The sequence below is a fragment of the Grampus griseus genome, assembly GCF_964374135.1.
Source record: "Grampus griseus genome assembly, chromosome: 20".
NCBI classification, from domain to species: domain Eukaryota; kingdom Metazoa; phylum Chordata; class Mammalia; order Artiodactyla; family Delphinidae; genus Grampus; species Grampus griseus.
The window spans coordinates 12,277,240-12,508,187 of NC_139014.1; the positions used below are offsets into that span (position 1 = coordinate 12,277,240).

General features: G+C 53.2%; 9 protein-coding genes and 1 long non-coding RNA gene across 21 annotated transcripts; 6 read left to right on the plus strand and 4 right to left on the minus strand.

Annotated features, from left to right (window-relative positions):
• Window positions 1–6,433: 6,433 nt before the first annotated feature.
• On the plus strand, window positions 6,434–17,536 carry SLC16A3 (solute carrier family 16 member 3). 5 transcript variants are annotated; one of them, XM_082678120.1, is made up of 6 exons: window positions 6,460–6,490; window positions 13,106–13,240; window positions 14,423–14,670; window positions 15,140–15,283; window positions 15,581–16,345; window positions 17,275–17,536. In XM_082678120.1, exons 3-6 carry the CDS (start codon window positions 14,448–14,450, stop codon window positions 17,526–17,528), a joined length of 1,386 nt encoding a protein of 461 aa, XP_082534246.1. In that variant the 5' UTR covers window positions 6,460–6,490; window positions 13,106–13,240; window positions 14,423–14,447; the 3' UTR covers window positions 17,529–17,536. The 5 variants fall into 5 exon arrangements, with proteins under 5 accessions (XP_082534245.1, XP_082534246.1, XP_082534243.1 ...); XM_082678119.1 differs by lacking the exon at window positions 13,106–13,240 and having other exon boundaries at window positions 6,434–6,490; XM_082678117.1 differs by lacking the exons at window positions 6,460–6,490; window positions 13,106–13,240 and adding an exon at window positions 14,097–14,154.
• A 35-nt stretch (window positions 17,537–17,571) lies between these two features.
• On the minus strand, window positions 17,572–56,172 carry CSNK1D (casein kinase 1 delta). 4 transcript variants are annotated; one of them, XM_082678125.1, is made up of 10 exons: window positions 55,790–56,172; window positions 49,456–49,566; window positions 32,466–32,614; window positions 31,985–32,213; window positions 31,492–31,662; window positions 30,868–31,016; window positions 28,708–28,879; window positions 27,982–28,121; window positions 18,698–18,851; window positions 17,572–17,717 (listed from the first exon to the last, which is right to left on the minus strand). In XM_082678125.1, the coding sequence occupies exons 1-9, from the start codon at window positions 55,863–55,865 to the stop codon at window positions 18,762–18,764; spliced, it is 1,287 nt and encodes a 428-aa protein (XP_082534251.1). In that variant the 5' UTR covers window positions 55,866–56,172; the 3' UTR covers window positions 17,572–17,717; window positions 18,698–18,761. The 4 variants fall into 4 exon arrangements, with proteins under 4 accessions (XP_082534251.1, XP_082534254.1, XP_082534253.1 ...); XM_082678128.1 differs by lacking the exon at window positions 55,790–56,172 and adding an exon at window positions 50,345–50,447; XM_082678127.1 differs by lacking the exons at window positions 17,572–17,717; window positions 18,698–18,851 and adding exons at window positions 21,632–23,758; window positions 24,893–24,957.
• Window positions 56,173–92,600: 36,428 nt separating this feature from the next.
• On the minus strand, window positions 92,601–95,513 carry CD7 (CD7 molecule; the record flags this gene model as incomplete). Its single annotated transcript, XM_082678793.1, has 4 exons — window positions 92,601–92,702; window positions 93,502–93,641; window positions 93,886–94,200; window positions 95,444–95,513. 4 exons carry the CDS (start codon window positions 95,511–95,513, stop codon window positions 92,601–92,603), a joined length of 627 nt encoding a protein of 208 aa, XP_082534919.1.
• A 26,290-nt stretch (window positions 95,514–121,803) lies between these two features.
• Window positions 121,804–122,863, plus strand: TEX19 (testis expressed 19; the record flags this gene model as incomplete). The annotated part of the gene is given in 2 exon segments (XM_082678132.1): window positions 121,804–122,334; window positions 122,336–122,863. Coding segments are annotated over 2 exon segments (1,059 nt in total).
• A 6,366-nt stretch (window positions 122,864–129,229) lies between these two features.
• UTS2R (urotensin 2 receptor) lies at window positions 129,230–130,372 on the plus strand (the record flags this gene model as incomplete). Its single annotated transcript, XM_082678157.1, has 1 exon — window positions 129,230–130,372. The coding sequence occupies exon 1, from the start codon at window positions 129,278–129,280 to the stop codon at window positions 130,370–130,372; it is 1,095 nt and encodes a 364-aa protein (XP_082534283.1). The 5' UTR covers window positions 129,230–129,277.
• A 10,264-nt stretch (window positions 130,373–140,636) lies between these two features.
• OGFOD3 (2-oxoglutarate and iron dependent oxygenase domain containing 3) lies at window positions 140,637–159,710 on the minus strand. Of its 2 annotated transcripts, XM_082678141.1 has the most exons (9): window positions 159,549–159,710; window positions 157,421–157,638; window positions 154,561–154,636; window positions 153,389–153,431; window positions 151,173–151,237; window positions 150,561–150,617; window positions 149,469–149,622; window positions 146,055–146,178; window positions 140,637–142,655 (listed from the first exon to the last, which is right to left on the minus strand). In XM_082678141.1, the coding sequence occupies exons 1-9, from the start codon at window positions 159,620–159,622 to the stop codon at window positions 142,519–142,521; spliced, it is 948 nt and encodes a 315-aa protein (XP_082534267.1). In that variant the 5' UTR covers window positions 159,623–159,710; the 3' UTR covers window positions 140,637–142,518. The 2 variants fall into 2 exon arrangements, with proteins under 2 accessions (XP_082534267.1, XP_082534266.1); XM_082678140.1 differs by lacking the exon at window positions 140,637–142,655 and having other exon boundaries at window positions 145,754–146,178.
• A 16-nt stretch (window positions 159,711–159,726) lies between these two features.
• HEXD (hexosaminidase D) lies at window positions 159,727–177,498 on the plus strand. Of its 4 annotated transcripts, XR_014298268.1 has the most exons (15): window positions 159,727–160,285; window positions 160,585–160,634; window positions 162,410–162,550; window positions 165,315–165,424; window positions 167,129–167,216; window positions 171,674–171,838; window positions 172,969–173,152; window positions 173,991–174,062; window positions 174,193–174,388; window positions 175,145–175,227; window positions 176,165–176,243; window positions 176,319–176,420; window positions 176,604–176,693; window positions 177,069–177,212; window positions 177,304–177,439. XR_014298268.1 is itself a non-coding variant. In XM_082678105.1 (14 exons), the coding sequence occupies exons 2-14, from the start codon at window positions 160,620–160,622 to the stop codon at window positions 177,136–177,138; spliced, it is 1,395 nt and encodes a 464-aa protein (XP_082534231.1). In that variant the 5' UTR covers window positions 159,727–160,285; window positions 160,585–160,619; the 3' UTR covers window positions 177,139–177,428. The 4 variants fall into 4 exon arrangements, 3 of the variants coding, with proteins under 3 accessions (XP_082534231.1, XP_082534230.1, XP_082534232.1); XM_082678105.1 differs by having other exon boundaries at window positions 177,069–177,428; XM_082678104.1 differs by lacking the exon at window positions 177,069–177,212 and having other exon boundaries at window positions 159,729–160,285; window positions 177,304–177,498.
• A 1,585-nt stretch (window positions 177,499–179,083) lies between these two features.
• CYBC1 (cytochrome b-245 chaperone 1) lies at window positions 179,084–183,855 on the minus strand. Its single transcript, XM_082678156.1, has 7 exons — window positions 183,769–183,855; window positions 182,608–182,735; window positions 181,731–181,772; window positions 181,056–181,129; window positions 180,383–180,479; window positions 179,625–179,769; window positions 179,084–179,222 (listed from the first exon to the last, which is right to left on the minus strand). Exons 2-7 carry the CDS (start codon window positions 182,690–182,692, stop codon window positions 179,102–179,104), a joined length of 564 nt encoding a protein of 187 aa, XP_082534282.1. The 5' UTR covers window positions 182,693–182,735; window positions 183,769–183,855; the 3' UTR covers window positions 179,084–179,101.
• Window positions 183,856–183,900: 45 nt separating this feature from the next.
• LOC309837576 lies at window positions 183,901–186,029 on the plus strand. The gene is made up of 3 exons (XR_014298272.1): window positions 183,901–183,954; window positions 184,654–185,196; window positions 185,737–186,029. It is a non-coding gene; the product is annotated as an uncharacterized lncRNA (long non-coding RNA).
• A 2,276-nt stretch (window positions 186,030–188,305) lies between these two features.
• NARF (nuclear prelamin A recognition factor) lies at window positions 188,306–209,185 on the plus strand. The gene is made up of 11 exons (XM_082678122.1): window positions 188,306–188,437; window positions 189,375–189,459; window positions 192,446–192,585; window positions 195,071–195,203; window positions 198,200–198,334; window positions 202,207–202,325; window positions 202,915–203,044; window positions 204,063–204,126; window positions 205,037–205,174; window positions 205,455–205,612; window positions 207,529–209,185. The coding sequence occupies exons 1-11, from the start codon at window positions 188,411–188,413 to the stop codon at window positions 207,768–207,770; spliced, it is 1,371 nt and encodes a 456-aa protein (XP_082534248.1). The 5' UTR covers window positions 188,306–188,410; the 3' UTR covers window positions 207,771–209,185.
• The last annotated feature ends 21,763 nt before the right edge of the window (window positions 209,186–230,948 follow it).

A 230,948-nucleotide genomic window follows, 5' to 3' on the forward strand; every position in this document is an offset into this window, starting at 1 on the left:
TTCTAGAAAAGTGTAAAGGAGAAATTGAATGTAACCTTACCTGATCCCGCTTGGGGCGTGTACCTCTCCCGCGGCATGTGTGTGTTTCTAAGAGCAAACACGTGACCTACTTTGATTTGACTTTGCACACTGCTTTCCACCTCAGAGTCTGTCGGAAACCTTACCTGCAGTCATCGCCTTCAGAAACATGACTGGCTAGGTAAAACGAGGATGACTGCAGCGTCCTTCATCCTTCAGGCTGTTCTCAGTGGCCGAGGGTAGGAGAACCGTCACATCTGAACCCCCAGGGCCCAGGAGAAGAGGTGAAGGGGCAGACTAGTAGCTGCGTCCTGTACCCCAACATCAGGGCTGAGCAGCTGGAGGGGTGCGTGGCGGGGTGGGGGCAGTCCGCATAGCCCTCAGGTCCAAATATCGAGTCCACTCACCCCGCTGAGACCTACCTGGAAAGGGCCCTGCCTGGAGACTTCTGGGCTAGGGGTGGGGAGGGAGGAGTAGCAGCCCCCTCCCCAGGGGATCAGTGGTCGAAGCCCTGACAGCAATTCTGGTCTGGCTCGACACTTGTCCCCCACCCTTTCCTTCCAGGGTCAAGGGTTGGTGTCCTCTGGGGCCTCTAAATTCTTTAATCTTCCTTCAAAAAGTGGAGCCCAATTCCCCACCTTTTGAGTGTGGGCCGGACAGAGTGACTTTAACAGTGGAAGCTGCAGGAGGGATGATGCTGGATTTCCAGGACTGGGTCCGCAAAGCCCCCTGGCTGTCTTGGACCACTCACTCAGGGGAGGCCAGCTGCCATGGTGTAAGACACTCCGCAGCCCTCCCAAGAGGCCTATCTGCAGAGGACCTGAGATCCCCTGCCAACAGCCACATCCTGGAAGCGGGTCCTCCTGAAACCTTGACCACCCAGCCCAGGTGCCCCCAGATTCCTGACCCGGAGACACAGGGCGAGTAATAAATGCTTACTCTTTTAAGTGGCTAAGTTTGGGGGGTGATTTCTTGTGTAGCAATAGAGAACGAATACCTCTCTCGCCTATGAGGGGTGAGAGGGGGCCCCAACACCAGGCACCTTGTCTTCTCCTGGTGGGGCCTCCCCTGGAGCCGAGGCTCCACATCTATAGATGTGGGCAGGGGGAGGCAGGACATTTGGACACCAGTGTTTTGACAGGATCCTGCAGAAGGGATGTCATGGCTAAGTACCGGGCACTTTCAGATAGCCCAGGCCTGCCTCCACCTGCCCGGGATCCTCCCGCACTCACCTGGCCCCTGAGCTCTGGCCCCCAGTCTCACCTGGGGAGGAGCCACGATCCAGGTAACAAAGCCACAGCACAGGCTCACTGGCCTCCCCAGGGAAGAGGGCATAGCACGTGCAAAGGCACAGAGGCCTGGAGGAGAGCTGGCGGGAGTCCCAGGAGCCTCTCAGCCTGGTGGGGTCGGGGTGGGCGCTGCTCCGCTGCACCCCCAGTCTCCACAGCCGTGTCATCCACACCTGGCCAGGCCAGTGGCCTCCTGCCCACTCCCCATGCCCTGCCTCTGCCTGTGCACTCCCACATCTAAGCTCAGGTCTGCACTTGAGTCCTGCCTCCTCCAGGCCAGGCCCATTTCATCTATGGGTGGGGGAGAGGAGAGCTCCCGAGGGCGTCACAGGGTGCCAGAGGGTGTGGCAGCAGCCTCAGGACAGAGGCTACCTGTCCTCAGAGCCTGTGGCCCTAAGAAGTTCCCCCTTTCGCCCCTTGCAGGTGCCCCACCCTCGATGCCCTCACTGGCCGTCCAAGCAGAGCTCAGTTGAGGACGGGGGTGGGTGTGAGGGGTGCAGGGTGCTGGGTGACTTTGGGAAGGTGGAGGGCGATGCCGAGCTGGGGCAGGCCTCAATCTGAAGCCCGGTGGACGGATGTTGGCGTGGGCGGGGCAGGGGGGCTTGTCCACATGGGAGCGCCCCCCCCCGACCAGTCTGGCTGGACGATGGGGCAGGAGCGACACCCCTAACAGGTGAGCTGGGTGAGCTTTCAAACCCTCCCAAGAGTGGTCAGGAGGGCTTCACTGCCACTTCACAGATACGACACTGAGGCCAGAGTGCGTCAGGGTTGACCTGGGCTGCCGGCACGACTTCCTCTCTGCTGGGCCCCTTCACCCCACCTCGACAAGAGTCTTGGGCACGCCTGCCCAGCAGCCCCACTGACCTTGGGTGCTGAATGTTTCGGCATCAGCACCGACCCTGTCTCAGTCCTGTCTCTTAGTGGCATGGGTGAGGTCACTGCGGCCACTGAGGAGAGGGGCCATTGGCCCAAGTCTGCTGCCCCCACCTGGACCCAGCCTCCCATGCTGGGTTGCTCTTCCTCACCTCCCAGGTGAGACCCTCCCTTCAGGACTGCTGCAGGGTCAGGAGGAGTGGGCAGCTGGGGCGGCCCCCCCTTGTGACTGACCTTGGCCCAAGGGGCAGCAGCCAGCCGGGTTCCGCCGGAGAAAGCCAACGGCTATCAGAGGGATCACCCACCAGGGCCCAAGCCAGAGCCCACCCACTCCCAATCCCAGCCACACCTCAAACGCCTGCCACAGACACCCCAATAAACGCACAGAACCCCACCCGGAACTCCCACCCCCCACAGACACCCCCAAGCCCCACCCATACCCTCACCCCCGTGCCCAACACCAGCCTTGGGTGGGGAGGGCAGGTGAATTAGGCTGGGCTGGGCAGGGGTCTGGCCTCTGCCGCCTGTTTTTACCTCCGCCCACAGCCTGGGCCAGCCAAGTAGTCAATATGTTTATTTTTCAGGGCGCCTGAACTGACTTCGAGGAAAAGCCGAGGGGCAAGCAGGGAGGAAGGGGCGCGGCCTACCTTGGGGAGGGGCCTGCGTACCGCTGGCCTCAGTCTTCCGGAAAGGCGGCCTCTCCACCCTGAATCATGGGAGGTGTGGCCCAGCTGTGGTGTGAGTGAGGACCGGCTGCGACAGTCCTGCCTGCCTCCAGGTCCCTAAGGACGGTGGGGTCAGGAGCCGGACCCCAGGGCAGGGGGGCCCAGGCTCAGCCAGAATGTCCGTCCCATGACTCGGCTTTCTTCAACCGACCCAGCCTGTGCTGGCCCCGAACCCGTCCACGGGGTGCTGGCAGCCGATGCTTGGTGGCACAGGCAGTCCAGGGGCAGGATGAATGGCCCGGCTGGGGCCTGGAGCCCAGTGGGGGTGCCCAGGGCTCAAGGATGGGGCCTCTGCATGGCCCCATCAGACCCTGGAAGGTTCCCTGATGCCCGAGATCTGGCCCTGCATAGGAGCAGGAGGCCTGTCCCACCATCCTTCCCGGGGGGCTGCCCCTGAGACCCTCTGAAGTCTCTCCAGGTTTCCAAGATCATTTTCAGAGACAGTGGCACGGCGGAGCCTGGCTCCCATCCACCATCTGGGTGGAAAATGGAGATCAGACTCTGAGAGGGTGATGGGCCCAGTAGACATTCCTGCTCTGTATCCATCTTCTCTCCTTGGGAAGGGTGAGGCACAGTCCCCACCCAGGAGCTGCAGCAGCCGGGGAGAGGGTGCAGGCAGGCCTGGAGGCCCCTCAGAGCACGTTCTAGGTCCTGATGGGACCTGCAGCTGTGATTTGGAACAACTGGAAGAATGAGAATCCAGGAGATGGAGCAGGTGGGGGCACTGGCAGGGGCGTGGTGGACCGTGGGGAAGGGCAGGGCCAGAAGCAGGTTGGGTCATGAGGGAGAGCATCCCCCCCACCTCGCCAGGGGTGGCTGCACCTCCCCGGGTCACCCACCCCGTCCCTTTCAGAAAAGGGGAGCTTCAGTTGGGAGGCTAGCCCAGGGCCACTGTGGGGGACCAGCCATCGGAGTCAGACTTGGGGTGGGTGTCCCTGGCCTTCTCTGCCCCTCCCCTGCACCACAGAATTGCACCCACTCCTTCCCTGCTGTGCTCAGGGCTCCTGGCCCTGGAAAGTGGACTGAAGCACCCAGGGGGAGCTTGGGGTCTGGAAGGCCGAGGGTCTCAGGTTGTGGAGGTTCCTGGTCCTCCCCTGCAGGGCCCTGGTCCACGGGAGGCCCTGGGGGGAGGCTGCTCTGCCGTTCAGCTGACTGTCAGCAGGTGGTTTCCCACGCCGGGCCACACACAGAGGCCATCACTCTGCCACCCCACTTTGGTCTTCCTCCACTTCCCCAGTCAAAGCACACTCCCTGGAGCCCTGCTGGGGTGGGGGCGGGGCTGGCAAGCCGGTGCCTGATCAGCCTGCCCGCGGTGTCCCTGGGAGGGGGGAGCCCACATTTCAGCTCTGGGTGAGCAGCCAGGCTGGCCCTGGGGCCCACACCCATGGAAGACCATGCCTGAGGGGCCCTGGGTCTGGGGAACTGTCCTCTCCCTCCTCGGGGCTCCTGCAGGACCACAGTATCTCTGGATAAACACCCCCAGCCCTCCCAGATGGAGGCTTGGTGTCCCTTTCCTTCTTGGGGAGCAAGGGTGGAACCCAGGCACTCCCTCAGATCACTGGGTGGGGGCCCTCCCCGGTTGCAGAGCTCAGAGAAGACCCAGCGCTAGTCTGAGGGAGGCTGGGAGCAGGCCGGAAGACCCCAGCCACCCCACATCTGTCTCCCTTTTTGGGCGCTCTGAGGTCTTCCATTTGGGGGTGGGTGAGGGCAGGAGCGGGGTGGGGGCGGGCTCGAGGGCTGCACAGCTCCTACCTAACGGGAATCTTTGGTCCCTGGGGTGAGGGGCACTAGCTCCCAAGCCTCATGAAGATGGGTAGGGCATCCAGGTGGTGGCAGGAGGGGCCCACGCAGGGCAGGGTGTGAGTCTAAATGATCTGAGGCAGAGGAGGGAGGTGCCCCATCCCAGAGGTTGGAACTACGAGCACGGGTGAGGGATTCCCTTCTGCAGCTCTGCCCTGCACCCCCTCAGATGCCCTCCCATGCTGGTGTACCTCCCACCTCCAGCCGTGAGGAAGCCAGTGAGTGTTGTTGGTGCAGGCAGTTGGGGGTACCATCTGATACCCCGTGGGGACCCCCTTCCTTCCCAAGGGCCCCTATAGACACCCAGGGTCCAGGCCAACTCAGCAGGGCTTCACCTGGGAGGCCCAGGCCAAGTTGCTGCTGGAGGCTTGGGCTGTGCTTCCTGCTTTCTTGTGTGTGTATGCCTATGTGGCAACTTCTTTAGCATTTGGGGGTGAGGGTGGTCGGGTCCCGGGCCGGGGTGGCAGCTAGACCAGCTCAGCCTATATGAGTGCTAGGGCTCTTCTGACAGGGGGTGGGGGTGGGGCAGTCTCCCAGCATCTGAAAAAAAAAGCAGAAGGCCTCAGTGGACTTGGTGTCTCAGAAGGGGTGGTCGGATGGTGAACTCTGGGCCAGGAGGCCAACACCACCACCATTCTGCCCACTCCTCTGTACTGTGCCAAGGCGGGTGGGCCACCCCATAGGCCTCTGGAGGGGGGTAATCTTCCAGGGATGCTCACTCTGTCACCCTGTCCAGGATGAGCTGGAATCTTTGCCATAAATCCCAGAGACACCAATGCCTGGCCTCCTGTAGTCCCAGAAGACTCGGGTGTCATTTTGAAGTAGGTTCAATGGAAAGTGGTCCTGTGGCTCAGGGGCAGCCACCAAGTGGTGTCCTGGGCCCAGGCCACCAATGGCCACACTCCCTGGTGCCTCCTCAAACCTCAGTTCTTTCCATCTTGCAGATGAGAAAACCGGGGGTTTGAAGCTCCTTGCCCAGGATCAGCCAGGATCAACGCTCCCCTTAGATGAGTGTCCGCGGGGTGTGGGGATGTGGAGTATGCCTTGGGGCCCCTGCCATACCCCCAGCACAGCCAGTTCTGGGAGCGCGAGAGGAGTGGCAGCGCCTGTTATCTGGCTCAGCAGCGCACAAAGCCACAGGGGGAAACGGAAGTCAGAGAGGACGGAGGCCTTGCCCAAGATCACCCAGGCAGCGCGGGCTGGGGGTTGGGGGGCCGGGGCGGGTGTCGGCCCCGAGGTTTGGATGGGGGCGCAGATCCCAGGGGGCTTGGCCAGGGAGGCCTGCAAAACCCCAAAGCTGAGCCGAGAGGCGGGAACCCCACGGGGTCCGCGGGCACTTCGCGGCGTGGGGTGCGCCTGGATGCGCGCGCTCACCTGTCAGAGGGCGCGGCTCGGGGCGCGGGGGGCGACGGGGGTCACTGCGGGACCCAGTTGGGCTCCCATCAAGCCCAGGCAGAGGGAAGCGAGCGCGCACAGAGTGGGAGATGGAGGGGCGGGAGGGGGCTGCGCGCCCGGGCTCCCAGCCCAGCGCCAGGGGATGGCGAGGCTGGGGGGCCGGTCTGAGGGCGCGGGGGAGCGGGACTGGTCGGGCGAGAAGGCACAACCCGCGCCGGTGTCCGCGCCGTCGGGGAGCACTGGGGCGCCCCTCCCGCGGGGTCCATGCAGGGCGGCGCCAGGCGGCGGTGACGTACACTGGGGAAGTGCCGCGCGAGCGGCCTGAGTCGCCCCCGGCACCGCGCCCGGCAGCTAGGCGAGCAGAGACGCGCGGCGGCCGAGCGGCAGCAGGTAGGCACTGCCCGGGTGCTTCCGCGGCTCCGGGACTGGGACCCTCCGAGTCGCCCTGGCGCTGAGTCTGCACCCGGCGTGGGAGCGTCCTTGGGGTCCGCGCTTTTGCCTTTCGCCCTCCTGGTCCGGGGGCGCCCCGGGCACAAATGAGCCCCCCCCGGGCGGCCCCCATTGAGGGCCCCGGGGAGCCAGCCGCACCCCTCCGCGCCCTCGGACCCGAATCACGCGACCTCGACTTCCCCGACTCATCTGGGCGCCCCTCCGTCGGGCAACCCTCGGGCTGCAGCTCCGGTTCCGGTATAAATAGCTCGGTTCGCGGCGAGCGGCTGGGGCTCGCCGGCTATATTTGGTGGGGCTAACGCCCCCTTGCCGCGGCCCGTGCCCCCTTCCGGGGGGATTGGGGAGCACGTGCGCTCCAGGCCGGGGCGCCCGGGTGGTGGTGCGCCCGAGGGCCCGTCCTCTCTCTCACCTCCCTGTTCTTACCGCCGCCCTAAACACTCACCAACCCAAACCTGCCCTCAGGCAAAGGCTTCTGATCCAGTCCCTGGGCAGAGAGAACGGGGACCCCCCTCCAGGATCAGACTGGAGTCCCTGAGCTCGCCTCACCCCCCTCCCAGGCCCCTAGCCCTGGGAAAACCAGGTGGGGCCTCAGGGGCCTTGGTTTACTTACCTGAAAAGTGGGTTGACAACTTACCTACATGGATGCTGGCCCAGGCCCGTGGCTGGCAGGCCTGTGAGTGGAAGGGGAAGCAGTTGGGGTCATGGCCGCTGGGGTGGGGTGGGGTGGGGTGGGGTGCCTGGATTCTGGGTGAGGGACAAAGGGGCAGCCCAGGGCCCAGAGTGCTTCTCTGTCCCAGATGCACTAAGCTGCACACCCAGAGGTGCCTGGGCTGACAGGATCACTCTGTGTGATGACCATGGCCAGGCTGAATGGTCTGAGGGACAGGAGGTGGCAGCTGGACCAACGGCCTTCATGCAGCCGAGGTCAGAGGGGCTTGTCCAAAGCCAAGGGCATCGTGGGTGCTGTGTGGGTTAGTGGGTTCAGGGGTCCACTGCCTCATTCTGAAGGCCCAAAAGTCTTCAGGGGTCAGATGGACACTGGCAGGGACAGGGACAGATGCAGGAGTGTGTCCTGGAGGATGGACTGGGCCCTTTGGGCTCAGCTGTTAAGGAGTTGCTCCCACGGTGGGAGGTCTGCCCCCAAGGGGCTCTGAGGGCATGGGTGGTAGTGCCCAGACAGGTGTGGAGCCTTCCTGCCCAGCAGTCTGTAGTGTAGACAGTGCCTGGGGTGGACTTTGGGGGGCCTGATCCCAAGACAGGCTCTGTAACAACCCCATGTGACCTTGGGCAGGGCCTGATACCCAGGAGGCAACACAGCTCTCACCCACTCCAGCTGTACACCTCAGTTTGGAGGGCAGAAGGAGCGGGAGGTGTTCATGCTCCTCAGGACACTGGCCAGGGACAGTGTGTGGAGCGGGGTCTGTGGGGTCCCACGCACTGGCTGGTGGTGTCCGTATGACAAGGCTGACTTGCACCAGGGCGGTCCTCCCAGAGACCTGGCAGGTGTGGAGGGGGCCAGTTCAGCCCCCTCGAGGTGAGGAGCCCAGCAGAGCGACCCCAGGGCCCCGGGCTGGCCCTTCTGGGAGGTGACCAGTGGAGAAGACAGCCAGGCAGAGTGATCAGTCCATTGGAGACACCTCCGGATCAGGCAGGATCAGGCCTCGGGCGCACTGGGCCCCGACACAGGGGCGGGGCAGGAGCGGACAAGGCATGGGGCTCCTCATGGCTTCGCCTCGGCGGCGAGTGCAGACCTCCCGGCTTCAGTCTCCATCTGTGAAACGGGCTGTGCGGGGAAGTGGGTCCCGGAGACCCGGAGTTCTCAGTCAATGTTGCTAGCTCCAACTCGCGCCTACCTGGCCCAGCCCCAACGAGGGGACAGTGAAGCGCGCCCCGCTCTGTGGGAGCCGCGGGGTCCCCTTCGGCGCTCGGGGACGCCCAGTGTGGCTCCGGGGCTCGCTGACCCGGGCAGTCCCGCGCCTTGGCTGTGCGCTCTGGCCAATACGGTAGCGGGCGGGAGGGCGCCTACTCCAGGCAATACGGCGGCGGCTCCTCCCTTGGCGCGGTCACGTCCCCCACGTCCCGCGCGCGGCCATGCAGGGGGGCTGGGGCGGGGCCGTGCAGAGCATCCTCTCTCCCAACGCCCCCACCCCAGCCCCCCGCTGCCGGCGAGGTCGGCCTGACCCCCACCTGCCCAGCCAGAAGCTGGAACGGGAAGGAGCGTCCGTTGTCCGTCCTGCACCCTCGGGTCCGGTGGGGGTGGTGGTGGGTGGAGCTTAGGGTCCCTCCACATCCTCCTCCCCAGCCGTTCTCCCCTCCTCAGCCACCTCCCCTCTCCTACTTGTTCCAAAGGCCCTATGGTGGCCCTATGGTGGTGGGAGCTGGGAACCCAGTTTTGGTGGAAGGGGGCCCCTCTTGGCTGGTGGGGCTTGCCGACACAGAGACCACCTTCTGGGCCTTGGCCTTAGGTTACAGGCTTTCGGGTTGGGGGGCTGTAGGGAGTTGAGGAATGGGACAAGGTGGCCACGTGGATGGGCAGGCCAGGCACTCGCAGGCTGGGCAGGGTTGGGTCAAGGCCTGGAGGGGGGCAACTTGGGCCTGCTCAACTACCTCCTGGCCCCTCCTCATTGCCCACTGAGCTCTCTAGAGGAGGGGGCTCTAACAGGGTAAGCACAAAAACATCCCCAGGGCCACTCTCGAATGGCCTTCTCCTGTCATAACAGGGTGATGGTGGTGGAGCGGAGAATGCCTCAGAGCTAGGGGCTGGCCTGGGGCGCAGTGTCCAATCTGGTGAATGAGGCCACTGTTTCCACCCCACCGGCCCCTGCAAGAGGACGTGAGCCCACCTGAGAGTTTGCAGGGGCACTGGGCATGCGGTGGAGAGCTGTGTGGTCAGTGGAGGTGGGGTGGAGGGCCCAGGCCACCCACTGCCCGGCTCCCACCTCCCCAGAAAAAGCCCCAGTCACCTCCCTCCAGTCACAGCTCCTAACACAGGTGAGGGTAGGGCTGAGGTGGGCATCTGGGGTCCTTTCCCCCCTCTTGGGAGGGAGACAGGCACTTTGACCAGTGGTGGATGGGTGAGAGTGTCCTGGATCTTCTAGTTACCTGTTTGCACAACAGGGGCAGTGGGGGAAGGAAGAAGGGGAGGTCCTCCCTCCTCCTGAGGTGCAGCACCCTCTTGCCTGTCAGCTACCCCCATGGGCTTCAGGGGCCTTGGGGCTCGAGGAGCCAGGTGCTAGCCACCCTGGCCTGCTTCCCTGTTGCTCAGGCATGTCTCCCAAGCCTCCTGGTGCGGGGAAGAGTCAGGAAGAAACGTAATTGCCCCTTTCCTGCCCTGCCCACCTAGAGCTAGTCTCCAAGGACTAGAAATCCAGTTAGGTAACTGGCCAGCCTAGGAAGTGCACCGACTAAGCACCTGGGACAGGCCACAGGCTCTAGGGCTGGGGGCCCCCCCGCACTGAACCCCGCTCCCTGGGTTCATGGCCTGCCCTGGGGACTGATAGGCCACAGACCCAGGACCCAAGGTGGGTGAGGGGACTGCCCGTACAGAGGCCTAAGGAGCAGCGGCAAGCTGTGGCTGGATTGGGGTGGCAGAAGGGGTCTGGGAGGTGGTGAGGCCAACAGGATGTGAGTTCAGGGCTGGCTCTGAGGTAGGCGTGTGGGGTCGGGTTGGGAACACATTGGTATGAGGTTTGCACTAGCTCTCCGGGTGGATGTGTGGGGGTGGGGGTGAGGCTGGACACTGTCACCACCAAGATGGCATTCAAAGTGGGTGAGTGTAGGCAGAGAAGGCGGGCACTGGGGAGAGGGGTAATGCAGAAGCTGGAGCCTGACCCCAGCTGGGACCCTCACCCAGATAGCCAGTGGGCCCCTGAGGGAGCAGCTGGTGGGAGCCCTTGATTTGGGAGGGCACAATGGACGGGTCATTCTGAGGGACCTCTGTGTACATTCCTCTTTGGGCCGGGACCTGGGGGGCAGCCCCTGGAACCTCACCTGACCCAGAAACGGGCACATACACCCCACCTGGGAGATCAGCTTTCTGAAGCCCAGAGGGCGGGTTATTTCTGGGCTGCGTACGTGGTTTGCATGCTTCTCTGGGAGACTAAATGTCACTGCAAGGACAGCCAGCCGGCATGTGCTCACAGATGTGCTGGTGCCACCTCCCTCTGCGCTGCACTGAGGGTCTCTGACCGGCCCCCAAGGGGGCTGCTCCTCTCACCCTGGGTTTTCCTTGGAACACCAGCCAGCCTGTACCCAAGCCTGCCTCTTCAACATGACGGGCTGGGCTGATGAGGACATTTTGCTTTTGGAAATCCCAGCCCCTTCTCCACCCACCCCCTAAATACACAGAGCACTGCTGAGCGAAATCCCTTTGCCCCCAACCTAGAGCCCCCCAGTCCTCCATCATCTTCCCTGCTTGCTCACCACCACCTCCACCTCTGTTGGCAAACTGAAATTCACTAGAAACCTCAGTTTGAGGACCATCTGGTGTGGGGAACAGGGCGGGGGTCATTTCAGTGTGGCTGGCACCCTGGGCTGGGGGGTTAGCTGGGAGAAAGTAGTGTCTGAAGAGCTTCTGGGGCATTCAGGGGTTGGTGGGCGAGATGACCACACTGGGCCTTGGTCCAGGCACAAAAGGTGGCCCCCTCCCCACGTGAGCTTCACATGGCAGCCCCTTGGCCCACGTAGGTCCCAGAACACGCTGAACCCTCCTGCCTCTGGGCCTTGGCACCCCTCCCTCTGCCTCCTCACCCTCCCAGATGCTAGTTCTCCTGAGGATCCCGGGGGCCTCCAGGGAGGACCCAGCCCTGGCGGGCAGAGAATGGGGCCTCAAAGGTTGGGGTGCCCATGATCCCCATGGTGCACCAGGCATGGCTGATGGAACCACAGAAATCTCAGAGGGAGGCCCTCCTTTGTTCTATTTTGGAGCCTTGGGTTTATAAGAGTTGGGCTATTCCTAATTGCTCGGCCCAGACACACTCCCCTCCTTGGCCTCTACATGGCCCACTTGATTTACTTTAAAAAGCCCACAACCCCAAACATGCCAGGATTCTGAGGACAACCAGCCCCTCAGTGCTCCCATGACCATGACCACTGTCCTGAGTCCTGGGTCTGGGGTTCCTGTGCTTTCTGCCTTAAATAGTGTCACTGCATCAATAAGTATTGCTTAAGGTAAGTATATCTTAGGAATGTTCCCATTCCTAAGATATACTTATTAGTTTTTTGTTTTTTTTAATATCACTCAGATGCATGTACCTTTTAAACTTAACGCTATCAAGGGGAAGGGACAGCAGCTCGGTACCCCCACCCGGGAAGTTTGGCTGCGGATGACCTTTGTCCATTTGTCCCGTTCCAGGCTCAGGCACCCGGCTGTGTTGTCAAAGGCAGGGCTCTGGAGGAGAACCTAGGGGTGGGCCACACCGAAGCTGTGCTCAGACCGTCCCGTCCCAGGTTCTGTGTAGCCTCAGATGTGGAGGTGGCCACCCAGGGGGCTATGCCAGGTCACGGGTCTGTGCACACATTTGCAGGAGGATGGGGGGCTCCCTTGGCTGGGGTGCCCCCGTGCACCCTTCAGCTGTGTCCCCGGATGGCTGCGCAGCCCTTGGCCTCGGACGCACCCTTCATCCTGCTCCCTGAAGCCCAGGAGCCTTCCAAGCACCGGGCAAAGTGCTTGAAAGAGCACTGGGGTCTGAGTGCCGGGAGAGGTGAGGGCTTCTCCTAGGTTTCCCAAAAGTGGCGCCTGTGGCCCTGGCCCAGCTGAGAACCAGCAGAGTCTCTGAAGGTGGACCTCTGGCCCAGTCTGGGGTGGGGGGCAGGGCTGCTGTTCTGCTCTGGTGGGCTGTGTCTGCCTTGTCATCACCCTGACAGCCAGCTGGCTCCTGGAGGTCTGGTCATCAAAGGGTGGTGCCCACGGACAGCAGCTACTTCTTAGAATCACCTAGGATGCCCTTAAAAAACACCCCCCCCCAACACCCTTTGAATCAAAGCCCAGGACCTCCCTCCACTGCTGAATCAGAACCTTGGATACCCAACTGTCCACTGAATCAGAGACCACCCCTCGCACTGAGTCAGATCTCAGACGCCCCACCACCGCTATATCAGAGCCCAGATCCCCCCAGACTACTGAATCAGAGCCCCCAGAGGGCACAGCACCTGTGCTTGTGGTGCTGGGGGGCAGGCTGGAGGCGGGGGGGGGCGCGGTGGGGAGCAGGGAGTGTGTCTTATTTTCCACATTCCTTTCCCACCACACTGAAGCTGTGCTCAGACTGTCCGGGGATAGAAGCCCTTGTCCTCATTCCAGAGTCCGGTCCCAGGTTCTGTGTAGCCTCAGATGAAAGAGTGGCCACCCGGAGGGCTGTGCCAGGTCAAGAAGGATTCAAGGAAAAGGGGCAAGGGGTGGAGTCAGGACAGATTATGAAACCCAGGAAGGCGGGCTGATAGGAAGGGGGCTGTGGTGCTGCGTGTGCAGCTCATGCAGGAAGTGCTCGGGCATCGTGCAGGTGGAGTGTTTACACCACTAAGTCAGCAGATACTACACATCAGCGCTTCCCCCACCAGGGAGCTGGTTTATAGCTCACCGCTGGTGGGGAGACACGAGAGCTTCAGTGGGCAGCAAGCGGCTGGATCCAACACGCCCTCCCTTCCCCACGCCTGCAGCAAGGCCTACTCTGTCCTTGAAACAGCTTCTGTCAGGTGAGGTGGGGGCACTAGGCCACCAGGCTGATCTCTGGGATTAGGGGGTTTCTGGAGCAAGGATCAGGGAGGGGTAGGGGATGAAGACGGGAGGGGAGGGGAGGATCTCCAGGTGGAAATCTGCCTGCAGTGTTTCAAGTTACTGGGCCTCAAACGAGCTTAGTTCCTGGGGTTTAAAAGAGGAAAGTTGACCCTGAGCTTCTTCGGGTTTTGGGCCAGCAGTGGGTGCGGCCAGCTCCCTCCTTGGCAGCCTGGGGGCTAGAATGGTTTGCTCTGGTAGGCTGGATGGAAGCGTGTCCCTCCTGCCCTTCCCTCGCCAGAAGGGTTAAACTCCAGCAGCCGACACACCTTCCCTTCCACCTGGGCTGGCCCTGCTGCCCTCAGGCTCCCAAAAGAGCTGCTGCAGGTGGATGATAACGAGATGGGACAAGTGTGGGCCAGCACAGTGACCCCCGCCCTCCCTACCTGCTTTCCCCACCCCGCACCACAGCCTGTGTGAGCCTCTTCTTCAGACTCTCACTTCTTGTGCAGTGCGATCAGAGTGGAAAGGATCGGGGAGCCCTGTCGCCCTGGGGGTGGGAGAGCAAGGCTGGCCACACCTAGATTGAGGTCTCAAGGGACTGCAGCCTAGATCGGGCCCCAGGTCCTCACCAGGGCTGGCTTCACTGCCCGAGGTGCTGGCTGCTAAAACCACACTGCTTCCCAACACAGGGTCAGGCGGGAGGCCAGAGCATGGCTGACTTCCCCACTGGGGTCTGCCCTCCTCAGGCGGTAACTTGAGACATGGCTGAGCCCAAAAAAGCCACTGCCCTTTAAAGCCAGCTGTATGGGAGCAGGCCAGGCCTGAGCGGGGCAGGGAGGAGGAGCTGCAGCTGCTGGTCACCCCAGACCTTCCTGCCCTGCACCCAGCACAGGTGAGGGTCAGAGGCAGGGCTCTCAGGTAATCACCCCAGACCTTCCTGCCCTGCACCCAGCACAGGTGAGGGTCAGAGGCAGGGCTCTCAGGTAACATCGGGCACGTGGCCTGGCCCAGAGCTGAGCTCCTGCTGGGGGCTGAGGCCTGAAGGGAGGGGTGGCCGGCCTGGGTGCCAGCCCTCAGGTGTGTCTCTGTCCCCACACTGCAGGGCTGTAGCTGGGTGACTGCCTGACAACCGAGTCAGCCTGGCTTCCTCTCTTTCTCAGGGACGCGGAACCAGCCCTCCTGGCCATGGGAGGGGCAGTGGTCGAAGAGGGCCCGACGGGCGTCAAGGCCCCAGATGGGGGCTGGGGCTGGGCCATCCTTTGGGGCTGTTTTGTCATCACAGGCTTCTCCTACGCCTTCCCCAAGGCGGTCAGCGTCTTCTTCAAAGAGCTCATACGAGAGTTTGGGATAGGCTACAGTGACACAGCCTGGATCTCCTCCATCCTGTTGGCCATGCTGTACGGGACAGGTGAGGGGCTGTCATGCCAGGTGACTGCCTCTGGGAGTTCAGCAAGTTCAGTTCTGGACAAAAAGGCCTTGGGGTCAGGGGTTGGGTAGCGCGCCCAGCGTCTTCAGCCCCGGTCCCCAGGGGCACCTGGTGGGAAGCCCTCGAGGATGCCGTGGTCTCCAGAGTGCAGACGAGCACAGGCCAAGGCTGTCTGGGACCCTGTCCAAAGGGCTGTATCTGCACAGCTGTGCTGGATCCCGGAGCTGTTCTTGCTGCCTGCACAGACCAACCAGAAAAGACCCCTCTAACGGGGACCGTTCCTTGTGAGCCATGCTTTGCTTAAAAGATGGGCGAGCGTGACCTGCACGCTGGGCACCTGGTGCCCCTGTGCATCCTGAGCCAGGGGCAAGGAGGCATCAGGGAAGGGCAGGTCTCTCTGGGCATGGAGAGCCTCGGTCCGGCCCCTCAGCTGCTGTCCCCCATCCCCCAGGCCCGCTCTGCAGCGTGTGTGTGAATCGCTTTGGCTGCCGGCCCGTCATGTTCACAGGTGGCCTCTTGGCGTCCCTGGGCATGGTGTCTGCATCCTTCTGTGGAAGCATCATCCAGCTCTACTTCACCACTGGGGTCATTACCGGTGAGTGAGGCCCCGCCAGAAGTGGGGTGGCCGGGTGGCGATGGCTCACGTTGATGGAAGAGAAAGGACCTCCCAGGGGTGGGCAGCTGTGGGGTGTACCCACCCAGAGCCATCCCATCCCTCGTTCCCCGTCTGTCTCTCCCGGGCACGTGGGTTGGCAACAGGGGCTCTGAACACACGCCGAGTCTCCTCATGTCGACGCCTGTCAGACCCACACATAGAATCGTTCAGGCGGGAGCCCGTGCTGGGGAGAACTGGGGCTGGGCCACCTGCGCTCACCCACCCATTCCCCTCCAGGCTTGGGTTTGGCGCTCAACTTCCAGCCCTCACTCATCATGCTCAACCGCTACTTCAACAAGCGGCGCCCCATGGCCAACGGGTTGGCGGCAGCGGGCAGCCCGGTGTTCCTGTGCGCCCTGTCCCCACTGGGGCAGGTGCTGCAGGACCACTATGGCTGGCGGGGTGGCTTCCTCATCCTGGGTGGCCTGCTGCTCAACTGCTGCGTGTGTGCTGCACTCATGCGGCCCCTGGAGGCGCCCCGGCTGGGTTCAGGTTCAGGGCCTGGGCCCCAGCGGCCACGCCGGCGGCTCCTGGACCTGAGCGTCTTCAGGGACCGCGGCTTTGTCATCTATGCCCTGGCCGCCTCCATCATGGTGCTGGGGCTCTTCGTGCCGCCCGTGTTCGTGGTGAGCTACGCCAAGGACCTGGGTGTGCCCGACACCCAGGCAGCCTTCCTGCTCACCACCCTGGGCTTCATCGACATCTTCGCGAGGCCCACCGCCGGCTTCATCACAGGGCTCAAGGAGGTGCGGCCCTACTCTGTGTACCTCTTCAGCTTCGCCATGTTCTTCAACGGCCTCACCGACCTCACGGGGTCCACAGCCAGTGACTACGGCGGCCTGGTGGTCTTCTGCATCTTCTTCGGCATCTCCTACGGCATGGTGGGGGCCCTGCAGTTCGAGGTACTCATGGCCATTGTGGGCACCCAGAAGTTCTCCAGTGCCATTGGCCTCGTGCTGCTGCTGGAGGCCATAGCTGTGCTCATTGGGCCCCCGTCGGGAGGTGAGTGCTGGGGGCAGGGTGGGGAGCGAAGTTCCTCCACTCCCTGAGGCCTGGCCAGGCCTCCGGGCAGTTCCCACACCTGCTCTTCCTGGGGACGGTACTCACCATGGGGGGCTCTTAGCTGGAGGGACCCCCCTCCCCCACTGCTCCCAGCCTTGTCTAGCCAGGCCACCGTGTACCTCAGCACATGGCCAGCCGGTGTCAGGAGAGAACATGGCCTCTCACACACCCTGGGTCCCCCTCGGTTCACTGTGGGAGGAGGCCACGGGCTTGAGTCGTGGCCCAGGTGATGGCTCCAGGGTGGAGTGCTGGTCCTCCTTTCTGGCTGTCCCCACACGCCGGGGAGGCTCAGAGCTGAAGATCGGGCCGGCTTCTGTTACGTTGGGCTTTTGCTTTATTTTTTGATAACTGAGAAAATAATGGTGTGCGATTAAAATGGTGTGGACGGTGGGAGCAGTGTGGCCAAGTCCCCACCAAGCCTCTGCACCTGGGTTTGGGTCTCTCCAGCCAACCCTGTAGTCCCCCTACCTCCCACTTGGCCTTGGGCCTCTGGCTCTTCCTGCCTGGAGAGGTCTGGGGCGAGGGTGAGGAGGTGCCTGAATCGTCACTGTCTCGGGGTCCCAGGGTCCTTCTGGGGCCCAGGTGGTTCCTATGAGGGCTACCACAGTGACAGGCAGTGGGGCCAGATCCCTCCAGGTGCCTCCACCTGGCAGGGGATGAGGCCCCACCGGAGGCTCTGCTCCAAACCCTTGTCAAAGCCACTCTGCTTTAGCCTCTGAGTCTGTGCGGCCTGGGGGAAGGTGGTGGGGGTGAGGGGGTGAGGGTGGCCGGGGACAGGGGCCCTGGCCTGTCCCCGGCAGGGCACTGGTGACTGGGGGGATCCGGGGGAAGCTTCAGCCCTGGGCTGACCCTGTCCCCCTGCACTGCAGGCAAGCTCCTGGATGCGACGCATGTGTACCAGTATGTGTTTGTCCTGGCGGGGGCTGAGGTGCTGGCCTCCTCCCTCGTGCTGGTGCTGGGCAACTTCTTATGCATTGGGAAGAGGCCCGAGGCGGCCACGGAGGAGGAGCATCACAAGCCCCCCGAGGACGTGAAGGTGGACTCTCGGGAGGTGGAGCAATTCCTGAAGACAGAGCCTGAGAAGAACGGGGAGGTCGTTCACACCCCAGAAACGAGCGTCTGAGCTGGGGGAGGCCAGCAGGGGTGGCAGGGAACTGGACAGGAACCATCAATGCTCGTATTTATTTCACAAACAGGACTAGCTTGGGCGGGGCCGTTGGCTCCACGCCGGCCGCCCGGGCAGCGGATCATCGCCCGATCAGTGTTTTTCAGGGGAGGTGGCAGGGTGGAAACGTGTCATTCCAAGGTGGATCTGTGGTGAAGCCAAGCCGTGAGGTTATGAGCGGTCTGCACCAGGGACCCCACCTGCTGACCCCAGGGAGCCCGGTGCCCACCGCTGGGCTCAAGGACCCAGAGACCCACGCTTTGGAGACAACACGATTTTAATCAGGGGGCAGGGCCGGGGACAGCTGCGGAGTGGGCACTGCCACGACAGGCCTCCCTGCGTGCCCGTGAGCACCCCATCCTGCCTGGTCTCCCCATGCGCCCCAGCCCACCCCTCTTTGAGCGTCCAGTGGACAAAGGTCCCTCCTTCACCTCTGAAGGTTTGAGATAAACCTGCATGTGGGAGGCACCATCTCAGAAGGAATATCTTCCAGGAGCTGCAGGAGTTTTGCTCTACGTAGGGGCAGTATTCTAACTGTTCACCCCAAATCTCACTTTCTTAACAAATAGCCTGGTTATTTTTACAAAGTGGTTCTGGTCCTTGTCAGCCATGTCGGCCTTCTAAGCACTGCTGGTTCTGGACCCTGCCCTGATGGACCCCAAACGGCTCAGAGTGTTCACACAGCACCCTGGTGGCTGGCAGGGAAGGGGCCACGCTGCAGGGGTGTGTCCACTGAAGCTGAGATATACGTGTGGTTTCTGTTCACTGGTGTGTGTTTAAAGAAAATGATCTGCCTTTTTTTTTTTTTTTTTTTTTGCGGTACGCGGGCCTCTCACTGCCGCGGCCTTCCCCGTCGTGGAGCACAGGCTCCGGACGCGCAGGCTCAGCGGCCATGGCCCACGAGCCCAGCCGCTCTGCAGCATGTGGGATCCTCCCAGACCGGGGCACGAACCCGCGTCCCATGCCCCAGCAGGCGGACTCCCAACCACTGCGCCACCAGGGAAGCCCCTGCCTTTTGTTTATTCGCCCCTCAGTCACCGCATGTGGTCAGCACCCTGGGCTGGTATCTGCTCCCCATCCTCCTTGAACAGCCCCACTCAGCCTCACCCCGGGTACTTCACACCCACCTGCCCTTGTGGCCAGCGGCGGCCTGTGTGGCTGGGAGCCCGGTCAGAGGCCGCTGGGGCCGCCTCAGTAGGTGGTGCGTCGAGGGCGCTGGGGACGGCAGCAGGCACCCTGGCGGGCCGCGTGCAGCCGGAGAGATGCCACGTCCCTGCTTCTCTGCAACGAAAAGCAAGCGAGAGCTCACATCTTGGGTCTGCCCCAGAGATGTCGCCCCGAAGGGGCTGCTGTCTCCCTCCTCCATCTGTCCCTTGAGCTCTATGAGGGAGCCAGGCACCTGCCCACAGTCCCCTGCCCGGTCTGTCATCCTTTCTGTCCTTCCTTCCCCTCTGCCAGGGGCTTGGGCTGTGGGCAGTGCTAGCAGTCACAGGTGTCAAGTGGTAGCCCTGCATCCGCTGACCTCACCCCGTAATAAGGTGGGCCAGGCAGGGCCCCCAGGCCAGTCCCTGGGCAAAGCTGAGCCATAAGCGCCCCACTTGTTAGGTCTTAAAGGGCGAGAGCCCCACCTGTGGTCTCTGCAACCACCTACCTGAGCTGGAGGGAGGCAGGGAAAAGGATGCAAGTGGGCAGCCTGCTTGTGCCCTTCCCCCAGCCACCTCCCAGCCCTCATCACACCGCCCCCTTCTCTCCTGATATGAGCTTGGCCTGGCTGTCGCCAGTCATTCAGTTACCCTGGGTCTCCTGGAACCAGCTGTGGTGGTGACCAGGGCCTCAGTATCCCACGCTAGTACCCCCTCACTCTCACTCAAAGCTGCCTCATGCATCCCCCCTCCCTACTCGAGGACTGGCGACTCTCTACACGCATGCTCTGGGGACACTGTTCAGTGCTTCTGAGATGGTCAACGTGTGGGAGTTGCTCCGCTGGGGGTGGGACCCACAGCTGGTCTGGGGCTGGACCCATGCACCCCAGGGTGGACCTGAGGCCCCATGCCCACACAGCAGCGACACCAGCTGGTTAAAGCATCCAGGGGCTCTGCCAAGATTGGAGACTGATCCGCAGGGGCCCTGGGGGAGAAGGTGACCAGACCATCTTGACTGCCTAGTTTTCTGGTTCCAGACGTTTCCAACTGTGCCCAAGACACAGAGAAAAAAAACTTCCTGTCCTCAAAGTTGTGGCTGCCAAGAGTCCTAAGAGCAACTGACGACAGTTGTCATCAGTGCTCTGGCGTGGATGGGGCTGCCCCTAACCCTCTAGACGTCCCACTAAAGAAGACTCACACCCAGCATCCTGTGAAGACCCAGATGCCCGTGCTGAGCCCACTCTCATGGGCCCTTCAGCACCTCCTTGGAGGACACATACATAATCAGCCTAAATTGGGGGGTGGGGTACACGAGCCAGGCACCCTGGGCTGCTACCCCCACCCTGGCCAGACCTCGGGGCACCTGCCACCCTGTGCGGAGAACACCTTAGGACACGTGTGCAGGCCCCACGCTATGAGAGCCTGGCAGGAGGGCAGACCCCACCGTCAGTGGCTGCCTAAGGGTCCTGCCAATGGCAGTCTGGAAGGCAGCCACCTAGACCTGCAGGGCCCCCTCATGGTTCCCTAAAGGACACTCCCCTGTAACCCTAAACACCCTTACAGGTAATGACGCCAAGAGGTGTGCTGCTTCCAGAGCTCCCAGCAGATGGAGGCGGGGCGGGGGGCAGGGCAGGCAGCGGGAAGGGCAGGAGAGGTCCCCTCCCCCAACACAGGAGTTTCCAGGAGGGTCTTCAAGCACCACTCTCAGTGGTGATGGGGCCTGGGGGAGGGTGGGAGGTGGAGGCATGGGCCCGGAGCTTGCTCTCCTGAGCATGGAGCGTGCCACGCGCGTCAGGGGGTGAAGCTCTCTGTGTCAGGCAGACAGAGGTGGCAAGGGGGCTGGGGAGCAGGACAAGCAGGCTCTGAGCGAAAGATGACAGGGTCCCTGTCCTGCCTGTGGTCCACCTCCTGGCAGGAAAACAAGAGGTGGCTCATGGCTTGCCTCGTCACCATTTCAGCTGGGTCCAAATGTCAGCAGGCTGGGGTGGGGAACCCGCAAAGAAGAGCTCAGGCCCTTTTGGAACCTCAGGGACCACTGGCATAGCCATGGTGGCTTAGGAGGAGCAAAAGCAAGCTAGCAGCAGGTGGGAGATCCACCTGCCCCACCTGTTCCCCATGCATGTGGGTGGGGCCGCCAAGCTTTCCCTGCAACGCACGCAAGGCCAGCATGCTCAGCCCCAGGACAAGTGGGTGTGGACCAGGAAGTGGCTGATTACCACATATCCGTGGGAGCACATCTGTGGTCCCAGTTCAAGAGGGACGGACCTTCCCACTCTGCCAGCCCTGCAAGTCACCGTGGGCAGGAGAGCCTGCTGGGGACCATGCTTTCTCACTCAGCGCCATCTGGAGCTCCCAGGGGTAGGAACTTCTTAGGCTCCAACAACTCCAGAGGGAAGCGGAGGCCATGAGCCCAACAGATGGATGGATGATGTCCCCTTGCAGCCGCTGCCTTGATTAGAAAGGACAACACCCGGGGCATGGGGCATGCAAGGTGGTGTTCTCACTGGGATGGCGACTGCCAGGTCCAAGCCCCTGCGTCCCAGCAGGGGCCCACTAGCAGCCACTTCGAGCACCCACCACGGGCAGCAGGAACATGGCTACGTGTCAGCTACCGTGCTCTTCACTCCCCAGAAAACCCAAGGTGGGTGGAAGCACTTCTTTCCCATAAAGCTGGTTAAGGCAGGGGACTGGTATGTGCACATGGCCTGCACCGGCAACAACTCAGCCACATCCATGCCACGTCCCACAGGCTCATTCCACCTACTCCTGAGCAGCTTACAAAGTACACCAACAGGCTTCAAAAGGACAGACACGAATGCCCAGTCTCAGAAAATTAGTTTCAAATAGTTAATCTAAACAAATCAAAACTCAAACTGATGAAATAAAGACCACATGGCAGGGGCAGGGAATAAAGGTAGAAGTCGTCATGAATTTATTATTTACACGGTAGTTAAGGACACAAATACAGTGGTCATACAAAAGCGCAGTTCAGAGACTTGGCAACGGATACACAGGTTGATACAGACATTCCAACTATGTTTCCTGCAAGTCAGGATGGGGAGTTAAATAAGGGGGGAACACAACTGTCCACAACCACACTGCTGAGGACTGGGTCAGAGTCCACTTCTCAAATGCCATCTGGCAATTTCAGGTGGAAACCTGGATGCAGAATGTTGGGGCTGCGGCTGCTAACACCTTGCTGGGAAGGGGAAGCCCACCTCTGCAGAAGGCACTGGGCCACAATGAAAGCCCCCAACTCGCTCTGACCCACGCGAGCTCCCTCTGCACTCCCAGAAACACAGCCCGACCTGGCCAAGTGCCCACACCCCAAAACACTTACAGAGTAGCCAGCTCAGGAATCAGAAAGAAGTAAACAGCTGCGTTCTGTGCCATCAGCAGCAGTCAGGGCGTCCTAGGACCAGCATCCCCGTGCTGGGACTTTGGGGGCAGGAAGGGAAAACACAGACGTGGACACCTTTTAGGTGCTTATCTTCCTACGAGTGTCCCAGTTTCCAAACAGAACACACTGCAGGGGGATGATGCGAAGAAAGGTGAAAGTACCTATGAACATATATATTGCACCTCGTTTCCAGAGACGGGGGCTCCTGTCTACCGGCCACCACTACTACCTGCTGCCTCTGCTACTGCAAAGTGAGGGAGAGCGTCTCAGGAAACCACCTGGAGCTGGGCTGCCGCAGAAGGTCTTTCTGGGGAGATTCAGCCCTGCTCTGACTCTTGGCCTCTGTGGGGTCACTATGTCCCAGGGAAAGTCACAAAAGCGGGTGACCCTTCACCCTCCTGGACAATCAGGTCATCAGAGTCACCTGCTTCTTGGCACTTCAGAGTGGATTTCCTTGGGCTTGCTGGCCTTTCTGAGCAACGCTGGCACCCAGGGCAGATACCATGGCCCTTGGTTTTGAGCACATAGATATTAACACAGATTAAGGGCCAATCTGCACTGGTAATATTGACAGCCTACTTAGAAAATCTCCCAGATTCAAAAGCATTGAGGCAACCACCACCAAAATAATCACACACGACTCCACGGAGGGGCCCAAGTCTCTCAGTTTGAAATCCTCTCCCGAGGGATCAGCGACACGACGCGAAGCCACAGCTTCTGCAGTCTTCAGGCTCAGCTTCCTTCTCGCTGCGTCTGGGAAGGTCAGATCGGCGGGCTGCTCTGTGGGGAAGCACCCGCTGCGCCCATGCGTGTAGCCAGCACTTTCTAACTGCTCTGATGATTCAAGAATCCCAGCGGGTCTGCAGTGAGCAGGCATTTCAGTTTACGGTGGGGAAAGGAGCATGACAGCCAAAACCAGGTTAATGAGGTCACGAGACACACGGCACACACGGACACACACGTTACTTACACACGCGTATACACGTGATAGAATTTCTGATGAGAAAATCCCTTTTCCACAGTGACCACACAACAAACCACGAGACGCAGACCATGGAAACCCACGTGCTCTGCTCCCTGCCTCACTCCTTCTACACGAACTCCACATCAGTGCCTGCTTTAGAATTCTTTAAAGTCAGCATCTTCAAGACCGCAAAAACAGACATGAAAGAAACAATAAAGACAGATTTCTTCACACAGATTTAAGCCAATAATTTTTAGCAAAATGATACAAAACTGTCTTAACCAAGTAGAAGATCGGTAGTTACAGTAGACTCGGCAGGGACATGGGTGTGCCACCACAGAGGGGACTGAAAGGCTCTTGAATGGGAGTTTGATTCTCTCTGCAACCATCTCACTGCTTTAGTCCCAGCCCCGCTAGAACCAAGTTCATGGAGGCTCAGTGCAGCCCCTGGCGATGGCAGCGCTTGGAGTCTGTCCGGCTGGGTTTGTGTTTTGTTTCCCCCATGGGCGTCGCTGGGTGGGTGGCCTGGAGAGGTCCCGGTGTTAACATTTCGGTTCTAGACCGGGGGCGTGTCACTAGTAACAGAGTAGATCAGCCATGCATTGTCTGCCCTCAGCAAAAAGGAGAGTTCTCATCGGTGCACGACAGACTGCAGACCACTGGACGCCACCCGACCGGGAATCTGTCGGAGCCAAAGCACAGGAGAAGGTCAGCGTGAGGCCAGAGGAACGGAGCCGGTTGGCCTTGGGCAGAAAACACCAGTGACAGTGCCCTGGTGGGGAGGGGGCAAATGCCGCCTAGCCCCTCTGGACACGCGCACCCCCAGCTGCTCTGGAAGGTCCTTCGAGTCCGGGATACGTGCAGCAGAAAGAGTGACAGAAAGACGGGGAAGGAAGAGCCATGCAGGCAAGGAGGCTGTGGGGCCGCGAGCTCATGATCAGTCAGACCAGAGTCCAAGCGGGCAAGAGATGCTTGCTCCCAGCCCCCCTTCCTGGAAAGTAGCCTGGTGTTCCAAAAACAGGGACCAGGCCCCAAGCGGGCACTGGGACTCCACGTGGGGCAAGACGTGAAAAGCATTTCCCATCAAGATGTCCCCAAGAGTGCAGTCACGTTACAACTGCAGCTGGTCTCCCACCACAGCACCGAGTGGACAGAAGCTGCAAGCCCTCAGCCGGGAGGAGCCACAAGAGTTGCCACCAAGAGGGGAGCCTGGCTTGGATGCCCAGCCATGCACCAACGGCAGTGAGCGGGTGGCTGTGGCTGATGGGTGAATACAGACGAGAGCGTGGTGGACAAGATGCTAGGCAGAGACCAAGTTCAAAAAGAAAAACAAACGAGGAGGACAGAAATCAGTGCTAAAGGAAGAGAGATGACAAAGCCGGGACAGCAGGGACCATCAGGAGTGTCTCACGCAGCAAGAGTGCAAGAGCCCCTGCCAAGCGCGGCCCCCACAGCCAGCATGACACGACACACGTCCAGCGACCGACCTGGAACCACGCGGCCCCGAACCTTCTGAGGCCCCTGGGGCCACTGGAGCCGAGACTGGGCTCCTGCTCCCCACGCCGGCTCCCAACTGGAGACCACAGCAAAGGCCAAAGGCCAACAGACAGGATTCTGGGGTCACCCCAGACTGGACAGCCCACCACAGCTGCTCTAGAATCCACGTGAGGAGAGGACCTGGGCCAGGGGCCTTGCTCTACCTGGGGCACCTGGCATGCAAGCCCGACCCCCTGCGTGCTCCCTCAGGTCGGCGAGCGGGCGGCAGCTCCCACCCCGCCCGGCGCCTGCTGAGGAGCCCCGCCGTGAGCACACTCACCCAGTGCTGCCTTCCGACGGGGAGACGTGCAGCTACTTGCCGTGATGTTCGAAAGGAATGCTATTCTGAGGTGGGGGGAAAAGACAGCTGTTGGTAAGGGTTACGCTGGCCGGACCAGCACGTGAGGCCCTCCTGTTTCCGCAAGCACTGCCTCGCCTTGCCTCAACCAGGTCCATGACCACTGGCCAGGGCCGCTCGAGGGGACCCAGGGACACAGGAGCTCAGTCTCGCCTCTCGAGAGTGGCCCCTGGACATGCAGCCGCTGCTGCTCCTTGAGGACCGATCTGTCAATGGGGCCAACAAGGGAGACCCTTCCCAACTCTCACGTAGTAAGAAAACTGGATGCCCAGACGGCAGCCCCTCCATCAGCTCTCGGGACCAGCAGCTCCCCAAGGCCTGTGCTTGGCAGGTGGAGAGGACACCACCTCCCTGTGACTAAAGGACTGGACACATTTCCTCACTGACACAAGGAAGAGGACACGGTTGTGGACCTTACTTGGGGCGCAGGAATTAAAACGAGTAAGCCTGAAGGAAAAACTGGCACCACGGACCAGCATCACGTTCTACCAATAGCACTGGATGGAGGAGGCCCTCCTCACAAAGAGAAACATGACAAACAGGTTCACCCACCAGGAGCCCTTCAGTCTTCACATTATTCCAGCTGGAGAGGCCAGATTCGCAGGCCGGGGTCAGGGATGTGGGACTGTGGTCCCTGGAGAAGCACGTGGGGGCGAGGAGGAACGGCCAGGACAAGCAACACACATGTCACGCCCTCCCACCTCCAGCTGGACAGGGTCCGCAGGGCCCTCCCCCAAGCAGGCGGGCGGCTCTGGGCACTTCTGAGCTGAGGATGAGCTACTCCTTTGCACTCGGTGCATTGGCACAGGACGCAACCTCTCCTCTTCGAGCGGCAAAGAGGAAGTGGGTAGGAAGCAGCCCCCGCCGGGCCACAGGAAGGCCACTCTGTGCACACGTGGGTCTGTGCACACGTGGTGCCGCCCCCTGGACTGGTGTGTCACTGCCCCTACCTGCATCGTATCTTTGCGGGGGAGGGCGATGAATGGAGGCCACAGAGTTGTAAAAGCTGGAGCAACTCTGACCACGCCCTTGGTGGACAAGAGCCTTTCAGAGTCTCTTAGGAAGAGCGCCTGGAGGATGACCAGAAAAACCCAAAGGACCGAGCTGTCCCCAGGATGGAGGCCACCGGGGACACGCCCTCAGGGGCTTTGTCCTCAACATGAAGATCCTAAGGAAACCCCCAGGGTGACTAGAGTGCTTCTTTTGGGAGAGGATACCCCCAAATCGAATCTCTTCAGAGACTCCCCGCAGTGCTCAGGCCCACATGACACTTCTTCGTATGGAAAGCAGAGAGAGAACCAGAGAACAAAGACACGTGATTTTGAGGACAGACCCTGGAGCTGCGTGTGGTCAACGCTCATGGGTCGGTGGCCTGAGGGGTGGACACAAGCCGGAGAAGAGGCTAGACTAGGACCCATAACTACCCGGCACCCTCAGAACCCTCTACCTCTGCCGTTTCCCTCAACGATCCTCAGAGCAAAAGACATTTTCTTGTGTTAAAAAAAAAAAGTTAAGCCTGTCCCTTCCTTGGTCCTTGATGGCTGAGGTGTTCCAGGGCCCTCAGCCAGGCCCACTTGGCCAGGGGCAGCAAAACACCTCCCAGGACCTGCTCGCAGCTGCTGGCTCATGCGTTCCAGGGCTCATGGAAGAAACACGTTAAGCCCTTTCCGTGTCTTGTGGTCACAGAGGAGGGGTGTGGGGCCGGGAGCCCTAAGAGGCCCAATCTCATCACTCTGGCCAGACCCGCTGAGCCCCACAGTTCAAACGACCTGCGTCTTCAGCCTTTTTGAGAGAAAATTACCATATAAGAACCCATTTCTAGTAGAATTACTAGTAAATTAGAAGTGTTTGCTAAAAATACTATTTCACTTGATTAAAGAAAACTGGTCAGGAGCACTTCCTCTGCCTGGGCACACCTTGCTCCTCTGCCAGGAGACCAGCTGGACACCACAGGACCGAGGTTCTGGGCAATTCTCACAGACCCTGTGCCCTCCTGATCAACGTGCTCAATCCACCACATTCAGCAACAAGCTACACCTACTGCCCAGCAAGCACAGGGGGAGGGCAGGGCGCTAAATGTACACCTGAGGCATCGTGGTGAAGCAGACGGATGCTGCCCCAGTACCTGGCCAGGACCTGGGCTTCGGCCATTCCTGAACTCACCACCTGCCCACCCAGCAGACGCCACCGGGTAGTCCCGGCCCCCACAGGACCCCTGCCCACCCCCACTGCCCATGGGAGGAGACCCTGAAAGCTAGTTGAGGAAAAACGTCCGCAAGCAGGTAAAGAGCTGCTCTGCTGAGGGAGGCGCGTCAGTGAGACAGAAAAACAGCAAGGAAAGCCAGACGGGGAAGACGACGTGGGTGGAGGAGGCCCCGGGGCCAGGCCCTGCACCTCTGAGCACACTCGCCTTGCCAGAGAGAAGACAAACGTCAGAAGGGGCATCAGAAGACAGGAACGCACAGTACGTCGCCAAGTGCTGGGCATGACACTGCAGAGTGACCGCCGGCAATATGCCACGCCCCACCCCCCCCGGGTTCTCTGCTGGGGGAGCACCTGACCAACGAGAACAAGGACAGAGTCCCAAAGGCTGGAGGTGCCCACGACAAACGGCGTGAGCAGGCTGGCGTTTCCAGTCTACCCAGGGAAGACGGCCAAGCCTCCAAAGCTGGCTGGGGGCTGGGGGCCACACGGAGGGCAGCTGGAGAGAAAAGGTCCCGTGGCACATCCCAGCACAATTGCGGGGGGGGGGCTGGATGTAGAGCCCTTACCCCACAAAGCTTGTCACAGAGGCTCTCAACCAACGGGCCAAACTGCGAGGGGCACAACATTCCCCCAATGGTTAAAACACCCAAAAATGGGGAGAAAGGGAAGGCAGGAAAGAAGGAAAGCCTTCGAAACTATCATCCCACTCTGCCTGGAGCCCGTAAGACCAGACCAAACATGGAGAAGCCAGAGGCCTGCAGCGCCCAGCCTGGGTGAGATCAGGCGCCGGCCCGCGGGGCGCGTACCTGTGAGGTGGACATGCGGGAGGTATCTTGCCGGCCCGTGAGGTCGGACGAGGAGATGTTGACTGGGGCACCGCGGTGCAGCCGCATACTCACTTTCCGCTCTCTTTCCATGCCGGACACGGGCCTAGGAGAGGTGTTCGCTGGAGGAGAGGGAGACAGGGGCGAGTGTGAGGCCTCGGAATGCAGCCCCACGCTCCAGCACGGGGTCTCTCCTTGGGAACCACGTCTAACAAGGACCCTCGGCTGCCTCGGTGTCGGGCACAGGACAGGCTATTGTACCCTAAGACTAGGCCGGCACCACAGGCTCTGCTGATGCCCCGGGAGCGAAGCACCAGGTGTCCAGTGGGAGGGCAGCCGGGGCCTCTGCCTACAACGCTTGTCTCGACAGGCAAGGAAGAGGCTGGAGAGGTTTGTGGTGGAGGATGTCGTGCCATGAGAAGGACAAGAGGCAAAGCAACAGAGCTCACAGGGAACACAATCCTTCAAGAGGCCAACGTCTGGGAAACACATACCCGAAGGCACTGTCCCAGGGCGTTCCCTGGACTAACTTCGGAAATAAGAACTGGTCAGAGTAAGGATGCACATGTCTTCACCCATCAGGCACTCCTGCCTAGACCCCACGAGGTCACACACTGGAGTGTCCAGAGCAAGTGACACTCAAAACAGAACCCCCACTGCCTGCAGAGCAGGGGCCGGGGTGCAAGCTACAGCCCCGGGACCACTCACCAGTGTGTGAGGTAGGGGTGAGGGGGGTGGGAGGAGCCACCTCCTGTGTCCCCCTCAGCCGGCCCGAGGCCGTGGAAGGGAGGCCGCGTGTGGCTGGATTTCTGGAGTGTCTCAACCGCTCCTCTCGGTCCCGGCGTTCCCGCTCAGCATCGTCAGCCGCCCGGCTGGCTCCCTACAGAGGAAAGAGGGCGAGACCAGAACTGAACTGGGTTTGGTGAAAAACCACCTGAGGCACTTGGCTGCCACTCGAGAAAACACAGGGGCGTGTGGGACAGTCTGCCCGCAAAGCCGTCCACAGCCTCGCAGCAAGCCAGGCGCTCTTCCCTCTGGGTCCACGCATGGCCTGTCCCACAACCGTGGGAGAGCAGAACCAGGCTTCTCAGTCTCCTCTTCCCAGCACAGCAGAGGAAACCCCCACCCCATCGCCTCAGCACCCCCTCAGAACCCAGACACCAACGGCACCTCGCGGCCCTCTTCTCTGTGACCATTCACACGGGGATGGGAACCAGCCCAGGTCAGAGGTGGCCCAATGCGGCGACAGTTGGGGGAGTCTGCAAGGCAGGTGGGAGGGACAGCATTTGGTTGGCTGAGGGGTCCAACTGGAGCCCAGACGCCCGGGCCAGGCCCATGTCCTGTTGGTGCACTTGAAATAAGGAGGCCAGCAGCCAGGCTCATCCCGGGGGGCCATGTGGTGGGTACCGCCTAAGCTAAGCTAGTTACTCCCAGAACAAACAGCTAGTTACACTTTCAGTGAATATCACACCAGAAACACGGGGACATTTGATTTTAAGTGGTAACGCTAAGATACCTGCCCTAGTAGAGGTCACATCCTAATTACCAGCGCTGTAAGGCAAGAGTCTGAAAACTGCAGCCCACGGGCCAAATGCAGCCACACCTGATCCTGCAAATACGGTTTTCTTGGCACAGTCACACCCACTCACTGCCGCACTGCTTGGGCAGCTCTCCAGTTACAACACAGAGTTGAGTGGTCGCACCGCTGTGCTGACAGCAAAGTTAAAATTATTGACTGTCTGGTCCTTTACAGAAGAGATTTGCTGAGCCCCTCGGAGGGATGACAATGTTAGAACAAAGAACTTATTAAAGTGGCTCTGGCAGGAGGCCCACCCTGATGTCCAGACTCCAGTAACCTGCGGCACCACTCCCAAAGGCTGTCCTTCGAAGGCCATCCTAACAGAGGGGCCTGGCACCAGGATGGCATGGGCGAGGTCCAGGGCAGGCTGGCTCTGCGGGCTGGCCCCCGCTCTGGGAGGCTGCAGCCCCCCACCCCTACCTGGTCCCTGTGTGAACACCCCTGCACCTGTTAAGGTCATGGGACAAGGCTTCCTGTTTTGCACCCTCTGAAGAGGAGGCTCTGCTCCTCCATCAGATTTTGTCACCCTAGAAACCAGCCCATTTTTGTTTTAAGCTCATAGAACACATTTTTAATGAAAGAGAAAGTGGAAATCAAAAAAAAACTGGAATTCTGGCCGTAGTGTTGGAGATTAAACAAACTCACACAACAGATTCAGGGACAGGCGGCCTGTTTTAGAGAGGAAAACGAATTAAAGTTCAAGCCCCTCCACCCCCAGCCCCCGCAGTGTGCGTGCACACAACACAGGCTCACACTTAATGAACGAACTGGGTGACAAAGGAAATCAACTGTAAGTCTAGCTCATCACAAGGCCAAACGCAGACCTAACACACAGCGCCTCCCAGGCCACCCACCCCCTCGGAGGCCGGGCCTCGGCACAGCCTGGTAGGGGGAGGAGGAGGGAAGTCTTCACCCAACCCGGCGACAGCCACACCCCGTTGACAAGGAACTCACAAGCCAGAGCAGCCACAATGTCCTTAGGATGGATGATGATGATGATAAAATGACCTCAGCGTCCTAAGTAAGAACCTTGGTCTGGGCAGACCTGCACTGTGGACATACCTCAGGCCCAGGAACCTCACAGCCCCGTTGCAGCCTTGAGGTGCCTTCTTCACTTGCCAACAGGCATCTGGCTTCTCAGAACCCTGCGTGCTCCCCGTGTGGCAGCCATGCCTCCTGAAGCCCCACCCCGTGTAGCTCCCAGGAAGGGACGGCAGCAGCTAGTGGCCTTCTGCTGACCGGCATGCCCCTTCCACGCTGAGCAGTCAGTGAGCTGGGGGCGCACTTACGAATTTGAGCATGTTCCAGTCGAACACGTAGTCATAGGAGAAACCCTGGCGATGGAACAGGTTCCTGAAGAGCTGTCTCAGGTATGAGTAGTCAGGCTTATCGTCAAAACGCAAGGAACGGCAAAAATTCAGGTACGTGGCGAATTCAGCTGTAAAACACCATGAAACTCAGAGGTAACCGGCAGTACCCCTGACTGGGAGCCAGCATGGCGTCTGTCCACAAAACCCTTGACCACTCCCAGCCACCCAAACAGAGGGTGTGAAAGCTGGAACCTGAAACACCGAGCATGCTTTGAGGAAAGAGGCTGAGAAAACTGAGCACACAGAGCATAAAAGAGTTTCATCTGAGGCATTTATCACAGGGGCAGTCCCACAAAAACAAAAGGAAAACTCCCTGAGTTTTACGGCTCAGGAAGGTAGAGGAGTGCCAGGGACAGAAGGTTGAGGCCAGTTAAAGGGCAGGCCACCTGCTCACTCTTCACCTCCCCAACCATGCAGGACATCAGTGGGGCCTTAGCAGCCAGCCTCTGGGGGACTTCCCTGGTCCCTTTCCCAGAGCCTCACAGGCCCCCATCCTCCCACAGAAACACAGGGTTGGCTTGCTGTCCACCTGAGGACACTCACAAGGGTAGCCTTTACACAACACCTCAATGGGAGTGGACATCTTCTTCTCACTGATCCTCTCATACTTCTGCCTCTTGGTAGCAGCCTTCAGGCCCTGCCAGGGCAGCGAGCCCAGGTTGAAGTACATGAGCACGTAGCCCAGAGACTCCAGGTCGTCCCTTCGAGATTGTTCTGGGGAGAGAGGACAGTGGGTCAAAGCGGCAAACACCCCGCTTCCTGGGGATAAACTCAGAGCCACAGGGAAGGACACCTGGATTCCTTGTTTCAGCACAAGTGCCCCTGCTGTGCTGTTCAGAGACGCACCGCCACCTATCAGGAGGCCCCAACACGTGCCTGTCTCCCCACATCCCACAAGGTAAGGTCTCCAGGCCCGGACACCAGCCTCTGCTACAAAGGTTTGACGCCAGCCTCCACACCCAACATGCTAACCACCCTCAGGGCCCCCAGGACGCTGTAGGACAGCCGGGCCTGTGGCCGGGGCAGGAGGGCTCACCGATGCCGAGGTGAGTGTTGATGGAGGCATACCGCGCCGTCCCGGTGAGGTTCTTGTTCTCGCGGTAGGGGATGTGCTGGTGGGTGCGGGCGTCCCTGTACTTCTTGGCCAGCCCGAAGTCGATGATGTAGACCAGGTTGCCCTTCTTGCCTAGCCCCATGAGGAAGTTGTCCGGCTTCACGTCTCGGTGAATGAAGTTCTTCGAGTGAATGTACTCAATACGACTAATCTGCAGGTGGAGAAGCAAGGGTGAGAGGTTGAACCCCAGGCAGTAGCCTGGCGGAGGGAACCCGGGGAACTCAGGCCCACACGCAGATGCACGCTGCCCGCCAAGGGTCACTATCTTTCACAGTTAACGAGCTTCCATGTTCTCCCTGTGCACTAACAGCACAGCCCTGAAGGCCTCATCAGACTGATGAATCTAACCGAGCTTGTGCTGAGCACGCAGGCTGCCCTTCACTTGAGAAAAATGAAGTCTTACCATTTGGTCAGCAAGGAGCAGGACGGTTTTGAGACTGAACTTCCTAGAGCAAAAGTTGAAGAGGTCTTCCAGGCTGGGTCCTAACAGCTCCATCACCATGACGTTGTAGTCCCCCTCAGCCCCACACCACCGGATGGTGGGGATGCCCACTGCAAGAGAGCCCATGTCAGTCTGCCTCCCACGCACCTGCACTGAGGGCACCTGTGCCCACGACGCCAGCAGAGGACTGGGCAGGAGCAGTCAGAGGGTGGGAGGCCAACTTCACGGAAGGGGTGGGACAAGGGGCTCAGGAGGAGGAGCTGCGCTCCCTCCCATGCCCCCAGTCTTCCCGTAACTGACATCCTGCACCAGTGCGATGCTTAATTAGTGCTGATACACCGTCATTAACTAAGGTCCACACTATTCAGGTTTCCTCAGTTTTAACCTCATGCCTCCTGCTACTCCAGGACCTGTCTTGGACCCCACATGACATTTACTCACCACATCTCCTCTGGCTGCTCTTGGCCGGGATGGTCTCTCAGACTTCCCTGGTTTGAATGACCCCAATGGTTTGGAGGAGGGCTGGGCAGGGATGTGCAGACTGTCCCTCTGCTGGTTTGCCTGATTTTTTCTCGTTATTACTCTGGGCTTGGGGGAGGGAGACCACAGAGGGAAAGTGCCCTTCCCACCACATCCTGTCAGGGTCTGTGCTCTCAACACGACTCCTCACCGTGGCTGTGCCCTTAGTCACCTGGCTGAGGTGTGCCTGTCAGGTGTCTCTGCTGGGGAGTTCCTCTCTCTCCCCTTTCCATCCTGTTCTCTCTGCGGGGACGTCACCACGTGCAGCCCACACTTAAGGGGGGGTTTGGGCTCCCTCCCGGAGGGCACAGCCATTTATATATATGACTTGGAATGCTTCCACACAGATATGTCTCTTCTCCCCGTTTACTTATTCGGTATGTTTTCCTATCAGTACGGACCCATGAGTGTCTATTTTATACTCTGGTCTGTACTCCAACGCTATGTCACTCATTCTGTTGCTCCAAGCATCCCAGCCTTTGTTGCTCCTCCGTGGCTCCTGTGGCCCTTTAACACCCCATCACTGCAGGCTCTGTTTGTTTTGAGCACTGCCTTCCTTTCTGGCACTATAAGATCCTAAACAGGGCTTCCCTGGTGGCGCAGTGGTTGAGGGTCCGCCTGCCGATGCAGGGGACACGGGTTCGTGTCCCGGTCCGGGAGGATCCCGCATGCCGCGGAGCGGCTGGGCCCGTGAGCCATGGCCGCTGGGCCTGCGCGTCCGGAGCCTGTGCTCCGCAGTGGGAGAGGCCACAGCAGTGAGAGGCCCGCGTACCTCAAAAACAAACAAACAAACAAAAAAACCAAAAAAAAAAAAAAAAAAGGATCCTAAACAGTTTTAGTTTTGATATCAACGGGGCAAGTTTTCATTTTAAAATACATTTGCACATCACGTGAGAACAAATTTAACAAATCGATAGGTTATAAGGCATAATGTAACAAAAGCCTGTGGCCCACCACACAGACCAGGGACATTCCCAGTAATTGCATCTACTTTTACTCCCCTTTCCTCCCACACCTGCACCCCCCAGACAACAAATACACAGGACTGTACCCCTTCCTTGTTTTTAGTAAAGTGAGAGTGTGAGCTATGAAATACTCCACTTGGAGAGGACAGCACTTCATCTATTCTTCCCTCATCTGCACTGTTTAGGGTTGCTTTCCCCATTATAAACAGTGCTGCTAAATACATTCTTATGTATGTCCGCTGGTGAAAATTCTCACATGTGAAATTCTTGTTCTTAGCTAGTTTCTCCAGGTATAGACCTAGAAACACAGGGTACAAATTATCTGACTATACAAGATAATGTCAAACTGCTTTCCAAAATAAATAACCCACTTTACAACCCCACCACAAATGAATGAGTTCCCGCTGGATGCAAGGTCTCGTCAGAGCTCTTAATTTCTATCAGTCAAGTGGTAGATGTAAAATGGTGTCTCACTGAACTCTCAATTTGGATCTTTTTTCATTATTTATTGGCATTACATGTTTCCTCTTCTCTAAAATGTCTATGCATATCTTTGTCATTTTTTTTCTATCAGGGTGTTTTTTTCCTATTTATAGCAGTTCTTTTATAAATTCTGGCTATTAAACTATTATCTTTTTTATGTGAGGAAAATAACTTTTCTCAGTTAATGACATGTTTTTTATTTTCTTTTGGAGTCTTTTGATGAGAAGAGATACTAAATTTTAACAAACATGAATGTATCAATCTTTTCTTTTAAGAGTAATGTGTTTGGTATCTTACATAAGACACCCTTCCCAAACTCAGTCAGAAAGAGATGCTTATTATATTAAGAGTACTTCTACTTCCAGCCAAGATGGAGTAATGGGGACCCAATTTACCCTCACATCCACAATAACCAAGAAGAGAAAAGAGAACAAAGAACATACAGAAAGACATAGGTTTTCTAAGACGCTGAACATGAGGCAATGAATGACACTGACACCTGAGACACGATGAGCCCAGACTGCCCAAGTCCTGCCTGAGAGTGTGAGCAGAGAAGCAAAAACTGAGCAGATGAAAGTAGCATCGTCTCATAACTAAGCTGAGGAAGAATCTGAGGATCATTAAAATACCCAGCACACAAGAGGGTAATTCAGTGTCTGGCATCCAAAGATTACCAGATATGCCAGGAAGCAGAAAACGTGATCCACATTGAGATCAACAGAAACTGAGTTAGAATCACTAGAGAAGGGCAATAAAAGTTACTATAAACTATAACTGTATTCCATGTCAAAAGAAGTTAAACAAAGGCACAACATGACAGAGATATAAAAGACCCAAATCGGGCTTCCCTGGTGGCACAGTGGTTGAGAGTCCGCCTGACGATGCAGGGGACACAGGTTCGTGCCCCGGTCCAGGAGGATCCTACATGCCGCAGAGCGGCTGGGCCCGTGAGCCATGGCCGCTGAGCCTGCGCGTCTGGAGCCTGTGCTCCGCAACGGGAGAGGCCACAACAGTGAGAGGCCCGTGTACCGCAAAAAAAAAAAAAAAAGACCCAAATCTAGGGACTTCCCTGGCTGTCCAGTGGTTAACACTCCACGCTTCCAATGCAGGGGGTGTGGGTTTGATCCCTGGTTAGAGAACTAAAATTCCACATGCCGCGTGGTGCAGCCAAAAAAAAGAAAAGAAAAGACCCAAATTTAACTTTCAAAGATGAAAACTACAAAGTCTAAGAGGAAAACTACACTGGGTGTGTGATTAACAGCAGACCAGACACTGTAGGAGAAAAAACTCGTGAACTTGAAGGCACAGCAGTAGAAACTACTGGAAAAGCCAACACGAGCTTCAGAGCTGTGGGACAACATCAAGGTACCCGCCGTCTGTAACTGGAGGAGAGAGGGGAGGAGGGGGACAGAGGACACACTGAAAGAAAGAGCTGAGAAAAACGACCCACAGATTCAGAAAACTCAACAGGCCCCAAGCATAAGTACCATAAAGAGCACAACATTGACATAGCTGACAGTCAAATTGCTCACTAGTGATAATACGAACACCTTGAAAGCAGCCAGAGAAAAAAGACATGTTAGAGCACAGTGGAGGAACATCTTCCAAGTGCTGAGAAAAGAACTGGCAATCTGCCGAAAAACACCTCAGCAGAGACAAAATGAAGACATTTTCAGATACAAAAAGTGTGACGAATCAATCACCAGCACTGTGACATATGTAAAAGGATGTCCTTCAGGCAGGAGGCAAATGATGCCACATGGAAGTCTGGGCCTACAAAAAGGAATGAAGGGGCTTCCCTGGTGGCGCAGTGGTTAAGAGTCTGCCTGCCGATGCATGGGACACGGGTTCGTGCCCCGGTCCGGGAGGATCCCACATGCCACGGAGCGGCTGGGCCCGTGAGCCATGGCCGCTGAGCCTGCGCGTCCAGAGCCTGTGCTCCGCAACGGGGGAGGCCACAACAGTGAGAGGCCTGCGTACCGCAAAAAAAAAAAACAAACAAAAAAACCCAATAAGAAAAAGGAATGAAAAGCAATGAAAAGAACAACATAAGTACATAAAAAATTATTTAAATTTAAAAGATATGACTGCTTAAACAAAAATAACAACGCACTGCAATACTTACAACATGTAAATATAAACACATGACACCATCACGCAGGCAGGTGGGCAGGTGGAAGCCCACAAGGTCAGGTTCCTCTGCATCCTGCTAAAGAGATGACAGACCCTAACCCAACCACTAAAGTAACAACAGAGAGATAGTGACAGAATTCAACAAAGGAGATCATCACAAGAAAAATCATTAAGAAATGTAAAAAATACTTGATTAATCCAAAATAAGGTAAAAAAGGAGGGAAATGAAACAAAGACCAGATGAGACAAAAACTAACAGCAAACCCAATCCTGTCATTAATCACACTGAATGTAAACACCGCAGGTAAGGCACACTTTCTCAGATTAGACAGAAAAGAAAGGACCAGCTATACTGCCCTGCCCACACCAAACACCCTTCAGATACAACTAGGTCACAAGGAGGACAGTGTATCACACCAACATCAGATAAGAGAGCAGAAGGGCTATGTCAGCATCAGACACAGCAGAATGTGTAGAGGAGTACTTCCAGGGATATTACCAGTCATCTCACAGTGATAAAGGCACTGACTGATCAAGAAAACATTATTCTAAACATTCACACAGCTAACAAGAGAGCTTCAAAATACATGAGGCAATACTGCAAAGAGACAGAGACAAATCCACAATCTTACTAGAGACGTCAATCATCCCTCTCAGTAGATCACACTTTTTTTCTCAGGTACGCAAGGGGCATTTATCAAGACAAACCACATTCTTGACATAAAACAATAAAGCTAAAAAGGATTCAAGTTATACAATGTATGTTCTCAGAAGACAGTGGAATTCAATTAGAAATAAACAACAGCTCTCTGTAAAATCCCCAAATATCTGGAAGCTAAATAATACAGTTCAAAATAACCCATGGATCAAGGAAGAAATCAAAAGGGGAATCAGCATCTGAACTACATGAAAATGAAAACTTATCAGGATTTGAGATGCTGCTATGGTAGGGGGAAAATTTATAGCCGCGAAATGTCTATACTACAGAAAACAGATCAATGATCTCAGCTTCCACCTTAAGAAAATACTTAATTAAACCCTAAGCAAACAGAAGTGAAATAAAAGATCACAGCAGAAACTAATGAAACAGAAAACAGAGAAACAACAGAGAAAATGACAGAGACCAAAGCTGTTTCTCTGAGAAGATTGTTGATAAATCTCTAATCAGACTGATCAGGGAAAAAATAGAGAAGGCACAAATTACCAACATCAAGAATGAGAGGGAACTCCCTGGCGGTCCAGTGGTTAGGACTCTGAGCTTTCACTGCCGAGGGCCCAGGTTCGATCGCTGGTCAGGGGAACTAAGATCCCACAAGCCGCATGGCGCGGCCAGGGAAAAAAAAAAAAAAAGAATGAGAGGTAACATCACTGGATTCTACAAATATTAGAAGTCTAGTAGGGAAATGTTATAAACAGCTTTATGCCAATACATTCAATAACTTAGATAAAACAAACAAGTTATTTGAAAGACTCAAACCACCAAAGCCCTTGTATGCTGCTGGTGGGAACTAAGTACAAGCAGTCTGGCAGTTTCTTAAAGAGGAAAAACATTCGCTTACTTTTGGTTCAGCCATTCCACTCCAAGTCACTTACTCAGGAGAGAAAGAAATGAACGTCCATATGAATATCTACACAAAAGTTCATAGCAGCTTTGTGTGGAGTACCTGAAACCTGGAACCAACCCAAATGAACAGGTGCAGGGACAAAGAAACTACCCACACAAGGGAGTACTTCTCAGCAATAAAAAGGAGTAGCCATTGATACACACACAAAATCTCAGAAAAAGAACACACAGTACTACTCCCTGCACAGGAAACTTTGGGAAATGCAAACTAACCTATAGCGACAGAAGCAGATGACAGAGGGCGGGGGTAGAGGAACCACAAAAGGACCCAACAAACTTGAAGGGCGATGGATGTGTTCGCCGCCTTGATTATGGCAATGGTTTCATGAGAGGACACAGGCAAAACTTCTCAAATCACACACTCAAAACACATGCAGTTTGATTCACCTCAATAACGCTGATTTAAACAAATCAAAATGTTTTAGTCTTCCTCTTCACACTGAAGTCACCTGATCCACCTGAAAGTGGAGTTTGGGGTGAGGGGAGGCAGGACTCCCAGAGACCTCAGCACCGCGTGTTCACAAGGCCCCCCACACTGACCGTAACACCTCTTCCTCTGAAGTCAGAGTTCTGTGGCCACGAGGGTCTTTGTGTCCGGAGTGTGGGTGGCACAACACTGCAGGTGACCACACGTGACACTCCAAAGATGGACACAGTCCACACTCACATTTCCCCAACTGCATGTCCAGTAACGTCCTTCAGGCTAGTCCCCCTGCCCAGGGTACAATCTAGGACCATGCACCACCATGTTTAAGTCTAGAACAGTTTTTCAATCTTTCATCACAGAGACATATTTGAAGAGTTCAGGTCAATTTTGAACTGTCCTAAATTTGATTTGCCTGATTGCTGGTTCTGATCACCTGTCAGATGGAAATCTGCCAGATTTCTCCACCAAAAGGTACTTTTCTCTGTTATTGTAAGGTTTTTTTGGCCGCAATGCGGCAAACGTGGGATCTCAGTTCCCCAACCTGGGATTGAACCTGGGCCCTCAGCAGTGAAAGAGCAGTCCTAACAACTAGGCCGCCGGGGAATTCCCGTCTTTGTTATTAATAAGTAATCTGTGGATGAAGCTTTGAGGGTAGTGTCAATACTTAAGTTGTACGTTTGCATCCACCTTTGATTATCGTCTAAACCAATCAATAATAAGTGCCCACAAAGTGGTGACTTTCCATTTCTGATTGTTCCTTCTGCTTCTCTGTGAAGCTTAATGTGTGTGTGTGTGTGTCATCGTGGACTCAAGAATTCTCCTCCCCTCCTCCATGTGTTATGTAAATTTAAGGATTATTTGTTCTAGTTCTGTGAAAAATGTCATGGGTAATTTGATAGGGACCACATTCACTCTGTAGATTGCTTTGGGTAGTATGGCCATTTTAATGATATTCATTCTTCCAATCCAAGAGCATGGTATATCTTTCCATTTCTTTAAATCATCTTCAATTTCCTTTATCAACGTTTTACAGTTCTCAGCATATAAGTCTTTCACCTTCCTTGGTTACTTATAAAGTATAAGTATTTTATACTTTTTGATGTAATTTTAAAAGGGGTTGTCTTTTTACCTTCCCTTTCTGATATTTCATTGTTGGTGTAAAGAAATGCAACAGATTTCTGTATGCTACTCTTAGATCCTGCTACCCTTCTGAATTCGTTATCATTTCTAGCAGTCTTTGTGTGGAGTCCATATATAGAGTTTTTTATATATATACATATGTATGTATGTAGTATCATGTCATCTGCACATAATGACAATTTTACCTCTTCCCTATCAATCTGGATATCTTTTATTTCTTTTTCTTGTCCAACTACCGTGGCTAGGACTTCCAATACTATATTGAACAGAAATGGTGAGAGTTTCCTCCACGTGCTATAATCCGTTGTTCATTTTGAGGCTTCAACTGTCCCAAATTGGGGCAACAGATGCCACTTCAAGCTCTCTCCCGTGTCCTGTGGACTCATGCCCGTCAGTGTCCGAGCACTTCTTTCCTTTCAGCCACATGCTCCAGATTCGCCTTCCTTCTTCCTGCCTCGCCCTGGAATCTGGGCTCCTCTCGGTGGGGAGTGATACTAGAAGCCCAGCACCCAATTGGGTGCTGGGTCGTCACTAGCGCTTTCTGTGAGTGTGGCATTTGCACCTCAGTCAACCTGGCCCTTCGCTGCTCTGCGGATCCATCAGCCTGTCCCTGGGAGGAGAGCCCTGCTGGACTCTGACTGGAATCCCCTGAGCAGCTCTGGGAGACATCTTGCCGAGTCTTCCTCTCCATGAACAGAATATCTCCACTTGCTTGAATCCTCATCAGCGTTCTCCAATGAAGTTTAAAAATTTTCTGCATGCAGGTCACACCTGGCTTAGGATTTATTCCTCTATACTTACAGTACTTTAAGAATGAAACTTTGGCTTCTAGACTCCTCTGGGGCCAGCAGCCACCTGACCAGGGATCTGGGCTCCGCTACTGTGGGCTCTGTGTCCAAGAGCTGCTTGCAGGCAGCTGTTCCAAGGAGCCAGCAGAGCTGCTGTGCGGTACTGGCACCTCAAAGTGGGTCACCATGCACCTGGTTCAGCTTCCTATCCACGACCACTGGGGTCACACTTGGCCTACAAGTGGATGTCTTTGAGCCCCAGAGTCAGCTGCACACAGAGGGCTTCCAGAGCTTGAAGGAGGGAGACGCAGTGGAGTTGACCTTTCAGAAGTCCCCCAAGGGCCTGGAGTCTCTCCAGTTACCAGTCATGGTGGGTGTTCTGTGTGGGGAGTGAGAAGCACCAGAGGGCAGAATTGAGCCACAGTGGGTGGTGCTTTTCGCGATCACAAGATTTGAGGAACACAGTGGCAAAAGCAGGGAAAGGGTGGGTAGGGGCACTGCCACCCCTATCACGGCATCCACCCACTTCCCTCTTGGCAGGGGGAGGGGTGAGACAGAGGAACCCCAACCATGCTCCATGCAAGTGCTCGAGGGCATGGGGGAAATCCCTCCAGAACCTGCTTACTTATCGGTCTCCACCCCCAAATTTCCAGCTTTTGAAAGTGGCCAGGATAGGGAAGTGTTTTCCTTTTAAAGGCTATGTAATAATAACACTTCCTGTGTCAGAGTGAGAAGACTGAGCACAAGACCAAAGCACAAACCACTGCTCTCTGGGAGAGTCTCTCAGGGCTGAGGCAGGGCTTCCCCTCCTCCTGACCCACTCTTGGGACAGGACGCCAGGCTGAGAGCACAGGCAAAGGGGTGGCTGGCGACAGCTGCAGACCTGCTACCCAGCCCCCTCCCCCCTGCAGCCAGCACCACTTGTTTACTGCTCCTTGGGGTTCCATCCCCAAGGTGCAAGTGACCCATCTTCTGCATTTTAACTTTCTCCTTGATAGAAACGTTCTGTGTGTTTTAGTCTCAGGAAGTGCACTCTCAAGCCCTTGAGCAATCCTAGGCAGAAGGCAGTGGCTCCAGGACTGCACAGGAGTATCTTTTGATGTTCTGTTACCAAGGAGAACAATGTTTTGGAGGGCAGAGCCTACTGAACCACCTCACTTTTCCTGATCAGAGGTGGCTTGTGTGTGTGTCCTCTTGAACCCCTCCACCTTCAATGTTCCACAGGAGACAAGGTTTTAACTGCTGCCCCATGACTTGACCTCCTCCTACTGGAAGGCTGGAAATCAGCCTGAACAGGAAACATGCTGTGGACAGGTCAGGACAGGCAGACCCAGGTGCCGGGGCCAAGAGGAAGGCACGGCTGGGTGAGGGATTCCAGTGCCGGATCTCCAACCCCAGGCATAGACTTGCTTCATTTCCCTGATCCTTCATTAGGGTTCCTGTGTATCCATAAGAAAAGGGTTCAAAGGGTACCTCTGCACCCACCCCAAGCTGCCAGCTGGCCAGATGAAGCAAAGACCAAAATCCTTAAGCTTTAACAGGGGGTTTCTTGCCCCGGCTTCTCGAGACCACAGGCAAGGGCTTCTCTCTAGTGCCTGGTGCCAGCATCCTGCCCGCAGTAGCAACGGTCAGTGTTGCAGCAGCTGAAGGACAAAGGGCTCAGTTCACAGGATGGGACTCGTGTTGTTGGAATGGGGTGGACACACTAGAGCACACGGGTTGGGGGGACGTATGTCTGATGCCGGGTTCTGTCACCCCAGCTGCTGCCCTTCTAGTTACTGGAGGCTTCATAGGACTTCATGAGCCATTGATCTGAAAATGAACGCTAGGTAGCCTAGTTGGTGTAAATATAATGTGTTGGTCTTTTTCCATGTTCTTCTGGGGTTTCACTGTTTACAAACTTCCTACTGTATTCAAAGAACAGTCAGACAAAAGGTTGTGCACCAGGCAAAGGATCTGAAACATAAACTTGGGGAGGGCCCCACTCAAAATAGGGGTCCTGAGCCATCCTTTCTTTCGTGCCCCCTTCCCCCATTTCAGACCAAACCTTTTGTCCTAAAACTTGACTCCTACTCTACTCCCTCCTCCACCCCCAACCCCCCAGAAGCCCACACACCTGTACATTTAGTTTGTGTGGTGTCTCTACAACTCTTAAATGATTTGTGCAAAAGTGCTGAAGCAGGTAGAAACACTCCATCCCTTGTTCCCAACTCCAAGTCAAGACTGTTCCTTGACATGATTCACGACAAACACACTGCTGTAATTGGATGGATCAAACCTACTTTAATCTCAAATCCCAGGGTAGGGACTTCCCTCGTGGTCCAGTGGTTAAGAATCCGCACTTCCAATGCAGGGGACCCGGGCTCTATCCCTGGTTAGGGAACTAGATCCTGCATACCACAACTAAAAGATTCCACACGCCGCAACTAAAAGATCCCGCATGCGGCAATGAGGATCCCACGTGCCACAACTAAGACCCAGAGCAGCCGAATAAATAAATAAAGTAAGTATTAAAAAAAAATCTTTGGGTAAAGAAAAGCAAGGGGGCCCTTCTATGTAGAAAGTGAGGTTGGGAGAGCAAGCAGGGGAAGATGAATGTATCTCCGAAGTCACTCAGGAGCTTCTGTGCAAGCCCAAGAAATTTCTGTCAAAGTGGCCACATGATTGTTTAACAGGAAACAGAAATATAACTCCATGCTCACGGCTAGACACCAAAGCTTTGTTTGAAATGTTGAATTTACGAGGAAGGAGGAGTCTGTCCTCTCCTGTTCCCCTCCCCTTGCTCCTGAACTACAGGAGACTAAGCCCTGGGGCCTGGAGAACGAAGACTCAGTGGCTGACTCTGCCATGCCAGCACTTCCTTTCCCACTAGCCAAGTCCTGTCACACATGTTGGCCCTTTCCCTCCCTTTTCCCTGTCAAATGCAATGAATAAAGACTTACTCATACTGAGGGGAAAAAAGAATTACATTTCCTAACTGACCGTTATCGGTGTAATGAAAGGAACTGATTTTACCCTTTGATCTTAAGCTATCTGGCTCAATGCTCTAACTTGTCTTGTGGGTTTCCTATGTAGGAAGTTAAATCATGCACAAATAAGTTTTATTTCTTCCTTCTCCAACCTTTAAATTTTAAAATTCTTTAAAATTTCTCTCTTCTGTGCTAGCTGAGACACCCCATGACACACTGGAGAGAAATGGTAATGGCGAGGCTGAAGATGGTGTGGATCCAACAGGAGCTCCGAGGCTGTTCAGGCAGGAAGGTAAACATGCCATACCACCTGGGAACACATCCCTGTGGCCCGGGTGCCACCCCGCAGGCCGAGCACCTGCCTGCTTTACGGAATGCAATTCCACTAACAGGCTTTGCACCAGACGTGGTGAGGGAGTCACTGAGGCACCATCCTGAAGAGCAAAACACTAGAAGCCGGCCAGGGCTCCTCAACACAGGGAGGACTGTTTATGGAGACACAAGAGTCTATAAACAACAACGAAACCCATCAAACCACAACTGTGTCAAACATGGAAGAACCTCAGGAACACAGTGGATCAAAAAAGAAAGTCGTAAACACACACGGCAAGACTGTATTACTCATATTCAAAAGCGTATGAACTGGCACGACACGGGGCGTGGACTTGCCACTCGTCTGCTCTGATGGTCTGTTTCACTGGCAGCACCTTCCTTCTCACTGGCAACGCCAACACACCTCATCACCCTAAGACAAGACACAATAGAAGCAGGGTGTTCCTATTCTCAGTTCTCTGGCCAGAAGAGGAGGATGCTGTGTAGCCTGCTTCATCCTAAGCAGACTGTCTGTAAACTAAGTGCTGAGGCCCCAGGCAGAAATCAGCTCAAAAGCCATTCACAAGAACAATCCTGCCGCCTGTGCACAGACTGCTGCTCTGTAACCTCAGACATCTGATGCAGTGAGACCAGGAAGCTAAAAATGCACCTGTGCCGCCAGAGTACTGCTCCTGGGGCTGGGGAAGGACATGCGAGGCTGCAGGTCAGACACACAGCCACCAGAGTGCTGCCCTGTGCCCAGGCGACCAGTCATGCCAGGGACACCCAGCTGCCCCTGCCCACATGCCCTTAATATGGGAAATGGGTCACTTGGACTCTTATATGCAGCTCTGAACACTTGATACTTTTTCCCTCATCGAGTCCAAAGATACCAAAACATATGCTTGGGGGTGAAAAATGAGGGAGAGCGCTAGCTAAATGCTTTCCATTTGATTTGCGGGAAGTTTCAATATAAATATGGGGACTCAGTATTAACACAAATACAATTTTTCATGAAGTGTCTGGCAATTCAACCTTAAAACAATTGTAAATACAATGGCCAAATGTTTCTGGACAATGTCATTTTTTTTTTTTTTTTTTTGCGGTACACAGGCCTCTCACTGTTGTGGCCTCTCCCATCGCAGAGCGCAGGTCATGGGCCCAGCCGCTCCGTGGCATGTGGGATCTTCCCGGACCGGGGCACGAACCTGTGTCCCCTGCATCAGCAGGCAGACTCTCAACCACTGTGCTACCAGGGAAGCCCTGTCATTAGATTTTTAAAAACCAATTTCTTGCAGGATGACGAGGAATCAAAACTTTAAAAACAAACTAGGCAGGACTTCCCTGGTGGTCCAGTGGCTAAGATTCTGCGTTCCCAATGCAGGGGGCCCGGGTCTGATCCCTGGTCAGGGAACTAGATCCCACACACCACAACTAAAGACCTCACGCACCGAAACTAAAAGATCTCGCATACTGCAACAAAGATCCCACCTGCCGCAACTGAAACTCGGTGCAACCAAATAATAAATAAATATTAAAAAAATAAAAACAAACTAGGCAAGGGCATGCGGAGACAGGCTTTGGGCAGCTGCAGAGAGGGCGCCCTGGGGTGGGCACACAGGTGCCAAGGGCCGTCCTGCTCCCTCTTTCAAGAAGGTGGGAGTTCTGGGGGTTCACTTTAGTATTCTTGATAGCCACGGGCAACATATGTTCTTAAGTACCGTAAAACATTTCATAGCAAAAAGAGTGTGATTGTCTGAAATACACTGCGGGAACTGGACAGGCACATGAGATGAGAGAGAGTGAACTCAGGTGAAGCTGCCTGTTTCTACTCACTGGTGGCCCCACAGCCACACTGCTGGCGGCATCCACCCACCCTCAGCGCAGAACTCCTACCCTCACCCCTGGCCTGGATTCTGTGATACAAAGGGCCCACACTCCTGTCCCACACCTGCCATGAACCTTTACCAGAAGCAGCTGTGAACTAAACAAAGGTTCTCCACTTGGAGTTTCCCGAAGGAGGACATGGTCTAAAGATACTTTGTGGGGTTATTAGGATTGGGAAGCACAGCCTCAGCCTTAGCCTCTAGGTTCTGCCTGGCAGGCCACTCTGTTTTGATAAAAACTTGGTGTCCACCCATATCCTTCACTAACATAATTAACTTAAAATTATTTCTATTTCAGGTTTTTTACCTATTGCTCCAACTAGACCTGGGCACTTTCTTCTTCTTCTTTTTTTAAAGGTATTTTTAATTAATTAATTAATTTAATTAATTTATTTTTGGCTACGTTGGGTCTTTGTTGCTGTGCGCAGCCTTCTCATTGCGGTGGCTTCTCTTGTTGCAGAGCACAGGCTCTAGGCACCCGGGCTTCAGGAGCTGTGGCTCACGGGCTGTGGAGCGCAGGCTCAGTATTTGTGGTACACGGGCTTAGTTGCTCCGCGGCACGTGGGATCTTCCCAGACCAGGGCTCAAACCTGTGTCCCCTGCATTGGCAGGCAGATTCTTAAACACTGCTCCACCAGGGAAGCCCTGGGGCACGTTCTTGATCCCTGACCGCCATGGAGGGCCGCTGTGCAGGAGTGGCCTGGGACCTACAATGCTCAAGTTCAGATCTCTGTCCTTTAGACACAGCCTCAGTTTCCTCATTTGTTACACGAGGCTGATGATACCCACTGCACATGACTGTGTGGCGGAGAACGTGCCCGCATGTTTAAAAACGCTCTTAACAATACCTGACACTAGCGTGTGTTTTTGTTTTTATTCAGGTAAAATTGGTATATAACATATTAGTTTCAAGTGTACAACACAATTCAATCTTTGTATACACTAATAAAAGGTGATCACCACAATAAGTCTGGTTATCAAATGTCACCATACAACTGAACCCCTTCACCCATTTCATCCACCCTCAAAACATGTTTTTGTTTTTAATGCTAACCCCTCCCCTAGGGGACCTGAGTGACCCAGCACAGCAGCTGTCTCTAGCCAAGCACTGCAAGGCCACCATCATGAGGCAGCATCCCGGGCAACCCTGTACTACGAGTTAGAGAGGGCAAGGCAGGCCCTGGGCTTCGAGCTTTCTCCTACGATGCCGTCAATATCAACCACCTGCAACGAAGCACAGAACTTAACATAAAAAGAGCCACGATCAGAGATGCACCCACATGAGATGGATGTAGAAGGCTGGTCAACAGCAGAGCTGTGAGGTTTCTGGGCAGAGCCGAACTCTATCTCCTCTGCCATCCCAGCTTTATCTTGGCTAGGACGAACTCACAGAACAGTAGCAAGATGCTGCTCTCTGCTCTCCTGGACAGAATCTGTTTTCTAAAACAGAAATTTACACCCTGATAGTATTCACCAAGTGTGTATCTGAAACAGGAGTAAAACCTGACTTATGCGTGGGGAAGGGCCAGACAGGAGAAGAGCTATGTCTGGAATCCCAGTAGGTTTCCAGGATCCTAGAGAAGGGGCATGGGAAGACCAGGAGAGCAAGTGATCCTTTACGTCCTAAAGCAGGGGGTCAAAACAGGAAGCGACAGTGCACCCAGGGGCATCGAGCAGCGTCTGGAGACCTTTCTGATCACCTTAACTTGGGGGCGGGGGGCTACTGGCACCTAGGATGCTGCTCCCTGTCCTCCTGCAGAAGACAGCGTCCACAAAAAACAGCTATGCTCCTGAGGAGAGACCTTGTTCTAAACCAAATAAACTCCTTTCTGTTGAGTTTTTTTTTTTTTTTTGGCTGCGCCACAGGGCTTGCAGGATCTTAGTTCCCTGACCAGGGACTGAACCCATGCCCCTGGTAGTGAAAGCACAGAGTCCTAACCACTGGGCTGCCAGGGAATTCCCTCTGTTGAGTCTTTTTAAAAAATTATTCATTCGTTTATTTCTTTTTGGCTGCGTTGGGTCTTCGTTGCTGCGTGCAGGCTTTCTCTAGTTGCAGCGAGCAGGGGCTACTACTCTTCGTTGCAGTGCTCAGGCTTCTCGTTGCAGTGGCTTCTCTTGTTGCGGAGCACGGGCTCTAGGCACGTGGGCTTCAGTAGTTGTGGCACACGGGCTCAGTAGTTGTAGCTTGCAGGCTCTAGAGCGCAGGCTCAGTAGTTGTGGCGCTCAGGCTTAGTTGCTCCACGGCATGTGGGATCTTCCTGGACCAGGGCTCAAACCTGTGTCCCCTGCATTGGCCGGTGGATTCTTAACCACTGCACCACCAGGGAAGTCCCCCTCTGTTGAGTCTCAATCTACTACACCAGCTCCTCCCTGGGTGTCAGCTCTTCTTCCCTCCACCCCTGGGGGCCCAGCTTCTGAGTTCTGAGATGCTGCTCCTCAAACACACAAGCTTTTCAGTCAGAAGGTTTCATCCAACCCCCAGCACTAAGCTCCTCCCACCACGAAGGCCACAAACCAAGTCACCTCCTCCTACTCATCACCACCTTAAAAGCTGTGTAGACCATCCCTGATGCCTGAGAAGCCTGCTGAGGGCCGCCAGAGGACAGACACACTGGCAGGGTCCTCTGCCAACGTCTCCCTGGGCACAGGAGGGGCCAGGGAGTTTCCTCCCTATGTGCCATCTGAGAACCCACAGCCTGTTCTGGTCCCATAATGCCCAGGACAAGCGGCACTGGACACACCCTTCTGCAGTCGTCTCATAGGACTGTTTGTGTTGCTTTAAGATATATCTGCTGCTAAAGAGACACCCTGTGCTACGTCAGCTGAGATATGCTGGTTTCTGGTAGTAAGTAGCACAGATTAAACTGCTTTGTGAAGCAAAGACGTCAAGAAATCACATCACCAGTCCTCCCTTTCCACCTGACCAAAGGACCAACACAGACTCTGAAGACAAGCTTCCTTTTGGCAAGGTGCCAAGAGCCGTCCCGACCCCACCCCCCCAACTATGAAAGTATCATGGGGGTTTCTGCTTCAAAGGGTATCCAAAAGGAAATAACACAGCTATTCTTCACACACGAAGCCCCGTCCCCAGAGAAAGCTCAAGACGTTCAGGGATGTGCCTGGGCTTCCTGAGCTCCTTGGGGAGCAGCACAGGCACACCCTTCAAAATGCTGCAGTGTCTTCAGGACTCTGAGACCCCCAATAAAACCCCTTCCTGCCAAACAATCTCAAAGTCCAGAGAATTCTAAAAGGTAGACTCTGAAATCAGGATGGGCACTCTGATATTAGGTACCCTCAGGCCCAAGGGGAGGTTTCACAGAATGAGGACAGTAACTAAGCTAGAAGGGGTCTCACTCAGGAGAGTCTGCAGGGACCATCCCAAAGCTGCAGGCATGACCAAGGCGGCACAGGAGGACCAGCAGCAAGCTCTAGGTCAGCGTTCACACAAGTCTGCATTCAAAGACACCAGTACGTAATACGAAACTAAGGAAGAGAATATTTATGCAAAAAAGCATAAAATGTTTCTTTTTGTCGAGTGAGCACCTCTACAGGCCTCTCAGACAGTATCTGAAGGAAGCCACAGGATGGGGTCAAGGGTATGAACGCTTCTGCCCCTTTTCCTAATTAACCAGACTGTGATTCATGACATCTGTATTCTCCCTCATCAAACACCACCTTGGTTTTCTTAACAGGTAAAGACCATACCTCCTCCCTGCATCATTTTGTAGATTTTGCTCTCAATATGGAGCTGAGGGTGTTTGGTTTTGACACATTCAAGCTTGATGGCAACTTCTTCTCCTGCAGCAATGTCCGTACCTTGGCAAAGAAAGAAAATCACAAACGTTAATCGTCTGGTGTCTACCACCTCACCCAATGTTACAACACGCTGGAGAAACAACGAGTGCTATCTGAATCTTCCAAGGAGGACCAGGTGATGGATGCACTCCACTTTCTACTACAAGATGCTGTCAGTGGTAGATAAACCCCTGTGGGAAAATATCCTTATTTTCACTTTTTAAAACAGGAATATTTGATACGTATAGAAAAGTCTTATTTGGTATTACATCACCTACTTCCATATGGCTCTACTCTGATCACCAGGGGACTGAGAGACAGGGTATGCAGTTCTCTCCACAGGACCCCCATCTGGTCTGAACCTTCTCATCCAGCCTGTTGGTCAGCCCTGTATTCACCCACCCAAAGCCAGACCGTGGGGAGTCCCAGGGCAACACATTCCGTGTGGGCCCCATTTCTCCATGCTGCCTTGACAGGTCTTGGGTGTGTGCGAGCCTCTCTCCAGAGAGGTGGCTGGGTTTCCACTGAACTCTCACATGGCCTCAGCCCATCCCAGTCCATGTGGCCCAGGTACCAAGCCGCATACAGCAGGTCGCTTCTCAAGGGGACTCGGTTCCCACGACACAGCAGGAGCCATCACTCAGCCATCACAGGCCAGGCCAGGCCCAGGGAGGCCCAGCACACCTCTCCCCTCCCAGGGACCAGGACATACTGTGCGTCTCCTATGGACACTGAAACAGGACTGGGCTCTGTTTTCAAAGCCCTAATCACATCTATGCAAAGTGTACTTGTCACTCACCTTTTGCTAGTTTTGTGCTAAAACCGGCAATACATCTGCTCACACCTCCTGGTCACCAGATCGTGATTAAAGATTAGAGTTTTAACCTCAAGATGCCGTCCTCTTCTTTACTACAATATGGACCTGCAAATGTTGACAACCACTACCCCTCCAGGCTTCACACACGAATGCTCCTGAGTTCCAATCTGACCCAAAGCTATGCTACAAGCCCTCCCTCAAGAAGCATTCACTGGAGAGAATGGGAAAAGCAGTCTTTAGAAAGCACATACCTAGCTCTCCCCCTGCTTTCCTCACCAGTTCCTTCTAAGTATAAAGCACTTTAATCCTTCCCAGTAGTATGGTTATTCGTGAAGGAATTAACACTGGCTCCAGCAGCCCAGGCAGAACCCAGACCCATCCTGCTGGGCAAAGCAATGTTGCCAGTCCCTGGCAACTCAGATTCCCTCACCATTTGAGTTCAGCAGGGAGACCAGCAGTCTGTTTCATGAGGGAGTTGTGGGATGAATGGGTTACTGGTTACAGAGAACGTTAAGACTCCCGGATAAAAGGCAGAGTAAGGTCAGCAAGCATTAGAACAATGATGACCTGCAGGAGAGCTGTCTGCTGATATTCATGAACCCAGTAACTGCCCAAGAAGGACAGAGAAACTTTCTCCTCTAGTCTGCTCAGACAGCTGCTTGAGATGCGGCTGCTTCTAGCGGGCCTGGATCCAAAACCGGTCACCAATGCTGGGGTTCCATGGGAATAACCACAATCTGATCACTGCCAGGGACCATTCTAAATTTAAGAACTCCATTTACCATTCCACAAAGACTCCTGGGCACTCAGAAGAAAGACAGGTAATACATTTTGTTCTTCCTCCCTGAGGCTAGGATAATCTATCTAGCTACAAGAGAAATTACTTCATTGTAAAACGTACTGTGCAAACGAAAAATGAACTCTGAGTTCCTGTGAGGACCTGGCACTCTGAACTGAACTCACCAGCCCATGAGGAACAGATGACTCACCTTACTAGTTACATCAGCAACTCCCCCCACCCCAAAGCAGGAGCAGAGAAGCCTCTGATGATAGCACACTTGCTCCTCCAACTATGTCAGCCCTGTCACCTTTGCCAGGAGGCAGGTTCTCAGTGACAACACAGCCTGGGCCCACACAGGCTACCTACTGAACTAGCACCTTCAGGAAGGCTGAGGACACTTCTGGTTCCACTGTACTGTGGCTGGTAAAGCTAACATCTGAGTCACCCTGCAATACTGACAGTCTTGGGGACAAATGACCACAGGCAACTCTGGAACACAATATGAATTCCAGCCTCCCCCAGGATCACACCAGCAACAGAGCCAACCTTCCCTAAGATCACACCAGCAAAGGAGCCCACTTCCCCCAGGATGACACCAGCAACAGAGCCAACTTACCCTAAGATCACACCTGGAAACACAGACCACTTCTCCTAAGATCACACCAGCAACAGAGCCCACCTCCCCCAGGATCACACCAGCAACAGAGCCAGCCTCCCCCAGGATCACACCAGCAACAGAGCCAGCCTCCCCCAGGATCACACCAGCAACAGAGCCAGCCTCCCCCAGGATCACACCTGCAAACAGAAACAGCCCTCTACAGCATCACAGTTGTGAAGGTTGCCCTGAGTCTGATGACTCAAAGAGGGGAGGCTGGGTTCTCTACCAAACAGACTTGAGGGCAGCACACACGCAGGCTGCCTCCTCTGAGAGGTCTTCACCACTGGGTGAAACAGCAGCACTGCAAGTTCTGGGTATTCCATGGGAACCAAACATAAGAGACCACTGAGCAAAACTGAGGTGGTCCACCACTGTAGCCCTGCAGTCCTGTCCCACCTCCCTGGCTGACAGCAGCCCCTGTGCTCTACTGGCAGTGCTGCTCCAAGTCTTGTCCTCAAACTACCCCCAGTCCACAAGGGGACAAATACAGGACAGCAAGGAAGCACCCCAGAGCTCTGATAGCAACATGACATTGCTGCAACATTTTAAAATTTTAACATTTTAACATTTTACAAAAGTGCTGATCTGCCACAGAATGGAAATTACAAAACCTGGTCCTTCACAACAGGTAACTTTTAGAAGTACTTCTAGATGGGGAACAAAAATCTGAAAGATACTATTGAGCTCTGGGTTCCAGATTCAGAGCAAGTCAAAACCAAGTGGCACATCACGTTTACTCAGTGTCTGTTTATAGTGAGGTCTTTTATCACCCAACAACCTCAGCTCTTTTGTGCAGCTCCAGTGCCAGACAGGAGTTCCCCCTCACTAGATGAAGATGTTAGTCTATGTTTAGACACAGATTAATGCTGGTCCTAGGAAAACAAAATTATGCCCCTCAAGCTGAGCAAAGGCAGATGATAAATGAACTTAACTCCAAGATTGACCCTGTCCTGGGACAAAAAGGTAACTCCCATTGATGACTGTTTTATCGACAAAGAAATAGGGAGAGGCCTCTGAACAGCAGGGCAAAGGGCACTCTCACAGGGCAACCACTGAGAGCTGATGCGGTATCTATGAACACTCAAGCCATCACCCTAAAGGACACAGGCACGTGACTACGAAAGTTGCATACAGGCAACTGCTTTCCTCTCCTGGCCAGCCAGCCACCATTTTGGAACCCCTACTGTGTGCCAGACACCCTGCTAGGTGCCACTGAAGAGAAATGAAAGTCAGCGAGGGGAAAAACATGAAAATCAAAAATATGAAGAGGTTACTAAGCTTTAGATCCCCAAAAGCATTTGTGTATGTGATGAAGCCAAACCACACACTCCACCTGGGTAACAGCTGGACAGATGAGGCCATCCTCTGATAAATTGACAGAGCAACAGGATCAAGTACAAATGCCAACAGCTAGCAGGAAGAAAACCACCATTCTACCAATCATGAATGGGGGGCAGGGAGGAGGGTCCGAGGTACTGCCACCACCTATAGAAGACAGACATGGGACAAGAACAGAACTCCATGAGAACAGGGGGCTCACGCTGTTTGGGAAGGATTGGAATAACCTGCAGGGCACACTGCCACATGCTCATGTCAGCACAGCAGGCTGCTGGAAAGGGAGGCTAGCACTGGGCTTTCTTGGTCCATAAGGTACTCGGCAAGCTGAAGGACAGCTCTCTCTTCCCCCCCCACCCCGGCTTCAAACGTCTGAAAGCACTAGAAAGTCCCAGGTGGAAACCCAAGACCCCAAACCCCACATTTAAACGAAGGTGAAGAAGGAGGAGTTAAGAGCATTCTGACCTATAGCAAAATGACAGTAGTAGGAACGACTTTAACTGCTGTCACACTAGAATACGTAGAACATAACGATTTTTAAGATGAGGACTGAATTCCTCAACTAATGACTAGTTGCCTAACAAATAGAAAAAAAACATGGTACAGAAGACTCAGTCCATCCCATGGTCTTTGGATCGGTCATCTGTGACCCTTAACTTCAGTGTGTAGTGAGCTTCCTCTGAGCCACCTTTCCAGTCACATCTTAATCTAACAAGACCACTTCACATATCCTCAGTGGGGTAGCATGTAGCCTGAAGGGACCACCACCTGGGCCAAGAGTCAAAGCCAAATCAGTTGTACCCAACCCCACACAAGTAACTCTACGTGTACTCCAGTGGGTGGGCCATGTGGGTACTCATAACTAGGGCGCGAGAGCCACAGTCTATCCATTTTAGGATAAACATGATGGAGGAAACTGAGGACAGACCCCTCTGGGACCGGTCAGCCAGTGCCTGGCTGGATCAAGCACCACTGGTGTGCCCAGCACAAGGTGAGGCCCAAAGGACACAGTTGTGAATAAGCTTTCAGGGTCTCCCACAAAACTCTCAACTTCTTTGTGAATGACTTGGTGACAACGTTCCACGATTTGGTTGTCTGAACGCAGCTTCGGAAAGCAGAAAACTGTCTGGCAAGGTTTCAGACCAGAGAACAAAAATGTTGAAAATATCTACTTTTTCATATCTGTGTAAGGGTGGCTAATAGATTGGTTTTTCAGTACAGCTCCTAGATCCTAAGTTAAAACTTTTGCCAAAATCTATTGTTCTATAAATAAGGCAAACAGCTTGCATTTACCCAGCACTTCGCCTCCCAAAACACTGCTGAGAAGGCAACTGCTGACTACTGGACATAAATATTTAAATAGTAAAATGCAAGTATCTCTGAAGTGTGTTTTACTCAGCAGGGCAGTAAAGCACATACCGATGTGACAGGATTACACTGTAGGGTAAGGGTACCAAAAGCAGTTATGAACTACCCTAAGTGTGGAATCCTCTTACGCTGTTAGCCCAGGAGGTCGTGCATCCTCTCCAGGTAACAAGAGGCAAGGATGGGGCGGTGAGCACACACACTTGGGACCATCTGAAAAGCATAACCAGAAGCATTACTGACATACAAATCTATTCCTGACCCTCCCTGACAAGTACACCAGCCAAACAGAAACACCAGAGCGGGCTGCGCAAGCAGAGCATGTTCACCCCCAAACTTGCACAATGACAGTCCCTCTGCACATGCATTGCGGGCCAGGCTGGATGTCCCCAAATGCGGGGGTAGGAGTAACTTACACACAATTTCTCTGAGAAACGCTTATATTTTTAAAACTTCCAACTTTAAGACTCAAGCCAACCTTTTAACACACACGTGCATTCTTTCACTGTAAATCTGAAACAATCCAGAACATTCTAATCCCATTTTTTTCCAGTGTACCTGGAGAGTTTTCATAGCAAAAGGACAAGCTCATGAGCAGAGCTTTACCACTTTATTTGCCTCTAATTCTCCCAACACCCTAGCGCTGACTTTGTCCCGAATCACCTGAATGTCATTCTCGTTTACGCCGAGGTACTTAGTACCGAACTTGGATGCGCAACATGTTCTCAACGACCACTCTACTGGCCCCCAGGCGACCCCGAGCGCCACCTGCGGTCCACGGCCCAGACCCCGGGCCAGAGGGGCTGGTCAGCCGGGGCTGCATCGTCAGGAGGAGCGCCGAAGAAGCCTCGGCCAGCCCCGGACTCTACTCGTGCCCACCGCACGCGCGCAGGACGCGGGGGCCGCACTCGCCGACGGCCCTTTGTCTGCGTGGAGGGACACCGGGAGCGGACACAAGGCGGGCGGGCCGAGCGGGTAGCGAGGGCCGGGCCGAGCGGGTAGCGAGGGCCTAACCGAGGCTCCCGGCCGCTCCCCAAAGGCCGCGAGCGCACGTTGGTCAGGTGCCCTCGAGGGCGCGGGTCGGAAAGGCCGCAAGTTCCTGCCTGGGGAACTGGGAGGCCCGAACAGACGGGGACGAGGCTTACCGCCACTGGCCGGAGGGGATGCCCGGGGCGGGGGCTGGGGTTGGGGCCGCCGGGGGCGGGGTCGCCGGGGAGGGGGCCGGAGCGGAACCGGGGCCGGGGGACGCCGGTTTGGGGCTGCCCATCCGCGGGGAAGGGCGCCTCACCGAGATAGATGTCTCCGAAGGAGCCGCTGCCGATCTTCCGGCCCAACCGGTACCTGTTCCCCACTCTGAGCTCCATGGCGGTGGCGGCGGCGCGACCTGTTCACTCCTGCCCTCCCGGCCGCTTCCTGGGTCTGAGCTCGGGGAGGCGGCGCCGCTGCTGCCGCTACTGCGGGTCCGGCTGCCGGCTCCGCCCCCCTCACGGCCCCGCTTTCACCATCGCTTTCCAGCCGCCCCGCCGCTCCCAACGCCTCAATACGGGACGGATGGGACAGTCCGAGCGCCGCCGCCCCTGCTCCGGCCCCTGCCCACCCCGCTTGCCCTCTCCCCGCCGCGGATGGACTCGGATCTCCCGGGCCTAAACCCCCTTCAGCTGCCGGAAGGAGCCACCGCCATCGCGCTGTGACGTCACTTCCCCTAGCAACCCCCGGTAGGGCGGGGCCGCGCTGACCGAGGGGCGGGGCCGCGGTTTCGGCAACTGGCCGGCGGCGGGACCTCACAGCTCTAGGGGCGGGGCTAGGGCGGGGCCGGGGCCTCGAAAGACAGGCTGGGGAGGGGCGGGGCGGGGCGGGGCCGAGCAGGGCAGGGCAGGGCGGGGCGGGTGGGGCCGGGCCCCCGCCCCCGCCCCCGCCCCCGCCCCCGCCCCCCAGCCCCCGCCCCGCAACCCAGCGTTTTCTTTCATCCTCGCGACCCTCGGACGTCCAGGCCAGGCCAGACCTCCTTCTCTCCTTGCCCCCTGTTCCCCGCAGCAGTCCCGGGCCGATAGCCCCTTGCTTGGCCCCCTTCCGCATGCAGGACCCACGTGCTCTCGCAGGGTCTTCGTTTGTTCCCGCAGGTGTCTGGGAAGCCAGCGTCTCCTCGCGACAGGCCTGGGACAAGCACACAGGCAGTGCCCTTTGCTGGAGGGAGAGAGGAGAGAGAGCTTGTCCCTCCAGGCCCCAGACCCGCACATTCGGGACTCTCCAAGAGGGGCCCGCCCTCCCTGCACCGGCGCCTGTGGGAAGTGACACAGGCCAGGCTACAGGGGACACAAGTGTGCACAGATCTCTTGGGCTGGCCGAGACCTGCACTGTGCTGTTCCCTTCCCACCCTATGAGCTAAGTCCCGGGCCTACAGCGCTCTCAAGCCTAGGACTGAAGGAAGAGCCGTCCTAGGGCCTGGTGTCAGACTGAAGGGTGAGGGTGACACTACCACGTTTCAGAGGGTGAGGTCTGCATTGCCTGCCTCTCCAGTTCCATTGCCTGGAGACTGGATCAATGTTTTCATCTAGTCTGCGTTGGGTCTTCAGAGAGGTGCCTGAACCAAGAAGGAATGACTTTCGTGTCGATGCTTCTCTACGCCTATCTCCCACCCCAGCCAAAAAGAAAGAACCATAAAACAGGCTGTTAATACATATTTTTGGACAGCTAACAAACATACTGCTCTGAGCACAGGGGTTACATAGAGGTGTGGGTGAGATGGTTGCCAGGGCCGCCATTCAGGATCATCTTCCCTGGTTGCAGAGAAGGAAAGTGCCTGGTCTCTCCATTCACAAGTCTTCCCTCTCCACCACTCAGCCTCAGTAGTGCAGCCCCTGTTTGAAAATAGTTGGAGGTCAATTTGGGGGAGCGGGCATCAATTCCTGAGCGTTACATAGCAGTGTGAAGACAGAAGGAGAGGCTGCAAGGCAAACCGTGATCAGCTGCTAATGAGTGGTGGGCAATTAGGAACACCCCATGTCCATGCACAGTGGTTAGCCTAGTTTCTCAGTCTTAGGGTGTTGGGAAGATTTTTGCCAAACTAGTAAAACTAGCCTTGCTGGCAGAATATGCTAAGTGTCCAGTTTCCCCACAAGAGAAAGCCATGAGTGGAGACTGGAAACAGAAAGGGGCTTGGCACCAGCTCCCTGGAAATACTGGACTGGAGACTTCCTTAGCTGCCCTGGGCTGATCGCTGGTCAGCAGTCCCCTACTGGGGCCTCGATGTCCTTCTCAGAAAGAAGCTGCAACTCTTTGGGCTACCCCCAGGTCCCAGGGTTCTGCCTGCTTCTTTTTTTTTCCTCAGAATTGGTCAGGATAATCACATAGTCATCCCTTGTGTGTGCCTCAGTTTCCCATTTGTGAAGCACCCTTGCAGGGCTAGGGCTTGTAGAGGGTGTAACTATGACAGCTGCTTCCCCACTTCTGGCCGCAGGAGTGGGGGCCTTGTACGCTCTCCAGAATTGCAATCCTCTCTGTGCTCGTGTTCTGCTCTCTAGCCCTGCTCTTGTGTGACCTTGAAGGTGAAAGTCAGTGTCTTAGACCTGCCCTTGGAGCATGGTGTTAGGACCAGGAATAACACGGCCAGAAGGCTGGCATGTGGCATGAAGGCTCCCACATAGGTGAGTGTTCTTTTTGTTGGAAATGGCCTCATTAGTATCCCGGTTCACACTGACTCCAAGCTGACACCCAGCCTGCGCCTGGCACATAGTAGGCACTCAGTAAACACTGGCTTCATGAATGACTCACATGGATGAACTCCCAGCTCCTAGCCCAGGCCATTTCCAAGCAGAACTGCCAGGCTCAGAGCCCCGCCTTTGCAGCCAGGGTGGGTTTCACCACCCCCTCCAAGGCTCATGATTCTGCTTCCAGCAGGGACACTGGCTTCTGCCAGCTCCCCCTCAAAACTCACTCACACTTAGGATGCCCCAACTGGGCTGGGGGCCTATACACCCCTGCCCGGGGTCTTTTTATTTTAATCTGAAACCACAAAAGGTAAGTCTTACACAAAAGCCTGTGGGGTGGGGGCTGGAGGGCTGGAGGCCTTTCACCCAATCCCTGCAGGCCCCTCCCCATTACCTGGACTCCCAGCCGGTCCCTGCTACCTCTTTCCATCCCCTGTGCATTGCTGTCAGTGTCCCACATCTCTCTCCACAGACCATCCCCACTCCACCTGGCATCACGGTTTTAATGCAGTTCCAAATACATGGTCCCCTTTGCTTCAACCCAGACCTTCCTGACCTCCTGGGCAGGTGAGGAGGTTTCAGAGGGATGGGGATGCCCAGCCTGTCCTCTGCCCTCGTGTGAAAGCAGAGCGCAAAGGAAGCAAGCTGAGACCGTGTGTGTCCTGGTGTGCAGAAGATTCCTGGGCTTGTGCCGTGTGTGATTGTGCGCCTGTGTGAGTGGCTTTATCAAGACAGAGTTCACAAACCACACAACTCACCCATTTAGAGCGCACAGTTCAATGGTGTTTAGTATATGGCAACCATTGTCACAGTCAATTTTACATTCTCATCACCCCAAAAAGAAGCCCGTACCCCACACATATGCCCGAACGCCCCATGCATGAACGAAGCCCTTGTGCTTTCTGAGGTCAGGCCAGAGCTGGCATCAGGCTGCAGAGGTTTGCATTTTCCTGTCCCCTGAGAGCACACACCTCCCTTCTCCCATCCCGACCTCACCTCAACTCTCCAAGGGTTGTCAGACTCTTTGGGGGAGAGGGATAGATACACACTCCAATCTCCAGAAACAAGAGGCATGTACATGTGCCCATGTCCTTGGAAGGACACCTGACCTGGTGCTGGGCAGGGGGTGGGAGCTGCTCTGGGTCCCCTGGCTGCGGTCTCTCATGGTGACCCCACACCTCACAGCCACTCTCTCTGCTCTCCTTCCTCCTCTGGCTGGCTACTCTGGCTTCCAGTAGTTTCTGTCCCTGAGCTCCCCTGACCTCCCTGCTGTGCCTCCTTCAGCTACTGGCTGGTCCTGGTCACTTGTTCTTTTTCTGCCCCAGGTCACAGGTCACTGGCAAGAGCCAATTAATGGGTCAGGGGCCGGGGTCATTTGCAAATTGTGTCTACCTGTGGCTTCCCCTTGACCAGAGCTTGGGGCAGCCCGGGGTCACCAAGGAGGGGCTTTGTGGCCCAGGCTCACACCCTGGAGGGAAGGTCGCCCCCCGTGACTACCATCCCCAGCTGGCTCCCACGTGAGCACCCAGGGGGTGAGTCTTCTCCTTTCTGCTCCTGCTACATGTTGACAAACCATAGGAATGCTAACTTGCATTGTTCCCTTAGAGATCATGAGTACATCATTGTGAGATGCAGAAACAGGCCCAGAGAGGCTTTCCGATTCTAGATTTTCCAGGGCACCCGCAATTTCAAATACTCTATGATTTTAGCAAAAGCCAACAGGGACTTCCCTGGTGGCGCCGTGGTTAAGAATCCACCTGCCAATGCAGGGGACACGGGTTCAATCCCTGATCCAGGAAGACCCCACATGCCGCAGAGCAAATAAGCCCATGCGCCACAACTACTGAGACTGCGCTCTAGAGCCCACAAGCCACAACTACTGAGTCTGTGTGCCTAGAGCCTGTGCTCTGCAACACGAGAAGCCACCGCAATGAGAAGCCTGTGCACCGCAAGAGTAGTAGCCCCTGCTCGCCGCAACTAGAGAAAGCCTTGACACAGCAACAAAGACCCAACACAGCCAAAAAATAAATAAAATTAAAAAAATAATAAATAAAAAATTTAGAAAACAAACAAAAAAACAAATGTTGATGAAGATGTGGAGAAAAGGGAACCCCTGTACACTGTTGGTGGGAATGTAAATTGGTGCAGCCACTGTGGAGAACAGTATGGAGGTTTCTCAAAAAGCTAAAAATAGAACTACCATATGACCCAGCATTTCCACTCCTGGGTGTATATTCAAAGAATACAAAAACACTAATTCAAAAAGATACATGGACCCCAATGTTCATAGCATTATTTACAATTGCCAAGATATGGAAGTAACCTAAGTGTCCATCAACAGATGAATGGACAAAGAAGATGTGGTATATATATATATATATATATATATATATATATATATATATATATATATATATATATATATATATATATATAATGGAATATCACTCAGCCATAAAAAAAGAATTAAATCTTGCCATTTGCAACAACATGGATGATTTGGAGGGTATCATGCTAAGTGAAATAAGTCAGACAGAGAAAGACAAATACTCTATGATATCACTTATATGTGGAATCTAAAAGATACAACAAACTAGTGAATACAACAAAAAAGAAACAGACTCAGAAATAGAGAGTGAACTAGTGGTTACCCGTGGGGGGGAGGTATAAAAATGTAGGGGTAAGGGAGTAAGAAGTACAAACTATTATGTATAAAATAAGCTATAAGGATATATTATACAACACAGGGAACATAGGCAATATTTTATAATAACTACAAATGGAGTATAACTTTTAAAAGTTTTGAATCACTATATTGTACATTGTAAAATATAATATTGTACATCAACTATACTTTGATAAAAATAGTTTTACTGTGCTCCCAGTGCAGGGGACATGGGTTCAATCCCTGGTCGGGGAACTCAGATCCCACATGCTGCATGTCCAAAAAAAAAAAAAGTTATATTTACACTATACTATAGTCTATTAACTGTGCAAAGGCATTATGTCTTAAAAAAAAAAAAAACCCAGTGTATATACCTTAATTTTTAAATAATCCTGGGATTTCCCTGGTGGAGCAGTGGTTAAGAATCTGTCTGCCAATACAGGGGACATGGGTTCAAGCCCTGGTCTGGGAAGATCCCACATGCCATGGAGCAACTAAGCCTGTGTGCCACAACTACTGAGTCTGTGCTCTAGAGCCTGCGAGCTGCAACTACTGAGCCCTTATGCCACAACTGCTGAAGCCTGCGCACCTAGAGCCCATGCTCTGCAACAAGAGATGCCTCTGCAATGAGAAGCACATGCACTGCAACGAAGAGTAGCCCCCGCTCGCCACAACTAGAGAAAGCCCGCGTGCAGCAACGAAGACCCAACGCAGTCAAAAATAAATAAATAAATAAAATTTTAAAAATAATAAAATAGAATAATGCTTTTGGAAACTGGTGCCAATAGACTTTCGTGACACAGGGCACAGATGTTCAGTTTGTAAAAAATGCAACATCTGCAAAGCACAATAAAGTGAAGTGTGCCTGTACATACAATAGAATATTATGCAGCCTTTAAAAAGTAAGGAAATTCCGACAAGTGCTAAACATGGATGAACCTTGCAGACATTATACTAAGTGAAATAAGCTAGTCACAAAAGGACAAAGACTGATTCCACTTACATGAGGTCTGGAGCAGGCAAATTCATGGAGACAGAAAGTCGAGGAGAAGTTACCAGGGGAGCGGGAGGGGACTGGGGAGTTAATGTTTAATGGGAACAGAGTTTCCATTTAAGAAGATGAAAAGAGTCTGGAGATGGACCGTGGTAATGGTTACACAACAACATGAATGTACTTAATGCCATCGAACTGTACATTTAATGGTTAAAATGGCAATTGTATGTTATGTATATTTTAACACAATTTTTAAAAAATCCATGGATTGAAAAAGAGAGAGAGGGGAGGAGAGGCAGTGGAGCAGCTGGTGTAGACAGCTTTCTGTCCTAAAAGGTTTGGCAGCAGGTGACTTGGGACCCTTCCTCCTAGAAGACTTGCCCTCCCCTCCCATCAGCATCCGCTCTTTCTTGAGGCCCCCATGACTCTGATGGCTCCATTTATCTTGCTTTCCTCACCCAGGTGCCAAGAGCTTCAGACAGCTGCAACCGTACTGTGCTGTCTGCCTGGGTCTTGGTTGTTTGTTTGTGTCTTGACTCCGTAACCTAGAATGTGGATGAGGACACAGGTGCAGTGGAGATGGTGCTGGGAAGGTGCCGGGTGGGCCAGCCCGGGGCAGCAGCCATCCCAGAGCAGCCACTAGTCCAGGGCGGGATGATGGCTTTGTCCTCACCCCTGGCTGGGGGGGTGGGCACAGATGTCGAGGTCAGCATCCTCTTCCACCAGACCTGGCACCAACAAACTGACAAAGGAAGGGGACACGGACCAGAGCCCAGGAGTCAAAGAGGAAGATCTTCCAGAGGAGGCTGTGCAAACATCCCACCCCTCTGACCCAACAGAGAAACCCATGCTCATACACTTGAACACACACACACACACACACACACACACACACACACACACACACATATCAGTGTGCTCTCTTGCAGAGAGGACTCCCTACAAGTGAACTATAAAAATGTCATCCAGTGAACTGAAGGAGAGGCAGCTGTCCATGAACACCTAGATGTCCAGGTAGAAACACCTCATATCACAGAGGGAAAATGCAAGGAGATGCAAAGCACACAGGAAAAATGAGAGGCTTAGACCTCAGTTGTGGATGGAGTCCCAGAGGAGCAAAAGCAACAGGTGGTTAATGTGACCAGGACCATTGGACAGATATAATAGAACATCTCCAGGAAGATCCAGGGATGTAGACGTGCGAGGCCCAGAGAGCTCCAGGCAGGAGGCCAAGACAGGCCCCGCCCGGGCCCATCCTGATAAATCTCCTAAACCCCACAGGTAAGGAAGAGATTTTCAAAGCTTCATTGAGAAAGCGGTTGCTGACAAAGGAGAAAGATTCAGACTGACATTGGGCTCCTTGTGTGACCCGAAGCCTGCAGAGGCTGGGGAAAAGCATCTTCGGACAGCCTAGACTGCTCCCTGGACTCATGTGCCAGCACCTGAGTTGGACACGCTGAGCCCAGCCAGGAAGGGGCCCAGAGAGGCCTCCTAGTAAACAAGAATGAGACAGAACCCAGTTCTCAGGGCAGAGAAGTAAAGGGACCAGGAGAGCAGTGGTGAGCTGTCTTCCCCCACCTCCTATCTGTACGTATGCATGTGTACACGCCCACACACAGAGATGTGTACAACGTGCATGCCTGCATGTGTGCACGTGTACATATGTATGTGTGCACTCACATGTGCGTACATGCACACCACATGCACAGATGCACTTGTGAGTTCATGTGCATACATGCATGCACATCTGTGCACAGACACACATGCAGATGTGTGCCCAGAAACACATGTGCACATACGTGTGGTTTGTGTGCGTATACTTGCATGCATGCTGACATGTAGTGAAAAATAGGTAGTGATAATCTCTCTGGAACTGGGGGAAGTAAGTGTTGAATAAAGATCCTTGATATGGAAGGGGCTGCTGCCAGGAAGTCTATCAGTAGGCTAGCGCTAAAAGATCGGAAGTTGGGGGTAGGGAGTCAGGGGATAGAATCCTTCCTGAGGTCTCATGATAGGTGGGCAGGAGGCAAGAAAACAGGAATAAATTTTCTGTAGATTTCATCTTGTTATGGGGGGAAGGTGAGGAGTGCATCTTGGTGGGAAAAATAGTTTGTGTCTTGTTTTCAAATAACAGCAGAAAAAAACTGCTTATTAACATCAGGAAGGGGAAGGAATATCAGGGATGAATGCAAAGTGCTGCGGGGCTTCCAGGGCAGCAGCAGAACACGCGGGGTGGAGATCCCATGTAGGGAGAGGAAGGATCAGGGAGGGCTGGGCCGTGGCTGGGCATCCTGAACCTGGGGGCCTGGGCAGGGAGCAGTTACAGCTTTCTCCCGACCACCCTGAGCCTGCCCTGAGAAAACTGCCCTTCCAGGCCTGATGGGTTTCCTGGGCGGTCCATGGTTTCTGGTCTCTTCATTTATTAAAATCCAAGTCCCTGGTAGGTAGCTTCCAGAGATCCTGGGTCCAGCCTCTCACTGGCCCAGGTCACGTGCAGCTCCCAGGGGCTGGAGGGGACGGTCCCTTCATCTCCTGATCCTGCTTTTTTACCCTAGTGTCGGAGCCGGAGGAAGGATAAGGAAAGTGGGCAAACTTCTGGACCTTCAGTGCCCTCTGTGGGGCTCTCCCATGGGGCTGGGTATGCCCCGCCCCGCCGACCGACCTTCTCCTAGGCCCCTGCAGGGAGCCAGTGCTTCTTGCCCAGCAGGTGCCCACCCTGGAGTGGGGCACCCTGGATTCCCCAGCCCCACACCTTCCAGGTGCCCACGTTCAGCCCTAGATACTTTGGGATTAAATAGGTACAGACTGTCTCAGTCAGGCTGGGATGGGTAAGCCTCATAACAAATAGCTCCTCGAACCCAAGGACTGAAAACAAGAGTTTTTGTCTTGCTTACGCCCCACATCCATCGTGGCTGGGAGGGGACTCTGCTTATTGGTCACTCACGGTCCCAGAGAGATGAAGCAGCTGGCCCCTCAGATGTTGAAGGAAGAGAGAGCACCTGGAGGGGCTTCTGTCAGTTGGCAGGGGTGGGAATGTACTTCTGCACACAATTCACTGTGACCCCCTCCCCACCCAAGGGCCTGACATGTGGACTGAGAGCTGGGAACTCTCTCAGGAGTTGGTCCCAAGCCCTATTCCTGGACAGGAAGCAGATCCCTGCAGCCTCTTTTGGAGTCTGAGGGCAGCACCCCTTTGGCCCCCCCAACCCTACCCTGGCATGAGTGGAAGGATCTCTGGTGGTAGCCCCTCCCGCAGGAGGCCTTTCTCCTGGCCTCTCACCTCTGCCTCTGGCCTCGAGCCCGAGCCCCACCCCTCTCTGTCCACCGTTCTCTCCAGAGCCTGCTCTCAGCACCCCCCACCCACTTTTAGAACTTTGCTTGCTGTTACTGAAAGGCATGTCTTCTCTCCCAACAACCTCCCCGTGGAAACAGGAAGAGACTCTGGGGTTAGGGAGTGATTCCAGGGCCAGCACAGGGCCTGCCTCAGGGGACACAGACCAGGCCCACTCCGCCTGTGCTTTGGGCCTGAGCCCTCCAGCTGCGTCCTCAGCTCCTGACCTTCCAGGGGCAACTCTGGAAGCACAGTGCCCTCCAGGCTGTGCACCGGGATTCTTTTCTCACCTTAGCCCAGGGCCGGGCCCCACCTCAGGAGCCTTCGGCTCCCATCCAGGAGCAGTTAGGACCATGCCCACCCCTTGCCACCAGTACTAATGATCATCCCACTTAATTAACAAAATTGGTCCAGTGAGTCCTTTTCTGGGGGATTGAGAATGCATGAGCCAACCATCGGGAAGTGAACAAGGACTGTGGAGCTCCCGGACAGGCTCCAGGTGGACACAGGGAGCCGTGGGGCTGTGGTCTGCGGCTCTGGCGGCTTGTATGTGCACGTGAGTGTTTCCCACACAGCTAGTACCCAGCCACTGGCCGAGGAAAACTCCAGGAAATGCTGGGGACACCCAGGGCCCTGGCCAGACAGAGTACCCGTGGGACTGGGCCGAGCAGCCTTCCAGGCTCTGGGTGCTCTGTGCCAACCCCATGACTCATCGGGTAGAGGCATGCAGCCCCGACCCACGCCAGGAGGGAAATGGAAGTGAGTTCATGCCCCCAACCAAATTCCCAGGCACAGGCCAGACTGGGGTGGAGGCCAGAGTTGGGCTAGGATTCCAGCACCGACAGGCGTTTGCTGCAAAGGCAGCCACTAGCCATGCATGGCTCTTTAGCTTAATTAAAATGAAGTAAAAGTAAAGACCTACTTCCTCAGTCTCACTAGACACGTTCTACATGCTCAGTGATGCCTGGATTGGACAGCACAGAACAGAGTATTTCCATCATCCCAGAGAGCTCTCTTGGGCAGGGCTGCTGGAGACCAGGGGTCTCAACTGGGGTGGGGGTGTGGAGGGGCATTTGGCAATGTTGAGTTTTCACAATCGGGGGTCACTGGCATCTCGCGGGTGGAGGGCAGGGATGCTCTCAACGTCCTACAGTGCACAGGGTGCCCCCCTCCCAGAGAATGATCCGGCCCCCAGTGTCGTTGGGGCCAAGGTGGGGACCCCCTTATCTTGGATGGAGCCCGGCGCGTGATTAGCGTCTCTGCCTACTGGATAGAGGCTTTGGTGAGCCTGATTCCCAGACAGGTCTTCTACGTCCGTCAGGTGAGGGTGTGAGCTTGGAGGATGCCAGGTAGATGGGTGGCTCTGCTGTGCCAGCCCCCAGGGCAGTGCTAAAGAACATCCACAGGTGTGAGTGTTGCCTGTCCCTCTGTAAGGCAGGGGATCTGACATTTAGAGTCCTGAGTCTCAGAGCTGCAGGGGCAGGGGGCCAGGGCCCACTCGAGAGGCTACTGGCCACCTGGGCTAGGCACAAGTCAGGTCTTTGGTCTTTGTGTTACCAGGCCCAGCTCGGGAGCGCCCCACCCTGCCCCAGCCCCCCAGGAGGGCAGAGGCTTTGTTGCACAGCCCCAGGAGGTCCTCAATACTTAGACTGGACAGACAGAGGGCCAGCAGGGGCTGAGGCAGTCTCGCTCTGAAAGCAAGTCAACACTGAACTTTGAGCCCAAACTCCCCACCCCCTCTTTGTGGTTCCCTGTTGACTTTCCAGCCTCAGGGAGCTGGTTTCCAGCCTGAATCCCTGGCTCAGGAGGGACCGGTAAAGAGCAGATGCTTGGGACTTCCCTGGTGGCGCAGTGGTTAAGAGTACGCCTGCCAATGCAGGGAACATGGGTTCGAGCCCTGGTCTGGGAAGATCCCACATGCCACAGAGCAACTAAGCCTGCGAGCCACAGCTACTGAGCCTGTGTGCCACAGCTACTGAAGCCCGTGTGCTTAGAGCCCGTGCTCCGCAGCAACAGAAGTCAGCGCAATGAAAAGCCCACACACTGCAATGAAGAGTAGCCCCTGCTCGCCGCAACTAGAGAAAGCCCACGTTCAGCAATGAAGACCCAACGCAGCCAAAAATAAATAAATTTAAAAGAAAAGAAAAAAAGAGCAGGTGCTTTCTGGAGCTTGCCCTACTGTCACCTATGGTCAGTGGATGCAAGAGGGCCCCAAAGTGGTCCCAAGCCCTATTCCTGGACGGGAAGCAGATCCCTGCAGCCTCTTTTGGAGTCTGAGGGCAGCACCCCTTTGGCCCCCTCAACCCTGCCCTGGCATGAGTGGAAGGATCTCTAGTGGTAGCCCCTCCCGCAGGAGGCCTTTCTCCTGGCCTCTCACCTCTGCCTCTGGCCACGAGCCCGAGCCCCACCCCTCTCTGTCCACCGTCCTCTCCTGCAGGCAGGGTGGGGGTATCCTCTAGTCAGGGTCTAGACCTGCTCCTGCCCCTCCTCGCCCGCAGAGCTCCCTAGAGAGCCCCTTCTCCTGGCCCTGGGGATGGGCAGGGCTATAGATGCCATCCCAGGAGCCAGAGACGGCAGCCTGTGGGCAGGGAGTGATGCCCACACGGCTGGGGCACCTGTGGTTCTGGCCCGGCCAGAAGGAAGTTGGGGTGACCTCCACATCCCCCTCTCTGATGGTCTGCAGCTGTTGGCCTGTCTCTGGCCTCAGGTGGTCTCCCCTTTCTCGTGGCCACCCTGTGTGCCCTGCAGCCAGGCCAGCTGGGAGAGCCCAGACCCCTCGCCCGCTGACCTCTGCATCTCCAGTTGTGCTGCGCGACTGGACAGTGAGTCACCGGGCCGAGCTTCCGCCCCAGGTGGGCAGGGCCTCTACAGCTGCCACCCAGTGAGCTGGCAGCCATGGGCACTTCCATAACACCCCTTCCCCTGGGGGCCTCACACACCTGGAAGGTCCTGTGGTAAAGTCCCTGACAGGGAGGGGGCTGGGGCCTCTGACAGCAGAGAGACCCTGCAGCAGCCTGCTCCAGCCAGGACACCCCACCATCTCAGCCGGCAGAGGGCATCTGGTTGAGTGACCCAGCCCTGCCCAGCCCGAACGAAGCCTGTTCCCTCGGGAGGCCTCCAGGCGGGGTGCCCTGGGCGCTGGGGCAGGAGCTGAGGATTCCGGGGTCAGATCAACGCTAGACTTAGAATGCTCTCAAATGGGGCTCATGACACCTGTCTGGGAGCATGGGGCAAGGGTGGAGGGGGGCTGTGCTACTGGGTCTTGCAGTGCGCAGGACGCACAAACACTGGGAAAGGTCAGCTGTCACCGTTGTTGAAAACAATCTCGGTGACACCGAGAGAGGGATGGGCTGGCAAAGGCAGCTGACTCAAGACCAGCTCTGCTCCAACTAAGCATGGATTCCAGAAATGCAGTTTAACTCCAAGCCAACCCAAAGAAACAAGAAGGAGAAAATACAAAAAGAAATTTAAAAGGCCAGAGATCAATGGAGGAGGGAGAGAGAGGGAAGAGCGAAGACGAACAAAACCCAATGCTGGTTCGTTGGAAGAACAATCACATGAAGACACTCTGGCAAGGAAGAAGGAAAAAGCAAGTCACTGCAAATAAAACATACAAAGAGGAAATAACTGCAGACACAGCACAGATTTTAAATAATAGAATTAGGAACACTTATAAACTAATAAAACTGAAAACCTAAATGAAATAGATAAATTCCTGGAAAAATATAAAATGACAAAAAGAAGGTCAAAATGAAGTAATAAACAGGAATAGACTAAAAAGTGGTTGTCCAAGCCCTGTCCTCTCCCAGCCTGGAGCCCGGGCTTTATGAGTGAGTCCCACCCTGATTCCAGGGACCAGTTAATTCCTGTCTTGGACAAAATGTTCCAGAAAGTGGAAGAGAGTGGGATGTGTCCAGCTCACTGCGTTTGGCTCTGAAGCAGACAAGTGGGAAGAGAATATGAGAGACCCATTTCACTCAGGAACTTGGGTACAAAACATCTGAAATAAAACACAATCGTAGGGGACTTCCCTGGCAGTCCAGTGGTTAAGAATCCGTGCTTCCTCTGCAGGGGGCACAGGTTCGATCCCTGGTTGGGGAACTAGCTAGGTTCCCACAGGCCACGAGGTGTGGCCAAAAAAAAAAAAAGAACCATTACAAGTGAGAAATAGACCTCATGGTCTGGGTTTCTCTAGTTTAACATCAAACACAGCAATGCAATTCATCCCATACATAAAGGAGAAAGATCCTATGATTAAGTTGATATATACAGAAAAGCGTTTGACGTGTGTCTTGAATACGATGGATTTAGTCTTATTTTGTTACTGATTAAAAAGCTCTCAGCACAGTAGAAACAGAAGAGCGTTTCCTTCACCTGGTGGGGGTTACCCCCCCAAGCCTACAGCACTGGTGGGTGCAAAGGAGAATGTGCAGTGGCTCAGACCAAGACCAGGATGAGCTGCTGGGTGACACCCATGTTCCCCATAGTCCCAGAGGCTACAAGATCCGGTAATCGTGCGTGGCTATCGACTGAATGTTGGTCCCCCCCCATTTCCTCTGTTGAAACCCCCAGTGTGATGGTGTGAGGAGGTGGGGCCTTTGGGAGGTGATTAGGCCATGAGAGCAGAGCCCCTGATGGGCTCTTCTGAGAAGAGGCCTGAGAGCTCACTCTCACTCTCTGCTCTCTGCTATATGATGACACGAGAAGACATCTCTGCAAGTCAGGAAGCAGCTCCCACCAGATGCCAGATCTGCCGGCACCTTGATCTTGGATGTCCAGCCTCCAGGCTATGAGAAATACATGTTTGTTATTTAAGCCACCCAGTCCATGTGTTCTGTTATAGCAGCCTGAACTAAGGCATGCTTCTAGGTATTTACCCAACTGAGTTAAAAACCTATATCCACACAAAAACCTTCATGCAAATATTTATAGCAGGTTTGTTTATAATTGCCCCAAACTGGAAGTAACCAAGATATCTTTCAGTATGTGAGAGGATAACAAACTGGAACATCCATACAATGGAATATTATGAAGCAATAAAAAGCTGTCAAGCCACTCAAAGCATGGATGAATCATAAATGCATGTTACATTGAAAGAAGCCAGTGTGAAAAGGCTACATACTGTAGGATTCCATTTATAAGACATTCTGGAAAAAGTAAAACTATGGAGACACTAAATAGATTAATGGTTACCAGGGGTGGGGGTGGGGGGAAGGACGAACAGGTGAAGCACAGAAGATTTTGGGGGCAGTGAAACTACTCTGTATGGTACTGTAATGGTGGACACATGAAAGTACACGTTTGTTAAAACCCAGAGACTGTATGAAGCTTAATGTATGCAAATGTAGGAGAATCATTTAGGAGATGGGGATCTCCAGATGGAATGACAAAAGAATCCAGCTGCACTACAAATAGATGAGACCATCTCACTGTAGGGGGTGGGGGGAAGGTGCTGACCTAAGGAACTTTGGGAACGAGTGGGCCCCTAAGACTAAAGGCAAAAGAACAGCACACAGACCTATACTGTAGTTGGTAATGTTGCTTCCCACTGGGACTGGTTAATTCTGAAACTACTGTGCAGGCACACTGGAATTGAACAACTGAGTGCATGATGGTGGACGCTGTGAGCCACTTCTCTCTGTTGGAGTGGGAGTTTACAGATAAGCAAGGGAAAAGGCTAGAATGATCCATGAGGTAATAGAATTAGAGACACCAATAGGAATTCATGTTTATTATGGATACTTGTGGAAACATGTAGAAATATTTATAGATACATGTATATACACAGGTTAGTACACTGAATTGTAGCCACCTCCCCCCCCCACCCCAGAAAATCATAGGTTGCAGCCTTAACCTCCCATGCGATTATATTTGGAGACGGGGGCCTTTAAATAGGTAATTAAGGTTAAATTAGGACATAAGGGTGGGTCCCTGATCCTATAGGACTGGTGTCCTTACAAGAAGAGAAAGAGACATAAGGACTGAGTAATCGCATAGAGGAAGGGCCGTGTGAGGACTTGGGGAGGAGATGGCCGTCTAAGTGCCAAGGAGAGAGGCCTCAGGAGAAACCAAGCTGCAGGCACCTTGATCTCGAACTTCCAGCCTCCAGATCTGTGAGAAAACAAACTTCTGTTGTTTAAGCCTCTCAGCCTTCAGTGCTTTGTTATGGTATCCCTAGCAGACAAATATAGCTAGAAAGGCAAGAAGTGCTCAAAAACAAAACAACAACCCACAACAAAGGGGTTCTGTTAAAGGGACACAAAGTAAAAGAGTTCCCAAGGCTAAGCCTGGAATAACTTGAGCAACAAAATATTAGATTAAAACACAAAGTATAAAAGTAGGTATCCATGAGTCCATACTGATATAAAAACGATTAAATAAATACATGAACGGGGAGAAGAAACAAATCTGTGTGGAAGCATTCCAAGTCATATATATAGATGGTTGTGCCCTCCGGGAGGGAGACCAAACCCCCCCTTAAGTGTGGGCTGCACATGGTGACGTCCCCCCAGAGAGAACAGGATGGAAAGGGGAGAGAGAGGAACTCCCCAGCAGTGACACCTGACAGGCACACCTCAGCCAGGTGACCAAGGGCACAGCCACAGTGAGGAGTCATGTTGAGAGCACAGATCCTGACAGGATGTGGTGGGAAGGGCACTTTCCCTCTGTGGTCTCCCTCCCCCAAGCCCAGAGTAATAACGAGAAAAAATCAGGCAAACCAGCAGAGGGACAGTCTGCACACCCCTGCCCAGCCCTCCTCCAAACCATTGGGGTCGTTCAAACCGGGAAAGTCTGAAAGACCCTCCCGGCCAAGAGCAGCCGGAGGAGACGTGATGATTAAATGTCACGTGGGGTCCTGGACGGTTCTGGAGCAGCAGGAGGGCATGAGGTTAAAACTGAGGAAACCTGAATAGCGTGGACCTTAGTTAAAAAAACAAACAAACAAAAAAAACGTATCAATAGTGGCTCATGAATTGTGAGAAACACATCACAGTCATGTAAGATGTTACCAATAGGTGAAAACTGGTTGTGGGGTATATGGAAACTCTGTACTATTTTCACAGCTTTTCTATAAGCATACATGTGTACTAAAATAAAAAGTTTAGGGAGTTCCCTGGTGGCCTAGTGGTTAGGATTCCAGTCTTTCACCGCTGTGGCCTGGGTTCATCCCTGATTGGGGAACTGAGATCCTGCAAGCCACACAGTGTGGCCACATAAAAGAAGTTTATTTAAAAGTTAAAAAAAAAAAAAAGGTATTTGCTGTAGGCTCCTGATTGTTACCATAGCAAGTTAAAGATCTTCCTCATTATTCCTAGCTTGCTAATAATTGTAGTAAGAATTAGTACTTAAATCTATTATCTCGAGATCAAAAAAATACATGCACACATAACACATCAGAAGGGCTGCCTATGGGGTCAGGCAAATGAGAGCAGGGAATGAATGAGTAAAATAAAAATAGATGAAAGAAGACAGGGCCTTGCACTGAGGAAACACTATCATATTCCATGACCTGAGGTATGTGATGAACTTGACCCTCAGAGGAAGAAGGAAACTGGCTGTGAAATTGGAAGGCTAGCCTGCAAGCTGCAGAGCCTCCTTTACTTTCTGGTGAGCTTGGTGAGGCCTCCCAGCCTCAGTTTACCCTGCTGTGAAGGGGGGCAGGGATGGGAGGCACCAGCCACAGTCCCCACCAGCAGGGACTTCCAGGTGAAAGGAAGGGTCACTGAGCTGCAGAGAGACCAATGTTGCATGGCAAAATTGTGGGAAATGGTCAAAAACAACAAAATTGAAACGTGATTTAAGAAGCACACAACCAGGACTATTTTTAAATATAGGGAGAACTAGAAAATATGGAAGGAGGGTCATTGCAGAAAAAATATATTCATGAAAGACCTTTAGGGCCTGTGAGACCTGAAATCACCCGCACTAACTGTTCCTCTCCATGAGCCCCTGTATCTTCCATGCAGGGTGTACCAGGGATAGCCCCAGAGGACCCATGCAGAGCCAGGGATTGGCTTGATGTCTGCCTGCTTCTTCGGAGTTCCATTTTCTTGGAAACCATACTCTGTGGAAGTATGTCCTATGGGCAGGGCCTCTCCAGTCAGTGCCTTGGTCCCCCTCCTCAGGTGAGGGTGCTTGAATACTCCCCCCTTTGGGGGCCAAATTTAGCAAACAAAAATACAAGAAACCCAGTTAAACTTGTACTTCAGATGAACAAGGAATTAATTCTTTAGTATGTGCAATATAGGTAAATCTATATGGACCAAAAGTAGATGAGTGGTTACCTAGGGCTGGAGGGACTGGGACGGAGAATGACTGCTAGACGGGTACAGGGTTTCCATCTGGGGTGATGTAAATGGAAATTCGATAGAGGGGACGATTGCACAACTCTGAACATACTGACAACTACTGAACCTCGCACTTTAAATAAGTGAATTTTACAGTAAGTGTACTGTTAACTCAATAAAGGCCCGGCATTTAATCCGGAGCCCCCTGTGCTGCTTCCAGCGGCGCGTCCTTGTCACGTTGTGCGGACCCCAGAGCGGTGGGCCTGCGGAAGAGGCCTGACGTCCACACCGCCTGTTTATGGGCGGGTCCCCTGGGCCAGGCTTTCGGAGCTGGCGAGTCAGGACCTCAGAACCACATGTGACCAAGACGAAGACCCCGCTCCGGTCCCGACCCCGGGAGACTCATCCCACGTCGCCCTTCTGGGAGATGCAGCAGGAGGCCCCGTCGTCCAAGCGGTCGCCTCTCGCGTCTCGGCAGCTCTCTAAGGTCGCCGGCGACCCTCTCCAAGCGCCCCCAACAGTCGTAGCCACACATCACTGCTCTGCAACTGCCAGGGGGCCGGGCTGAGAGAACGAGGACTACTCCGCCTTAAAGAGACATCCTTGGACTCTGATTGGTCACTTAGGATCACCACCCCTGGCCCAATCATAGAGGCCACGGCTCGTTGTACTGTGATTGGTCGGGCCCGGTCATGTGCCGGGGAGGCGGTGTTGGGCTGTGGTTGGTAGTCGCGGCTACGACGCCGGGAGGGCCAGGCCGGCGGGATCGTTAGGGGGACCGGGGTTACGGGGCTGGGGTCGCGGGGGCGGGGTTCCCAGCAGTTTCCGGAGACTTGGTCCTGCGGGCCAGCTCCGAGCGCTCGAAGCACAGTCCCCCGGGCCCCTTTCCCCAGGCAAAGTGCTCGTCCAGGGTGGACATCCCAAAGATGAGACCGTTGCCTCACGCCAACCTGCACTTCAGGGTTTTGTTCAATGGATAATTTGAAACTCAGCAAAGTCTATTTTCCAGTGAACACCACCCAAATTCTGCCATTAGCATTTATATCCAGCAGTCCGTCTACTGTTAGGCATTAAACGTAAGCGTAAACGCTTACGTTATAAGCACGTAAAACATATAATAGCATACGAACGTTGGAGGGAACCCTTTAAAGCAAGAAAATGCTAAATATCTTGGGGAGAGGGAAGGGGAGAAGCACACGAATAGATAGATGCAAGTTACTGGAAATGCTCTAGTTTTGGTGCTGGAGGTAGATTTGCAAGTGCTCGTTATGTTATTAAACCATTATAGTAAAAACTATATAATATTATTAGATTGCAAATATAAGCACAATTCCCCCCACATACTGCAGCACGCATACCATTAACATGTAGTATTTGTTTATAGATTTTTAACGTTAAATTTACAATGAAGTACATAAATCCTAATCATACGTTTGCTGAGCTTTGGCAAATGCACACCACTATGTGAGCCAAGATGCTATCCAGAGACAAACACAACATGTTCATCACTCCCAGAAAGTTCCCTCCGGCCTTTCCCATTCCATGTCCTCCCCTACTGTGCAGAGGCACCCATGATTCTGATTTTTTTCACTGCAGTTTTGCCTGTTCAAAGAGTCATATAAACGAAGCACAGAGTACACACTCTTGTGTAAGGCTCCTTCACTTAGCATAATGTTTTTGAGATCCATCCATGTTGTTTCGTGCATTGATCATTTGTCATTTTGATTGCTGAGTAGTGCCCCATTGTAAACATCCTGTTGATGGACACTTGGGCTGGCTCCAGTTTTTGGCTATTGTGAATAAAGCTGCTGCAAACATTCTTTCTGCAGTCTTCTCATGGACATATGTTTCTACTTCTCTGGGAAGATACCCAGGACTGGGTCAAAGGATAGGAGTTTGTTTATTTTCACCAGAAGCTGACAGATCTTCTTCCATCCTGGCTTTCAATTTGCACGCCACTAACAGGGTTCCAATTTCTCCACATCCTCATCAGCACTTTAAAAAAAATTGTAGCCATTCTAATAGATCTGAAATGGTATCTCAGTGTGGTTTTTTTTTTTGTTGTTTTAAATATTTATTTAGCTTTGGCTGCATTGGGTCTTCGTTGCTGTGCGCGGGCTTTCTCTAGTTGCAGCGAGTGGGGCTACTCTTTGTTGAGGTGTGCAGGCTTCTCATTGCGGTGGCTTCTCTTGTTGCGGAGCACGGGCTCTAGGCGTGCGGGCTTCAGTAGTTGTGGAACGTGGGCTCAGTAGTTGTGGCGCACGGGCTTAGTTGCTCCGTGGCATGTGGGATCTTCCCGGACCAGGGCTCAAACCCGTTTTCCCTGCATTGGCAGGAGGATTTTTAACCACTGCGCCACCAGGGAAGCCCCTCAGTGTGGTTTTAATGTGCATTGTTCTGATGATGAATGACACTACGCACTTTTTTCTTCTTTTGAGAAGAACAAATCTTTTGTCCATTTATTTTAAAAAATTGGGTTGTTTAACTTAAAAAAATTTGTTTTCCAACAGTGGCATTTTATTAGAAATGTACTATCACAGGTAACTTCCAGGAGGGCATTTAAAAGGGATTATTATACGGAAAAGGAATTTTCAAACACCCCTCCCTGTGTTTAACCCCCTGTTTAAGATAGCAAAAGTGTAGTTAGTCTAATGGGACCACTTAAACTTCTATGTTGCAAATAGTGTTGCAAAAGAGGACTTTCAGGCCTCTGGTAATTCTGGGCAGGCACACCTCATTCTGCCAGCTTCAGTCACATTGCAGGGAGGGTATTTGATAACTGAAGAGTAACAAGGTTAGTGTACATTTTATTTAACTTTCTATCATGTAGGCAGTTAAATTGTTACATCTGAAAAAGCACATATTCCAATTTCTGCCTGTGATATAATACATTAACTTACATCTGGGCACTTTTGTTTTGTGTCCTTCAGTTAATGACAGCTCCCAATTTACTTTCTTGGGCTGGTTGGCTCTCCTCCTCAAGGTGCAATGGAAATAAACCCCAAACCATGGACTTGATTCCATAAAAGACAATTGTATTCATGCCCACTCTTTGGCTGGCCCTTTTTCAAATGTGGTCAAAAAAGCAAAAGTGAGATAGGATGGAGTTTTCCAAGTGGGTTGTTTGACTTTGTATTTGGAGCAGTGGGAATTCTTTATATAGTCTGGAGACCAGTCTTTGTCAGGTATTAGTTTTGCAAATATTTTCTCCCATCCTCTGGATTGTTGATTGTCTTAACAGTTCTTTTCAAGAACAGACATTTCGAATTTCAATGACGTCGAATTTCTCTTATTTATTTTCTTAGAACTAAGAAGTCTTTGCCTGTCCCTAGGTCAGAAGATATTTTCCTTTGTTTTCCTCTAAAACTTCATGGTTTTAGCTTTCACATTTAAATCTATGGTGCACTGTAAATTAATTTTTGTACATGATGTAACATAGGATTCATTTTTGCCACGTGGATGTCTGGTTATTATAGCATCATTTGTTGAAAAGACTTTCCTTTGTTTGTTGAGTTGCTTTGGCAACTTTGTGAAAAGATGGCATATAAAGTGCGTAGTTGACTTGTGCCTCTCTCGGAGAAAGCAGGGTAGGCGCAGACCCTCGGTGGGGGTTTGGCATTGGGCCGTGCAAGGAGCCCCTTCACCCCAGGACTGACTCCTGGGCTCAGGCCCACCAAGGCGGGGCTGCGCCGCGGCCCGGCACCCCTGGGGCTTCGCATTCAGACAAAGACATGGAGGGCCTCCGGCCGGGGGTCTCCGCCCAGGTATCCTTAGCTGCCTGGGTCGCTGTCCACCTGAGGCCGCGCTGACAAACCCGGCCGGAGGATCTGGCCTGGTCCCTAGCCGGCCTCCTGGCCCTCCCGCGATCCTCAGTGGTCCCCGAGGCGCGGAGCGGAAGCCCTCAGCTCGGCAGGCTCCCCCACTTCAGGGGCGCCCCCAGAACCCTCCGGTCCGGAGTGGCCCTGGCACTTGGCCCTCCCCACCGCCTCCGTCCCCTGAGCACCCGCAGGTGGGCGGGTGTTGGGCTCCGAGTCTGCGCCCCTCCCCCTCCCTCTCCCGCCCCCACCCTTCCCTTCCCGTCCTCCTCCCTGCCTTGCCCCTTCCCCCTCCCCGCGATTTCCCTCCCCGACGCCGCCCGTTCCGCGTCTAGCGACCCCCATCTCCCCTTCCTGCACCCTCTCCCCGCCCCTCCAGGCCGCGCCCCGACGGACCCCTGCTGCACCTTCCCGGGCCGGGGCCAGCTTCGGTCTCGGTTGCCTCTTAAGCACGCCAGGTAGTGGGCAGTTCTAACTCGTGAGACTTTAATTTTTACAGGTCTTCAAAGCACAAAGGGAACGCAAGGTTACTTCTGTTTCTGAATAGAGTAAAGCGCCTCCTGGCTTGCACTTAACCACTGTGGCCCACTGACCCCTGTCTTGTTTTTCCGGTATCTTGAGACATTTTGCTACTTCATCATTCTAGGAATGTTACCCAGCCAAACTTGGGTCCGCTGGCAGGCTCCCAGTAAAGACAACCTACTGACACCCGGTGGTGAAGGAAAGTGCAGCATTTATTGTCAGGCGCCATACAAGGAGTCTGGGACAGCTAGTGCTGAAAGAGCCCGAACTCCCAGTGGGCTTCAGGGAAGCCTTTTTAGAGGCCAGGTGTGGGAGGGGAGTCCCAGGGTGTGTGATCAGCTCATGCACAGTTCTCTGATAGGTTGATGGTGAGGTAACAGGGTGGTGTCACAGGGATTAACAGTATCCTTAGGCTCCAGGAGTCCTGGGGCTCATGGTCAGCAAGTAGTTAACATCTGCCTTTTGGCGGGGGATTTAGCATCTGTAAGACTGCTCTGGAAATGTGTGTCAGATACTGTTATCTAGGTACTTCAGAGAGGAGCTAAAGCAGAGGATATGGGAGAAGGCACCATAGGGTCCTGCTTGGTTACAGGAATTATTTCGTCATGACTCATCAACTATTACCAACTATGCCCACAATGACTAAACTAGTAAGAAAACGGAAGAATGATGGCATCACCTGGAAGGATGACGCTGCTTCTTCAGTTTCCCATGGGGCCTCGGAAGTATCAGCCTCTTTCTGCAGACACCACTCTGTGGCTGCAGTTTGCTCTACTTAACACAGTGGAGGGTCCGGAATCTCCCATTTGCTGCCCTCAGTGCAAAGAGAAGAAACAGGGGAAGCAAGTGCATCAGAAGATGAAAAGGAACAGAGCAGTCCTGGGCCCCAGCGATGGTGGGAGGAATGGTCATCAGGTGACCACATCCCAGTATTTTGCCACCAGCACCTGGACCATCTCACACGACTGAAAGGACCCAGGACAGTACTGTTTCATCTTCAGTGATGTCTGTGCCTTAAAAAAAAAAATTTATTTATTTTGGCTGCACTGGGTCTTAGCTGTGGCACGCGGGGACTTCATTGCGGCATGTGAGCTCTTAGTTGAGGCATGCATGCGGGATCTAGTTCCCCAACTAGGGATCACACCTGAGCCACCTGCATTGGAAGTGCAGTCTTACCCACTGGACTGCCAGGGAAGTTCTGATGTCTGTGCTTTAAAACCGCTTGATAAAAGTACAAAGAGGTTTTCTGTTTAAATTCCTATTAAAATTTCTAAAAAAGAATTTTATTATCCTTTTATTTTTACTTTTGTGAATTATTTGTGTTGACTAAAAAATTATTCACAACCTAAAAGTTGAGAGTTATGTTTTATTCTATGGGAATTTTTAGGACTTCAAGCCCGGAGGCAGCATCTCAAGTAACCCTGAGAGAATTGCTCCGAAGAGGCAAGGGGGGCAGCCAGGTTATATAGAAGTTTTGCAACCAAGGGCAGGTAGTAGGAACAAAAGATTACTATTAATTAAAGAAAACTAGATACCTCAAGTTCAGGAATTTAGCGCTTTTCTATGTATGGGAAGATGCAAGAGTCTGGGCTCACTGAAATCATTTCTTTGATATGCATCTTAGCTATGGGGGCCAGTATCCTGTGTTTTCACAACCTGGGTTTCCTTAGGCCTCACCGGCTCACGTTGGAGGGCTGCAATTGCTGATGACTGTGACATCCTTTGTTTACTGATATGACAGGTAATATTCCATTTATTATTTGTAATCTGAATTAAAATACAAAAAGTAAAAGGGGACCATTGTCTGTTTCCTGTCATACTGGGGTGAGGACTGCCCTCAGCTCCCAGGGCTGTGCTGGGTGGGTGGAATCCCAGCCCTGCAGGCCCTTTCCCTCTGGGACCACGGGGTGGGAAATGGAGGTGGGGGACAGGAGGATGAGAGAGTGGTGAGAAGGATGGGGAGGAGGTGTTTGCCTGAAAAAGCTGAGAGGGGTGAGGTTGGGGGGAAGAGTCCAGGGCCGGGGTGGGGGGCATCATAGGAGGGGGACCAGGTGCATGTGTGTAGCAGGTGTATGTGGGGGAGGAGCACACTGTGTGTTTTTGTTTGGGGGCAGACTGGGCAGGCGTCCCTGGGCCTGAGACCGTTCCAGGAACCAGCATGTGTGCTGGGATGTGGGGCTCCTGCCTCTCCAAGAGCTTCCTTTCCTATATTTCCAGTGTGTTCTGAATCATCATCCCAGGCTGCTTATTTTGACAAGTAGCTTCCCGTGAAATACCTGACTCAGCGGATCTGTGTTCGTAAGCCAGGCCAGCATCCACCAGGAAGGTGGGGTGGGGAGCGTCTCTGAGTGTGCCCCCAGCTGTTATCCCCAGATAACAGGGCACTGTGCACCCCCCAGGGCAGGGAGCAGTGTGTAGACTGGTCTGGGGGCAGGAGTGAAGGGCGTGGAATGAGAGGTACCTTTGAGGCCCTGTGAGCGTGGCAGAGGCTCCTGGACGCTGGTCAAAGTGGTGGAAAAAGATTTGATTCTGTAACTCTGCCAGTAGGGAAGGAGCTGAGCTCCATTCCAGATCTGTGCAGAGATGATGGGATGTTTTAAAGGAAAAATGAGGAAGTAGGGAGGGGGATGGCTCAGTAGAGTCAGAGAAGTGGAAAATTGCAAAAGTGGGAAGGGGCTTGGTCCCTGTGAAGCCTACCTGGGCTTGCTAACTGGTGCTTATCAGAGCTAGACTCCTGCCCTCCCACAGACGCTGGGAGATGGGGCTGTGTCTTAAGGTGTTGGCCAGAAGCCCCCTCCACGGTCAGATGAGGAGGAGAGATCAAAGGCAAGAGTCTGGTGCCCTGGAGCAGGATGTCTGGGAAGGAACAGTGAAAAGCCCACTCTGCAGAATACCTGCTGCAGCCACCGTGGGGAAAGGTCTTTATTTCACTCATGAAGGTGATGGGCCTAGAGGTCTGGGAGTTGGTACTGAAAGAGAGAGGCCTCCCCACGCTGTTGTAAGACCCTTGACATTGTGACAGACCTTAGCTCAGGACTTCACAATGATAGAAGTTTTCATGCCTAGACCCATCCCCAGGGCAAGGAAGCCCTGGGCAACCTCAGACCCTCTCAACTTCGGGGACATTAAAATCCCCAAATGCCATTCAAGGAACCAAGCTGAGGGCAAAAGCTGAGGGGTGGTTCAGAGGAGCAGATGCTCCAGGAGGAGGCAGTTAGAAGTTTAGAGGAAAGGAGGGGCCCAAAGGGCAGGCTGGCAGAAGGGCAGGTAGAGGTCAAGGGGGCAGGAACAGCTGGATTCCATGAGAGCAGCCTCTAGCCTGGATGAAGTAGGTGTCCTGGGAAGGAAGCAGACACCCCTCATCGTGGAGCCAAACACACCTTGCCGGTCCCTCCTTTCAGGCTGGTCTGGGGGCCACCAGTCGGCAAAGCTGCAGTCACAAATTGTGGCGCCGTCCCTGAGCCTGGAGCCCGGAGCCTGGTCCAGGCTGGGCTCGGGCCCCTGCAGAGATTTTGGTGAAACGAACAGTGTTGCCCATGCCCCACACCTCCAGACCTCGACATCGGCTGCGGTTGGACCGTCCAGCCAGTCTGAGGGGTGAGGTGCCCTCCACCTGGCTGGCTGCGTCCTCACGCCTCTCCTGGTAGGCGGTGGTGGCCACAGGTCCTGTGCTGACGGCCACGGGTCTCGGCTGCTGGGAGCTGTGGTCCCCCTTGCCTGTTTTTCTTGCTGAGTTCATCTCTGTAAACAAGACGTCGAGTGTGAGGGGTCTGATCCGCACAGCATCGCCAACCCTGTATTACAGATTTCTGAGACTTGCTAAGTCACAGGTGAAACTTGACAGCTGCCCTTTGCTTTTCTTTAATTGTGGGTGAGCGTTTTCATGTGTGTTTACGTCAGCTATTACCTTGTTTGCGACCTGCCTGCTCCTTCCTCCCGTTCTTACCCATTTCCGGAGAGCTCTTTCCCACGAAGAAAATTGGCTCCGTGCCCTCTGTCCCTCTAGCTCCCCAAATCATTGACTTGGGGTGTGAGCCCTGCTGGTCCAGATAACCCCAGCCTCTCGGGTTGATTGTTAAAGTTCCTAAACCCTAGACCCCCAAACCATCAGGAACATTGTGGGGATGATCATTTCTTGGGGACAGGGGGACAGTCGGGTGAGAACAGACTGGTTTGTGACCAGTGCCTAGCCCACTAGGGAAGTCGTCTTGAGGCTGGGGGACTCCATCTCTTGTCAAAGGCCCCTGCCACCTCTGGGTCTCAGTTTCCCCATCTGTCAATGAGGAGCTGAACTCTAGGAACTTGGTGCTCCCTTCCAGGTCTGGTGTGTCAAGCCAGGAACACTAGCTGGGCTGGCTCCCTGCCCTGTCCCCGTCCTGCCGCCAGAGGGCAGGAGGCTCTGCTCTCTGCATCGCTCCGAGGGGTGGCAGCTGACAGTGCTTGGACCCAGATCGGTTAGGGCTCCACGGGCTCCACAGTGCCCACAGGGGCTGGGGACCCTGCTTAGAACCTGGCTGACCACCATACTGTGCCAGGCTGGGTGCTAGGACATCATCTGGGAGCTCGTCACCTGCAGGCAGTAAAGGCCCTTGAAGGCAGCCAGGGGCCAGCTCTGAGGATTCCAGCAGACAGCAAAGAGGGTGGGTCGCAGGCAGGCCAGGGGCCGGTGAAGGTGTGAGTGTGTGTGCAGGATGTGCCATGGACACAGCAGCTCCTTAGGGCCCCACTCCTTGCTCAGACCCTGCCTTTGGCTCCAGAGGAAGTGGATGGAGAAGCCTTAGGTCTCACAGAACCAGCAAGGGGTTCTGGGGGCAATGGGAGGATAGCCAGCTGAGATGATGGGAAGGGAGGGGCCAGGACATGCAGGCCCAGCTGGACCTCCCAGCTACAGGCACACAGAATGGACTGGGTGGGGCCATCAGGGTTCGGCTCAGACACCAGGGGGCAGAAATGGGGAATCTTGGGGGCAGATTTGAGCTCAGAGCAGGCTGTCTGGGTGAAGAGGGAGGAGGTGACAGCAGCAGGGAACCAGAAGAGAAATGGACGAGTTGGGAGGGGCAGTGCAAGCTGGCGGGTCTTGGAGCCCTGGCGCTGGAACGGACAAAGGGGTCCAGGCAGGGGTCCAGCATACTTGAGGTCGACCTGGGAGACATACAATGTCCTGGGAGGGGATGAGAGAGGCAGCCCCCCTTCTAAGTGGCCCAGCTACAGACAAGAAGATGTGACCGACCATGTCACAAGAGAGCCCTCCCAGGCTCAGTGACCAGGACCAGATGTTCTTTCTGATGATGCTGATGAGGTCTGAGTGAGGGGCATCAGTGAGTCGCCAGGACACCATGGCTAGAGGATCATAGGAACACAGCCAATTTTGGGGGGCTGACCACTGTTCTCCAGCCCTGTAGCTTGGCAAGTGACAGCCTCTTGACAGGGACACAAGGAGATGGGAGACTGGGCAGGGGATATTCCCAGCCTCTGCCTGGTCTCCCAGGAGACCCCCCACCTCTGGTGTGTGAAGACCAAAGCCTCAAGCCCAGGTGAAGAGAGACCCACTTGGGCAGAAGGTGTGTGTGTGGGGGGAAGGCAGGTAGAAGACTCTGAGGTCAAGGTAGTCGTTCTCTGGACGTGCTGAGAATAGCCTGGAACTTCTTGCTATGATGACCAGACTGCAGCCACGAAAGAAGCTGCTCCGACTTGAGCAGCACTGAATCTATGGCTAGCACAATTCCAAGAACTGCCTCAAGAGAATGGGACTCATATTATCGCTCATAATAATCTATATCTTTGAGGGCATCAAAATACTTATAGCTTGCTCTGCCCATATATGTAAGCGGGCAATTAAAATTATCAGTAGAGATACTACAGGCGCATGTTGACATCTTCCACTCTAAGAATACAGTGCCTTATATCAGCATGAAGAAGTTACAGAAGATGAACCTTCACCCATGATCTCATAGAAATGGAATGATGTTTGACAGTGGGGAATTGAAAGCAGCTCTTTTGCCCCTTTCCTGTTTGCCCATTTCTGTTCCCCTCCAACCTTAAAAGAACCTAATTATAGGAACGAGATCACTAGGCAATTTAACCAAACTCCTGACTTATGCTCTCCTGAATGCACACCATGGCTTGCCTAATCTGTTGATTTGTTTCCTAGATAAAAAGAATGAAGAATTGAGCAGTTAGGGACTTCCCTGGTGGTCCAGTGGTAAAGAATCTGCCTTACAATGCAGGGGGCACGGGTTCGATCCCTGGTCAGGGAACTAAGATACCACATGCCGTGGGGCAACTAAGCCCGTGCGCCACAACTGCTGAGCTCATGTGTCTCGACTGGAGAGTCCGTGTGCCGCAAACTATAGAGCCCACGCACCCTGGAGCCTGCCCGCCATAACTAGAGAGGAGCCCGTGCGCCGCAATGAAATATCCCACGTGCCTCAACAAAGATCCCACGTGCCATGACTAAGACCCAATGCAGCCAAAAATAAAATAAAATAATTAATTAATTAATAAATCTTAAGGGGGGGAAAAAAGGAATTGAGCAGTTAAAAAATGACTACCTGCAACAGTCCCCTTAGCAATCCTATAAGCAGACCACGCAGGCAAGATAATGTCTGAAGCGTGCACACGATGGAGAATGATGCAGAATCCAACATCCTCCCTCAATGGTTCACTGAGATTCTTTCCCTTTTTTCCCCTTTAAAAACTGTCATGGCTGAGCAGAATCTTCAGAGTTGGTCTTGAGACATGAATCCACTTCTCCCCAGATTGCTGGCTTTTGTGATTAAAGCAACTTTCCTTTCTATTGATACTTGCCTCTTGAATTATTGGCTTTTGAGCTGCGAGCAGCTGAACCTGCATTCGGTAATAACCTGAAGGGAGCCCTCCTTCCTGGGCCGTCCATCAGGGTGGGGGCTGAGGTGGGGGCCATCACCCACCCTGGCTTGGTTTTGTCCCCGGGGGGTGGGGCAGGGCATGGCCTTGTGAGGACTGAAGCCCAGGGCTTGAGTCTGAGAGAGGCAGATGCCATGCATGTGTCGGGGGCCAGGTCCAAGGAACTGTGGGAGCTCCAGGCTGAGGAGACAGGCCACCTGCTCATGGCTGTCCAACCCCAGAGAGACCAGGGAGGCTCAGGAGGCCCTGAACACCATCCACTAGAGGGCAGAATGGTCAGTCTGCAAAGGGATGACATCCCTCAGCCAGAGGACTGAGAAGGGGGAGGAGGAAGAGGGGAGGGGGAGGGGACCCAAGAGGGGGAGGGGGAGAGGGGAACTGGGAAGGGTAGGAGGCAGAGGGGAGGGCAGGAGGGTGGAAGGAGCCTCCAGGAGCTGGGGACAGGTGGGGAGGGCTGGCCAAGGGCTCCAGAGGAGGTGGGAGCAGTGCCCAGCTTGCGGGGCGGGGCTGGACCCACCAGGACTGTGACTGCCCCGGTGGCTGGATGGGGGCAGGGGTTCAGGGCAAGGTGCACAAGCATCCTTGGCCCATGTTGGGGCTGTGGGTTTTCATTTGCCAAGGTGGTGATGGGGGGACATTTTATTAGCTGCTGGTTCCCTGGTTTAGGTATGAAAGACAGTTGCCTGGATACAGGCACCACTTGTGCTATTGCCCTTGTGGGTGTTGGGGGCTGGGGAGGATGGGGGACTGCAGGGCTGAGCAGGGCTGGGGGCGGATGTGAGGCCGGCGGGGGAGCGAGAATTTGGTGGGGGGCACCGCAGGCCTCGCCTCTCCTTCCTGCACCCAGACAGCAGATCCCGTCATGGCAACCACAGCCTCTGCTGGCCCGGCTGACAGGTGCCTGTGAGCAGACTGACGTTTCTGTGGCTGCTCACCTCTGCGCCTGTGGGGAGGGTCTCCTCGTGTTTACCCTTCCCCCTCGCCCAGGCCTGCAGACCTGAGAGTCCTCCATAGGGGCAGTGAGGGCAGCAGATGGACTCATCTACAGCCCTGACCCTCGGCGTGGTGTCAGGCTGAGGCCCTCCCCTGGTGTCCCCACGCTGGCCCCATGGAGCATGGCCTCCCTCCCCCGCCCCCGGCTCCCCACATCCCCCTCGTGCGGTATTTCTCCCCAGCACCCAGGTGCCTCTTTCCAGATCTCTCTCCTGCCACCTAGGAGTGCTGGCTCCTTGGGGGAAGGGCCCCTAGTCTGTTTACCGCTGTACCCACAGCACCTAGACCTGTGCTTTGTGCAGAATGGCCACTCGGTCAGTATTTGTTGGATGGACATAAAAGTTGTTCATTTAGAAGAACAAGAACTGCCCCTGGCTCCACCTTTGGACCCCAACCTGGTTGGGGACAACGGACATCACACGGACATCACACGGACATCTGTAGGGCACAGCCAGCATGTTCTTCAGGGGCTGAGCACCCACTGCCCCTTAATTGGGTGTCCCCTACTTGGGGAGCCAAGAGCTGACCCCACTGCAATGTGGTGTATGGCAGGGCTGGAAAGTTCCTCAGTGGGGTAGGGGCTTGGGGTGGCCTCAGGCCTGATGGTCCAAGAGGCCCACAGAAGACCCTCAGGGAAGCTTCAGGATGTGGGGCTGAGTCGGGTCTGCGACCTGGGATTGGTGCTGCCCCTCAAGTACCTGGGCCCCATCTTGCCTGCTGTACAGAAATGACCACCCACTCTGTGGCATCTAGAAGCTGTGTGTAGGTGGCTTGAGCTGGAGCTCAGGGTGGACGTAGCTCCCAGAACCACCCTGGCCGGTGGGCCCAGGCGGGTTTGCTATGTGGTTCTGACACTCAGGCCTCAGCCCCTCCCAAGGCCTGGAGGGTAAGGTGTGATGTAAAACTTGGTAAAGGTGTGTAACCACGGTGGTTCAGACCCCTGTCTCCTTCCAGTGTGCTTGTGTGTCAGGTGGCCTCAGGCTGGCCCAGAGCATCTCTGGGGCCTGGCTAAGAGGAAGTTGGGCTGGGGATACATTTAGTTGGTTAGTAGGTCTACTTATGAATGTGCAGTGGCTTCAAGATCTATGAAGATTTTGCTATGTATCTGGGAGAGGGATGGTGCACTGAGGGTGAATGGTACTCCCCAAAATTCATGTCCACCCAGGACCTGTGAATGGGACCTTATTTGGAGACAGGGTCTTTGCAGATGTAGTCAAGTTAAAAGGAGACCATCCTGAATGGCCTTAATCCCATTATGACTGGTGTCCTTATAAGAAGAGAGAAATTTGGATACAGGGAGAAGGCCATGTGGTAATGATCTTGGAGAGGCAGCAATGAGAGGTGGCTTGAAGCAAGATCTTAGCTCCCTGCCCAGGAATTGAATCTGGATAACCTGTATGAAAACCCTAGCCACTGTACCACCAGGGGCTAGAGGCTGAGAAGCAAAACTCCCCCAGCCCTTGCCCCCATTGAGAAAATGCATTTCTCAAGGAGGCAAAAACTATAAAAACAGGTACAAAGTTTACTATTAAAGACAGTACAACAAGTGGGAGAGCACCCAGAGAAGCAGTTTGTTTAGTTAAGACAGAAGCAAGGCAGAGATACACACGCAGAGAAAAAGGGTGTGGGCATCCCCCCTAAGGCAGGGAGCACAGTAAAGAGGCGGTTAAATCATTTATACAGGGCAGTTCTTCCCGGGCTTTGTTTACCTTTGACCCAACATCTGGTTGCCTTTTCCACACCTGACGCCCTAGGATCCTCCCCAACATAAGTGTGCAACATTTTTCCAAGATGGATTCCAGACCAGAGGCCTATGGGGGGCCTTGGCATCACCTATTCTGGGGTGCCGCCCCCTCTTTTTTGACCCCCAAGGAGCCTTTCTGCGCATATGCAATGTCTCCCTTGCCCCAAGGATGGGAAATATATGACCTCTTGATCTTTTACTTAAACAGGGTTTAGCCCCTCTCTGTTCCTGCCGTGACTTTTATCTTAAACTGTCGTGGCTTATTTACCCTGTTTCTGCTGTTACTTCTATTTTTTTTTTTTTTTTTTTTTTTTGCGGTACGCGGGCCTCTCACTGTTGTGGCCTCTTCTGTTGCGGAGCACAGGCTCCGGATGCGCAGGCTCAGCGGCCATGACTCACGGGCCCAGCCGCTCCGCGGCACGTGGGATCCTCCCGGACTGGGGCACGAACCCGTGTCCCCTGCATCGGCAGGCGGACTTTCAACCACTGCGCCACCAGGGAAGCCCGTTACTTCTATTTTGAAGTGCAAACAGGAGGCTGGTCGTGAGTGTCCAGCCTGAAGCCAATCTTTTTCTTGCCCCAAAGAATGTAAACAGGAGGCCAGCTGTGAATGTCTAGCCTGGAGCCCATCTATCTCCTGTCTCAGTGACAGGGGCAGAGAGCGGAGCGATGCGGCCGCAAGCCCAGCAAGCACACATCACTGGCACCACCAGGAGCTGGGAGAAGCCTGGAGCAGAGCCTCTCTCGGAGCCTCCAGAAGGAACCAACCCTACCTTGGTTTTGTACTTCTGGCCTCCAGAATTGTGAAAAAATTAATTTCTGTTGTTTTAAACAACCAGATTTGTAATTCATTACGGACTCCACGGGAAACTAAGACAGGTTTCTTCCCCGCACGTCCCCACCCCCCACCCCCGCCCCCGGCTCCTGGGCTGGCTCTCTGGCTTCATGACAGGAAAGTTTGGGGCAAGGGGTGGGGGACGGAGGGAGCCTGCGACTTTCCGTGCCTGGCAGTGCCAGGTGAGGTGTGTAAAACGTGAAGCTGTTGGCAGAAGCCTTGGTGCTCATCCACGCCGGTCAAAACCTGGTTCACCTCCTGGACTGCCCTCCATGATGCAGCCCGACCCAATTACGACAGCACCGTCCCCCCTCCCTTTTTCTTCTGGTACGAGACTCTTGAAAAATAGAACGTTCTGAAATCCCTGTGTTTGTAGGGAGCCAAGGCACTTGTTCTGCCTCTCCAGCTGGCCAAGCACATCCTGATCCACCGGTGTTTTCAGAAGGATGGTATTTCTCTGTGTTGTTGTTGTTGTTGTTTTTAATATTTATTTATTTATTTGGCTGCGCTGGGTCTTAGTTGCTGCATGTGGGATCTTTAGCTGCACCATGCAGGCTCTTAGTAGTGGCATGTGGAATCTAGTTCCCTGACCAAGGATCAAACCCGGGTCCCCTGCATTGGGAGCGCGGAGTCTTAACCACTGGACCACCAGGGAATTCCCTCTCTGGATTCTTTTGTGGTCATATCAAGAGGCCACCAAAGGGTAGGCAGTGAAATTATGGAGCATAAAATAGAATTGTTAATGATGGTCATTAATTTTAAAATATTGTTATTTCCTTTTATATTTTGGATGCTTTTTAAAATTTGTGGTTTCCTTTTTTTGTTCTAAGTAAACATTTGCTTTTGTACCTGGTTTTGCACCGGTGATTTCGTGTTTATTTCCTTGGAGAGCCCCTCTTGGTGCGCATGAGCTCAGGCTCCCCTGGGCTGCACCCCTGCCCACGCCTCGGAGTGAGCCTCTCTGCCGCACCCTGGGGCGAGCCTGAGGTGGTACGGGGGGGTGGCCACGTGGCCTTCAGGCTGGGTCCCTGACAGAGGCCCCTCCAGATCGTCCAGGATAACTCACAACCTGCCCCTCCTCAGAAGCCCAAGGCTGAGTTTGTCCCAAGCGTGTCTAGTTAGGATAAAACGTGCACTGCTGTTTTGTGCGTGTGTGTTTGTAGCTCACGTCAACAGCGTTGGGCCTGAAGACCTCATTCTGCTTCTATTTCTGCTCAGCTCCTCTTGATAGTAAATGATCATTTTGTAAAGTTTCACATATGGTGTACAGTCATGTCTATTTTCTGTTCCATGAGTGTGGGATTTCACATTAACCAACAGCATGGTTCAGATCTGAAGGAGCAAATTGAAATCTCAGGCTTAATTGGTTGATTGATCTATTTCTCACAGTGGTTATGTCCTTCCTGTTCTTATGTATTTTGCTATTTTTAGATTCATGGGTTCACACTGGTTATTTGTTTTTGTTCTATTGTTGCTTTGCCAGTATTACTATTTGGCCAGAAGGTAGGATTGATAACTCCAGCTTTCTTGTGGTTCATGTTTGCTTTTTATATGTTTTCCATTCTTTTCCTTCCAACCCATGGTGTCCTATTGTTCCTATTGTTCTTTGCAGACAATATAGTATTGAATCTTTTCTTTTAAATACAGTTTGAGACTATCTTTTTTTTTTTTTGCGTTACGCGGGCCTCTCCCGTTGTGGAGCACAGGCTCCGGACGCGCAGGCTCAGCGGCCATGGCTCACGGACCCAGCCGCTCCGCGGCATGTGGGATCCTCCCAGACCGGGGCACGAACCCCTGTCCCCTGCATCGGCAGGCGGACTCTCAACCACTGCGCCACCAGGGAAGCCCTGCCCCCATTTTTTATTTTTATTTTTTGTCCGTGCCATGCGGCTTGCAGGATCCTACTTCCCCGACCAGGGATCGAGCCCGGGCCCTCGGCAGTGAAAGCACCAAGTCCTGACCACTGGACCACTTCCCTGCCCCCATTTTACACTGAGGAAATCGAGGCCCAAGAGGCTCAGACCCAGACACAGACATGTGAGAACCAGGACTCAGGCCACACTCGGGTTCTCTGTCACAATGGAAACAAATGCCAGTGTGCTTACATGTATGTAACATGCCCAGCATGCAGTGGTGCTCAACGTGGGGCAGGGGGCACATGGAGGAGGGACCCAGCCCTGCCCTTCGTGTCATCACAGTCCTGGCAAAGGACAGAGAAGCAGATGATTCAGGGGTGATCATGCGAGGGGAGGACGGTAGGGAGCACAACCCCGAGCACAGATCACAAGGACGGGAGCACCGAGGGGGCACAGCCTCTTGTCGCTGGGGTGGAGTCGGGTGGAGAGATGCCTCCAATGACAAGGGCCTCTGGAGGCGGGCCGATGGCGCTGTCTGCTTCCGTCTCAGGTGGTGGGAAGAGGGCAGAGCTACGGTGACACCCGAGGGTCGGGGTGACAGCTGAGGGTCAGGGCAGTGGGAAGGGTGGCCAGTGTGACTGGGAAACCACAGAGCCTAGCCCTTGAAGACAGCGTGGATCCCACTCCTCTAATTTACAGATGGGGAAACTGAGGCCCAGAGAGGCAGGACTTGCCCAAGGCCACAAGAGTGGAGATCAGAAGTCAGCAGGCAACAGGTGGACACCTGCTGTATACTTGGCTCTGTAGGTGGCCTGCCTTTCCTCAGGGCCCTGGGAGGTGGAGGGTACAGGGGCGCTGTGTTCCTTGCCTTTGCCCCTGGTACCCGTTTGGGTCCCAGCTGCAGGTCCCGGTACCCTCCACAAGAACAGCTGAGATCACATCCTGAGCTGCCCAACCCAAGCCCAGGGTGTCCCAGTGACTCCCTGCCCTGGTGACACACACCTCACAGCGAGAGAACCAGTGTCAACACCCCATTTGTTCTTCCATTATGTGATCTGTGTAGACATAAAAGTACAGTCATGTGTTTAAACAACTACATACACCCATCTGTGCTTTATAAATGTGGGATCATACACACACTCTGCACCAGCTTGTATCGTTATGGCATCTTGCAAAGGTCCTAACGTGGTGTTTCAGATTCTTCGTGGTGCCCTTTTTTTGTGTGTTATTTTTCGGTTCACGGGCCTCTCACTGCCGTGGCCTCTCCCATTGTGGAGCAACAGGCTCTGGACGCGCAGGCTCAGCGGCCATGGCTTACGGGCCCAGCCGCTCCGCGGCATGTGGGATCTTCCCGGACTGGGGCACGAACCCGTATCCCCTGCATCGGCAGGCGGACTCTCAACCACTGCGCCACCAGGGAAGCCCCCATGGTGCCCTTTTAATGTCTGCTGCATGTGCAAACCGTAATCGATATAGCAGTTCTCTTATTTGGACATTTAGGTAATTTCTCAGTTGTTGATTTTTGTATTGAAAGCAACACTGCCATGGATATCACTGCAATCTTGTTTCTATGCCCAAAGATCATTTCCCAAAGATATAATTCCAGCTAAAACGAACATCATTCGCTAATGACACTTTAATCTTTGCAAACCCCGTGGATGAAGGGTTACCTCATCTCAGTTGGTGGGCAGCATGGTCTGCGGTTTCTTGGCCCTGAGTCCAGGAGGACAGAGCCACGGTTCACATCCACTCTGGGCACGCCTGTTTCCCCAAGGTCGGTTCCCCAAGGTCCCATCACACCCCAACATGAGCGCACACCGGGAGTGGCCCTCTGTTAAGACCCCCAGACCACTGCTGCTAGCTCCCCTTCCTCCATCCCCACGTCACCCCATGGTGGAGGCTAGTGAGGCCAGGAGGACTCTGGTTGATTTGCCCCTTCTCCAGCCTGAACAGGGGCTGGAGTGAGTGTGTGTCCCCTTGCCCCTCCCTCCTTCCTGAAAGTCTCACACATAGTCCCTTAGGCTGTCAAAGTCCTTGGAGACTCTAGGGTGTCAGGCAAGCCTCCCCTCCTTGACTCTAAGCTGGCTGAGAAATAGACACTGGAGTTGGAAAGGGGAGAAGACAAGCCCTTTATTTCTGGCAAGGCTGGGCTGGGGTCAGCGCTCAGTCCCCAGCCTCCGCAGCCCCCCCCCCAGCTGCCCGCTGCCCCAGGCCCAAGTCCCTCCTTCAGAGCAGCCTCTTCTGCCATGGAAGGGTCAGGGCAGCAGGACGACAGAAAAGCTTCCTTCCCGGTGGCTCCAAGGTGCCAGGAACAGCCTCAAGGGTGGGAGGCAGGCAAGGAGGGCTGCCTGGAGGAGGCAGCAGGAGCCTGACTGCTGTGGGGAGCTGCCTGTGTGTCCACGCTGGGTTGGATGATCTGCCCAGAGCTCTGCTAGACAGAGGGAGGCCTGGGGTCCTGCCGGGCTCACTGGTAGTGGTTGGGGATGGACGTGGTGTTACAGCGTCTGTGGGACATGTCCTCGTAGACCACGCACACCGAGTTCTTTTCCTTCGCACAGCAAAGTTTCTGGATCTGAAAGAAAGCCTGTCATCTACCACTGGGGGCAGCTCGCTCAGGGGCACCCTCTATCTTCAAGGCACCTCCCTTCAGGAAGCTTTTAGATTTGGGGGACTGCATGAACCCTTTTTAGGAGGGTCCTCGGCCAGACCCTCAGTTCTCCAGAGCTTCCCAGGCCTGGGCAAGGGTGGGCGAGGCAGGGCCATTGGGCAGCAGCAGAGAGGTGGAGGTGGAAGTGACCTTGCTCCCTGGCCCTGGACAGGGAGGGGTCTGGCTGTTGCAGGGGACATGGAATTGGAGGCGCTAGGTGAAGGTGGGGGCAAAAGCTGATGGACCAGGGACAAGTTGACCACTTCCTGACCCCTGTCTCTGTTGCCCCCTCCCCTCCTGCCTCCAGCCCATGATCGCACATGGATTTCACACACCCACAGGCCTGACACTCGCATATGCACACCCATGCACACGTGCGCACACGCGTGCACACTCTCACAGTTACGCGCAGCATCCCCATGCTCTCCGAAAGGGTCTCTCTGGACCCTCCTCTCGCTCCCCCGTAAACGTCTGACCAGGACGTGTCTTCCTGGCCCCACACCCGTCCTTGCTGGGGGCTCCAGTTCCTGGGTTTCCTCCCACCTTGGACCTTGCCGTCCAAACCCTCTGAGCTCCAGGAGACCCTGACGGAGGGAGTGGGTGGGTGCTGAGGTTTCCCATGTGGCCAACTCCCTGGGGCTTAACCACTCTCCTTCCCTCCCTTCTCTCTGAGAGAAGCGGGCTTATAGATGACATCAGATGACATCTGAGGGTCCACACTGACCTGTGTCCTTCTCAGCACACACACGGCTCCCAGCCCCAGTCCAACAAGGAAGAAGCCCATAGCCAGGGCCGTGGGGAGGGCAAAGTGTATCAGCTGAGTCTCCTGGCACGTGTTCACTGTTTGGGGCAGTTTTTCTGGGAAGAAGGAACAGAGACAGGCATTTGGCAGGTGAGGGAGTCCACAAGAGCCTCTGGGGTTCAGGGCAAGGGCGGGGCTCTGGAGTGTGTGTGCGTGTGGGAATCCAGGGGGCTTCCTGGAGGAGGTGGGCTCATGGTAACTCAAGCAAGGGTAGAGGGAAGATCCTCAGACAGGGGGCAGATGGAGCCTGGGCTGGCCAGCAGGCAGGTGGAGTGGTCCCTGGGGTGGCACACTCCTTACCTGTCACCACGACCAACGTCCCGGGGCCCCAGACCTCATCATTCATGATGGCCTGGCAGGCATAGTCACCGGTGTCGGCCAGCTGCAGGTGGTGCATGCTGATGGTCAGGTTGTACTGCAGCCCTGAGAAGGTGACGCGGCCCTGGAACCGCTGGTCCACGGTGGGCTCCTTCCCGTTTTCATAGTAAATCACGTTGCTGCAGTTCGGCCACCTTTGCTTCAGGTAGAGGCCAAGCAGGGGCCCCCGGCTGGAGCAGGTGATGTTGACAGAGTCCCCCTCTAAAGCGATCGTGTAGGTGGGGGACTGCCACACCCCTGCAAGGAGGACCTGCCACTGTCACCACCAGCCTGGCCAGAGGGGCAGGGACCCACCTCTCTGCCAGGGATGGTGGCAGGGCAGAGGTGCCCTGGGTCAGCCCACTGGGTTTTTCTGTTTTTATTTTATTTTGTTTTTTAATTGAAAGAAGGCTTTAATTTCTTTTTTTTTTTTTTTTTTTGCCACACCGCATGGCATACAGAGTCTTAGTTCCTTGACCAGGGATCGAACCCCTGCCCCCTGCAGTGGAAACGTGGATTCTTAATCACTGGACCACCAAGGAAGTCCTGGACAGCCGGCTGTTGTCAAGGACGAGGCAACTTTCGGAAGCCTTGAAGCAGCTCATGGCGCCAGCACCCTGGGCTATACTCAAGTTCCAAAGGGGCCCCAGGGGGCTGGGCAGCCTGTGACCTCTCCCCACCCTGAGGGTCGGGGGAAGTCAGAGCTGGGGCCTCTTCCTTCCAAAGCGGCAGGCCGTCCGCTGAGACCTCCAACCACTCTCCCAGGCTCTACACCTTCTCCCTCTCTTAAACGACAGTTCCCGAGAGAGCTGGGGGCACTGTCCTGTCTCTTTCCAATGCCTACTGCCTCAGTTTCTCCACCATTTCCAGGCACCTGAAGCCAGTGGCTCCATGGGGTGGGCATATCCTGGCTTGTCTGTGGGACACCCAGAAAGTTCCCTCACCTGCCCAGCAAGGCCCAGCAGGACCCACTTCTAGGTGCAAACATAATCCAAATACCAGCTCTCCACAAACTAAATTCTGCAGCTGTTTTTGGGAGAGAGAACACAAGAATTTCACCTGCCGGGTCCCCCATCCCACCTTGCGGAACTAATCATGCTCTCTCCTTCTTACTGCAGAACTTCGCACAAAAGGTAAACCGAAGGACAGTGTTCTCTCAGGACAAAGACAGCCTTGCTGGTTGTAGGAGAGAAAGTCCCCAGACATTCAGGTAAAGAGAAAGAAGAGATTCAACCATAGTGATTCTGCACCCAGATATCAGCATCTTGGTGCCCATTGTTTTTTGTCTAAGTGTCCAAAGCTGGACCTTACCCTCTGGAGGGGCTACCAAGGCTTCAAGGGAAGGTCACACTCAGCATCCCTGGGAAGGGGGAGCACCCCCTTCCCAGAAGGAGAGTCCGGGGCGGGGAGGAGAGGGCTGCAAGGGTGGCTGGGTGGGAGCGCTGAGCCCGCTGATGGGTGCAGTGGGGGATGGGGGGACGGATGGTTGGAAAGTGCTTACCTTGGGCAGCCAGGTTGCGGGGGAGCACGAGGAGCATGGGGAGCAGCTGGAGCCCCAGGAGCCCAGCCATGCTCACTGCAGTGGGGGAAGAACAGGGCCCCCTTACAGGGCTGTCGAGACTTCCTGTCTGCAGCACCCAACTGTGTGCCACCACCTCACAGACTGCCACTTCCAGGGGCAGTCACGGAAGGATGGAGCAGGAGGTAGGCAGGGGGACAGCACACAGTGACTGTAGGTTGGGCACTCCAGGAGGGCTTCCTGGAGGCGGTGCCTTGAGTGAGGGGAGGCGCTGTGGGCGAGGCTGGGAGGGACGGCCCTCATCCCCCCGCCTCTAAACTGCTGAGTGCCCCCAGGTAGACCCATGGTCCTGGTCCTCTGCCCCTGCTTCACAACAGGGAGAGGAGAAAGGAGGGTGAGGAAGGGTCAGGCCCAGGAGAAAGATAAGGGGGTCCCCACGTGGGGACCTGATTTATGCCCAGAAACTTGGAGTATTATGTCAGTCATACCCGCAGTGTGGAGGCTTGGTGTGGCTGTAGGGACCGGGCCAGGGCATGTGCCCAAGGCTACGGCTGCCCTGGTGGCTTGCGATTCTGTTTCCTGTGGGTGCAGGGGCTGGAGGCATCTCAGCTGGACTAGCATCCTATGTTGGTGCACCAGGTCCTGGTGATCAGCCCCCAGGGCAGAGGGAGACCCATGCCTGGCCCCTGACCCCGAGGACACGGAGGCAGACTCTAGGCAACCAGGAGGTCATTTTTCTGTGGGCCACAGGCCAGATGGCCAAGCCTCAAGTGTTGCGCCCAAAGCCACATGTGCATGTACACAGGTGTGTGCGCATGGCTCACGTGTGGTCTGACAGCCTTAAGCTGTTTCCTCCCTGGAAGCCCCCTCCACTGGCCAGATGCTCCTGTCTGTTGATGGCTCAGGGTCCTGAGTGGGGTTTGGGGGTGGGGGCAGACCCACAGACTCTCCTTGCACGAGGGGTATCTATTTTGGGGGCAGAATCTTGCCAAAGGCCCCTAGGAACCTAGCAGGTTGTTTGCAGGAGGTCATGAAAGCATAGGGCTTGGCAAAACAAGACCCTTCCTCATCTCATTCTGCCTTTGTTTATCACCAACACTCACTGGGCACCCGTACGTGCCAGTGCCTGCCACGAGCAGAGGGCAAAATGGACAAGAGGCCTGTGGCCTGGAGCTGACCTCCAGGGATGGACAAGCAGACCTGCAACAGGACACACAACCTGTGTCGGGAGAGGGGGGCCAAACCTCAAGGGGCCATAAGAATAAAGGACTGAGGAGATGAGGGAGGGTCATGTGGTGCCTGGGAACAAGCATTCCAAGCAGAAGGATCAGTAGCTGCATGATCCCTGAGGCCAGAAAGTGCCTGGTGTGTCTGAGGGTCTGCAAGAGGGCCAGTGTGGCTACAGAGGGGGAGGGGGAATCAGGAGGAAGGGCTTCCAGGGCATTGCAAGGACTCAGAACTAAACTTCCTTTAGAGAAATCCTTGAAAATACAGACAAGCAACGAGTAGAAAATGAAAATTAGTCAAAGACTCAGATGCAGTATTTCCTTCTAGGTTTCTTGCCTTGGGTGTGCAGGGGCTGAATGACTTACGCGAGCCCTTCCCACCATAATACCAATGTTAAAATAACCTTTGAATTACTTCAAATGCATCAACACTTTTTGTTTCAGGCAAAACGGAACAGATTTCCATGGCCCCCAAAGCATGGAGGTCCCAGGTGCCGTGCACACTGTGTCCCATGGGCTTGGCCCTGTGGTGGCACAAACCCAGTATTTCTCGTGTGAACCTTACTTTAACCTGAGAGATGCAAATGCAGCCCATTCTAGACCTGGACTCTGGGTGCCAGCAAAGCTGCTCTGGGGTCATCATCCTCCTGTGAGGCCACGGTCGTCGGGCACCGCGCAGGGTCTCCAGTTTTGGATTCTTCATGGTGAGTGAGGACTCCCAGATGTCTGGTCATTTGGATGCCTTGGGACTTTTTAGTTTTTAAGACTCAAAGCAGCTTGTTTCAGATTTTTATTTTCTCCACTTAAAAATGTGTTTCTCAGCTCATTTGATGGTTTGCTATTTGGTTTAGTTTATTCATCTTGAGGGTTAGCAATACGGATGTTTCGCAAAGCACTGAATGCAGTACTTCTAGAAAAACCTTCATTTATCACCTTATATGTACCTTTTAAGAATACACTAAACGCACCACCAAACCAGCTCTACAACAAATACTAAAGGAACTTCTCTAGGCGGAAAAGAAAAAGCCACAACTAGAAATAAGAAAATTATGAAACGGGAAAGGTCACCAGTGAAGGCAAACACACAGTAAAGGTAGCAAACCACCCACACACAAATATGATATCAAGACCAGTCATCACGAGAGGAGAGAACAAATGCAGGATGTTTGAAATGCATTTGAAATTAAGAGATCAGCAACTTAAAACAATCATGCATATGTATAGACTGCTATATCAAAACCTCATGGTAACCACAAGCCAAAAATCTATAATAGATAGACACACAAAAAAGAAAAAAGAGTTCCAACACAACACTAAAGACAGTCATCAAATCATGAGGAGAGAACGAAAGAGGAAAGGAAGAAAAAAGACCTACCCCCCGCCGCCAAAAAAAGAACACACTCAGTGGAGTTACACAGTTTTGATCATGAAGACATCTGGCATAAATGGGTTTGGGACCTAGAAGAGCCAGCAGGTGGGGCAGATGTGGGGGAGGGGAGCCCCAGGGCTAGGGGAGAGCAGGGGGTTGGACACAGGTCCCCAGCAGCCACCTGCCCTGCTTCCCTTCCAGAGGGGCTGCTCTACCCCCTGGTGGTGGAGGAGGGGCCCACGCGCCATCTCAGGCCCCTGATCCCCGCATCCTGGCGCCACAACTGCTGGCAGGAGGGTCCCCAAAACTTGTCCTTGTTCATAGTCCAAAGACAGGAGGGTGTCCACGATCAACACAGGACCCCAGACTGGGGTGTCTCCGAGGTGACAGCAGCATGGCCCTCCTGCCCCAGGGAGGAGCCCAGGCCAAGAGGCCTGGATGGAGCAGAGGAGGGGGAGGGTCCTGCTGGGTCAAGTGCTTTGGAACTTGAGACTTTTGCACTTTGGGCCACAGGAGCTGCTGAAGAGCCCCCCCTGGCTTGCGTGTCAGCGAGAGGCCAGGATGCTGCCAGGCTTCCTGGTCCTTGGCCTGCCCCTCGCCTCACTTGCTCTTTGTGTAGTGCAGTGCGTGGTGCACAGGACTCCCCACTGTGGCTCAGAGCCTCCTTATCTGCGGAGAGAGGGAGGGAGGGATGAGAGCCATCGGCAGACACCTGTGCTTAACGGCACACCTGAGGACACACCAACTGCCCACACATTGTAGGTCTCCTGGAAGGAGCAGGAAGTCCAGCTCCCCCCATGCCATCCTCCAGGGTGTCCTGGGGACAGTGGGGACCTGGTGGGCTCGCTGGGAGTGGGGCATCTGTGTTCTGGGCCTGGAACTGCCACAGTGGGCTGGGGTCCTCTGGGGGAGGGGTACCAGCTCTCTGGGACCCTGCACGCTCCCCACTCTCCCACTAGCCCCAGTGGGTGCAAGGCTATGGGGCCGAGTGTCCATGCTGAGTCTCAGAAGACCCCGTCCAAGACCCCCTGCCCGGCCCACAGACCAGGCACAGAGGCCCATACCTGACAGAGCTTGGAGAACTTCGGGGAGCCAGACCTTCTGCACCAGGCCAGCACGCAGACCAGCAGGACGGAGAGGGCGACCAGGGCGAGGATGAGGAGGACCACCTGGGCCTGGCTCCTGTCTTCGGGGTCAGGCCTGAGACTGGGGAGCAGCATCTCCGGGCCTGTGGGGAGTGGGCGGGACCTCCACCTTTCGTTCACTGGTGCAGGCTAGGCTGGGGGTGCCTGCCTTGGGGGAACCCTCGAGGGGGACGTCACCTCCAGCCAGGAAGCCCATAGGTGGGAGAGTGGCAGGGAGATGGGGTGCATGGGATGGGCAAGGTGCCAGGCACAGAAGGTGGGGGTGTCTGATGGGGGAGACCCCAGGGGACTTCCTTGAGGTTCCCCTCCTGTACCCCAGGATGAAGATAGAAACACCTACCCCAGGAAGGTGTGAAGAGTGTGTCTTGGGGCTCTGCCAAAGAGAGATTGCAGGTAGGTTGGTGGGGACCTGCCCAGGGCCAGCCCTTATGCAGCCCCTCCACCCCAGGTATCAGATGAGCTCTGGATACAGGAGTCCACGAGGGCCTCACTGGCTTCCCCTCCCAGGGCCCGGCTAGGCTGGGGGTGCCGTTCTTAGCCCCTCCCACTGTACTTGGTTGGGGGCAAAGCTGAACCCCTGCTCCCTGTCCCCAGAGCTCGGGGTGACCATGACTGCATTACAACCAGGTGTGGGGGGATGAGAGTGAGGGGTGGTGACTTGGGGAGTTTTGCAGCAAAGGAAGTCGGGGGTAGGAGTTTTTTAGGGAGGGAAGGGACCAGCTCCCTGCGCAGACAGGGAATGGTGCCCAGGGCATGCATGCATGGGCTGCCCTGGGGAGAAGCTCGGAGGGGTCACAGATGTGGGGTGGGTGGAGCAGATGGAAGCCCTCTTTAGGCCCCATCCCTGTGGCTCTGGGCACCTCAGGTGGGCAGGAATTGCTCCTCCCTGGTTGCTGCCCCTCCCAAACAGGCAAGCACCTGGGGGTCAAGGTGCTCCTCTCCTCACCTGAGACGTTCAGGGTGGTGGTTTTGAGGTTTCTCTGGAGCCCGACAAGACTCCACTTGTACTGCCCTGCCTGGGTGTCCTGGGCTTTTTCAATCACCAGGTGCGCCTCGCCCCCTTTAACCCAGAGCTGCCATCCATCCTGATGGAAGTTTCCTGGGGCCTTTACACTGAAGATGAGCTGCCAGCTCTCCCCGTGGTAGGTTCGCAGGGAGATGTTGATGTGGGAGAAGAGGTTGGTGATGCTGCAGGCCATCACGGCTGGCTTGCCCCTGAACACAGAAACCACGTCCTTGGTGCAGCTGGGGCTGTCCCAGTCTGTGGGGATACAGTCCAACACGTGGGTCACGGCTGGGCCTCAGGACTTCCACTGATTGCCCTCCCTGGGGTTACTGACACTACCTGGGGCCTGGGCCCTCCTGGCCTGACCTAGGTCTCTCCTTCCACCGCTGTCTCACCCCCGGGGGGGCCCCCCTAGCAGAGTGGGACCACGAAGTTTACCTCTACTCTGAGCAGTCCCAGAGGTGGCCAAGAGCAGGAGGGCCCAGAGCATCCTGGGAGTGGGAAGGGGAGATGCCGAGGTCAACATGGCCGGCAGGATGGGGAGCAGGCCTCAGGGGTCCCTCGTCTTCCTTAGTGGTTTTTTGGACACTCCCTGGAGGAAGGAAAGCCGATGAGTCAGAGGCCCCCTGGCCTCCTTCAGAAGCCGGTGGGAGCGGCCACAGCCTGGCCAGGGCGGGTGGGGGTCCCCAAGCTCCTCCCTGACCACTGTGCCTCGACCCTTCTCTGTACCTTTATGATGTGTGCAGTGGGGCCACTGTCAGACAGATGAGAAACATGGATGAGACAGGAAACAAGTCCCTGGGAGACAACCCCATTTACATCACAGGGGTTACCCTTCAATTTTATATAAAACATACAAAACTGCCTGAGCCGTGTGTCCTGTAGGGACGGGTCGTGACACATAGAAGTTCGTGTAGCCGCTTGAACCTGACACCAACCTAAGACCACCTTGGAAGCCCCCAGCCCCTCTCCCGCTCTTGCATTCCACAGCTGGGCATTTGGGGACATTTGGCCCGCTTGCCAGATTTATTAACAAAAAGAGTCTTCCTGTGGAACTCGTGAGTTCTGATCTGGAAAACTGAACTTTCACTGCCTCTGAAACAAGTGTCCATCTCAGGCTTCAGCCTCCAGTAAAAGTGACATTTATCCTGATTAGTTTAAGCTATTTAAACGATTGACCCTTTGATTAAAATAATAATAATAATAGACTTTTGGTTTTGTCTTTGAGCAGTTTTAGGCTTACACAAAAATTGGGCAGGAAGTGCAGACAATGCCCACATCCTCCATTACTGGCATCTCCAGTCAGGGGGGCATTCGTTACACCTGATGAGCCTATAGTGGTTTGTTCTCACTGACTGAAGTCTACGCTTTACATCAGGGTTCACTCTCGGTGTTGGACATTTAATGGGTTTGGACAAATGTATAATTACATGCATCCACCTTTAGGTACCATACAGAGTAGTTTCACTGCCCTAAACATCCTCTGTGCTCCATCTATCCGTCCCTCCTTCCCCCCAACTCTTGGCAACCACTGATCTTTTTACTGTGTCCATAGTTTTCCCTTTCCCAGAATGTCATAGAGTTGGGACCCTTCCATTTTGAATTCAGCCTTTCTGATTTTTTTCCACTTTTGGGGGAATTGGGCAGAAGGGCCAGGAGCAAAGGGAACTGTGAATGCAACCGCTTCCAGGAGCTTGGGGCCGTCGGTGAACAGGCTCGGTCCTGACCTCAGGAGGCTCTGGGCCGAGCAAGGAGAATGACATTGGGAGGGACAATCTCAGTCCCCCCAACACACACTGTGGCCACATCGCACCCCCATTCCAAGCACTGCATGTGTGGAAACTCGTCAAATCCATGGGACTTTGACCAGGTGGGGCCTGTGGTCCTCCCTGTTGTCCCATCTCCCCATTCCGCCCCAACCCTCACTGGGCTCCTGCCTCAGAGCGGAGCTGACAGCTGACTGCCTGTAGTCTTGCCTCCTCTACCTGCCTCGCCCCTGGGACTCCTGTTGGACCAGCAGGTCCTGGCCAGTGTACTGGTGGACCTGGGAGTTCCTGGTGGGAGTGGGACAGGGTGCCAGCCCTGCTGATCTGCGGGCCTCGGAGCAGCAGGAGAAGGAGGCCCACTCTACCCTGGAAGGAAAATGGCAATATCCAGCTTTTGAAATAAATATCTAATTTGAGTCAGGAAGGGTTTCAAGAACGTAAAATGCAAACCAACCCATGCTCTCCTGTCCTCCTCCTGAATGGCTGGGTCTGCAGGGGCTCTGGGTTGGCGGCCACACTCTTGGGGAGGGCAGGGGTGGACTCTAGCATGGTTGCGCCCATGGGCCCAGGGCTGGTCCCAGCCGGCTCACCCTCCAGGGGGATGGACCAGGCAGAGCAAACAGACAGATGGCCAGGCTGATGGATGGGTGGTGCTTTCTTTCTCACTCAATCCACATGGGATTCTGGAGTCCCGGGGTGGGGTGTGTACAGGGTAAGGTGTACCGGTGACAACGCATCCCCCTGCCCTTAGGTGTCTTGGTGCTCTGGTCTCTCGTAGATGGTGCTGACCCTGGGTGCATCCTGGATGAGACCCCATGGCAAACCCAGAATGGACTCTACGTGGTATGTGCCTATTCTCCTAAGAACAGGGACCCTGAATCTCCCTGAGGTCTGATTAATCGCTGTGCTGCATGTGCCCAGGCATCTGATGACAGTGCTAGCAGCACTGCTCCTAAACTTCATAAATCAGAGGCAGTTGCTCTACCCTGGATGCCAGTTTTCCATCTATGCCTGGATGCCCGTTTAATCGAAGAGCACACGTGGCCCAGAGCTGCGTTACTGTGATTCCTGGTGTGTGTCTTCCCACCACTGGTCCAGTTCGTTCATTCATTCACTCACAATAATCAGCACCCATGAGCCCACCTCCCACATCAGGCTCTGGCTGACCTTGCCCCTAACCTGCACCCGCCAGGCGGCCCCGCCGGCCCAGCCGCTGCCTCCCCCTCCCAACCCTCCACATCACTCTCTTGCTTTTTTATGCATTGTTTTTCGCCTTTGCATTCCTAAAAAATAGAGAAGCTTTCTTTTAGCTGTCTTTAATAGTATGATAGGCTGCTGGCCAGTTTCGGGTGGGGAGCCTCCTTTTGCCATCCTTCCAGGCTTAGCTGGTGGACCCGGTTGCCAGGAGGCAGTGGCAGGTCCTGAGGCAGCGGAGGTGTAGGCCACCCTGGAAGCTGAGTCGCCAGGCCTCACCAGGTGTGGTCCCTTCCAGCGGTTCTGAGCTTCGTGGGGTCGGGGTCGGGTTCCAGAGTGGTCAGCGGGCCAGAGTCTGAACTCGTGTGACCCGTGCTGCTGTATCCCAGCTTCCTTTGTTTGACTTTCTAAACTTGTTTCTGTTCCTAATGCACCATCAGAAGGACAGTCTTCTTTTCTCATATATGTACCATATCTGTAGCTGGGGAAGAAAGCAGCACTGAAAGATGTCAGCTGAGAGACACGTATTCTTGTGCACACGTGTGCAAACACACGTGAGTAATTTTACATATGTGGAATCATATTAGACGAGCTTCATCAGAGATGCCCACTGCCCGTCCTCTCTCCTTTCTCCCTTCATACTGTACGTAGTGGGGTGAATGGTGACTCCCAAAACACATGTCCATCCAGAACCTGTGAAGGTGGCCTCACTTGGAAATAGGGCCTTTGCAGCTATAATTAAAGATGAGACTTTAATTATAGCTATAGTCCCCCGGGACTACAGGGGGCAGACTGGCTTATCCTGTTTTTGGCCCTTTGGGTTTCTGCATTGCCACTGCCTTTGCAAACCCTTTGCCCATTTTCCTGGGATTGTCTGTCTTCTCCTTACAGGTTTATAAGACTTTCACGCCTTACAGAAACAAACCACATCCACGGCAAGTGCCACCCCATCATCATTTCTCCCCTGATTGTTTCTGGAATAAAGACTCCACATGTTTATGTCGTCCTGTCTGTCTTTTCCTTGAAAGTTTCAAGATTTTGTTTTAAAGTGGTTTTTGTTTGTTTAAAGTATCTTTTTAAAAAGGCCTCCCAGGACTTCCCTGGTGGCACAGTGGTTAAGAATCCACCTACCGGGCTTCCCTGGTGGCGCAGTGGTTGGGAGTCCACCTGCCGATGCAGGGGACGCGGGTTCGTGCCCCGGTCCGGGAGGATCCCACATGACGCGGAGTGGCTGGGCCCGTGGGCTGTGACCGCTGAGCCTGCGCGTCTGGAGCCTGTGCTCCACAGCGGAAGGGGCCGCAGCGGTGAGAGGCCTGCGTACCACAAAAAAAAAAAAAAAAAAGAATCCAACTGCCAATGCAGGGGACAGGTTTGAGCCCTGGTCCAGGAAGATCCCACATGCTGCGGAGCAACTAAGCCCGTGTGCCACAACTACTGAGCCCGTGCTCTAGAGCCTGTGCTCCACAACAAGAGAAGCCACCATGATGAGAAGCCCACGCACCGCAATGAAGAGTAGCCCCCGCTCGCCGCAACTAGTGAAAGCCCGCGTGCGCAGCAATGAAGACCCAACGCAGCCAAAAATAAAATAAATAAATTTAAAAGAAAATAAAAATAAAATGGCCTCCCAGACCGTTGAGAATCCATCATGACCAAATTTTGTCTATTTTTATGTTCAAATCTTAAATCCACCTCAAGGTCTTTTTGCAAGTGGCATGTAACAGGGTCTAATTTTGCTTCCTTCCAGGAGGGCAAGTGGTGCCCAAGGCACTGAAGAGTGAAGCACCCTGTCCCCTCTGGCCGAGGGACCCCCACCAAGCGGGGCCACTCAGAGTCTGCCAAGCCATGCGGTCCAAGCCACTGTTGTCCATCGTGTGTTTTCACCCCTGGGATGGCAGGCTCTCTCTACTGCTGTTTATCTTTCCTTGGACTTTTGTGTTCCATGAGAACATTAACATAATTTTAATCAATTTTTTTTTTTTTTTAGAACCAAGTGGAGAGGGGCCTTTGTCCCGATCCTGCCCGAACCTGCTCAGCATAACACAAAAGAGGCTGAGATTTCGCAGTTGGACACAATCCAGTGGCTACCTTTCTGATTTTACTGCCAGTCAGCAATTGCCAGGATGGGTATAAATAGCTCATCACCATTACATGTTGCTGAGAGCCTTATGTGATAGAAGGTTCTAGAAAGAGGTTTTGCAACTTTCTGTGCTGGGGCTTTTCCTGGCACCTCAGATAAGATCTGCTCAGTCCTTTTCTTGAGTATTCTTGCAAAACAAGTTTTCTTAAATTGGAATACACAAAATGGTGCCGAGCAACACATGGGGCCCAAAGGCATCCTTGCTGGTGGTACACAGTGACTCCTGGCCCCCTGGCCAGAGCCCTCAGGGCTACCTGGAGGGAGAGCCCTGCACAGGTGTGTCCTACCCCGAGCCTGGCTGAGCAGACAGGAAACTCATCTTGTGTGGTCATCTCTGGCCACTGGCCCTCCCTAGAGGAAGCCTTGGGCAGGACCCCCAGCATTTCCAGTCTCCTCAAGGTCTCCGCCCGACCCCTGCCGCTCTGCTGCCTCCACCGACCTCAGAACAGTCTTTGGTCCCCACACTTCCCCGGCCATCCGACGTGGGTCTGGGTGCCCCATAGACGGGGAGGCAGGCCAAGTCTCCCCAGGCAGGAGATGTGGGAGGACACGCTCCCAGGGAGGCTTGCCCGCTGACCCCCAAGGCTGGAGCAGGCAAGTGTCCTCACGGCCACGTGAAGGATTCACCCCCAGGGGACCAAAACATGAACGCCACCTAAGCCCATGCTCTGGGAGCCTGGCCCTTCAGCGGCATGAGTGGTGGAGCCCCCTGCTGGTGGCCTGGCGTATCCACCGAATGCCCAGTGCACAGACTTGACACCCGGAGTCCTCTGAACGGGAATTTATTTCTACCACGTTCCTTCTGTGCAACCTCGAGACTTAGCAGGCGTGTTCTTTCTGGGAGGGAGATACCCAGGGGTCTGTAGTATCCAGAAGGAAACCCTCCCCCTCAAAACCTTTCCTCATCACATGTTTTCCTGACTGTTGTCCGGCGTTTATCTTTCCTATAAATTTAAGAGTCGTGTTTCAAGTTCCAAGTACACTTTCTGGGATGTTGATTGAGAATAAATGAATGGGTGGGTTAGTTCACAATCCTGGACCATGCAGGGCCTCAACAGCCGGGAGAAACTGCCTCCTCTTCAGAGGCTTCCTTGATCCTACTCCCACTCCCTGCGAGGCCCACCCCTCTACGTGCGAGCAAGCACACAGGGCACACACACACACACATACACACACACACACACACACACAGTGCTGGGGGGAGGGCCCCTCAGGGCCTCCCACTTGCTCTGCATACAGTAGGTGCTCAATCCCTGCAGACCAGCTCAGCCTCCCCTGCAGGGCTGTTCCCATGAAGGGTGCAGTTAGTCCCCCATGGTGGGCCCTGGGCAGGGACCTCAGCTGAGCTGGGAGGGTAAAGGTCAGCCTTTGTTCGCACCTGGATCAGGTGACATGGAGAGGGGGTGACCTCAGCAAAAGTATGTTTACGTAGCAGAGGCTGACCTGCCTGGCTGGACTTTGGGAGGGAGCATGTATGTTACCAAGTAAAAGGAAAGCAAAAGGAAGCAGCAGGCTGAGGTCCAGAGGCTGGCTGGGAGGACAACCGGGGATCTCCAGCAATGAGGACGTGGCCCTCTGAGAGAGGTGTGCAGGGGTTCCCCGAGCCTGAGTCAGGTCCGCCAGGCCACCCTTTGCCCTCAGTATTGGTATGTCCTACTTCACCTGCCTGCCAGGGAAACACCCTAGTGAGGCCAGCCCAGGAGTCTCTGGATCCCACCAGCCTCCCGCCCCAACCTCTGTGGTTTTCACCACACTACATACCCCAGTATCCTAACAATTATTTTACTTATTTTTTATACGTCTTCATTGGTGTATAATTGCTTCACAATGCTGTGCTAGTTTCTGTTGTACAACAAAGTGAATCAGCCATAAGCATACATACTTCCTCATATCCCCTCCCCCTTGAGCCTCCTTCCCACCTTCCCTATCCCACCCCTCTAGGTGGTCACAAAGCACCGAGCTGATCTCCCTGTGCTACGTGGCTGCTTCCCACTAGCTATTTTACATTTGGTAGTGTATATATGTCGATGCCACTCTCACTTCACCCCAGCTTCCCCTTTCCCCAACCCCCGTGTCCTCAAGTCCATTCTCTATGTCTGTGTCTTTGTTCCTGCTCTGCCACTAGGTTCATCAGTACCATTTTTTCTACACTGACTCATTTTTTAAACAGTATCTATTTTAGCCTCACCTTAAGAAACACCCATCTGTAGTCATTAGATGTGCTATTTATAGGTATGTTGTCACACACAATGAAATGACCAGACTATTAGACCAGGAAGTGTCACAGACTTCCTACCACCACCTGGTGTCCTCCTGAGGGGGTATGACCTGTGTAAAGGTGACTCCTGGCCATGCTCTGTCATGTTGTCTGAGGGAAGCCAGAGGCTGCTGAAGGTGTGGGCTCCCAGACAGGCCCTGGCTGGGACTCCAGGCTCATTTTCCCACTGCCCAAAGCCTCCAGTCTCCTCTGAGCCTTCCTCAGGCCATGGGGGGGCTCTGCCCTCACACACAGGAAACCTCTCAGTCAAACCTCATGTGCTCCCTGAGGTTCTCCTCACCGGGAAAGCCCCTGGATGGTTCCAGAATCCAGATAAGAAAACACCTGGGTCGCACCCATCTCTGCCCCCAAAGCACAGCCACCTTGGGCCTGGCTCCTCACCATCAGAGGATACAGCCTAAGAGCTGGGCAGACCTCCACCTCGGGGCAGACCCCCAAAACTGTGGACAAGTCTTAACTCAACTGAACAAGATCTATATAATGGAGACACAAACTTCCACCTTATAGAGCACAGAAGGGCTGTCTGCAAAGAGCTATACTGGGGATGGAGGAGCTGGACTGGGCATGGAGGGAGATCCCCATGTCCTCAGGAACATTCTGCTGCCTTGATCTGTCTGGGGCTCCACTGCTGTCTTATTTTTAAACCTAGGTATATTCTATGCAACATTCGCGACATACTTGTATTTCAAAGCGATTCATTATCTGAAATTCAGATGGGTTTTTAAGTTTGGCAGCTCCACTCCTCTGCTTGAGTCTCCCCTCTTTTCTCCAGTGCTGCAAAGGACAGACAAATGGGAGAGAGGGAGGCCAGGGCACAACAGGGAAAGTGAGGGGTGAGAAGGCAGAGGCTCAGGTGTGGTACAGGAAGACTGCATGCATGGGGCAAGGACTGGAGGGGCCCCAAGACTTCTGGGATTGGGAAAAGCGAGGCAACAATTCAGATTTCTCTCAAATCATGGACACAGGTGCTGGCATCTGCACATATCAAGATGGGGCAACACAGCTGGGATTTGTGCAGTCACTTGGGAGCTGTTCACATTTGGGAGTCAGTGAAACACCTTGGGAAGTGCATGTCATTGCCAGCACCTTGTCCTGCCACAGGATCTTGGGGAAACTGAGGCAGCAGGTTTGTGGAATCAAGGGTGTTGGCTGGCCAGGTGCACAGGGGTCCTCGGTCAGCGGGGATCTCCATTCCCACAGCACCTGAGAGCAGCTGGAACAGCCTTCCCGCCTACCGCAGAGGCTCCGGTAACACCCACTTGTATGTACGTGGATGTTTACATGGGAAGGTGAGTGCAATGCTGCCCCGGCCAGCTTTGCACCAACACTGTGGAGGGAGGTGACCAACCACCTCCAGAAGATAGCTGAAAAGGCGCAGAGCCCCAATCCTGGCTCAGACGGAGGAAATGCCCTAGTCCAGGGCGCCACTCCCCATGTCCTGTCCCTGCTGCAGTGGCCTGGAGGGAATCCCCACTGGGCATGAAAGTCCACCAGGCCTAGGGGCCAAGCCTGAAAACCCTTCCCACCTCAGCCTCCGCACATGCCTTCCCTTCTGCCTTTCTGCCTGGCTCCTTCTCACTCTCGTTCACAAGGTATTTCCTGGGGACTTCCCTGGTGCTCCAGTGGGTAAGACTCTGTGCTCCCACTGCAGGGGGCCTGGGTTCTATCTCTGGTTGGGGAACTAGATCCCACATGCATGCCGCAACTAAGGATCCTAGATCCCACATGCATGCCGCAACTAAAGACACGGTGTGAGCCCAAAACAAATAATAAACAAATAAATATTTTAAATAAACAAATACATACATTTGTATATCCCATAAGACTTTATAAAATAATAATTAAATAAAACCACAAGGCACTTCCTCTGAGAACCCTCCTCCCCCAGCACCTACTGGTCGTACCCTCCTGGGACCTCGGCGCCTCCCCACCACCTTCACTGTCACTATCACTATGTTCCTGGGGATGAAGGCCTCCCAGGGGCTCTGGCACCACAGGCATGGAAAGTGGTTTTCAAACTGCAGCTCATTAATCAGTCGTGGGTGGTGAATTGCATTTAGTGATTGCTGCTGCAGTTAAACCAGAAAGGAAAGGGAAGCGTGGAAAGGGGCAGTCGAGCACCCCACGCCACCCTTAGGGCAAGTCTCTGGGGGGTTTCATTCTGTTTTACGAGTGTTTGTGAGTGAATGAGCTGAGTGCCTGTGAGTGTGAGAGTCCACGAGTGTGCGTGTGCGCCCCGGGAGTGCACACAAGTGTGAATGTGTGCACGAAAGTGAGCGTGTGTGCGCGAGTGGGAGAGCCGCCGTGCTGGGCCCGGACGTGAATGTGTTTCGCCACAGACGTGGTCGGGGGCAGGAGGGTCTCTGTCCGGATGAGTGGACGCCTGGGAGCCCGAGATGCCACCTCTCTGCCCCTCCAAGAGCCGAGCCTGGGGACGCCCTGCAGAGACGCAGTTCCCCACCTCGACGCGAAGTCCCTGTCCCCTCCCTCGGCGTGCAACCTGCGCCCCCGGTCGCTGGCTCGCGAACCCCGGCCCGGCGCTCTGGGAGCATCTCTGTGGCAAGAGGCGGCAGGCGTGAGTGAAGGTAGGGAGCTCCGCGCCCCGCCGTCTTCATCCCAGCGCGTGCCTGAGTGCACCAAGCTGTCCGACACCGGAGCCCCGCCCCCGCCCCTCTGGGCCTCCCCTCCCGGCCCGCGAGCCCGTCACCTGAGTCCAGGGTCCTGGTGCGCCCGGCTCCTCCACGCTCGCAGCTGCAGCTCGTCTGCGCGCCGTGGGCCGGATAAAACTGAGCGATCCCGGGGCGGAGCCAGGCTGGGAGGTGGCGGGAAGGAGGATCCAGGATCCGCCTGAGGTTGGGCACCTAGGTCCTATATTCAGGAAGGAAACCCAAGTAATCGGAAGTCACTCGAGTTTCAGGAACTGCCCTGAGTTCACGGGAAAAGTTGACGATTTTCTTGGTAGTGATTTCCTACACTGCATTAGATGATCATTCTAAAGATAACAGCAGGTGGTTGTTTTCCTGGAGAGCCGATCCCTGGAGTTCTCCATCCTCAAGCTTCCTCAGAACAGATGCTTCTTTGGGGAGCTGGGTGGGCTCACTGCCCTTCGTGGATCAGGGGACCTGCCGGTCCCCTCCTGTGTGCACCACCCACACACACAGGCTCGCACCCGAGGGGCAGGGTGCTGCCTATTGAGACTCCTCAGAGCCTGATTCCAACTTGTCAGAAATGCAAGTTGGGTCCACTTGGAAGTAGGACTGGGGGTGCAGACAGGGATAAGGAACCACGATAAATAGGCGCAGTGGTAAAGAGTTAAAAGGTTAGACTGCCCTTTGTTAGCCCTTAAGCAGAAGGAGCTCCTCCTCCCAGCTCCCTCCGCACTGAGGGTCATACCCAGGGTGGGTGTGGAGACACGTCATGGGCAAACGAAGGTGACCTAGGGGGCGTACCTGTGTGAAATCGTTCCCAGAGGGTGGAGGCCGATAGGTGCTGACCTTGGAGAAACATTGGAAGCTAGGGGTTCATTACAGGGGTTTGTACGTTTCTCATGTACAGATGGTTTTGGTGCTTATTATGAAAATCACTAAGCTAAAAGTTTCTCTTTGAGACTCTGAAAGTGGGGAATAAGGGCAATATGTGAGTGTTACATGGGTGGGGAAGGGCGGACGTGTTTGAGTCATTCTTTGTTCACTCTAGGCTCCATTTTTCAAATTGCTGGAGGGAAGTAGGTGTTGTGGACTTGAATCCAGAGTCCTTGGTCCATGTCCAGCTTTGCCAGCTTTCGGGGACTCGTCAGCAAGGCCCAGCTTTACTGCAGACCAGGAGGCAGCTGCTGACCCTTCATCCACTCATTGTCACTCCCCACTGACCAACCTGCTTAAACTCACCAAGCTTCATCTTCCTTGTGACAGAGGGGCAGGTGTACAGATGCAACTGTAGGCAGTCTGTGTCCTGTGAACTTACACCTGGGGCAGTGGAGTCATGAGTCAGTGGCTATGAGAAATAAGGGGGCGTGTGCAGGGCTGTGTCAGGGGATGGGGTCAGGAGAAGGGGTTTGTCTCTATCCAGAGTGGGACATCCCTCATCAGACCTGAGCTTCCAAAAGCCCCCCGGAAGGCAGGGGTGGGGTGGAGGCAGCGAGTCTGGAGGTGCTTGCAGTGGTTCCATGGGGGTGGGGAAGGCTCGGAGGTGTATGCAGAAGGGAGAGCCCACAGATATTGGTGGTTTGGAGGTGGGGTGAGGAAGCCTGGAAGTCCCCAGTGCCAGTTGGGTGGCACGTGGACTGCCCCCTTCCACTAGAACCCAAGGTGACCTGCTGGCAGGGTTGAGTAAGGGGCAAAGACATGTTTCTAGGCCACCAGGGGAGAGGTCCCACAGGCTGTGGACCCATGGGTGGGAAAGTCCTTGTCAGGCAGGCAGTGAGAGGTGCCGGAGTAGGTGATGCCCCACTTTCCTGAAAAGAGAGGAGGATGCAGAGCTGAGTTCTGGGGGACCCTTGAATTTTGTGGGTGGCAGAGGAGGGGCCCAGACTGGACAGGACAGAACATTCCAGCTGTCCCACAGGTGGAGCATCTCGGCCTTCAAGGATGTCAGAGGGCAAAAGGACCACCTCTTCAGCTGGACTTGGGCCTGAAGGTTGACCAACAACCTGACATCTGAGCTAGGCAGAACAGGACAAAGTCTTGGATGTGCCAAAGGAGTAACCTTTGTCTAGTGGGCAGATAAACCTCAAAGCCAGTCATCCTCACGGGAAGGTGGCACCAAGGTCAGTGTGAAATTCAGCCCCCCCACAGAGGGGCACCGAGATTGGGGTCCCCAGCCCCATCCCGAGGGCCAACGAGGCACTAGAGAAAGGCCTCACAAATAACCTGGCCTGGGGACCAAAGTGCCACATGCCATCCCCTTGCCCATCATGCCCACCTGGGCTGGAAGGAGCGTCTGATCCCTAAAGCCACCTCCCAAGTCAGTCCTTCCTTCCCCTCCCATCCAGCCCTGCCTGGTCTCTCAGCTCAACGGGGGGTGTTGGGCAGGGGCTGTTCGAGCGGGGGGGAGAAGGGTCCTACACACTGAGGGGCCTTGAGCATCAGCTGAGGGCTTAGTCTCGTCCCTACGAAATGAGATCCACCGGAGCTTTGATGAACATGGGTGTCCTGATAAAGCATTTACACTTTTGAAATGAAACTAGTTTGTTTGTATTGAAAGTAAACCAGTCATATGTCATAAGAAGATAAGCTAAAACAAACTGTGCTGTATCTCGCTGGGACTCCTGTTTACTTCCCAGAGGTAACACTTGTGTACACTTCCTCATATAACTTTCTAGAAGTTTTCTGTGTCTGTACAAACACACATGCTTGTTGTCCAAAGTGTGCATCTTTCACGTTTTTAGACAATCCTGGGACCCGTGTTTGGAGGGCACTGGGCTCCCTCGTTGTCTTCCCTTCTCTTCTCTCAGAAGTTTCACACTAGAATCTCAGCCTCTGCTTAGAGGTGGAGTTTCATTTTCCCTCAGGTCTAGGAATTCGTAGAGTTCAGTTCTGATTTCCTATCTGACTAAAAAAAAAAACATTCAGCAGCACTTTCTTCATATCCCAGAAATGCTGTGATGTTTATCTTTTTGTTGCCAATTTGTAACTTCGTTCTAACTTCAGTCCTCATTCTCTGGGCTCCCTCACTTTGACACCTTGCCATTTTGTGCCTCAGTTGAGACACACACACACACGCACACACACACTCACGCACGTCAATTGTTATAAATGCCTCGGGGTCCTTGAGACATCCTTGTATCCTCTGTGGTCCCTCCCGTCAAGGTGATCGGTGGGGTAGTACAGGTCTTTTATATACTTGCCGAATTTTATCATCTTGAGCTGATTTGTCAATGATTGGGAGAGGTGGGTTCGAATCGCTCCAGTTTCCCTTAGAGGCACATACTTCTATAGGGACATTAAATTTTGAATGCCATGATAAATCTGAAGAAATAGCAAGAATCTTGGATTTCCATTTTCATATCATTTGCACCTAAGCGTGTGAGAGTCATTTTCATCTGTTTCCCTCTTACCATTAGAATTTTATAGAATCAAAGAGTTCAGCTGCTTCCGTTCTCCTTCTGTCCTGACTGGTCTTTGTCTCACATCCAGTCACAGCCCCATCGTCCTTTCTGCCTCCAGCTGCCACCAATTAGAGGTCTGACCTCAAAGGATACCTTCCCCAACAGGCCTTTTGCCTTTTCCAGTCTCCAGGCAGCACAAGCTTCGGGGGCTTCCTGGGGGGATAACATATTGCAGATTGCGCCTCCTTACGCAGGGCTTGCCACGTGTCACACTGCAGGGACATGCCCTGTGCGTGGCCACACTCTCCACGACATCGCCCCGGACTTCCACCATCTGAAATTAAGGTGTTTCTCTGCTGAGGACATTGTTGTTAGCTCCTCCTCACTAAAATGGAGCCTGCAGAGCAAGAAATGGCACGTTTTTTTTTACCCCCTGAATTCCGCAACCCAGGACAGGCCCTCGGCAGGCATCTGTCCCATGGGTGGGCGGGTGGGCTGTCAGTCCCAGCAGCAGGAGTCCCAGTGGGCTCCAGAATCCAGCTGCACTATGTCCCTGCAGCTGGACCTCCATGTAGGGGGAGACACGCCCAGCCCTCCATACCAAGTTGACCTGCCAGACTCAGATTTGGGGCTGAAAGTTCTGTGTTTTACCAGAATGAGGTAAATGATATCGCCAAACGATACTAACAGGCCACATCTGATAGCAGGAACTTGGGCTGCAGGGTTTCCAGGGAAGGGCCGCCGTGGACACAGTGGGGCCACTGCGGGAGTTGATGCTATGATCCCAGCTAGGAAGAGGGCACGTGCGGGAGGGGAATGCTCGTGGGAGACTCAACATCCCGGGCAGACGCGGGAAATCCGTTTAATTCTTCCTTCTCTCTTCTGCTGCTACTTCTCACAGCAAATGTGCATTTCGAGTCTCTGTGGCACCAACCATCTGTAACTGGATGAATTCATTTTCTTCTCAAGGGTTGTAGGAATGCCCTTTAGAAACATGGATGGTTTGTGCAGAGATTTCATTTTGGGAACATCTGGGCAGCAGAATCCTCTTCATATCTGACACTGAAGGGAGATTTTTTTTTATCATTGTTTAAGCTTGTTCTGTCAGGTATGGGGCATGAAAAAGGCCAGAACAAGAGGGAAAGGAGGTGTGTGCTCCGAGAGCCTGGCTTTTCTCAGCCCCTTGGGAAGATGCTTGTGACAAGTTGTCCCAGAACTCAGAGCAGAGGGTGGCCTTGAGCCTCCACTTCTGACTCATGTGAGCTTCTCGTTCGGCCCCGTACAAGAAGTCAGCTTCTGAGAGCCAGGGCACTTCCCATGTGTCCTGAGAGGAAAGATGCTTCCAGAGTTCCAGAGCTGGACAGGAACAACTGAGAGCACAGGATGGCTGAACAACATCCCCCCAAATGTCCACTAATCCTGGGACCTGTGAGTACGTCACCGCACACAGCAGAGGCTTTGCAGGTATGGTTAAGTTAGGGACCTTGACATGCGGTGGGGGTGGGGATGGCGTGGACGCCAGTGGGACCAATGGCATCACCAGCATCCTTACAAGGGGAGGGGGAGGGGGGCAGAGTCAGAGAGAGAAGGCATGAGGACGGAAGAAGGGGTCACAGATAATGCTGCGCTGCTGACCTGGAGACGGAAGAAGGGGCCGTGAGCCAAGAAGTATGGCTCCTCTAGAAGCTGGGACAGGGGATGGAGGGCTTCTCCCCTGGAGCCTCTAGAAAGAACCAGCCCTGGACCCACTGAAGACATCAGACCTACAGACTCTAAGAAAAGAAATTGTGTGGCTTTAAGCCACTGAGTTGTGGCAGCCACCACAAACTCACAGGATGAACGTGCTTCTGCCTGGGTCGTTCTGGGGGGCTCTGGAGTAGGGGACATTGAGATGTCCCATGTCCAATGCGCTCCCTGAGGTCAAGGCAGCCATGTCGAGGGTGGCATCCAGAGCAGGGATGGGTGCCTCCCAGCAGAGTGTGACCAGAGCTAGGCTGGGCGGCTGGTCACTGCATGTGGGGACACGGGCAACATGTGATGATCACTTGCTGGGGGATGTTCACCCTGAATCTGGCTCTTCTCACGGCTGCTGCAGCTGCTGGAGCCTCCCCTGCCTGGAAGTAACTGTGGCAACGGCACGGCTGATGGATGTGTGTACAGCCGCTCAAGGTCTGAGTGCACGTGGACGCTGTGGCACGGGGGAGCTACAGACACTCACAAGGGTTGACATGAAAGAACCTGAGGGTGGTTCCGGGGCTCCGGAGTCATCCCCCCAAGGGCTCTGGGCAGCAGAAGACCCTGGGAAGGAGGTCCAGCCCTGCCATGGTCTCACGGGACAGCACTCACCCCGCCATCCTATCCATTCACCGAGCGCCAGTCCCTGGCTGGAGTCTGGAGGTGTGAGGGTCCACAGTCCATGGCAGCCTAACAGGCAGGTGCTGGAGGGCGGCTGGGGGAGGTGAGCAGTGGAGAGAGCCGTGCTCAGGACTCCAGCCAGGAGGGACTGGTCTAGACCCCACCACCACACACAAAGCACTTCCAAGGGCTTTCAGTGGCTTCCAGAGGTGTGGTCATAGCACATATTTATTCTAGAAAATTAGGTGAATATGGAAATCTATGAAGAAAATTCAATAACTCACAATACCACCACCCAGAGGTAATCATGCTGATTTCGTGTTTCCATTCTTTATACGCTTGCAGACATGTGATACCCAACATGTGTGCACAGGGCACAGACGTGCCCAGACTCATGGCACTTACGTGTCCACACGGGCAGGAATCCACCTGCACGTATCACACCTGACATTTGCACACGTGGCCGCAGATTTTTTTCTTCTACAAAATCAAGGCAATACTATGTACACACATAGGGACTTCCCTGGCCGTCCAGTGGTTAAGACTTCGCCTTCCAATGCAGGGGGTGTGGGTTCGATCCCTGGTCGGGAAGCTAAGATCCCACATGCCCCTCGGCCAAAAAAACAAAACATAAAAACAGGAGCGATATTGTCACAAGTTCAATAAAGACCTTAAAAATGGCCCACATTTAAAAAATAATATGTATACAACTTACAACCTGCTCTTTTCTTTTCACTGGACAGATGCTGATCACTTCACAGTAGATCTTCTTTGAAGCTTGTTGTCTGTGGCTGTGTGTGTTCCATGGTGTGGCCGTATCCTGTGCATCCCTACCGGTGGACGCTGATATTGTTTCCCAATTTCCACTCCTCACGTCGTTCCAAAATGGACCTCCAGTTTTGCAGTTTTAAACTTATTCCTGTAAATATCAGCATCTTTGCTGACCCCTCGCGGGAAGGGGCTGCAATCTTCCTGTCGTGCAGGATCATTCCCTTCCGTCTCTCTCATGATGTTCATTATTGTCTTCATCCTTGGCCACTGCCTTTGGTTTCTGAAGAGACCTGCGGGGAGAATCCACGGGTCTGAGGCTCCCCAGGCTGTCCTAAGTTCTAGATTGTTCCTTCCATGGACCCACCCGAGCATTCTGAAGGGTGCGTGGATGTTGGGAAGCCTGTGCCCATGTCTCCATGACACGGAGAACAAGTCGCTGTCCCTCCCAGCTCGGGAACCGCTCCAGAAGTCTTGCCGTCCCCCAGTGTGGGAAACCGCTCCCAGCACCTCGCTCATGTCGTCCTGGCACTGTGCCGGCCGTTTGTTCGGGCCTGTCTTTGGACAATGGTGCGTCCTGCGAGGACAAGCGCTCAGCACAGGGCAGGGGCAGTTGGAGCCTGTTGAACAGATGTGTGGATGGATCAATGAAAAACCAATGACCAGAATTTTACAGATGTAAAAATAACAACAAATAATCTAAAAAATGACATTTAAAAAACTAGTCCTCATAAAGAGAGATCTTAGTTAATCATGTCTGAATTCACTGAAGAAAAACTGATTGAAATATTGAGGATATTGTTTCTCTTGAGTAACCCTGACTCTGTCATCAGGAATGATAAGATTTTTATAACAAAACATATTTAAATTTTTATTGAATTCACACGGATTAAGAGCAAGTTTAATCATTTTCATCTAAGAAGTGATTATTCTTTGAAGAAGTTATAATATTAAAGCACTGGGTTTAATATATGAACACATGATTAACCTTTTTACAATTTTGGAAAAAAAAAAAATCAAGGACCAGATCCGCAGGAAGCGAGCCTGTCCTCGGATCCTCCGTGCTCATCTGTAGTGGCTCCGGAGGGGATCCCTAATGCCGGGAGGGGGAGGGAGTGGGAGGATGGGGGCTGCCCCCGCCAGGTGTGTAAGTGCCTTCACTCCCCTAGGTCACACACACACACACACACGGCCAGGAGAGCCAAGGTGGGCAGCCCGTTCCCACCGAGGCTCAGGGTCCACGAGCCAAGACTGTCACCTTGCATGCTGGAGTCCATGACAGCTCACGGCTGAGGGCAGGCCCCTCGATGGTGAGCCCCAGTGTCGGGTGGCAGGAGAAGGTTCGACAGGCCAGGGTTCAGATGCCCACTCTTGGCCTCCTTGCTGTGGGGGCATCGCCCCCCAAGCCTCAGCACTGCTCATCTGCTGGAGGGGACAGCTGGGGTCAGGTAAGGGGTTGGGGGCACAGGCTCTGCCCCAGAGATGTCCTGGGTGGAATCAAAGCCTGACAACCCTGGGCATTGAGAAGGGAATGGGGGAATATCTCTCCAAATGATCACATTTTATGTTCTGAGTTTCCTCTCTGAATACAAATACAGAGACCTGAGTCAAAGTCAGTCCTCTGCTCTGGGTGCTCGGCCCAGAGGTGGTGATAAAGGCACGTAGAGAGGACAGACTAATGCTGGGGAGGCAATGGCTTGCCGGGCTCAGCAGACAAGTGAGAAGTCACCAGGAGGGTCACTGCTATTTGTTAGTGTCCCAGCCCTGGGAGGGGCCAGAGAGGGGGCACCTCGTGTCCCTGCAGGTCACAGAATGTCCCTCCACCTCCAAGTCCACAGCTCTTCCAAACCACCCGAGGCAGCCACCTGTCCCTCACAGTCCCTGCCCGGCAGGCGAGGGCCAGGGGCCCCAGAGCTCCAGCCTCTAGCCAGTCACAGCACAGAGCTTTCCTTCCTTAAGACCATGGGAGAGGAAGTGTGCGTCTGCACATGTACATGTGTATGTGTGTACATGTATATAAAGATACAAATATTTGATAGTGTATGTGTGTATAGAAAATAATGTGTAATATATAATATATGCAATAACGTATATATATATAAAATAATGTAATCAAGAGGGCGACATCCATCACCTTGTCACTTCTGTTGGTTAGAAGCAACTCACATTTTCCCCTCCAATCATGAGGAGGGCATGACTGCCTGGGGGTCATCTCAGGGTGTCTGCCACATGCTGTGCCATGGGATTTTTCGAACTCCTAAGACAATTTTAACATGCAGCAAAACTGGGGAACCCCTGATCCAAGGAACTTTACTGTCATCTAATTCCAGAGTCAGGTGGTCTTCTCCTGCAGACCCAGATGCTGACCAGGAGCCTAAACGCAAACTTGTTCACTTGGGAATACTCGTCAGATGTCCTTGGGGAGATGTGGCAGATGCAGTTGGATGCACTGGTTGGAAATTTGCAAGGAAGGACTGAATGATGTGATTAATTTAGCAAATTATTTAAAAAGCCATCTACAGGTGATCCCCACTATACAAGTAGAGCCTACCTATGAAATCTTTCATAAGCCGAAATGGCATAAAGCAATGAAACAATCACCTTTTTTGTAAAAGCAAAAATCCTCTTGGGATTTCTTTTGGCTAGCGAAAACAGGTATTAATGTAGGTCTTTCATAAAAAAGAAGTGGCGTAAAAAGAACTTTTGAAAAGTGAGGGATACCTGTACCTATTCTCTTGTATTACATTCTTTTTTTTTTTTTTACAAAAGCAACTTACATTTAAATTAAAAATTAAGAAGCAAAAGAAACAAAAAAATGTGAAAGAATTATATGAAGATATAAGAAACTAACATGTGGTCTTGGAGAACTGAAGATGTTCTTTACAAAGACCAAAAAAATATTTTCTCAAAAAAGAGATTGATACATTTAACCATACCTACAGACTTTAAACAGAGTGAAAAGGTGAAACACAAAAGTGTAAAATGTGGTTAAAATGTATTTTCAAAAAAGTGAAAGAGGCTTAAAGGCTCATTTAAAGAGGCTTTATTTTAAAAGTGAGAAGAGGGCTTCCCTGGTGGCGCAGTGGTTGAGAGTCCGCCTGCCGATGCAGGGGACACGGGTTCGTGCCCCGGTCCGGGAAGATCCCACATGCCGCGGAGCGGCTGGGCCCGTGAGCCATGGCCGCTGAGCCTGCGCGTCCAGAGCCTGTGCTCCGCAACGGGAGAGGCCACAACAGTGAGAGGCCGGCGTACTGCAAAAAAAACAAAACCAAAACAAAACAAAATAAAAGTGAGACGAGCCAAAGAGACAGAAATGTGCTTAAAAGGTAAATAATTGGCAATCGATCAGTTTCTGAAATTCATAAAGAAACTTTAACCAAGAGGTACAAAGAAGGAATCTATTACAATCACAGAAGGCTAGGACCCGTGACCAAGCAGGTCACCCAGGGCACCCAGGGATAGAACAGTGACCATAAGAGAGACGCTTGCCCACAGAATTTCAGAAACCGGCAGATTGAAAGACGGATGGAAACAGTCTTCTCAGCCCTCAGAGGTGCAAATATCACGGGCACAATCACCCTGTGGACAGTGTCGGAGAAACTGCCCTGCCCTCCATGGGGGCTGCACAGGCTCTCCGGGGCGGGGCGGGGCGGGGCAGGGCGGGGCAGGGCGGGGTGGGGCGGGGTTGAGGGGGGAGGGGAGGAGAGGAATGACTCAGCAGTTTCATTTCCTGGTGGGCTGAGGCTCATGGGAGATATGCAAATGAGCCCAGAGCACCATGGGAAATGGCCCTTTATATACCCAGGTGGGCTGTGTCCCCTCCTTTCCCCCCAGGTGCCCACAGGAGGGAGGCGCCAGGCCAGCAGAGAGCCCCTCAGACTGAGGAGCGGGTCTGGGGCCTGTGGGCTGCTGGAGTGTGGGGCTTGGCGGCTGAAGAGTTCACGTGGTCCAGCGTGGCCTCAAGCCAGACGGGCTAGCTCAGGTAGGGGTGGTTCTGTCAGGCTTCTTCAGGTTCTGTCAGATTCTGTTAGATTTGGTCAGGCTCTGACTGGTTCTCACAGATTCTCTCAGGTTCTGTGAGGATTTCTCAAGTTCTGTCGGGTTCTGACAGCTCTCTCAGGTTCCATAAGGTTCTGACACGTTCCCTCAGTTTCCATCAGTTTCTGACAGGTTCAGTGAGGTTCCGTCAAGTTCTTGCAGGTACACTCAGGTTCTGTCAGATTCTCACAGGTTCCCTCAGGTTCAGTCAGGTTCTGACAGTTTTCCTTAGGTTCTGACAGATTCTCTCAGGTTCTGACAGGTTCCCTCAGTTTCTGGCAGTTTCTCTCAGGTTCTGTCATGTTCTGACAGGTTTCTTCAGGTTCCCAGGTTCAGTCAGGTTCCAACAGCTTCTCTCAGATTCAGTCAGGTTCTGTCAGATTCAGTCAGGTTCTGTCAGATTCGGTCAGATTTGTTCAGGTTCTGACAGGTTCCCTCAGGTTCTGACAGCTTGCATCAGGTTCTGACAGTTTCCCTCAGGTTCAGTCAGGTTCCCTCAGGTTGTGACAGGTTGCCTCAGTTTTCTTCAGTTCCATCAGGCAAGGCGGACTGGGTTTGGGGATCCCTGAGGTGGGAGAGTAGGGAGTCGGATGGGGGAGAGGCTGTGTGGCCCACTGGCCCCAGATCAGCTAAACTGAGCAGAGGCAGAGCGAAAGGGCCGGGTCTGACCCCAAAGGTCCTTGCACCCAGCTCGTCCCTGCGTGACCTGCTCCCACCTGCCTGCTGGGGGGCCCTAACCTCACTGCTTTCCTTTGCAGTTCCCAGAGGACAGAACACTTGCATCAGCTGAAGATAATTCCAGAAGTTTGTCCCTCCCAACCTCTGCAGGTCCCTGTTGGATTAGGACCCAGTTCTTCCCCCGCCCCCAAATCCCCACACAGGAAACACCTTTGTCGTCCTCCTGATCCTCCCTGTTCTCACACCCCTCCTCCCTGCCCCCCAGCACTTCACTGTGCCCCCCACCTGTGGGCCAGACCCCCTGAGATCCCAGCAAGTCCTGTAGGCGGCGTGGCCATGTGCCCCCCGGTCAGCCTGCGGTGTGAGGCGGAGGGGCTGTCCTACCTGTACACGTCCTGGATGTATGAGCTTCAACACGGCAGCCAGCTGAGGGTCTGCTTCGCTTGCTTCAAGGCTGCCTTTCTGGACCTCGGACAGGTGCTGGAGGTGGAAGACTGGGAAGATGAAGATTGGGGCCCTGAGCTGATGGAGCACATTGAGGCAGGGTCTGAGCAGGGGTCATCCCCGGGGATGGGCCCAAGCTGGGGGCTGGCCCAAGGGCACCCTGCACAGGGTGGGTCTGTGGACTGGGGCTGGGGCACCCTGGCGTTAGGCCTCGTGGAGTCAGACGAGGAGGACCTGGACCTGGACGAGCACTTTATGCCCACCGAGCTGGAGCCTCAGGATGCCACACCCCTGGGCCTGGGGGCTGAGGATGCTGACTGGACCCAAAGCCTTCCCTGGAGATTCGGGGGACTCCCTACCTGCTCACACTGGCCAAGCCCTTCTCCATGGCAGGCGTTTTTCAGCGTGGACCTGCCCCCGGCGGGAGCCCATGGCGTTGGAGCTGGGCACCGCCCGGGCCACGGGCCCTGTTGAGGCCAAGGCCTCGTTACTGGACCTGCAGGTCACCTTTATGGTGGGCTGCTATGACGCCATCTACCTCCGGAAGATGAAGCCAGGATGGGCCCTGAGGACCCCAGCCCAGTGTTGGAAACTGCTGCTGGAGCCTGATGAGGTGAGAGTGGTGGGACTCCAAGATGCACCCCAGAAGCAGGACCTGCACCGGTGGAGGCTCAGCATTCTGGAATCCTCTCCTCCAGGGCAGAGTGAAGAGCTGGTCCCTGCGGACTCAGCCCTGCTTCAAAGGGGACTCACCATCCTCTCCTATTCACCCTGGACCACGAGGGAGGCAGAGGAGGGGGACTCGGCCTCTAGGCCACAGTCCTCCACCCAAGGATGGGATCCCAGCACCAGTGGGCCCAGAGGGCCTGGGGAGAGCCTGGCTGTCATGGGAGCCTCAGCCCTGGGGGAGCTGCCATGTTTCCAGACCCTCAGCCCAGGGCCCCTGAACTGAGGAACGGAGGCCCAAGTGGTCACCATTGTCCTGGCTTCCCCAGGACACCAGAAGCTGGGAGGGACTGACCCCTCCACAACAGCCAGGGTTGTTATTAGCAATTAGCAAAGGTTGGAGACTTGGGCCTGGGGAAGAAGAATGGTGAGTGGCCCAGAGACTGAGAAATGGGACCCACCGCAGCCTAAGGGGGAAAGCAACACAAATGCCAGTGTTGGGGAGGGAAGTTTTTACCTGTCAGCTGTCATGGAGTTAGGGACATGACACTGACAAGGATGTGCTGGTGTGAACAACTGCTATAGAGTGTGGCGTGGAGAGCAGGGTGCAGTGCCATGCCCCAGCCCTGCCCTGGACTCGTGGAGAGACGTTTTGGGTGAGATACTTCCAGGCACACTCAGGCGTCTGGGGTGACAGGATCACCAGACGGCCTCTGGGGCTCCACAGGACCCTGTCAGCAGCACTGGACACTCTAGTCTGTAGCAGGAGAAGACCTGGTTTCAAATGTTGGCCATTTAATGCGTTTGACAGTTTAGTTCCCGTTTGTTTTTTTTTTTAATTAAACAATGCAATAAAAGTTTTGTATCAAGCCCCTGTGCTGACTATCCTCAACTAGTCCCTGCGGATTGGCCTCAGTGTCTCGGTGGAGTCACTGTTACATGTTTAAATCCCCTGGGAGCAGGGAACAGAGTGCGGAGCAGCACAGGCCAGATGAGGGTTCTGGTCAGTTTTTCGGCTCATGGTGTTCACAGGTATTTATCACATTATAAAGAACAACACATACACACATGCCTAAAATAAGAAAGGGAATGCTTTGAACTACGATGAGAGTGTGTCACCAAATACAGATTTTAATGAATCTAAATCTGTGCCCTTGATATTAAAACAAAAACAACTCGAGGCAGAACCATGTGCAAAGATTGCTAATAACGTTCATGACACCAGGGGTAGGGGGCAGTATGCGTCAGCCTACCCGTTCTCTGCAGACTCACTGGAGAAGGAAGCTGTGGAGGTCTTATCACCAGGGTGCTGTGGGCCAGGAAAAAGCTCTTAATTGGCAGCTTCTCTTTCTTATAAACGACCAATCTGGACGTTTCTACAATCCTCCGTTGCGGGTCTCAGCTGGCATAGCCTCCAATGATTCAAGGATGGGCTGTATCCCTTTCAGTGAAAGATGCAGATCTAAGGGTCCACTCTGGGGGTGTGGGGGTGAGGGGGTGCTGCTGTGTTAGGTATTAACAGTAGCAATGAGATCCTTTCATCGAACTTTGGGGGCAGTCTTTTTCTCTCGTATCTTTCAGAAGTAAGTCTCCAGGTCTTAAATCATGAAGACTTCCGATGCTAATTAGATAGAGAGAAGGCATTAATGCAGCAGCCATTCGAAACACTTCATTTCAACACGATCTCATAATTCTGTGGGCATTTATCGACTTGGAATCTGTATTTCAACGTGCACCTGGCTCTTCTTCCAAATAAACTCAGCACGGTCTTGCCTTCGTTCCCTCCTCTCTCTGTCCCTCCAGGTTAAACAGTCCGTTTATTCATCACTCCAACAAACCCTTATTTTGGGCAGACTCTTTTTTTTAATGACCCATCTGCTTTGCAGTATTGTGGGATGCGGAGGTAAGGAGAAGGCAGCCCTGCAGCAGGACCCAAGCAAGAGCCCCAGCTCTTTGCCAAGAGGCTACAGCTGGTTCCTCAGCTCTTCTCCTCTGAAAATGGGGGGGGGGGGACATCAACTCACAAGGTTATGGTGAAGACGAAATAAGATCCAATGTATCCTAAAAAAATTAAACATATAATTACCATACGACCCAGTGATTCTATTCCTAGCTATATACCCAAATAATTTAAAAACATACACACACATGCTCATAGCAGCATTATTCACAATAGCCAAAAGGTGGAAACAACCCAAAAGTCCATCAACTGACGAACGGGTAAACAAACTGTGATCTAGCCATACAAAGGGGTATTATTCAACCATAAAAAGGAGAGAAGTTCTGATGCTGCAAGGTGGATAAATCTTAAAAACAGTGTAAATGAAGCCTGTCACAAAAGACCATACATTGTATGATTTCATTTATATGAAATGTCCGGAATAGGCAAATCCATAGAGACTAGCAGATGAGTGGTTGACAGAGACTGAGGGAAAGGGGGAGGGGGAAATAATTGCTTAATGGATGTAGAGTCTCCTTCTGAGGTAATGAAAATGTTCTGGAGCTAGAGGCAATAACTTGCACAATTTTATGAATGCACTACATGCCACTGAACAGTTGATTTTATGTTGTGTGAATTTCACCTCAATTTAAAAAAATCAAATGTAAAAGTTGTAGCACATTGGCCCAGAGTAGGGATAACTGTCCGTTCTCTTTCCAGAGGACCTGTGACGAACAGCCTCCAGTGTCCTCCCAGCCCCCACCCCTTGGCAATGCCGTTCCAATAAGAATTAATTCACTCTTTCCATTAAAACAGCTGCAGTGGCTTCCCTGGTGGCACAGTGGTTAAGAATCCACCTGCCAGGGCTTCCCTGGTGGCGCAGTGGTTGAGAGTCCGCCTGCCAATGCAGGGGACACAGGTTCGTGACCCGGTCTGGGAAGATCCCACATGCCGCGGAGCGGCTGGGCCCGTGAGCCATGGCCGCTGAGCCTGCGCATCTGGAGCCTGTGCTCCACAACGGGAGAGGCCACAACAGTGAGAGGCCTGCGTACCGCAAAAAAAAAAAAAAAAAAAAGATTAAGGAAGAAATATGATCCATAAAAGGAACAGGAAATTGTGAATCAAAATAGCAGCACTAGTCACCATCACCAAAAGGGGAAAACAACCCAAGAGTCCATCACAGATGAAGGGATAAATAAATGTGGTGTGTAAACGACGGAATAGTATTCAGCCTTGAAAAGGAAGGAAGCTCTGACACTTGCTACAACATGAAGGAACCTCTTAGACATCATAGTAAGTGAAAGAAGCCAGACACTAAACAACAAAAACTGTATGATCCCACTCGCAGGAGGTGGGTTCCTAGAGTAGTCAAGTAAAAAATGGAGACAGAAGGAGAATAGTGGTTGTTAGGGCCTGGGGGGGTGGGATGCAGAGTTGTTTAATGGGGACAGTTTCTGTTTGGGTTGATAAAAGGTTTTGGAAGTAGTGACAAGTGCACATTATGAATGTCATTAATGCCACTGGGTCGCGGCCCCGCCTCGGTGTCTCAGAACCCCCCCCCCACTGTGTCCCCACCAGGTGCACGGGAGGGTCCAGGGCTTCACTGACAACCGCTCAGCGCCTGGGAAACTGAGGGGTGGAGTGCAGAGGGCGAAGGGAAGCAGAGACGCCCCGCACAAGGGCTGCAACCTGCCTGGACTCGGCTTCACCCCACGGCCGAGGAGTGACCTGCCCCCTTCCCTGCGCGCCCCCCCGCCCCCGCGCCGGCTGCCCTCCCCCCCCCCCCCGCGCCTCCCCAGCCGCCCCAGCGCATCCCCGTCCCCCCTCCCGCGGCCCCCCCGGGTTATTAATGCCCAGGCCGGGCGCAGGGCCGCGGCGCATTCCCAGCTGGCGGCCGGGCAGGTGGCGGCGGCGACAGGGGTCTGGGCGCGGAGAGAGGCTCTCCCGGCGGGACGGGCGGGCGGGCTCCCCTCCACCACGCGCCGCTGGGAGCCCGCACGCCCCTCCGCGCTCCCGTCCGGGACGGAACCCTCGGGAAGTTTCCCGGAGACGCGTGGCGGCAAGGAGGACGTCCCGAGCGCGACCCCGGGGCTCGGCGCACAGACCTGATGGCCCAGTGACTGAGGTGGGCATGGGCGCTGAGAGGGTGCGGGGCGGGGGCCGGGACCTGGTGCGCGGGGCGCCCTCCCCGCCGGCCCGCACTGTGCTAGGTAGGATCGCAAGGCCACTGAGCCCTCCTCGCGCCTCGGGGAGGGTGTGCAGCGCTTCGGGTGGCGAGCGATGAGGTGCGCGCCGCGGTCTCGGCGAGGGCTTCGCGTCCCTCCCGGGGGCGCCCTCGGCTCGGTTCGCTGCAGCCCCTGGGGGAGGGCTCCGGAACCCTGACCCCCGGGGGGCGGCCGCCGGGGAGGGAGCCTCCGGCCAGTAGGAAGGCCCCCAGCTGCCCTCGCCAGACTCGAGGCTGGGCCGGGTCCCGCGGAGAGGGGGTCTGGGGCGGCATCTCTGCACCCAGGTTCGCTTCTGCACGGAGGGCTCAGACCACGTCGGGTGGACGCCGCGAGTTTATCTGTGTTAGTGTGAACGCTGGACCTGTAGAGGGGAAAAACCTGGAGCCAGTGTTTTCCCTGGATGTGGGGAGATGGGGCGACAGAGGGGCCTCTCCTCTCAGTTCGAGTATTTCCAGTTTTAGGTCTTTTTTTCTTATGACGGCAATTTTCACACAGCAAGGGTCATAGGCGTGCAACTCCGTTAGTTTTTACACGTGTCTACACCTGTGTAACCACCACCACTTGAGGACACAGCACAAGTCCATCCCTCAGAGTGCTCTCCAGCGCCCCCTACCAGTTGACACCCCGGCAACAGCTATCATAGAGATTTTGCCTGCTCCAGAACTTCAGGTAAATGGAATCACAGTGTACTCTTTGTGCCTGTTTTTTTGTTTTGTTTTGTTTTTCTCAACGTAGCATATTTGAGTTTCATCAAGTTGTTGACTGTAGGGTAATTCCATCTTCTTCATCATCTCAGAGCATTTTTATGGAGGGGTCACAGTTTCTTTATCCACACTACTATTCATGGACAGTTGGGTGGTTTCCAGCTCCTGCCTGCTGTGAACATTCTCACTCTTGCTTTTTGTGGACATTTGCACTCATTTCTCTTGGACACAAACCTAAGAGTGGAACTGCTGGATGAGAGGACATGCATGTGTCCAACTTTACTTTTTTTTTTTGATGGTGCCAGATTGTTTTCCACAGGGGCTGCACCATTCTATGGCCCCTCCAGCAGTTCGGGAGTCTGGTTCCTCCACATCCTCCCAGCACTTGGGATCTGCCTTTTTGATTCCAGCCATCCTGGTGGGGGTGCAGAGGTTTTTACCCTAATCTCCTGGATGACTAATGATGTTGAGCATCCGTTCATGTGCTTCTTGGCCATTTGGACATCCTCTTTTGAGAATTTCCTATTCAAATCTTGTCTTTTTTTTTTTTTTCCAAATGAGTCATTAGTCTTTATTGATTTGTAGTTCTTTCATATATTTTGATTACTAGTTCTTTGTATGATATATGTCTTCTTTTTTTTTTTTTGCGGTACGTGGGCATCTCACTGTTGTGGCCTTTCCCATTGCGGAGCACAGGCTCCGGACAGGCAGGCTCAGCGGCCATGGCTCACAGGCCCAGCCGCTCCGCGGCATGTGGGATCTTCCCGGACCGGGGCACGAACCTGTGTCCCCTGCATCGGCAGGCGGACTCTCAACCACTGCGCCACCAGGGAAGCCCTGATATATGTCTTCTGATAATCTTTTCCTAGTCCATGGTTTACATTTTTTACTCTCTCAGTGAAGTTCTTAATTGTAATGAAATCCACTTGATGGGTCTTTTATTGCAAGTATTTCTTGCTTTTTTTTTTTTTGAGAAATCTTTGCCTACCCAAGGTCATGCAGATATTCTCCTTTCTTCCAGAACTTGATTAATTAATTGATTTACTCTGTTACATACAGGTGCACAGTCCATCTTGAATTATTTTCACGTGTGGTGGGAGGTAGGCATTAAGGCTCATTTTCCCCATGTAGATAAAGAGAGATTACAAGGGCTTTCCCCTCTTTACCAAACATATTTTCCTATTTGAACTTTAAAGTCAGCAGGTACTACTTTTGCAATCCGGACAAAATTTTTTTTTTTAAACATACAGGAGAAATAAATTGGGAGAAAGGACGCAGGGGTCAGCACGGTCACGCTGCCCTTCACAGATGAGGAAGTGAGGAAGCCTAGGGAGGACTCCTGGTTCCATCCACTGCTGACCCCACCCCTGCAGTCTGCCTGCTGCGCTCTGGTTTTCAGAAAAGTCCAGCCAGCCCAGAGGCCTTTGGACTTGCATTGAGGCCCAGGGTGGGGGTGCTGCTGGGGCACGCACGGGAGCAGCTGGTCTAGGTGGTCCCCCTACATAGCTGGGGAAGCGAGGCAGAGTGTTAGAGTTTTGAATGAAGAGTCCCCAAGGGGGTGTTGCAGTTGGCGAACCCCATCCCTCTGCAGGCCTCCCTAGCCCAGTGGGAACTGTGTCCTCTCACGGCCTCCTGGGAGTGGGAGGGGGTGCCTGACCTGCATCTTTAATGGGCATCCTCTCCCGCAGGACGAGCTTGTCATCCACAGATGCCCCTTCTCTGCCTAAAGGAGCAGCAGGCCCCAGCCCCAAGCCCAGTGTGAGGCAGCAGAGACGGTGCTGAGTCCAGAGCCGTTGAGCAGGTTCCCTGTGCTGGCTACGACAGGCAGCACCATGCCCGAGCCGCCTGGCACCCCCAATGCCTCTCTCAACAGCTCGTGGGCCAGCCCAGCGGAGCCCAGCTCCCTGGAGGACCTGGTGGCCACGGGCACCATTGGGGTGGTGCTCTCGGCCATGGGCGTGGTTGGCGTGGTGGGCAACTTGTACACGCTGGCTGTCATGTGCCGCTTCCTGCACACCTCGGCCTCCATGTACGTCTACGTCATCAACCTGGCGCTGGCGGACTTGCTCTACCTGCTCAGCATCCCCTTCATCGTGGCCACCTACGTCACCAAGGCGTGGCACTTCGGCGACATGGGCTGCCGTGTCCTCTTCAGCCTGGACTTCCTGACCATGCACGCCAGCATCTTCACCCTGACCCTCATGAGCAGTGAGCGCTACACTGCCGTGGTGAGGCCACTGGACATGGTGCAGCGTTCCAAGGGCTACCGCAAGGTCCTGGCGCTGGGCACGTGGCTGCTGGCGCTGTTGCTGGCACTGCCCATGATGCTGGCCATCCGGCTGGTCCGCAGGGGCCACAAGAGCCTCTGCCTGCCGGCCTGGGGCCAGCGCGCCCACCGCACCTACCTGACACTGCTTTTCGGGACCAGCATCGTGGGGCCCGGCGTGGTCATCGGGCTGCTCTACGTCCGCCTGGCCCGGGCCTACTGGCAGTCGCAGCGGGCTTCCTTCACACAGACACGGCGGCTACCCAACCCCAGGGTGCTCTACCTCATCCTGGGAATCGTGCTGCTCTTCTGGGCCTGCTTCCTGCCCTTCTGGCTGTGGCAGCTCCTCACCCAGTACCGTGGGACCCCGCCGCTCACGCCCCGCTCCGCCCGCATCGTCAACTACCTGACCACCTGCCTCACCTACAGCAACAGCTGCGTAAACCCCTTCCTCTACACGCTGCTCACTAAGAACTACCGCGACTACCGCCAGCGCTCGCTCCAAGGCAGGGGCGCCCACCGGCCCGGGGGTACCCACAGCTTCCCGCAGGCCCGCACCGGCTGCCAGCGCAGCTCAGGCCACTCACTGTCCTCCAGCAGCCAGCAGGCCAGCGAGACCATCGCGCTGTCCCAGGCCGCCCCTAGGGGGCTCTGCACCTGAGCGTCCCCAGCCTCCACGTGGGCGCTGGAGTGGGGGTGGGGAGTGGCCCCCAGAGCCCAGGTCACTCCTGGACTCCCCCACTGCCTGCCTCCCTTCCTCAGTCCTCTTCCAGAAAGTTCCCTGCTCTCCCTCCCCCATCACTCACTTCAGCTCCATCAGCCCAGCCACCTTCCCGTAATGCCCCCCTGCCCCATCCATCTGTGAGGGTCTGTAGGAGGCTCAGGCCCAGGACCAGCTTCTGAAGACGGTGGTGAGTGGAGTCTTCACTGCCCCCAGCAGACGTGAGCGCCTACATGACGCGTGGCAGGGCACACACTGGCAGGCGACAGTGTGTAGGCACACAGGCTGACTGCATGGGACCCTCCTCCTGGCTGGTGCATGGCCCTCTCCCCATCCCTCCCGGCTCCCATGTGGCTCCATCCCTCACAGCTTCAGCACCTGGAACAATAAACTCTGAGCTCTTTGAGCCTTGTCCTGCCGCAGCAGTGTGGGTGGGATGTCAACAGAGGCAGGACCCCTAGGACGTCCCCCCGCACTTGGATGAGCCTGTCCACCTGGCTGGGGAAGAGACACATCCAGCCATTCAGCCTTCCTGACACGGTGGGCGGGCGCCATCAGGCCTGAGCCAGGCCCTGGATGTGGGGCCTGACACCCTGGGGCGGGGCAGGGAGCCACCAGCCTCAAGCTGCTCAGGGAGGAGGGGGAGCTGGGGCATCACTCCAGGGCAGGAACTCGGCACCTAAACTGAAACCACGAGCCAGAATTCCTCTCCCTTCAGCAGCTCACCTGCCTCTCCCTCCCCAGACCTGGGGGGGGTGGGGGTCAGGTGGGGGGTGGATCATACAACACACGTAGGGGTTTATCTCATGCCTCTTGTGTGCAGCATCCGAGCTGGGCCTCCTGTGGACGTCAAGGCCACTGGACCCCGCCTGCAGAGAGCCCGCCCACAGGGAGAGATGTTGGACCTCTCCCCACCCCTACCCAACCGTCCAGCGGCCTGCACACTCCACACTGTGGCCCCAGCTCACATCCCACAGCTGGGCCTCGGCCTTGGCTACACATCAGACTCACCACCAGCCAGGCCCTCCTGGACCCCTTTCAAGACCCTGACAGGATCCTAACGTGTGGGCAGGTGGAGATCTACACCTCCCTCCCCACTGGTCCCTAAGTATGGGGTCCAAGGCCACCAGTGCAACTTGGGACCCCAAATGTTTTTGGAAGTAAACAGCCCAAAGTTTGTACCTTGACCAAGACCCTGGGTCTCTGCTTCCCAAATCCTGATTCCAGGATGTGTTGAGAAGCCCCCAAACTTAGAAAACTGAGACCCCCAGAAATGGCCCTGCGGCCCCCATTCATCTGTATGTGTGAAGGTGCTCTGTGTGCTGTTTCTCAGAGTGATGCTGAAAAAGTTCCATTTTTGGCTCCAAACTTAAGACCTGAGTACCCTGGTTAATGCTCCCAGGTGGGCTGGGCGAGCCTCCACCGCCAGGCCTGGGACAGCGGCCGGGGCTGTCCTCCCATCTTCCGCTTGGAAGTGCCCAGCCTCTGGGGAGCCTCATGATGACACCCTGAGTGTTTCAGAGTGTTTCAAAATGTTAGGCAGGCTCTCACGCCTGTGTACCCACACACACAGCCACAAGGAGACTCCTGCTGGCCTACTGTGGCTTGGCCGACCTCCCTGGGTCCACCACCCACAGCCTCTCCCTCTCCCCTCAGCCCGGGCCCCCGGGACCAACCAGTCAGGGACGGGTGATTTATGGAGGCCTAGTCTGGCTCAAGACCCGCAGTTGCCAGCCCATCAGGAATGGTGCCCAGCCCTTGGCAAGCTGGACAGCAGAGGGTCCTGGGGTGAGGGGCCAACCGGGGCATGTCTAGAACCGGCTCTAGCAGGTGAGGGCTCCTGTTCAAATGCTACAGCTCTCCTGGGGACAGTCTCACACCATCAAACTCATCCGCTTAAAGTGCAAGTAATGATTTTCAGTGAAAAGACAGAGTTGTGCAACCATCCTCACAATCCAGTCTCAAGACGTCTGTCAGGCAGGGAGCTCCAGAGAAACTGACCAGTGAGGACAGACATAAATAATGGAAGCTTCTATGAAGGAACTGGTTCAGCGATTAAGGGGCTGGCACGTCTGAGGTCCATCGATGGGATGGTGGGCTGGAAACTCAGGCAGGAGAAGATGCTGCAGCCTTGGGGTAGAATTCTTTCTTTCCCGGAAACCTCCAGTTTTGCTGGAAGGCCTCCCACCGCGTGGAGGAGCCTCACCCACCACATTCCGGGAACAGACGCCCGGCTGCACAGCTTGGGCAGAGCTGAATATGCCCCGTTGGATGAACACGTGTCGGTTTTGGGCATGTGAGCTGCTGCCACATTTTCTCCAAATGAACAGGGCCGCCGTGGACGCCCGTGTGCGCGTCTGTGTGGAGGCATTGCTGCTCTGGAACCTCTGGACTGTTCCCGGAGGACTGTGCATCTGCCGCTCCTTCCAGCTGCCCTGCGTGAGGGCTCCTGTCCTCATGTCCTCCTGGCCTCTCCGTCCTGCCCACGGTGCCCTCCCTCGGGGCAGGCACTGTTTTATGACGAAAGAGCAGCTGTTCTGGGTAAACTCGGATTAAGAACGGGCAGCTCCGATGGTGACCGTCTCTCAGAGTCACGCGCCTGTGGGGCCAGGGCCATAGGCCTTGCTCAGATGGGCAGGGGCGGGGAGGGCAGTGCTGCCCGCAGGCTGTGGGGGGCAGGGTCACTCCCCTTCCCATCCTCATCACCTTGGCCTCCAACGGGAGTGAGTGCAGGCTTCCTCACCTCCAGTTCTGTCCCAGCCACCTGGGGCTTCCCCACCTGGCAACATGTACTGAGGGAGGGGCAGCCGGCAGGGCCCCTCGAGACAAAGGGACATCCTCACGGCCATGTTCACTCTGGATCGTCTTGCTTCTATAGGTCATCGGAACCCTTTCGGCCAGCTTCCCCTGTCCCCAGAAAGGCACTGACCAGGTCACCACCATCCCCTGTGACCTGGGGAAGGCACCGACCAGGCCTCCCGTCCCCTGTCTCCAGGAAGGCGCTGACCAGGCGTGTCCACAGGTCTGGCTGCTCTCACATCCTGCTGGGAGGCTGGGGCTGCTCCGCATGCTGACTCTTTTCCAACAGTTCAAAGGCAGGGAGGAGGGCTCAGAACCCGGGGTTCACTCTGCAGATTCCCTCATGGTATCCGACGCTTAAGGCCACAGGGCTTTGCTGGAGATCTGGCAGTGTGGATGCCGTGGGGGGCAGGTCATCGGGAACAGAGCCAGGGAAGCCCCGGGTGGATGTTCACCCCCGGGCGCTGGGGCCCTTTGACCTTAACTCCCACACTCCCCAACACAGTTGGAGCCTGAGATGCTCTTGGGCCTGTGGTGAGGGGCCTGGTCCTGCAGGGCCCCCCTGGGGTGGGCACAGGTGCTGTCGGCACCAGCGTGGGCTGCTCCGCTGCCTGCATCCCGTCCCTTCCCTGCCTGCCCCAGAATCTCAGGCCCCCACAGGTGCCAGCGTGGGCGTGGGCCTCTGCCTGGGCGTCCTTCTCCCATTGTCAGGGCCCCCAGTCCCCCAACAGCCTGCACTGGACGCCCTGGATGATAGCATCTGCTCATCCTGAGCAGGGGACCACCAGAGCTGTGCACAGAGCTTCTTTACACATAACCAGGGAGGGAGGGGGACACAGGCCACCACTCGAGAAAATCGTGACAGTGTCCCTGTCCACTCTGCAAGCATCAGCTCCAGACCGAGCTCCTGAAACCTGGAGGCCTCACCTGGGGCTACGGCCTTCCTGGCCTGAGGAGCCAGTCGGGGGAGTGGAGAAGGGAGGAGGAAGGAGAAAAGGGAGGGATGGGGGGGAGAAAGGAGGGGGAGGGGTGGGAAATGACGGGAGGACCAAGAAGAGCAGCCGGCGCTCCTGCTACAGCCCTGGATGCCAGGAGCTGAGTGCGCCTTCTGTCTGAGTCCAGCCCTGGCCTCCAAGGCAGTGGTGGCCAGTAGTGGGGACGGGAGGGCTGTCGGCTGTCTGACGGATGAGCACTCGGGCTGAGGGTCACTCAGTGTGATGGACGAGGTCTCGACATTTCAATGCCATCCACCCAACACCCAGACTTGCAGGTGAAGAGGCAAAATGCCAAGGCCAGGCTCAGCCCACGGTGCTCCTTACGGCTTTCTTTTGAGGCACTGTTGCCCTCACTTCAGTCCCGACCACTGCCCCAGGGCCACCCCCACACTGCACTGGGGGAACCAATTTCTTTTCATAGACGGCTACTGGGATCCCTTTGTGAGACACTGTGCTCAGATGGAAGGTTTTTGTGAATTTGGACTTGGTTCCGGGGTGGGGGGTCTCTCTTGAAGCTGGGTTAATGGAGTGCGGGCTGGGCAGGGAGGCCTTTGCTGGGGGTGGGGCATGAAGCTCCTCTGGAAGACCTTGGGCACAGAGCCATGGGGACTGGGTGCCCAGCTGCACCGGGAGGGAGCATGTCCCCGGCCCCAACCCCACCCCCTGCACCCTCTTGCCTGAGTTTCTCCAGCCCATTCCCTTCGGTTCCTATAGCAAAAACAAGGAGTGGGGACAGGGGTCATGCAGGCTGTGGGGCCTGTGACCAGGCGGCCAGCACCCAGTGGGGAATGAATGAATGAATGGACAAACTGTCCCTCCACCAGGGACCCGCTGACCCCTCTTATTCTGTCTACCGTCTTCCTGGAGGTGGTGGAGGGGGTTGGTGGAAGGTGGGGAAGGAGCCAGAGGCGGGTGAGTTCACAGCCGAGTTCACAGCCAAGCTCACAGAAGGCGCAGGGATCCAGGAGCCTAGTGGCGGCGGATCGGATGATGGATGATGGACTTACCAGGTGCAGCGCATTCCTGCTTCGCAGGCCACTCAGTTTCCAAGAGGCTCAGGCTTGGCCGGGATTTGGCTGCTGACCTGTGGGTTTTTACAGGCCCAGGAGAGTGGCCTGGCCCAGTCCAGAGACCTGTGCCTTGAGCCCCTCCCTGCCACCTTCTGTGGGTCCCCAGGGGTGGAGGCAGGGAGAGCCCAGTTCCACAAGGAGATGCACCAGCGCACAGAGTGCGTGTCACCAGGCTGCATGCCCAGGGCTGCTGCACTTTGTGTAAATTACTCATCAACAAAGATACACACACAGTCCAAAGTTTCCTCTACTCCTAGTTTTTCCAGGAAGTCATTCTTTGGGAATTGAGTTGCACCTACAACCAGTAGACACATCACTTTTACCTGCCTAGGGAGCTCTCTGCTCTTGTAGACTGTCCTCACCAAATGGAGCTCTGGGGGGCAGTGCCTGGGGCCATGGGTGACACAGTGACAGTGGCCCTGCCTGGTAGGGTGGCCTAGCTCAGGGGCGCAGAGACCTGAACTCTTACCTGGTTCCACACCTGAACACGCCCAGCTGACTGGTCTTCCTGATCCAGGTCACCTGGAGGGCCAGCCTTCTTGCTCTGGAGAAAGCCCTCAGCTCAGGCACCTTCACTCACACACCCAGCATGCAAGAGAAAGGAGGGGGCTCAGTCAGCAGAAGGTGGGAGCCCCCCATCCCAGGCAGGGGGTGGGGATGACCAGAATCCAGCCTGGGTCCCATACATCTGCAAACCACCAAACCGGGAATCTGAGAGCCACAGGGCCCACTTGCAAGAGCAGGGTTTTTTCCATTGGAATTCCAGACAGATGACGCTCTGAGCAGGAAGCCCGAGAGGCTGCCAATGGCCAGCAGCCAGGTGCTCCAGACTCCTGCCTTTTCCAGGCCGGCCGAGGGCCCAGCCCCACACAGGGGGTGGGGGCCAGTTCTCCTGGGACCCCGTGAGGGCCCAGAGGAGAGCCCCATCCCCTGAGCTGCCCAGAGCCGGCTCCCAGGCTGGACGGCTCTGTCCTGCCACCTTTCCCCTCCTGGAGCTGTGGAGACCAAGGCCTGCAGGCCTGAGTGGTGAGCAGGGTCAGAGCCAGGAGGCAGCTGGGGCGGTAGGCGGACTGGGGACTCCGGGCCAGTGTTCCAGCCCCTCTCTGCCCTTCTTCCATGTGCAAATTCCCTGGCCCTCAGGTGGCCCCCTTGGCGAGCTCACCACTGGGTCATCGTTTATACAAAATTCTCTTATTCCTGTTTCACAGCTGAGGAACCAGGCCACATGGGACCCGGGACCCGCAGGAGCTGGGAGCATCCACCTGCCTTTGCCCTTTGTGGCTCGAGGTATCCCGCAGCGTGATTGAAAGCCCAGAGCCTGGTCTCACCCCAAAACTATGTGTCAGTGTGAAATACCGAGGCTGCCCGGGCTCAGAGTTGGCTGCCCTGCACCAAGATTACTCCCCAGGGCCGGGGCGAGTCAGGGCTGGGACTGGGTTCTGATGGGGCGGGGGGGACCTCCATTTCTGCCCTTAGCCTCCCAGCGCCCCCACCCCTCTCCTCGTCCTGGCCCCTCCCCCCAGCCCACGGTGGCTGGGCAGAGCTAGGATGGACCCTGTGTGCCCCACAGTGCGCCAGGCTGGGCAGCAGGCAGCTGGAAGCCAGGAGCCTTCTCCACCAGAGATGTGGCCGGGAGGTGGTCCTGGTGCACGAGTGATTACAGGGAGGGGGGAGGTGTGCAGGATCAACGTGAGCCCACGTGCCCACCTGTGATGGGTGCAGGAAGGCTGCCTGAGCTGGCAGTGAGGTTGGGGTGCTAGCTGGGGTCTCGTGGGCAGGTCCTGACCTGGCTGAGGGGTCTGGATTCCCCCTCTGAGGGGTGTGTGCCTGATGCCATGCCCCAGGAGGCAAGACCCACACACCCTGGATGTGAGGCCTCAGCGAGGGCTCCAAGGGGCCAGCGGGGCGTGGAGGGCAGGGGTCCCCAGGGAACAGCAACTCCACCCCCGCCCTGCATTGGCCTCATAGAGACACGGGCACAGGAGAGCACCCACTGCGTGGCCCCCACCTCACTGCCACGTCCACCTCACCCCACGAGCCCTGCTAAGCCCCTTGCAGCCCCTACAGGTAAGGGCAGGGGGAGGGGGAGATTTGGCTACATGGGGTGGGCAGGGAGAGCTTGTGGGGGGCTGGGGACTCTGGGAGGGGGCAGCAGGTATAAGCACGTGGCCCACTTTTTCCTGGGGAGGACGTCTTGGTCCAGGACCCACCCTGGGTGTGCAGAGAACCTGGACGGTGCCCACCCACCTCCCCCCTTCTCTCCCCTCCCTCCTCCTGTCACTGGAATTTTCCGGGAATGGGGCCTTTCCTAAGAGACCCTCCCAAGCTGTCTGTTCTTTAGCAAGGGGCATGGGAGGAGACAGGTGAATGCCCCCAGGCCTGGGAAACCCAGGGACAACTGGTGGGGACAGGGGGCTCAAGCTGGGCACCTGGCCAGGTGTGCGCTGCAGCAAGATTCCAAGCCTCCACCTCGTGTGTTCACTGGGATGGGGGGTGGTAGCCATGACCCACATGCTGCAGGGTGGGAGAGGTGCCCTGCATTGGGGCAGGCAAGGCCCAGCCCTCCCAGAGCCCCCACTGGGCTTCTCGGGAATGGGGGCTCACCTGCACCCCCAGCTCCATTGGGATCTGCTTGGCCTCAAGGGTGCTGAGATGGAAGGAACATAGAGGTGATGCCAAGAATCCTGGCTCTCTGGGCACCGATGCTGAAAAGAAATACGGAGACAGAGTTTTGGAGGAACGGGAAAGATAGCTTTTCTTATTCTTTGCCTGGCAAAGGGGGAACACAGCAGGCTAGCGCCTTGAGAACTGTGCCTCCCTTTTCCTGGGAAGGGAGAGAGTTTTATATTCCAGGGCTCATGGTCTATGGGTAGGTGATAAGTCTCAAAGCAATGAAGGTCTTGTATTTTTTTTTTTTTCTTCTGCAAATTTTCAGCCAAAAGCTGGCGTCAGGCAGCTCAGCGACCCAGTCTGGTGTCCCCGAAGTTGTCGCTGTGACCTTCCTTTTGAGATGCAGAATCCTACAAGGAAGTGTAGGGGAGAAGGACGCCAGGTGCAGAGTATAATTCCTATGGAATCAGAAAGTAATTAGCTTTGTGAAGGACAAGCGTAGCCACAAGTGTTAGTAGTAACAGCTAAAGAATAACTGAGATTGCTTAACTCTTTCAGGCCTGTTTGGCTGGTACGTGCCCAAGGCCGTTTACTCATTTCTATTTTTTTATTTTTTTTAATTTTTTGCTGCAACAAAGGTGGGGCCTCAGATCTGCAGAGGACAGAGCACAGCCATCAGTGCTGGTCCAGAGCCTCCCCTGCCACTCTGCAGGGCATTGTGTGCTGGCCAGCAGGGGAGGTTCAGGCCCCCGAGGGTGAACAGGGGTACAGAGGGGCTACTAGGGGCCGAGTTAGTAGACAGGAGCCTGCAGGGCCCATTCCTGGGGCAGAATGGGGGCGTTAAACTCAAGATCAAGATAAGAAACTGGTATTAATGTGTCAGTACATCCAAGGAGACCCCGAGATGGGTTGGATGTGGACTTAGGATGTTTCCCTCTTCCCTGGGGCCACCGGGAGCCTCAGGCCTGAAGTTCGATTGACATCTGGGTCACTGGTGTTCTCCCGTGCTTGGCCTCAATCTGCTTTGTCATTTTCTCTGTCTTACTGCTTTGTACTTTGTCAACACTTCTCAGATTGTACACACGCTGGGGGATAAACTCTTGCTGCTCCCACCTGCCCCCACCTGCCTCCCCCCGACACACCCCGGCCCCTGCCTTCCAGGCTAAGCACTGCCAGGGCCCTGAGTTTGGTGTGACTGGCTTGGTTTCTGGAATACGCTGCATCATTCAGGACTCACATTGCTGGGGTCTTGGGGCCTTGGCCCCCAGTCTCAGGGATAAGCAGAAGTGTCCCCAAACTCTTCCTCCCTGTGAAAACCTCTAGAAGGTGTGAGAGGCTCTGAGACGCTGTGACTTCAGAAGGCAAATGAGCCAGTACCCGGCGGCCGGGGCAGAGATGCCGCCAATTAGGGGGCTGGTGGCTGGGACCACTTCCCTGGACTGCATGAGCAGTACCTGCGCCCGAGGCCCCACAGCACAAGCCCAAGAGATGCCCGGGAGTCAGTGCTGCCTGGGGGCTGAGGGCTGGTGGGGACCGGGGCAGCTCGGTCCCCAGTTCTCTTGTGAAGACCATGTTGGAGGAGAGAACACGGACGCGAAGTGGCCCCAGGATTAGAAGATCAGGACTGAGAAGCAGCATGGATCCCATTCGAGGTGGCTCCAGTTGTAACTCGAAGGGGAACAAACAGGCTGGTGTTCTGCTCTGGGGCCAGCCCTGAGACAGGCTGGGCAGCTGCGGAGATTTCTATAAACAGCAACCTCCATGCCGTCCCGCCAGCGGCATCTCTGTGGCCCCTGCGACAACCACCCGAAGCCACGGCGCCCTGCTCTGCGGCCCCTGCCCACCGGCCCCGCCCTAATCACGGGGATGCCACAGCCACATCCTTCCCGCCTGCCCACGCTCACGCCCGGTCCCGCTGTCTGTCGCTGCCGAGCACCTTCCGAGCCTCCCGGAACCCCAAGGCAAGGCGAGAGGTCAGCCACACCTGCCCACCCGGTGAGAAAGCAGAGGCCCTGCACAGCGGAGGTGCCCAGCCTCAAGGTGGACACAGGGACCCCACCCTCCCTGCACTGGCCGAGCCCAACTCCCACACAAATGGTGGGGCCACACCTGCCCTGCATGCCCTCCCTGGACGCCCTCCCTGGCACGTTGTGATCTTCTGCCATTTCCTCCTGCGCGGGGCAGGTGAGGTAACTCGCAGCTGGCTCGGACCCCGTCCCACTGGGTCAGCTCCTGACCTGATGTTTCAGCTTCCGCTCTCACGGAGGCTCAGCCGTGCTCAGACCTGGCCCTGGCGGCCAGCTCACCAGGAGAGACAGAGCGGAAACCCCTTCTTTCCAGCAGTGAGACCAATGCTCGTGTTCTTTGATTCAGACTAAACACTTTTATTAGGAAATAAATCACTCAGCAGAGGATGTGCCAGGAACGTCCTCTTCTCCCTGGAACACACCACATCTGCTCTCAGTCAGGACCGTCCCGTAGGACGGAGATGCCCATGCGGCCCCAGGTGAGCGCGTCTGGAGGTCACCGGCATGGGCTACGTATCTTCTCTTATTTTAAAAGAAGGACATTCTTTTTTTTTTTTTTTTTTTGCCACGCAGAGTGACTTGTGGGATCTTAGTTCCCCGACCAGGGATTGAACCCATGCCCTCAGCAGTGAAAGTGCAGAATCCTAACCACTGGACCGCCAGGGAATTTCTAAAAAGAAGGACATTCTTGCTTTTGCCCAAATATCTTTATTTCTTTGTCCAAGTACCTCTGTGATGATTATGAACAGGAAAAGTAGCAAAGAATGTCAATTAAAACCAATAACTTACTTATTTCCAAAGCACTTTAACCACAACTAAACCATCAGACCGCCCCCTCCTTAAATGTACTGAGTGGCCAAGTGGGCTGTGGAATACCCGAGAACGTCTGCCCATCCTCACGCCGAGGGTAAGGCGTCATTCAGTAACGTGAAGGTTACAGAACCAAGTGAGGCCTGCATGGGGCTCTCCTGTCGGAATTCGCATCCCAACCTGAGACCAGAGCAACAAACCTTTGAAAAGCCAAGACAGGAGAAGCCAGAGGACAACCTGGTTGGGAAGGGGTAGCTTTTCCTGCACAGGACTGAGGCCGGCTGGTCCAGCCTAGAGACAGTGTCCCCAAAGCATCGCCAACCCTAAGGTCAGCCCTGCCCGCCACCCAGAGCGTGGGCTTCATCCTTCCCAGATCTGCCCAAAGTCCTTTAAAAACAGGAACCACGATCCAGGCCATCATGTGGGTGGTGGCCCTGCCTTTCTGGAAACTGCAACCATGACCCAAAAGGGAGCAGATCCCAAGCCACTGTCTGCACGTGGAAGCTCGGCCCCTACAGCCCTGAGACACGCATATCATCACCACGGTGCAGAAGGGACACCCGGCAAACCAAGGGGCAGACCCAGGGGTCCTGGCTTCCAGACCCTCATGGAGCCTCCTCAGGTGCCACGCAAATGGCTCATCCCAGGGTCCAGGAATGCTGCCCCTTTCTGTATGAGCCCAAGCAGCCCTGTGACTGCAGAGTGTGGGGAGCATGTGGGGCTGCGGTGGCCGTGTCCACAGGTCCATGCTGGGTGGGCGAAGGGGAAAGTGTTGAGGCTCCTGGGTCAGGGTGGCCGGGAGAGTCCTGCTCCCAGAGCCATTTCTGGGGATCCCTTTGCACTCACAGCGGGTGATCAGCTGTTCTCCCAGAAGATGCCCAAACCCCAGGCCAGTTGCTTTGTGGGGCGGCCCTGGGACCTTGCCCGACCCTGGCAGAAGCCAACTGATGGACATGCTGCCCTTATCTTGGGGCCGCGCTACCCAGGCTTCCCCCATGACCAGTTTATTTACTATTCCTGGCTCCCCTGTTACTTTTATGTAAAACGCATGGACAGCTCCAGGACGAGAAGAGGGTTGCTAAGACCTGAACCTGAGCAGACGGACCCTCAGCTTGGCAGAAGGCCCCAGGCGAGCTGCGGATGGCCACGCTGGGAACACCCTCGGACCTTGTGTCAGGGACCCTGTCTGGTGATGGGGCAGAGCCCAGCCTGGCATGAACATGGTGCCAGGGTGACTCTCAGTGGCCAGCAGTGTTGGGGGCTCTGCCCAGAGTCACCAGAACATCAGATGTTCGCCTCCACCCAGAATCCAGCAGTATCAGCCCTCCAGCTGCTGCTCCCAGAGCCGCCTGCCCCCAGAACCTTCTCCAAGGTGCCATAATGCTGATTCTGGTTCCCCGAGTGGAGGCTGCTGGCCCCACTCAGCTTCATCCACACTTAAGTCAGTCTCCAGTGGCCGGGTAATGACACTCTGTCTGCTGACAAACGGGGATTCCACCCCGGGCACGGGATCCCTTCCTGAGAAAAGGAGGGCATGTTGGCCCTGCCAGCTCCCGGGCCCCACATCAGCATAGCAAAGCCAACGCTGATGCCTGTGAGGGGAAACTGGTTCCCTCCATTTACTCACAGTTGAAAAATGATCAAATGTTAGCAAATCAAAATTCAGGATGATTCGTAAGGCACCTTGTTCAGTGGAAATGGGCTGAGCGAGAGGGAAGGGGTGTGTGGCCAGCATGGCTGCTTCCCTGCAGGGCTGCTGGACAGGCCTCCCGGGGCTATGTGAATGTTGGGTCCGCGATGCCATGGTCAGGGTCGCAGGTGAAGGCGATGGTGATGGCGTAGCGGGTGCCCCAGTGAACCTTCTCCACCCGGTGCAGGTTCTCAGACCCCGAGGTGAAGAAGGACACCCGACCTGGGAGAGAGGAGAGCAGAGCATGACTTCAAGGCCATATGTGTGGCCGGGCCTCAGAGGACCTGTGTTTAGGCCAATGCAGCAACACGACCAACCGGGCAGGCTGGAGAAACAGCTGATGCAGGAAGGCGGGGGTTGGAGACAAACCAGCAGGAGAGCCCTCGCACAGGACGAAGGGCACCCCAAGCACCCAGCCCAGCCTCCGCGGGCTCTTTGTGGGGCAACCTGGACTTGGGGTGAGGCCCTGCTGCCACCCCCAGGGGCCTCTACAAGCCATGTGACCTCCTCGGGCCCACCTTATGATCTTCTTTTTTTTTTTTTTATGATCTTATTTCTAATCACACATGAAACAAAACCAAACCCTGCGAGGTGATGACAATGTTTTGGCAACGGATCAGGGAAGGCGTGTCGAGACAGACACCCAGCGCCTGTAGCTCCCTCCAGGGCAGCTAAAGACAGGACTCGGGAGGCGGCTTCCGAGCGTCCTGGAGCAGGGGTCCTCCACCCACCTGTGTTCAGAGAACCCCGTGTTTATGGGCTTCCATATTTAACTGGTCTCATACACCCACCATAGATTTTTTAGGACAAACGAGTTGACCGTTACAGAATCGTGTGGGAGGAGCCCCGGGATCCTGTAGGCGCCACGTCACCGCCACACGGCCCTGCCCCAAATGTCCCATGACAACTTCATTTCTCTTCAGAAGGTCACTGCCAGGAACTCAACTGCTAAATCTTTGAGAGAGGAGAAAAGTCTACCCCAGAGTCTGCTGCTTTCTGGTTGTAAACAGAGAACCGTGCTCTGCCCGGAAACAAGGGAGCAAAAGAAATCGTGTGACACACGGAAACCTCTGCATGGGGGCCCGGGGACACCAAGAACTCAGACCCTCCTCTGCACCAGCCAGGCCGCCCCTGACCTGAAGGAAACACTCTTTCCCAGAGCAATCTGGAGTCACGCCACTTTCTGAGGCTCACGTTGCTAAAGGACGTTTTGCCCTCAGTCTTTCCACTTTTAGTCACACCTGAGACCTCAGACACGTAGCCAGGCCCGTCTGCCCATCCACGCCATCTGTGCACGCCTCTGTCGCCACCCCACTGCAGACACAGTTATCAAATGTCGCCGACTTACAGCAAGAGTGGGGGTCTCTGGGCGCCCCCCCCACACCCCAGCATTTCTGCGCACTTTGCAAACAGAGGCACCAAAGAACAGAGAAGAAAAGGACTGAGGAAAAGTGAAGCTCCTCGTGGCCTGTGGGACAAGAGGAAACCGTCCACCGTTCACGTTGGAGCCTCGGAGAGAGGAGGGGTTCACACTGGGGCAGGAAAAGGCGATCTGAAGAAATAATGACCAACACTTCCCTAATGTGACGAAACTTTGACTTTTAATCCAATAAGCTTAGCAGGATAAATACTCCAAGTGGGATAAATACAAACAACTCCACACTGAGGCACATCATAGTCAAACTGATGAAACCAGAGATTAGAGAACATCCTGGAGGTGGCAGAGCAAAGAGGCAGCTACTGTGGGGCAGTGACAGCGGTGACAGCAACAGGGGAGCCAGAGGAAAGGGATGATGCTTTTAAAGAAAAAGGAAAAAAACCCATCAATCCAGAATTTCACATCCAGTGAAAATATCTTTTAGAAAAAAGGGTGAAATAAGGACATTTTCAGAAAAACCATCACCAGCAGACCTGCTCTCCAAGAAATGCTGAGGCGGAAGGGGAATGTACCTGTTGGAAACCTGGATGCACAGGAGGGGACGGAGGGCTCTGGAAAGTAAGTGGGAAAACTGAAAACATTCAGCATATTTTCCTGTTAATTTCCATAAGAGAGAATGAACTCTTCTAGGGAAAATGATAACCTCTTTGGCACAGCCTGTCAGAGCAGCTGCATCACGCTCCCCGCCAAACGCCAGGCTCCCGGTGACGTCTGTGCAGATGGGACAGAGTTAGTGACTCTCGTCCTGTTGACCCGGAACGGCAATCTGCTGACCCAACCCAACGTCAACGTGATAGCTTGTTGAGGAAAGGCCCACAAGGGCTCACAATCTTGCCTAAGACCTTCTTTCCTTTTTAATGCACCAGTAGTTAAGCCCCACACCTATTCTGACAGCTCCCAAGTCCAGAGTGATCAACACAATGACGGGCACGACACAAACACCAGGAAGAACCCGAGGGCAGGCCACCAGTCATCAGAACCAGGAGGAAACTGTTGGCATGAAATCACCACCCGCGCAGTGACCAGCAGGCCAGCGCTGGTAACTCACCCTACAAGGCGTAACACTCACACGGAGGCGACGGCCCACCCAACCCCAGAAACGTGAAACTTTCGGCATTCATGAACAGTGCTTTCTGGCTTTTTATTTTCTTCAGTAAACAGCTATTAGATTATCACCCACTTCTTTAAAGCAGGATTTAGCTCGGCAACTTAGTAACCAAAAATACAGTCATCTCCGTTTTTGGAACCCACCTGCATTTCTCCTCTTAGTCCACAAGTATTCCTGGACACCTCCCAGAAGCACGTGACATGTGACCCCCAGCCTTAGCACCAGCAGCTTCTCTGGCTCTTGGTCCATTAAAGCCTTGGAGCTGCAGGGCGTTCTGAGCCCCTCCTGCCCACTGACCTGCGCCTGGGTCTGCCCCTCTCCAGCACTCACCCCCTGAGGGAAGAGAGCCAGTCCTGAGCTGTTTAACTTCCTTTCTACACCTTCTGATGTCCAAGCCACTTCTGCGTGGATTCAGCGCCACTGCAAGGAGCATTTGGACTCAGTGGCTTGCAGGACCGCCTCATGGCTGACGGGAACATTCTAAACCAACACAGGTGGACAGCCTCATTGGTTTGAGCTGCCTGCTGCCAGGCGGAAGCGGACACAGCTACACACCCAGTAAGCAGGGTGACGCAGTGGGGTCGGGTGAGCCACGGCAGCAGGTGAGTGGTGCTGCACAGTCGAGGTGCCCAGGCCGGAGCCAAATGGCCTGGCTCTGTCTCTGAGTCTCATCTGGGGCTGGGCCGGGGCCTGGGCTGCCCCTCAGGAAGCCCCTGGGGGATCCCCGCCCCTCCCCACCCCAAAACCTGGGGAGGAGAGGGGACGCTTCCTCGCTCCACACATGCTCACTGAGCAGCACTGAGTGTCCGAGCTGGGCTGGGGGCAGCGGGAGCTCTGGGACCACCAGGTCGGGTGTGGTTTACCAACATTAGGTGAGGATCACTGCCTCATCCGTCTGTCTTAAGCTTCTGAGTCACTACAGGGGATGGAGTGGGGGCTGGCTCTGGGAACTCACTCTGCAGTGACTCAGTGACCGTGGCCACACCCACTTCCTCCTCTGACGAATGTGCTCCATGGACACACTGGACACACCGTAAACGCTGCATCCCGGGAAACGCCCGCCCATGAGTCCTACCTGCTCTCGGCTCCACCGTCTTGTTGGCCCCCTCCTCCATGAACACAAACCGCCCACCACCGAAGTCATCCAGGTAGTCGGAGAGGTACAGCAGCGATGTGTAGTCGAAGGAGCCGTAGGTCACCTGCGGGGCAGAGCGTGAGGGCGTGTCACCGTCTGCTTGTGGGAGGACACGCTCCTCAGGGAGGGACAGACCCAGGCCTCGCTCTGCCTCCCAACTACAGAAAACCCTCTGCTGAGCACAGGCGTGCGGTCCTGCCTGGTTCCCACACAGTCAGAGGCGCAGCCCACGCCAAGAAGCCCACACGCGTGAGCCCCAGGGCCGCCACGCCACCCACCCACCCACCAATAGGACCCTCCCGCGTCAGCACAGGGAGCAAAGGTGGTGCTTCCGCTCCTTCTCCAGATGTGGGCACCCCAAGCTTTCTTTTAAATTGTGGTAGAATACACAAACCATACAATTGACCACTTTACCCATCGTTGAGTGCACAGCTCAGGGGCACTAAGCACATTCACACTGCTGTGCACCCACCCCCGCCGACCATCGCCAGAACTCTTCAACCTCCCAAACTGAAACTCTGTTCCCATTAAACACTAACTCCCCACCACCACCACCCAGTGCCCACGCTACACTGTCTGTCCTTTCCTGTCTGGTCCTCTTTGCGTGGACATTCTTTTGGAAGATGGCATGGGCGGTGGAAAGCAGGGGATGGGGGGTGAAATCTGTGCTCTGGGCTCATAGGAGCGTGGACCCTCTGGGCCTGGATATAATGTAAACAGGAGGCACTATCATTTGTTTCCCAAGGACCCCTTGAAGTCCGGGACGGGAGGTGGCCGGATAGTTGTCCCATCTGTGGATCTTCAGGACTTACTATAGGTAAGGGGTGCCACATGAAGAGCTTGATTTCAATGTGAGATAGAGGAGTTTGCTGTCTGTAATATGTGAAGCAGGTGTTGTTTCCAAGGACATAAGAACTCATACAAATTAGCACCTACTTATTAGAGGGAATCAGTGAGATAGGCTATTTTTTTTTTTTCCACGCAAAGATAGTGACTTGCATGTACAAGGAATTTTAATCACATGATAACAGCTCCCAGCCTGAGGAATCATTCAATTAGTAAGACTGGGGTAAGAGATAAGGAAGAATGAAAGAGTCCGAGGACAGCAGCCCAAAGTCATCCTACCAGTGCCCTATCGCACAGCCCAAGGCTCCTGTGTTTAGGAATAGATTCTTAAATGATTTTACTGACGCCTGTAGGCACCATGGGAGCGGTACACAGAAGCCCCAGGTCAATATCCATAACACATTTGATCAAGGCTCAAAAAGTCCAAAAGCCCTGCTCCCCCTGCAACCAGCTAGACCACCATCACCGTGACAGTGGTCATCTCCTGAGAGAGGGTGGGCTGACCAGGAGGGAGAGGCAGCAAGCCTGCCAAGGTGACTGAGTCCCTGTCACCTTCTCATGAACTCAGTACCATGCCATCTGTGGGACTGGACTTTCTACACAGACCTGAGCTCCCTCCACCTCCCCCACCAAGACCCCACTTAGGGGCCCCTTATCCAGCATCAGGGCACCAAACAAACATCAAAGTGACCTAAACCTGAGAACAGCCCAGGGCAGTGCTTCTGAATCGCTTCAGCAGTGAACCTCATGTCCACTACCTGCATAAAACATAAAAGAGACCCGGGGGCGGGGGGTGTCCAGGAGCCTGACCCTCTCCTACCCACCCAGCTCAGATTCTGCAAAGGAACCACCCCAAACCCACATGAACACAGTGACCTGGGAAGGAGGCAGGTAATGGCAGGTGATGGGATGGCAGAGGCCAGCGGGGCCTGAGCTGTCCTGAGCTAGAGGCTGGAGAGCTTCAAGGGAAGGAGCAGATGCATGGGGTCCCCTTGTGCGAGTACGTCTTTTTGCTGTGTCCATGCGTGAGTGACCCCTTGGCTGTTATAGCCACCCTGGTCCTGTAGACCCTGTCCCAAGGTCTCCTGGCTCTGAGATGTCTGAGGCTACCCCACTTGTCACTGTTGACTCGTTTTCTCTGCCTGAAGAATTTCTTCCTTATCTTTCTTCCTTTGAAGCTGGATCACCAAACCAGGCTACGTTCAGTGTTGTCTTTCCTGAACCCACACTTCCCGGTACATGGAGGGCTGCTCTTCCTTCGTTGCAGGGAAATTCTCCGGACTCCGTCCCACGCATGAGGCTCCTTGCTGTGCGAACCTGTCTGTCCTCCACACACGTCGTCTTTGCCCTCAACCCCATAAAACCCTGTTTTTCCCTCTGCAATATCTACGATGATCTTATACTGAAGGTCTCAGTCCTGGTCCCCTAATGAAATAATGCACCTGGGCAATGGTTATCAATGGGTCAATGGCTGCCAGAGCCATGAAGTGAGGGTGGACAGGAGGCTTGATCGTGGATGGATCAGACCGAACCCACTGATCAACCTTAAGCCCATGGGAAGAGAACGAGCAGACACTGTACTCCCCCTTAGGGTGAAGCCCACACTTCCAACCCGAGTTCCATCGAGCCCTCCAAGCTGCACTGGCTCAGACAAGCCACTGGCCACATAAAGCTACTTCAATTTAAGTTAATTTAATTAAATACTGGGTTCCTCAATCTCACTAACCACACTTACGTGCTCCCCTCCTCCACTGAGCTCAGACAGTCGAGATGAAATAAACACATGCGTATCTGACTGAACTTCAGGCAGAAGCCCAACCTGCGAGCTTCTGCCCAAACCCTCTGCTTACTTTTCACTTCGCTTCCTGTGTTCCAGGGTCAAGCGACACAGAGATTATCTGGGCCACCTGAGCACACCCGCGGCTGGGGTGACCGCCAACAGCCCTCAGACGTTTCCGTGGCCAACCGTCCCCTGGCGCCACGCTGCGTGTGCTGGCTGAGTGGGGCGGGGCAGTGGCTGCGATGCAGGCGGGAGAGGGCTTCAGCTGTGGCTGACCAGGACCGCAGACTGATTAGGCGCCACTGTGTCTAGGGAACAGCAGGAGATCAAGAAAGGGGAATCTGCAGAATCTGGAGTGGTCGAGAAATCTTCCCAAGGAAAGGTGAAAAGTGGGAAGAAGGGGGCCTCCTGGGCAGGGTGCGGGACGCAGGCCCGAGGAGAGACCACACGACAGAAAGGCCAGGTCAATCAAGGCCGGGTCAGGTTACATCCGACGAAGCTCAGGTGGAGACAGCTCTGCGTGTGGGAACAAGTAGCAAAGGATGGTCCCCATCAGGCCCTCACTGTTCTGTAACGTGCTTTTCACAGTCTTCTGTCACCTCATCACACGAGAAACAAATCTTATCTCCTCGACCTCATCAGTGAGAGAGGAAACTTCTAAAACCCTGACCACGTGAACAGACAGCACCCAGCTTGGGCCGTGGTGGACAAGCCCCAGGTTCACTCACCTTGTCCACGTGCGCGTGCCAGTACTCGTCATGAGCCGTGCGGGCCGCCGTGCTGTTGATGCGGGAGAAGAAGGTGGGCTTCGTCAGGTGCAACAAGGACGCGCTGATGCCAAATGCCTGGGCGATTGCCAGCTGGACCTTCTGCCGCAGGTCCCTGCCGAGACGACACAGGTGTCAGCCACACAGGAAAGAATTCTCCCCGGGCCCATAGGGCCCGCACCATGTGACACTGAAACGGAGCAGGACCCTCTGGTCCTTGCCCCCAACCCCCATGTTCTCAGCCTGCCTTTTGTCTGTGGAAACACTTTAGCCAAAGAATAAGTTTAATCAGAGAAGTGAGAAAATGCAGAAACAAAGGAAAACAGTCAAATGAGACCAAATAATAATAGTTTAGTCATTAAGCAAAGTCAAGGACCTTTAGTTCCCCCTCAAGGGCTATAGATAATATTCTGAGCCATATCCTGTGAGCTGTTTTGCAGATACTGAAGCCCCCACCAGGTTGAAGGAGGATGACTACATGATGACCAAATTGAAGCCACGACATAAGCTACTCCACTTCACACAATTCCGAGAACTGGCCTCAGAGAAATGGGAACAAACCCTGGAACTAAAGATTAACTGTACTTAACCAAGATGACGCTGGTCAGACCACATTACTGGTTTCAAGCTGACTGTCAGAACTGACTATGCTGTTCTGCTCCCTCTCTCTGCCTATATAACCCTGAAACTCCCCTTTAAAAGCCCCTGTCCCCTGAGCAGCAATCAGGAGTTGGTTCTCAGACAGGAGTCCACCCTCTCCCCCGGTTGCTGGCCCCTGAAATAAAGCAACCTTTCCTTCCCCACCAACACTTGTCTCTCAAGAATTGGCTTTCGAGCAGCGAGCAGCTGGACCTGGGTTCGGTAACACTACAGAAAGACAAGGGCTGGCAAAGGTGAAAGGTGAACAGATGCACACACAGGTCCGCACACGTGGGACAGGGTATCACGTGCACACCCAGGAACCTGAGGGCCAGTTCTCTGCAGGACTGACCCCAGCACTCCCAGCCCTGCCGCCACCTTCCTCCTTCCTGACCTGGGCATTCCTTCCCTCACCGGTACAACTGGAAGTCCTCTTCTGAGAAGATAGTTTGTATTTTATCCCCAAAGTATCTGTGAAAAAATGAGTATTGACAAATGTGATGTTTTATTAATGTTTCCTTATTTCCTTTAAATTCAGCCTTTCCTTCAGTTAACCAGCAAGTCCCTGAAAACCAGCTGGTCCTTATTATCTTGGAGCTGCTCCTTCTACAGTGATAACTGTGTGATAAAAGGGAGGAGGGTGGGAGGGAGGGACCTGGCAGGTGGGGTGACATTTATCAAGGTTGGGGGAATCTCTTGCTTCTCCTGGCCCTCGGGGAGGATCAAAGCTTCTCAGGAGGCAGCTCTCAGGAGCCTGGCCTGCCGCTCACCTCTCCCACCTCTCCCTCCAACCCCACCCCTTGGTCCATTCCTAACTAAGCTGTTCCCTGAAGCTAGCTGGCAAGGATCCCGCCCTTCGGAAGAGCTGCACCTTCCAGTCCTCATCTGGCCTCGGCCCGACGGCAAACGTCGCAGTTTACCCAAGACTTGAAGCCGCTCTGATCCATACACGCAAGCCTCACTCAGGTGTCTCCAGCTAAGAAACGAGCAGAGACCCCACCCCACCCCCGACCCCGGGGTTCTCACCTGTACAGGTTCACAAAGTGCTTCCCGACAGACAAGGCCCCCGAGTGCAGGTCCAGGATAGACGCCTGGAAAAGACGTTGGCAGGGCGGCGTGAGGGCTGCCTGGCAGGCGACTGAGCTCTAAAAGCCACCAACGTTAAACACGTGTTCCTGAGACCCATCTTTGCACACCCGGGTCAGGGCGACGATGCACACGGGCTGGGTGTCAAGACGTTTGGACAAAGGTGTGTGACGGCGGATATTTCTCTCCTGCCCTAAGAATGGAGACTCTCTGGTCTAAAATTCTGAAAACAGTCCACAGATACAGTTCCTCCATGGGTCTAAGAACAAGCCCTTCCCCCAGCTTTGCTGTGGTATAACCAACACACAATGACCTGCTCCTGGTTAAAGTGTTCAGTTTGGTAAGTTTTGATGCTGGCATGCACCAGTGAAACCACCATCACTACCAGGATAGGAAACACATCCATCACCTCAAATTTCCTTGCACCCTTTGCAACCCCTCCCTCCTGCCCCTCCCCAGGTGCCTTCTGCCACAGCAGCTGGTTACTTTCTAGAACCTGAGGCCCTGGAGTCACGAAGGTGCACTTCGCTCTTGGCCTGGCTCCTTTCACTCAGCATTGCCTCCCTGTGACTCCCTCACGTCGGTGCAGTACCCGCCGCCCACTGTCTCATGGCCAAGGGGCACCCATCGTTTGGGGAGGAGTCAGTTGTTGGTCCATTCACCTGGAGATGGACACGTGGGCTGTTTCCAGCTTAGGGCTGTTGTAAATGAAGTGGCTGTGACACTGGGACAGCATTTCATCGTGGGAGATGCTCTCATTCTCCTGGGTAAATGCCCAGGAGTGGAATCGCTGGGTCATAACCCTTTAATGAACAGCCAGTGTTTTCCACCCCTGCCCACCCTGCCTCCGGGGGGCCTTCCCACGTCTTGAGAGGGGAGTGGGCGCCAGCACGGACCACCTCTACCCTGTCTGGGTGTCTTTTCTCATGGATGCAGCGATCAGCCCAGGGGTTCGTCTGAACACAATTTGGGCTTTAAAAACGTTAACTGCACTTAAAGGTATCAAACCTGGATGATTCATTGCAAGACAACTTCCCGAGTAAATGCTGAGCGCCGGGCAAAAGATGAGTCCACGCACGAATAGGTTTTTAATAAATATTCCCCTGAACTGAACCAAAATAAAAGGAGAAGCTTAATTTTCAGATCTCAAGAGGAAAGAGCCTGCAGAATAAAAGACTCATGAAGATAATCACCAAACTATGCAGAGGAGAGTGGATCTTCCTACGGGCCCACATGCCAGGTGAGGAGATCCCCATTTGGGACCACACGAGAACTCCGGCCAACGTAAGGTGCTCGCAGGGGTGGACTCCTAAGCCTGCCCAGGAAGCGGATGAGATGCAGAGCTGCATTGGCCTGTCCGAGCTCCCCATGGTTGCCGTAAACAGTAGGCTTAAAACAGCAGGAATTCATCCTCTCAAGCTCTGGAGGCCAGAAGGCCGAGATCAAGGTGTCGACAGGGCCCCGCTCCTTCCAAAGGCGCCAGGGGAGGATCCTTCCTTGAATCTTTGGACTTCTGGTGGTCCCAGGGGTCCCTTGGTTTGAGCCACATCACTCCACCTCTGCCTCCATCTTCACACGGCCTCCTCTTCACTCTCAAATCTCCCTCTGCCTTCCTCTTACAAGGACTCTTGTCATTGGATTTAGGGTCCATCCTGGTAATCCAGGAAGATCTCATCTTGAGACCCGTAACTTAATGACATCTGCAAAGACCCTTTTCCCAGGTAAGGTCCCATTTACAGTTCTGGGTGGATGCATCTTTCAGGGGCCACTGTTAGACCCCCTGCAGTCTCGCCTGGTGGATGACAGTCCCCATGCAGCACCTGTGGGAGCCTCCTCCACCTTGCATGGTCCTCACTGTTTCCCACCAGCTCCTCCTGCGTGTGCTGGCTCTCCCATTCCCAGGGCCGTCACCCTCCTCAGTGGGCCCCTGCTCGTCACCTGCTCTGTTCATTCACTGCCTACGACCTCCCCCCACTGCCCCCAGCCAGGGTGCCTGACACAAAGATGTGATCCGAGGCAGCCCTCCTGTGAAGGGAGGGGGTACTTCATTCCCAGGAGCAGGGCCTGAACACCCGGTGCCCTCGCCTTCCCCTCGGAGGGAGAGCAAAGTTAAAGGGGTAAAAAGAAAACCGAAGCAGGAACGGCACACAACTCACCCCTCCGTCCGATCCTCCCAGGGACAGCCCCTTCTCAGCTATGCTGTGGGGAAGACCGTCTTAAATCAGAACTCAGTTAACAGCATCATCTATGATACATCTAGACACATATCAACCAGCACAACTAGCACAACGTTAACAGACTGCTTAATGTTTATGACAAAATCACATTTGGACCAAAGGACTTGACTTTCAAGCTAAGTGAGTAAATGTTAATATTTTGTCACCATCTCCTTAACCACGTATGACATAGCTTGGGGACAAGTGGGCTTAGTTTCCATCTTTAGCTCAGAGACCTGGTGCTGAGTTGAATGGGTTCCTCTGGACTGGAAGGTCCCTCTCCTGTCATCACAGGCTGCGGGGGCAGCCTTTGTAATCACCAGCTCAGGAGGCAGTGGCCACATGGTGGCCTGTGCTGGAGCTCACAGGACCACCCACGTCACCAAAGATGCAGGGGCTTCTGGTGCCTTTGACAGATGTTTCATGGCCGCCCGGGAAACTGACTGGGGGCTGGATCCATCCCTCACACCAGGGACCCTCCCCACCCAACCAGCCTCTACAATGTTATCTAGAAACAGGAGGAACATCTCCCCTCAAGACACAGCTCGGCATGCGGACCAGACGCTGCTCCACTGGGCACATGCTTGGGTCTGAACTCCTTGTTGGAAAATCAGAGCTTCAAGATCTTGTTTTTAAAAGACAATAAGGAAGAATCCAGTGCCAACTACTTCTGAGTAAGACTTCCTGCCCTGTCATGAGTCACGGCTAGGAGGCAGAAGGGCTATCCCAACCAGTTTTGGAGAGGAGACGAAAATAGTCTAGTGACCGCCTGGGGCTGCTGGGTGAACACACTGTCTTTACACAGGCACCTGCTGGGCCCCTCAATGGCTGACGGGACAGCATCCCCCCAACCTCCCCACTAGGCCAGAACTGCTGCCTCTGGAGAGGGCCCAGGCCTCTGGAAGGTTCCGTCAGCAACCACATCACTGATGACAACAGCCTCTCCTCCTGGAAATCAGAAAAGCCCCTCTTTGCCTTGGAAGTGCAAAGGGGAATTGTTAGGGAATTCTAATGAATTTCTTTAAATCATCCTTTTAGTAGTAATTCCCTGTGCTTCACCCACAGCCCCACTCTCCTGCTCGTTCAGGACAGAAACTCAGAGACACGTGTACCTGCGAATCCTTCGGGCTTCATCCCTGGTGATGATGGCATCGCTGACGCCCCGGCCACATTTCCTCGGGGAGCAGCCTGGAGAGAGTTGAGCTGGGATGAGACACCAACCCCGCTGAACCCCGACTAAAGAGCTGCCCGCTGCTGTCAAGGACTCACCTGTGGGCGGCCCTCCCCAGGGACAACGGAATTTTGTGGGATGGGGCCTTGCCTTCCATGGGATTAGGGGGGCAGGTTTGGCAAATAAAATATAGGCCACTCGGTCAGATGTGAATTTCAGAGAAGCAACGGTGACTTTCCAGTACAAGCAGACCCCCTGCAGCGCACACATCTCACCAGAAGGGGGTGGGTCCTGGCAGCGCCACACCAGGTGGGTCACTCCTGAAGCAGCTGACACTCTGCCCACCCTTGAGAAAACAGCCCAGAGGCGGCATCCACGGTATTCTAGAACCATCACTGACCACAGATCCAGACCCGTTGGCTAGTGCCTCCTGGATGACCAAAGCTGTGCTTGCAACTGTAGTCACTGTCCTTCTGCAGGGCCTGGCAAAGCTGCCCCAAGGTGGTCACCACACACTCTACCCTGCTTCCTCCTGCCTCTGCACCCAGGACTGAGCTGCTTAGAGGGAGGAGGATGGGGGAGCTTGGATGGGGCCAGGGTCGGGGTGAAAGTGGCCAGGGTCGGGAGCACAGGGCCAGGGTGGACACGGCCAGGGCCAGGGTGGACAGGACCAGGGTTAAAGTGGCCAGGGTTGCCACTGGGTTGGGGTGGACAAGGCCAGGGTCAGGGTGGAAAGGGCCAGGGTCAGGTAGATGGGGCCAGGATGAGGCAGAGCACCAGAGATGGACAAGCTTAGCAAGCCCCTGGTATCCTGGCGCCAAGGGCAGGCTGGCTGCCTTGCACTGGGTGGGCCCTAGGATATGTCCTGGCCGATGAGACACCCTCATGGCCACCCCCTGGCCTTGGGACACTCTCAGGACACACTGGGCTGGCTGACCTTTAGCTTTCATCCTCCTTTCTCTCTTCCTGCCTGGAACATGCCTGGAGGTGGAGCGATTGTCCTGGGACCATGTGAGCCACATGCTGAGTGGCAGAGCTGGGGCGCTCGGCCTGGGGCGCTTACAGGGAGCCAGGCTGGCCTGGGGTGCCTTTTTCTGGGTCTCATCATGTGGGAAAAATAAACTTCTACGTGGGGGTCATTAGGGGAGGGGTGCCTCAGTTCCACAGAGCTAAATACAATATATTAATATAGGTGTTTTTATTAAGACACAAAAATGCTTTTTATAAAAGTTGAAGGTAAAAGCAAAAACAACGATAACCAAAAGACAGCTTGGGGAGCGACATCATATCAACAAATACATTTTAACACAAAAGAATTGTGAGAGGGGAAAAGATTGATAACAGGAACAGTTTCACCAGGAAGATGCAGGGGCAACAAAAGCACCAAGTGACATCGCCTCAAACACCTCTGGCGGCGAAGCGGCCACCAGACCCAGAGTCTCAGTGGGGACCCTGCCTCGCCGTTCCCAGTAACTGGGGACGGCGAGACAGAAGTTCAAGAAGACAATCCAGCAGCGACACAATAGGCTCAACGTGAATGAGCATCAAAAGCATAATTTGGTGAGAAAGTGAGTTGTGAGTGGCTGACAATGTCAGTGCACATACACGAGTGCACACGCTGCAAACACGCACACACACCACCCAGACACACAGGCCCAGGGCAGGCGGAGCCCCTGTCAGCTACAGGAGGAGAGAGGGGCGAGGGATGGGGAGTCCAGAGGCTTTAATGCACACTCCACCATTTTTTTTTTTTTTTGGTAAAATATATATAACCCCAAATTTACCATTTTAACCATTTTAAAGTGTACAGTTCAGAGGCGTTAACTATGATCACGTTGTTGTACAACCATCCCCATCATTATCTCCAGAACATTCTCATCTTCCCAACTGAAAACCCATACCCGTCTCCACTAACTCCCCCTCTACCTCATTCCAACTGTTTTTAATGTTGATAAATTATTAAATGGGTAGGAAAAATACGTTCTCAAAAGCTGTGACTTTAGAGTGAAAAAGCTGACCAAGACAGAGAGAGCATGCCCACAACAGAACCTATCCACTTTCCTGACCCCCTGAAGGGAAAGGCAGCCCCCATTCCCTGGGCGCGTCTTTGCCTCCCTTCGTCTAAACCCAGCTTGTGTGCATCACAATGGCGCCCCTTGGTGGAAGGATTTAGCAATATTTTCTTGGTTCAAGTCCAAAGCATTGCTCTGAAGAGAAAAATAAACTGAATTTTGTCTTTAAAACCCAGTCACTCTGGTTAGGTTTTTAAAACTGCTGCCCTCGAGCAGAGGAGTCAGGCGTTGGGATGGGGCACACGACATGGGGGAAGGGCCTCTGGTATCTACGTTCCCTGTTGCAACATCTTCTGCAGTTACAACACCCTAAGACAGAAAATGCCTTTTCTGGGTTCCACTTGCTCATTACTATCATCCCAGTTCTGTTACATCCTTCCAGGCAAACCGCCTCTTCCATCAGATGGCACCCACAGTGTGGGGGACCTCAGTGAAACACTGGCCACGGCCTGGGCAATGAGGCCTGGGCAGTGACCAGTGGGCCTGCCCCTGCACAGGCAGGGCCTGAAACACCCACACTTCCGGGTCCATGTGTGGGCTAACCAACCGGGGGCGGGGGACGGGGGGGCAGCAGCGGGGGGTGAGGAAGGTCACCTGCCCAACGCCACCTCCACACTACTTTCAACCTGATTCCCATCAATTCATTGTAGCAAAAAAAGACGCATTTTGAACACACTGAATTCCATGTTAACATGCTGCTCTTTCCCGGATCACCTCGGCATCATGTACCTTCAAACCTTCGGTGACTGTCATAGTCCTCGGAGCAGGGAACCTCAATGAACCTGCCTGGCAGGACCTCACTTCGATGAGCTAGGACCTCAGTGATGCTGTCATCACCCCCCAGACTGCCCCAGAGCAGGAGCGCAACGAACGTGGTGCAGGCCCCCAGGACGGCAACTCTCAGCCACTTCTTCCACACATCCCGAGGCGCCCGGACACTCTTGGTGCTGAGAACAGAAAACAGCTGTGGTCACCCAAATGCACCTGCATGTGCTGAAAATGCAGACCACAATGACCAGAGACCACAATGACCAGAGACCACACCCACCCTTAGTTACAGCCTTAAACTGTTCCCATGCTGGCTGCTGTTAGAGCTACTCTCAATCAATCCAGAGGCACGCGCCAGCATGGGAGGATGTGGTGGGGAACGTGCCCCTCACCCCATATGACCAGACAGGGCTCACTTGCTCCCAAGGGCAACAAGATGAACTGCCTGTTGGTGTTCCTCCCAGCCTGGCCAGGCCCATGGAGAACCTGTCTGTGAGGTCCTGGCAGAGTCTGTGGCACCGATCACGTTGCCTGCATCCAAAAATGACTGCCACAACCCCAGGCATATGGTCCCAGTGCACATGCCTGTGCATGTGTGCGTGCACACACACACACAATGTGAAGTAAGTTAAGCATGAGTCAAGCCCACTTCACTAAAACCACCAGCCAGCCACAAAGAGAATACAAGTACAACAGAAATGATTCACCAGTAAGACACTTTCTGTACCACCCGGGTTAATTGTGGGATTCACACTGCCTGTGCAGAAGTTGTAGGCATGTCTGTGTGTGTGTGCACATGTGTGTCTATGTGTGTTTGGGTGGTATATAACCATGCATATGTGTGTCTGTGTACATGCACGTGTGTTTTCACGTGTGTGTAACTGAGTAGCCGTGCACTCTGTTATCTAAGAAAAATGTGAAGGGCTTGAAGCACTGGCAGAAATGAGAAAAGAGATCCAGGCATCCTTTCAGGAGGTGCACCTCATGTCTTCAAGTATATGATTAAAAGCAGATAGCCTGCCTTCTATTTTTCTATGTTTCTCCACACTGCAAATTGCTATATATATAACACACAAATTCCGATTAAATAAATCCCAAGGTGGGCACAGCTCACTCAGACTAGGTTGGGTGAATACATGATCATTTTAAACAGGGAGCATAGGTGCCCAGAACACAAAGACCCCCACCCCCACTCCTAGAACTGCTGTCTAGCCTCCAGCCCACCTGGTCTCCTCTAATTAGACCAGGGTGGACACCTCACTCCGGTGGCCCCATCATTTCTCTTCCCCAATTCCGAATGGGGCAGGGAGACTGCCCGCCCATCTCAGCAGCAGGGGCTGGAACCCTAACTGAAGGTGCAAAGCTGTGGGTGACACCTTCGCCTGGAACAGCCCGGCTGCTGAGACAGAAAGGGACAGAGAGGAAGGGACAGAGACAAGAGGGGAAAAAACAGCCTCCTGGGCCAGATTCGGATGCAACACTCCCCTGGAGGTCTCCTCAAAATAAGCACCCCTGTTCAGGGTAAGCTCGCTCAAGCTGCACCCCTAGAATCTTGCCAAAACAGAAGGGGATTTGGAGCAAGGTCCATGGCCCATGGGGCAAGCACAACGACAATTTATCCTGGAATGATTAAAATACACCCCTGGCTCTTAAAGCTTCAGGTAGAATCCCCTCGAAGGCTACGTGATGAGATCACTTTTTCATTCATCAGGCCCCCCTGGTACACATGGGTGAGAGAGGTCAGAAAAGATTCCCGACGGTCTGCCCCGTCCTGGGCCGCCCCCCACCCAGCCCCGACCCTCCTGGCGCGGGCCTCGCGGGATTCTTCAGGCCACGCTCTCCAGACAGACCACACCCCTCTAGAGCCCGATTCGCCCAAGCATACACCACGCCCCTCGAGGCCAGGCCACACCCACACTGCAGGCCCGTCCCGGGAAAGGCCCCGCCCACGCTAGGTCCAGCCTTTCCTGGCCGGGCCACGCCCCCAGCCCCGCCACACCACGCCCCCGCCCCTCCAGACCAGGCCCCTCCCCCCTCGACCAGGCCCCGCCCACGCCGCCGTCCGCGCGCTCCCGGAGCTGCCCAGTACCTGCTCGGGCGCCGGCGGTCAGCTGCCCGGTTGCCCTCGGGCGCCTTGGGAGCGCCCCTCCTCTGAGGTACCATTGTCCAGGCCGCCGCGGAGCCGGGTCGAACGCGGGATCCGCCGCGAGCCCGGGACGAGCGCCGCGAGAGTTAGCGCGAGACCAGCGCGGCCGGGGACGCGGAGCGACGCGTTCCGCCGTCGACCTCCGGTCTGGTGGCCAGGCCTGAGCAATCGGAGGCCGAGCGCCGAGCGGGACGGAACGGGGACCTGAGGGCGTCCGCGGCGCACCCGCTGTTGCCTGCCCCCTCCTCCTCCCCTGCCCTCCGCAGAACCCGACGAGTCTCCAAGTCTTCGTCTGAAGTGTGTCCTCGCCCAGCCGTGCGTGCTCTCCCGGCGTCTCCAAGCCCACCTCCCGGGGGTGTCCTCCTCCCGGGGCTCTCCAAGCCCTTTCCCCGCCCGGAGTCTCCAAGCCCTCCTCCCAGGGACTCCGCACCCTCTTCTGTGGGGTTTCCATGCCCCTCTCCCCCGGCCCATGCTACACTGGAGGGCACTGGGTCCAGTTGGTGCTCAGTACACATGTATCCGTTAGGCCCTGCTGCTTTGTTTACAACATTCAATTTCCCTAGAGAACCTTACGTCCAGTGGGCAAGAAGTAAGATCTTAACCAGCCCTGTGGAGATACCTGATTCTGAAAGAGTGGAATTAGCAGTGAGGTTCATTCATGAGGATTAAGTCTGAAGAAGGTGAGTAATTTACTGATACAGGGGGAAAAGAAAACCTACTTAGACTCATTGAACAAGAAAAGAGATCTGCCCAACAGTCCCGAAACTGGGGAAATCGGATGCCATTTCCTGGTAACTTACCTGGAAGCCCGAGGAACTGGGACAATTGCAGACCTGCCAGGTTGTCTGGTAACAATGACAGTTGACCCAAGTCTTTGAAATAATCACATTTCTATGGACTTCATGCAGGAGGGAATCAAAGCAAAGAACTACAGACTCACAAGATGGATTACTGAATTCTTCCTCTCCTTTTCCTTTAGATTTTGCAGCAACTTACATTGGTAAACAACTCTGAATGTGTCTGATGCAGGTAAGATGTTTGTGTTCATTCCTGCCCTAGGACTACAAGAATAATTGGAGAATTTCTCTCAGAACACGAGGAGGCACACACAGGACCAATGCAGACTTCTCAGCTCAAAATTTTTTCTTTTGGGACTTCCCTGGTGGTCCAGTGGTTAAGACTCTGCACTTCCAATGCATGGGGCGCAGGTTCGATCCTTGGTCGGGGAACTAAGGTCCCACATGCCGCACGGCGCAGCCAGGAAAATATTTAAAAAAAAAATTTTTTTTTTCTTTTAATTCTATTCCCAGGAAAATAGATTTGGGTTTTTTTTGGGGGGGGTTTAAATGTAAAACAATTCAACTTTAAAACATTGCAGTTTTTCAGAATGCTTTGTCTTAAACTCATCCACTTATCAGTGGTAATTTACGTAATTGCTTTAAGAACTTTGTCATTGAGACTGTCTTGAATATAGTTTATTCTTAAAAAAATCAAACTGATTGGTTTCTGTGTGCATTATGTTATTTCCTCTGCTATATTATGGATTCCTTAAGGTCAGGGATTTATGAATCCTTGCACAGAATGAGTAGTTTGAATTACTGAGCTGAATATATGACAAATGTACAAAGATTTTCTTTCATTTTCCAATCTAATCCTTTGTGTTTTATGATAGAAGAAATAAGATTTCACTGTTTCCTAGCTGCTTCAGTATCATCCAGATACTTTCTCTAGTTTAACATAAACTAGCCAACACTGATAAACTGTGGCTTACTTGTTTTTTAAATTATCAATGGCCTGTTTTAAATCATAGATAGTTTTCTCTGACCTAGAATAAATTTTTAGAGCTTCTTCCTCTGTACAACCAAGCTGACTCGAACTCTAGAAACATAATTGTTTTTAACGCTATTCAAAGTAGAATAAAATTGAGGATAAATTTTCTACAAAAACATCATATTGTGGGGCCTGAAAAGTGTTTGAGATATTTGCCTGTTTTCACTGGCATAGTATACATAGGATAAGAGGGTCTTTAAAACAAGAAATTATTTTGCAGTCATTTGTGTTATTACAGATTATAGCTATCTTATAAGGAAACAGTGCTGTTCTATTTTAGGGACAAATCATAACTAAATGGCAAGGGTCCCTATGTTTGAACATGGAGACAGACATCCTTTTTTTTTTGATTTGGCTGCGCTGCGTGGCATGTGGAATCTTAGTTCCCCAGCCAGGGATCAAACCCATGCCCCTTGTAGTGGAAGCATGGAGTCTTTTAATTAATTAATTTAGTTAGTTAGTTAGTTAGTTATTTTGGCTGCGTTGGGTCTTCGTTGCCGTCCACGGGCTTTCCTTCTAGTTGTGGCAAGCAGGGGCTACTCTTTGTTGCAGTGCGCGGGGTTCTCATTGTGGTGGCTTCTCTTGTTGTGGAGCACAGGCTCTAGGTGCACGGGCTTCAGTAGTTGTGGCACACAGGCTCAGTAGTTGTGGCTTGTGGGCTCTAGAGCGCAGGCTCAATAGTTGGGACGCACGGGCTTAGTTGCTCCGTGGCATGTGGAATCTTCCCGGACCAGGGCTCGAACCCGTGTCCCCTGCATTGGCAGGTAGATTCTTAACCACTGTGCCACCAGGGAAGTCTGAAGCATGGAGTCTTAACCACTGGACTGCCAGGGAAGTCCCAAGACAGACATCTTGATTCGATTTCATGTCGGTGAAATGAGTTCCCTCCCAGTTCGTGTCAGAATTGAAACAGACATTGGAAGGACCAGGCCAGTTGAGCCTCTGGAGTCTATAACCCTGAATTTCTCCACTAGGAAGAAGTGTCCAGACAAGAGGTTTTTTTGTCACATGATTTCACAAAAAATAGTACGATGTCGGGTTGCTCACCATTTAAGATGCGACTAGTTCATCTGGACCTGAAAGGAGCCCCACCGAGGGTCTGCTACCTCTCGGAGGTGAGAGCTCCCTTTCTCCTCTAGGGAATCACTTTGCCTTGGGTTTGGTTATGAAATTGTGAACAATCGATGTTCTGTAGACGTGTGCTTGGAACACAACTGTGGGTTCTGTGTTGGGGCACGGTGGTGGCAACAGCATAGATTTTGAATTTCCCCCAAATCCCCTCACAAAGCAGACAGCAACCAGGATAGCAAAAGGAAAAACAGAAAGGACAAAAGACACATACAACCTCTTCATTGTGAGCTGAATCGTGTTTCCCAAAAAGATATGTTTAAATCCTAACCCGTCGAACCTTGGAATGTGACTTGATTTAAAGACACGGTCTTTGCAGATGTCGTTGACATAAGATGAAGTCATATGGAGATAGGGTGAGCCCTAATCCAATAAGTGGTGGCTTTATAAGGAGAGGAGAATTTAAACACAGAGACATACACAGAGGGAAGATGATGTGAGGACACAGGGAAGGTACCACATGAGGACAGAGGCAGAGATTAGAATCGATGCGTCCACAAGCCCAGGAGGACCAAGGGTGCTGGAAACTCCCAGAAGCTGGAAGAGGCAGGAAAGATTCCCCTTACAGCCTCAGAGGGGGAGCATGGCCCTGCTGACACCCTAGATTTGGGACTTCTGCCTCCAGAACTGTGAGAGAATAAATTCTGACTGTTTCAAGCCACCCAGTTTGTGGTGACTTCTTATGGCAGCCACAGAAAACGTATGTACTCTAAATCAAAAGTAGGCATCAGGGTATCCCCGTGAATTCCAAAATGCAAGGGGTGGGGCCAAACCACCTGTAGCACAACACCCACGTGGGGTTAGCAGCCAGGCAGGGGGTGGTAGAGGAAAGAGAAAAGAGAATTCAGACGATGTCAAGACCAGAGAACCCAGAAAAGAGCCCAGCTAGCAAAGGTCTGTCAGAAACTGGGCGAGTTGTCCCTGGCTCCAGGTTGAGGGTGAGTGCCCAAGGCCTCAAAGCACTCCAGAATACCTTCCAGAACCTTCTTCCAGAAGGACAGAGCCCACACTAAGGACACAGTGTTGGGAGAAAAATCCACATTGAGCTGGGCAGGAACATTGAGGGTGAAGTGGAGAGAAGTTTCAAATACTGGGGGGACAGGATCCAGAGGGAGTGGAGACCACGTGCTGTGGCAGTAGCTGCACAAAGTCTATAACCGCTAATCCTTTATGTAACAGCAGCAGAGGGAGCCCTGGCCTGGCCCAGCTCCATCCCAAACAGAAGAACCTGCTCTCAAAAACACAAGAAAACACATCTCATTTAAAAATGAGCAACAGAAAAGGAGTGTAGTTGTGCCACACAAAGACACTAAGAAAAAAGAGGACGATGATCTGAGTAACAGCGAAGGTGCACCAGGAACGTGTGACCACAAAGCAGATGACATAGTTCCGCAGTATTTCAGAAAGAGAGCAGAGATACTAGGAAAGTGATACAGTTATGGAAGAACAGTGTAAGTCAGAAATAGAAAAGTCCAGAAATGTGACAGCCAGACAGAATGAGGTTGTGAAAAGATTGCCTCCAGACTCGGGAATGAATTCGAAAGAAAAAGAAAAAAAAAAGTCAGAAACGGAGACCAAACTAGGAAAAGAACAAAAGTGAATAGACACCATGGGAGACAGTATCGGGAAATAAATGACAGAGAAGAAAAAGTCAAGTGTAAAGAGATAAAAGCATGGTGACAAATGGATAGATGTGGAAGACAGGCAAAGAAGATCCAGCTTATGTGTAGCTGGAGCCCCCATTTCATTACCTGCTGCTGCTGACAGAGTCAGAGGTTTAGACAACAATTTCTTATTCCTCCTGTTTCTACAAGTTGGCTGGGTGGCACCCTTAGGCTGAGCTTAGCAGCCCCTTAGCCACCAACAGCACCAAGGATCCCTACCACCCCCAATAGAAGTGCCAAAGAGGCCACCCAGTGGTCAGATGGCCAAAAGGCTACAAGGGAAACCAGGAGCAAAAACGCTGACGAAAACACGAGAATGCCGTAACCATTATGTTCCATTTGTGTAAGTGACTGACCTGGGTTAGTTTGACTCCTTTCCACAATCTGCCTCTTCTTGTAATTTGCAGTCAATTATTGATTACCCGTTTTACAATTATCCCAGCTAATTCTTAGTCCCAAGCTGATTTCCTCTTTCCATCCAGCATGCTTCAGAACATCCCCATATTCTTGGGGAAAGAAAACTTCTGACAGCAACATCAACAAGAACGCTACAAATCACATAAAACTCACAGTGGCCCTTGTCTGGAGGTGGGTTACTATTCTGAGTTTCTGCAGGAGCCCCCTCCCTTAACACCCACCCCTGGCCGTGATGCCAGGCTAGAAGAAAATCTCAGTCCTGTGTACAGTAGACACAGTCCTAAAAGTACTGGAGGATAGGGATCCATGTTCTTTGAGATAAAGGTAGAGAAAGAAGTGGGGGAGAACCAAGGGAGGGACCCCATGAGCACAGTGGGACAGCCTCTTTCCTCCTTCATCTCCCTCCTCTAGGCTCCTTCCAGGTGCTCCAGTAACCCTCCAGAGCTCTGTAGGTTCCCCTTGCCCCAGCACCCCCCAATTCCGCCCCCTTGTGTCAAATGAACACATCACTACATTAGAATTTGATTTGGCGTCACACAGAGTACGTGGGAAAAATACAAAGATCAACTACAATCCACGTCCATCAGCTGGAAGAATGAGTCCATGAGCTACACATGTGTCACTTTCTGTTCAAATAGTCATTTCTTCATCATATCCCCCTCTCCCCCAGATTTTCCCCCTGTTCCGTGCCCTGGGTGCCAACGGCCTCCTCATCGAGTATGAAGACATGTTTCCCTACGAGGGCCACCTGAGGCTGCTGAGGGCCAAGCACGCATACAGGTACCCGAGCCGCCAAGCAAGGCGATGCCTCTGCAGAGAAAATGGGGTGTGTGGGGTGGCAACCTGGAAGGGAGTGGAGGGCAGGCGAGAATTGAACGACAGCAGGACAGTCCTCTTCTGTCTTGTTAAATACATGTCTTTAATCATAAAAATAAAGCATGTTCACCAAAGAGAATTTAGAAACGTTTAAAAGAAAATAAGCATCAGCTATGATCCCCCACAAGGAAGCGCTGTGATCTGTTTCAGTCTTGTCTGGGTGTGAAGTGCGTGGAGGACACTTTGACAGGTGTCCATGCAGGGGAGGGAGGGCTGCTCTTTAAGGCGGGATCTTCACCAGGAAAGTGAGGATTAAAGGGGAGAGAATCAGAATCAGTGAAGTCGGATAGTGTGGTCATGGGTGCACCCCACTTGGCTTTAAAATTATGGGTATCCATGTAAATCGGTAATAAATAGCCCAAAAGAAAATGGGCAAAGAACATTCTGATCCCCCAAAAAGAAAGAAAAATAGCCAATAAGTATATGATAGTAATAAAATAACAGTGAAATGCCATTTTGGCTACCAAATTGGTGACGCTTTTAAAAAAATGCTAATGCTCTGTGTGCACGGGGGTGAGCAGGAGCAAGCCTCCCACTGGTGGGCTGTGAAGCAGCCCAGCCGCTCTGGAGGGCAGCTTGGCTCCATGTGGTAGAACTCCCAGCACGTACGTGTGGGCAGGAAACAGGAAAGGCATGAACCAGAGCATTAATGTGGTGAGATGGTGGAGGTATTCATGTTTATTCCTACAATGAACACGTTTTGTTCCTTTGTTTTTGAAAGTGAAAAAGGTGCCAGGGTTCCAGTGAAGCTTGAAAAAGTATATTTAAAGACAGAACTTTATATAATCAATTCATCTATAGAACTGGTTAACTTTAGAGATGGTTCAAACACATACAGAAGTTGAGATAAATTCACAAATGACAACTCATGGTGGAGCAGGCAGTGGGCCCTTCCAGGTTGGCATCCTCAGTGGCCTCAGCGACGAAATGCTGGCCTGAAGGGACACTCCCACCTGAATCTTGAAACTCTTCGTTTTTCTTTCCTCTATTAAAGGGATCACCAACCTTTTGTACAAAGGGCCAGACAGTAGATATTTTAGGTTGTGCAGCCCATCTGATCTTTGTTACGACTATTAGTGGGGCAAAAGCAGCCACAGGTGATAATAATGAGTGGGCGTGGCTGTGTTCCAATAAAACCCTATTTGTGGACACTGAAGGATGAATTCCATAGGATTTTCACATGTCACAAAATATTCTTGAGTTTTCTCAACAATTTTAAAACATAGAAACCATTCTTAGGTCACAGGCTGTACAGAAACAGGTGGTGTGTTTGTTCTCAGGCGCGTCTTTCCACCTTTGCTCTAAAATATGATTGCTTGTGTGGCCTAGTTTCTTGTAAAATGGCTTTAGTCTCCTGTCGAGTTTGGGTCAGAATAGCTGGTACTATTCTCACAAGAAGTAAACTGTTACTTGACATAACAGCATCGTTTTCCTAAACTCTAGCGTGGGAGTCTTCTCTGAAAACTTAAGAATATCTGTTGGGCTTTTCAGAGTTAGCAACCCTGCTAGTTTCCGTGGTAGACTCCCCCAGGAACCTGATGAGGGGGGTTGGGGGGAGCCTGAATGGAAGGCTGTGTGAACCTCTCTGGGTGGTCTTGGTCTCTCTAGCCCCTCCGAAATCAAAGAGATCCTGCATCTCGCCACACTGAATGAGCTGGAGGTCATTCCCTTGGTGCAGACGTTTGGGCACATGGAGGTAAGTGGGAGGAAGGAAAGTTACCTGGTACCCAGGTGTGGGGTTCAGGGGTGCACAGATGGGGCCAGACACAGGCAGGGAGCAGCTCAGCACTGTACAGAGAAGCTCTGTGAACGGCTGAGGAGCTCGGAGCTCTAGGTGGGAGCACCCTCTGTCCAAGGAGGGGAGGGGAAGAGCTGGATGGGGGGCCTGATTCCCACAGAGCCCTGCAGACTGGGTTGTTTTCCTTTTTAACGTATATTCATCAAAGTATTATTGTGCAAGGTGAAATACAACATTAAGAAAATGTGCTTTCTAGAACTTCCCTTGTGGTCCAGTGGGTAGGACTCCGCACTCCCGATGCGGGGAGGCCTGGTTCGATTGTGCTGCCAATGTGGGGGGCCCAGGGTTTGATCCCTGGTCGGGGAACTAGATCCCACATGCATGCTGCGCCTAAGAAGTCCGCATGCCACAACTAAAAACAGATCCTGCATGCCATAACTAAAGATCCTGCATGCCGCAGCTAAGGATCCCACGTGCCGCCACTAAGACCTGGCACAGCCAAAATAATAAATAAATATTTTTTAAAAAATACTTTATTAAAAAAAAAAGAAAACGTGCTTTCTGTGTTCTCCTTTTTCACTTAATGTTGAAAGTATTCTCCCAAGCTCCTATGTGATCTTCAAAAATACTTTTCACGTCTGCCTCAGATAAGGGGAAGCAAATTAAACATAATACTGATTTAATGGCTCTCAGGCTCCGTTTAGATCTATCAGCAGTCCTTCCCCCACATCTTCACTTTCACTTCCAGTGATTGCCCTTTCCTTCCTGTTCAGGGATTCTCTCCCACCATCTGCCCTCCAGCTCTCCTGGTGGACTCTCCCTGCTGTGCTCTTTGGGCTCCGGTCCTGACACACTCGTTACCCACAACCCCCTCCTCCTAAACCCTATGGCCTCCTGGTCCCCGGCTCTGGCTGTGCCCGACATCTTCTCCGTGTGCTGTCCTGTAGCTGCACTGGACTTGGCTGTCCCCATGGCACCTCTCGAGGGCCCTCTACTCACTTCACACTCCTTCTCTGGATAAAGCCATTTCCCCTCCTGCTTCCCTTTCCTGTCCTCAGTGACTCCCAGGACCCCCGTCTCTCGGGCAGACCCTGGGTTCTAGTCTACAGTTGTCTGCTTGGCGTCTCTGTTGTGAGGCCTCTTCCAGCCTCAGGGAGGGGCTGTACCATCCCCAACCCCCCACTCCAGCTGCATTTCCCGTCTACTGTCAGGTCCTACCCTTTGCTCCTCTGCCTCCTGAGTTAGCATTCCCTCCGTCCCACTGTCACCATCCTTGTCTAAGCTATTGCTGGACCGGCTGTAAAGTCCTCCAGTGGGTCTCCCAGCATCACTCCGCCCATCCCCACCCCGCGCCCTGCTCCCCACCACAGCTGGTCTGAGCGCCTCAAGTACAGCTCCATCGTACCACGCCCTCCTTCTCCTTAAGTGGCCTTGCTCTGCTCTTACGGTGGATTCGTCTCCTGGGGCTACCATAGCAAAGGACCACAAACCAGGCGGCTTAAACTACAGACATTTGTTCTCACTGTCTGGAGGACAGCGGTCCGAAGTCAAGTGTCAGCAGGGTTGGCGAAGACTCTACGTCTGGTCACTTGCATCAGAATACCCTCTTCAGCAGTGAAGCACAGTTCAAGGATTTTGCTCATTTCACTTTCTGAACTGTTGAGTTTTTAAAATTCTTTGTGTATTCTGGACAAAGTCTTTTGTTAGATACGTGATTTACAAACATTTTCTCCCAATCTGCAGTTTGTCCTTTCATTCTCTTAACAATGTATTTCAAAGAGCAAAAGTCTTTAACTTTGGTGAAGTCCAGTTTATCAGTTTTTCTCTTTGATGCATCATGCTTTTCATGTCATTTCTAAGAACTCTGCCAGTCACCAGGTGATGAAGATTTTTCCTGTTTTCCTCTGAAGTCTTACACTTGAACATTTTCCGTTTAGACTTATGATCGATTTGGGGTTAGTTTTTGTGTGAGGTGTGAGGTGGAGATTCATTTTTCTTGCATGTAGTATGGCACTCCTTGACCAATGGTGCCAACACCATTTGTCAAAAAGACTGCTTTCTTTGAAATTTGGTATTGCCTTTGCACCTTCGTCAAAAATCAATTGACCACATTTATGAGAATCTATTTCTAGACCCTATTCTGTTCCATTGATCCATGTGTTATCCCTTTGTCTATACCACATTATCTTGATTGTTATAGCTTTATTGTAAGTCTTAAAATCAGGTAGTGAGATTCCTCCAACTTTATTCTTTTTCAGAATTATTCTGGCTATTCTAGTTCCTTTGCCTCTTCATATGTATTTTAGATTCAGTTTCTCTATGTATCTACTAGAAACCTTGCTGGGATTTTGATTGGGATTGTGTTAAATCTGTAAATCAGTTTTGGCAGAAAATTACCTCTTTACTGTGTTGAGTTTTCCAAACCAGAACGTGGTATATCAGCCATTAATTGTGTTATTCCCCTAAATGTGCCTTTTAGGTTATGATGTGTCCAGGTTTGGGTTTCTTTGCCTTTATCTTCCTTGGAGTTTGATGAGCTTCTTCACTTTTGTGAAGTTTGGGGCCATTTCTTCATGTTTTTTTCTGTCCCCTTCTCTTCTTTTGGGACTCCTTTGCTCATGCGTTGGTAGCTCAATGTTGCCCTATGGTCTCTGAGGCTCTGTTCATTTTCTTGCACCTTTCCGCGGTTACTCAGCTTGAATTTCTGTTGATCTTTTGTTCCAATCACTGACTCTCTCTTCTGACATTTCAAATCTGCTGCTGGGCCCATTGAATGTTTTTTTTTTTTTTCCACACTGCGTGGCTTGCAAGATCTTAGTTCCTTGACCGTATATTCATCAAAGTATTATTGTGCAAGGTGAAATACAACATTAAGAAAATGTGCTTTCTAGCACATTGAACCTGGGCCCTCAGCAGTGAAAGTGCAGAGTCCTAACCCTGGACAACCAGGGAATTCCCCCTGAATGGATTTTTAATTTCCCTTATTGTAAATAGTTTCCTTTAATTCTTTTTTTTTTTTTAATTTTTAAAAAATTAATTCATTTATTTTGGCGTGTTGGGTCTTTGTTGCTGCACGCAGGCTTTCTCTAGTTGTGGTGAGCGGGGGCTGCTCTTCATTGCGGTGTGGGGGCTTCTCATTGCGGTGCCTTCTCGTTGCAGAGCATGGGCTCTAGAGCACAGGCTCGGTAGTTGTGATGCATGGGCTTAGTTGCTCTGTGGCATGTGGGATCTTCCCGGACCAGGGATCGAACCTGTGTCCCCTGCATTGGCAGGCGGATTCTTAACCACAGCACTACCAGGGAAGCCCCTCCTTTAATTCTTGGAACATATTCATAATAGTTTCTTTGAAATAATTGTCTGTTAAATCCAACATCTAGGCCCACTCAGCATCAGTTTCCATAGAATTGTTTTTTCTTTGAGTCTGGGTCCCACTTTCCAGTTATTTGCATGTCTCAATTTTTGGTTGAAAACTGGACATTTCAGATCATATGTTGTAGCAAGTCTGACTTTTGCCCCCATGGGTAGTTGTAAGTTGCCTGAATTTAATGTCTCCCCAGCTGTGTGTGGCCACGGATGCCTCTGTTTTTGTATTCTTGTTTTCGGTTTTTGCCCTAGGGGTCACTCTTCGGTCTTCACAGCTGATGATTCCGCAGGGCTTGGGTGGTGGTTGTGCCCGAGCCCATAGGCCCCACCTTGTGGCACAGGGGTTGGGAGGCCACACTCAGGGTTCAGGCAGTTCTCAGTCTGCCGCGGCTTCTGCTTTCCACCCAGCCTGCTCGGGCCCCCAGGTGGGTGTGGCCCCAGCCAGCCGGTGCGTACGGAGAACATGTGTCACCTCTGTAGCCCTGTGGGGACCGCAGAATTCAGAACAGTTTGCCACTTTTACTGACAGGTCCCCAAAGGCCAGGTTTACCCACAGCCAGCCATTGTGGGGGGTGGGAGCACCTAGGCAGAAGCTGCAGAATCTGTTTTTACCCAGTTATGGCAACCTTTCATGAACACGCATTTCCCAATTTGTTGTTCACCTTTGGTTGGTTTCTGGAGCCCCAAAAGGTCGTTTTGGACAAATCATTCCTCTTTGTACTTGTTTTGGGGAGAGGATTTGCCAGCCTCTTCACTTGAGCAAGAAGTCCACCCGTGTGTAATTCTGTTGTGAAGGGAAGCTACCTTTTCCATTTTCTCATTCAGCCCAGTTAGAGTTGGAAGGGAGAAGGACTGTTGACCAAGCAGCCAGGTTACTCAGAGACCCGCCCACTTGGCACCCTGGCTCTGGTCTGCAGTGCAGCCCCGCCAGCCCCTCCGGGGACTCTAATAGACATGAGGCCATCAGGACGCAGAGGCAGGAGCCGGACTTCGGGGAGCTCGGGGACAAGCTCCTCCCCAGGGTCACCAGCTTTCCTGTTGTCTCCCCACAGTTTGTGCTGAAGCACGAGGCTCTCGCTCACCTCCGGGAAGTGGCACTTTTCCCCAACACCCTGAATCCCCACAAGGCGGAGTCCCTGGCACTGGTTGGAGCCATGATTGACCAGGTGATGGCGCTGCACCCGGGCGCCCGGTGGCTCCACATCGGCTGTGACGAGGTGGGTGCCTTGCCTTGCCAGCAGGCGGCTCCCCCAGCTCTGCAGCAGCCCCTTTTCTTCACCTCACGGTCACCTTCTCCCACCTCGTGGGTTCTTCTCTTAAATAGAAAAGTAGTTCTGAGGATAAAGAAGTGCTGGCCGAGGAGATGTCCCCAGTGAGGGCCTTGGTCCCAGCTGATGGGTGATCTCGTGCCGGCAAACCTGCCAAGCCAAGCAGGGTGCAGTGGGGTGCAGGCACCCACGGGACAGCAGCAGAGCAGCCCCTGGTTACGGCACATTCATGTCCTCGGGGTCAGTGTGGCCATGAGTTTGAGCCGGTTACTTTCCTCCAATTGAAGAAGTACAGTTTTGGACTGTGGGAGAAAGGAAATTACCACTTTAGGGCCGTGGAGCACTGGCTGGAAAGGTGGTTCCCGGGGGTGCCCTCCTTGTCCTTGAGAAACACAGTGGCCAGGAAGATACCAAGCCACCGAGCACAGTGACCCAAAGGCCTCTGCTCGTCTGAGCTTAGGCATCTGAGCTGGGACGGTGGTTTGTAGACATTTTACCCCAGAGCTTGATCCTTTTATTCAAAACAAAATCTCTTTTTTGTAGTAAAATACACATAACATAAAATTTACCACTGTAACCACTGTAAAGTGAATGATCCGGTAACTTTTAAGTCATTCTCAGTGTTGTGCAGCCCTCCCCCCGGCTACTGCAGGACCTCTCATCTCCCTGCCCCCCGTCCTCTGCCCCTGCATCCATCAGTCTCCTTTCCATTTCTGCGTTGCCCCCCCAGCACCCCATAAATGGAGTCCTGCCCCGTGCGTGGGCTTTTCTCACTGGGCACCTTCTCCAGCGTGGCTGAGTGATGTTCCAGCATGTGGACGGGCCATGCTCTGTTTATCCATCTTGTGTTATTGGACATCTGGTTATTTCCACCTTCTGGCTGCTGTGGGGCTCCAGACTCAAGACTCCCTTGCCCAGCCTCAAGGGAGTCTTGAGTCGAGGTTCGGGTCTCGGTGCAGAAGGAAAGGGCACCCTTCACTGTCTCCTCCCCGTGGGCAGCTGCCCCAGGAGTCCCCCAGCGGGAACCCGCGGGTGAGGATGGGTGGTCCTGGGGAAAACCCACCTGTGTCTCATCCCAGGTCTACTACCTCGGAGAGGGTGAGGACTCAAGACAGTGGCTGCAGCAGGAGCCCAACACCAGAGCAGAGCTGTGTCTGTCCTACATGGAGGCGGTGGCCAGCCATGTGCAGGCTCGGCACCCGACCACGACGCCCCTGGTGTGGGATGACATGCTGCGGGACATCCCCGAGGACCAGCTCTCAGGTCGGCCAGGCATGGCCCTGGGGGGCCGGCCACGCTCCGCAGGGGGCTTCCTGGTGCCATGAGGGGAGGAAGCCGAGCTACTCTGAGCCCCCGACTGTCAAGGAGAGACCGTGTAGTAGATCCGTACCAAAGCTAACTCTAGACCGTCCTGTTAGGACCGTTTCTCACATGAAAATGCCATTCCCCTAAAAGGCCTCCTGGAGTCTTTCCAGCAGTACTGTTGTGAGAGATCTGACCCAGAGAGCAGCACGAGGCCCCGAGGGGCGCTGGCCATAAAAAGCTGGGGGTGCGGGGGGGCAAGGGCCCCTGGTGGCACTTGAGAGCTTCCAGTGCTTCTAGGGGCCTCAGCCCCACACACCTGCACAGCCAGCCCTGCAGGGGCCTCTACTGAGGTTCACACTGGCTGGTGGAGGGAAGCAGTGGCCCCCCAGCCCTCCGGGGCCCAGCCTGCCTGAGGCTCTGGGGTGAGACAGGGAGGTCGTGGCCCATGCTTCCGCAAGGCCCACCCAGGTGTCCTTGCTGCAGCCTCTACCACATGTGGCCACTTGGGTTTTAATTAATTATAATTAAGTCCACTTAGCGGTATGTCCCTGTTGTACCTGGGCCGGCCCCGCGTGCAGACAGTGTGTCCCCCTTGAGGGAGCTCTGGGACCGCTGGCCTGGGACTCACCCCTGGCAGCTCCAGCAGTGTCCAGTCACTTCCAAAGCCAGCTGGCCTTGTGGCTGCGGCATTTACAGCCCAAATCATAGCATAGTATTGAGTCTGTACTTAAATCCATTTTAACGCAATAAGGGAGAGTTAGAAGGACGCACCCTCACAGCCTCTCTCCACCCCCAGCATCGAGGGTGCCGCAGCTGGTGGAGCCTGTGCTCTGGGACTACGGGGCCGACCTGGACGTCCACAGCAAGGGTCAGTACCAGAGCAGAGCCCGGTGGTCCTGGGCTCCTCCCAGTTTTCCACCTGGACAAGTGTGTGTTTCGGGCTTCCCGGCTGCACCTCCTCAGGGTCTGCCACTCACACCTCTCACTTGCTCACCCAGCGCTCCTCATGGAGAAGTACCGGAAGAGCGGCTTCTCCTGGCTCTGGGCCGCCAGTGCCTTCAAGGGAGCCACGGGGGCAAGCCAGGCCCTGACCCCCATCGAGCACCACCTCAGAAACCACATGCAGTGGCTGCAGGTGGCGGGCAGTGTGCCAGCGGACACGCTGCAGGGCATCGTCCTGACTGGCTGGCAGAGGTGAGGCCATGCAGGCCCCAGGGACGTTCTCGGGGCCGGCCTTTCCCGGGAGGGTCCAAGCGGCTCCCGTCACCTAGGACACACTGCCCTCCTTGGCCCATCCAGTCTGGGCCTCAGTCCTTCCTGCCATTTGGTCAAGGGGAAGCAGCCGGCCCTCTGAGGAGGGTGTGGAAGGACCAGCTGCACAAAACAAGCCACTTGGGGTCAAGCCCCTCGCACCACACTCTGCAGAGGGGACGCTGCTTGGGGTGTTCAGGGCCCTAGGGCACTGTCCGAACCACCCGTCTCTGCCTGTTCACCCCATCCTGCGCCCCACCCGAGGTCATGTTGGGAGAAGCATGAGGTCAGACTTTGGCTTGTTTAGGATTTCATACCATTTGAAAAGTAGAGCTACAGTTAAACCCCTGGTCCCAGGCAAGTCCTGCCCTCAGGTCCCATCCTGAGGGGGAGGCCAGGTGGCCCTGACACCAAGAGCAGGAGGCCCTGAACCCACCGGAGGGAGCAGGAGGCAGGGCTGACCCACTGGACCTCAGCCCTCACTCATAAAGCTGAGTCAAAGGTTAACTTAGGGATTTCAGGGTGGCAACCACAGAGAACTAAGCCCAGGCAGGTCACTCTGGGTGGGGTTCCTGCAAAGCCATGGAACCTTCAGGAAGCAGCAACCGCTCTGCAGAAGCTTCTAGATCCCTGTCCTGTCTCGTGGTGACTCGTGTTTGAGCATCTGCTGTGCTGAGCACCCCTCTCCTGCGGACTTAGGTATGACCACTTCTCTGTGCTGTGCGAGCTGCTGCCCGTGGGAATCCCGTCCCTGGCTGTCTGTCTGCAGGTGCTTCTACATGGTATGGTCCCCTGCTTCTCCCAGGAAGCCTAGTGCCCGGGGCCCCCAACTGCCACCTCCTTGGGGCTGGACTGTGGTCTTCCAACCAGTGCGGGGGAGGGGAACGCACCCATGGCCCCGGCTCAGCCACCCACCCACCCCACTGCAGCCCGGGTCTTCGAGCCTAAACCCAAGACACAGACCAGGAAGTTAGGGGGACATGCCCTGCAGGCACAGTGAACCCACAAGGAAATTCATCATGGATAGGGTGCAGGAGAGAGCCCGCCTTTGCTGCATAAATATCCTGAATGCCCAGTGCTGGTGGGTGTGGCCCCAGAGAGGCAGCTCCCTCACCTCTGGTTCCCGAGGGAGGAGCCAGGTGTGGGCATAGATGCTTAGAGACAGAGGAGACCAGCAGGCAAGGTTGGTGAGGAGGCCCTGGTTACATAAACCGCATGTTATACGGGACCAGGTGGGAATTTAAGTAGCAACGTATGTGGTGTTGGCACAGAAAAACATCGAGGTGGTTGAGGAAAGTGAGGACTGAAAAATAAACACACTTGGTATTGTGCTGAGCTACAGGGAGATTTCCAGAAGGACAGATACTGGGACTCTGGCTTATCCTTTTTTGAAGTGTCAGTTCTGAACTCTTTGGGGAAAGGTACAGACAACAGAGCAGATGCCTGTGCTAATAGGAGCACATTGGCCTTGGCACCCCTTCCCCAGGAGGCAGGCAGCACAGAGCCTCCAGCGTGTTCTCACCTCCCCACCAGGCTGCAGTAGCCTTGGGCTAACCCATCCCTGAGGTCAGCATGTGCCCAGCTGGGCCTGGCCGGCGGTCCTTCTCAGTTGCTTTGCCCACCACCCATGCCTGAGGGCCAGGAGGTCCAGCCAGCACGGAGTCCAGGCCACCTCCTCCTCCAGAGGCCCCTCCAACCTCCGTCTGTGGTTGGTTTTAGGAGGCTTTGCCGAAAACGTTAAAGCAAGAGTGGAGAACTTTCTTGGGACTTCGAGCTTGGAAGCAACGGATTTTAGGAGGTAACACCCTCACCCCCAGCCCTGCCCGTCCCCTCATATTTGGATGCATCCTCAGCACAGTGGCTCCCTGTGCAGTGAGAGGGCCGGCTCCTTCCCTGGCAGCGACATCTTGAACCTCATCACACAAGTCAGCCTCCATCTGTGCAGCTCCGTGGATGCGCTGCTGGAGAGGGACAGGTGAGTGGGCGGGGGAGTGACCCCCCACCCGGCAGGGTGAGGGCCAGCCAATCCTGCAAGAAGACTTTCTGGGCAGAAAACACCTTTTTAAAATTTCCACCAGATTTTCAAAGGTCTTATTTTACAACCACTGAGCCTTACGAGCCACAGTGTACCTACCTGTGTGTGTGGATTTGCCCCCAGGTATGTGACCGGCTGGTTCAGCCCCTACCATCGCAGGCGGAAGTTCATCCACCCCGTCATGATCCAGCACATCCAGCCCCAGGCGCACAGGTAGCCCATGCCCCTCCCAGCTGTGCCCATCCCCGAGGCTGCCCACCCTCTGCTGCATGCTGGCAGCTTTCTGGACAAGCTTTCTAGGTATTGCAGCCGTGGATTCCTAGGTGACGCAACTGCATCAGCTGTGCCTTTAGGCTTTAGAGAAGCTGGGGCGTTCCTGCCTGAGAGGGTGAGGGTCACCAGATGCCCTGAGCAGGGTCCAGGGCTCACCATAGAACCAGACTGCCTAGGGCTGATCCTGGCCCTGTGGCTGCATGTGTCACCATGGGGACAGGGTCCCAGCCAGCCTTCCCCAGTGCTCTCCTGGCTCTGAGAGAGGCCAACACAGACTGTCCCCGCTGAGTATAAGATGCAGTCAACTGTCAACAGGTTCATGCACCAAGAAAAACCCTGCCAGCCAGTTGTGAAGTGCCTTCTAGTTTCAGAGGCCAAACTGTGACAGTCATTCACTTATTCCCAACAACCCTATGAGGCTGGTGCTAACGGCCCTGTTCTATGGATGAGTAAACTGAGGTACGGGATGTACTGACCCGTGGGGTTCTGGAGGCCATGAGGTATGCCCCAGGGCCCTCGCCAGGCAGGCTGACTGCCTCCTGGTCCTCAGTCTCCTGGCCAGGTGGAGCGTTCTCGTGGGGGAGCTGGAGGCTGCCCTGCAGCGTGTCTTCTACCCAGACGCAGTGGAGGAGTGGCTGGAGGAAAACGTGCGCCCCAGCCTGCGGCGGCTGCAGGCTCTGCTGCAGGATCTGGGTGAGGCAGCCGGCCCCAGGCCCGACTCGGGTCAGGACCCCTGAGGGGAGGGGGCCAAGCTCAGGCTGTCGGCCTCCCTGCACCCTCATCCAGCTGCACCCGGCCCCACGTGCGCCTCCTGAGCCCTGGGCAGCCGTGCCAGCAGACAGCGCCCACAGAAACAAGAGTAAACATGGAAGGAAAAGACACTCTGGGCCTATACAATGATCAGCATTAGAACTTTAATTCTTTCAAAATAAAAAGGAGAGTGGAAGCCAGAAATCTCAAAGGCTTAGTTACTGGCCCTCACGATGGTCTGGACACCCTCCTCGCCCCACCCAGCCCTGGGAGAGGGGAGCTGGCCAAACACCCTCCCTCCTCCAGCCCAGCGGTAAACACACAAGAAACCAACCATAGCTGTTTCACACCTTTTAAGAAAAGAGTATTTCAGGTTTAACCATTTAGAAACCTAACTTTGGCATGTTTAAATGACTGTGTGCCCAAATTAAGGGCTGGCTGGCGGCCACCACTGGTAAGGGAGAGGATCTCATTTCTCTGGAGTTTCCTGGAAGTTGCTGTCTCTCACCCAGGCAGCCTCAGAACCCCTGGTCCATGCAGCTGTTCCCAGGTGCACAGCCTCCTGGGTCCCTCACTCAGAGGTGCTCTGGGCACATGCTGTACCTCGGAGGAGCCTAGGTTCAGAGAAAGCAGGAGAAAACTAATAGTGCAGTTGAGGGTCAGTGTGGCTGGCACCCAGACTCCACGAGGGTGGCTGCAGCTAGCTGCTCAGGCGCTGCTGAGGGGCAGCCATGAGCCCAGCGATTCTGGCCCCAAACACACAGGCCCAGCACCAGAGTTCAAGAGAAGCTGGGAATCTGGGTTCTGAGGGATGGGTCCAGGTTTTTAAGTGCTGCACAATGCTAGAAGAGGGAACTTCTGCCTATACTGGGGGCAGGGGCGGGAGGTTATCCTCTCTGAGAGCCCGGCTGCAATCCTGGTTGGACTCGAGATGAGCCACCTGAGTGGACAGCGGTCTGGGGGCTGTGGAAGCCTCAAGAGTGGCTGCAGCACACCAACCAGGCGTGCCCCTTAGCGTCCACCCTGAGCCCCGGCAGCTCCGCAGGCAAGCACCTCACTTCTGACCACTGAGGACATCCGGCTGCGGGGAGGGATGGGCATGGGGAGCAGGGCAGGAGATGGGATTCCTGGGGATGACGTGTGGCGGCAGCATCCTCAGAGCCTCGCCCAGCCGCTGGCCCTGCTGGAGTCTCACTGCAGCCCTCAGGACCTGGTCCTGGAGAACCTCTCGACCCAAAGAACTCAGCCCTGGCCCTGATACCCTGGGACCCTGGGTGTTCTTCCTTCCCATTTCACAGGCCTTGAGCCTCACACAGCTAGCATGTCTGACCTGTCCACACCAGGCCGCTGTCCCAGTGGGCTGTCTGATTCCAGGAAGAGACAGATCTGAGGCCTGTGCCCTCTCTGGACCGCTCGGAGCCTGCAGAGAAGGTCCCACTGTGATTTTGCTCAGAGGACAGAAGCAAGCAGCAGGAACGGCTGAGGGTCCTGCCCCGGGGCTTCCAGGGACACAGCAGGGAGCTGAGGAGGAGGACTTGTAGGCGGCCCATCAGTCCTGCTGGGGCCCCACCAGAACCAAGGCAGGGGTTCCGTGGAGGTCAGCTCTGGTCCCCAGGGCCATCGACCTCACTGTCACTGCTCTGAGACAGCTCCATGGGACTTTCAAGGCAGTGCAGCTCCAGGAAAGTAGTGATGAGCTTGGCGATGGCTTCCACGTCACTGGTCCAGATGGGCACAGGGAGGAAGGGTGTGTTATCGTGACAGGTACTGGCCACCCCGCAGCAGCCACAAGACCATACCTGTCTCACCCCAGGTATCTGCCTCCGGTAACCCACTAGGACCCAGCACCTTCAGTCCTGATCCCCACCCCCACCGGACCCTAGCCCAGTCCTCTGTGCCCACTGGGGACCCCTGACGTCCCCATCCCCTCTCTGTCCCTGTGGGGACCCCTGACCTCCCCCTAGTGGGTGGTGCCAGGCCTGCTCCCCTGGCCTCACCTCCTCCCCCACGTTCCTGAGGCCTCTCTCTATGCCCTGCCGTGCTGGGCAGTTCCTGGGGAGGACCACCTGACTGGGGGCGAGGGGCAGCCCTGGCCAATCAAGTCACCCATCCTCAGCTTACCTGCGGTGGCCCATGACAGCACTCTGCGTGAGGGGGTGGGAGAAGCCCGTGGCAAACCGAAGCACCACCACATAGCCCTTCCCGAAGTACCGGACCTTCTCCTCCTCCACGTTCACGTCCCGGATGTCACTGAGCAGGACCACCACTGTGGGCAGGGCCCTGTCAGTGGCCGTGTCCCCCACTCACCCTGCCCCTCCCACCTGGGTGCTGGCACAGTTGCTTCGGGGCCACAATGCAGAGGATCACATCACGCTTGTCATGAAGCAGAGAGCACGTGTCACTCCATGTCTGAGGCTGGGCTCATGCCGAGACCCTGACCCTAGATGTCACAGGTCAGTGACCACAGTGCAGGGTTGTGTGGCTGCTGGTTAACGTCCAGTCTGGGTGAGAAGGAATGTCCAGCAGGCCCACTGTTGTCTTGAAAAGCCCACCCCTTCTCTCAGTCTAACACGTCAGGGGGCGGCTAAGCACAGTGCTGCCCAGCTTTCTGCTCCATTTTCCCCAACCGCGGGAAAATGCCGTCCTGGTTTCTAGTGGCCAGTCACTGAGCTGGGGGCTGCCCAGCAATTTCCTTTGGGCCAGGGCACGTCCGGGGTACACAGCGTCCACGAGGCAGAACACAACCCTGGTCACTGAGCGGCCAGCTTGGACCCAGCCCGTTTCCAGGCCTCAAGCCTGCTCCCTGCCATCCCACACAGACGCTCGCCGCCCTCTGTGCATCCGAGCAACCCGTGTCCTGTTCACTGCCCACACCTCACCTTGATCATGGCCTGCTCTGCAGAGAGTCAGCAGCTTCCTATACAAGCTGAGCGTCTTCAGCACGACCTTCCCGGTGCTCTTATTGAAGGCTGCTTCCTAGAACGCCAGCCACAAGGCAGTCACCTGGCTGCTAGCCTGTGAGCCAGCCCAACACACACAGACTTGCCGACTGCGTCCCCACCCTCACCAGAGCAGACACTCAAGGAGGCGGCCCCTCTTCCTTCCCATCCCAGTCAGAACCCCAAACCCCTGCAGCCTGATCTCTCCAGGGGCTGGGATGTGAAAAGGAGGAGCCTCTCCGCACTCAAGAGAAGCGAGCACAGCGGACGAGGTCATCAAACAAGGGAATGGAGATCGGCAGTCAGCAATACTGGGGCCAGGCGACCCAAAGGACACGTGAAGAGGGACAAAAGGGAGGTGAGGGAAGTGGCCTTGCCCTTCTGTTCTAGGAGAACTTCTGGGAGAACAACAGCTTTAGAGGATTCCTTCACCTAGGGATGGTCACAGACAGGCAATGTCCAGAGGCCAAGTCCAGCTATCCGGAAACCACTAAGCTCAAGTTTCAGGATGGGGGGGCATTAGGCCCCTGGAGCCTTTCTTCCTGCTTTGATTCGCACTGCAGGGAAGCCCAGGAGCCCAAAAGCCTGGGCACCCTTCCTGTGCTGGCCTCACCTCCCAGTCCTCCAGGTTCTGCACGGCCACGAATAGACAGCCCGTGACATAGAAGAGCTTCCAGCCCAGACTATCTGGGGAGCAAACACAGGAGACAATCAGGCGAGGGAAGGCAGCAGAGGGGTGAAGGCCAACGTGCCCAGAGACGGTGCCCCCTCCCCAGCACAGCTGCTTCCCAGACCAAGGGCAGGAGTGGCACCTGGGGGCCTGGCTTGCTGCCCATGCCTGCAAGGACACCCAACCCTCACCATGGCCACCTAGCACTGCAGGCCCTGTCACTTGGGATAGGACGTGCTCCCCCAGTTCTGCCCTCACTCTCCCCTGGATGTCTACTCGTGATGGCAATCGCGGCATGGTGAGTAAGAGCAGAAAGGTGGGAACGCTTACAGGGAGCTGCTGAAAGCACGGATCATCCCTGCAACAGAACATGAGGCAGACACAGGAGTGCCTTTCTGAAAAATATTTTATGATATATGAAAATGCTGAAGATGTAAATGAAAAACGTAAGCTGCGGGGGACACACCAGCACGTGGAAGTGGGCCGCATCCGCAAACAATTTAGAGGCAGAGGCAGTCCCCAAAGCCATGCCCTGGCAGATTACAAGTGATGGGCTTTCCTTTTTTCCCTCTTCCAATCAGCTGAGGAAGTTCCTGGGGGCCAGGTGATGCATCTCACCTCCACTGTAGTAGGCAGCAGCCAGGCCAATCGACAAGATTCCTGCGAGGAGAAAGCAGGTACCTTCCCATTGGGCCACCACCAGCCCAGAGCCCAACTCCTCCCAGGACCCACAGACCCAGGTAAGCAGCCCCTTCCCATTGCCTGGGATGGCTGAGGGCAGGGAGCAGGGGGCAAGAAGACCACCAGGCTCAGAAGTGGGGGAAACAACTGGGAAGTCTGTTGAGAAGAATGTTCTACACCAGTCACAGTATTCACTGGACACATGTCTATGTGAGGTTGCAGAGCTGACGGGGGAACCAGAAAGAGGAACCTGATGTGGGTTTTACCCACTGACAGCACATTGTGTGGAATGAAGACAAGACTGAAGGTAAAGAATCACAACTCGGCACATGAGACAAATCAGGCAGAGTCCTGGGAAAGAAGGCCCAGAGCCAGGCCGCTGAAGGCACAGCAGCTTCTCCCCACACACCTAGGTTCCAATCAGCATGGTGCAGTTGCCCAGGGAGTGCAGGGCCCTCCAATGGGTACTGACAGGGATGGAGGCCAGGGCCCCCGCCGCCTTACTCCTCACTGTCTCCATCACGTGGGCCCTGACATAAATCAGATACCTGGGGCTGGGTGTATGACAACAAGCAAAAGGGGAAGTACGGGGACCTCAGAAGAGCATGCAGAGTATTAACGAAAGGATGTTAAATGGTGAAAAAAGACAAGACAGACACACATCATCTGTAAAAGCACGCGTAGAGGATAAAAGATGGAAAGGCACAATAGTTGCCATATCTTGGGGTAGCAGAACCACGGAAAAATTTAGTGTAATTTTCATCCTTTTTTAAAGTTAGATTTTTAACTTGAGGAGAAATATGAACATCCTTACCAACGAGCAGGGACCAGGACCTGATGCCTGGAGCCCTCTTCAGATGGAGGCAGGAACTGGTGCGTGTCTCCACCTGCATATACATCCCTGGAACGTGCTGCCACAGCTTTCAACAGGAGACTGGGGGGCTGGGGAAGGGCAGACAGACAGCTGGAGCCCTCGAGCCACTGCCAACAGACAAGAACCCAGCTCCTCTCCAGAACAGGAAGCCAGGCTGCCCACTAGCAAGGCCCACACAGGCTCAGGAACCAGTCAGCCCGTGCTGACTGCAGTCTCTGTGGTCAGGCAAATCACTTAATCCCCCTGAGACCTGTAAGGAAGTTTCTTCTCTGCTCTGTTGTAATGGTTGCACTGGAGCTTTGTCCCCTGCTCCGACTCACAAAGCATCAACAAGCACTTGATCATCACCTGCTCCCTTCCTACCTGGAAACCTCAGTCTCTTGGAAACCGTTAGCCCCCAGCAGGCTTCAAACTTCCGGCACCCTACCGGAACCTACCAGAACACCCTCATTTCCCTGTGCTGGCCTCTGAAAAAGGGAACTGAAAGTCTCATCATGGTTTGAGTCTGTACTGGCACTGACCGAAAAAGCCAGCTCTGCGGTCTCCTACAGCTGCCGAGAAGGACAGTCTGCACCCAGTGGAGGGAGTGGAGGGTCCAGAGCACTGGTTTAATGAACGAGTCAGCAAAGGGGATTGCTCTTCCACACGTGGAGAATTCTGCCCTGCACGCTGCAATACGCTCGAAATGCTGGCTCCAGGGACCCCGTTCTGGGTAGCTTTTCAGATATTCCCTGTGAAGTCAAGTCAAATTTCTGACAACAAATAGTGAATTCAGTTCACACAAACGAAGCCAGGATCCTGGGACATCACCAGCTCCTTCCCCTGACGTGCCTCATCTGTCTCCACGCGCGACTCAGCCGCCCGCGGGGCGAGATCACGCCTGTCACCGGCACAAGCCACCCTGGACACGCCCCGCTGATCCCTGCGGCCACACCGGGCGCCCCGCCCGGCTCGCGCGCCGCCAGGCCTCCGGGGCATTGAGCCGGGCCGGGTTCCGAGACCGCGTTCCCAGCAGGACCCCGGCTGCGGGAGCCGCCCCCCAGCCCACCCCGCACCTCCCACCCGCGAGGGCGGCATGGCCCGTCCACCGCGGACACTAACCTGCAGGCGCGGACGCGGGGAAAGACCGGACCGCTAGAGTTCAGGACCCGCCGGCCTCCGACTTCCGGAGCTGGGGGCTAAGCCGGCTGACTTCCGGACCCGCAGGGGCTGATGGGACAGCTGACTTCCGGACTGGCGGTGGAGCGGGCGAGCGTTGACTTCTGAGGCCCCCATTCAGCCCTCGAGGTGAGAGAACGGGCGGGGCTACAACGGGAGGTCGCCTACGTAGCCCCAGAGGCGGCCGCGTGGTGTGGTGTGCGCGCCCGGGCGCTGAGCACAAAGCGTTTGGGGTCACAACCCTTAGAAAGTCCGCAGAGGAAGGTGAGGTGGGTTGTACTACGAAACATCCACTTAGGATGGTGAGAAAACGTGAAGTACGTAGTCAACCTCACAACAGATACGTACGAACATTATGGTAGATTCTGTAAAAACTTTAATAAGAAATATTAAAGTAGAACTAAGATATTTGTTCATGGACTGGAAAATTATTGTAAAAATGTAAATTCTTCCAATGTGATCTGCAGATTCAATTGCGAACCCAGTAAGAATATCAGCAGGTTAAAAAACTAAATCTGAACAATGCTGCAAGGCACAGTGGAGGAGGGTAGGGGAAAACCAGAGATCCTTGACCCCCAAAAAACTCAGTGTAGCTGGGGAAACTGAACGTTCACATGTTCGTGATGGCAGTTTTGCTGCTGCTCAGAAACTTGCCCCAGTGTCTGGGAAGGAGGATTGTAGTAGGAGAGACAGTTTTCCCCAGGAAAATCTTGAATGGCCGCTTCGGTGGCCTCCCTGCTCCACTCTCCACCAAAACACTCAGCACCTGTCCCCACAGCCCCCAGATGAGGCCCCAAGCAGGACCCTGACTTGCCTATTTTCCACCAGATGGAGAAGGACCCTACCTGGAACAGGAGAGCCTCCACAACACGGCCACTGCCTGCTTCAGTGACCTCCAAACTGGGATGGTCAAGACGATCTGTGGAGTGCTAGAAAAACATACTAGAGCTTGTATTCCTACTTATTTTATGTTTTTATATCTATTGTCATGTGTCTTATAATTTACATAAGATTAATACACAGTGCATATTACCTTATAAAGAAATATACATACATGTATATGTATAACCCTAGATGTTTTATCAATATAGGCACAATGTCAAATATTTGGAGATGACTTTTCTATTTTACCAGTCTCCATATACTCTCCACCTGTGGTTCAGAATCACCTGGCGGGTTTGTTGAAACACAGACTGTTGGACCTGTTCCCAGCAGGATGGGGCCTGAAATGTACACGTGCTGCTGCTCTGGGAACCACACTCAGAGAAATTATGCGCTAAGCTGGAACAGAAGAAGGTTCTGCCTGAATGCGGCAGGTTTCCTCACCTGATGCCTCAGCTCACATTCCATCTTCTTGAAATGCCTTCTCTGGTAAGATCCCACACCATCTTGAAGGTCCATTTGAATTGGTTGGCACCTCCTTTAAGTCCCTCTTGCTTGGTGCAGCTGAAAGTGATCTTAATTGCTTAGGACTTAGGGAGAACTGAGTTGATACCCAGAAAATTCTACTTTGCATTACAGTTATTTGCATAATTTCACCTTTTTTTACTAGAGTACAAGCCATTTAAAAATGAAGCCTAGACTAGCTTTCTACTAATGTTAAATGAGTGAACAAATGATGTCTGATTTGGTTAAAATCCTGCTGAATATTGATAAGAGCAAAAGTCTGGAAATAAATACAAAATCCATAAATAGGGGACTGAGTAAAATCTGCATATTTTGCCAGTTATCAATGCGTTATATCTCTTCCAAATTCAGACTTCATTGCCTGTTCTATGAAAATGCATCTGAGCCCTTATTTTGTTCTGTGCTCTCTGGCATGATATTAAGCTTTGTCAATAGAGGGTGCTGGAGACACTTGGAGGAAGAGTTTCCTTTCCTGGTTCTAGTTCTGTTGTGCTGGATCCACAGGCTTCTGCAGTACACAGGGCTTCTCCAGTGTCCAGCTTTTACAATACACACTGGCCAACTGCACCCAGCATCCACCACCTTCCCCAGCAAGCCCAAAGTGGTTTTGTAGCAGAGTGCCTCCAGTGAGACTGATGTCAGGTCTGAAGTAAGAAATGTACAAGGAAATGTATTAAAAAGCAAAGAGACTGGGCTTCCTTGGTGGCACAGCGCTTAGGAATCTGCCTGCCAATGCAGGGGACACGGGTTCAATCCCTGGTCCTGGAGGATCCCACATGCTGCAGAGCAGCTAAGCCCGTGCGCCTCAACTGCAGAGCCTGCGCTCTACAGCCCGTGCTGTGCAGCAAGAGTAGCCACCGCAAGGAGAAGCCCACGCACCACAATGAAGAGTAGCCCCCGCTTGCCGCAACTAGAGAAAGCCCACGCACAGCAACGAAGACCCAACGGAGCCAAAAATAAATAAGTAAAATAAATAAATTTATTTTTTAAAAATGCAAAGAGACTATTAATGTCTTGTCAGAAGAATTCAACAGAATAATAAAATAGTGGATAAGAGGTATTTCTCATTATGGAAGTCCTGCTAATAAGTGAAGAAGAAATGATAGGAGTAAAACATCACCCTGAGGAGGCTTCCCTGATGGCGCAGTGGTTAAGAATATGCCTGCCAATGCAGGGGACACGGGCTCGAGCCCTGGTCCAGGAAGATCCCATATGCTGCGGAGTTAGGCCCATGCGCCACAACTGCTGAGCCTGCGCTCTAGAGCTCGTGTGAAACTACTGAAGCCCGCGCACCCTAGAGCCCGTGCTCCACAACGAGAGAAGCCCGCGCAACGCAACAAAGAGTAGCCCCTGCTCACAGCAAGTAGAGAAAGCCCGCACGCAGCAATGAAGACCCAACACAGCCAATAAATAATTTTTAAAACATCACCCTAATGAATCTAGGCAATCTCATCAATGGCTGCTAATTAACATCACAAGAAGGACAGACAATAGAACCCCCTGAAGGGATTTTACAACACTATCTATGTAGTCTTGACAAAAAATTTTTACCTGTGATCAAGCCACTAGAATGTTTTAACTACCCTTTGCTGAAAATTCAGAATAAGGGTATGCTAAAGAACTCCACATGGATGCCGTCAGCGATTGCTGAAAACCCTGCAGTCAACCTGATTTCTTTATGATATGCAAGGAGAGAGGGGGGTATGTGGATGGAACCTACAGATTTAAAAAACAAACCAAAAAAACTCCCAAAACCTTAAGACTGGGAACTCCCTGTACTATATTTGTTAACTTCTAAGTGAGCCTTATTTTTTTTTCTAGAAACAAAGATTTCTAAGAGAGACAAACACACAAACCAATTGAAATATAGACTAATAAAACATTGAACCTTATTTAGATCCTGATTGAAACTAGAAAAATGTGAGACCATTGGGGAAACCTGGACAGAAACCTGAACACTAACTACACATTTGATGAAACTAATTGTAACTTGCTTTTTTCACACATGATGATACTGTTTATGTTTTTAAAACATTAACGAAATATATACAAATAACAACCTAAAATTATTCTTTTCTTTGAGCTGATAATTGAAGATGTTTTCTGAGAGGTGCAGACATAGATTTGAGTAATACAATGGGTTAATCTGGCAGCCAGTTAGGACCTCCTGAATTTAACTGATGGCATTTGTAAAAAAAAAAAAAAAAAAGTGGTACGAGCCAAAAACTATTAAAAAAAAGGTTTTAATGGGGAAAATTTTAAGATCCTGGTGACGTTCTGGGACATGGAATATACTTGAATGTTTTGCTGACCTCTGTGACCGCCCCCCCCCCCAAGGTTAGGAGGAAGAAGGGTCCATTCCTGAGATTCCTGTGAACTGCTGGTGTTTGATAGAGACACCCTCATGCTTTTCTTCCAGGTGTATTTCTTATTTCCGATGGTACGATGACCATGCACAGACTTCATAAAATGTTCACAGTGGACAGAGTTCAGCATCTCCACTTAGCCCTGTATCCCCCACCACCACCCCCGGTTTGCTAGAGGCAGCGGAAAGACGCAGGTCCAGCACCACCGCTTCACAGGTGCCTCGCGCTCCCGACGGCGACACGTGCTTCCGACCCGCCGCGCGTGCGCACTGCCACCCCGCCGGGCCTACGTGACGCCTCTCGGGGCGAAAATGGCGGCGGGGCGGCGCCGTCTCGGCTGGCCCGGAGCGGAGCGCGCGTCTGGCGCCAAGCTGACGCGCCCGAGCACTCTAGGAACGATCTCGGGCCGTCCCTTCGGGACGGTGAGCTAGCTCGCCCAGAGCCGCCGTCAGACCCGCACGCCGCGGAAACCCACCGGGGAACCGGCAGCGGTCTCCGCGGGGGTCCCGCCCGCTCCGCCCCGCGTGCTCCTATTGGCTCCAGGGCCTGACCCGCCCCTTTCCCGCGGTCTCATTGGCCTAGGCAGAGCCCTGAAGCGTGGAGCCGCACCGCCCTCTACGCGTTCCTGTTGGTTCAGGCTTGTGGCTCGCTCGCTCCCGGAGCTTTCATTGGTCGAGCGGAGCGGCGAAGGGTGGGGCCACGTCGGAGCGAAGACAACAAAGGGTGGCGGGCAGCGGGCGGCGGGTGGCGGTGACCGCGTCTCCTGGTGCTCCGCTCAGGTCGCGCACCCGGACCTGCCAGCCCCGCTCCAGATGAAGTGTGAGCACTGCACGCGGAAGGTGGGGTCCGCGCGCTTGGGCCGGGGCGGGGTCCGGGTCAGGGGCCGGGGCGAGCCTACGCTCGCAGAGCCTGGGGCCTCGGGGGCGTCGGGAGCCTGGCAGCTCCGAGCGCCTCTGCCTCCGCGTCGTCGCTGACAGAACCTCCGGGCGCCGGCCCGCAGCTCCCGTTCTCGGGGGTGGAGGCCGCTGAGAGTGGGCCACCCGCGCGTCCGGTTCCCGCTCCCGTCTCCCGGAGGCGGCGTGACGTCGGGGCGCATGTCTATCCTTTCAAAGTACCTTCGAAGCCAAAAACCACCAGAAAAACCGACCAACCTTTGCTACCAGTCAGGGCACTCACAGCAGACACCATCCTTGGTGTGAATTAGCGATACGGTGATCAACAGTGTTTTTAGGGGGCTTTATGCTAGCTAAAAACTTTAGTGCTTACAGTAACGAAAACGACACAGAAGTGCAGGAAGGAAACACGGGCTGGGCCTTCTGCTACCTGGGTAACCACGGTAACTGTGATAGCGTTACCCACTTACTTCTAGGCTGTGATGCACAGGGGGGTTTCTGTTTGTTTTTTCAAAATTGGATTGTATCATAAATATTATTCCATCACTTGCTCTTTCTTTCAGTCAACGTTATATAGGAGATACCTTTTCATAGCATTACACACAACCTCTGTTGTATTCCAAGTATACACATGTCCAGGTAGTCTGGCATTAATTTACCTGTCATGAGAGGCCACATTGCTTCTAGTTTTCATTTGCTGCAAACAATGCAGGTATAAAGGTGTGTATGGGTGTGTGTGTATGTCCACAATTATAAGTGCTTCTATTTCTGTAGAAAAGATTTTGAGACGTGTGATGAATTCATCAGCAAGTATGTATGTTTTTTTAAATTCACAGAGTCAGATTAAAAGTTGTTCTTTCATATGTTCCTTTGCCTTTTCAAGGAATGTAGTAAAAAAACAAAAACCGATGACCAAGAGAATGCATCAGTCGATGTACCAAGTCCAGCCCACGAGAATGGAGAGGCAAGTAGATTTTTCAGTTTTGTATCAGCCTGTAGTAAACAGCTGCTGCTGTTTTTCTCCTCTTTGGGGGCTCACATCACCAGGTACATCATTGCTGTAAGAAAGAAGGAAGCAAGAAATGCAGGGGCTAAAAAGCCCCTGCCAGGGGCCAAACGTGCAAGTCAGTCAGTTGGAGGCACACGATCTTCAAGGTAAGAGCACGAAACAGTGTCTCTTCGCAGAATACACCAAGCCAAGACATACCATGTTAGGGACAAAGAAAAATGTTGTCCTTGGCTGTTTATTAGAAATAGAGCTGTAATGTTTAAATCTTCTTTTCTTTTTAGTGAAAAGTTCTATTCTGTAAGATGGGATTTTAGGTAGGTAATTTATAAAATAATTCAGATTTCCTGATTCTGTAAGTTTATTTTTCTAATGGTTTCTTCTCTCAGTTCTTGAGTTTTTAGGTTTTCCTTAGCCAGTAGTGACAGTTTACAATTACTAGGTGTATACCCTGAGCTGGGCGCTAGAGAAAGTGCTTTATACATGTGATCTCATTTCGTGCTCAGAATGAGCATTTCAAGTAAGCCCTACTGTTGTCCCCATTTTACAGAGAGGAGGATGCGGTACAGGGAGGTTAAGGTTATTTCTTCCCTTAAAAAGTACTGGTACCGGTTTTAGAAATGGAAAATTGGCAACATGGAAGAAGCAAGCAGCAGGTTTCCTCTTTAGTTTAGGAGTCCTAATACAACATTGAGTCAGACAGGCTTTGATCTGGTTCTGTCATGTACCAGTGCTGCTGTGTGCTCTGGTGACTGTAGGCCTTAGTGAGCAGCAGGGGATGAGACAAGCACCCAGGGCACTGAGGCAGAAGAGAGGCAGGGAGCACCTGGGGCCCTCCAGCCCCAGAGCACCTGGCCTGGGGCCTCCCACACCCACCCTCTGGCTACATCACCTTGGACAGACATCTAACCCTGGGAGCCCCAGTTTCCTTATCAGTGACATGGGGAGTTGGGTTACTTCTCTCCCAGGGCTGTGGTAGCCGGGAGATAATGTGTGTACATGGCTTAAGTGGGCGCCCTGCCAGCACAGTGGGCGGACCCCCTGATGGGAAGAGCCAGTCAGGAAAGTGGCTACTGGAGTGGGCCCTGAGGGGTGGTGAGAACTGAGGGTGGGGGATGTAGGGATGGGGTGAAAGCTCATCAGGCACAGGGAAGGTGTTAAGGGCCGGGAGATAGATTGGATGCATGTCTTAAGGCAGGTGGCTTAAGCTGACTAGAGTAGGGGAAGAATAGAAGGAAACTACTTGGGAGGCTGAGGGTGGTGAGGCCTGGGTGGGCCAGCCAGAGTGGCAGAAGCAGGAAAGGGGGTGCGGCACAGGGAGCTGAGTGCAGTTTGAGCTGCACGGACCCTGAGCTTTGCAGGATATCAGTCTGGAGCTTGGGAGGGAGAGAGCTCCCTGGAGGCCGCGATTGGAGAGGTTGAGTAGGGGCCTGATGCTGCTCTGAGAAGTGAGGCTGATTGGAGAGAAGGGCCGATGGATAGGCTTCTGCAGAGAATGCCTGTGTTTAAGAGGCAGCAGGAGAAAGAGAAAGGACCGCAACAGGTGGGAAGGAACCAGGCCTGGCCCTTGAAAGCCTGCAGAGGATGAGGATGACGGGGTGGCGTGTGGCTCATAGGCCGGGAGGGAGCCCTGCTGCCCGCAGCGGCTCAGAGTGTGGTCCTGGGCACCTCTGCAGGGGCAGTGGAGACAAAAGTCTCAGTGCCGCTCAACAGTACCTATTAGGCACCAGCTGTGTGCCAAGCCATGTGCTCCAGACCCTTGGAGCAGCAGCTCTGGCCCCACCTCGGGGCTTGTTAGAAGTGCAAACCCTTGGGTCCTGTCCATACCTCCTGAATGAGCATCTGCAACATAACAAGGTCCCGGAGTGAGCGCTGCACAGTGACACCGGGGCACATGGGGAGGACGGAGGTGACAGTGTGCACTCCTGTTCAGAGCTGCTGTGGACGGGAGGACCACACCACCCCCACCGCGAGCCCTCTCTCACCAAATGTTTGAAAGAAGAACCAATGTACAACCATCAGGGGCTGTTGAAATGGCTCTGGTAGGCTTCAGAATATTCATATGTTCATCCACCAAATATTTATTGAGTGCCTTCTGTATACAGGAGATGTCAGAGAACAGAAGGGTATGAGACAAGATTGCTCCCTCAGAGCTTGCATTTCAGGGAAAAGAGGCAACACGTAGATGCCAGGGGGTCCTGTTCTGGCAGGTGTCTGCGAGGGTCCGAGGGGTGAGCCAGGCTCTCAGGGAGCATTTCCCTCAGGGAGACCCAGAGCAGGAAGGGCCAGAGTGGCTAGAGGTGAGAGCTGGGAGGAGTGACGGTGATGAGGGCCTCCATCGGAGGTGTGGCTTGTGTTCTGGTGGACCTCTGCCTAGGGAGGGAGCTGCAGGGAGCAAGTGGGCGCAGGAGCAGCCAGGAGAAGACAAAGCAGCCAAGGGTTATTGTCTTGGTGTCTAAGGGAGCAGAGTCACTGATGTGTGAGTTTGAGCGTCACAGCTCTGTGACGTGAGGGCCCTGTTGCCCACGGGTCAGCAGTGAAATATGTTAGTGCTAAGCCTCTCAGGGAGGCCAGTCTGCGGGCTTCCACAGGAGGCTTCTGTGGGGAGCCGTGGGACTGGGCGAGCTCAACGGGGAGTGCAGAGCAGGCCAAGCCAGGAGCCCCCAGTGGCAGCAGGGAGAGGCGTGGGGGCAGGAGAAGCCCAGAAGTGTAGCTCTCCTCCTAACACATTTGACGGTGCTGGCCCGCTCCCCGCATATTGCCATCCGTGGGACCCTGGTACCATGGTGGCTGCAGCACCTGAAGCTCCAGGCCTGGCCTGGATGTCTCAGGGGTTTTGCACCAGTTTTCTGTATTATGCTTGCGCTGTTACTTTTTCTAAAGAAGCAAGTATTAAAGAGTTTTTGTTGAAGAATCAGGCCAGAGCATCATCTTTTTTTCGTAGAAAGGAGAATTCCATAAATTGGCTGATGCCAAGATATTCCTGAGTGACTGCCTGGCCTGTGACAGCTGTGTTTCTGCAGAGGAAGGAGTCCAGGTTTCCCAGCAGAACGCCAAGGACTTCTTCCGAGTTCTGAACCTTAACAAGGTATGGCATCCTAGGCGCTTTCTGGCGCCAGAGGTGGGTGGAGGTCAAGGTGAGGCATGAAGCCTCTGCTCGGGCTTGGGGAGTGCATCTTGGCCCTGGCCCTGTGTCCCTTGCTGTAGTTGACCCTCTCCATAGCCCTGTCAGAACAAAACCGCATCCACAGTCACACTCCCTCATTGATGTGGGCAGCAACTATGGCCGGCACCACCGACCAGGCTCCCCTGGCTTGGGGGAGGCCTCTGAGTGCTTGGTCATGGGATGGTGTGGTGGCTCAGCTGCTGCCGCTCTGCCTCTGGGGCATTCTCAGAGGCAGGGCTTCTGTCCTCACAGGCTCTGCGTCCTGGGGCAGGGCTGTGGTCCTTCAGTTCATCCCTGCAGACTCCCTGTACAGACGGAACTACTCAGTGTCACTTGTATTCCAGTAGTGACAGGAAGACAGGTGAAGGGGAAAGACAGGAAAGGCGGAGGCAGATGAGGCTGTAAAGCACACCTCTCTTCGCCCTCACTCTGGCCTGGGGTGTTTCTGTGCTCTCACAGCTGCTTCCCAGGAAGTGTGTGTACCGGCTCTACACACCGTGCTGGGCACTTTGGCCCACGTGAGGCCCAGGTTTTTTTCTAGGTGTACTGACTGCAGGTAACAAATTTTTTCTTTTCCAGTCTTTGTATATCTTATTTCTTCTTCTTATGGTATTGTCTAGGACCTTTAAATCAACCTGAAATAGCAGTAGTGATAAAAATAGTACTAATGTCAGGACTTCCCTGGCGGTCCAGTGGTTGAGGCTCCACTCTCCCAATGCAGGGATCGCAGGTTCGATCCCTGGTCGGGGAACTAAGATCCCACATGCCACGTGTGGCGTGGCCAATTAAAAAAATAATAATAATAAAATTAAATTAAAAAAATAGTACTAATGTCTTGTTTCAGACTTTAGTGGAAATGCTGGTAAAGTTTTACTATTAAATAGATGTTTGCAGAATCTTTTACTATTAAAGAGATGTAGATACTCATACCAATCAGCATTTTGGCTATAGAAAATGGATACCCAAGTCAGACTAGCATAAAAAGGAAATGCTTAGTTATTTCATGAAACTGAAAGCTTAGAAGTGGGAGAGGTTTTGGGTTTGGCTGAGTCAGTCAGTCAGGACTGTCATCAGGAAAAAGCAGTTTCTATTTCCCTGCTGCCCTCGGCTCTGGGCTCAGGCTGATCCCCTCTTGGTCATAAATCGGCTCCCTCAGAGGAGGTGATATTTGAGTGAGAATGAAGTGAGGAGTGCGTCCTCGCAATTCCCTGGGCAGGGTGTCAGACAGAGGGGCAGGAAGTGCCGAGTCTGGCTCCTGAAGCTGGGGACAGACCGCCCTCTGCTCTTCCTCCTCCAGTAGCATTTGAAACTTGCACCCCCTTGTTCCTGCTTCCAAATTTATATTAGGATGCTGCTGGTCACAAACCACAGAAACCATGCCTGGCTGGCTCGGGCATCATAGGAGTTGGTGAGGGAGCTGGAGGTCAGTGTGTGCCAGCTTGGTGCCCTGATGGATTTGTTGGGTGTGGGTTTCCCAGGCGTCACATGAAAGTGAAATCCCATCCAGAGGAGACAGGCAGCCTCAGCATTGTCTCGCCTGAGCTTCGAGGCAGGGACATGGGGACAGGACCAGACTGTCCTGTGACCAGTCCACAGGTAGACTGTGGTGGAAGGTGACCACTGAACACCTCTGTCCAGGTTTCTGCTTTTCCTCATTTGCAGGCAGTGTCTGACCTTAACAGTCTCTGTCATGATAATCCTGCATCTTCTCTCCTCTAATCCCAGGTCAAGGGATCCCACTGCTGACTTTCTAGTACCCGACATGCTTGCTCATGCTGCTCCCCTGGGTTACATCCTGCGTGTCCGTGATGAGTCAGCATTCTTCTAAACTCAAATTGTTCATATTTTTCTAGGGATTTCTTGAACTGCCAGCATCTGGTTTTGGATTCAGGGTGTGATAGCCTGGTTTCACGCTTGTTTGTTTGGTATTTATTAAAGACTTCACAGAAAATGAGGATCATCTACTACTTAAAAATTTGCTAAAATTTGCCACTAAGTGACCTGGGCTTGAGGTCTCTTGGGGGCAGACCTCAGGGCCCCATTTTCATGTATTTTCATTGTTATGGGTCATTTCAGTTACTTACAGTCGAATATTGTACATAACTTTTATTTTTCCTTTAAATTTATCCATTTTCTCCAGATGTTTGCATTTATGTATAATATCGATGTATATATTTCTGATTTAATATTGTTCTTAAAATTGATAAAATCTCTTGGAATGTCTCATTCTTTTCATTCTCGTTTTTTTCTCCTTTTTCTTTGTGCTTGCCAGTGTCTTGTATATTTTATTAGTTTTTCCATAGGGCATCTGTTACATTCTGTTTGTTCTAGACTTTTCACGAAGGTGTCTTACTTTCACTCCTTGTGTAATCACCACATGTACAATGTTCTTCTCTATTTCTCCTAGAAATGTGATACCTCAAAGCACAAGGTGCTGGCAGTGTCGGTATGTCCTCAGTCTCTGCCTTATTTTGCTGCTAAATTCAGCCTCAGTGTGACTGATGCATCCAGAAGACTCTGTGGCTTCCTCAAAAGTCTTGGTGAGGTGCCTTTTGATATTATTTATAGGAAATAAATTTGATTTAATTTGAATTTATAACTTGAGTTTTTAACTGCCCTTTTAATCTCTAGAGTTCAATTTTCAAGGGCACAGGATAGGTAAGAACTTCCGTGAGAGTTTTGTGGAACATAAGAGGACCGTCTCTCTGACCCATGCATGGTAGGCTGGTGTCACTTACCCTCTTGCCATGCAGATGGGTGTTGTGTTACGGCCGGGCTGGCCCCTCCGGGAACAGCAAATGACCATCTTAGGGCACGTAGCTGGGGACACCTGGGACCCACGCTTGCCCAGCAATGTCGAGTCGCCTGGCTCATAGTGGTTACAGAGGGCGTTTATTCGATAGAGAATCACATCTACGATGATTGGCATCTGGTTTCCCAGGAAGCTCTCTGAAGATCAGAGCAGGAAGGGAATGGGCTATGTCCTTTGTGTGAAGAATGAAAGGTCAGTACGTGAGGACTCAAATGTGAATGAATACTAGAGTAATACTGCCTCAAACAGTGATAAGAGTGCTTCTGTCTTGTCTGTCATGTCAGACTAGAACTTCCCCTCCAACCCAGAGTGTCCTACAGGTGGGCTCAGAAGAGGAGAACTTGAGCCATTTGCCAAATAAGAGTTTTTACTGTTCCTCAATGGATTTTTAAAGATGTAAACGCATTGGGATTACTAATAAAATAAGATGACATGTAGACTAAATGTCCTCGCACTGGTCTGCCTGCCTCACTGCTCCGTGTTGCTTTCCACGTGGAGCTGTTTCTCGGTGCACTGCCTGCCACAATCAAAACTAAGGCTGCAGCTACCAGCGTGGACTCCTTAAGTCATCCTTTATGCTTTTAATCTTAAAAAGCCTAAGGTTAGGGCTTCCCTGGTGGTGCAGTGGTTGAGAGTCCGCCTGCCAGTGCAGGGGACACGGGTTCGTGCCCCGGTCCGGGAAGATCCCACGTGCCGCGGAGCGGCTGGGCCCGTGAGCCATGGCCGCTGAGCCTGCGAATCCAGAGCCTGGGCTCCACAACGGGAGAGGCCACAACAGTGAGAGGCCCGCGTACCACAAAAAAGAAAAAAAAAAAGCCTAAGGTTAGCTTAGTTTTACCAGAGATCGAAGTTATTAGATGCTCTGTCTTCTCATAGTGAAAGGCCCTATTTTTGGGGGGGGATTTTTAAAAAATAAATAATTGGGCATTATGTGTTAATATTAATAAAGAAAATATATCCACAGTGAAACTGATATTTTTAAGGTAACTCTTTAAGGTGACACAATATTTATAATATTTCTTTATTATTTTTTATAAATTTATTTTTATTTTTGGCTGCATTGGGTCTTTGTTGCTGCGCGTGGTCCTTCTCTGGTTGCGGCAAGTGGGGCTACTCTTCGTTGCAGTGCACGGGCTTCTCATTGCAGTGGCTTCTCTTGTTGCAGAGCACGGGCTCTAGGCACACGGCTTCATTAGTTGTGGCACGTGGGCTCAGTAGTTGTGGCTCGTGGGCTCTAGAGCGCAGGCTCAGTAGTTGTGGCGCACGGGCTTCATTGCTTCTCGGCATGTGGGATCTTCTTGACCAGGGATCGAACCTGTGTCCCCTGCATTGGCAGGCAGATTCTTAACCACTGCTCCACCAGGGAAGTCCCCATAATATGTCTTTTTTGTTGTTGTTGTTGTGGTGGTGGTGGTGGTGGTGGTAGTACGCGGGCCTCTCACTGCCGTGGCCTCTTCCATTGCGGAGCACAGGCTCCGGACATACAGGCTCAGCGGCCATGGCTCACGGGCCCAGCCGCTCCGCGGCATGTGGGATCCTCCCGGACTGGGGCACGAACCCGCGTCCCCTGCATCGCCAGGCGGACTCTCAACCACTGCGCCACCAGGGAAGCCCCATAATATTTCTTTTTAAGAATAACTGGCTGCTTTTAAGATTTAGACCAGCTGCAGATATTAAAATTATTTGCTTGCTTTATTTTATTGTAATTGAGAGCACATTCTTTTGTCTTAGGTTTATTTTCCAATATTAAGAACTTATTTGCAGTAACATGGATGGACTTGGAGGGTATTATGCTAAGTGAATTAAGTCAGACAGAGAAAGACAAATACTGTGTGATATTTCTTATACGTGGAATCTAAAAAAATATAATAAGCTAGTGAATATAACAAAACAGAAGCAGGCTCACAGATAGAGAACAAACTAGTGGTTACCAGTGAGGAGAGGAAAGAGGGGGAGGGACACTATAAGGTGGGGGATAAAGAGGTACAAATTATTAGGTATAAAATAAGCCGCAAGGATATATTGTACAACACAGGGAATATAGCAAAAAAAATTTGGTTTTTGGCCACACCACGCGGCTTGCAGGATCTTAGTTCCCTGACCAGGGTTTGAACCTGGGCCATGGCAGTGAGAGTGCTGAGTCCTAACCACTGGACCGCCAGGGAATTCCCTATAGCAAATATTTTATAATAACTATAAGTGGAGCATAACCTTTAAAATATGTGAACCACTATATCATACACCTGTAACTTATATAATTCTGTATATCAACTATACTTCAGTTTTAAAAAAAGAAAAATATTTATTAAGAAAAGAATAGCTAGTTAAAAATCAACTTAATAAAGGTATGCTCAGCCAGTTTACTCATTTTGTTTATTTTAAAGATATCAAAGAGCATTACAGACTGGAATTTAATTTAGCCAGTGAATTGGAAGAGAATACTGCTGGTACCTTGTAATATTCCATTAATTTACATATGGAGTACGGTAAGGTGTTTGTGTACATGTAGAGGGGAAAAGAGGAAGCAGGAGAGAGAATATATATGTTTTATTGTGAAAAATGATACGTGCTGTTGTTTGAAAGAGTAAAGGGCATAGTCTCCTACTTCGGCAGCTATCGATGCTTGTGGAGTCTGCCCTTTCAGTTTGTCCCTGACACTCCAGACCCTGAGAATAGATCCCACATCCTGTGATGTGGAGCCGAATGCGCCTCTCTTCCCTGCAGGGGTGCATTATGTCTTCGATACAACAATCGCTGCAGATTTCAGCATCCTGGAGAGTCAAAAAGAATTTGTGCGTCGATTCCGCCAGCACAATGAGGAAGAGCCCACGTTACCCATGCTGACCTCTGCCTGTCCTGGTGAGCACAGGGCCTGCGGCTAGGCCTCTGGGTGCCTGAAGCACCTTTTCACATCAGTCTACGTTTGGGGGCAGGCCTAGGCAGTGGATGAGGTCGGGGGTCAGTGGGTCTTGGGGAGTAGTTTCAGCCTTGAGTAGTTTTACATCGACCAACATATTTATTAAAAGTATGACATATTTCAAATGTCCAAACAATTATAGATAATATGAACACCCATGGATCTTTTGCCAACTTAAATAGAAGTTACATAATAAAAAATATTTCTTTACATTAATACTAGATTCCATCCTGGAGCACTTTTTAAACCAGTCTTTAATTAGTTTTATTATATAGAGCTTGGTGCCTGAGGTAGAGAAATTTTATCACAGGTTTTTTAATTCTGGAAAAATAGAAAGTTTTGGAATAAGAAAATGTTTAAAGATGATGCGTAAGGGAAGGGAGGAAGTGCTGTACTGGTAAGTGACATTTAGTGAAAAAATTATTTCTAAATAAATCAGGTCTGTGAGAGCCCAGTTATGGTCTACATAATCTTAGGTTTTTGTTCACGTTTCTATTTTCAGTTTACCTCTCCTCCCCCACCATGGTTCCAAATTTTTCTAGCATTTTACATGTCGCCCATCAATCGTAAGGATTACGATTTAATAAAGTTGAACGTTGACATTATGGTTACTTAGAATTTGGAAATACTTTCCACCCAGTCGTAAAACCATGGAAAGCAAATTTGCCATCTGTCCAAGAGGCCCATGGGTTGATTCATTAACTGAGCGATGTTGTTCAGCGGCCCACGGGCTGGTGAGAGGTCATCAGCATCAGGTGGGGCTTATTTCCCGTGTGTAGGTTGTCCTCCTGGAAAGATGACCCCCCACGTGGATGCTCCCAGCTCTCCAGGCGTGTCAGGCAGTTTCTGTATCCAGAGTCTATGTATAAACTGACTCTAAATGCACACTTTGCTGGACCGTGGTGTCCACTTCTGCATTTACGTCCTTGTAGGTGTTTTTGCAGCTGCTTAGGAGTAGATATGCACAGCTGAGGTCTCCAAGGGCACTGCAGAGATGCCCCTGCCCCTGGGATCCCAGCACCGGCTCCTTGTGGGGCCCTCACTCGATGCCACACAGCCATTCACTGTGGCTCATTCCCACCCATCCAAGGAAGAGGCAGTATAAAATGACCCGAGCTCGGCCTGTGCCCCCAGGGCGGTGGTTCCAGACTTCCCATTCCACATTCCTGTCGGCAGGATCACAGGAATTCCTGTGCTGTCCTGACACCAAACCTTCAGATAGCGATGGATTCCTTATGTGGGAGGCCCTGTTGGGATGGAGCCTGGGACAGAAGCCTCCACTCCTGGCAGGAACTAGCCCTGCTGACCTGGGTAGTAAGCAGGTGGTTGATTCCTGCAGAAAGCAATGGGCCCTCTGTCCTTGGAGTGAGCGCAGCACTGGTGGAGACCTGGGCTGTCTGCTGTTGCTGCAGACCAGCCACTCCCCCTCCTCCAGCTTGGTGTTTGCTGCATTTGGTGGTCTCCCTGAGCTGCTCAGGGCTGTTTACTCGTGGGTTTGGAGCTTCTCCGAGTTTTCTTCCTAGATAATGATGCATTTTCCTTCGGGAGCTCTTCGTAGCTAAGCCAGTTAAAACTGTATCTGTTGTTCATGTTTATGCCACCCCTCAAATTCGGGGAGATGAGGTGAGATCTGGTTCGGACCTAACCCTTTTCTAGAATTTGGTGCTGACGTTTTGCTTCCCTGTGACAACTTAGGGAAATTAAAACAATACCAAGTCGGACGATTTGACCTGGTGCGCAGAATCAGGCTATAGGTGGTCCTGGACTGACTTGCCAGGCTTCTGCACACAGGTTCCGTATGTCCCAGTCATGCTTCCTCAGACTGGAGGGCAGCACGTCCAGGCCGGGATAGGGACATCTGGGCAGGCCTTTGCTGCCCACAAGCCAATGGAGCACCACCTTGCCGACGCACCTTTGCCCAGCGGGGGTGGGTGGGAGAGGGGGTATTGAGCTGCTCAGCTCTGGACATGCTCACGGGCCTTGGGCTGTGTGATATCCCGCCAAGAGCACTCATTGAGCTGAAGTGTGGGAAATAATCTCTCCAACCCAGCAGAGTGTCTGGAGAGCGGGAACCTTGTGCCAGGCACTTCTCTGAGCAGGTTCCCTTTCTGCCTTTAGAGAGGGTCACTGTGAAGAGGTGGGTAGTCTGACAGGGTGGGATTTGGGTGCCCTACCCACACCCATGCTGCCACCAAGTTGGGGGGCCAGCGGGGCTTACCAAGCCCCACGCCGGTGCTGGTGGCAAGTTCTGATCAGGGGTGCCCGTGAAAAAGTGCTAGCCTGTCTGGTGTCTGTGCCAGGTGCTGTGGACCCTGTGACCCAGTTCCTCCTCCTCATGCCTGTTTGGTCCTCTTCCCCGCCCTGGCCAGGAGGTTCTCCGGGGCCCTGGCTCCTACCGCCTGGTGTTCTGCCTGATCTTGTGTGAGGCCTTCACAGCACATAGCACATTCACCCGCAGCATGGAGCTGGGGTCTGCCTGAGAGCCGAGTCTGCATGTGTGGGCACTGGCGCTGAGACCAGGGTGCACAGGGGCCTTACAAAGCCAGACCTGTGGTGGGAGTGGCCTTGAGCCCGCAAATGCTCAACGACCTTTGATAGTTTTTCTTTTTTCTTTTTACTTATTTATTTATTGGCCGCGCCATGCAGCTTGTGGGATCCTAGTTCCCCAACTAGGGATTGAACCTGGGGCCCCGGCAGTGAAAGCGCTAAGTACTAACCACTGGACCACCAGGGAATTTCCTAGTTTTTCTTTTTTAATGTGAACCATTCTGTGTACATGTGCAGAGGCTGGGAACGAGGGGAGCCATCCTCCAGCAGCATTTCTCTTAGGGGCTTATGCTGGTGACCATGGACATTGCCTGAGTATGCTCAGGCCTGCAAGCAGGTGATGGCTGTGGTTTGAGTTTGTTCAGATGGGATTGGCTGGTGCTTGCTGTTCCTCCTTCCGGGAGTGGGCATGGGGAGGCGGCTGCCCCAGGGTTCTGGTGGGCAGCTTGTCTCCAGGCTTCCTCGCCCCCGCTCCCCCCCCGACACCCCTTTCATGGTGCTGTGGTGTGCACACCAGACACAGCTGTAGGATCAGCAGTGTCACCAGACGCTCTCCTCACCAGGTCGTGCCCAGCGGGAGAAGGGAGCAGGCTGTTGCTCCTGCAGGTTGAGCTGCTGGCTGTTTGGTCCGCTGACCTTTCTGACCTGCAGTCCGCCCCAGAATCTATGGCAGCGGTGGTGCACTCACAAGGCATTGTGGGAGTCAGCGACTCAGGGGAGATGCTAAGGGCCATGCTGGGCATGCCGTGGGCACGCTGCAGGTTGTGCTGCTTATTGTGCATTGCTTGGGGGTGTGGGTTTCTCATATTGCATTGTCCTAACAGTGGGCAATTACTGGGCTGTTAATTTCCAATAGGTGAGTGAAGCTGGGTAGGCCTGGTGGCCATTGGCTCCTGTCTGAACTGTGGCCACCCATCCTGGCTATGAGAACAACTTTGCAGCTGGCAAGGTGGAGCTGGAACCAAGCCGCCCAGGACGCCACCTCGTAGCTGCTCCTTCAAGCTTGTTCTCAATTTGGGGAGACCTGCAACCCCAGCTCTTACCTTCCTCTTGCTCTATTCTGTCTGGTCTGGGGCCGAGGGAGGCGCGCATTCCCGGCACCCTCCAGTCTTGTGGCAGACGCACCTGGGATTCCCGTGGCCGAGCCGCTGAGGAGAGGCGGCCTGGTCAGAGGGAGCCTGTCACGCACTCCTGAAAGAAGACGTGTCCTGCTCTACTCCGGGTGAGGCAGCCACGAGGAGCTGACACGGGGCCCTTTCCTCCTCAGGCTGGGTCCGATATGCTGAGCGGGTGCTAGGTCACCCTGTCACCCCCCACCTCTGCACTGCCAAGTCTCCCCAGCAGATTATGGGATCCCTGGTGAAGGACTACTTTGCCAGACGGCAGGTAAGCCGGCCTGAAGGGCAGCATGCAGGTCAGGCAACGAGCTTCCATGTGAGGACAGGTGCTGATGGGAACTCAGGGCAAGCGAGGGAGGGCAGGGGAGGTTCCACCGGGCGTGCAAGGTGGTCTCAGCCCCAGGCCCTGCTGATTGAGGGGGCATCCAGACACCTGGTCACTCAGCTTCCAGCTTCTGGCATTGCCACCAATTCCTGCTCAGCCAGGGGCACGGAGAGGGGCGGCCTGGTCTCTTGGGAAGCATCTGGAAAGTCTGCAGGGAAAACGGCTGGGCGTTCATTTACAGTCCAGCAGCGGCTTGTTGTCACGATGTTTGGTCACCACGTGCATAGTTCAGGGGAAACAGGCCAGCTTCTGGCTTCTCCCTGTGAGTGTCCAGGCAGCAGGTCTTGAGCGAGGTGGCGCCGTGGGTGGGCTTGGGGGTGCTGCGGCTCAGGAACTTGGTCTGTGGGAGCCGGGTCTTGGACCCCGAGAAAGCACCAGGCCTGCTCCCTTGTGGCATGTTCTGGGTCCAGCGCATTAAGCTGCCCCCTCCCTTCTGCACGGCCCCCAACGTGGATTTGCTTTTCCTGCACAGAACCTGTCCCCAGACAAGATTTTCCATGTCATCGTGGCCCCTTGCTATGATAAGAAGCTGGAGGCCCTTCAGGAAGATGTTCTCACGGCTTCGAGGGGTTCCCGGGGCACTGACTGCGTGCTAACCTCAGGTGAGGGTGGGGCCTCGGGAAAGGCAGCAGGGGGAGGCCAGCCCCGCGGCCAGTGCGTGTCCGCGGTGAGGGCCTGACACACAATCACACTGGGGACACTGAAGCTTCCTCCTTCAGAGCAAAGCAGAAAGCACATGTGTGACCGGGGACATTGCTGGGGGACTCTTCGTGGAGGCCCTGCCCCTGGACTTGTGCAGAGAGCCCGCAGCACCTTCTCAGTGTTGGGATGGGAGTGATTCCCTGGAATCCTCAAGACCCATTCGGAATGCTGCCATCAGTTGAGAGGTAGATTAAGTCTTTGCTGAAGCCCAGCTGGGTGTACTTTAAATGGCCTTGAAAACAGGTCCCTACGGCATGGAGGCAGAGTGGCTGGCTCTCTGGCAACCTCCGAGGACAGTGGGTCCCCTGACCAGAAACTCCCCACATGGAAGCCCGTGGAAAAGTCCCCACCGCACAGGCTCCTATGGCGGTGATGGGGGTGAGTGGGGTGGGAGAGCCTCAGCCACAGCCCTCTGCTCACCTTAGATGATGGGTTTTCCTAAGAAGCACACTCGGGCATCTTTTCTTTGAATACAGTAGATTTTTACTCTTTTTCACAGATGTTCAGTCTTCTCACACACACCTGACACCACAGCAGTTGATTCAGGATACACCCTTAGTGTTAAGGGTTTCTTCAGGATCCCTTGTGCAAAGGGAGATACAAAAGTGGTCCTGATTTTCGATCGGTCTTGTTGCAGATAACTGTCATCCTATCCACATGAAAGCTTTCCACTCAGGAAACAAAAACACCGGGAGACGTTTGTAGAAGCCCCCGTTTCAGGGGCAGAAGGAGGAATTAGACTCTTCCCTGGCATTTCATCAGTGTTACTTTGCATCTGTTGCCTGTGACAGGCGTGATGACCAAGGTCATTGTAACCTAGAATGTCCTCCGGGGGAAGGAGGTGACACCGGGAGCAGCTCCTGAGGAAATGTGGGCCGTGTCCTGTCACGGCATCTTATGTCGCTTCTTTGTCTGTAGGTGAAATCACTCAGATGATGGAACAAAGTGACCTCTCGGTGAGAGACGCTGCTCTGGACACTCTGTAAGTGGCTTTGCAGGGAGACGCACCCTTGCACCTTGGGGGCCTCCTGTGTGACCTTGTGACCTCTGCCAGGCGCATGTCCCAAGGCCTCCCTCCTTTACAGTGAGGCCACATGCCACACTGAGGCATGGGTGTGGTGAGGCCCCTGGCCTCGGGGGCCACTCCCTTTGTTGCCCCACTACGTACGACCCTTGGCTCTGCATAGAGCATGCGCAGCACCATGGAGTGGACACCAGCACCCCCCACTCCTGAACTTCACATGTTCCTGACGTTACACCTGGACCTACTGGGGGATGGGGGCCACCTCCAGACACAGAGTGGCTCCCTCAGGTCCCTTTGCCCAAGAGCAGCAGACTGGGTTTCTGCCATCAGTGGTGACCCCAACCACTGACCGTGGTCCTGCTGCATCCTGTTCCCCAGAGTGTACACAGACTGCAAGAGCACACGAGGGCCACAGGGCACACACGGGCTGCGCAGCAGATCCTTCCGGCAGTGACATCAGGCCCACGTGTAGCCCTGGTGTGGAAGGCGGACTGTAAGCATAGGATGTAAGCGACTGGTGTGCCTGTGGCCAGAGCCTGTGCTTGGGCCCAGGCTGACCCAGAGGCCTCATCCTGGCCGGGCACAGATGGTGTGCCCTCTCAAGTGGCCCTCAGATGCCTAGTTCTCATGCCCCGAGTTGTGAGGTTCTAAGGGTCGTACCCTTCACACACGTGCAGCCAGAGGAAAGGAGTCATTGGGGCAGTGGTGGGTGCGCCTGCACCTGCAGGCTTCATGTCAGCCAGTGAAACCCAACACAGATGAGGTTTTTGCCCAAAGTCTAAATACTTGTAAAGGTTTTCGCAACCTTGGATCATAAATCTTAGGGAGTTGGATTTAATTCTTGCTGTCACTTTTCCTGCCTGGTGAGGTTTGGAGACATGAAGGAAGAGGAGGTTAGACGCCATGACGGAGCCAGCTCTGACGGATACCTGGCGCACATCTTCAGACATGCGGCCAAGGAGCTGTTCAACGAGGACGTGGGGGAGGTCACCTACCGCACCCTGAGGTGTGTGGGGCTGGGGTGGCCTCTGTCTGTCTTCTTGTGTGGGCAGTGCTGCCTGTCAGGTGTAAATTCTATAAATAGGACCCCCACCCTGCAAAGCTAGCTGCAGGTCTGGGAGGGAGGTCCTATTTATAGAATTTACACCAGTCAAGATCGAAAGGCCTTTTATGTGTTATTCACAGACTTTTAAATTTTGCTGACACTCCAAACTTAGACTGGAAATAATCCTCAAACCACAGAGGAAGGACCCTACAGATGAAAGTCTGTGCTGTTGATTTTATAGGAACAAAGACTTCCAGGAGGTCACCCTCGAGAAGAGCGGGGAGGTTCTCTTGCGCTTTGCTGCTGCTTATGGCTTTCGAAACATCCAGAACGTGGTCCTAAAGCTGAAGAAGGGCAAGTTCCCGTACCACTTTGTGGAGGTCCTCGCCTGTGCCGGGGGTAAGACTCAGGGGCCCAGGCTGAGCTGGGCACCTCCGAGCCCTGTAGGAAACGGGCCCTATTGGCCACCCCCAGCCTCACTCAGCTCCAAGGGCTTTGTGGGAGTGTGGATGCTGCCCTGGTGGTTGTGGCATGATGGTCCCTTTCACACCCACATATTGGAAAATGCAGGCTGGGAGATGTCACCTTGGAAAACCTCTTGGGGACATGGTCCCAGAGAAGAGTTGCTTGGGTGACACCAGCTGAGAGCCGGCTCGTGTGGCAGCTGGTGTCGAGAACACTGAGACTGCCTGGTAACTTGAATGGCCCCTACCTCCTCCAGCCAGGTTTGTCAGTGAGTGATGGGAGAGACCCGTGTGATGGATGGAGGCCGATGAGAGGGGGTAGGGGTCCCGCAAGAGGACCTGCTGGTGGAGTCGGGCAGAAGGGAAGCGTGCGGCCCCCATGGCCCATCAGGCCCCTTGGTGGTGATAGAGCCAACTCAGAGAGGGGGTCAGGGATGTCTGTACCATTCTGGGGTGGGGGGTGCCCACAAGATACGCAGGTGGAAATACCTGGGGCGGGGGGACGCGGATCCAGGTGCGAGACGGGCTCAGGGAGAGGAGGCCCCAGTGCGGGTGGCTGAGGGCAGAGAGGCGAGCGCTGGCCGTGGGGGATGGGCAGCCTTGGGGACCTCGCTCCAGGGACCAGGACACGGAGGGCAGATCCCATGGTCTGAGTGGAGGAGTGGACAGGAGATGAGGACGAGGAGGCAGCGGGGGAGCTGTGGGCTTGAGGGGTCCATGCAGGCCCTCCAGGAGAGGCACCCCATACCTGCATGCCGATCAGGGTAGAGGCTCAGCAGGACTCACTTGTGCCCTGTAGTTAGAGCATCAGCTGGGGGAGCAGGAGCTGGGATCTGAGGAGAGAGAAGCAGCCCCTGGGCAAGTGAGATGTGAGGTCCAGAGGGCAGCTGTTGGGTGCAGCCAAGGGCTAAGCGGAGGGAGGTTTGGAAATTTGCTGCAGATTCTTTTATTTTTATTTTCATGTTTTTATTTATTTATTTGGCTGTGCCGGGTCTTAGTTGCGGCACGCAGGATCTTTGTTGCTGCGTGTGGATCTTTTAGTTGCGGCATGCTGGATCTTTAGTTGCAGGCACGTGGGATCTTTAGTTGCGGCATGCAAACTCTTAGTTGTGGCATGTGGGATCTAATTCCCTGACCGGGGATCAAACCCAGGCCCCCTGCATTGGGAGCACAGAGTCTTAACCACTGGACCACCAGGGAAGTCCTGCTGCAAGTTCGCTTAAATGAATTTTTATCTTACAAGTCATGACATCATCTAACATGTTTGAAAATAAGTAGCGCCAATACATAGGAGGCATGTTCCTTATTCAGGCTGAGGTGTTAGGGTGTTGGGCTCATGGGTCTCCATCCACCGTCCCCCTCCCCTGTGCAGCCCAGATGTGGATGCACACATTATGTAGACACCAGTGATTTAGCTGTTCATTAGTAATTTCTATGTTCTCCTGGTTTTGATAAATTTCAAGAGAAACTGGAAATCCAGATTTGCGTACATAGACACTCACTTCTAAAAGGTTGGCAAGTTATTTCGGCTTCAGATAAAAACATTTCACGGGTAATGTAAATAGGAGGGACTATGAGCCTGTGACCGGGGTCTTGGGGCCCAAGGTCCAGCTCCAGGCTCTGGCCACGAGACACTGCACACTGCTGTCATTCCTCTCTTCCAGAACCATCGTCCCTTTAAGATGAAAGGTGGGGGACTTCCCTGGTGGTCCAACAGTTAAGACTCCGTGCTTCCACTGCTGGGGGCGAGGGTTCGATCCCTGGCCAGGAAACTAAGATCCCACATGCCATGTAGTGCGGCCAAAAAAAAAGGTGAAAGGAGGGAAAGAGTAAGCTCCCTTTGTTTTTCAGGGTGCCTTAACGGCAGAGGCCAAGCCCAGACCGAGGATGGGTGCGTGGACAAGGCCCTGCTGCAGAAGATGAAAGGCATCTACACTGACATCCCCGTGCGGCTCCCGGAGACCAGTTCACATGTGCAGGAGCTGTACCAGGAGTGGCTGGATGGCACCGACTCCCCCCGAGTCCAGGAAGCCCTGCATACCGCGTACCAGGGCCCAGGGCATCCTGCTAACAGCCGAGACATCAAGTGGTGAAGGTCGAGGAGGCTGAGAGGCAGGCCTGTCTGCTGCCTGAGGATGGAGGAGCTGCCATGTATGGGTATCAGAGACACTGGAAGAAAACAGCTCAGCTTTTCTCTTACTACTTTGGTTTTTCAGAATTCTTTGCTACCCCCATTTGTCAGCAGCCCCCTCCCTCAGTTCGATGAGGTGCTATCTTCGTAATATGTATGTGATTGGAATATTTTAACGTGAGAGAAGGGTGCCCCAATTTGAGTTTCCTTTAAGACTGAAAAATTCCAAAGAACAAGAATGGAGTCAGAGTACTGTCTTCTGGGCTTAGTGAAAATCCAGAAAGTGTCCTGTGAACAGCTAAGACCCCAGAAATTCTGATACACATGCCTCAGACAGATTTGATGTGGAAATGACAGGAAGTGGGCAGGGTGCGGGGGTCTATGGTCTGCCCAGTTGGCTCTTATTTTTATCCACTTATTTTATTCTTAAAAATGTTTTTGCCAGAATGTGAATAAACTGCATCCTTTAGGAATCAGGGGGCTCATAAATATGAATCTGGATTTTCAGCTTTTCTGGAGAAAAAGTTCTGGCAACAGTGGGCCACATTCCTTACTGCTGTGGTGTCCAGAGTGCTGTGTAACAGCCGCCTCCTGGGACCAGACCCTCTAACTGTGGCCCTGCAGGCTCTGCAGCTTATGTCCCAAATTCACGCTTTCACATTCACATTCTTTAAGTGAACTCACCTTGAGGCAGAGGGAGGCCTGCGAAGGGTGATGGGTGTTACAGATGGAAGGATGGAGAGGCAGCTGCCCTGCTCAGGCTAGGCTGTGTGGTCGGCAGTCAGCCTCCTCCATCCTTCCCTGGGTGGGGTCAGGCAGGTGAAGGCCCTTCTGACCCTGAACTTGGGTGAGGCAGCTTCCTGATGGTCCAGCCTCTCCTCGTTCTCCTCCCTGGTGTCCTTCCCACACACCGTGGGCCTGGCTCGTCCACAGGGCTCGGTGAAGCCTCCGTGGCTCCTGACGGGACTCCCCCACCTGGCATGTAGTGCTCATGTGAGCTCGCCTTAAAGAAAGGTGGAAGAGAGCAGTTTACCCACAAACAGAAAGGGCTAGCAAAGAATTGGAAATTATAGAATCATGGAACTCCATGTCAGGGCTCATCCTGTGAAACAAAGACTTCTGTGGATAGGCCTCCAGTTGGTTGTTCAAAGCACTTGAATTTTGTTATCATGGGTGGTGACATTCTCCTTGGATCCCTCAGTGCTGTAAGCCTGAGCTGTTAGAGTTCCTTCATCTACTCTATGTTGTATTGTACCTGTATACCTATCTGGGTTGACAACTGGATATAATGTGTGAAATTGTATATTTTTTCCTTTTAACCTATATACAATTGAGTTTCTATCCTCTACAGTAACTGATTATGGAATAAACACTTGAAGAGTGTCTGAGTGTGGAGAGTGCATGAACCAGATGCTGACTCCCCAGCCAGGGGCCTGCGTGTGCCCTCCCTCACCAGCCCCACCCAGGCTACTCCCTCGCGCTTTGGGAGCCAGCACCACCCTGGAGCAGGGGAGCGTCTTTGCCCGAAGCCCTCTGTGGGCCAGGGATGCCAGGAGTCCGGTGGGGCTGCTCTTCTTGCTTCGAAAGCCACCTCTTCCAGCTACAACAAAAACACGCCCCCCCAGGCTGGGGGACGGGGCGTTCGCACATGTGGCGTCAGGTCCTACCCACAGCTGACCTTTGGTTACAGCCACATGAGAGGAAAGTGGAATGAGGATTGGTTTTACTTCGTTATAACTCAAGTGATATGAGCAGTCACAGTGAGGGGTGGCACCATGATCGGGCAGGGGGTGTCTGCTAGTGAGCAGTGCTATCCTGGCATGAGGAGGGGAACAGAATAGGTCCAGATTCGTGTCACACCCAGCAGCTGCCCTACAGGAGTGCTGTTGTCTGAGTCCTGGTGCCACTGATACCTCCAGTGGACCGTGATCATGTCCTGTAGGTGTGTGTATGTCGGTCATCCTGGTGAATAGCTGTTCTCTAGTGCCCTTGCTCTGGACCATATCCGAGCCCAGATTTCTCAATTCCATTTCCTCCAGGCCTGTCCGCTTGGTCCAGTTCCAGCCAGTGTAGATACTGGTGCTTCCTCCTCAGCTTTGCTGGAGTAAGGACTGGAGTTCATGCACCGCCCACACATCAGTTTGATGCTGGCCTAGGGTGTGAGACAAGGGCACTGCCTGTTATAGGCTCTTAAGTTCTGCCACTGACTTAAAGGGAAGCCCAAGCCTGGCTTTTTAACTGAGAAAAAGTGTCTTCTTTTCCGTGTCCCTGTAAAGTGTTCCACGTTAGTTTTACATGGATGTTTCCAAAAGCTTGATGAAAGAACTCAAGCACAGCGTTCTAAGAGTGAAGGGTAGTTACACTCAGTGAGTCATGCAAGTAGTGAATTTTATGAGACATAAAGCACTAGCATTTCTAAGGCTACATTGAAGCTGCCAAAAGCCTAGATTTCTTGAAGGAAAAACTGTCTTTCTTACCGTCTCCTTGTAAAGACTTCCTTTTAAATTAAATTTATAGGGCTTCCCTGGTGGCGCGGTGGTTGAGAGTCCGCCTGCCGATGCAGGGGACACGGGTTCGTGCCCTGGTCCAGGAAGATCCCACATGCCACAGAGCGGCTGGGCCCGTGAGCCATGGCCGCTGAGCCTGCGCGTCCAGAGCCTGTGCTCCGTAACGGGAGAGGCCACAACGGTGAGAGGCCCACGTACAGCAAAAAAAAAAAAAATTAAATTTATATAGACTTTTCTTACAAGCTTCATGAAAACTTTTAGGCACAATGTTCTTTGAGTGAAAGGTAATTATTTTCAAGCCGTACGTTTTAAAGACAAGGAGAGCAGGTACCAGAACGGAAGTCTGATTTTTAAATTGAAATCAAATTGCACATACACATACATGCACATGTGCACACATGTATATGTGTACGTGCACAACTATATGTGCACACATACGTGTGCACATACCCGTGCATGCACACATACATACGAGCATGTGTGTATGCGCATACACGTGCATGTGTGCACATATACGCTGACGTGTGTACGTATGTGTGTGCGCATACATATATACACAGGCATATGTACGTGCACACGCACATATACATGTGTACACAGGCATGCACATATACATATATACACATACACACATAAGCATATACTTGGGCACACGACCTATGAAGTATTGGTATCAATGAGAAGAGCAGGTGCACTTGTGGGCAGTGTCACTCTCAAGAGCCTTTCCTATGACAGTAGCCGCCCAGGGGCCCAATGGGCAGTACCTGAATGGACCCTTTTCTGCATTTGCATGAAGAGTAAACAGTCCGCACTGAAGCTCATCAGTGGAGAAGATTAAGTAATTGTCAGTCCTGACATGGGATTCTAGAGGTTAAATGTGCATGATGGGACATCTCAGAACTAGCGTATGAGCCCCTTTGGTCTCCTTTTTAAATTTTATTTTTTATTTTAATTTTTTTGTCTGTGCTGTGCGGCTTGTGGGATCCTAGTTCCCTGACCAAGGAATCAAACCAGGGCTCTCGCCAGTGAAAGCTTGGAGTCCCAACCACTGGACCGCCAGGGAATTCCCCTAGTCTCCTTTTTTTAAAGCCAAACTGGGGGGGCAGGACGGGAGGAAGGACATTAAAAAGAACAAGGAGATCAGGAAATCCCTAACGTGGCTCCCTCTGGGGTGGGAGGGAGGGGAACATTGGTGATCAGGTGGACTGCCAGGGTCTCAGAGTTACCACCTATCCTGTGCCAGACTATGTCCCTGTGTCCCACTGCTCGGGACACAAGAGAGGGAGACAAAATGGTCCCAGGCAAAGCAGGTTCTACCGAGATTTGAACTTGAATCTCTGGATTCAAAGTCCAGAGAGCTAACCGTTACGCCTTAGAACCATATGCCACTGTGTCCCTTTGCCGGCCACCCTTGGTCTAAGTGCCCCTGGGAAGGGACAAAAAGGGTCCACAGGTCCCACTGAGATTTCAACTCAGATCCCTGGACTCAGAGTCCAGAGTGCTAACCGTTACATCATAGAACTAGCTGCCACCCCTAGACACCAGGGTCCACAGGCGGACCTTGCCCCACAGCTGGGGACCCAAAAGCCAGATATAGCAGGCAAAAGTGTAAGCTCATAGCAGAGGATGGTTTCGATCCATCGACCTCTGGGTTATGGGCCCAGCACGCTCCCGCTGCGCCACTCTGCTGTACTGTCCTTCCCTCTGAGCCTGCCTGTAACAAGCCCTACAGCCTCCCTGGGGTACAGCCCAGAAGACAAAAGAAAAGCGGGGGGGGAGGGAGTCTCCTGCAAGTGCCCTTTTAAGAATAATGTGGATTTTTGCTCTCCCTCCCTCAACTTCTTACCCAGAGAAATCTCTGAATTCACGTCCTTTTCTGCTGTTTTAAAAAAGTCAAGAAACACAAGCTTCAGCCCAGAGTGTCTTTGGACAATGGTGGCAGGTTCTGTATTGCAGCGATGCTGGTTGGATTTCGGAAAAGAACAAAAGCAACGTTTCTCCCCATCATTTGAAAAAGACTCCTAATTTGTCCCAATTATCAATAAACTATCCTTTTAATTCGGCTTCTTGTCTTGACCTACTTCTTCCCCATGGCCAAGGAAGCTGTTTTTTCCATACAAAACTGCTTAAAATTACAGTGTTATGAAATCTTGCTGTTCAGCTTTATAATTTGAAAAAAAAATTAAAAATAACTTTGCATTTCAAAGAGGTAGAAACTATTCCCCCAAGAACATTCTGGAAATAAATCCTTTGGGGGAAAAAATTCGCTGAATTTCTGCTGAACCTTTTCATGTAAAAAGTGTCCATGGAACTTGCCGTTGCAGATAGTAGGGTGTCTCCTCTCTCAAGCCAACAGAATCATCAGGAAAAAGAAACAAAGAGACTGAAACTGCTGGAGTTCTATGGCCAGACTATGAACACCAGGACATTCAAAGGACATGGAACTATCTCTTTTTTTTTTTTAACTTTTTATTTTATATTGGACTATAGTTGATTAACAATGTTGTGATAGTTTCAGGTGTACAGCAAAGTGATTCAGTTATACATATACATGTACCTATAATTTTTTTCAAATTCTTTTCCTATTTAGGTTGTTACATAATATTGAGCAGAGTTCCCTGTGCTATACAGTAGGTCCTTGTTGGTTATCTGTTTTAAACATAGCAGTGTGTACATGTCAGTCCCCAACTCCCTAACTATCCCTCCCCACCACCCTTCCCCCACTGGTAACCATCAGTTCATTCTCTAAGTCTGTTTCTGTTTTATAAATAAGTTCATTTGTATCATTTTTCTTAGCTTCTGCAATATTTGTCTTTATCTGTCTGACTTACTTCACTCAGTATGACAATCTCTAGGGTCCATCCATGTTGCTGCAAATGAGATTATTTCATTCTTTTTAATGGCTGAGCAATATTCCATTGTATATATGTACCACATCTTCTTTACCCACTCATCTGTTGATGGACATTTAGGTTGCTTCCATTTCTTGGCTATTGTAAACACTGCTGCAATGAACATTGGGGTGCATGGAACTATTTCTACAAGCAGGGTTAAATGAAGCCACAGACACGGTGTGCAGTCCAACACTGGCCACAGTGCTGAGCCGTCAGAATCCCAAAGCCTGGAAGCTGGAGTTCCTGGACCCAGTAAGAACAGGAGCTGTGGCCTTCTTCCCTAGCAGGCTGTGGACCTTCAGCTAGGCAGGGAAGAACTGAGGAATGCCCAGGCCTTCTCCCCCCTCCCCCAACCTCTAATCTCCTTACCAGTGCCTCTCATTGGCTGCAGCCACTCAGCTCTCTTGCCGTCCAGCTTCCTGTTGGTCTTAGGGAAGAGGAAGGTAGTGGTGGATCTAGAGGGGAAGCAAAAGACACCCAGAACTGCAGAACACAACGAGAATCCAGACGTACAACCACATTGCCAAGGGCTTTGAAGGGAGAGTGAAGATGAGGGAGGAACTTTAGCAAAGGCCCGGGCAAAGCTACCAGGCAGGGACTTCTGCAACTGCAGTGACACATCCAGCACAAGGGGCACAAGGGGCAGCCCCTGGCTCAGAATATCAAAACAGACCGGCAGTTACCTTGGGGGATAAGACTCCCTGGAATGCACCCACAAGGCTGTACCGTGAGCCTGAATCGCCACCACCCGGGTCTAGGCTGTTGTCTGAGTCTGATAAATCTAGCCATATAGGTACACTGTGAGGCAAAATGGTGGCCACTGGGAGAAGACAGGGGGAAGCTCTCCAGGCAGCACATCTCATCAATGCCTCAGGCAGGGCCTGAACAAAACCACATTGGAGGGTTGGGGTCAAAGAGCTTTGCCAGTGAGGTGTGGGGATGGACTTTTCTGAACGGGTCCAGAATTTGAGAGATTCATATTCCACACAAAAGCTCTTCCAAAGGTCTCTACTGTGGGAAAGGCTGAACCAGGTGGCCTAGGTAATCTGCAGGTAACTGTCAGACTCTTTCTTCAGCCATCCTAGTGATGCTTGCTTAACCGTCGGGCCGAACTGGCCGTGGGGACAGGGAAGGAGACTCTCCCACTAAGCCTGCCCTGCCTGCCTCCCACGTACAAGTTTTAGTGGCCAACCCTAAATCCCAGTATTGACTGCGGGGCAGAGCGGGCAGCCAGCCACCCGAGGGTGAGGTCACGTCGGAACAGACCCGAATTCCGGACCTGGACTTATTTGCTTTCCATTCGGGAACCCCACTGTCATCGCGCCCTTCACAACACCGCTCCCAGCAAACCACGGGGCTTTACAATGACAGGTCTCTGCTCGTGGGAAAGGATTTCTCTTTCCAGTACCTCACCACCAGAGGCAGTGCCCTAGAAAGGCGCGTCGGCGCCTATTTGTTTTCTCAGCACAGCTGAGAAGGGAAAGCTTAGGACCAAAGCGAAGGAGCGCTCCGTTCCCGCGGACAATTGTGCCTAATTGCTCGGGAGGAGGCCGCCGCGCTTTCCGCCTGAAGCCCCGTCGAACTCGGGGCCCCAGGCCCACCGCCAAGCGTGGCACCCGCTCCACTCGTCGCCGAAGGAGGCGGCCACACTGCCGCAGACTCAGCCCGGACCTCGCCAGGTCTCGGAGGAACTGGGTTCCTCCCTCTGCACGGCGTCGGCGGTCACGTGGGGGAGGTCACGTGGGAGGGCAGTCACGTGCCTTGCAGTAAATCCGCGTCGGGCGGCGGCGCTGCTGCCTACCCGTAGGGGTTGCGTACGTTTCGCATGTAGTGGCGTGGGTCGGGGACCCTGGTGGCCGCGCTGGGGACAGAGCGAACTCCGGGCCTGCCCCGTCCGTGGGGCCGCGCTGATTGATGCCCCTGCCGTGCAGACGCTGCGCGCTCCCGGTCGGGCCCCAGGTGCCCTGCTCCACGCAGGGCACAGGATGGGTGGGGTCTCCAGCTTGTGCAGTTTGGAGCTCCCTTTTTAAGAAGAATGCGGAATTAGATACGAAGGTGAATGTTGATAGGAATAAGTAACCACAACAAACTGCAAATTATACACAGCTGATTAATATCACAAACTTTAAACACTTAAAACGTTTCACTAGGACTACGTTGGTGGCGCAGTGGTTAAGAATCTACCCGCCAAGGCAGGGGACACGTGCTCGAGCCCTGCTTGGGGAAGATCCCACATGCTGCGGAGCAACTAAGCCTGTGCACCACAACTACTGAGCCTGAGCTCTAGAGCCTGTGAGTCACAACTACTGAGCCTGCGGACCACAACTACTGAAGCCTGAACACCTAGAGACCGTGCTCTACAACAAGAGAAGCCACTGCAATGAGAAGCCCGTGCACCGCAACAAAGAGTAGCCTCTGCCCACCGCAACTAGAGAAAGCCCACGCGCAGTGATGAAGACCCAACACAGCCAAAATAAAATTAATTAATTAAAAAAATTTTAAATAAAACATTTCACTAGTTAACTGCCTAACACACCTCATAAATTTTTTTCTAATTTTTTTTCTTTTATTTGCAGCATGTGGGATCTAGTTCCTTGACCAGGGTTGGAACCTGGGCCCCCTGCATTGGAAGCGCGGAGTCTTAACCAATGGACCACGAGGGAAGTCTCAATTTTTTCTAAATTTTTGAATGCAGACCTTAATTACTCCTTCATATGGGAATGATTTGGTAATACTGTTTATATATGGTAAATAGATAATTCAGTCTTTTCTTTAGCAGGGTTAATCAAATTTTGCTTTTTATTATTAATAGTTTAGAAAAGATTGTCCAGAGTTACGTTCTTTTGATGATGTTACATACTCTTTTAGGGTTGCCATCAGACTTGGCCAAACCTATCCTGTATGTCTGGAGGCAGGGACCCACCTCTAATCCGTGGTGGCCTCACAGTGACTTGTTAGGAGCTTTGTGTCATGTATTTCATGTCAGACCAGGAAGAAATGGAAAACACTTTCCATGTTTGCTTTCCTCATCTTCACTAATTGGATCCCATACGTTCTGTGTGTTTCCGACCTCCTTACAGAAGGAGCCTACTCTGTTTTTATGTGATTTGTGTGTGGCCCAAGTAAACATGTTCTTGTGCTTTGTGCAGTCTTCATGATTTTTGACAGTTCTAAAGACATCCACTGATGTGAATGTCTGATGTAAGTGATGTCTGTCTTATTGAAAACTACACAAGCAAAACAAATAAAGGCAATGTTAGTCTTGGAATAGGCTAGTCAACATCCTGTAGCAGTTTTCCTGTTAAAAAGTAACTTTCAAATGTTTTAAGAAACATCTTTTTTGTCCGTTGTACCTTGATTCTTTGTAAATGGAATCATAATTTTGAACGAATGAATTTTTCATTAAACAGGGTTGGGGGAATTAGTGTTCATTCTAACAGGTTTAGTGAAGTAATCAATGAAGTAAAAAATCAGTGGGTGGGGCCACCTGGTGTGTCCTGCTGAGTGGACTGGTTGTGGTTTCCCTTTCTGTTACCATCATCTTCCTTCTGCTTTTTATTCCTTCTGTTTTTTGTTTGTTTGTTTGTTTTTTGCTTCCTGTTTAGGAGTGTTCTGACTCTCATAATACCTTTCATCTCTGTGTTGTCATTTTCATTACCCATATTTTCTTAGCTATCATGATTCTTTCCCTTCATGATTTTGACCATTACCGTTTTTAGTTTCCATTGTGTTACATTTGTTTTGATATTTTGAAGTTTCTACCAGACTTTTTCTTTTGTTTTTTTTTCCCCTCCCTTCCAGTAAACTACTTCCCTCTGTTTGAATTTTGATATGATCGGTAATTCTTTAAAAGTATACAAAGTTAATCTGAATTTAGGGCAAGTACAAGTGCAACTCAGATGCATTTTTTATTGCCCCTATGTGTACTGAGCTCCATGACTATGAAATAAAATAACTGTACACCACATACAATGATTTACAGGTGACTGTGTGAAGGAGTTCTATCATAGGAAAACACATTTCTTCAGGCCCTTTTGCTGTGTCATATGAAGGTTGAAATGAGTTCATACTGACGTTTCCAGCTCTAGTCCAGAACCACGTGGTTTCCTCCAGCCTTTCCTTGCTTCTCTGTAACTCACTCTCCAACATGAGAAATCTTCTTTGCCCACTTTTAAAAATTGTGGTACTTGATTTGTTAGAGGCAAGATCCCTGTCTTCTCATCTTTTTATTTCCTAAATGAAGCACAGTGTCTCCTACAGATGTAGCTCTGCACCGATGTTGAATTGACATGTTTAGCTTTGATGTTTACCATCAGAATTCTCTACAAAATAGTTGCCTCAGCTTCCATGCTCATGTTCTGACTGCCTGCTTCCTCTCTATTTCTCATCCCTAATCCAGGGCCAGCAGGATGAGGCAAGGTTTTCATCTTGGTCCTCTGTGCTTCACATAAGCTCAGAGAAGTTTTTTGCATGGGCCAATGGACAGTAACTGATTGGAATAATCATTCACTCATTATGTCACTTTCCCAAACTTACTCTGCATCAGACCAGTGCCAAACCTAATCCAATTCCAGACTCAGAGTCCTGTTGGGATAACATGTACGCAATGACTGTCCCAGACTGCAAGCTGGGAACCAGGTGGGTACCAAGCGGCTTCGAGGGAGGAGCAGTTCTCACTGCATGGCAGGTGGCAGGGGCGGCTGATGGAGGTGCCATGGGAGCCGGGTCTTGCATTTGGGTGGCTGGGTGAGCATGTGAGGGGAGGGGGACCCGGGGAAGGAGGCTGGCCATGTGTGAGGGAATGTGGGCTGCTGGTCCAGGTGAGGAGTGATGAATCAAGGCTGCCTCCCCTCCCTGTCCCGATGAAGGTAGGGCCCGGCTCCCCTTTGCTCCCCGTGGGCCTGGGCATCCAGCACTGGGCCCAGCATGAAGCTGGAAATAGGAAATGTTTGATGAGTGGACAAGCTACTGAATGAAGGAATGAAAGAGTGAATGCATGAATGGGCGATGAGTAGCCCATGAGTCAAAGTTAGGCTGGAGGTTTAGAGCTCAGGAGATGGGAGGACCAGAGATGCCCAGACAAATTCTGAGAAGCCACAGCCTGGGTTGGGTGGGGCTAGGGCTGGGGGCCCTGAGTTGAGGCGATAGAAGTTCCTCTATTCAGAAATACCCTTTAGCTATTGAATCCTTGTCTGTCCTACTGTCTGTGTTTTGCATGTTTTCCATGTGGGCTTTGGGGGACACTAACCTCAGCACAGAGATCCAGAAAGGTCACCTGGAGGAGACTTGGCTGGATGGCGATGCCAAGGGCAACCGAAGATGGGTCTGCATGTAGCTGACCATGAGACACCAGTCACTACAAGGGGCACACGCCTCACACCTTCATCCCCCGCTCCCAGGCCATTCCTGGTGTTCTTCTCAAACTTAGGTAAATGTGGTCTGTGGTCCAGTGGTAAAGAATCTGCCTTCCAATGCAGGGGACGTGGGTTCGATCCTTGGTCAGAGAACTAAGATCCCACATGCCGCAGGGCAACTAAGCCCACGTGCCACAACTACTGAGCTGTCGTTCCTCAACTAGAACCCGTGTGCCACAAGCTACAAAGCCCACATGCCCTGGAGCCTGTGCGCCACAACTAAACTAGAGAAAAACCTGGACACCACAACTAGAGAGAAGCCCGCACACCACAACCAAGAGCCTGCATGCCTAAACGAAGATCCTGAGTGCCACAACTAAGACCCGATGCAGCCAAAAATAAATAAATAAATAATAAATCTTTTTAAAAAATGTGGCCTACAGCACAGAGGCACACAAGACAGCTGGAGCAGGGCCCCCCTGCCCCAGGGCACATTCTGAGGGCTGCCTTTCTGGGCCTTTCTTAACTCAGGAGGTAAGTACAGTAAATTCCTTACGTACGAATGAGTTCCATTCCAAGAGCATGTTCGTAAGTCCAGTTTGTTCATAAGTCCAACAGGTTAGCCTAGGCACCCAACTAACACAATTGGCTATATAGTACTGTACTGTAATAGGTTTATAATACTTTTCACACAAGTAATACATAAAAACAAAAAACAAAAAATAAAACATTTTTAATCTTACAGTAAATAGAACAGCTGGCACACAGCATCTGGCATTGAGTGAACAGGCAAGAAGAGTTACTGACTGGAGGAGGGAGAGGAGGTGGGAGATGGTAGAGCTGAAGGATCGTCAGCAATTGGAGATGGAGAGCAAGCTGCAATTTCACTCACATTGGTGGAATGCACTTCGGAATCTTTGAAAGTTTGCAACTTGAAGGTTCGTATTTAGGGGACTTACTGTACACATAGCCACATATGTAATGGCTTCTGTGACGTGTGAAGAACTATGTAGGGACACACCCAAGGACCCCCTTCCTGCCCCCAGGTGTACAGAGAGTGAGAACACGCCTCCCCCTCTTTCCAAAGCTCCAAAGGGAGGTCTTTGGAGAAGAGGTTTTGGTGGAGGAGGATTAGAAACACACTTTCAGGTCCAGTTAATATCAGCAAATTTAAGGGTATTCTCAGTATTTTCTTTTTAAAATTGGTATTATAAGATTTATCTCTGAAGCTCTCATTTTTTAAAAAAAATTTATTTTATTTGGCTGGGTTGGGTCTTAGTTGTGGCACGTGGGATCTTTGTTGCAGCGTGAAGACTTAGTTGTCCTGTAGCATGTGGGATCTTAGTTCTCTGACCAAGGATCGAACCCACGTCCCCTGCATTGGAAGGCAGATTCTTAACCACTGGATCACCAGGGAAGTCCCTGAAGCTCTCATTTTTTTAGAATGAAATTCAACTAGGAATGTGTGTATTATTCACCTATAAAACTCACTTTTTCCAAAAATTAGACAGGGTTTAAAACATTTTACCAATTTTTAACTTTTAAATGACCTAATTATGTTTTCCAACCTTAATTAAAATGTAATTTTAAATTGCAATGACAAAAGTGAGACATGCTTTTTATTGTTTCTTATTATGGAAAAGGGCAGAATCCTAAGAAGTGGGAGTAGCTCATATGAGCAGCTGGGAGAGTGTTGTTCTGGGCCTTTCCTGGTGAACAGGTGATAGATCAGCCCTGACCATGGGGCACATACCACATCCCCATTACCACACCTGGGCAGATACCCCCTTCATTTCCTTTTTTTAAAAAATATTTATTTATTTATTCATTCATTCATTCATGCATGCTGCACCAGGTCTTAGTTGCAGCATGTGGGGTCTTGTTCCCGGACCAGGGATCGAACCTGGGCCCCCTGTTGGGAGCGCGGAGTCTTACCCACTGGACCACGAGGGAATTCCTTTTAAAATATATATATATATATATATATATATATATATATGTTATTTATTTATTTGGGCACCCCTTCATTTCTTTCTTTAATTTTAAATTTTATTTATTTATTTTAATTAATTTAATTTATTTATTTTTGCCCGCATTGGGTCTTCGTTGCTATATGCAGGCTTTCTCTAGTTGCGGTGAGTGGGGGCTACTCTTCGTTGTGGCGCACAGGCTCCTCATTGCAGTGGCTTCTCTTGTTGCAGATCCCCAGCTCTAGTCGCGTGGCCTTCAGTAGTCGCAGCTCATGGGCTCAGTAGTTGTGGCTCACAGGCTCTAGAGCACAGGCTCAGTAGTTGTGGCGCACTGGCTTAGCTGCTTCACGACATGTGGGATCTTCCCGGAGCAGGACTCGAACCCGTGTCCCCCACATTGGCAGGCGGATTCTTAACCACTGCGCAACAGGGAAGCCCTCATTTCTTTTTTTTTAAATTAATTTATTATTTATTTATTTATTTGTGGGTGCGTTGGGTCTTCGTTGCTGCACGGGCTTTCTCTAGTTGCATGGAGTAGGGGCTACTCTTCTCTAGTTGCGTAGAGCAGGGGCTACTCTTCGGTGCGGTGCGCGGTCTTCTTATTTTGGTGGCTTCTCTTGTGTGGTTGTGGAGCACGGGCTCTAGGCACGCGGCTTCAGTAGTTGTGGAGCACAGACTTAGTTGCCCCAAGGCATGTGGGATCTTCCTGGGTGTCCCCTGCATTGTCAGGCAGATTCTTAACCACTGCGTCAGCAGGGAAGTCTTGGGACCTCTTCACTTCTTTAATGTGTGGATGTCCTAGTAAATATGCAGCTGGCTGCCACTGATGTACATTACAGTGCTGTGTAGATTTCTGTTTTGAACCCTGCAGGAATCAACCTAGCACAGCTGTGCTGGTAACTTGTAAATTCCTACACCTGGAACCTCCAAGTCTGAAGACACCACACTTCCAGCTTTGCTCTATTCGAATGACCTTTTTGTGAAAACTCAAAACACTTTCTACAAAATGCTTATATGAGGAGGCACCAAAGGGCATGCCCGGGAGAGCCCGCACCAGCTCCCCGGAATCCGGGGAGGCGCCCCTGCCCCGCTGCACCCATCCCGTCCATCTGTTTCTCACTTGCCTGCTGAAGACACTCGGTTGTTTCAGCTTTTGGTTATTACGAATAAAGCTGCTATGAACATTCTTGGACAAGCAATTTTGCAGGCATCTGCTTTCTTTTCTCTTGGGTAAGTACCTAGGAGTGCAGTGGTTGCATCTACACATACGTGGTAGGGGTGTGTGTGTGTGTGTGTGTGTGTGTGTGTGTGTGTGTGTGTGTGTGTGTGTGTGTGTGTGTGTGTTTGTAAGACTTTATGTAAAAAGCTGCCAGGCTTTCTTGCAGAGTGGTGGTACCAACTTTATATTCCCACCGACAGCGTACGAGAGTTCTTGTTGCTTCACATCATTGCCTGCACTTAGAAAGGTCGGTCTTACTAAATTTAGCCATTCTTCCGGTACCTTGTGGTTTTAATATGCGTTTCCCTGATGACTAGTGATGCCAAACATCTCTCCATGTGTATATTGATCATTCACATATCTTCTCTTGTGAAGTAGCTGTTCAAGCCTCCTGCCTATTTATTTTTTCATAACTCTAATTTAAACAATTCTTTTCCTTTTATGGTTTTCATGTTTGGGGTGCTGGGACCCAAAAGACAAGGATAGTTTCCTATGTTTTCTTTTTGGAAGCTTGATAGTTTCAGCTTTTACATACAGCTCTATGATCCATCTCAAATTAATTTTTCTGTATGGTGTAAGATACGGGTCAGAGTTTTCATTTGTGGTTGTTATGATTATTCAGATATCCAGTTATTCCAGCATTGTTTATTGAGTAGACTTCCTAAACCATATAATATGAGGTCTTTTGTGACTGGTGTCTTTTACTTAGCATAATGTTTTCAAAGTTTATCCATGTTGTAGCATGTATTACTGTTTAAATTTTTGGTTTCAAGTAATTCTGCATTGTATCGATACACCACATTTTTTTTTCTTTTTAACATCTTTATTGGAGTATAATTGCTCTACAGTGGTGTGTTAGTTCTGCTTTATAACAAAGTGAATCAGCTATAAATATACATATATCCCCATATCTCCTCCCTGTTGCGTAGATACACCACATTAAAAAAATTTTTTTTAATTAAAAAAAATTTGGGGGGGGCTTTCTCTAGTTGTGGTGAGCAGGGGCTACTCTTCGTTGTGGTGTGCAGGCTTCTCATTGCGATGGCTTCTCTTGTTGCAGAGCACGTGCTCTATGCACGTGGGCTTCAGTAGTTGTGGTGCTCAGGCTCAGTGGTTGTGGTTCTCGGGCTCTGGAGGGCAGGGTCAGTAGCTGTGGCACACCGGCTTAGGTGCTCCGCAGCATGTGGGATCTTCCCGGACCAGGGCTCGAACCTGTGTCACCTGCATTGGCAGGCGGATTCTTATTCACTGCACCACCAGGGAAGTCCCCATATACCACACTTTTTTGTCCATTTTTCAGTTGATGGACATTTTAGTTGTTTTGACTTTTTGGCCATTTTGAATAATTCTGTTATGAACATTCATGTACAGTTTTCTGTATGGGCATACTTTTTCATTTCTCTTGGGTATATGTCTAGAAGTAGAATTGCAGGGTCATGTGGTAGCTCTATGTTTAACCTTTTGAGGAACTGTCAGACCATTTTTCAAAGTGGCTGCATCATTGTATGTTCTTACTGTAAACGATGTATGAGAGTTCCAGAAGGGTCTTAAATGGAGCTTCTGCCTGTGTGGGGTTGAGGTACTACCCTCCTGGCACATGCATGTGTTCACTAACCTGGGAGCTCTCTGAACCCCATAGTTTAGAAACTTTTATGGAAGTTTCATCATATAGTCATGATTAATTATTAACTCAATCTCCAGCCCCTCTCCCAGAGGATGGGGGTGGGGCTAAAACTTCCGCTTCTAACCCTGGCTCGGTCTTTCTGGTGACCAGCCCCCATCCAGGAGCCCACCCAGAGTTGCCTCATTAGAACAAAAGATGCTCCTATCACCCAGGAAATTCCAAGGGATTTAGGAGCTCTGTGTCAGGAGCCAGGGGCACAGGCCAGGTGTATATTTATTATGTCACACTGCCCTTTCCCTACTGAGTAACTTCGGCACCTCTGTTGAAAATCAATTGATTCTCTATGTGGAGGTTTATTTCTGGACTTTTTATTGTGTTCCACTGATTTGTCTACTCTTACACCAGTACCACACAATTTTAATTAGTATAGTTTTATGTTGATTTGATTACTATAGCTATACTGTATTTTATTAGCTTTTTGTTAAAGGCTGAATTAGGGAAGGCATCTTATATTCACTTGGTTATTACAGCTTTATTTTAATTTGTATTAATATAGCTGTAAATCCTTCAACCTTAGTTCTTCTTTTTCAAGATCATTTTGATCCTTTGCACTTCCATATGAATATTAGAATCAGCTTGTAAATTCCTACAAGCAAGCTAGCTGGGGATTTGATTGGGATGATATTGACTCTATAGATCAATTGGGCCATATAACCAACTTAGCAAATCAGTATTCAAGAATACACTACTTTTGTTTAATGATCTATACCAATATAGTTAACTAAACCAATCAGGATGAACTCCACGTTGGCAGGTACTTTTCCACATATATCATGCCAGTGAAAAAACGGTATTTGTAATTATGATCATGGGCACCATGAGATCGTGAAATGCCTCCTGAATTGTCAAGAAAAGTCACGTCAGTAAGGTTTTGATGTCAGGTTGTTGTGACTGTATCACAACTATTTGAAACTTCACAGTCATATGATAAATTTTTTAAAATTTATTTTATTGAAGTATAGTTTACAATGTTGTGTTAATTTCTGATGTACAGCAAAGTGATTCAGTTATACATATATACATTCTTTTTCCTGTTCTTTTCCATTATGGTTTATCACAGGACATTGAATATAGTTCCCCGTGCTATACAGTAGGACCTTGTTGTTTATCCATTATATATATAATAGTTTGCATCTGCTGACCTCAAACTTCCAACCCTTCCTTCCCCACTCCTCCCTCCCCATTGGCAACAAGTCTGTTCTCTACGTCTGTGACTCTGTTTGTTTTGTAGATAAGTTCATTTGTGTCATATTTTAGATTTCGCATATAAGTGATATCATCATATGATAAATTTGGATTTCTTTATCAAGTGGGCCTCAATTCAGCTCCGTGGTTTGACAAATATATGAAATACCTACTACCTGCCAGCTCTGTGATGCTGAGGTAGGAACATAGGAACAGCCATTTTCCTGCCTCAGAGCTGAGGATGTGTGATCAAATGGAACATTTCATTCGTCTCAGAATCCTGGGTAGCAAAAAGTTTATGATACTATGACTTATTTATTCCGTGGTATTTGTGTTTTCTGTAAAGAGAACCAGAAATGTGAAATTAATCTTTTATCCAAGGTAATACCTTTTGAATTTCCAGTACTGACTACCAGCAGGGCCATGTTTTAATGAACATACATTATATTTCCTCTGAAAGCTTGGCCAAAATAAGAATATTTGTCTCCTCTCTGTAGAGTACATTTTTTTCCATGCAATTCGAAGTGCTGCTTCCATCTTGTCAAAATGGTTAGGGTACCCACAGCCAAGGACAGAGCTGAAAGCAGCACCTGGCAGCCCAGTCAGATAGTTAGAGCTGCATGATTTCCTGAGGCAGCTGTGCACTGAATGCCTGTCACTGGGAGTGGCAGCTCAAAGTTTGCAGTAATAGTGTCAGGGAGACAAGACATACACTACACACTAGTGAAAAGTAACAGTATGGAAAGTAAGTAACAATGCAAGGTAGGCAGTATGTTACTGAGTGTCACAGAACACACAAATTAGGAAGTCCGGGGCCCTGGAGAGCCTAGCAGAGTTGCTGCAGCACTGGAATACTTCGTGCAGGGAGAGGGAATTGGATAGGCGGGAGGAGTGCTGAGTGCAGGCAGCTGATGAACAAAGGTGGAATGCAGGAATCAACGGGCAGGTGGTGGTTGGGGTAGAGTTGGGCACAGGTGGAGCTGAAGGGCTGGTGGGCACAGGTCCTCCATGCCACCTGGGTGCAGTGGGAAGAAATGGGGAAAGTTGGGCAGGAGCCGGACAGGGAGGAAACACAGACTGTTGGGTCTGGCTTCCATCTGGTGTCTAACCATGAACTTCTGAAGGTTTTTTTTTTTGTTTGTTTGTTTGCGGTACGCGGGCCTCTCACTGTTGTGGCCTCTCCCATTACGGAGCACAGGCTCTGGACGCACAGGCTCAGCGGCCATGGCTCATGGGCCCAGCCGCTCCGCGGCATGTGGGATCTTCCCGGACCGGGGCACGAACCCGTGTCCCCTGCATCGGCAGGCAGACTCTCAACCACTGCGCCACCAGGGAAGCCCCTTCTGAAGGTTTTTTACTAGGAAAAGTTATGAAAACTGGTGTTACATTCTCAAGATCACAGGACTTCTCATCACAAGTTGTTCATATTATTTTGTTAAATGACACCAGTTGCAGTGCTGGAGTTTAATCTGAATTTTTGTTTCTTAGAGTATCAAAATTCATGATTATTATATCATCAATATGCACCCTCTTTATTGCGAGTGGCACACAGGAAGCCTTGTTTTTGCTTCTCCAATGAAGTGATAAAGAACAGATTGGTGTGCTGACATGGGCAAGTTAGTCAACCTCTCTGTGCCTCCGAGGAGTAATATGTGGGCAGTCAGAGCATCTATCAACTAGACGTGTATCATGAGGATGGCCTGAGCCTGTATCTAGAGTCCTTAGAGCAGTACCTGGCATGCAGAGAACGCTGCACAAGAGTTTGTTAACTGAATCACAGACAATTTTGATAGCAGGTTCCGTCAGGACAGCCCCAACATAAACACTGGAGGTGTCAGGCCTTGTTTGAATCTCGTTTTATTCTAAAAAGAGGGTTTTCAAGTGGGGTAGCATCCTGGGGTAGCCCCTAGAGCTTCCTCAGAATGGAGGGTTAGAGCTGGAAGAGGCTTCTGAGAGCAGCCCGTGCTGTGGCTCACCTTGCAGGTGAGGAAACTGAGAATGTGGACAAGACGGTGGGGCCCAGACCACACCACTCATCAGTTAGTGGAAAGACCCAGGTGGAAATCTGAGACTTCTCCCCAGTGCCTTCTTCCTTCTTACTCTGCTGGCACACAATGTGGCTGGACCACTGCAGAGTTTTGATGGTCAGGGTACATAATCATTTTTATGGAGTGTAACTGGCTGAGTTAGTTAATAAGTATTTAAATCTATATCCTGACTGACTTTTATGCCTGCTTGTTCCATTAATTACATAGCAACGTGTTAAAATCTCAAACTCTATTATTAGTGGGTTATTTTTCCTTTTGGTTCTGTCAGTTTTTGCTTTGAACATTAGGCAGTTATATTATTATATCTGCTCAGGATTTTGTAAACTCATTTACATTAGGTGGGTTTTTTTTTTCCCTTCAGTCTAAAGTCTCAGACTTTTTTCTTTTTTGGCTGCATTGCTCGACTTGCCGGATCTTAGTTCCCCAACCAGGGACTGAACCTGGGGCCACAGCAGTGAAAGCACCGAGTCCTAACCACTGGGCGGCCAGGGAATTCTAAAGTCTCTGACTTCTAATTGTAGTTTTCTGTACGTTTACATTTAATGTAATGATTGACATGGTTGGGTTTAAAGCCACCACCTTGCTGTTGTGTATTTGTTCCATCTGCCCTTTATTCCTTCTCTTTTGCCTTCTACTAAATTATTCATGTACTTTAAAAATTTTGTTTCATCTCCTCTATTGTATTTTTGGCATATATATTATGTATGTTTATATATATATATATATATATATTTTTTTTTTTTTTTTGCGGTACGCGGCCTCTCACTGTTGTGGCCTCTCCCGTTGCGGAGCACAGGCTCCAGACACTTAGGCTCAGCGGCCGTGGCTCACGGGGCCCAGCCGCTCCGCGGCATGTGGGATCCTCCTGGACCGGGGCACGACCCCGTGTCCCCTGCATCAGCAGGCAGCAGGTGGCAGGCGGACTCTCAACCACTGTGCCACCAGGGAAGCCCTAATATATATTTTATATATTATTTTTGCTAACCTTTTTGGATCTGTGGGTTGGTATATTCTCACCAATTTGTAAAATCTGTACACATTCTCTCTTTAAAAATTTCTTCTGGGGGCTTCCCTGGTGGCACAGTGGTTAAGAATCCGCCTGCCAATGCAGGGAACATGGGTTCGAGCCCTGGTCCAGTAAGATCCCACATGCCATGGAGCAACTAAGCCCACGAGCCACAACTACTGAGCCTGCACGCCGAAAGCCCATGCTTTGCAACAAGAGAAGCCACTGCAGGAGGAGCCTGTGCACTGCAATGAAGAGTAGCCCCCACTTGCTGCAACTAGAGAAAGCCTGTGTGCAACAACGAAGACCCAACGCAGCCAAAAATAAATTTATAAAAAAGAATTTTCTTCTGTTCCATTTCTTTTTCTTTCCTTTTAAGAGTCCAATTTCATGTACGTTAGACCTTTCTGATCTTGTCATGGGTCTCTAATACTCTTTTCTGTTATCTTTTTTCCTTATTTTCATTTTTTAAATAACTTTATTTATTTTTGGCTGCGTTGGGTCTTTGTTGCTGTGCGTGGGCTTTCTCCAGTTGTGGCGAGCAGGGGCTACTCTTCATTGCAGTGCATGTGCTTCTCATTGTGGTGGCTTCTCTTGTTGCGGAGCACGGGCTCTAGGCACGCGGGCTTCAGTAGTTGTGGCATGTAGGCTCAATAGTTGTGGCACATGGGCTTAGTTGCTCTGTGGCATGTGGGATCTTCCCAGACCAGGGCACAAACCTGTGTCCCCTGCATTGGCAGGCAGATTCTTAACCACTGTGCCACCAGGGAAGTCCCTTTCCCTGTGTTTTGATTCAGATGATTTCTAGTGATGTGACTTTGAGTTTAAACTTCCTCTCTTCAGCTGTACTCAGTTTTCTAGCGTGTGGCCTTTCTGGTGTCCCAGCTGTTTGCTTGGGCTGCACCAAGATCTCTTCTCTTTGCTTCAACATCTCCCAGTCCTGCAGGACCTCTGCAATCTCTGTTCAGCTCTCATGTAGGACCTGCAGACAGAAGAGGTTCAAAGAACAGTTAGGTTGCTTTAATAAAACTTCCCCCAGTTCTGTTTACTTATGTGTATACACTTAAGAAAAAAATAGGGATAATACCGATTCTGTACCCTGCCTCATTCTAGTAATTCTCGTCACTGGATATATGGACTAATTGTCAGGGAAAAAAAGCCTTAGACATTATGGAGACAAATCTCCAATATAATTCAACTCTTTAGTCTTAATCAAAACTTGAATTTTTATTTTTGATGTGGACCCTTTTTAAAGTCTTTATTGAATTTGTTACAGTATTGCTTCTGTTTTATGTTTTGGTTTTTTGGCTGCGAGGCATGTGGGATCTTAGCTCCCTGACCAGAGATCAAACCCGCACACCCTGCATTGGAAGGCGAAGTCTTAACCACTGCGCCACCAGGGAAGCCCCATGATTTTATTTTAAAAGGCAGTATTTCTAATATTTGGGAAATTGTATCTATTGCAACTATTTAAACATGGTGGAAATTTCTGCTATTATCTTAAATGTGTAAGCTTACAAATTTTCACAAAACTAATAGTTTGTTGGGTGCTTACGCAAAAAGCTTTGAGTATCATGAGTCCAACTACCCTTTTCTGTCGCCTGAATCATTGTGAGACACAAATGGGCCTCCCTGTTTTCAGTTTTGTCCCACACAGCAGAAAGGTTGATCTTTGTAAAAGTTAAATTGGATCATGTTGCTCACTGCTTGAAATGCCCAGTGGTTTCCCATCTCAGGTGCTAAGGGCCCCCATGGAGCAGCAGCCTCTGAATTGCTCCCTGGCTGTCTCTCCCCTCATGCAGGGCCCCCCACCCCGGTCCCTGACACACGGAGCATATAGTACTCCTGCCTCTGGGCCATTGCCCTTGCTCTTTGCCCAGAGGTCACTGTGGCCCTGGCTCATGTCCTTCAGGCCTCAGGTCAGAGGTATCCTCCTCCTCTGGTCCTCCTGCCCACCTCTCAGACCTCTCACTCTGCTCTATGTGCTGCTCCTTGGCTGTGCCTATATGTGTTCACACGTGCACTGTGGGTCCTCCGTAAGCACCACCAGGCAGGTGCCCCACCGGGCAGGTGCCCCGTGGTCTCGTTCTCTTCCTGCACCTGTGTCCAGCATGGACACACTCCAGGATGAGAGAACAAAGGTTTGTAAGCCCTTTGGGTGGGGTGTGTCTCCTCCACATCTCCGCTTTCAGCTGCTCCATGTAAAGAGCAGCGATGCTGCTGAACCCCGAGAGCATCTCCTGGTGCTCTTACTCTGTCTCAATGGATCGTGCATGCTGCTTCCTTTTGGCCCCTTCTTTCACACGTGCTGATGGGACGTGGCTGCCGGGTCTGCTCACTGCTCTCTGTCCAACCCTGGCCTGTGACTGGTATACAACGGGTGCTTACTGAGCACTCGGAATGGATGGAAGGGCTGGTACAAGCCCCCTCTGCTCTGGAGCCTTTTCTGACTATCCCAGTGTCGGTGACCTGTTTCCTTCTCAGAACCGTGTGGTTGTTACCATTTCCACTTGCCTGGCATTGTCCATCTTTTCATCAAGGGGCCTTGTGTCTACATAGGAGGGACATTGTTGAGACACATCAGTTCAATGGGACAGACTCACCCTCTTCATACCTATAGGCCTGGGTTCCCTGCATGCGGTGGACACTGTGTGTTGACGAAAAAATGTGAAAAGCAAGTGAACGTTTCTAGTGAGCAGCCTTACATAAGTTCAACAGCACACAACACATACTCCGAACACAGTCAGTTACTTTATCACACGGAAGCTTCCGAATGCAAGGCAGAGTGGTGGTTGTCCCCCACCAGAGCACCAGGACCTCGGGACAACACACTGGTCACTTTGACAACTGGTTTGAAAACATCAGTTATACTTGATGGGATGCTCTTTCTTTTGATCGACTGTGTTTTGTTTGAAAATGAAAGGTTCCCCACTTATTATGGGTTGGCCAAAAAGTCCGTTCGGGTTTTCCCGTATGGAAAACCTGAACGAACTCATTGGCCAAACCCAATACTTAAATTCTCGTCTCAACACCACCTAAAATCTCTCCCACATATAATAAGTATTTAACGAAACTACTTTTCTTCTGTCTAGGAGATTCTGCCAGGCCTTTGTTTCAAAGCAGTGTTAACCCCTGGGAGTTTGTACTATAACCACAAACACATCTACAGCACATGAGACAGGAAGATGTCGCATTCAGAGGGGCACGTTAATTTCCATTTCTTTAGAATGGGTTTTTACACAGAGACCAAGTGCCGGGTTCTGCCACCACCGG

Bases quoted from the DNA above. Each gene is read 5' to 3' on its own strand.
- SLC16A3 (XM_082678119.1), top strand. From the start codon at position 14,448: ATGGGAGGGGCAGTGGTCGAAGAGGGCCCGACGGGCGTCAAGGCCCCA. The intron at 15,284-15,580 runs GTGAGTGAGGCC...ATTCCCCTCCAG, and splicing joins CACCACTGGGGTCATTACCG to GCTTGGGTTTGGCGCTCAAC. The intron at 16,346-17,274 runs GTGAGTGCTGGG...CCTGCACTGCAG, and splicing joins CATTGGGCCCCCGTCGGGAG to GCAAGCTCCTGGATGCGACG.
- CSNK1D (XM_082678125.1), bottom strand. From the start codon at position 55,865: ATGGAGCTCAGAGTGGGGAACAGGTACCGGTTGGGCCGGAAGATCGGC. The intron at 32,214-32,465 runs GTAAGACTTCAT...CTCCACCTGCAG, and splicing joins TGCTCCTTGCTGACCAAATG to ATTAGTCGTATTGAGTACAT. The intron at 28,122-28,707 runs GTGAGTGGTCCC...CCTCTCCTCCAG, and splicing joins CACCCCTACCTCACACACTG to CGAACACCTCTCCTAGGCCC.
- OGFOD3 (XM_082678140.1), bottom strand. From the start codon at position 159,622: ATGGTACCTCAGAGGAGGGGCGCTCCCAAGGCGCCCGAGGGCAACCGG. The intron at 157,639-159,548 runs GTACTGGGCAGC...TTCTGTTCTCAG, and splicing joins GACCGCCGGCGCCCGAGCAG to CACCAAGAGTGTCCGGGCGC. The intron at 154,637-157,420 runs GTACATGATGCC...AACTCTCTCCAG, and splicing joins CAGTCACCGAAGGTTTGAAG to GCTGCTCCCCGAGGAAATGT.
- HEXD (XM_082678104.1), top strand. The intron at 171,839-172,968 runs GTGGGTGCCTTG...GTCTCATCCCAG, and splicing joins TCCACATCGGCTGTGACGAG to GTCTACTACCTCGGAGAGGG. The intron at 176,421-176,603 runs GTGAGTGGGCGG...ATTTGCCCCCAG, and splicing joins GCGCTGCTGGAGAGGGACAG to GTATGTGACCGGCTGGTTCA.
- CYBC1 (XM_082678156.1), bottom strand. From the start codon at position 182,692: ATGTATATGCAGGTGGAGACACGCACCAGTTCCTGCCTCCATCTGAAG. The intron at 180,480-181,055 runs GTGAGGCCAGCA...CTGGCGTTCTAG, and splicing joins AGAACCTGGAGGACTGGGAG to GAAGCAGCCTTCAATAAGAG. The intron at 179,223-179,624 runs GTAAGCTGAGGA...CATCTGGACCAG, and splicing joins GCTGTCATGGGCCACCGCAG to TGACGTGGAAGCCATCGCCA.
- NARF (XM_082678122.1), top strand. From the start codon at position 188,411: ATGAAGTGTGAGCACTGCACGCGGAAG. The intron at 192,586-195,070 runs GTATGGCATCCT...TATTTCTCCTAG, and splicing joins GAGTTCTGAACCTTAACAAG to AAATGTGATACCTCAAAGCA. The intron at 202,326-202,914 runs GTAAGCCGGCCT...TTTCCTGCACAG, and splicing joins ACTACTTTGCCAGACGGCAG to AACCTGTCCCCAGACAAGAT.